This window comes from Leopardus geoffroyi, chromosome B1 (genome assembly GCF_018350155.1).
Source record: "Leopardus geoffroyi isolate Oge1 chromosome B1, O.geoffroyi_Oge1_pat1.0, whole genome shotgun sequence".
Lineage (NCBI taxonomy): Eukaryota > Metazoa > Chordata > Mammalia > Carnivora > Felidae > Leopardus > Leopardus geoffroyi.
The window spans coordinates 61,993,949-62,282,306 of NC_059327.1; the positions used below are offsets into that span (position 1 = coordinate 61,993,949).

Consider the following 288,358-nt stretch of genomic DNA (forward strand, 5'->3'; position numbering starts at 1 on the left):
ACTCCTAATAACATATGCTGAATATTCACATTCTATTCCACATCGCTAAATATAATTTTTTCATCTGTCTCCCTCTTTTTAAGCTCTCCCAGTTCATAAATTATTATCAGCAGCTGTATCTAATCTAAATTTTAAATTTCAATTACTGTATTATTTTATTTCTACAAATTCAACTTATTCTTTTTAATTTTTATTTAATTTTATTTTAGAGACAGAGCACTCAAGCAGGGGAGAGGGGCAAAATCAGGAATGGAGCCTGACCTGGGGCTTTATTCCACGACCCTGGGATCATGACCTGAGCTGAAATCAAGAATCAGATACTCAGCTGACTGAGCCACCCAGGTGCCCTGTGAATTTATTCTAAAAAAACAAAAAAAACAACAAAAAACCCTCAGTATTTTGATAGTGTCTAAACCTTTCCCATATATTTCCTCTTTTTAAAATCATTTTGCTCTACATATAATTCCAGTATCCAAAGTTGTGAAGTATAACTATGCCACCTGTTACTTTGCATTACTCTTACCTAAATATTTTATAATTTTTTGTTGTGCCATCACATCCCATTCTATGAAACATTATCTGTAGGGCTAATGTTTGGCGAGTATATGCCCCTGGAGTGCCTTGTATGTGAGTATGCTCTTGAGAGGCTTGGACCTGACCAATATTTAAAAAATATATACATGTTGACTTGAAGAGGGGCGCAAATAGTGAGGCAGTGAGACATTTCACTGTCCCACAAGTCACACTGTTATTGCAAAACATTTCTTTTCCACCAGTTAGGCCAGCATGGATTGGAGATTTTAGGTTTCAAGCATCTTAATGTGTATCATAATAAGAATTAGAATTCAGGGCACCTGGGTGGCTCAGTTGGTTGGGTTTCTGAATTCAGCTTAGGTCAAGATTTCAAAGTTTGTGAGTTCAAGCCCCACATCGGGCTCTGTGCTGACAGCTCAGAGCCTGGAGCCTGCTTTGGATTCTGTGTCTCCCTCTCTTCCCTTCCCCCACTTGCACACTGTCTCTCTCTCAAAAATAGATAAACATTAAAAAAAATTTTTTTAATTAGAATTTATCAAGCACTGTTGGTGCTGGCAATAGATAGTGCTTTTTATAAGTTACATTGTTTAGTTTTACTTGTTAAATGATTACATGAACAAATATCAGAATTTTGATACACTATGTCACCCCCATCACCCATCTTGAGAGTGAATAATTTATAAGTTGAACATACAAATGATTGATGCAAAAAAAAAGTTAATTTTAGAGGGCAATTGAAATTTTAAAAATAAATGCAAGTAATACGACAGTAGAAAACCAAGGATGAGGAGAGGGTGCGTGTTAATGCTTTTCTCAAAATACAAACCGTGTTATTTGGAATAATGTCCCACAAATGGCTGTAAGATACACATGCATGTATTATATTGCAGTTTTGACAGTCTGTGATCGCTTTTATTAGTGTTTATCTCTTTAACTAGAATTTAACCTTCACAGAAGCAAACGTGCTTTTTTTTTCTTTTTCAACCTTTCATTAAGCTCTTAGCAAGTACTGAGCATATTAGAAGGCATTAAATTAAGCAAGTATTTCTGGAATGAAGAAATAAATGAAATAAGTGAGTGAATAAACTAAAGTGCATGGTTGTAATAAGTCTTTTGGTTGGAAAATGACGAAACTTATTATGAACGACCTTTTGCTCCCAGGGAATTCAAACACAAATAATAGACATTCAGTGGTATAAAAAGGACCTTAACAAATATATTAGATCCTTGTGGGAAATCTTCTTGCAATTTACTTTGATTTTTAATTATAGCCTCCTAAAGAATGTTCACTAAATATTTTTTTAGGATAGCTTTGTATATCTAAGCTTTATTATGTATAAGCCTTTCACTTTATTTGCCCTTTGTATTTAAATAAATCTTCCTATTTAAATAATTTAATGGCATGCCTTGAAATAACCCCTTCCCCCTGACCTCAACCTTAACACCATTATTTTAGCATTTAGCTGCCATTTCTGTGAGTCACTGATTCTGATGTAAAAATATCACAAGGGAATATAGATGCACTTTCACATTTTGATAAAAAATTATCATATTTAACCCAATTTCTAAAAGTTACTCTTTTAAAAAAAAACTCCCAATGGAGCTTTTGACAGATATGAGATTTGTCAGTTCTTAGATTTGTTGTGTAGTTAAACATTATGACTAATATAATCACCCCTTTATATTATTTAATAGAAGAAACACTTGGAATTGGTTTTTTAAATATAATTTTTAAAATACACCGAAGCATTAAGCACATGTTTATACTATTATAAATTGCTTTGAATAACCTTAGTTGCTATTTTGTATTTCAGAAGCAAGTATGCTCAAAACTTCGATAGCTGGCCAAAAATAAAACGCTGTATAACTAGTTTTCCAGCTATATGAACAACGTAGGTAGAGCAAAGTAAGAGCAAAGGGATTGGTAAAGCCAGTAGCTTGTATTCAGATAGAAATGACCCATAATAAACATAAGTAATTTCATTACTCACTTAACACCTCCACACTGGCCGCAAAGGCAAGATAAGACCCGGCTACCAGGACCTTTTATCCACATGTCTTAAGCTACATATCGGCTTCTTAAAGTCTTCTGTGTTCATTTGCTTTAACCCGGATATGTTGCCACTTACAAGTTTTCTCAAGTTAAAGGTTGATTTTACTGTTTTAATTTTTTATATAAAATATTGGATGAGAAGGGGGTTATATATAATGAGATGTGCTCAGGGCCCTATAATCCTTTTGGAGTCGTTCTGCGTGGTCTCTGCACCAGGACCGGACTGGGGTCACACGGTGAGCCTGGGTGCAGGTTGAATACGCTGGGGGTGGCTGAAAGGAGAGCCATGAAATCAGTTGATGTCGAAAGAAAGCTTGAAGACTAATAACATCTCAAAATGTATTAGATCTGTGCATTGCGTCGTCAATTATTTCCTAAGCTAATGGCAATATGTCTTAATTTTATAACAGTAACACTAAAGACTAACAGCTAACTATTCATTGGCAACCATTTACTATGCATTGAAGCATAAAAAGCTTTAATTCATTCGCAGGCCAGCTTTTTTTTTTTTTCTTTTTGATATGCTCATTTTACCTAACTTTTCTTATTAAATAGAAGGTATTCCTTCAAGTTATAAATCTTTACGAGGTAATTATTGTTCCTGCTTTCTTCCTCCCGTGCCAGATTTCACAAGTGGTATTAAAGGTTTTCCAAAAAGCAAGTTTTATTCCCATTGTCACTAAACACAATTTCCAAACATTTTGATAACTGCCCTAAGTTAAGTTTAAATGTCACACATGGCTACAGTTTACTTTTAAAAAGTAACATTTACTTGAATGAGCTTGAGTAACATTCAAGTAACATTTACTTGAATTCAAAGTAACATTGAATAAGATGTTTACATTTACTTCTGAAGAATAATAATTAGTCATTAGATGCTTTTAGAAATTTTCTCTATGGGCGAACAAACTTTAGTATTTGAGGCTTACCCTGAAAATATATAGTAATAATAGAAACCAAATATGAGAGACTAAGAACTCTAAAAACAAAACTGGACAGCATTTGAATCTGATACTGTGATATATTAAAATTAGGCCTGGATAGCAAAAAGCCAGCCAATACAAGAAGGGGACATTTGGAGACTTTGGAAATATTGTTTGTTCTCGCATACTTTCAAAAAATGTTGTTTTGTGAAATTATGCTAAGTCACGACCTCATAAATAGACTAGATTAATATTCAAGTTGACTTGAAAAATAATTTAATAAAATCATAGGAAGTAGGAGCAGTTTTTTTCTGTGGATAGCCAGTGAGGATTGTATAGGAGTTAGAACTTTGGCAAATAGAGAGCACAACCAATATACTGATGTAGGGGTTGAAAATAATTTACAAAATTAATTTAATAAAACGCTTGAAACAGTAGCTAACAATAATTAACAAAATGACAACAAAGCTGTTTGTACTTGCAATTAACAACATATTTAAGCCCAAACTGAATTAATATAAAAATAATATGCAACGAATTGATATCTGACATAAGGTACGTTAAAAATTAATGTTCACATTGAAGACTTGAAGTTGTGACATCTCCAAATACCTTTTCACTTTCACTTCTCAGTTTTATTGAATGCAGCTCGTTGTGGCCTAATATGATGTCAATGGTAATACCCAAAATATTTCTTAATGTAGAACACTACATTTCCCCTATCACGCCAGATAAAATAGTTTAATATATTTACTTTAACAAAAGTCCATGGTTACTAACTCTGAGCTATAGAGCAGGTTTTGTTTCTTTAATTTCTAGCACTAATTGTGGTTCTTAAAGATATCTACAGCTGATATTTGAATTGTCATGCTGTTCCTGAAAAGAACAATATATTTATCCTGAAAGTTTTACTGTAATTCACCCCTAAAGTGTACTTTACGTGGAAAAGTTTCATCATAAAAACACTGTCCACTATTTATACATGTCCAGATCGATTCGACTACATTTCGTAGAACGAGCCCAGATTTTTATATCAGACAAGCTGGCTTTCAACATCTCACTTTACACTGTGACCCTGGGAATGTTACATACCTTCTATGAGCCTCCAGTCCTGAATTACAAAATGAGAACATCACCACAATCCTCAAACAGAAAAAAAAAAAAAAAAAGCTAGTGTCATGTGCCTAGCACCGGGCCAGGCATAGTGTAGACGTTAGGTGTTCATAATTTTTTCCTCCTTTTTGCTCACTCCTGATATATTTTGGCTAATTGAAGATTAGTGAAAAAATATGGAAGAAGTTACTGGAATAAATCAGCTCCACTAGAAAGCTCATTATATTGCAGGCAATAGTGACACATTCCCAAAGTAATGTTCAATAAGAACCGAAGAATGGTTTTAAAAATGTATTTACATAGCATAATTCAAATGCAATAAAATATTTTTCAGGGCAATGACAAAGAAAAGAAACAAGCTACACCTGTGTGTATAGTTTAATTTGTAAAAATGAAGAGAAATACCCAATTTTATTGAATGTCAAATGTTCATGGACAGGTAACAGAAACTAAGGTATTTCACGTAGTAATCTATGTCAACATCAAAACATATCAAAACAGAGTTTCTGTAAACGAAAAAGCCATTTTTATAATGGGGTTGATAATAATTAGAAGTTCCTATTAATTGTCCATGAAATCTCCTAAGAAAGGTGCTACTTCAGACAGGATTCTAAGTAGAACTTGGCACATAAATTCTAACTTTTCCATCCCCCACTACGTTTCACCTTCTTATAGCTCCGCTCACCCAGACAACCTCACATATACACACACAATATTAAAAACACGCATGGCTTTAAAGCAGAAAATTCATTTTCTACAACAAAAGCAAGACACCGTATTTATACCCGATGTTCTCAGTCACGGAAATGGGTTTTCCTCATGGAGTTGCTAATTCACATACATTATTAAGTTCAACCTTTTGAAATGTGTGTCTCTAGGAGGATCTGTTTGATCATGTGCAAGAATTCTAAGGCATTATAAGTAGTTGTTCCACAGGACAAGTGCTGCCCTTGCAATGATATACTCTTGATACGTTTGACAAGTCTTTAGTCTTCAAATGCCACCAGACAGACATAGGGAGACATTCATAGTCTACAGGTGGTTGGCTCAAAGGTCAAAAATTTTGTTTAAAAAAAAAAAAAAGTTTATGGAATAGCACCATAGAAAGTCTTTCGGAAACAAATCCTTTTTCAACTGAATCCCAAGAAGAAAGAGAGAGAGAGAGAGAGAGAGAGAGAGAGAAAGAAAGAAATCTTTCAATGACTACATGGCCTACTTACACTTCGTTTCTTTCTTTTTTTTTTTTTTTTTTTAAATACAACATTAACCGTGACAACGTCAGCAATAACAGCTATGACAGGTTGACAACAACAGAAAAGACGATAGCAGCTCTGGTGACTTGAGAATGGACCATCCAGGCAGTCACTAGAAGAATTCTGTTCACACCTGTTGGGAGTTCTCTCACGCAGTTCTAAGACATCACAGCGCTTCTTAAGTTTGGTGTGAAAAGGCAGCACTTTCACTGAAAGAACTGAGTTTACCAATCAGATGGGCATTTTCCAGCATTTAAATAAATGATGTCTAGAGATTAATTGCAATAATGGACACTACTGACATTTCCAACTTGTCAAAATGCCAGTAAAATGAAGTGGTCACAAGATCATTTGCGTCTCAAAGAGGTGAATCTGGCCTGCAAGGAAAGTGACTAAGCTGAAGTATTCCAGTTTCCAAACATCGGACACACCCACAATTAAAGTACAAAGCACCCTCAAAAGACTCCCATTTCCCAACATCCTATACGGATCTGCATCCAAGATACAAAGCCAAAGCAATTATCCTCAGACGCAGGAAGAGGGTTTTTCTGTATATGACCTGCAAGACCATTTTATTTCTCCCAAATGTTGAAGAATTGTCAAAAAGAACACTTTGCAAGGTCACAGACCCTGAACTGAACTGCTTGAGTTGCAAGGCATCTGCATCAAGCTGTCAACAAAAGCTTGTGGAGTCTTCCTTGAAGTAACATGACGCCCTTCCGCCAGCTTTATTTCGATTTATACCATCAAGCATGGAGCTCCAATCTCCTGGTAATGTTGATCAGAGTTAGGTGAAAACTTCTCTTGTAGTACAGAGATAATTCTGGTCTTACAGTTTTCTTCTGTTCACACTCGTTATATAAAACATTTGTGCTAATATCTTCATTTAAAAAAAAAATACGTCTTCTCTCCATTCTGCACATTCCTTGATGTTCTGATGGAGGTTTTGGTGTTATTTTTTGGTATGCATGGTGTCTGGATATCTAATACTTTTGTATCTTATATGAAATCCTTTCTTGTTGATTGTGTCATCAGTGTGAAAATGAATTAAAACCGCATCCCCAATGGAGTAGATTTCTTCTGGTGGCTAAAGACAAAAAGAAACACACAGGCAAATAAACAAACAGAAGGAGTCATTTTTTTCTTCATTGAGATTCATATTTGGGATTGGGGGGGGAGTGGGGTATATATGACTTAATCCTCTCAACAACCTGGAATAGTGAATACGTGTGGCTTCCTCATTCTACAGATGAGCAAACGTGAGTTTCAGAGAAGCAAATGACATGCTCAAGATCATAGTTATAGGTAGTGATGTCGCTGGGCTTGGAACAGAAGTGTGTTTCCAAGCTGGTGTGTCGTTTTTTTTCTCCCCCCAAAATTTTAAGCCCAGTTCCTTTGATTTAGAAATAAAGTGAGGTTCAAAGAGCATAAAGAGCTATCAAATTTATTTCAGAAGGTGCTCTGAGGCAGAGACAGTTCCAGAATCCAAATCATCCCTCCCTTCCTGTTTCAATAATCTAAACACCAAGAATCTTTTTTGTTTCACTGCAGCTGGTATTTGGACAGGAGTTTGAGAGTATTCATGTTCAGTATTATTTAAGCAATAGACACTGATAGACAAAAAAAGAGCGGGGGCGGGGGGGGGGGCCTAATGTCTTCTGAACAAAATAAGTCTTCAGAAGACCACTTGATATTTATCTTAAGCTTTCCTTTTTCTTATTTCTTGTGGCAACGCTCTGTGACCTGTACGCTGGCATTCTGTCCCATCCACAAGTGACACGCTGCAGTGGAACAGCAATCTGGTAGCACTGACTGAGTCCGCACAGCACTGGTGGACCCCACCACTCAGCAGGTGTATTCTTTGAGAGGGGAATGTCAACATGGGTTGTGTGCATATTACTTTGCCTTTATGCTGTAATTTAGGAAGTTGACCCAATTGTCAAAGGTGTGTGTTTAAATGTATTGCCTTTAGATTCCTCAAGGTTGAAATATTTATTACACAAGAAGAACATGAATAAAAAAGTTAGAATGTGGAGACTAACAGCAAATTAGAGCTACCAAATTCATCCCTCTTGCGTGAGAGTATTGAGAAAATTCAATAGAGATAGAGAAAGAGGTGAGGGAGAAGAGGCATAGTATAATTTGTCAAGCCAATAACAATACAGTGTAACCTTTTTTTTTTTTTGTAAAAATATTGTCAATTTGTACATGGCACACATAACAATCATGAATCATTGAGCTTTTTTTTTTTTTCAATCTGGCTATGGTTTCCTGCTGGTACTGTATTTACCCCTGATCCACAGAATCGACCAAGCCCCACCGCTGTCGAATCGAGACCATCAAAGAGCTCAACATAGTCATAGCCACAGTCAGCTTCTTCCTCCACCTCGAAAATCGGGAAGGATAACTCCAGGCGAAAGCCACGTTCTGACACTACCAGCCATTCACAGTCGACCTGTCCCGGGTAGTTGTTATCACCAAACTGAGCATGCGAGTATAGATCTCTGGGTTTCGGTTCCGCTTTCAGTCGACCGCCACACTCTGCCCGGAAAAGAAAAATGAAATCAATCCAGTGAGGTGTCACAAGTCCCCTTTCAAATTTGATGTAGTCTAACCCTTCTCTACTTTCTGAATTCATTTTCATCACCGGATGTGTGTCCCATAATTGTGGGGTCTGTGCAACAGGTACTGACACGGGCACTACACGCAGACTGCTGGGTTGGAATACCACCTCCAACACCTACTAGCTCAGTTAACTTTGTATGAGTGATGCCATTTCTCTGATCCATAGGGCAAAATGCAGGTGATAATATAACAACAGTAGCAATCTTAGCGGGCTTTGAGGATTTAATGAATACATGAAAATCACTTAAAACAGTGCCTAGCGTCTAGTAACTCTTAATAAATATTTTTGTTACACACGATACTGTTTTTAGTTCCAAATAACTAGTTCTAATAGAAAAAAGATCATTATCTTCATTCAAGCTTAATCTTAATCGATTAAGAACCCAGAATCCAAACGAATAAGAAAGAATTTAAAAATCAACAAAATATAAGACACTGGGTAGCTCAGTCGGTTAAGCGTCCGACTCTTGGTTTTGGCTCCAGTCATGGTTTTGCAGTCTGTGAGTTCAAGCCCCACATCGGGCTCCCTGCTGGCAGTGCGGAGCCTGCTTGGGATTCTCTCTCCCTCTCTCTCTGCCCTTCCCCACCCCCCACTCTCTCTGTCTCTCTCTCTCTCAAAAACAAATAAGCCTTAAAAATATCAACAAAATGTATAAAATTTCTATGTATGTGTGCATGATATAGAACTCTACATACAATATATAGAACAGTTTGACTTGGGTAGAAATATTTACCTAACTGGGTTGGGAAAAACATACACACATCCTTAATTGCAGTTACCTTTGTAGTTCCAGAAGCTACTAAGTATATTTGTGTTTGTAATAAATAAAAAAATTTAAATGCTCTTTTCACAGCTTCTTTTTCAGAGAGATATCAATAAACTTATGGATTACCAGTTATTGCTTTTGTCATTAGAGGTAAATACACCAAATAGATAAGTATGCATAAAAGTTTATAGCCAGTGTAATTTAGATATAACACTTTAAAAATTTTTTTCTCAGAAATTTTGTAATCTTCGCCCCCAAGCCTCCTAATAACTAGGGCCTATATAGGTTATTATCCCTAATAACTAGGCATTATATGTATTATTATGGCAGAGGGTCAGGGGCAAAGGAGATAAAGAAAGGGATATAAACATGTCAGAAGCAAGTAGAGTTTCTTTCTCTCTCTGTTTGTCAAACACTGAGAGATCCCTGGGAAGCCACGATTTCCGTGCTAAGACCGGGAAAATCTCAGGAAAACTGGAATAAGTTGGGAGGGGACAGAAAGGAAAGCCCAAGATGAAAAGATGTGGACAAGCAGGACACTGGCTATCAAACCACAACTGTGACATTGTCATGATCATGCGACCAAACCATCCTCAGCAGCGCCCTGTGAGGATGGATCGTGCAATTACAAACACTTAGCTGGAGTTTTCAGGTCTGTGTACAGTTTACCCACACTGTGGCTTGGTGACTTTCAATAACAAAATATTTCTGAATCTCCAGGATGGAACCACCGCTCAGATGTGTCTAAATATATGTAGGCACAAAGACATTTAGATTCCTGTGTGTGGCTAATATCCAACTGGAGTTCCAACCACGAGAATGACTGCCCCCTAGGCTGTGCTCCATGATGAATGTCAATGTCCCTCTATGTTCCCGGTGGCAGATGGGGCATCCTGCTATCATAATGGAAGACTTACATTTTTGAAGCCCGGGAAAATATTCTGTGAAAAATGTTTCCAAATGTAATATGTAAGTGTATAAACCAGTGTAATCTCATTTAGAGGTTTTTTAGAATTCTACCTGTTCTCAAAGTTTGATATAATTGCCGGATTTGTTTTGGTTTCGACTTTTTAAAAAACTTTTATCCCACAGCCAGGAAGAGCTGAAGGCACAGACTGTGTGTTGGGAAGAAGGCTTTAGTTTCAGTGTGCCTGCCTTGTACAAACAAAGTAGCAAGACAAAGAACAGGATCCAGAAGATACAATTCTCTGCCAGTCCCAACTTCCAACAAAAATCAAGGAGGAAATGAACTAGTGGAATAAAATGGAAAAGGAGGGGCTCCTGGGTGGCTCAGTCAGTTGAACCTCTGGCTTTGGCTCAGGTCATGACCTCACAGTTTGTGAGTTCAAACCCCGTGTGGGGCTCTGTGCAGACGGCTCGGAGCCTGGACCCTGCTTCAGATTCTGTGTCTCCTTCTCTCTATGCCCTTCCCCGCTCAGGCTCTGTATGTGTGTGTGTGTGTCTCTCTCTCTTAAAAACAAACATTTAAAAAAATTAAACAAAAATGGAAAGGGAGATTTCATGAAACCACTCAGGCTCTGTGTGTGTGTGTGTGTGTGTGTGTGTGTGTCTCAAAAATAAACATTTAAAAAAATTAAACAAAAATGGAAAGGGGATTTCATGAAACGTTTGTGAATCTGAACATGACAGTGAAGGGTTATAACTGGGTTTTATTGAAAATTTCTAGAAAATGGCAATATTCAAAATAAATAAATTCCATTTAAGGGTGACTAAAAATGTTTCAGAAAGTTCACCGGCTTTCGTTTATCTGTTTCAGAGCACAACTGCATTCCTATGGATCACTGCTCAAACTAATAAATCTGGAATTAATGATCCAACAGTGAAAAAGAGACAGAGACAGAGACAGAGACAGAATTTAGTCCACAGAATAAAATTTTTAAGAACAAACATTTGAATATTATATGCAGAAGAGGTGTGATTTTAATATGCCCTGAGAGAAATTCCATACGCAGAAAATAACAGGCAGAATGAGGGCAATTGCTTACAAGCGTCTTTGAGAATCCTTGTGGCAATTCTTCAAAATTTAGTTCATGTATCATTTAATATGGTCCCTATAAAGGATGTTTTTTAGGTAAATACACTCCCTGCAAATATTCTGTTCATTTACTAAATTGGAACAATATAAAAGTAGTGTAGCATGTCAGCAATATTGTTTTTAAATCAATTGTTTGAATGTACTCTATAAGCTGCCAGAACATCTTCTACAGAATTCTGGAAAATGAAAATAAAGCTGCATAAGATAGGTGACAAGAAGGGAAGAGAAGCCTGGGGGTGACTTTGCTTTTAATTTGGAAAGACATGATTGTTTGTTTCCTGATAAAGTATTAAATTCCCAAAGAGGTCCTGTAACTTGACCTACAAATGCCTTTAGTGGACATTCTAATTTAATTGAGTTAGATCAAAATAATTTCCTTGCTAAGAAGTTTAATAATGTATTATTTTATTTTTTTTTAATGTCATTGATAAATAGTATGATGTTGTATGCTACAGGAAAGAAGTCCTACCAGACGGGCCATGTTTTATTTTATTCATTTATTTTCTTAATATTTCAAGTTTTTATTTAAATTCTAGTTGGTTAACATATAGTGTAATATTAGTTTCAGGAGTGGAATTTAGTGATTCGTCACTTACATACAATACCCAGCACTCATCACAAGTGCCCTCCTTAATGCCAATCACCCATTTTGCCCAACCCCCCACCCACCTCCCTTCCATCAACCATCAGTTCCTTTTCTGTAGTTAAGACTCTCCTATGGTTTGCCTCCCTGTCTCTGTTTTTTTTTTTTAATGTTTATTAATTTTTGAGAGACAGAGACAGAGAGACAGAGCGTGAGTGGGGAAGGGGCAGAGAGAGAGGGAGACACAGAATCCAAAGCAGACTCCAGGCTCTGACCTGTCAGCACAGAGCCCGATGCAGGGCTCACACCTGTGAACTGCAAGATCATGACCTGAGCCTAAGTTGGATACTTAACCGACCGGGCCACCCAGGGTGCCCCAGATTGACCATGTTTTAAAATATTATTTTCTCTTCACATTTCCACCTTTTTCTATATGATAGCCATATCCTCTGAGAGAATACACAGGATATATATATATATATATATATATATATATATATATATATTTTTTTTTTTTTTTTTACCGGAGGATTTGTTTCCTTTCATAAGTTTATTTAAGGGTAGTGGAATACCATTTGTTACCTGATTAAAATATATTTAGGCTTAGAATTTGGACACTATCAGAGAATGAAAAGGACTCTTCCCAATAAAGTCCATTACTCGTGGATTTTTTTTACGTAGCATTACTTGTGAAAAAAAGTAGCCATAAAACCATATTAGAGCAATATTTCTCATCAGCTGGCTTCAACATTCATGGTATTAGAAACTTGTGGATAAAACTCAAATTTTATACAGAAATATATATAAGTGTACTCAAGCAAATTAAAAGGCGAATTTCAGGGCCCATCAAGAAGAGTTACAGATATTCTAGAAGCAGTTAAATAATGAATAAGAGTTTTATACATGTAGAAAAAAATGACTGATGTAGTACTGGACTTGGCTGTCTTGTCAGTAGAAATTGACTGAAAAATCCTAAGTACAGAAACATCTGAAAATCAGAAGTTTAACTTGTCAGACTGTAAGCTGTCAACAGGCAGGGATTCCTTCTATTTCCTTATCAACTCCCACAAATTGCTGAATTTTTTGCTATAAATTACCAATACCTTACAGTCTATCCAAAGCAGGTGTCAAATAAATATGTGATGAAAGACTATGTGATAAATTAACTTATTAAAGAGAAAGCTTTAGGAGACATAAATAGGAGGCAGCACCTCAGAGGATTTCAACATGTATGGCTACTAGAAAGTAACAGTATAAAACAAATCTACCCAGAAAAGATGCCTGGTTAAGGGAGGGCAAAAATTTATGCATTAAGAAAAAAAAAAACACAAACAGATAATATGAAAAATTTTGATAACAGCAAATGAGCCTGAGTTAAGAAGCCAAGATTCTAATACCAACTATTATTTTTTTGTTCTACTTCAAGCATTTAAGTTTTTGTTCAGAATCCTTAACTGTGAGATGACAGGGCCGGATTAAAAGATATCCAGGGTACGTTTTCACCTAATGAAAATATGACTCACGCTGCTCAATTGGGTATTTGAATGAATGTGAACAGAACAGGGCAATAAAATAGGCCTAGCCAGTTACATACTTTAAACAGAGGGTTTTTTAAAACTTACATAAGGAAAAATTCAATCTCTACCATTGCTTCAATAACAGACCAGTTTGGTATCCTTTTTCATCCTAATCTGAAACTTTTACGTTAAGAGAAAATATACTGTGGTGGAAAGTATGTGAGCTTTGGAGATAGGTAGTATAAAGATCAAATTCAGGCTTTGACATGATTTTAGAAATCTCTAAAAAATAATTAATCAATTTCTTTATCTGAAAAATGAGAATTTGGATGATTAATTAATTTTTAGAGATTTCTAAAATTTCTTTATCTGAAAAATGATAATAATACATCATATAGTCTTTATCTGAAAAATGAGGATAATAACACATCGTATAGTCTTTTGAGGATTCAGTATACGTAAAGTGTATATATTAAGTACATGTGTGTGCCTAAATGTCAAATGCATGCTATATAGACCATCAGATCTCAATATGTGATCTCATTGAGAAATTAGATCCTAACAATGGGTTCTTAAGGGTTATATAAACACTGCAAATAGGGTTCATGAGCAGAGGCCATGCAAAATTAACAAGTTGTGGAGTTTTACAGCTATAAGAAACCTTAAATAGTAGTTTACAGATAAAGAAACAGATCCAAAGAAATGATCCTTTCCAACGTTCCCAGCTAGGTAATGGCATCATTAGATCCAAACCCCAAATGTATCAACATACCAGAATGTGATATAAGTCTTAATCCTTCTACTTACCAAAGGTAAGAAGAGATAGTATGAGATACTATAAAAGTAAGTTTTTACTAACGTAAGAAAGAGGAATTCATAGACAGGAAAATTAAAAATATTATATAGTCAGATATTTCAAGAACTTTGACAGCATATTTTTATACTGCTTTCTTGGAACTTATGACACCCAGGATATTAAAGTATGCATATATATGCCATAAACTCTGTGCTATCAGAAAAGCATTGATAGGGGCGCCTGGGTGGCGCAGTCGGTTAAGCGTCCGACATCAGCCAGGTCACGATCTCGCGGTCCGTGAGTTCGAGCCCCGCGTCAGGCTCTGGGCTGATGGCTCAGAGCCTGGAACCTGTTTCCGATTCTGTGTCTCCCTCTCTCTCTGCCCCTCCCCCGTTCATGCTCTGTCTCTCTCTGTCCCAAAAATAAATAAACGTTGAAAAAAAAATTTAAAAAAAAAAAAAAAAAAAAAAAAAAAAAAAAAAGAAAAGCATTGATGAAGTAATGGGATTCCAATCATTCCACCCCTTCAATGCATAACAAGTTATCAGGAATATTTAAAGAGGACATGTCAAATGGGTGGAAAATCAATAGTACGAAATGTCTATAGTCCGTGAAAAATTTTTCTCAAACATAATATATATAATATATATAAATATAAATATATAAATAATTTTAAATATAAATATTTATGCTAATCCTGAGAAACAATTAATTTGAATTATCAATGAGTCCAACCATTCCTAGTATGAATTAGATCAATATTTTGACAATATTCACTTTTTTTTAAATGTTTTTTTTTATGTTTATTTTTGAGAGACAGAGACATACAGAGCACGAGTGGGGAAGAGGCAGAGAGAGAGGGAGACACAGAATCTGAAGCAGGCTCCAGGCTCTGAGCTGTCAGCACAGAGCCCGACTCGGGGCTCCAACTCACGGACTGCGAGATCATGACCTAAGCCGAAGTTGGACGCTCAACTAACTGAGCCACCCAGGCGCCCTGGACAATATTCACTTTCTCACATATAGACTTCAATATAAATCTAATGCTCATAACAAAATGTATTAAACTGGAAAGTAATATTGGATAATGGAATAATTAAAATTCTGATTTCTCACATAAAATTAAAAAAATTCAAACAAAAAATCAGGAGACCATGATGAAAATTACTACACTCAAAATGTTTCCTGGTAAAATATGTATACTATTTCTAGTGCGTTTTACACCAAGATGGATTTCTACCAGGCGGTGTCTAAGCGGTTTATGCATCATGAGTGCCACTAGGTGGCACTATAAGCTAAATGACTTTAGGAAACTACAATCAACTGATTTTTTTATTTTTAACTGAATGAGAAAAAAAGGACATTTCCTAGACATTTATGAAATATATTATTAGGCTGGCTCCAAGTTATAAAAAATGTTATTCTACATTTTGCCTAAAATTTTCCATACTTTTCTAAATTATATTTTATTTGTTGAAGATTTTCATTACAAAGTCAAATTAGGGATTAGGATTAGGAAAAAGATTGTGTTGCATACCAAATAAAGGGAAAAACAAATGGGGCTCTGTAAAACAGAGAGATAAATCTCAAAACTGAGATTTATAAAAATATATTAATTCAAAATCTAGGTAACCAGGTAGGATGTTAGAGAAAACATAATTCTTGAATACTAAGATATAGATTTTTAACTGTTAAACAGAACATATAAATCAAACTGCCAAAGTGAATATGGAACATATTATACAAATATTTAGAGATAATTCTACCTGGTCATACTGCATTGAACATGAATGAGATCAAATTATTGCATTTCCTTTTAATGTTCAACAACTACAAAGACATATAGGTAGGATGCAACATTGCTCTCAAATATTTTACAAAATGCTCCAGTGAGATTTCTTCTACTGTCCTCAGAGATTCGTTAATGTTCCTGTTATAGGATCCACTGCATTCATTCCCGGAAGAGAAACCTAGATCTTAGGAAAGAGAAACATGGCCCTGATTTGCTGACCTGTAGAATGTGTGGCTTGAAAGCCTTTTCTTTGAACAGATGCATCAGAAATAAACCGAACAAACATTTTATTTCCGGTGGCCACAAGGGGCTCTGGTATCTTGCTGCCACATAGTCGTCCAAGAATTGGTGATTTTTCTGTTTCTCCATCAAATACTTCCAAGTGATCATAAGCACACTCTTGATGCTGCTCAATCTCAAACTCACTAAAGGCCTGGTTAAAAACAAAAAAAGAAAGAAGAAGAAGAAAGGAAAAGAAAAATAAAAAATCACATATCACTCAAAATGGGTTCTTTCCTTTGGAGCAGAAATACAGATCAATAAAACATGCTCAGGACATATAAATAAAGAAATCCATGTGGAGCATTACTGAAAGAGTGTGAAATCAACAGGATGTAAAATCTCTGCAAAAACATAAGGAGGAAAACAATGCAATAACTCCGGGTGAAATTCTACTATTTAACTATTTCAACTAAATCTACTATGACAATCTATTCCAAAATATAGACAAATTGTAATCACAAAGTGACATTTTATTCTGAATATAATTCTAAGTTTACACTGAATGCATCAGAAAACAAAAATTGAATTTTAACATTTTTAAATTTTTCTAAAAAGTTGAATCCTCTGGTTTTGATGATCATAAACTATTGAACATCATATACTACCTTGGATGTACTTTGTGTACAAGTACCTTGGGACACTTAAGCAGAAAACCTCTTATAGTTATTGTTATATCTTCACAAAAATTAAGCACAGTAAATCTTAATAGGATAACTAAAAGGGCATTTTCACTATATACTTCTTTATTTAGATCCTACAAACCCATATTATTAGAGAGTCCTAATATGATTTTAGGCTACATTATTGTTAATTAACTTTTAAGATCGATGGTATACTTATTTTAATATTTAGAGTCTTGCCAAGTTTAGTATGCCTTTAAAAATTATTTTAATTTTCCTGCGTAGTAATTTTTATGTATGAGTCTGAGCAATTAATTATTTTTTTATACTTGTAGCAAGAATTACTATCAAACTCCACTCCCTGGGCCAGAAACCAGTGTTAGCGAAAGACTCGCCCTCATGTAGCACACTACCTACACTTGTGAGCTCATCAGCCAGCCAGCGGCCTCACTTCCATGCTTTAACAAAGTACAGAAGCAAATTCTTAAAATGAAAATTCATTAAATGTATAACACATATTAAACATCACAAAGGAACGTGTAATCGAGACAGACTGAAAATAGTAATGTCCAAACTATTAATAATTCCAGGAATTCTAGGTTATTTGCCATCGCCAATTAAGGCTTTTTCCTTTCCCTGAGAAAACCATCATGCCTTCAAGAAATAAACTATAGCTTCCACTAAAGTCTATGGAGCAAAGCTAAAACAAAATAATAAGGGAAACAACACCAAAGAAAGAGAACATGTACTCAAAAAATTCACTAATGTTGCTGTGGTCTCTGCAGCTTAACATATTTGCACAACACTTTTTACAGACACGTATTTAATGCAATATGGTGAAACTGTCACAATTCTAAGTTTAATTAAAACCATCAGTTTTGTAATTTTGAAAGAAAAAATCGACTAAGAATTAAGAATGGTTTTCCTTTGGTGCTGACCACAGTTATCTATCCCTTAACGCGTTGCCGTCTACTATCACTGACTTTGGAGGAGTAAGGGAAGAAACGAAAGAAGCAGTTTATATTAATTAGGGAGGAGGAGAAAGCAATGGAAGCTACTTAAAAGAAGAAACAAAAGAAAAGAAAGAGGTCTGATCTCTGCTGTTGTATATTCCGCCGCATCCTACTTAAAAGTATAAATTAAAATGTTATAACCAAAGAGCCTCAGAGAGTCATTATGTATTATAATTATAATGGGTAAAAAGGATTGTTCGCTGCATTCTACCAAGACCCTGGATAGTGTGAAAAAGATTAAATACAGCACAAAGAGTCCTACTGGAAACAAACCAACAAAAAACAGTGCAGAAAGATACAGTGAACAAGGAGACTTTAGCAGAGTGTATTTATCATGAAGTACAACATTCAAAGCAGGTGATCACTGAAGTTTTCCCCTTATTTAGCTCTGCAATCCAGTGGCAGAGAATGGAGTAGAGCGGCCGCAGTGTATGAGTGATATAGAAGACTCTGAATGGATGGTCGGCTGGACGTCCATTCGTTTACCTGTCTACCGATTCCATGTTTATGGCCAACCCCACGGACGGAAATGCTGTAAAAGGAGAAGGCCAACCCTTCAGGTTTTCTGCATCTCATGAGACGGTACTCAATCAGCTTCTAGGACTTTTGTGACATATACACAGTCTCAGTGTCAGTTTGTGACTGTTAAGAAACCAACAGGAGAAAATTGGCTTATCCTCACTTAGAATTTCTGCGGATTAAATATGAAACCAAGCTTCTGAATTATAAGACCAGGGTTATTTCAAGAAAAAAACAACCACAACACTGTTTCAGGAAAATGACAACATCTGAAAACCATTGCATGTTGAATAACTATCTCTTTTGAATGTGATTTAGAGTCATTCATCTAAAAAGACCAGAAAAACTTACTGTGAAGAAGTGAAAATTGTAAGAACGATGGGGGGTAGGGATGGGGGTGGGGGTGGGGTGATGGCATTCTCAAGCATATCCTGTAAGTAAAAGTTAAAATGGGATCAGAATTTACAGACCACACATGTTCAGTCCATTGAAAAGTAAGTGAATGAGATAACTAAGTGACTATTTCACTCCCTAATGAAATGCAGGATGTCTGGAGTGAATCATAACATCTGTTTTACAGAACACAGCAACACCACACAGAGTGGCAGTGTGCTTGTGGGCTGGGGGCATACTGACACCTGGTTTGGAGCCAACTGGCTCCCGCTTTTTATCAAATTACTAATGGAATCGGACTGACTCTGGAAGAGTCAAATTAGGCAAAATTTTGCAGCTGACATATTCCCAAGTGATGCAAACAATTCTCCTTCATTAAGGTCTTAGTGACTTTTCCTCCTGGAATTGGTAGCAGCTTGTTAGTTCATCTGCAAAGATTGGGTGGTCCTTTTCCAGAAGTCAGTCTAACCCAAATACTTCCACACAAGCAAAAGCGTGACCAATTCACATGCCGAGATCTCATAAATCTGGCCCTTAATATCATAGAGATATTCACATTAGAGACCTCCATATGTAGTGACATTGCCTCAATAAAAAACATTTCTAGGCCATAGAAAGGTATTACAGGGGTCCATGGGACACTGGGAAAACCTGAAAAAATATTTTTGTAGAATTCCTAAAGATACAGTGAGACACACAGTTTATTATTTTCTTTTATGATGCGTCTTGAGCCATGAATATCTATATCTAAATAATGCAGAATACAGAGATTTCTAGCCACCAGGAATCAATGTCACAGAATTGCTTCCCTCGCACCCCCGAAGACACTTAGAATCCCCAAGCATCCTTCAACTACACAACGGTAACAGGACAGCTAAGCAAAGCTGATGTATGGAGCGGTAAGAAAGTCTGATTTCTGCTGAAACACGGCCCTCTTTTTTGGTACTTTAAAATATTTTTCTTAGGTGTTTACACTAAAACTTTATAGGCATTTTGGTATTCGAACATTTAAACCTTACTCATTCCATGATTGTATTTCTATGATTTTAAGGTTACTAATCTAAGTTTAAAAAAACAAAACCAAACCAAACAAAAAAGAGCAAATAACCATGAGCTCTCATCAGAAATACTAATGGATTTCCCACAAGGCAAACCAAGAGCTTAAGGAGTCTCATTCAAAAGAAATAAAATTGAATTCTCATTTTGGGCTGTGGAAAGAATAACTATGTGTTTCTGGAACTCCCCAGCAAGCCTAATCTACCTAGCTGGCCCCCCGCCAGGCTTCCATATGCAGCCTCACATGAACATCTGTAGAGGTACTTTGATTGAAAATACAGGCGGTGGCTAAAGGGTAAAGTCATCCTGAGTTGCCATATATATTCATAAAGGACAAGAAAATAAAATGATAGCATTCAATGCAAAAATAAAATTTAGCCAGCGTGACCATTAAAAGTGAGCGAATGAAAGACGCTGATGCAATCTGAGCAGCTGTGAGATAAGATTTAGCACTCCCTGGGCCCAGCCATCCTTCGTCTTTTCCTGTCTTCGGTAAGAACTGTCAGTTGGTTTCCCACAAGATACTGGAAGGAGTAAAGGCCACTGGGAAAAATGGCAGCATGGAATACAGACCCTAGCCTTCTGATTCAAATGACCTTTCTTCCCCCAATGAGTCCTCTATAGCTGTGGTCGAATACACTTTCTGTGAATTTATAGTGGAGAATTATGTAACATTTGTAGGTGCTTTTGTTTTCTAAATATCCCATATCTAAAGCTATAAATTGCAACTATATAACTTCGCAAAACTCCAGGATAGGATAAATCAAATAAACACGACATGAGCACATATTGCTATATGCTCCTATGCCTGGAATTTTGTTTCTGTTTTGTTGGTTTGTTTTTGTTTTATTTTCTATTTAATGTGGAGCAATTCAAAACATTAAAAAAGTACCAAAAATGTAATGATGAGTCTCCAGAATCAAGACAGGAGGAAACCAGGAGTAAAATAGATCCTTGTCTTATTCATTCAGAACTTGATCTCTTTTCTAATAAGAAGACATTCCCCCCGCCCCAACTACCTTTTAACAAGGTTTCTTTCTATTGTAAAGTTATTATCACATAGTCAGCATCTCATAGTTAAACACACACACAAACACAGAGAAAGCAAATGTATTAGTTTCCTATTGCTGCTGTAGCAAATTACCATAACTTTAGTGGCTTAAATGACACATATTCACTCCCTGTCAGCTATGAAGGTTAGAAGTCTAAAATGGGTGAGCAGCACCAGACCTTCCAGAGGAAGGTGATGATCTGTTTCCTTGCGTTTTGCCCATCTTCTGGAGGCCGCTCTCATTCCTCGGCTCATGTCCCTTTCCTCCATCTTCAAAACCAACAGTATAGCATCTCCTCTCTGATCTCCTGCTCCTGTCTTGTAAGCACCCTTGTGATTACATCAAGCCCGCCCAGATAATCTAGGATAATCTCTCCATTTCAAGATCTTTAATTTAACCACAGCTCCTTTTGCCACATAAGGTAACACGTGCACAGGTTCTGGGGATTAGGACACGGGCATCTTTGGGGGATGAGGAACATTATTCTGTCTACCATAGAAATTAAGAGCTAAATATTTCCACCCTCTGTGATTTCAGGGAAAATAATCACAAACAATGATGGACTTCATGATTTCAAACGCTTTTACCCTGACCTTCTTAACAAACTAGGTAAATTCTGCCTGGCAAATCTAGTTTTCAGGCTGTTTTTGCAATTAAACAGTTACTGAAACACAACCATGTCCATTCATTCGTGTACTGTCTGTGGATGCTTTCACACCAAAGCAGCAGATTAAAATTGTTGCAACACAGACTACACAGTCTACGAAGTCCATATTATTTCCTATCGGCTCTTTAAAGAAAAAGTTTTCTGACAAATAATTATTAGCTGTATTTTTAATTGTTGGTACTGAATTTCCACTTCATAAGGCTACACAAAAACTTGATCATGGCTGAATTACCCAATAAAATGGTATATAATTTTTATTATTGATCATTGTCATAATTCTAATTGCTATTTGGATATCATATATCAGTGTTTATTGGCTTTTAACAGGGCATTATGCCAAATACTTAATATACAAGTTCATTTGATACACTTACAACATTCCTAAGTATTATCTCCAATTTCCTATATAGAAATGGAGACTAAAAGGATGAGTATCTTTCTCAAGTATCATCTCAAGATGGCTAGTAAGTAGAAACCTGACGTTTAGACACAAGTCACTTTAAATTCAAAATATATATGGTCCTAATCTCTCTTTATTTCTCTGTTGTATGTTCATTTTACTTCATCATTATAACTGTCTTATTAACACTTCCCATTGAAATTAGTATATATGCACACATATGTAGCAATTCTGGATCTTTTTTCTCTCTGATGCAGGATGCCAAAATAAATAAAACAAAATAAAGTAAAAGGTACAGAAAGAATCTTGGGCTTGAAGGTCCTTAGACCCCTGCCAGCTTTACAAACTTGCCAACCCCCCTAAACTGCATCCTTCTCCACAAGTGTCGTTTGTGAGCCCAACTTGAGATAATATGCATGATACCACTTTGAAACCATTAGGCATTATACTGACACTAGTTCTCAGTGCTCTTTAGTCCAAGCATGATTTTGTGAGGCGCAAGAAATACCCTGTGAAGCTACATTTTATTATCTGGAGAGCACTCTTAAGAAAAGGCAAATTTGAGAACATTTATGTTTTTATTTGTGGAATTACGTATGAGAGAGTGCCTATTTTACAACTTTTTAAAACACACTATCAGGCTCTCAGGATCCCAGCTCTCCAGCATACTACATTTACACGAAGACAGTATTTCAAGGTTTTCTAAAGATCAGAGCAGGTATCAAAAAAAGTATATAAAAGAATGTACAAAAATATCTTTAAGAACTGGTGTAATCATCCATAAACACAACTCTACTTAATTTTTATATTTCGTTTTATAATAGTCAATTCATGATTTAAGGACAAAAATTATGAGTATGTTCATTATGTACTATAGACATAATTTAGGCTATTATTGTATTAAAATTGTTGCTTTATATTATTGAACAGTATTTACTGTGTCATTTTTTTAAAAATCACCTTTAGGGGCACCTGGGTGGCTCAGTCGGTTGGGCGACCGACTTCAGCTCATGTCATGATCTCACAGCTGGTGAGTTCAAGCCCCGCACTGGGCTCTGTGCTGACAGACCCTGGAGCCTCCTTCGGATTCTGTGTCTCCCTCTCTCTCTGCCCTTTGCTTGCACTCTCTCTCTCTCTCTTTTTCTCTCTCAAAAATAAATAAATATTAAAAAATATTTTTAAAACATTTGCCTTTTTAAATTTTTTCTTGTTTTTTTTAACGTTTATTTTATTGTGTTTTGTTGTTTTGTTTTTTGAGAGACAGAGAGAGAGTGAGCAGGGAGGGGCAGAGAGAGATAGAAAGAGAAAGAGAGAGAGAGAGACACACACACAGAATCCGAAGCAGGCTCCAGAGTCTGAGCTGTCAGCACAGGCCCTATGGGGGGCTCAAACTCACAAACCGTGAGGTCATGACCCGAGCCAAAGTTGGATGCTTAACCAACTGAATCACCCAGGTGTCCCCCCCCACTCAAAAAAATCGCCTTTGAAGATTTTCTGCTTGTGTATCAGGTGGTATATACTACAACCGAATAGTATTCTGGCTATACATTCTGGACTCTACAGAGTAAATCTGTCAGGAGAGTACACATCATCAAGCACAGGAGAGTGCTTGTTTTAAGCCATGAGGCTTTGGGTTAATTTGTTACGAAACAATAGATAACTAAAACAGTACATAAAATAGTTGCATTAAAATGCCAAAAGCTTTACATTTCTGCATATCTGTAATAAACTGACCACTCCTTATATATAGCTCAGCCCTTATATTACTGTACACTAATATATATTAGATAGGGATTATCACAATATGAACCAAAAGAATATATTCATGATAAGTAAATATTATGCACAAGAATGCTCATATCTCTCAAAGGGCGTTGGATTTTATTATTCGTTTTACTCCATCATTCCAACACTGTCTAAATAGGCTCGATATTTATAGTCTTATATATAAACCAAATTAACTAAAATATGTTTATCTCAAACACAGAGAAAGGTTGGTTTTACCCACAAACGATTACTTGCATGTCAGCCAATATAACTCAGTATCAAGTTAAAGGAATATTTGTGCTAGAAAGAACAGCAGGTCTCTTAAAATTCACAAATATGGTAGCTTTCTTTATATCTCATGAAATTGTATTTAGGAATAATTTCCTTTGCTTCTCTATGAATATGTGAAATATTTAGAAATGTTTATTTTTCCATGCAGCCTAAGTAAAGAAGGGTAACAATATATGAGTTGTAAAGAAAGCTTCAAGATGCACCGAAGAGAGATCAAATGTTTTCCTTACTTTTTCTCTTTGCCTTAGCCCATAATAAAGAGACTAGCTTGTAGCTAAGTATCTATCAGCAGTTCTTGGCCTAAGGGCATTAAAAGATTTAATAATTTTTCAAGTTTCCTTGGAATCCATTTTCCAAATTCAGTTTGGGTTTCAGTTCTTCCATGAAAATTAAGAATTTCAGGGCGCCTGGGTGGCGCAGTCGGTTAAGCGTCCGACTTCAGCCAGGTCACGATCTCGCGGTCCGGGAGTTCGAGCCCCGCGTCGGGCTCTGGGCTGATGGCTCAGAGCCTGGAGCCTGTTTCCGCTTCTGTGTCTCCCTCTCTCTCTGCCCCTCCCCCGTTCATGCTCTCTCTCTGTCCCAAAAATAAATAAACGTTGAAAAAAAAAATTTTTAAAAATAAAAATAATAAAAAAAAAAAAAAAAGAAAAGAAAATTAAGAATTTCAAAGGAACCAGGCAAAATGCATTTATCTGGAACAATGTATCTTTTTGATAAAAATCTCCTATATAATAAATGTCTAACCATACAGGAAAGTGACTGAATGGTGTGATGTGGAATTATAAACAGTGTGGGCCAAACGTCCATTGGTTGCTACCTGCTACAGATGGTGATTTTGGTTTTAAAGTGGATTAGTTAGTAGTTATATAACAAGTAGGGAAACAATGACAGTAAACATAAGCAATAATGTTGAAATAGTAAGAATTAAAAACTACAGAACTGAAATATCACTTGAAGTTGGTAGCTAATGTTATGACACACTTTCTAGTGATTCTAGCTCTTAGAGTGTATTGAGAGTTAGGTTTTGTATGAACACCATTAATAGGATAAGGGAATTGGAATTAGTATTATGTTTCAACGCAGAAACTTTGGGGTGTCAGTAATGTGTGTTTAACAAGCTGTCCAGGTAATTCTGATGAATGCTAATATCTGAGAAAGCCTGGATTTACACCATAACTACACCACAAAGATCACAAAGTCAAATGCAATCAACATTTGCCTAGAGCTTCTGTTTTCTTTCCAGGAAATTCCTTCTTAGGATACGAGTAGGCATGACTATTGTTGACAAACATGCTTTATGTTCTGACCCTCAAGTGGAATATTTGCATGAAAATTAAAGCTTGCCATTTGTGAAGGAATATACTGTCCTAGAATTGGAAGGGGTGTTCAATAAGCTGAAAGGTATATAACTAAGAAAGAATAAAATACTGTCGTGTTTAAAATCGGGGTATATCAAGAGTTCTATTTCCCCTTGGATATAGATAGCTGGAACTAGTGTTGCTTCTACCCTAACAACAAGAAAAACCCATGTCAACTTTAAAGATCACTTTGCTGAATACATCAAAGAGCTGATATCATTAGTCAACCACGTAATAGGCAGTCCACTGAATCTCAGCCTCCTCCAAGGAGAGAGGAGACACAAACACCTGCTCACCAGTGGCAGACCCTGAAAGAAAGAGATGCTGGGTGCCATATAACTAGGTAAGAAGTCTTTGCAATAAACTGGTAGAGGTCAGGTGTGGACTAGGGGAAGAGTCCAGAGCCCCTGGGAGCCGTAGACATAGGGGAGTTTGCACCCACTTGCAGTCTCTTCTCCATGGACCTCAATCTCCTGCTCATGAGAGAAATTGTGGGCACAGCAGGAGAAGGCTAAGTGCTTTCCTCAGTGTTGCAGGCTTGGAGGAGGAAAGTGGTCACTGCCATGAGCAAAAACATGAAGCCCAGAGGCAGCCTTTCTCTGAAAAACAAACTGTAAACCTCTGGGAAAGGGAAAGAAAACCGTCACCACCAGGGCAAGGACAAAGACTCACCAAAGCCAGGGGAAAGGTAAAACAACAATGACAATGACAGAAAAGAAAAAAAAAACCCACAACACAACGAGCCACTTTTTCCCCTGGGGAACTGCCGGTCACAGGTTCTTAAGGCAGCAACAATAGAGACTTGCTACCACTATAGAAGGTCTTCTCTCATGGAAGACCAACCAGAGATAGAAGATGGAGTTTGGTCACCACAGAGAGAAGAGGCAGGACTGCTGAGGAAGGCCATTTCCAAGACCTCAACAATCGGGGCCTGTTTAAGGTGAAAGCTGTACTAAGACAACGGAGAACCCTTTGCCTTCCCCACCGGAGCAGCAAATACCAAGTAACAAGAAACTGGGGGAAGGAAAAGTATGGAGAGAGAAATAAGTCATGGTGGAGATGAACAGAGAAGCTAAAGTAGCAGTATTGCAAAATGCCTTTGAAATCCCAGCCTCCAATCTAAGAAAAAGGTATTCAAGGCCAATGTCGCATTGAAGGTGATGGTAGGAACTAGAAAACCCACACTCAGCTTTACTGACTAGATTCCTCAACACCAGCCCCTGCTGTACCCACACATGTGCTAACAGCCTCCAGAAGAGATGTGTCTACTTCCAGACATAAAGTCTCTACTGTTATCCACATAATGTCTGGTATTTAATAAAAATTATATGACATACAAAAAGGCAAGAAAAACAAACCAAAAAAAAAAAAAATCACACCACTAAGAGAGAAAATAACCAACAGAACAGACTGAGACATGACCCCTATGTTTAAACTATGAAATGGAATTTAAAGTAACTATGATTAATACGCAAAAGATTCTAGTAACACTACAGACAACACACAAACAGTTGGGAAATTTCAGCAAAGAGATGGTGTTATGGACTGAATTGTGTTCTCCCCAAATCCATACATTCAATCCCTAGTTCACAGTGTGGATGTATTTGGGGATAAGGCTTTTAGGGAGGTAATCAAAATTAAATGAGGTCATACAGGTGATGCCCTAGTCCCATAGGGCTAGTGTCCTTGTAAGAAGATAAGAAGGCACCACAGCTTACTGTGTCTGTGCATACACAGAATAAAGTCTACCATAAACTGAGTGGCTAAAACACACAAAAAATACTGTCTTATAGTTCTGGAGGCTAGAATTTCAAGCTCAAGGTGCTATCAGGTTTGGTCATGCCTCTTCTCCTGGCTTGTAGATGGCCACTTCATTGCTCTATCCTTACATGGCCTCTATTCTGTGTATGCACAGACACAGTAAGCCGTGGTGTCTCCTTAGGGAGAGGAAGTCCTTTAAGGATATCAGTATCCATCTAAAAAAAGGGCAACTACATGATGCAAAAATGACATTCCACAAGCCACAAGGCAAAATTAATTTTATAAAAAATACATATGCTTTGTTTATGAGGCATACAGAATGGGCACAGCCAGTGCTATGCTGGGTTTAGGCCGATAGTTATTTTATTTCTTTCTTGCTGAATTTCTGATGTGTTTTTGTTCATTTACTTTCCCCATTTGCAAATATCATTACCAATAACATGTTAGGAAATAGAGCCTACTGTTTTGCAGTAACGCTGATAATGCCTTTTAAAGCATCCAGGATAAGAACACCACATGAGAGCTACATGGCTGTCATTGCTGTCCCCTTGGTCTAGGAAATCAGGGATTTGTTTAGTGTAAGTAGGAAAGCATAAGAAAGAAAATATTTTCCAGCGGCCCACTAATGCAATTCAATTAAATAAACATTCAACTTATCTCCGTGTGCTAGCCACAAAAGACATGGGCAGTCCACTTAATAGAAAGAAGGATGAGCTCACTTACTAATTTGATCCGATGGCCAGGAGTGGTACTGATTTCCCACGTGCATTCCTTCCTGCTTGGGTACTTGTCTGGCCAGTTTGGACTGGTGATGAAGCCACTTGGACTGTGGATCTTCTGTTCGCACTCAGCTGTGCCAACAACGATAATATAAGTCAGTCTGGAAATCTAGCCCAGGGTTGGTTTAGCAAGAAAGTAGCCCATTTACCCACTATCCCGCTGAAAGATTTTCCTCAGTACTAACTAATCACCATGCCAATCTCTGTTATCACAGGCATCTGCCTTGGCAAACATGTTGCTGAGCATAATCAGGCAATGTTTGTTTTCTTGCTCACATGAAATTGTTTACAGTGAATCAGATAGATGCTTAAAAAAATGAACTATTTTAAATTGCTAGATCTGAAAGCTCAGATTTTAACAGAGCAACATATACTGACATCAAAGCTATCAACGCTTGGCATGTACAAAATATTTGAGTGCAATGCCACAAACGGGATTCAGTGGACTACACCATTTTCAATTCATTTTTTTCCCATTGGCAGAAACATCATTTACAGCTAATTGACATCATTAAGCCATTTTATGGATCATGTATTTACATTTTCCCTCACCCTTAGTTAAAGTAAACACTTGATATCTAAATCATAGTTTTAGCTGCTACACTAAATGAACCCTAATTTCATCAAAGTAAAATGAAGCATTAAGGAGAAAAATAAGTAAACAGCTGCTAGCCATGGAAATAACTTTTAAACTAATTTAAAAGACTATTTCATTCATTTAATATGAAATTTCTTTTATGTTTTTCACAATAAAATAACCTTACCTTAAAAGAGACTACTCCGCATTGTTTATATCAAACTTCAAAAAGGTTTAATATCAAAAAAAATATTTAATATCCTCAGGCTGTGTCTATTCTCTGTAATTTATGAAGCAGCACCCTACCCATTCTAACTTAGACTGGGAGTTTTTTGTTGTGTATTAAGTTTCCTATGAAATCCTTTCTTGAAAATATTTAAAAATATTTAATTTTTAAAAATATTTAAAAATAAGCAGAGAAATAAGGTATCTAAATTATATTTGCTACTTGTGAGCCACAGGGTATATTCATACTTTGCAAAAGCTGTCTCTCTCTTTTTTTTTTTCTGAATTATCTTCCAATGCTGCGAAATAACTGGACTATTCCCCAGCCTGTTTATTCAACAAAAAACTTTACTCAGTTACAAATATCAGTCTTCATGGGTTTATCTTCTCATATAGAAAGTGAAAAAAGGAAAAAAGAAATTCTTGTTTGCATATGATTCTGGGTAATATCATTAGCTCAATGAAAAAGCAGAAAAAATAACCCTGACATGTGACAATATTTGAAAGAAACTGAATGGAACAAGGGTCAGTTCAGGATATCCTGTACAATTCCAATGTTAATACAAAGACCTGCTATCTAACCGTGATTCTAGCCAGGGACATACCAATCTGTATGTGCTAATAACTAAAGTTATAAAATCTGCCATGGTAATTCTTTCAAAATGGGCACAAATCCAATTTAAGTAGAAAATTCAGGAGCAGACCCTCTAAGAATGAAATCAGAACTGAATAACTATTTCTTGTTTCCATCTAGCTCATACTGGTTAAGGAGATACAGATCATTGTTCTTATAAAATTAGAATATTTTAAGCGCTTAGGACCAAAAATGAATAGACTAATATTGTGCTATTAGAATGCTTTTTTTTTTTTTTTTTTTTTTTTTTTTTTTTTTTTTTTTTTTTTTGGCCAAAATCATGACTTAAAGCTTTAAATGGCACCATTTTCAAATGTCTTTCCTCTGGTAGGCATTTGAGTTTGATACTACTGGTATTTACAGTGCCATCGCTCATGTAGCATAGATGAGATATTTTGGGGAGGGAAATTAAACCAAATGCAAAACATTTAGCAGAAGTTAAGTTTAAATGTGGAGACTGTTACAGGGTCTGTTCTACAAGGACCTGGGGATAATGTGGTGCTTTTCTGGCTGCCAGATGGCATCACAGCCACTTCTATATCTGTTTATACAAAGTTATTCGAATGCCACCCATGTGTGAAGTGCAGAACTTTTGGGTATTATGAAGTTTCCATTAGTAGGCTTGGATATCTGAACACCGTACATGTTTTTTGTTTTTTTTTTTTTTTGACATTTGAACAGTCAACAATGATACTACTCATTGATATGATTAACTCTACTTGGAAGCAGTGCTTTACCCAAAGTGCATGAAATTCTGGATGTTGTCAAGAAAAGAACACTCCCTTCGTACCTTCCTTGCAGTCATGTTTATTTTCATGCAGCACAAATCCATTACGGCACTGACACATGTAGCTCCCCATTGTGTTGACACACTCATGTTGACAACCGCCATTATCCTTAGAGCATTCATCTTTGTCTGGTGAAAAGATAACCCCACACTTTAGTAAGTAGCTTTAAAAACAAAGGATATCAAAGGGGAGTCTTTTAGTTGCAGTTAACGCTGGCAAAGGGTAAACTAAGTCACAGCTTTCTTTGTTCCCAACACAAAAAAATAAATAAATGAGTGTCTTAGTTTTACCCACTCCTTGTTTAGCTTGGAGCCTTATACCATGAATTGAGTGTCTAAGACTATTGGCTGTAGGATGACAACCTGTAGCCTTACACTCTGATGCTGGAGTAGGAGTTTTGAGTAGGAGAGAGGAAATGAATGGATCTTTCTCCAGCTAATCTTAAACATTTATTGCCAACTTTTAAAAATAAATTTAAAATTGTGAGTGGTTTGAATAATTGCAAGAACTGGCATTTAAGTAGAGGGAAATTCTTTAATACGTTAGCCATGGTGTATAGACAGAGGCTAAACAAGGTTCCAAAACTTGTGTATAATCACTTGAAAAAAAAAAATCACTCAGCATACCTACTGCAGTTGATTTTTTTTTTGTTAACTTTGCCATTATGGTTAGCACTAATGAATCTGGACACTTCATAACAGTCCAAGACAAAACAAAATAAAACAAAACAAAACACAAGTATCATCAGATTATCCTAAAGAAGTAACTTAACTTATATATTTTAAGCAAATATACTTCAGTAGACCAGTTTATTAATAAGTAATACCCTGAAGAGGCTTTTAGTGTGCTAGAAGCAAAGGTTAGAATAGGAAACATGAGCTTTAAGAAATAGCCAACAAATTCACTACAGGGAAAAAAGCCAAACTAGATTAGCAGGCAGTCAATCCAGTGAGAGGCATCAGCCACCATACTATGTCACTCAGCTGTCATTCCATGGCTGGCTTGTCCATTAAAGTCAAAACTGGCCAGATTGCTCCTGACACACACAGATGATGACACATCACTCAGACTTTCATCACTCCCACAGCATAGAGAACAAAAGGACACATGACAGTTATATCAGAGGTTGGCTAAATTCATAATTTATACTGTCAACTGATTTTTCTAGTGAGAATTTGTGAGCTCATGGTGGCACCCAGATAGCTAAAGCTATTTTTGTATTTTTATCAAATCAATATTCACTCTATGGAAATGGGTTTAGGAAAAACTTTTTTTATCAAAGAATCTGATAGTAATTTTTAAGGATGCATCTATTTTTTTTCACTTTTGGAGACTGATTACATGACATAGCACACACATGGGATACATTCATGTATTGGTAATATCAGAATACTCAAAATGCATACAGACAGTCCCAAAGTTTTAAGGAATGTATAAGAATCAATGTATCTGTGATTTATGTGCTATCTTTAATACCTCCCCTACACTTTTATTACTTACTATGTAGCCTAAGAAAAAGAAAAAAGAGTAGAATAAAGACAATTGTTCTCTAACACTGCATCAACATGTATAAGAAATCAGAAGTTAATATAGAATTAGCCTCCTAAAATTAATTTTAGAAAAATTTAAAATCATTTCAAAGCCCCACTCTCTTAATTGTGTCAACAGGGAGAATTATGGTTTATGAGTTATGAATGACTTCTGCAAAACAGGGGGATGGCAAGCCATACTTCTTACCATGATGGTGTCAGCTAATTTTAATGTGACTTTCCAGAGACTCTTTAGTTAAGATGCTTCATATGTATACACACATACGAGTGGATGTAGAAACTCACTTCATCTTTGTTAAATGGAAATAACCAAGTTAAAATTTCTGGTGCCAGCATTACTTACTCTGAAACAGACACGTATTTCCCATGAAAATGTTTAAATAATGAATGTCTGGTGTACTTAAAACTTGATAGAGTGAACTTTAGTTGTACTATATGTCAACCAGACATTTTTTTTAAGTTTACTTATTTATTAAGGGAGGAAATGGGGGGCGGGGGCAGGCAAGCACAGGAGAGGGGGAAAGAGAGAGGAGGAGAGAATCTTAAGCAGGCTCCATGCCCAATGCAGAGCCCAATGTGGGGCTCAATCTCATGACTATGGGATCATGATCTGAGCCAAGATCAAGAGTTGGACACTTAACTGACTGAGCCTAGGTCAACCAGATTTCTGAGAGTTCTTTGGAAATCTAACAACTACAAGCAAATTAGTTTAGAGAAAATGAGTTCCCATTTACAACCGACTGGTGAACAGATTAACTGCTCAGTGACAAACCCTATGATAGCAGGGACTGCTGGAGTTATCTTTTTATCTGGAGCTGGTTTTAATTTAAAAATAAGTTTTTATTTATAATTTTTAAAAATAATTTTAGCGGAAAAATAAGAAGGAGGGGAAGAAGAGAAAGAGGAGAAAGAAGATTTTATATGGTCATTATTGTCTAAGTAACCATCATACTACTTTCCAGTTTCCTTGTTGATTGGTGTTTCCTGCCTTCACCTCCACATCTGACGTGCCAAATATAATCAATGTCACAGGAAAATAAGAGTAATAAAAATACAATGTTAGAATATCTATACTATATATACCATATAAATGTATATGTATAGTGTATATGTACATATATGTATATGTATATGTATAGTGTATATGTACATATACACTAATGTATATAAATATGTAAATGTAATAAATATATAAATGTATATGTATAGTGTATATGTACATATATGTATATGTATATGTATATGTATAGTGTATATGTACATATACACTAATGTATATGTTATATATACATTTATATATATATTTATATATATACTATACATGCATTTCCACAGTATATATAGTACAGATATTTATATATGTACTATATATATCTATATATACAGATATATAGATATATAGATATATATATACACACTAGAGTTGAGCTAATATTCAAAACTAGACTAATCAAAATCAAAACGGCAACTAAAAGCAGTAAAGTTGTCATGCCCAGCAAAATAGCATAGAAAACTGTGCCTCCATGTGTCAAATAATCAAATGAAAAGAGAAAGTTTCAGTTAATATTGGAATACTTAAAATTATGCACACAATTTACACTGGAGAGACAAAGAAAGCTACTTATTTAAATTAATTGTTGTTATCTAGGGAGTAGTGCATACAGTGTGCTTATTTTAAAAACAGTTGTTTCAATAGAAGTAAATAAACTCTTCTAATTAAAGTGAATGTAATATCTGATTATCTGTTCATAAGAAATAGCATCATAAAAGACAAATTGCACAAATATATTCTGGACTTCTTATATATGGAAGTCATCAAACTAGAGATACAAACTACTGGCACACATGATTATATTTCACTTTCCTTTTCTCCTCCTAGGACACACAAAGTACAAATATGTTGAAGAAGGAAAATCCAAAAGAGAGAAGGGAGGAGAATGGGGCTTTTAAATATTTCTCAGAATATCTGCATAATAAATTTAATAATTGAGAATTCTATCAACTTATTTGCAATTTTCCAGTAGTTTCATACTGTAGGCACAAAAATGTAAAAATAGTTTTTATTAGTGAGAGAAACAAATGTTTTGTTGAGTAGAAATAAAACATTTATTTTCTGCAGATGGAAATTAGCCTCCTTCTTTGGAATGGACGTATCTGCTTTCCATTCCTTCATGTTAGATAAAGGAAAGGTCCATTATTAGGAAAAAAGGAGGTGGCATTTTCCCATCAGAGGCCTTCAGAGTATCTCTGAGACTATCAGAAGCCATCAGTCTATGAATAATACATACTGGATGGAACTGAAGTGGTAACCTGTATCAAATTCTTGCAAGATTCAAAAATAAAAATTTTCTCTTTGCAGAAAGCTTCCTTGTCTGTAGGGGAAAAAAAAGTAAAGGGTCCATGCAAACAGAACAGAAACATATATGAGCAGACATACTCACACTAAATGACAAAAGATAAAACACAGGCCCACGCACACTCCCGCATAAACACATACACTCCCTTGCATATGCGCACATATACACGGCACATTCTAGTTTTAACATAGAACTAACAGTAAGTGATCATCTTCAGAACAGCACTAATAAACTAATATTACACGGTCTGTTAACTAACCAGAACTTAAAAAAAAATCTTGAGGAAACAATGGCACTAGTAAATCCTACTGAGAGCTATGACTAGGACAATTTGCTCTTTCCAAAACATGCAAAACTTTAAGTATCATTAATAATAAAAACTTGTCAAAATCATAGGAAAGTTTCAATTGGTTAATTATTTGAAATTAATCACATTAACATTTGAAGTTTTCTTAGAATAATATCGGGCTGAATTTCTAAAAATATCTACAAGCATTCCACTGGAGAGCTGGTGTACAGGAGGAACAAGGTATAGAACTAACTGTAGGAAACATTAAAAAAAAAATCCTTAAAAGAAAGGCGGGGGGCAGGGGAGGAGGTGGCGACTGGGTGGCTCAGTCAGTTAAGCATCCGACTTTGGTTCAGGTCATGATGTCACACAGTTCATGAGTTCGAGCCCCGCATCGGGCTCTGTGCTGACAGCTCAGAGCCTGGAGCCTGCTTCACATTCTGTGTCTCCCTCTCTTTCTGCCCCTCCCCCACTCTCTGTCTCTCTCTGTCTCAAAAATAAATAGACATTTTAAAAAATTCCTTAAAGAAGTAACTGTATGCAGTGAAAGCAGGAAAAAATGAAGAGCATGTCTGCTGAAATCACTTGAATTTAGAGGTAGAAAAGTCACACAGATTATTTTATGACTTCTACATCTGTCGCAGACAAACTGGAAGTCAGGAAAGCTGGATTTTATTCCATTTCGGTCACTGAGCAAGTCACTGGGTCCATCAGTACTTGATCTGTGAGAGATTGCTCTCAAATGAATTTTATTTTCCAAATTCTCTAATACTTAACTCTAATTTAATTCTCACCGATACATCATCACCTAAAGAAGAGAGAATGTTTAATTCTCATTGCCCAAATCATTTTTAACAGTCTTTTCAAATAATGAAGGCTAGAATTAAAATTTTAAAAACCCATCAAATTTGACAAATATTGCTGCTTTTGCAGGCATAAAATCTTACTAATATTTCCTTTAAGTTTAATCCATTTAAAAAAAATAACTTTCTTCTGAGAAGAATACAGTTAACTTTGCTTAACCACATAAAGTAAGTAAACTATATCATGTATATCTGTGCAGATTTATGTACTTGTGTTCAAGTATAAAATCGTGCAAAATTAAGTGTGGTTTTACTATCATATAAAGTAAGGTATTAGTGTTAACTGAAAAACAAACCTCATTCAGTTAAAAAAGATAACAGTAACATATTGTTTGACCAGATCATCTTTTAGGAAATGCTTATGCCATTTCTGATTTAGCTAAAAAACTGAAGAGGTACACAATTTTATATCATGACTTTGTCCTTATTTCCTTATTAGCTTTCCTAGTACTTCATTATGTTGTTTTTAGAATATATTCGAAATCAGTACAGTGTAGGACACTTTGATTTTGGTGGTGGACCTTGTAGACTTTCTGCTGTATAATATAGTAGTAACTCGTAAATGTTCAAGCTATAGCATTTTTCATGTCTAACGAAAGATTTTATTATGTTAATGTTAAGATTTTAAATCATAACTTATTGTGATGGTTTCTTATTTTCATCAACATGTAAGTGACAGAATTCTTTATTTTGCTAATAAGTTCTCTTAAAAGTCATTCTTCTGATTCCATTTCTTAGGTCTATAAAGTGCTTATTTAAAATGAGAAGCTATTGGCACCCCTGGGTGACTCATTTGGTTAAGTGTCGACCCTTCATTTTGGCTCGGATCCTGATCTCACAGTTTTGTGAGTGCTGACAACTCAGAGCTTGCTTAGGATTCTCTCTCTCCCTCTCTCTCTGCCTCTACCCTGCATGTGCTCCCTATCTCTCAAAATAAATAAACTTAAAAAAAAAAATGAAATGAGAAGCTGTGTACGAAAATAACTGGAATATCTATGTGATTATTTTATTAAATATTTCTCTTTTGGAAATGATGCTATAAATATGTGATTTCACTGTACACATTTAAAATCTAAACATATTTTCTTGTCTTTTTATTCTTGATGTATCACTTAGCTGCAAGAAAGCTAGATTTTGAATAATTTTTGTTTCCAAATAATATGGAATCACCTACTATCAAATGTTGTTTCTTCTATTTATTGAATTCCTTGGTAATTATTCCTAGTACAAGACTGTGGAAAAAATAGCTGAACATGTTATATTCTTCCCCATGTTTTCATAAACTTATAGTCACTTCTGAAATATTTAGAACACTGGTTACAAACAGAATCACTCAGGGCTTCATATCTCTCAACATATACAATACAGTAATAACACATTTATTCCATTGTCTATAATAAGATAATACTATTAAATAACTATAAAGTTAAAATTATAAAATTTAACTCAACTGAAAATACTTATATTAGGATTATTAACCTGTATTTATGAAGTAATTAATGAAAGAGATGACTTTAAAAATTTCTTCACTCTCAAAGGTCAAAGTCTATTAGGTAAATGTTTGCAAATTTAGAAACATTTGGGGTAACAGTTAGAAATATGCTATGTGTTTTTCTTCTAAAGTTATTTTTGTATTTGATTTGAAAATTGAAAGAAATTGGACAAAAACTATAATGCACCGTCTTCCCACCTTAGCACAAACATTCTTGGTATTTTTACACAGCAGCTTTCAGGTTTGTTCCCCTCCACATGCTTAGCTGTATGCATAGCATGCAAATGGTTTGTACCTAGATTTCCATTAATGTTTTGTCACATACAACTTTATACACCACAGAATCTTTAAACCATCTCTACCGTGTGGAAAAGTCCACAAAGTGTATTTGATATAATTTATTTACCATTTTCTTCCTGTCACAAAATTAGGTTGTTTCTAATTTCTATCACTATCATGGTATATTGAAATCCTTCTTCCAGATTTTGAAATATTTCTTTACAAATATGTCTCAAGAATGAGATTTCTGAGACAACTAGAAGAGTCGCTATAAATGACTCTTGATCCCTATGCTAAATTTCTTTCTAAAGAGTTTGTTACAATAAATCCAATAATATGTTTTATCAAATAATACTCCAAGAGTAAATTTTAACAAACAAACAAAAATCTTTCAATTTTGTTTGTGAAATATAATATCCTCATGGTTTACATGCCTACTTTCTAATAAATATAATGAATTATTGAACTTTGAACACATAATTATATATTATTACATTTAAAGCATTATTAGATCTCTGAAATAACATTTTCAATGTGGATAGAGCATGTCTATTAAAATAGGTGATCTTCTGTAAATTATGACTTTGTAAGATGATCATGTTTAGGACATTAGGTAAACTACGAATGTGTTACTGTCTCTTGATAGTACCACAGCAGCTCTTTATTATAATATAATGTTTTTACCTCCCCTTTCCCTGAGAAAACATCGTCCCCACCAACCTAAACTCCCAGGAAATTAAACGTAAAATAGATTTAATACTCATCTAGAACCACAGTATTTTAAATATGAATTTGACAAACGGCTGATATTTTTCAATGCATCACAAAGAAACAATGGAAATGTATAGTTAATGATAATTACCTTGGAGTTACAAATTATTAATCTAATAAAGAAGTGAAAAGTATATCTGTTGTTTTTCAGGTCAAAGACACGTTGAGTGTAACACATAATGAAGGCTATTTGCAAAGGGCATGATGCGCTCTTAGACAAACCAGGACACGCTGGGGTTTAAATGCTTGTGGCACTGAGCCGTTTACTTAACTCCTCAGCTGTTTCTTCTGTCAGGTGACTATAATAGTGAGAATATTACATCCTTATTTTGATTATTAAAGAGGTGATGCATGCCTGCATAAAAAATTCTCAAAATGGAAGCTATCCTATGAACACTCGGGGTTTAATTTCCCCCTTGAAATTCATTGTTCCATTTACTTCACTACCTACATTCCATCAAAAAATCTAGACTAGACTCTACCAAAATGAAGCACTGTTACCTAGTTGATTTATACTTTTTGAATATAGCACTGATAAATACCAAAAACAGACACAATTTCCTAAAATGATCTGCATCAGTGAATATGATTTACAGCAAATTAGTTGTTACGGGCTCAAGTACTCCCAAGGTACTCAGATAATTTTACAAAGCACAGCTACACAGACAGGAATAAAGACTATGTACTTGCATGTGCTGGAGAACATCATCTTCTTTATGTCCCCCTATATTTGTATCATAAGAATTAAAGTAGCATGCTGTATATTTCAACAGTATCGTTCTAAAGACACAAACAATCTGTCTTTACAATTTGAAAGTTTTTCCTGACCAATAATATCAGATAATGAGTTTTAAATATTCTGAGTAACTTCAAATTTAAGCATCCTTTGCCACCAGTATATGGAGAATGTATCTTTTAAAAAGGTAATTATTTAGTAAAATGTCGGACTACAGTGCAGTGAAAAGGATCCTGGATATTATTAATATTATGATAAAATTTATTCACTTTATAATTTCCATTTTTAAAATAAATACTTTGGTGGTTCTAAAATAAGAACCCTTATCTCTAACCACTGAGTCACGTAAAATTTGTAAAACATGATATGCAGAAAATAGTGAAGTCTAAGAAAGCCTTGCTTTCATCAAATTAGGATATTAAAATGCTACTTTGAATAACATAAATCTTAAATGAATGCCTGAGATGAATTTTTAAAAGGCAATTAAATCTGGGGGAAGAAAGGCAAGGTGAATAAGACAGCCAAGATCCCTTGTATTTTGAATGTACTTCTGTGTATGACGTGGACCTCAATGGAGTTTGTGAACCATTAACTTCAATTACACTGAAAACCCCAAACAAACCCCGGGCACTGTAAATCTCATTAATTTTAAACACATGGGGACTGGAATAAATGGACTTTGAATTAACTCAATCCAAATTACCTAATATTAAAATATAATTGGAATTCAGTTGCTTTAAACTGCTTGCCAGTTTGAAAGGCAGAATAGATTGCTATACTAGGGTTTATTATACTTTTATCTACTTTTGAAGTTTCAGCATATTATCTTTATAAGTAAAGTATGATTCCAAAATTGGAAAAATAAAAGGAATTTTCACTGATATTTCCATATATTTCCTTAAAGTTGAGGGATGTTCTAACAAATACAAGCTCTAGAAGAGGGAAATTTTACTATGAGTTGGTTAAACTAAATATTAAATTCCAAACAGAAGGGTCAACTGTTAAATATACCTGATAATCTCTTATTTTTAGTAAAATTATAATGTCAATATTTGTAGTTTCATACTATAATCTTTTCTATAGTGGTAAGGCAAAGTAAAATTTTAATATCAATTTAGCAATAAGAATGAAAATATAATAAAAGGAAGAAGAAAAAGGTTGTTAAATAATAAGACCAAAAAATGTGTTGGTAAAATGAGATCCAATATTCCAAAAACAAAGATAACCATTTTGAAAAAGCCTGCCACTTTTTCAAAGTCTTGTATCATTATCCCCATCCATTTATAAAGTCACCGTATGAAAACACTGTAATAACTTTGTGTTATTTGTATTAGCCTTCATAAAATTTGATTGTTAAGTGTTTAAGAGCTACATTTTATCAGGGCCCCAATTATTAACCTTCTATTTATAAGTAAAAAAAAATTGTTAAACCTACAATAAATGTTCGTGCATTCTATGTCCCTCCAAGTTACATTTACAGAAAACTATGAAGAATAGATAATAATTTAAGCCAATCCACCTTGAAAGTCCACGATATACACATGGAATATTGATACCTGAGAAGAAATGTGCTTTGAAGCCCTTCTTGGATACAGTGTTGTCAGATCTGAATTCAATTCTCATATTGTTGAACTGAGATGTGATCACTTCAGGCACTTCGGCACCACAAAATTTGCCATGCAATTTAGACTCCGAGGAAAGGCCACTCCAAATCTCCACATAATCATATTTGCAAACCTAGAAAAAACAAAATTATTATAGACACCAGATTTTAAGAGTCTCATGCTCTACTGACTGAGCTAGCCAGGCACTGTATAGTCACAGATTTTAAAGTGTCAGAGGATTGACATTCATTTTTGAAAAGTCTACTATTTCTTTCTCTCTTTAGTCCTCTGGTAGTCAAATTGGAATTAACAAGTAAACAAACAAAAAAAAAATCAGAGAAAGAGTCCAAATATGAGGTGGATGGCATGAAAAATAGACTAGTGAATTTTGCTCTGAATACCTATTTGTATATACAAATGTGTGTTTGTTTATATGTATTTACAACATATTTTTTTTTCCCAAAGAATAGAGTTTAGGAGAACTGAGATGAATATTTGTTGAGATAATGGTGTTGATGGTCACAAGAACATCCTTTGCGGCCTTAAAAAAAAAAAAAAAAAACAAATGTTTAAATATTTTCACTAGGAACTGTGAAAGAACTTGTCATGTGCTGTCTTAGTTAACGCTGACAACAATTACATCGAATTGACCATTTAGGGACACCTGGGTGGCTCAGTAGGTTAAACGTCCGACTCTTGGTTTTGGCTCAGGTCATGATCTCACATTGTGTGAGTTCGAGACCCACATTGGGCTGTGTGCTGTCAGTGCAGAGCCTGTTTGGGATTCTGTCTCCCTCTCTCTCTGCCCTTCACTTGTTTGCTCCCAACCTCTCTCTCAAAACAAATAAAGATAAACTTTAAAGAAGAAAAAATTTAAAAATCTAAAAAAAATTGGTACATTTAAAGTCTATAAAACAACCATTAACAACAGAAACCTTCCTTTCTACCGTAAACATAAGAAAACTAAGGTTCAGAAATTTTTAAATAAAATGTCCAAGATTATACTTATCATACATGGCAGTTCAGTGAAAACAGCACAGAGTTTGCCTTGGTCCAGTGCTGTCTCCCAGAAACACTGCGTCCTAATCAGAAGAGTACCCTTAGGAAATTTCAAAGAAGACACAGGCACTGTGGTATACAAGAAAAAGGATACCTCGTCTTTCAAATTCATCAAACAAATTGATACTTCTTAACTTCTTTGAGTTGCTAGGCACTATAAAGTTACTCTGTCGCTATACCATAGAATTGCAAACAAATAAAAACTCTATGTGGTCGAATGGAGAGGGGAATTTACACTAAAATAAAGTAGACTCATTCTGTTTTATATGTAACGCACTAACAACACCAAAGTGGAAGAAGCTACGTGAACGCCAGGCATTCTTAAGCAATTTTATGGCTACTCTAACAGATGTTTCCATAATACACTTCTCCAAAGTTCCAACAGCACACATTCTAAAGAATATATCTTGCATGAATGACCTTATTACATAAATGTGTAATTAGCAAGGTTTAACAATGCATATGATTGAACCCTGGGGCATGATCTGTACTTTGCAATATGTCAACTCAAATTGAAGTTTCTTGTGATATCAATTAGGTGATAAATAAGCAAAAGGTTGTTAGGAAAAAATTAAAAGTTTACAACTTCAACCTCTGTTTAGAGAGGGCTCTGGCACAGACTAGGAGAATGTTACCAAGGTTAAAGTTGTCTGACATCATCTTTCCTTTGGATATCAATATAATGAATACAACAATGGACTTTCAACTTTGTCCAATATTCTATAAGTCAAGTTTTTGCTCATGTCTTTAAGTAAGCAAGACATCAAACCACAAAAATACACAGAATTCTGTAACAGTCTTCCACATAGTAACATCATTATAAGTTTAAGAAACTTGGGATATCTTATCAAGTTTATAAAGGGTCCTTCCAGGAACAAAGAACACAGCACCCATGGGAAAAATGCTTTCAGAATACAGTGACCCATTTATTTAAAACCACGTATCCCCCCATCCTCTTGAATACAAACTTCTAGCCTTCCTAGTAACATCTATCAACTAATGAATCAAAAATGTTGTATCTGTCACAACTAATAGCTTCAGGGGAAACTGACAGAGTAGAAGTCATTCAACACTAAGTTCATACCACATCACAGAACTGGTAGGGAGATGATCATTTTCAAAAAGGGTCACTCATATGAAACCTTTTCTAAAATTGCTATAAAAATCTGTTCATTTCAATTTTTCTCAAAATTTCAGGGAATTATTAAAGGAAAATGATATGTCATGTGGACAGAGTATGTTAGAAACATAAACAGTTTTTGCCATCATTAAAATGTACACATGATGTAAGGAAGGTCTCAAAAGAGACCAGCTGAGCTCTCATTTCTATAATTCTCTGAAATACATAAGTTCATCACCTTTCAGATTTAATTTCCTTTAAGGAAACACAAAAGTCAGGAACTTCTTACCTCAAAACCATTAGTAGGACTAAAAAAATGCACACGAGTGCCTTGATGGACTACTACAGGCAGAATTAACAGAAAAAAAAAATAAAAGGAATTAAGAAAAAATAAAGAAAAGCAGGAGGGGGGAAAAAACAAAGATACACATACAAAGACAAAATAATGGTGTAAAAATCCCTAAATATTACCAACTATTATTTCCCAGGAGAATAGATACATTATATTTCTGTTATCTCACTTCTTTATAAGTGTTCAACATATGTATGTATGTATGTATGTGTGTGTGTGTGTGTGTGTGTGTATATATATGTCACAGACGAAATAATTTTTGAGTTAATTTTTTCATACTTAAAAGTTTTAAATCATGTTTGTTTTATTTTTTTTTTCAACGTTTATTTATTTTTGGGACAGAGAGAGACAGAGCATGAACGGGGGAGGGGCAGAGAGAGAGGGAGACACAGAATCGGAAACAGGCTCCAGGCTCTGAGCCATCAGCCCAGAGCCCGACGCGGGGCTCGAACTCACGGACCGCGAGATCGTGACCTGGCTGAAGTCGGACGCTTAACCGACTGTGCCACCCAGGCGCCCCAAATCATGTTTGTTTTAAAACAATCACAGAAGTCATTGGAAGAAAGGATATGGAAGTTAGAAAATTAAAAAAAAAAGAAAAGGAAGTGGGAAAACTCAACAAAACTGAAATTAAACCAATGTTGACCAATCATACAAAGGACACAGTCCTAAAAGTTCTCATTTCTAGACTTGACATTCCATTCGAATTTGGTGTGTGTGCACTAGCACCTAGGAATTCTCAAATAAATGATTTCACTTGTTTGAATGTGGCCACCTGGCAGAAAATGGGTCCTTTATTACAATAAGCTATATTTTGTAAAGGACAGATAGAGTCAACTAAATGCTTCTTTGATTGAGATTAAAAAATTAATCTTTATTTATAATCACGAACATGTTCATAATGAAAAACTACTTAATACTGAAAATATACTCATTGCCACAAGTAAAATATAGCAGGTTATTCTAAATGGCTTCTTCCCCCACTTTATTTATTTCAAAGAGTTGGGGGAGAGGGGCAAAGGGAAGGAGAGAAATCTTAAGCCAGCTCTGTGCTCAGCATGGAGCTCGACATAGGTCTCAGTCTCACGACCCTGGGATCATGACTTGAGCAGAAACCAAGAATTGGATGCTCAACCAACCCAGGAGATAGCTTAAATAGCTATTTTTGTTTTGACTCAAGCAGTGGATATTAGTTGATTGATGTTTTTTAGAAAAGTCTCTGTGACATGAAGCTGACCTTAATTTTTCCATATTTCTTGGATAAATCAAGCTATATAATAATACACTAAGTAAAAACTCCCTCTAGGTAATTTTCAGTCTCCCAGAAACAGTCTAAAATATCATCCAATGTTGGGGCACCTGGATGGCTCAGTCGGTTAAGTGCCCTACTTGGGCTCAGGTCATGATCTCGTGGTTCATGACTTTGAGCCCCACATTGGGACTCACTGTCCAGCTCAGAGCCTGGAGCCTGCTTTGGATTCTGTGTGTGTCTCTCTCTCTGCCCCTCCCCTGCTCACACTCTGTCTCTCTGTTCCTTAACATACATAAACATTAAATGTTTTTTTTTTTAATTTAAAAAAATAAAATAAAAATAAATATCATCCAATGCCAACAGAAATTACAAACAGTTGCAGAAATGAACAGTACAGCAAAGACTATAACATCTATATGACTATACTTCTGTAACCCTTCCCTCCTTCCCTCCTTCCTCCCTTCCTCCCTTCCATTTACCAGATTGTCTTCAGAGGTTCCCAAAACACAACAGAAAAAAAATTGTATTTATTATTCACTTACTTCATTGCCTTCCAATTCAAAAAACTCAAACTTCATAGAAATTCTGTATTGGGTTGGTGCAACCACTTGCCACACACAGTTTTTATTAGGAGGGTACTCCTTGGGCCAGCCTGGAGTGGTTATAGTGCCATTAAGTTTGGTAAGAAGTCCGCCACAAGCCGCTAGAAGGAAAGAAAAGGACAAAGTTTTCTCCTATAGAGTCATTCCCTTCTTAGCATCTTTCCATCGATAACCAAACATCTCAGCATCAAATTTCAACCATCTTCCAGATTTTTCAAAATCTAGAAAGCCTCAGTCTCAGCTCCTTAGTTTTTACTACAACTATTTTCATTATCTAATCCCATTTATAAGGCACTAATTTGTAGTTTTGGATCCAAACAAGCTACGACTGTGTAATAACATTTCAGATCACTTTAAAGTTAGGAAAACAACATAAAGAAAACTGGGTATCAGTTCTCTTATCTTTTAAGTGGGTGATATAATACCTACACAGTATGGTTGTAAGCATCAATATAGGCTGATGTAGTGAGACCAAAATCAGTTGTTTATCTCTTCAAACTCATTTTGCCCACGATGAGCAACTCTTGGGAGTTAGTGAGCTAGCAAGCTGGATACACTAGAGTAAATAGATCATATTTGTTATTTGAAAACCTCATTTAACAACTGTTTTTTCTTCCCCTTTTGGATGATCTATTTAAGAGGTACTATTTAATACCTTACCTCTCTTGCTTATTGTTAGTGAAATTAGCAAAACAGGGTATCCAAAAGTAAAAAGAACACATATTGTACAAGGTTTGTAACTAATTCCTAGGGAGTCAAGAGTTACCTAAAGCAACTGCTCTCTTTATTTTAATTGCCTTTGTATATATATGTGTATGTATGTATGCATATGTGTGTGTGTACATATGTATATTACTACATTTATTCATGTATTGTAAAAACTTCCTGTACTTTCACATCTACCACTTTTTGGTAAATTATTATAAAGTAAAATAATTATTCTTAGGCACCACACTGAACTAACAACCACATTGTCTGGTATACAATGTCTTCTGTTTTAAAGATACTCTATCGCCTACTGTGTCTATTTTATGTGAGTGCAGAGAGCAGATCAGTAGTTTAATAGACAGAATGGAGACTTTTGTCACAGAGAAAAGTTGAAACTTTTAAGAAGAAACAGAGAGACTGGCTTTTTAAAGTAGGTCAGGAAGCAAAGACGTCCGCCATGTTTGCCACTGTTATGTCCTCTATTGCAGACACCATAGAGAGCAAGGTGCTCATTTTTAGGGAACTTCCATTTGCACTTTTGTGGGCACCACCAAAAGTAATCACCAAAGTAATAAATACATCATGATAAGTAACGCTAAATTGCTACAAGCTTTATGAAGATGATTTGGGCAGACATGTTGAGAGAGGAATAAAGGAGGAAGTGACCATTGGAAGGAAGACCAGTGTGTTTATTTTGTAATCCAAGCATGGGGCCTGTAATAGGATGAAGCAGGGGAGATGGGAAAACAAGACAAAACTTTAAATTCTGAAGGAAGACATCACAGGACATGGCAACAAAACATTGTGCGTGCAAGAAATCTCCTCTTAGAATGTGTAGAGGAAATGGGGAAAACAGCAAGACCTCTTTGTTTATGAATCATTTATCGATAAAACACATTTAGCTGCAACTTTATATTTGTGCTAAATACTAAAGATACAAAAAAAAATTCAGATTCAGGATTCTGCACTTTAGTAAGGGAGATGTACCCATAAAATATGTTAAGAAAAGGTAAAAATAAATGCCAGACAGATGGATAAAAATCTAGGTGTCGATAGAGATAAAAGTAGAAATAGATGGATAGATAGATGGATGATATAGATAAATAGTGAGAGAGAGAGAGAGAGAGAGAGAGAGAGAAATACACATATAAACAAGGTGGCCTGGTAACCAAAGGAGGAAATGACTGATTCTATAACAAGAACCCAAGCTAGGAGTCATGTTAGCTATGACGAAACACTGAGTCTTAGGACTCTTGAGGAAACCTCTGGAGGAAAGAGGTTTCTGTGGAGGAAAGGAAAGAGGGAAGCAGAGGGGAAGAACATGACAGGATAGGAAAGAAAGAAGGAATGGAGCGGCGGTGGTGATTTGGAGGATTCAGGCAGGAAGCGCCACCTGCAAATGCAGCCCTACCTTCACAGCCCCTCTTGTCGGGTCCCAGCTCGTAGCCGGGCTCACACACACACTGGTAACTGCCCAGTGTGTTCAGGCATCGCTGTTCACAGCCCCCACGGTCAGGTTTGGCGCACTCGTCTTCCTCTGCAAAGATGGCGAGAGTTAGAGAACAACGAGACACAGTATTTGGTTTTACATATTAAGGTGTAAAATTTTCTGAAAATGTGACACTTAATAACTGAATAAAACAGGGACAATTGATTTCTTCAACAAAGGGGAAGGGGCAATTTGTAAGTCCTTGACAGCTGGTATACCAGAATTCATGTCACTGCAATCTAATTAGTGTATAAGAACCAAGGGAGGGACTGGAACCTTCTATCAGTGCCAACTGAAGATCACCTTATCTCAGACAAGTATGTGGGTTTGTTTCTGATTGTTAAGGGCTAAAAGAATTCTTACAATGTATAAAATTTCCAGAATAAAATAGAAAGGCTTACTGAAAATATATAGCTTCATCTGTTGATTTCATAGTATAGTTTGCTAGATATCCTAAGAAATGCTTTTATTTTTTTATTTTTTTTTTAATGTTTATTTATTTTTGGGACAGAGAGAGACAGAGCATGAATGGGGGAGGGGCAGAGAGAGAGGGAGACACAGAATTGGAAGCAGGCTCCAGGCTCTGAGCCATCAGCTCAGAGCCTGACGCGGGGCTCAAACTCACGCACCATGAGATCGTGACCTGAGCTGAAGTTGGACGCTCAACCGACTGAGCCACCCAGGCGCCCCAAGAAATGCTTTTAAAGAAATGCCATTAACTGCAAAAATGTAGTGCACAAAAAAGTTACAATACAATCTTAGATTAAAAAAAAAATGCCATGAAGAAACAGCTTATGGTAAATGTAAATTAAAAAGAAAGAAAATTCAGAAACCTACTGGGCCTCTTTAGGGGCGCCTGGGTGGCTCAGTTGGTTAAGCATCCAACTTTGGCTTAGGTCATGATCTTACGGTTTGAGTTCAAGCCCCGCGTCGGGCTCTGTGCTAACAGCCTGGAGCCTGCTTCAGATTCTGTGTCTCTATTTCTCTTTCTTTGCCCTTCCCCAGTTCATGCTACGTCTCTCTCTCTCTCTCTCTCTCTCTCTCTCTCTCTCTCTCTCTTTCAAAAATAAATAAACATTAAAAAAAAATAAAAGAAACTACTGGACCTCATTAAATGTAAAGCTTTCAGCGCTTTCTATATAGACATACTGATCCAGGAAATATTAAAATTCCGTATTTTGTAAATACATATGCTATTTTAATTATACATGGAAATATAAATATATATATGAAATAAATACATATAAAAATATACACTATTTAAAACAGCATAGATGATAAGATATTCCATAATCTCAACCTTCAGAAATAACCTAGTGTGAGTTAAGAAAATAGCAAACAGTATTCTCAGCAGAAACTCTGCGTTGGCCGAAGTCCAAGCATTTTTGGTAACCAAATATATAAACATCACAGGAGAGAATCTTGATAGAATGTTTCTTCTACTGTAAAATCCTACATATAGAGAAGAACTAAAGCATGTGAATGTACATTTTAAATTTTTTTTTCAACGTTTATTTATTTTTTTGGGGACAGAGAGAGACAGAGCATGAACGGGGGAGGGGCAGAGAGAGAGGGAGACACAGAATCAGAAGCAGGCTCCAGGCTCTGAGCCATCAGCCCAGAGCCCGACGCGGGGCTCGAACTCACGGACCGCAAGATCGTGACCTGGCTGAAGTCGGACACTTAACCGACTGCGCCACCCAGGCGCCCCTGAACGTACATTTTAATAAACACTTTTAATACATCTAGTGAAAGCACCAAGGTTTTCTGCCTTTCAAATCATATGGTGAATATAGAAGTAATGCTCAAGGAAAATCCATTATAATGTTCTTTAAATAATCAAATGTTAAAATGTTTGGTTATTAATCACACTGAATTTTGACATACACAACTAAATCCATCATTTATTATATAAAAATCAGTGTAGAGAAAGTTTTGTTTCTCTCCCCATAAAAGAGTTTTTACAATGACACACTTAAGGTTAAGTGCCTATGAATTTTCCAAATGCAAATTTGACACTACGTGCACTAAAATGACTTTCTTTTTACCTAAGTAATACACACCAAATATGAGACATGAAAATACACTAAAATTTGGTTATGTGAGTAAATATTAAAGCTGATCAATAATAATTCTTTGTCAAAAAGGCATTTTCGGTATCAGAATATCCTACGAAGAAGGCCATACATTATTTTCAACGTGGTGGAATGCTATTATCTATAGGATGGTTTAGAAATGCTGTCACTTGGAAATCAATTGATGAATGATGTATCAGTAAACTTTCTTCTGATCATGAATCCCATGTTTATTATATTGCAAATGTTTTCTCTCTGTCTGCATTCCCTTTCTGGATTTTGCCATCTTGACTGTTTCATAAAAAGCAGATGACAGAATATCCTAATGAGGCTCCCAGCCTGTTCTAGAAGGTTCCTAATTCCACTATTATACTGGTAACCTTCTACTACCAAAAGTAATCCGAATATCTTTCCCAACAGTGCATTCAGTATAACTTTCCTCTCTTAACTCGAAGTTAAAGATCACATTTATTCCTCACAAAGGAAATATCACACTTTAAATCACTTCAAATTACCTTTAAAAAAGTTGGCAGCAAACCCAGCCTTGTTCACAGTTCCGTCAGAAACGAATTTCATCCACAAGGTGTTGGAGGTAGATCTGATATCTTCAGGTTTATCATAACCACAGAAACGCCCTATCAAAGGGCTATTTTCACTGTTTCCGTCTCGAACTTCTAGGTAGTCATAGGCACAGTTGTCATGTCTTTCAATCTGCAATAACAAAAATATGCGAAGATATACCTATTTTGAACTTTTTAAATGTTTATTTATTTATCTTGAGAGAGAGAGTGTGCGTGTGTGTGTGTGCGTGAGTGGGGAAAGGGGCAGAGAGAGGGAGAAACAGAATCCCAAGCAGGCTCCTTGCTGTCGGCAAGAGCTGGAATCAAGAGCCAGATGCTTAACTGACTGAGCCACCTGGGCGACCCTGTGAAGATATATCTAATTAGCAGATAAAATAAGTTCTATACAAAGACTATTATATATGCTCAGTGCCATAGTGCTGACATAGTCACATAACAAATTACTTACAGAGCTTTTCTTGTGAGTGTGCATGACAATATCACAACAACACCACCCATGAACAAAGGGCATAGTTTTCTGGTACACGGGAAGAGGTAAAAAAAAAAAAAAATCTACGGAAGAGTGCATCAGAATCAACAAATGCTAACTGCTTCATAAAAGAAAATAAAAATACAAGTAGTACAAAGCAAAAGAAAATACAGACTGAAAGTTATTAAAAATCTGGGCCAAATACGGTATAAGCAATGTATAATTTGTCCTGAAACATAAAATCGCTGGTAGTTTATCAACAAAACTGTTATTTTATTCACAGAGAAGCTTGATTCAAATTCTGTTGATCAATATTGCACTGTTTAAGTTTATAAATCTCTTTTTAAAGAAAAATCTGATAATATAAAATTACATTCTTTCTTGTCCATGAAATTCTTTACCCATAATTAGCACAGCTATAGAAAGACTGCTATATAGTAGAACAATACACTAGTATATTACTAGTGTATGTAGAATCAGCACTGCCTAGCCCTTTTTCAAGGTAACATGGCTGTTCGGGTGAGCCTTTTTACCCCTACACACTCCTCTTAACCCCTATAATCTACAGGAACTCAATCTCTTTCTTCAAACAACTAAATGCAAATAAAAGCTCAGACCTTTGGCCTATAAAGCTTTATGAAGAATTGCATGTTCATGGACCTATGTTTTGGCCCCCAAACTTCTAAAAACAACAAACCAAAATTTACAAATTGGCTTTCAAATTAGAAGACAATTTCTAAATAAAATCCTTATTCTTTTCATAGAAAATGGGTATTAGCCCTGAATTCTTAGTAAGTCAACTACTGATTAGATATTTAAAGCTAGAAAGCACAGACATCCATAATTAATAAACCATGCAAAGTATCACATCTTGTCAACTATTTTTCGACATACAGTTCACTACTTATTGGAATTCTGTTACACGATGCAAGTCAGGAAATACATTCATTCCATGGAATCACAACCTGAATGGATGAAACTGCTGGTAAAGTCGGTTGAAGAATCTATTTCATCACTTGTTGATTTGTCAATACATTAAAAATGACAGACTTCAAATAAGAAAGCATACGAACAAATAGAAAAAAAAAGACTTTGAAACACAGATTAGGTCAGAACTAATCACCACATTTGCTGCTTTCCTTTTCCCAATCACAAATCAGGATTCATTCACTCCTGCAACAAACATTCAGTGGTTATTCTATTTTAGGCACTCTTGCTATGCAATCTTTTTTTTTTTTTTCTTTCCAAGATTTTATTTAACTTTAAGTTAGCTAACCTATACTGCGGTACTGGTTTCAGGAGAAGAACCCAGTGATTCATCACTTATATATGTAACACCCAGGTCTCATCCCAACAAGTGCCTTCCTTAATACCAATCACCCATTTAGGCCTCCCCCAAACACCTCCCTCCAGCAACTTTCAGTTGGTTCTCTACAGTTAAGAGTCTTTTATGGTTTGCCTCCCTCTCTGTTTTTACCTTATTTTATTTTTCCTTCCCTTCCCTAATGTTCATCTGTTTTGTTTCTTACATTTCACGTATGAGGGAAATCATATGGTATTTGTCTTTCTCTGACTTATTTTGCTTAGTATAGTATACTCTAGTTCCATCCACATCATTGCAAATGGCAAGACTGTATTCTTTTGTATGGCTGAGTAATATTCCAGTGTGTGTGTGTGTGTGTGTGTGTGTGTGTGTGTGTGTGTATACCACATCTTTAGCCATTCACAGTTGATGGACATTTGGGTTCTTTTCATAATTTACCTATTGTTAGTAGTGCTGCTATAAACATTGGGGCGGGTGTGCCTCTTCAAATCAGTATTTTTGTATCTTTTGGATAAATACCTAGTAATGTAATTGCTGAGTCGCAGGGTAGTTCTATTTTTAAGTTTCTGAGGAACCTCCACACTGTTCTCCAGAGTGGCTGCACCAGCTTGCATTTCTACCAACAGCGTAAGGGGGTTCCCCTCTAATGCATCTTCACCAACATCTGTTGTTTCCTGTGTTGTTAATTTTAGCCATTCTGACAGGTCTCAGGTGGTCTCATTGTGGTTCTGACTTGTATTTCTCTGATGATGAGTGATGCTGAACATTTTTCCATGTGTCTCTTAGCCATTTGCATGTCTTGCAAAGAATCGGTACCATTTATAATTGCACTAAAAATGAAAAAACACCTAGAAATAAACCTAACCAAAGAGGTAAAAGATCTGTATTCCGAAAACTATAGAACACTCATGAAAGAAATTGAAGAAGACACAAAGAAATGGAAAAATATTCCATGCTCATGGACTGGAAGAACAAATTATGTTAAAATGTCTATACTACCCCAAGTAATCTACACATTCAATGTAATCCCTATCAAAATAACACCAGCATTCTTCACAGAGCTAGAACAAAGAATTCTAAAATTTGTATGGAACGAGAAAAGACCCCGAACAGCCAAAGCAATCCTGAAAAAGAGAAACAAAGCTGGAGGCATCACAATTCCAGACTTCAAGCTGTATTACAAAGCTTGTATACAGTATAGTACTGTACAAAAACAGACACATAAATCAATGGAACCGAAGAGAGGAGCCAAAAATGAACCCATAACTATATGGTATGCATCCTTCAGCAAAATGACAAAGAGCCTTACACTCCTGGACCTTACACGTTACTGGTGGGTACAGAGCAAAGGGATAACAAACAGGATAAATAATTAAATCATAAAATATTAGCAACTAATAAATTCTATGGAAAAATATTCAGTGAAACAAGAAGTGTGAGAAGTAGCATATGCAGGGGAGGGCAGAGGGAGAGGAAGAGGGGGAGAATCTTAAGCAGGCTCCATACCCAGAGCGGAACCCAATGAGGGGGCTCGATCCTGACGCAGGAGGACTCAATCTCACATTGTGAGATCATGGCCTGCACCAAAATCAAGAGTCAGATGCTTAACCAAGTGAGCCACCCAGGTGCCCCTACTCCTTTCAAAATCAGAGTTCTCTATAAATATGAGAACATTTCCAGATGCCTAAGGCTTTTTCTTCAGTCAAAGGAACACATAAATAAATATCCCCAACTCTCCAGGTGTAGAGTCGGTATCGATAAAAGAATAAATAACAACACGGAACTAGTGACTAACTGTAGGGAAAAGAACCAAAGGTGTCAGAAAGCCAACCTCTCCTCACCTGCTTGAGCAGCACAGAAAGAACTGCTCCTGACTCACGAATCATTTTGGAAGAGAGGAAAAAGAATGAATTAGAAGAAGAAAAGAAGTGAGAACACACAACAAAGAAAGAAGCTGCTTTTCTTTTTTTTTTTTTAATTTTTTTTTTTCAACGTTTATTTATTTTTGGGACAGAGAGAGACAGAGCATGAACGGGGAAGGGGCAGAGAGAGAGGGAGACACAGAATCGGAAACAGGCTCCAGGCTCTGAGCCATCAGCCCAGAGCCTGACGCGGGGCTCGAACTCCCGGACCGGGAAATTGTGACCTGGCTGAAGTCGGACGCTTAACCGACTGCGCCACCCAGGCGCCCCAAGAAGCTGCTTTTCAAAAGTCAATTAAGAAAAATAAAATTGCTTCATATCATAAGCCATACTGAGTAAAAATAAGAAGGTTAATTAGAATTGGTTTTCAATCACTACTTTGAGTAGATAACTGCTTTTTAAAATTACTATATTAACAAGGAAGAAAACAAGATAGACACTACTGAAAAAGAAGCCAAAACATTTATACTTCTTCAGTGATTCAAAAGAAATAGGATAGTGGATATTTCCCTGCACATAAAACTTACTCTGTTCTTGCAACAGATATATAACAGATCCTTCTAAATTTTAATTTAAAGTACCTGCATATTCAGGTTACTTAGTAAACAAGTAGAGGTTTAAATGTTTTATACGATACACAAAGTGCAAATACTTCATGGGTGAAATGCATCAAAATGGCCGATTTTAGGATTAATTCTACTAGTATCTATTTATGAATTACATATTACTTATTAAATATCACGCACTTGGTGTTAAGGCTAACAAAACAGAAACATACACTGTATTCTTACAGAGTAAACGCCACAGCTGTTCAACTGCTTACAAAATAAAAGTTGCCTTATATATATGATATTTATGATATTATCCCTGTATAACAACACTTCTAAATATCTTATCAATGATCTCAATGCTTTTTGTTTACATATTTTTCCAGTTTAACTGCCTTAATCCTGATTGCAATGTGAGCATAATGACTCTGCTCTATTGGTGTTAATTATAATTATGCCTCTTCAACTGCATCTACACAACAGTAATGAGGGTGAGCACAAATGAAAGTTTGAGTTCTCTTATTTACGTCACTTGTGTAACATTTTCTCCAGCTATATCAATTACTTCATAAATACACAGAACAGATAGACAGAAATAAATATGATTGAAACTAAAGAGTTGATAAGTGCACTGGTGTTATATCAGTAAGCTCCACGAGGAGAAAGAACACCGAAGTCAAAGATTTATAAAAACAGAAAAAAAGAGGGGCGCCTGGATGGCTCAGTTGGTTAAGCGACTGACTTCGGCTCAGGTGATGATCTCACAGTTCGTGGGTTTGAGCCCCTTGTCGGGCAGTGCTGACAGCTCAGAGCCTGGGGCCTGCTTCGGATTCTGTGTCTCCCTCTCTCTCAGCCCCTTCCCTGCTCACACTCTGTCTCTCTCTCTTTCAAAAATAAATAAATGTTAAAAAAGAAAAGAAAAGGAAAAGTAGTTTCTTCTTGAATTACATCACAGACACAGTTCATATCTGGAACCTGAATGCAATGTCATGCACAATTACACATATAATAAATGTGGTTTGATAATGATGATGCTGATTTATTACAGACTTTAAGATAATCAGAGCATAAACCATATTCAAATGGGGCAAGGTTATCATAATGTAAACAGACCTAATATGTACACATAGGATACAACGAATGTGACAGTAAGCTCTGAACAGTTTTTGGAAAACTGTGTTTAAATGATATTGGAAGTAGATGCAAACACACACAAAAGGAAGAATGACTACCAAGACCAGCCAGAAGGGGTTAATGCTACGTTTCATTACTACGTGGGCGCTCATGCCTGTCCTGGCATGTTAGAGAGGAAACATGTAAAAGCCGAGTGACGTTTATTTAGCAAGAACCCAAATCAATTAAATGTAACTTACAGTAGTCAGCCTCTCATTCCAAAACTGCAAACTCACGCAGAGCTTTGTGCTCAGTGCATGTGAGTGAGCTTTGACGCTGAAGGAAAAGCCAACCTCAAAAGAAGGGATCGTGCCCAGGCTTAGGACCCATTTGCACACTTTTCCTTCATTTTATAATCAACTTTCCAAATAAATATTGCAAAAACATCTACCTAGTTATTTGTAAAAATCTCTGAAAACTCCAAAACTTCTCGATAATAGTTTCAATAAAAGCTCTCCCATGTCCCTGAAAAAGTGGAAATGGATTGAAAAATTCTCTGCTTGATTCAACAATCCCATTTCTGGGTATATACCTAAAAAAAACTGAAAGCAGGGTCTCAAAGAGATGTTTACACATTCATGGTTATGCCAGCATTATTCACAATAATCAAAGGTCGTAATAATCCAGATGTCCATCAATGGATGAAAGAATGCACAAAATGTCAAATATATATACAATGGAATGTTGTTTAGCCTTACAAAGGCATGAAATTGTTTCATGTGCTACAATACAGATGAACTTTGTGGATATTACACTGAGTGAAATAAGCCAGTCACAAAAAGGCAAGAAGTGAATGAGTCCACTTACATGAGGTACCTAGAGTAGTCAAATTCAGAGTGACAGAAAGTAGGAAAGTTGTTGCCAAAAGTCGGGGGGGAGGAGAGAAAGGGGGTTGTTTTCTGAGCACAAAGTTTCTGTTTTGCAAGGTGAAAAGAGTTTTGGAGACTGGTTGTACAACAATGTGAATGTACTTAACACTAATGAACTGCACACTTTAAAAATGGTTAAGGTAGGACCACCTGGGTGGCTCAGTCAGTTAAGTGTCCAACTCTTGGTTTCAGCTTAGGTCATTATCTCATGGTTCGTGAGTTCAAGCTCTGTGCTGACAGTGTGGAGCCTGCTTGGGGTTCTCTCTGTCTCTTTCTCTGATCCTCCCCTGCTAACACTCTCTCTCTCTCTCTCTCTCTCTCTCTCTCTCTCTCTCTCTCTCTCAAAATAAATAAATAAACTTCAAAAAATGGTTAAGATAGTAAATTTTATATTTATTTTACCATACTAAGGAAAACAAGTCTCTCCTGTGACTGTTAGACTGTAGTTTTAAAATATAATTAACGTAATCCACTACATAAGTGATTAAACTTTTAAAAATAATATAATTTAAAATCTTATACACAGGGAACGATGCTAAAGTCATTACTTTTTGCTTTGCAGGAAAAAATTTTTAAGAAAAATATGACTAAAAAACAATGTAGATTAGCATTTACCATTAAAAATAAACTAATTCAGGAGAAGTTCATTGTCTGTGTGGATTCCCCATAAGTATGCTACTAAATTTTATTTTCTTTTGTTAAAAACATAAAAATAAAAATGAATTAATTTTAATAATGGGAAAAAAATCCAGTAAAGTTTGAGACATAATGCTATCAACAAAATGAATTTTGAATAAAAAAAAAGAAAGGCTTAACAATAGATCGTTATTTTGCTACTATCATATTTCATATTTCACTATTTAATATTATTTTACTATTACTATTAAATATTTAATATTAATACTAGATCATCACAGGTCAAAAACAGAGAAAATCTATATACATCCAACCGTGTGAAAATGAAAATCATGGCTCTGCATTAGTTCTATTTTCATGTGACTTGGGTTTTTTAATGCTGCCACGTGGATTTTTTTCTTTCATTACACAAGTATTTTTAACTCTTTAATTTAATAAATATTTACTAAAAACCTACTATTGCCTGGAAATATACACTTGACAGTGGATAAACGGTGGAGAATAAAACAGACATGTCCCTGAATGACAAACACGTGTTGATTAAACAACACAAGTGCACAAATGAAGATAGTCATAAAGGGAAAGAATTAATACTATGAGAGAATATAGATGCCTCTCTCTGCTACCAGGATGTGGGCTCAAGAGTGCACAGGCTGTGGAACTGATTTCAGTCATAGTGCTACCAATTATGAATTGTGTGACTTCGAGCAGGTTATTGGAAATGAACACAAGCTAATCTTTCAGAGTAGAACTAAAGCCTCAACCATAAATCTGAAGAGCTACTTAATTCTCTTTGAAGTCATTAATCAAGATATATTCTTAGCCAAATAGTACAATGTGAACAGAAAAATGTTAACTAATTAAGATCTCTTTGTCTTGGCTTCCTAGGTCATTTAAAAGACTACTTAATTTAACCAATATAAATTATTTAGAAGAATTAAAGGATTACTTTTAGTTGGGCAAGCCACAAAGTATCAAGATAAGAACTTTTGTGTATAGTTTACAGCTTGCAGTAGTGATGGGTAAGACTATTAAACATTTGCGATTTTCATAAGGGAAGTATAACCAAATCAGCGTGTCTAGAAAGGTTGACAAGTACCTCAAACTTAATCCCACTTAAATTAATGATGTGGGATTTCAATGTAAACATAAGTAAGCTCTGGGTTTATTTCACTTCTTTTCTGCTTTATTGACGTTTCTTTGAAGTTGTTACTATAAACATTTCGAGTCTCCCAAACTTTTTCTCTTCTGTATTTCTGCACACTGGAAGTGCTCCAGTTAAATAGCAGTATAGAGATTTCTTTACAAATAACTCCAAAATGATGTCTGACGTGATAAACATTCATGTACAAACCCACTTCCGTATCGGCCTTACGAAGCAATGCACCAGTAACTACTAGAGAGGAAAAAGCTTCCCAAATATAATTACAGAAGTATCAGGACTCTATTGGCCTCCAGATAGTATCCTTTCTTGCTCAAAGATAACTGAAATTCATTAATAAAGACACTTGTTAATATTTTCTTTCTGTACCTACATTAAAATCTAAGTAGCATCAGGAGAGGTAAAATCATGACATAAATTCATAGAAAGGTATAAATAATAGATAACTAGTAAGTTCTTTACTGTAGACTTCAACAAAATGATGGGCAAATTTATCTTAAAAGGCCCTTTTACCTGAAAGGGGAGAGTGTACCATAGAGAATAAAACAGTTATAAAAACAGAAACAGTTTTTGAAAAAAGGCAAAGACTGATAAAAAACTTTTGTCAGATAAAACCACAAAACACTATGAAGTGGTGAGGGCTGTTTTTTTTTTTAAATTATACATCTTCAATATAAAATGTATAAGCTGAAGATTGAAAATATATTACATAAATAAAATAAATTGACATAAACAGATACAATTAACTAAATGAAACAAATCACCTAATAACCACCAGAACAAATTAAAAACATATAACCAGTTGATTCTCAGTTTTCATGGTAGTTATATAAAGTTGCTAAAAACACTGAATTAGTGAATACTGATTTATTGTTCCTGGAAAACTACAGAATTAGGTTCTTGTGAGCTTCTAGTCACAAAACTTTTGTCAACCAATCAATATACAGCCTTGTTTTATGCGTGTTTCTGTTGAAAGACACCTTAATATATTGCCAATTCATGAATACAACTCACAGGCAACTGCATTATAACGCATGCCTGGACAATGTTTATATAACACATACATTTCTCCATAAGGCACATCATAGCTGGGAATGTGCATGTCAGATGACTCAAATATTTTGCAACTCTGTGCATGTCCATGAGTGACCCAGAAAGAACCATGAGTATTAATTTGGGGGTTACAAATTAACTTTAGTTAGTAGGAAAATTTGAAAATATAGAATCTGTAAAAAAATGAATATTGACTATACCTGGATGTTGATGCTGGTTTAGTACTGACTTATATGATACTAGGTTAATGGCATAAGTTCACTTGCCATATCTAAAAGATTTAGATGGGGGTGCCTGGGTGGCGCAGTCGGTTAAGCGTCCGACTTCAGCTAGGTCACGATCTCGCGGTCCGTGAGTTCGAGCCCCGCGTCGGGCTCTGGGCTGATGGCTCAGAGCCTGGAGCCTGTTTCCGATTCTGTGTCTCCCTCTCTCTCTCTGACCCTCCCCCGTTCATGCTCTGCCTCTCTCTCTGTCCCAAAAATAAATAAACGTTGAAAAAAAAAAAATTAAAAGATTTAGATGATATATTAGAACATCTCTAAATTCCTTGTCACTTCTCAATTTCTTAGAACCTAGGATCTAGTCTAAATTGAGCTATATGGCATATCAGGTCCACATAATCCAAATTCTTCTTACCTACCCATCTAAACTTGTTTCCCTCTACATAGAAACATTAGTATCTTTGATAAAGGAAGGATATATTAATTTCCACCCACCAATAATCATGCATTCACACACTCTCTTACCTATATTCCACCCATTCTTTCATCTCTCCCGTTATCATGTATTAATCACACATCTGGTGGTGCTGGAGATATGGTAATTGACAAGACAGATTAAGATCCCTACCCTTTGGTGATCATACTTTAGTGAGAGAGACAGTAACCATGTAAACAAACAGACCCATAACACAAATTCCAGTAGTTATAAGTCCAATGAACTAAAATAAAACAGAAGACTGGTTTATAGACAATTGTAGGCAAAAAAAAAAAATATATATATATATATACATACTTATATATATATATAAGTATATATATATACTTATATCATATATATATATGATATATATAATATCAAAATTCAAATATGAGTCAAATAATTTCAAGAATTAAGTTTTCCAGCAATGCAAAATTATCAGGAGCATATAATACAATCTCATGATCACATAAGAGAAGACGATTTTTTCACGATAAAAGGAAATATGTCTGGGAAATTAAATGGCACATGCAAAGGGGTAGAGGTAAGTACCAAAGAAACGTATTACACAGCCTGCACGTGGAGGCGAGAGAGTCTCTGGGCTCATGGGTGATGCCTGGACTCCCCTGGTGTTTCTGCCACGGGGACAGAGACACCACTACACTCACTGCACTCAGTGGCAAGGATACTCTGGCAGAGGATGGGGTTCTCTTCAGCCTTCTGACTGCTTGGACAGAGAATCAGCCTTCTAATCAGTGAAGAAATAATCTCCAACTATGGCATCTAGATCTCCGACCCCTGTCTGCTACTCACACCACCTCATTATTCCTTCCCACTTCACCTTGGGGTCTCAATTTCCAGGCCGACTCTTTGATATAAAATACCATGGAGTTCTTGACAAATGTCCCCATCTGCTGGCTTCGAATCTGAAATAAGTTCCGCCAGCCCCACCAAAATGACTCATCAGCCAGCTGGGTAGTTTGGAGCCCAGACTTTGCTCCAGAATCCTGACTAACCTTTGGTTTATTGTTCCCTCATCTCAGAACGCAATGTTGGTGCTGATCTCCTCCCCGATATACATTTTTGATGAAATCAAAGGCGAAAAACACTTAAGTCTCTATTTCTGATAGGAACAGTTTTCTGCCTAATGGTAAAAAGGTGAAGAAGGGATTTTCTCCATAACAACAACAACAAAAAACGAGGGTCTACCTTTTAACCTCTTAGTTTACAAGAGAAGTAAAAGTTCTATTATTTAATGGACTCTTCAAGCAGTCTTGGGAAGGAAGCCTGTGCATTTGTCAAAAGAAACTGCGGTCAGCACTTCAAACATTCTAATTCAAATGGCACAGTTAACGTAAACTCACTTTAATCTTCTTGAAAATGTCTGCAACAAGAGGAAAGAAGGAAAGAAAAAAAAAAACACCTCTTTCACTCTTGATGTTACATTTTATAGGCAATCCTTTGCTTCTCTCCTGATTGAAAAGTGGATTCTCTGGTTCTCTGCTCATTTAATGAGGATCCCCTTAAATGGCACTGTCATTTATGGAGGATATGTTCCGTGAAGGTTGCCCAAAAGACTTTACCTCAAAGGCCTGAAAGGTCAATCCGACATAGTAGTCTTCTGACACTGTTATTTTCCACACACATTCCTTCATCGGTCTGTAGTCATCAGGATAATTAGGAGACTGAATCTGTCCCTCGTTTTTACGTATCTCACCTCCACAGATTGCTGAGGGCAAAAATAATCAAATAAATAAACCCAGAAGTGCCATTCCGTTTTCATTTTCTTCTGAGATAACATTTTAGTTCAGTGCCTGTGGCTGAGTACATAAAGACCAGGTTATAAAAGTCAAAGTTGGCTGGTTGTACTGTTGTAAATATTTAGATGGCAAAAACGTAGTCAGTTAACTATAAATATTAGATAACAGCAGGGGACTATAGGATTTTTTTGGTCACTATTTATTTACATCTTTGTAAAAGACAGCATTTTTTTTTTAACTTTTAAAAACCTTTGGAGATTTTGTAAATGTATTCTATGTGAAAGAATATTCTATCATATTCTGTATGATTCTCTGAACTGGTTTTAACAGTCTTTTGACCTTTAGGTAAAATAGTTGATCAAGAGAGACGCTCCACAGAACTCTTTGGGCCTCTGGCAGTAGGCTAGCATCATGTGCTCAACATCTGTGGCCTCATCCAAATAACCCTCTTCACTGCCATACAGTTAATCTCTAACACAAAATGCTTCCGTTTATTCAAAAGTTTAAGGGAAGCAGAAATCTTCTGTCTTCTAAATTACCTAAACTCGTGTGCTAGCAGAGGCAGGAGCAAGAAAGGTCTCTTCAGCCCACAACCTGGCAAGAAAAGGGCTGCTTTTAAAGCCCGGACACACAATGCCAGTTTATTGTTTTAGAGAAGTATAGGACAAAGCATCTAGTAAATTCTCCCTTGAATGCTGACTCTCCCACTTAGACAAAGCATGCCCTAGAAATGTGTACAATTGCTTTCTGTGCAGTTTCCTATGACACAGAATTTCAGCAGTATAGGGACCAACTAGACACAAATCTAGTACAAATGAAAAATCATAATTTCTTCATGACATTTTAATACTATCATGGAAACAAATGGAAATTTAAGAGCTCTTGTGCCATTTACCCCTCACATACCCCTGCATACATTTATATGCTACTCTATCACTGGTATCAGAAAACAGGTTCTTCTTGCAATTTAATGGACTGAGTAGTTTTCTTAAAATCAGTCTTGTGGATATTATAACCCAGATTTAGAAAACTTCATAATTGAAATATGGTTACAATATCATTCTAATGACATTGAGAGAAAGGACATCTCTGCTAAGAGATCTAAGGGGAAGTAATCTCTAAAACTTAATGTGACTTGCCTTCATAGACAGCTGCAAAGCCTTTTCCCACCCAATTACTGCTGCTACGAAACTCAATCCACATTCTGCTGTCTGTAGAGGTAAGAACTTCAGGCAACTTGTCCCCACAGAATCTACCTAAAAGAAATAAAAGAATAAAGAGAGACTCCTAAATATGACTCTATATTCTAGTTGCTTTCCACTCTAGCTACACATTATATATATATATATATATATATATAATTATATGTACATATGTATGTACATATGTATATACACATTATATATAGCCTGACTTGGTTCCTATACTCTATCCTGAGTAACTAGAGCTAGAAGTATGCTTAATATTTACTTAATAAAGGTATATAAATAAAATAATCTCTTCAAATCTATTTATAAAATACAGGAACTTACCATCCTCAGATTGACTGGCTGATGTCAGTATCATGGTCTACAGAATTAAGAAACAGCTAGTGCAAAAGACATATTTGTAAAAGGACAGACAATACATTAAGGTTGGGACTATTCTTTCATGGAGAACAGAAAAAGGTACAAATGATCTGAGATCAGAGCGGTCACTGTAGAGTATAGTAACTTGGTTAACGATGTGTCTCAGCCCGAAGTGGAGTTCTTTGTCTAGTTCGGCTCAATGACGACCCATCAGGGAGACCCACATACTGCTTCAAGGATCTTACACTACTGGACATATTCCATCTCATAAATAAAGTTATAATCTGTAGTGCAGTAGGCAGGTTGGCAAACAGGACCTGAAGACCTGGGTGTGAGCTGTGATTATTTTCTAATTGTGTATCCACAGGGGAGTATAATACCAAATGAATATAATAATACCTGTCATTCCTTCTTTCTTCCCTCAACCTTCTACAAGTATTTATTGGCTCGCTGTATGTCTGCTACTGTGCTTTAAATTTTCATATGAGGACAAAATGGTTAAATACAGCAATCCACACGAAATAATTTTACAAACAATACACTGTCACCCATTTTTGTGTGCCCCTGGCAGGGATGTCATTACATAAGTTTAGTATATGAAAAAATGGTAGTCAACTTAAATTCATACTAAGAAACAACAGATGAAGAAGTGTCTTCCTAAATGGCAAAGTAAATTAGGGACATGCAAAAGAGAGTAGTGTTTCTTAAACTGTAATGTGCATAAGAAATGCCAGCGAGTATGGAAAGATACAGTCTCTAATTCAGAAAGAATGGAGTAGAACCTGAATATCTACATTTCTAGCAAGTGATTCTGATGTTGCCAATCTGATGGCTATACTTTAAGGATCAGGTCTTGGGGGAAAGAGTGCGAAAAACTTTCCACAGAAAACCACGATCAGGCTGAACCAGTCTGGTGAGCCACTTATATACTGAAGCATATCCTGAAGCATACTATATCCTTATAGCATCCTAAAAAAGAAGTGTGCTTCAATACTTAGCTTTAGATTTGGTTCTTCACTATGAATTTAATGAAATGTGTTCTTATGAACACACGTACACACATAACAAACTGCTTCACCTAGACTAAGAAACTAAGTGTTCAAGACAATGTGTTCCTCAATCTGACTTATCAAACTAGTTCAACTCTTTATTTTTTCCTTATTTTTAAACACTTCTAGAATCTCTTGGACTTATTAAGGCTTTTAACACACTTTTGACTACAACAGCGTCCATTCAGCAGGTTTTAGATGTTAAGAAAAAAGATCTGTATGGCACATAAACACAACTGAACAGAGCTACTCCTAAAAATAAAGGCATAGTTGCCATTTCAAAAAATGTATATAAAGAGAGAGTAGATACACGCTCACAACAGCACTCACCTTTAAGTAAAACAGAGGGCAACAGTAAAGTGCCTCATGCAAGTTAATGGTGTGGTCTGTGGTTAAACTTTGGCAGTCGACTTTTGTAAGCACCAAATATGAGCTACAATTTATGATACAAAGTACAAATGGTTCTTCTCAGCCACAAAAAAACTCTCTGAGAAGCAAAACTGTGACGCCTAGAGGAAGGGCTAACATGCGTGGCATAAGAAATCAGCCACCAAACATGTAGCTAACAGCTCACATTCTACTGCCTTAGCAAACAAAACAAAACACTTATAAGCACACTCACATAATCGATCTGGTTTCTGCATTAAAACAATAATGCTCAAATTAAAAATATATAGGCAAAAGCTATTCTAAATCGTTATACTCAGATCCAAGTATTTCCTCATAATGTAAGCTACTTTAAAATCAATCTACTTATTTGTATTTTTGCTGAAGTTGAAAATAGTACAATAGAAATTAAAATGTGGACCCCATACATTGTTAACTCTAAGAAAACTCTTGAGTGAATCTACTCTGGGGGGCACCTGGGTGGCTCAGTTGATTAAGCATCTGATTTTGTCTCAGGTCACGAACTCACGGTTCGTGAGTTTAAGCCCCATGTTGGGCTCTGTGCTGACAGTTCAGAGACTGGACCCTGCCTGTCGTGAGTTTAAGCCCCATGTTGGGCTCTGTGCTGACAGTTCAGAGACTGGACCCTGCCTGAGGATTCTCTTTCTACCCCTCCCCAGCTCGCACTCTTTCTCTTTCAGAAATAAATAAAAATTAAAAAAATTAAAACAAAACAAAACAATCTACTTTGGGCAGGACAGACTATGTGTGGCCACATAGAGGGTAAATACTCTCTTACCAAGGAGGGGCGATTTCCTCCAGCAGCCATCTCTTACTTCAATGTAGTCATACCAGCACAAGCTGCTCTTGTATAGGTCCATCGTGGTAAAATTTAAAACGATCTGCAAATTGGAGCAAAACGACACAAAGACGAAAATGATTGTTACCGCACATGCTAATTTGATTGCTGGAGATTAGGAATCCAGGACTACAAAGAAAACAGATTCATAGCTAATTCTTTTTTTTTTTTTTCTTTTTTCTGTTAGTATACCCTTAATATAGTTTCTTGACAAATGCCTCAAAGAAAGAAAATATTTTCTCATTCTCCTTGATGTCTGACAATATAGAAGCACCATGTCAACAGTTAAACTAAACATTTTAGCAATCAAAGCCAAGTTTCTGTAGAAGTAGTTTAGACAATATTGAAACAAACAGAAATCTTTATTCAAATAGTTTGTTTTGAATGTTTTAAGATAAATATGACTTAAACCATGAGAAATTCTGATTTTGCCACGAACGTCTTCTTTTTAATAATTTATTTCAAAGACGACCAGACATCTATAATTATGTTAAAAATTACCACCATGTGCCATGTTCCAAGAACATAATATCATTGTGTATGTTGAAATGTATTAAATACAGCTCTAAAGTTTGAATTTGTCCATGTAAGTATAATCAAAGACAGATGTCATTATGCTTCTCTAGATCCAAGAATATATATTCAAAGGCCTTTTAAGTTAGAAGATCTTGCACATGATCCCTTATTTTGTACTTTGTTTTGAAGTGATGCTGCTTTTTGTGAAGATAATTCAGATAATTCAAGAACAACTCTAGGAGGGATAATTTTCTTACTGCTTTATAACAAGAGTTTATTTTTCAAATAATGAACTCTTCTTGATTACACTAAAAGTAGAGCCAAACTAACAGGAGAAATATACCTACCTGAAGTAAAATTCACTTGGAAAATAGTTTTTTTATTCATAAAAACTCATTCTAAATTCTATTCTGCTTAAACTATCTAAGATACTTGAGGTGTGCAGTAAACCTGTTTTTTACTCCAGAAGCTGAAATGGACTTTGGCCCAAAGTGACCAATTATGAGTATTTAAATAAATGCTTCTAATCTAAAACTATAGCTTGTGATAACACTGAAAGAATCCTTCAGTGATAATATAAAAATCTGAATGTAAGGGTACTCTCGAGCTCAAGAAATGAGTAAAATATATAAATAAGCAATCAATGCTAAGTCCATATTCCAGAAAAGTACCGCCATTTTTGTGTAAGAAAACATATACTTCTCCCCTTTCTTGAATATAATACTTAACATAAGTTAACATAAGTAACTTAACATAACACTGAACATAAGAAAGAAACTGTGGCAAATCAATCCTTTTTTAAAGATTTTTAAAATACCTTTTTATAGTTTATTTTAAGAGAGAGAGAGAAAGAGAGAGAGAGAGAATCCCAGACAGGCTTCAACTGTCAGCATGAAGCCTGATGTGGGGCTCAAACTCATGAACCAGGAGATCATGACCTGAGCCAAAGTCGGACACTTAACTGACGGAGCCACACAGGCGCCCCTATGTCAGATCAATCCTAAACTAACTTATTTCTTCCAAGAATTGAAGATATAGCATAACAATAAATATTTCTCATGGCATCTTATATTTCAGCAACACAATGATCAATGAAACTGATGAAACACCAACACTGATGATAATTGCCCATATACTCATTTTATAGAGATAGAAACTAAGAATCTAACTATAATGAAAGTCTGTACTTTATAATGGCATTAACATTTCACCATTAAATTCAACCTTTTTTGGTTTCCTTAAACGTGTACTTTCTAAATTCCAAAGAAATGAAAGTAGAGGCACACTGTTCTGTTTTTTATTTTTTTTTTTATTTTTTTTTTTTTTATTAAATTTTTTTTTTTTCAACGTTTATTTATTTTTGGGACAGAGAGAGACAGAGCATGAACGGGGGAGGGGCAGAGAGAGAGGGAGACACAGAATTGGAAACAGGCTCCAGGCTCTGAGCCATCAGCCCAGAGCCTGACGCGGGGCTCGAACTCACGGAGCGCGAGATCGTGACCTGGCTGAAGTCGGACGCTTAACCGACTGCGCCACCCAGGCGCCCCACTGTTCTGTTTTTTAATGTAACACAGTAAGTGTAGCATAACTTGGTTTTATTTAATTGTTCATTTATTTCTATCTTATTTATAGTTTCTCCTTTTCTCCTTTTTCTTTTCCTTCACCTAATTTTATCATTCGAAATATTCTCAAAAATGTTACAAAAATTTCCAAAATATCCAAGGACACAGGACTGATCATGTTTTTCTTTCTTTTTCGGTACTCCTCAACATTCGATTATCAAAATACATAGTTTCGAACCATTTTTTTTTCTGAGGTTCCCAATACGTTTCGACTCCATCTCTAAATACCAATGCAACATTAGGTTATTCTTACGACATAATTGAGAACTAATTTCTGGTTTTTCTCCTTAATTTTGTATTTACTTTAAGCCTGCTACAAATGCAAAACACTACCACTGCCTGATATTAGGTTTCATTCTACATTTGTGTTTTCTCTACAGCAACCACCAGGGATTCGAATCTGTAGGATCATATAAGAACTCAGTTATTATAGTAAAAATGGCAAAACTAGAATTTAGACACAAACAGTAGACCCTAAGGCTCATTTTATGGTTTCCTTCTTGGATCTAAAGGTGGATTTTATAATGGTGTGCAAATAGTATCACTTCCTCTTCTAGGAGGGAAAGAAATCAGCTAAATTGGAAGTATGTATATGGTCAAATTGTATTCAAAATTGAAACAATGTGGTTGGATTGCTAACAAGTAGTTAATATTTGAAGTTCGGAACACACACACACACACACACACACACACACACACACACAGTTGGAAGGGGATAACTCTAAACAGAAAAGTTTCCTATCTTGTTTTTAATCTTCTATTTTAAATGCCAAGCACTGTGGAGGAACAAAAATGGCTGATTTTAATATAAAACACAGAGTCCTTTAGAAGCAGAAAATGCAATAAAGATAGGTTTTCTAAAATCAAATCTTAGGGTTCTGACCTAGAAGTAAAATGCTGGCCTTTGACTAAGGTTGCTAGCAGAATCCATACTTGAACTGCAAATCAAAAGCACTTGGAAAATATCTGGTTGTCTTACATTATATTATTTTATGAAATATGTGGCACCTTTTTTAAAGAATGATGAAGGAAAAACTACCTAGCACAATTATATAAATGTTTATTTCTTACTGTAAGTATCAATTTAAATTTAATCATGGCTCCCTTGGAACATGAGATTGAAGGAGATACAAGGAATAATTTTAAGATTTCCTGTGATCTGTTATGAGTCTTAGTTGCTAAGTTAAATTGATACAATTGCTGTGGAGTTTGCTTATTAATACTTCGTACAGAGTACAGAGTCTTGAAGAAAGGCAGATCAACAGACAAGGGACTGGATGCCTGCATATCTCCAGAGAAAAAAATAATCAAAAAACTACTGTCAGCATAATGAAGACATTACTGACTACCTACACTAATTCCATGAGCACCACAGAAGGACTAATTAGAATAATGTTTATACCTTACAGTGCTGAGGATGAGGAAGACACAAATCTTATCAATTAGACTGATATTATTAAATGGCTTTTTAGAAAAAAATACTAGAATCAAAAGCAGTAAAATAAAATAGATTTCTGGGTTCCAGCCAGAAGAAGCTTGGAAAAACCTAATCATCTCTAGCGGGACTATAGGTTTCTTCTCAGGAATAAGACTAAGGGGTGAGATCAGTACACTATACGCCATGGGTCAAATCCAGCCTTCAGTCAGTTTTTGTAAAAGTTTGTTGGACCCATTCCTTTACATATCGTCTGTGATTGCTTTTGCAATATGATAGAATTTAACATTTGAAACAAACTGTATGAACTGCAAAGCCAAAGATATTTACTGTATATCCTTTCCAGAAAAATTTGCCAACTCATGGAATAATTGATCATTACGCTTTTGTTCAGCCCTGAATTGTATCATGCCAAAGGGAAAAAATTTACATCTTTTTTTCTGCAACTGAAAGCTATTTATGACTGAGCATCAGAGAGCATGGGTTCAGGTTCTAGCTTCTTGGTTTGCTAGTTTACTTAAACTTTCTTAGTTTGAATGTATTTTCTTACTATGAAAGCCCTGGAGGCCACAATATCAAGCTAGTTTCAGCAGGGCTCAATCAGAAGGATTTAATTGGATAATGTTAGCAAACCACTAAGGTAATCTGAAAGCATTGTTAAGATTCTCATGTATTAATATTTTCATGGTAAATATAAATCCTCACAATATAAATCCTGAAGACAGTTATCAAATAAATACAACCACTGACCCAATTTACTTAATCCAACTATGCTGGGAAACATAAAAATATCAGCTTAATTATAAGGTTTCACAGGAAAATCAACACATTAAAGTAAGAGATTCTTACTTTAAAATCTAAAACATAGACAGGAGAACCTGGGGCCTTGGCTCAAGTCCCTGCTTTACAACAAACTAGTTGTATGAGTCAGGTCGATCCCTAATTCCATCAGGGATTTATTATATGACAGGTGAAAAACAGGCATTGGATTATGACATAAAGGTAATTTCTCTACTTAAAAGTATATGGTAACACCTGGATTTTGACATTTTGATGTGTCATTACCAACTACTCAGAGGAACATCTTTCACACCTCCTCTTCCTTAATTCCTACTCCACTCCATACTTAATCAATTCCAATTTGCACAATTCCCCTAATGTTCTCCCTCCATTTTCACTGACCTTGTTCTCCATACCTCTTTGCATTAACTGAAATAATTTCAAAAGCCGTGTTGTTTTCAGGTTCACTGGTCTCTAATTCACCCTACCTGTATGGCCACTTTAATCCCTTCAAAGTTGGGTACCAGTGGCTTCACATTCAACTCAACATAAATTTCTAAGCCTGGACGTCACGACTCTAGGGTCATAACCCACCACTGCTGCCTCATCTTTCACTACCTCAAACACAGAATCTGCATCCCACCCATCCCTGACTTCTTGCCATTGTGCCCTGAAAAAGCACCCCCAATTCCAGCACTCCTTTATTCAGGGTGTACGTAATTCCTCCCAGGACACCACTCTCACTTTCCCTGTTTCTGGAATCCCTTTACACCTTTCAAAGTCAGTATCAAAAGTCTAGATCTCTCAAGAAGATCTGAGCTCTCCTATCTCAGCATTTCCACTTTGCTTGCTTCTTATTTGTGGTTTTGTATGATTAAAAAGAGACTTGATTTATTTAATTATTCTCATGTATTATTTTTCATTATCTTATTTTTGGTTTATGTACTCAACACCACTTTTCCAGAAAAACAAAACAAAACAAATCACTTATGTTTTCCTCAGAAAAATATGAAGTGTAAGTTTATTTTTTTTTACTTAAAAATGATTTCATTATTATTTATTTAAAAAATTTTTGCCCAACTTATTTGAAAAATAATCTTTATAAACAAATATACGGCAAGTCTTTTTTGCCCTCAAGCGCAGTTCTGGTCTTTTTAGTTTCTTCTATTGATTCAGAAGCTTATTTTGATATTACCACAGAGTATGAATTACCAAAGCTCCATAATGTTTTTCTATCATCTTACAGTGCAATTCACTTTTCTTCATTTTTTTCTAACTTGCCGTGGTTATTCCAACCCTTAATATTAAAAATTTTTTTAACGTTTATTTATTTTTGAGACAGAGAGAGACAGAGCATGAACGGGGGAGGGTCAGAGAGAGGGAGACACAGAATCTGAAACAGGCTCCAGGCTCTGAGCTGTCAGCACAGAGCCCGACACGGGGCTCGAACTCACGGACCGCGAGATCATGGCCTAAGCCGAAGTCGGACGCTTAACCGACTGAGCCACCCAGGCACCCCAACCCTTAATATTTTATAAATAACCTCTGAAATAATTGGGTATAGGTATAAAACAAAAATCTATTGGAAATTTACTGCAATTACATTAAAGCTATACATTAATTTGGCCTACTTAAAAATTTTTAAACATTTAAAAAAAAAAAGGGTGGTTCAGTCAGTTAAGTGTCCGACTCTTGATCTCAATTCAGGCCTTGAGTTTAAGCCCCACATTGGGCTCTGCGCTGGACATGAAACCTACTTAAAAATAAATATATAAGGGCACCTGGGTGGCTCAGCCATGATCTGGTGCTCAGGTCATGATCTGGCAGTTTGTGAGTTCAAGTCCCAGCTGTTCAAACTGTGCTGACAGCTCAGAGCCTAAAGCCTGCTTTAGATTGTGTGTGTGTGTGTCTCTCTCTCTGCCCATCCCCTGCTCACACTCTGTCTCTCTCAAAAATAAATAAATATTTTAAAAAACTAATAGATTAAATAAGTAAATATTAAAAAAAAACCCTATATATTTATTTGGGAAAAACTGACAATTGTAATATATCCTGACATATGATACATATCTCAACATCCTGCTACATGACAAGTTAGTTTTTTTCAGTCCCACATTAAAGCCTTCAGTTTTTAAACTCTGTTCCATTTTAACATATTTGTTTTATCTGATCAACTTAAGTGTGTTTTTTTAGTTGATTCTTCTGAATTTGTAAAAAGATAAAATATATTCTCTATAACTAAAGAAAAATTTAATGATTAGCTCTGCTAATTGCAAATTGTGTGGTGTCAAGGGGGTTACTCAATCCTTTCTTAAGTTCAACTTCGTCATATATAAAATAGAGATAATTACAATACTAAACCCGATAGGGCATGAGAAGTTTAACACGGTGCCTGGCATAGTAAATACTCAATAAATATTAGTTTCTTATATTTACTAAATTGAAAACGTTCCTGCTATGCTTAATTCATCACGTTGTCATTCAAAATACATATTGAACTCTAGTGTTGCCAGCATTTATGAAATGTTTAGCCAGCTTTTTCTTTCCATTTTGATACAATTATTTGACAAAATAATAGATTTTATAATACTGAACTATCCTCATAATACTGAGCCAAAACATTTGCAGTTTTGTAAATTATGCGGCTTGATTTCATTTGATTAAATTTATACAACATTCATGTTTTTATATTCATATGTAGGGCGCTTGACAATTTTTTCATATGTGTTGTGTATGCTTATCAGAATTTTACTAGTTTAGTAACATAAATGGAGAGATTACACATTGTTATACAATGCACTTAAAATGCATTTTATTACATGGGAGAAATCTTGAGATTTTAGAATTTGAAAAAACTGCCATGAGAAATCATCTGCAAACAGCGTAATTTTATAATAATTTCTGTAAACTTATTTTATATGGTTATAATTTATTCAATTTTTAGGTGTCATTAAATCACTTTTGGTATCTTCAATTTCCAGGATCCTACATTAAGAAATATTTCAAATGAAAATATTCCTGCCGGGGTGCCTGGGTGGTTCCATCAGTTAAGCATCTGACTCTTGGTTTCAGCTCAGGTTATGTTCTCACGGTTCATGGGATCAAACCCTGTGTCGGGTTCTGCAGTGCAGAGCTTGTTTGGGATTCTCTCTCTCTCCCTTTTTTTCTACCCGTCACTTGCTTGCATTCATGTGCACTCTCTCTCTCAAAATAAATAAACAAACATTAAAAAAAGAAAGTATTTCTGCAAGTTTTGATATGTCACAAAGTTAAACATATAGCCAATTATATACAGTGAAACTACATTATCATGAATTCAAGTAAAAAAAATATTTCACATTTCCAAACAGAAAAAAATACTTCCCAAAAATGCTAATAAAAAAATAATCTAAAGTATAAACCATAGGCAGGACAAAAATGAGCCTTAATGGAAGTCCGAAATGCAAGAAGAAATAATGAATAAAAGTATTTGATAAATCTTCAAATGCTATTGAGAATGAATACTCATGCACAAGAGAATGAAGTCACCTTTAATTTAAGCCATATGCAAAAAATAATTCAACAATGAATTAAAGACCTAAATGCAAAACCCAAAACTAGAAGAAAGCATAGAGGAAAAGCTTCATGATTCAATGATTTCTTGGATATGGCACAAAAGCACAAGCAAAAAAAGCAGGAAGAGTTAAGCGGTGCTATGTCAAACTAAAAGGCTTTTTTGCGAAACAAATAACACGTTAAAAAGGCAACTACAGAAAAGAAGAAAATATTTGCAAATCATATATCTCATAAAGGGTTAATAGTCAGAATATGTAAAGAAATCCTAAACTCCACAAGAAAAAATAAAAGAATCCAGCTAAAAAATGGGCAAAACACTTGAAGATAACATTTCCCCAAAGATGATATACAAATGGCCAAAAAGCTTATGAAAAGATGGTCAACATCACTAATTATCAGAGAAATGCAAATCAAAACCACAATGAGAGGCTCAGTAGGTAGAGCATCTAACTCCTGATTTCAGCTCAAGTCATGATTCCATGGGATCAAGCCCCACGTTGGGCTCCATGCTGAGCACGGAGCCTACTTAAGATTCTTTCTCTCCCACTGCCCAGTCCTCTGCTTGCAGGTGCACTCTCTCTCTCCTTTTCTCTCTCTTTAGGGTTACTGGAGGGGTTCTGGGAGGGGGGATGGACTAAATGGGTAAGGGGCATTAAGGAATCTATGCCTGAAATCATTGTTGCACTATATGCTAACTAATTTAGATGTAAATTTAAAAAAATAATAAAGTCAATTAAAAAAAAGAAAAAAAAAAAAAGAAAACCCCACAATGAGATATCACCTCTGACCAAAAAGGATGGTGACTTCCAAAACAAAAAACAAACAAACAAACAAACAAACAAAAACAGAAAACACTACATACTGGTAAAGATGTGGAGAAATTGGAACCTTTCTACATTGTTGGTGGGATTGTAGAATGATCCGACCACTGTGGGAAACAATATGGAAATTCTTCAAAAAATGAAAAACAGAACTACCAAATTATCCAACAATTCCACTTCTGGGAATATATCCACAAGAATGGAAAGGACTGTCGTGAAGAAATATCTACATACTCATGTTCATGGTAGCACCATTGACAATAGCCAAAAGATGGAACCAATTCAAATGTCTATCAATGGATGAACGGATAAACACATGCGGTCTATACATATACTGGAATATTATTCAGCCTTAAAAAGAAAGAAAATCCTGTCACAAGCTAAAACATAGTTAAACTCTGAGACCGTTATGCTAGATGAAATAAGCCAGTCACAAGAAGACAAATACTGTAAGCTTCCACTTATGTGAGGCATGTAAAGTAATCAACCTCACAGAAACAAACAGAATGGTGTTTGCCAGGAGTTGAGGGGTGGGGAAAATGGACTTGGTTAGAAGGTACAGAGTTTCAGTTTTGCAAAATGGAAATGCTCTGGAAAATCACCGTCACAACAATGTGAATGTACTTAACACTACTGAACTGTACACTTAAAAATAGTTAAGGCAGCAAGTTTTCCACGTGTTTTTACCAGAATAAAAAAATTGGTAAACATCTGTGTATAGTTTCACAAATGTTAAGTGCAAAAAAACAATATCTCATTTATGTCAGGATGAAACAAACTGGAAGAAAAATACAAAAATAACAGCATCTAAAAATGAAGATAATGAGAATTGTAATCTTTTTTTAGGATATTTTTACGGTTTGGGAGAAGGATAAAAATACTAATTAAATATGACTCCATTAAAAAGACTGCTAGAGCAGTGCCTGGGTGGCTCAGTCAGTTAAGCGTCTGACTTCGGCTCAGGTGATGATCTCACAGTTCGTGTGTTTGAGCCCGGTGTCGGGCTCAGCGCTTACAGCTCAGAGCCTGGAGCCTGCTTTGGATTCTCTGTCTCCCTCTCTGACTCTCATCCACTAATGCTCTGTCTCTGTGTCTCAAAAATGAATAAACATTAAAAATATTTATAAAAAAAAGACTGGTAGAAAAAGCGTACCAAATATGAAAATACACACTTAAAACTTTCAAACCAATAGAGAGAAAATAAATGAAACCATAAATTCAATACATAAAAAAGCAAAAAGTAAAATAAAAGAAACAGAGTGGAGCATACAGAATGCAAAAAAGAAATAATAATACATCAGTAATCACAATAAACGTAACTGCAAGAAACACTCTAGCTAAAGACAAAACTAGCCATCATGAATTAAATAAAAAATTAAACCAAACTATTTGCTTTCTAAAAGGGACACACGTAAGACACAAGATCATAGAATGACTGAATGTCTAAAGCAAGATGAATATATATCTGGCAAGAATATAAATCAAAAGAATGTGCAACCTTATTGATATCAGAAAAAATAAGAGTATTGACCTAAATCATAACTAGAGATAAAGAAATTTAGTATATAATAACAGTTTGATTATCAAAAAGATGTTATATTCTAAACATAACATGTATATAAAATTTAATAATATAAAACAAAATATATTTTAAATATTATTTATTTTAGAAAGCAAAGAGAAATTAGTAACTCCTTTGAATACTGACAAATATTAGCATACCTTTCTATTTGATAGATGAAGTAAAAAATAATCATTAGAGAATATAACACTTCACAATTAAAACGCTAATGCATATATAGAGAACTTTGCATCCAATTACTGCACAAAACACATTTTAAAGAAATAATTATTCTTCATGAATATTGGCCACTTCCAAGGTCATCCTGCCAGCCTCAAAATATTTCAGGGATTGACACCTTACATACTATAATCTCTCATCAGAAGTGACTAGAAGGGAAATTAATAAGAAAAAGTTGACTGGAAAAACAACATGTGTTTACAAGTAAGAAAATGTATGTTACCAAAAAATATGTTGGTTGAGAAGAAATAATAAGAGACAAAGAAGAAAATGAGAATTGAAAAATAGCAAAAACACAGTGTCAAGCTAGTGAAATTCAGACAAAGTAGCTTTTAGAAGGAAATCTATAGCCTTGAAGATTTGTATTGGAAAAGAAAAAAATTCTTGGAATTAGTGAGTTAAACTTCCAACTAAAGAAGTGAAAAGAATAGCGAATAAACCCAAAGTTTAAAGTAAAGAAAATAATAAAAACAAAGAATGAAAAATGAGTTGATATTGTTCATTGACCACTTAATTGAATTTATTTGCTCATCATCATACACATTAAGAAAAATAATTTTAAAAGAAGATAAATGTGTTGATTTCTTCCTATTTGCAATATTTTGGAAAACACAGTTTTATTGGTACTCATACTGATAAGAAGAGTGAATTAACTTTGAATACTGATGGTATGGGTGCTGCAATTGGTTAGGAAGAACAATTTTTTTCCTGATACTATTTTGCTCTTATGAGTTGATTACATTTGATTAATCTTGTTCCAAAACTTTTCGTATTCTAGAATTTTATTTTCAAAATAATGTATAGTTTTAAACTTACTCTCATTTATCAGATGTTATATTTTGCTTTTCAGTACCTTTTTAAGACTGACTTTCGTAATATATTCTCATAACGCTTACTCAAAAAATCTAAACAGAAATTGATCAACACCTGTAACTACATTATAACATAGAGTTTTAGTTCTTTTTTAAAAATTTTTTTTCTTAATGTTTTTATTTATTTTTGAGACAGAGAGAGACAGAGCATGAGCAGGGAAGGGACACAAAGAGAGGGAGACACAGAATCGGAAGGAGGCTCCAGGCTCTGAGCCATCAGCACAGAGCCCAATGCAGGGCTCGAACTCACAGACTGTGAGATCATGACCTGAGCCGAAGTTGGACACTCAACCGACTGAGCCACCCAGGCGCCCCGAGTTTTAGTTCTTAAACGGAAAACAACTGTATGAAGAATTATGTATGCATTCCTGTATTCCAAATGAGCTGTAACTTTTTATGTTTAAAACTCTTCACATCGCACGAATGTTTCATTCAATTTTCATTTTGAGTTTTTGCAACACCCTGGACAGCTCCATACCAATGATCCTCTTAACATTCAATTATCAGGAATATCAAACTTTCTTTAACCTTAACTGAATTTTCACCAAAACTCTAAGTCTATTTGAGTCATTCCAGATAAATCAGCCACAAGCAAATGATAGAAATTATTTAATAAGTAGCAAAAATAAATATAAATATCAATACAATCTTGGTCTGGGAAGACTTTTAAGATTAGCATTCAAGACAGAATCCAGAAGTTAATAGATTCATTCATTTCCTTTCTGAATAATTTTTAAATGTATAACCAAACTAAATATAATAAGGGAAACTTTCTTCCTTTTCAATCCTTATTATGCCATGACTTCCATCAAAAATGTTGAAAAAGAAGTGGTGTGATAGAAATAAATACTTTCAGAATTTTCCCAAGTATAATGATATTTGCAGTAATTTTTGTCAATTTTCTTTCTGAGATTAATAAAGTATCCTATGCCTAGTTTGCTCACGGTTTGTTGTTGTTGAATAAGTAATAGAGATTTCTTCTTGATTTAACTGAGAGACACATCTAATAGTGTTTGTGTATACACACATACACGCATATACATTTACCTTTGGTTTGGTACAGAGGATTTTACATCCATATTCAACTGTGAGTTTGGATTATAATTTCCTTTCTTATATTGTCCTTGTCAGGACTGCTATAAAGTTTTTGCTAGCCATATAAATAGCAGAATGGATCTTCCTTTTTATTCCCTGGAAGAGTTTATATAAGATTACACCTATTTGAATGTTGGCTAGAACTCACAATTAATGCCATCTGAGACTGAATGTTCATTGCTGAAAAAGATTTAATAATTTAATTAAATAGGAATTCATCTTCTTTAGTGGTCATAGGAGTATTCAAGTTGTTTTTTCTTCTTGAGTTAGAAGTCAATAGTATTTTGTAAGAATTTTCCCATTTCATCTCCGTATTTAAGTTATTGGCATAATGTTAGGCGTCTAGAGCATCTATGGTTATGATAACCTTTTTATTCTGATTATTAGACAATTGTGCTTTCTCTGTTATTCTTTTTCTTGTTTGATCTATTTTCAACCATGTTCCTATTTTGCTAAGTTTTCTCAATGTACCAACTTTTTCAGACTTTATATAATGCTATTTTCATCTCATTAATTTTATCTTTTTCTATTACTTCCTCCATTATGTACTTTTCTGTTTATTTTACTACTCTGTTTCTAGTCATTCAAAAGGGATGTCTAACTCATTCATTTAGGGCATTTTTTATTTGCTAATGTGAGCATTTAAGCTGTGAATTTCCTTCTAAGTACTGCTCTAGTTGAATCGTACAGACTTGCTATTCAGTATTTTTGTTGCATTATAGTTGAAAATAATTTCTCATCTTCCCTATAATTGCTTCATAGTTGAACTGGATATCTGATATTTCTTAACTTTGAAATGTGTGGGATTTTTCTAGTTATCTATCTAATACTTATTTTTAACTTAATTTCATTGTGCCTGAGAACATAATCTGTATTATTTCAACACTTTTAGAGCATTTACCATTTTTTAAACTAAATTTTTCAGAAAGTTCCCAGAGTTTAAACAATTGCCATTATAAAATTTTTGAGTTTTCAGTCTATTATTTGAAGAATCAAATAACAATAAAAAATAAAGCAAATTATATTTAAAAGAAGATGAATCTTCATATTTATATAAGACTAAATGAGAACTCTCGATGGTATGCACTACCTTCTCCCCTGGGGTCACTGAAACTCTCCAGATGCAGTGCGTATAAGAAGGATAGCCATTTGGAAATCCTGGAGAGGAAAGGTTGCCGTTGGATTCTTGAAGGGTTTCTCCACATGCTAAAAGGAACACAAAAAAAGATATATATACTTGATTTTTTAAAGAGGTAAGGTCATTCTTTAATTTTTATGAAAGACATGGACACCATAAACAAAGCCCTGAGTCTTTTGTTGTTAAACAAGAATGTATACTTGTACACTGTAAAGACTTTTTGTTTCTAAGTTTCTTCTTATGGCTCTATTACCAGGATTTCAGCGTACTTAATGGAATCATTAGGGCTAACCATAAAACAAGATTAAGAGATAAATAATATGGCATTCATAAATTTCCTCCTCATGGGGACCTTCCTCATTCATTCCTGAGGAATCCATAGGTCACCCATACTCAGATTCAGGCCAGTGGGTATCTGGCTGATGTAGCTATGGGATCACATGAAACATTATTAATATTTTCAGTATAAAGTGAAGCTCAGTTTGGGGCGCCTGGGTGGCGCAGTCGCTTAAGCGTCCGACTTCAGCCAGGTCACGATCTCGCGGTCCGTGAGTTAGAGCCCCGCGTCAGGCTCTGGGCTGATGGCTCAGAGCCTGGAGCCTGTTTCCGATTCTGTGTCTCCCTCTCTCTCTGCCCCTCCCCCGTTCATGCTCTGTCTCTCTCGGTCCCAAAAATAAATAAACGTTGAAAAAAAAATTTAAAAAAAAATAAAGTGAAGCTCAGTTTAGTAGCAAATATCACATCAAAGTTGACAACAGAGAAATCTTAAATAATCACTAGAATACAACCAATAAACGTGGTATCTAAATGTCATACACAATGAAAATTTTTCTCAAACTGAAAGAAATTGAAAGGTTAAAAACATCAAGGAAGATTAAAATTTTCCAACAAGATGTAGACATTTATTTACTCTTTCATTTCTGTTGATCATAAGTAAAAATTACTGGGAAAGCAATTATGTTTTCCTCTTACTAAGGCTGTCTAATTTCTTGGAAGTAATTATCAGTCAACTGAAAGAACAAATTATCAGCTGCTCAGCCTCAAGATCTGTGTGATTGACATCTCTAAGGCCATTTCAACAAAGATACAATTAGTTCATTGGTTCAGGTTAGTGGTCAGAATCATTTTATAATGGGTTTTCCTGTTGCTTTTGTAAGACATAACATGTGCTATATGAACCTAGGCTGCTTAATTTAAGAATAATTCCTCCACTGCAGCCTGTCATCTTTATAACCTTCACTCAATAACTTAAAAAAAAAAAGTCCATCCTCTCTGAAGGAGACTGAAATCAGACTGAGATATTACCATATTATAGAGTCATAGCTACCAGCAGGTGAACTCTCGTCTCAACAAATCCTCCATAAATAATAAATGGTTTTGCATATCTTCAGTTAAATGAAGAAAGAAAGATGGTGACTTTGCAAACAAAACAGAGCTGTAAAAAGTCTGATATATAAATACTTATTTGAAAACATAGATATTAAGTTTGCACAACAAAATACATTTTAAGTGGAAGTAAGCAGTGTTTATTCTGATGAATAGGCAGATAAAAGCAACTTTAGAATAAAATAACAATGCTCAAGGTCAAATACATAATTCAGCACTTTCCATGAATCATGTAAGGGCTCTTGATAAATGTAACATTACAAGAATCCTTAGAAAAATGAAAATTTATTAAGATTTTATTAATGCAAACAATGCACTTCTGAGTAGGATCAGTTCAGATGCTAAATAATCATTTGGGAGTTGAGTGTGTGTCAATGAAAAAAACTATAATTCATAGCAGTATAAAAATAAATTCTTTAATGATTGAAAACTACACTAAGCCACACAGAATGCTGGTACTGGATTTAGTAAGTGAAAATAAATCAATTAAGTATATTTCATTCATAGATGCACACAAATAACACTGTTCTGATAAACAGAAAAAACTGGAAAACTCTATAAAGTGAAAATAACCAGAATACACAATTTAATTCAAAATATTAAGTAAATTTGGGGCAACTGGGTGGCCCAGTTGATTGAGCATCCAGCTCTTGATTTTCAGCTCAGGTCATGATCTCATAGTTCATGAGATAGAGCCCCACATGGAGCTCTGTGCTGAGAGCACAGAGCCTACTTGGGATTCTGTCTCCCTCCCTCTGCACCTCGCCCACCCCACATACACACACATATGAACTCTTTCTATCTCTCAAAATAAGTAAACTTTAAAAATACATATTAAGTAAATCTATTATATAGTACTTGCTCATAATGCCTATAACTGTTTGTGCATTTACCTCAGTAAGTGTGGTTGTCCCAGGCTACCTGATCCCTACTACAAAAGATATTTCACTTTCCCCAGCCATACATTAATTAATGCTCAGGTGTAAAAAGCAAAGTCTATTATTAAAAAACTAAAGGAAAATCAGCAAGAAAAAAAAGTGGCACTACTAAGTTAAAATGCATTGTCGGTTCATTTACTCAACAAAGTCCATGGATGAGAAAACTAAGTTTTAGTTATGGCATTACCACTTATTAATTATGCCATACAATTAAGTCACAAAAGTTTCAGCTTCAGTTTTCTTTTGTTAAGTGGTCATCTTATTAACATATACTTAATAAAGTTGCTTTGTAGGGGTCAAATGTTATTATGCCCCGAATCCTCTTAACCCATAGAAACCTCTTCCAGGAAGATTGTGGTCTAAAGGGTTTGAATACGTGTTTGAACTTAACATGTCATATTTAGGAGGGAAAAAAAGACATAAATAAATATAAACAGGCAAATTATTATTATAACTGTCCTAATAAAAATTACTGTAAAACTAAATATAATTCAAAAATTAAACTTCTATCTCTCTAGGCAGATGACACTATCTTAAAGTATAAAACAGTAAACATTCCACATACACATAAAACTGTTAGAACTAATAAACAAATTCAGCAAAGTTGCAGGATACAAAAAATCAGTTGCATCTCTATATACCAACAACAAACAATTTCAAAAGGGAAATTAAGAAAATAATCCTATTTATAATAGCATCAAAAATAATAAAATATTTGGCAATAAACCAATGAGGCAAAAGATTTGTACACTGTAAATTACAAAACACTGCGGAAAAAAAAATTAAAGATAACACAAATCAATGGAATGATGACCTGTATTCATGACTGGAAGACATAGTATTGTTAAAATATCCATATTACCCAAAGCAATCCACAGAGTCAACACAATCTCTATCAAAATCTCAATGGCATTTCTTGCAGGAAGAGAAAAAACTAAATCCTGATATTTACAAAGAACCACAAACCCAAAATAGCCAAAACACTCTTGAGAAAATCTAAGCTAGAGTCTCCCACTTCCTGACTTTAAAACATATTACAAAGCTACAGTATTCCAAACAGTATATGATACTGGCATAGGATAGACATAAATAGAACAACAGAAGAGAACAGACAGCCCAAAAATAAACCCATATATATATATATATATATATATATATATATATATATATATGGTCAAATGATCTTCAACAAGGGTGACAAGACTACTCAATGGGGAACGGATAGTCTCTTTAACAAATGGCATTGAAGAAACCAGATATACACATTACAGAAGAATGAAATTGGACACTTTTCTTATACCATCCACAAAAATGAACATAAAATGAGTTAAACACTTAAATGTAAGACCCAAAACTATAAAACTTCTAGAAGAAAACAGGTGAAAAGCTTGAGAACAGTAATTCTGGCAATGATTTCTTGGATACGACACCAAAAGCACTGGAAATAAAAGCAAAATGGACAAGTGAGACTACATCAAACTAAAACAGCTTCTGTGCACCAAAGGAAATAATCAACAGAGTGAACGACAACTTTCTGAATGGGGGAAAATATCTGCAAATCATGTATCTCATGAGGGGTTAGTATTCAAAATATATGAGAAACTCCTACAAGTCAATAGGAAAAAACAAAATAACCCAATTTAAAAATGGGCACAGAAGCCATATAAATGATCCACATGCATACGAAAAAAAAAATGCTCAACATCACTAATCATCAGGGAAATGCAAATCAAAACTACAATGAAGTAACACTTCACATCTGTTAGGATGGCCATTATCAACAAACAAACAAAAGCAGAAAATAAGAAGTATTTGCATGGAAATGGGAGAAAATATAGCCTTTGTGCACTATTGGTAGACATAAAATAGTGGAGCCACCATGGAAAACAGTGTGGAATTTCCTCAAAAATTATATATATATATAATTCCCAAACGATCCAACAATCCCACTTCTGGGTATTTATTCAAAAGAATTGCAAACAGGATCCTGAAAAGACATGCGTGTTCCTGTATTCACTGCAGCATTATTCACATTGGCCAAGAGACAGAAATACTCTAAACATCCATCAGTAGATGAGTGAATAAAGAAACTACGGTATATACATAAAACAGAATATTATACAGCCTTAAAACAAAGAAATCTGTCATATGCCACAAAACAGATAAATCTGGAGGACATTATGCCAAGGTCAGTTACAGAGACATTACAGTTACGGAGAGATAAGTACTGCACGATTCCATTTACACGAGGGTTCTAAAGAGTCAAACTCGTAGAAGTGGAAAGTGGAATGCTGGTTGCTAGGGGCTGGGGAAGAGGGAAATGAAGAGTTGCTGCTCAGTGGGTATAGAGTTTCAATCATGCAAGATGAAAAAGTTCTGGAGATCTGCTGTACAACCATGTGCATAGAGTTAACAGTATTTACTGTGCAATTACAAATTCGGTAATAAGATAGATCTCATATTATGTGTTTGTTTTGCCAAAATAAAAAACAATTAGTAACAAAAAGGCAGTTAAACTTCTAAGTACTTTATCATAGGATTAATTTCACTTCCGAATCAGGTAATTCGCATATACCTTATTCTTCCAGAATAGAAAATTGTGTTTAAATTGTATAAATGCTATTTGGATTGTGTTTCTTGAACGATTATTACAAACTCTTTTCCTATTAATTACATGCTTAAATTTGCAGCTGTCTTCACTTCCATCTACAGATACTGTCCTTATCAAATGTCTGTGATATTATCAAATACCAAAGATTGAGAACTTAACTTTCTCCATATTCCATAGGATCACAATTATAATTTTATTAAGGTTACAGAAAACATAGGTAGATATACACAATAATTTCTGTTAGATAAATCTCTTCCCAAAGGAGCTTGACAAATTCTAGATTAGGGGAAGAAATAAAATTGTATCCAATCAACTTAGTACTACCTAATTAACTTATATTTACATCCATAAGCTTTTAAATATAATAAATAAAATGTGGGTTTAAAATGACTTTAAGACAAGGAAATGCTAAAAGGAATCTTAAATCACCTGAGAAATAATGTGAGATTAATTATTCCAGTTATGTTATTTCTTACAATGTTCTATTTTTTTTTAATTTTTTTTTCAACGTTTATTTATTTTTGGGACAGAGAGAGACAGAGCATGAATGGGGGAGGGGCAGAGAGAGGGGGAGACACAGAATCGGAAACAGGCTCCAGGCTCTGAGCCATCAGCCCAGAGCCCGACGCGGGGCTCGAACTCACGGACCGCGAGATCGTGACCTGGCTGAAGTCGGACGCTTAACCGACTGCGCCACCCAGGCGCCCCTCAATGTTCTATTTTTGAGAGAGAGAGACTCACACTTGCGAGCAGGGGAGGGGCAGAGAGAGAAAGGGGACAGAGGATCTGAAGCAGGCTCCATGCTGAGAGCAGTAAGCCCAATGTGGGGCTTGAGCTCACATGTGGGCTCAAACTCACCGTGGGGCTCAACCTCATGGGGGGTTCGAAGTCATGAATCACAGGATCACAAGATCACAACCTGAGTCGAAACCAAGAGCCTGGTGCTCAGCCCACTGAGCCACCCAGGTGCCCCTAATTACTGAAATATTTTAAAGCACATTTCAATAGTAACTACCTAGCCTAGTCTGAATCACCCTTTAAAATGAAGCATAAGCGCCCACTCCAAGGAGCCATCCTCCCCCAGTGTGCACTCCTCACAGAACTGCAGTAGCATCCTTTAAGGATGAGAGTTACTTCCTCACCAAGTGATATCGTCTGTGTGATACCCCAGAGGCTCAGCCATTTGTGTGTGTTGTCTATGCTTCCTCTTCTGTGGCCACAGCATCTGGCACGGTGCCTTTCACGGGTTAACGGTGACTCATTCATTCATACAGCAACTATTTATTGAGCACTTAATCTACATCAGATTCAGAACACCAAGAGGGAAACCCCAACTCCAAGCCCACGACAGCTTATATCTAGTGTGGGAAATGGCAAATGAACCGATGATTAGATGAGTAAGATACAAAGACCAGGATCAAATAAGGCATTTACCGCCGTAGAGTTCTGGGAGACCAGAGAGTCTTTAAGGAGGACGTGACATAGGAGCTGAATCCTCAACATGAGCTAGGATTTACCAGGATGCAGTTGCCAGCCTTCTGGCTGGAGGAAGAGGCCAGAGGCAAGCATACTATGGTGTCAGGAGCGTGACGAAAGAGAGGTGACAAACTAGGCTGTAGAGGAACTAACTAGAGAAAACACTCAGGGAAGAGTGGAAAAAATCTTGAAGTGACATAATGGAAAGGAAATTAGCCTTTATCCTACAAATAGGCAGAGCAACATTTGAATGTTAAACAGCCACTTTAGGAGCTCCCGGGTGGCTCAGTCATTTAAGCATCCGACTTAGGCTCAGGTCATGACCTCAGGTTCCTGAGTTCAAGCCCTGCATCGGGCTCTATGCTGACAGCTGGGAGCCTGGAGCCTGCTTTGGATTCTCAAAACTAAAATAAATAAACATTTTTTAAAAAGCCACTTTAACAGAAACATGGCCAGAGAAATAAAGAGATGTAAGAATGGAAGCAAGAGGTGAATTAGGAGGCATTTCAGCAATCCAGACAAAAGCGGAGGTTCCCTGGAGGAGGGGATGTGCAAGAATGCAAGATTTTAGGAAGGCAGCAGGACTGACTCACTGCAAGAAGTGAGGGAGGAACGAGGTGAGAATGCTCACCACAGTTCTGGCTTCGGCTGCCTGAGGACCTCTGCACGGTACCATCCACGGAACTAGGGAAAGTTTACAGGGAGATGAATAAATGAGTCCACGAATAAATGCGGGAAAAAATGGCTGAGTTAATTCTTTTGCATGTGGGGCAGTATTTTAGCCAAGAATTGTGTATATACAAGCCTGTATAGAAGGTATATACTACCTGGAATCTCGGAAAATTAGATGAGGAACCAAGAGATTAATGCTTTGGCAAACTGCCAAGAACCTTATGTCAATTTTAAAGGTAAATTTAATGAAACAAATGTTTAAAGCAGTGTGAAGTTTTTAATATTCAGACTCTATGCTTGCTGAACCTGGCCTTCCATCCCTAAAACCTCCACACAAATGCGCATCCATAGACAGGGATATCCTGCACACATACTGTGTGTGTACCAGCACTGAGAGCTTTTAAATCTGTGAACACGGACTGTACGTGTGCTGATGTGTGAATACGTATATGCTTCTATGTAACAAAAAAGATTCTAATCCTCAGAAGGCTCTTTCTTTTTACATAACCATTTATTTTATATTTTTCCTGATTTGATTAGGTTACTTGACATATTTAGTTGGGGAAGATTTACTGAGAGAATATTAGGGTTGAGAGTGGGTATAAGTACTAAGTAAAAAAAAAAAAGGGTAAAACGGTTATGGCACTAGATAAAAACTAAATTAAGACAAAATGCAAATGAAGACCAGTGACTGTTAAACAGTTTAGAAATAAAAAAGGAAAGGAAATCCTATGATTAGATCAAAGTAGAAAAATACACTGAGAAAATGAGAATCACAAGGAAAACAAAGAGAGAAACAATAGCACACATTACTGATTTATGAAGAGAAGAAATATCCACTCCAACTCATGTGCCCTAGAGAAGATCTCCTTCAGAAGCAAACTGCTGATTACTGGCATAAAGGGAAGATGAAGAGTATAATGATAATAATAATAATAATCCACCACTACATGGGTGTATCTGGTCCTGACAGGATGTAGGATGCAAGGGATTTTAATGACAGGTGTTGAAAGCAGCATTAGTGGGCATCCTTTTAGGGTTCCTTAATGCTAGAAAGACTTGGCAGCTGTCCAAAGGACACAGGGTTGGCCTTTGAGCAGCACTGTCCTGAAACCTAATGAATCCTGGAGTTTAGCAGCTCTCCCTTTGTTTCCCTTCCTTCCCCTTTCTGGGCCTACGTGGCCTAGCGATGGATGACCAGCTCTTATGTCGGAAGAGTGCCAGGGCTGTGAAGGATCATATTCTCTCTTTATATTAACAATGCATAAGGAGATTGTTCTTGTCTGCTTCTAAAAGAACAAGAAATGGCAATGAAAATAATTCTAAACCAAAGGAAACGTTATCTTTGTTCCATCACCTTAAAAACACAACTTTATTCCTGAAGGGAGCTTTTTCATAATTAGTAGGCCCCGACTGCATAAGTAATTCAGGTTTCACATACAAATCTAATTTATATCTCTGGCATATGTATATAGACAAACATAATAACGGATTACACGTTCTTTATCAGCTAGAAAGTCTCATAAAAAACAACAGTGCCTATTGTTTTAATGGAATTAGAAATACATATATTTTAATGCTGTTCATCTCGAATAGATAAAAACACATTTCCTATGTTATTAGTGGAACAGCAACAATATTTTCAGTCTGCGAATTATAACCTGCCCATTAGAAGTCTGCCCTCTTGGACCCAGGGCCCCTTGGACTTATCACAGACCATAAAAGCCACAACGTCACATATTTAAGTGTGACTCAGGTCGGCATTCCTTTCAAGATTAAACTTTCAAGGAATACCTTTATAAAATGCAGATCTAATAGAGCTTTCAGCATAAACTGATACAAAGTAAAGAGTTGGAATGGTGTAGCCAAATGCCTCTGATTGGATCTATTCACGAGCAATTTCTAACAAAAGAAAACAAGAGAAACTCCAAAGGAATACGCAGTTTTATACCTTCTTTCTGTATTAAAACCAAGACATAGCTAGGGGCACCTGGGTGGCTCAAGTGGGTTGTTTCCCACTCTTGGTCTCAGGTCATGATCTCAGGGTTCATGAGTTCCAGCCCTGCATCGGGCTCCATGCTGAGAGCATGGAGCTTACGTGGGATTCTCTCTCTTGCTCTCTGTCTCTGTCTCTGTCTCTCTCTCTCTCTCTCTCTCTCTGTCTGTCCCTTCCCCCGGTTGCCCTCTCTCTCTCTCTCTCAAAATAAATAAACTTTTTTAAAAAGTACAAATAAAAAAGACACAACCAGATTTCATTTTATAAACACTTTCTTCCCAGGTGATTCTCAAATAAGTCATCCTATTTAGTCTTCTATGTACAGTTATGACTCTTTAACATTATTCCACTGATATTCTTGGAGTTACTGGTAAACCTACTACATCAGTGTAACTTAAGTTTATTTGGCCTGTATTTATACCAATATCATTAGGACTCCCCATTGTAAAGTAATGAATAATGTTAAATACATAACCATATACAGGGCTCAAAGCTAAGGACTGCAGAGAAACACACACACACACACACACACACACACACACACACACACACTGGCCGAGAGAGAGAGAGAGAGAGGGAGAGAGAGAGAGAGAGAGAGAGAGAGAGAAACAGAGCAAGAGACAGAAAAAAGAGAGACAAGGAGGGATTTGTTTGGTGGGCATTAAAAAGTCCAAGATAGGAAAAAAGTCATTCTCAAAGATTTCATGAACTAAAAGTTAATATATTTTTATTTTTTAATACATATATTTCTTAGCTCTGTCTTCATCATGCCATTAATAAGCAACTTGCCTTTTATACTGCTTTAAAAACACAAGATATCTTTCTCACTGATGATGGTACCTTCATGAATGTGGTTTCACTGTATTAACAAACCAATTTACACATTATTACTGCATTTAAAGAAAAAAATAGCCTATTTATGTATGTACATAATGAAAATCTCAAGTGAAAACTATACTTATCTTCCTATTAATAACTGAAATATTTAAGACCTATAGGCTGAAAATTATAGTGTCACAAATTTTTACTACTTTTTTGATTCCTACTCACTGCCTTTCTTACAATTCAGTGTGCAAACGTATCTCCAGTTTGCTTTCTAAGTGTTATATATATGTATATATGTTTTTAGAGAGACAATCAAACTGGTTTTATATGTGAACTTTCTACTCATTTAAGTGCTATTAGTCACACAATTTTCCCACAAATTTTCTACACTCAAAGTTAAAAAATATGGTACATCCAGTATTGACAGAAATTACCCAAGGATCATTCATTTCTTTTGTCACAGTGGTACCATTCACTTATAAATCCATCTTTCCTGTGGAAATTTACATTAAAAAAATAAACACCACACATACATTCATATATACATGAACCAAAATTTGGGGGAAAGCTGTGCTAACCAAAGCTAAACATATTTCTTAGAATTAGGGTGTTTCAAAGGATTTTGACTATGGAGGAGGAGCATAAAATATGCAGTATTTCCAGTTTGGAAGAAAACCCTTTTTTCTCTCTTAGACGATTGAGTCTTGGAACATTCTTACTAACACCTTCCCTTAATCTCTTTTTCACAACTTTATCCAGTAGCAAAACATACAGTAACTCACTAGCAACATGGCTAGAACTCAGTTTACTCAAAAGAAGTTATAAAATTCAAACTAATAAAATTTGAATTTGTATACCATTAATGATAGTATTTGCAAGAAAAAAGATCATTTAGTACTCAATTCTGAAGTTGAAATAAAAAATATTCTTTTTATGTTGGCAAGAAAATTCAACATTTGACTATGAAATCATGCAACTATTTAATAACAACTATGAAACAATCATGCTTTTTTGCTCTTTTACTTGTTAAGTTAAAACAAATAAAACATACTATCCCTGTGCCTTACATTTGATTTCTAGCAATTTGTTTTTAATTATATCAATGGGTGTTCCAGAGTTCTCTCATTTCATTTTATGATTAACTGACTTTGAACTGAATACGTCACTTGCCAGCATGGAGAGACACAAGTAAACAGTTCAGTAAACTGTGGCTTATTCATCTGGAAGAGTGCAATCAGGCACAATTATGGTTCTGTTTTCGTATGGTGCCATACCTGGACATCTATACAGCTTTCTTGCCTGTGCAATATCTCCTTTGCTTAAACGGGTTCGCTGACCGATTGCAGGACGTATGCCATTATCATCACGAGATGGGAGAATAGTATCCAGAAACATCCCCCTGAAAAAAATCAGAAGCAAGCCACACATAAGTCACCAAATTAAGACAATTACATTCCTTACAAGTATAAGATTATTTTTTTTCAAAACCGTGTCAATTAAAAGGAAAAAGCATCAGTGTTGAAATTTAAATAGTGCGCCAGACTTTCAAAACACGTTCATCGAAGTAGGAAAAAAAAAAAGTTGTGTTAAACTGTATACCTAGCATAAAGTCAATGATGAAATTCACTTTAATTTAGAAATGATTTTTAAAATCTAGAATTCTACATAGCTTCCCACACCAAGTAAACCATGGTTTTTATTTTAGTCTTTTAAGCAGATCTAAGAACCCTTGGATTACTAAATTGTAAAACAAATTTTCCTCATAGAAATCTATTTTTAAGGACAATGTATAATACATATTTTTAAGGTTACTAAGATTGTAAAAGTCAAGCAAAATATGTTATTTTTTAGTTAAATTACTAATTAACCCATGTATTCTTAGAAGTCCAAGTATCAAACTATATATTAAAAGAACAAGAAAAAAGAAAGTGTCAAATTTTAGAAACAACAGTTTAAAGCAAAATAGTTTTTTGATAAATGCACACACAGAAAGAAAATAAAATTTTCAGGATGCCTGGGTGGCTCAGTCGGTTAAACATCAGACTTCGGCTCAGGTCATGATCTTGCAGTTTGTGGGTTCGAGACCCACGTCAGGCTCTGTGCTGACAGCTCAGAGACTGGAGCCTGCTTCGGATTCTGTACCACCCTCTCTCTCTTCCCTTTCCCTGCTTGCACTCTCTATCTCTCTCAAAAATAAACATTAAAAAACAAACTTAGGGGCGCCTGGGTGGCTCAGTCGGTTAAGCGTCCGACTTCAGCTCAGGTCATGATCTCGCGGTCCGTGAGTTCAAGCCCGCGTCGGGCTCTGTGCTGACGGCTCAGAGCCTGGAGCCTGTTTCAGATTCTGTGTCTCCCTCTCTCTCTGGCCCTCCCCCGTTCATGCTCTGTCTCTCTCTGTCTCGAAAATAAATAAACGTTAAAAAAAATTTAAAAAAACTTAGAAAATAAAATTTTCGTGGTAAAATTAAGAGGATAAAACTAGCAATGCATCCATGATGCTAACTTAGAGACACTGAGTTGTGAGACCAAGGTCGTGATAAAACTCAACATCTTCTTAATATTCAAAACTAAAAATTCTGAATATACTGCATTAAAGATAATCTTAATTTTGCAATGAATATCAACATTTATAGCTCTAAAGGAAGAACTGAGCTTAAAAGTTAGAGTGGGAAACTATTCCAGTGGTAAGAAGGATGGCGTATATGAGGGTTTTCAAAAAAAAGAAAAGCTTTCTATAAAAGTATTTGAAATTAGTTTTTTTTTTTATTATTCTAGGGAGAGAGAGAGAGAGACAGCAAGAGCAGGGGAGGGACAAAAAGGGGGGGGAGAGAGAGCGAGAGAGAGAGAGAGAGAGAGAGAGAGAGAGAATCCTAAGCAGGCTCCATGCTCAGTGCAGAGCTCAACATGGGGCTCAATTGCATGTGGGATCATGACCTAAGCCAGATTCAAGAGTTGGAAGCTCACCCAACTGAACCATCCAGGTGTCCCAAAAGTATCTGAAATTAAGAAATACAATTGTAAAAAATTTTTTTAAATAAGATGAAAGACATGAAACGCCTTTCCAAAGCTTTAATGAATACATTGTATATTAAATACAAGTTAAAGGAAATTTCACCTCTACTTATTCTTTCCTTTAGGGAATACTAACCAAGCACTGTGGTAAGTCTGGATTTATAGCCTTTAATAAACACTCAGGATTCTCACATTTTAGTGTGGGGTGAGAGACATTAAACAAAAGACTGACAACTGAGATAGTGACAGGTACTATGGAGAAAAAGAAGTGAAGACGGATATTGATTACCCAGTGATGGGGTAGCTTTTAAACAGTGAGATCAAAGGAAAATTCACTTGGAAGTTGACAAATTGGGCAAACATGAAGGGAGTGAAGGCGGGGGCATTGTGGGTAAATGGGAGTAGGGACTTCCAGAGAGAAAAAACAGGAAATTCAACGGCTCAGAGATGGGAGGATCCTTAAAGTGTCTGAGTGTCACACAGATGATGTGACTCGTAGCCTGAGGAAAACTGTTAATATTTGGAAGATGGTAAACAGGGGAGTGACATGATCTATGAGTATTTTATGACTAACCTCTCTGGCTCCGAGGTCAGGGTAGTGATCTTTTAGATAAAACCTGGATAACGCAAATAGAGAATGGAACTCTATAAATTTAAGTATCTAGAGAACGCCACATGCATACTGCCTGAGATAAAAGTAGGGAGGGAAACTAATGATTTATGGGAGGTGACTAGCAAAAGTGAGGGCTTGCACATACTTAATTAGATGCAACTACAGCTAGGCCAGTGCAATTGAAGGGGAAGTAGAGCTATAAAATAGGGTAGCAGTGAGAAAAGCCATTCTTCAACTACACTTCATGAATCAACATATACATTAAATAGGGTAAGTCCAAATTAGTGAAGGGCTGCCATTTCTGTAGTACTTCAGCACCAACAAAGTATTCACTATTTCCTATTTCTAAAAACAGATTTGTAATCTTTAAAGGTTGATTTTTTCCAGTTTTCAAAACAGTTCAACTTGAAAAGGTCAAGGACATCTTGGCATGAATATATTCAAACTCAGACAACAGAGTGATGAATTTTGACTTCTTCTCTCTACTGAGGTAACCTCTCATTCAGAAGGGGGTAAGTCACCATTTCTTTTGTTCTTTCTTTGTGGTCAGGAAGTTAACAATTCTCTCCCTCCACATCCAGGCCATTAAGTAATGCAGGCTCTTCCTGACTATCCTCAGTGAGGCACTATCAATAGGCCAGAGACAGATTACAAAAGGCTTCACATACTAATCTTCACTGGCTCCATCTACATGAGAAGAGTGAATGAGCTATGCTTTTTAAAGAAACTTTGTAAAATTTTGTAATTTTTTTATTAATGAAAAATGAGCAATCCCAGTTAACAAGCCTCTATATTCCAAATTACCCATGCATATAAAGATCCCATTTATCTAGTCCTATTCTCCCTAAAAGTAAGTACCCAAATCTGCTGATGGGCTACATTCATGAAAACAACTAAAACTTTTACAGACTCCCTGGATCCAGAATAGAAAAAATATATAAAATTTCAAATATTTGCATTAATAGAATGAAGAACAAAAAACCACATGTTCATCTAACTGATGTAGAAAACTCATTTGACAAAATTCACACCTTTCAAGATAAAAACTTTCAATGAACTAGGAATAGAAGGAAACCATCTCAACATAAAGACCATGAATGAAAAACCTACAGCTAACATCATACTCAGCAGTGAAAAACTGAGTTTTTCATCTAAGATCAAGAACAAAGCAGAAATGTCCACTCTCACCACTTCTATTCAACATAGTATTGGAAGTTGTAGCCAGAGCAATTAGGCAAGAAAAAGAAGTAAAATAAGAAAAAAAGAATTGAAATCTTCTCTCTTTGCAGATCATATAATCCTATGTGTAGAAAACCTTAAGGAGTCCACAAAAAAAGTTAGAACTAATAAATTCAGCAAAGTTGCAGCATTCAAACTGAACACACAAAAATCAGTTGCAATTCCATACAATAACAATGAACAATCTGAAAAGGAAATGAAGAAAAACAATTCCAAGGGCATCTGGGTGGCTCAGGTGGTTAAGCGTCTGACTTCAGGTTATGATCTCACAGTTTGTGAGTTCGAGCCCCATGTCTGTCAACACAGAGCCTGGAGCCTACTTCAGATTCTGGGTCTCCCTCTCTCTGCTCCTCCCCTGCTTTTGCTCTGTCTCGGTCTCTCTCTCTCAAAAAATGAATAAACATTAAAAACTTAAAAAGAAAAAAGAAAAAAAATCCATTTAAAATACCATCAAAAAGAATAAAGTACTTAGGAATAAGCCCAACCAAAAAGGTGAAAGACTTCTAAATTAAAACTACAAAACATTGTTGAAAGAAATTAAAGAAGACAAAAATAAATGGAAAGACATTCCATTCTTATGGATGGCATGGACATTCTACGCTTAATTTGTTAAAATGTCCACATGACACAAAATGATCTATAGATCCAGCACAATCTCTATCGAAACCCAATATAATTTCTTGCAGAGACAGAAAAACAGACCCAAAATTCATATGGAATTTCATAAAACCTCAAATAGTTAAAAAATTTTGAAAACAACAAAGTTGGAAGACTCACACATTATGATTTCAAAACACATTATTAAGCTAAAGTAATCAAAGCAGTGTGTTACTGGTATAAAGACAGACCTATAGACCAATGGAACAGAATAAGAATCTCAGAAACAAACCCTAGTAAACACAGCAAATAATCTTTAACAAGGGTGCCAAAAACAATCAGAAATGTATATATATATTTTTTCAATAAATGATACTGGGAAAACTGAATATCCACATAAAACAATAAAGTTAGGCAATTATTTAAGCTATATAAAAAGTTAACTAAAAATAGATTAAAGACCTAAACACAAATCCCAAAACTATAAAAATCCTAGAAGAAAATAGTGGAAAACCTTCATGACATAGAATCTGGCAATAATTTCTTGGATATGACACTAAAGCACAGTTAACAAAAGCAAAAACAGGTAAGTGGGACTACACAAATAAAAAAAAAAAAAACTACTATGCAGCAAAGATGAAAAAAGGAAAATATTTGCAAATTATACATCCAATAAGGAGCCAGAATGTATACAGAACTCCTACAATTCAACAACAAAAAATGAATCATCTGACTTTAAGATGGCCAAAAGAATTGAATAGACATTTCTCCAAAGACAATACACAACTAGAAAGCACACGAAAGGATACTCAACATCATTAATCATCAAAGAAATGAAAATCAAAACTGCAATGAAACATCAAGTCATACCCATTAGGATGGCTACTATTTAAAAAGAGAAAAAAAAAAAAAAAAGAGACAATAACACATGTTGGTAAGGATATGGATTAATTGGAACACTTTGTGTACTGCTGTGGGATTGTGAAATGGTGCAGCTACTATAGAAAACATGATGAAGTTTCTTCGAAAAATTAAAAATAGAACTACCATATGATCCAGCAATCCTATGTCTGGGTATATATGCAAAATAATTGAAAACAGGATTTGGCAAAGATATTTGCATACCCATATTGATAGCAGTACTATTCACAATAGCCAACAAGTGGAAGCAACTCAAATGTCTATCAGTGGATAAATAGATAAATAAAACATGGTATATACATACAATGGAAAATTACTCAGCCTTGAAAAGGAAGGAAATCCTTTCACATGCTACAACTTGGATAAACCATGAAGACATCATGCTAAATGAAATAAGCCAATCACAAAAGGACAAATACTGTATGATTCTACTTAATGAGGTATCTAAAGTATCCAAGTTCATGGAAACACAAAGTGGAATGGTAGTCACCAGGGGCTGGCAGGAGGGGAAATGGGGCATTATTGTTTAATGGGCACTGGGTTTCAGTTTTGCAAGATGAAAAAGTTCCAAACATCTGTTTCACAACCATGTGAATATACTTAACATCACTAAGTGTACACTTAAAAAATAGTTTAATTATTTAGTTTAACTAAATAGTTAACTAAACTATTAGTTAACTAGTTAACTAACTAACTAAACTATTAGTTAACTAGTTAACTATTGTTAACTAGTTAACTAAACTAACTAAACTAAACTATTTAGTTTAACTAAATAGTTTAACTATTTAGTAAACTATTTAGTTTAACTAAATAGTTTAACTATTTAGTAAACTATTTAGTTTAACATCACTTTAGTGTACACTTAAAAAATAGTTATGATTGCAAATTTTATGTTCAGTGTCTTTTTTTTTTTTTTTAATTTTTTTTTTCAATGTTTATTTATTTTTGGGACAGAGAGAGACAGAGCATGAACGGGGTAGGGGCAGAGAGAGAGGGAGACACAGAATCGGAAACAGGCTCCAGGCTCTGAGCCATCAGCCCAGAGCCCGACGCGGGGCTCGAACTCCCGGACGGCGAGATCGTGACCTGGCTGAAGTCGGACGCTTAACCGACTGCGCCACCCAGGCGCCCCATGTTCAGTGTCTTTTAACACACACGCGTGCACACACACACACACACACACACACACACAGAGCTTCAAATACTTTGGAGGTGATGGCTAAGAACTGTGACAACTAATTTTTCTCCTGAAATTCGGTTTTTAAATATATGTACAAGTTAGTAAACATTCTCTTTAAAGATCAAAACAATAAAATAATGTGAATTGCATCAACTCTTCTCACAGGTAGATATAGTTACTTTCACTCTAAGTTCACTGGGAAGACTGAATAGGATAATTTTGGAAGAATAAGACAAATAATGGGTCAAGACTGGTTGGCATGCAGCACCATGGTGTGGGGGGTGGGAGTGATGGACTTCAGGCAGCAAGAGCAGGATGGCTTATGGAAAAGAAGAAAAAGAAGCAATTTAAACATGTAAAAGAAATGCAGAATGAGAGGAAATATATATTTTAGACTTTGGTATAGATTCATCATCTATAAAAGACAGAAAGAATGAATTATTTTCTCCTCTTTCCACTACTTCCTATGTTCCAAAGAATCAAAAGTCAGTTTAGCTCTAAATAATATAATACACCAACATACGAGAGGTGCCTTGGCTGAACTGGGACCTGAATCCCATTTGTTACATGTTTCTATGGAAAATTCAATTCCAAACACTGATCTAAAAATAAAGTTTTATAACTCTTTGAGATTAATTTCAGGCCAAATTTATGGGTGTATTTCTACCAAAACTTAAATTCAATTCCAAAAACAACATATATATTATATCTGTATAATATATATATATATATACACACACACAGTATATAAATATATAAACTACAGGTATAAACTATATATATGTATATATACACACTTCAGTAGAAAATAATTATTAAATACAGTGAATAATTATTAAAATACAGTTCACACTCAATTTTTTAAATAATATAATTTTGTCTTTTTAAAGGAGCATAATTTAAAAATGTATCTAAGTATTAAAAGCTCATTGACACATCATTCTTTACTTTTTATTAAGAATTATTTTAGGGGGCACCTGGCCGGTTCAGTTGGTGGAGCATGGGACTCTTGATTTCGGGGTTGTAGGTTCAACCTACAACGTGGGCATTGGGTGTAGAGATTACTTAAAAAAAATAAAAATCTTTAAAAAATGAAATGTTAAAAAAAAGGATTTATTTTTCAAAAGACAGGGGTATTAATTTGAATTTTTTATCTCCTTTCTGACCCTGCACTTAGAAACAGATGTTTGAGGGGCATCTGGGTGGCTCAGATGGTTAAGCATTATACTCTTGACTTTGGCTTAGGTCATAATCTCATGGTTTGTGGTTTTGAGTCCTGCGTCTTCTTTCTCTTTCTTTCTCTGCCCCTCCCCCCCAAAATAAATAAACTTAAAAAAAATTTAAAAAAGAAATAGATGTTAGATGAGTTGTGAAGTGGACATAAGTGGACAAAAAAGAATGAGTTAGACATATGAGTGTAAAATGAGCATAAATGTGGAAAGGGGATGATTTCAATGATTTGACAGATCTAAATTCCTTACCTGGGAACTATTTGCTCGATGACATCATCTTTAGAATAAAGTTATTGAAACCGAAATTTATTGCGTTCTTTAAAAATAGCATTAAATCTTTAATGAAATGAATTTAAGGTTAGTAAGTGGTGAAATTCTAAATTACATGAGGCAAAATATCTTCATAATATGTTCTTTGAGAATTAAATTAGTTAAGCACCTTTCAAGCATAACTAGTAGTTGAGCAATAGAAAATACACAGTAGAGAACACAACTTAAATAGAGAATAAACATTCCAATTCAACAACCAAGTACCCTATGTGATTTGTGAATGCCTAAGTTTCCTTAAATGATGCTATGCCAATTTAAAACTGATTGGTTTAATAATCATTTTCATTGGACTTTTAAAATTGCCTTAGGAATATGAAATAGTTTTAATTAATTCATACCATTTTAATTTTTAATCTGAATGTATGTATTTGATAGGAAATGTGAAAACATGTTTTTAAAATCTCAAATGCTGGTGTTGGCTATAAACCTTAATCGAGTATTTTTGTACTTGAGGGCAACAGTCTTTGAAAGAGCTTCAAGTTCTAATGTTAAGCATAGCTTTGTCAGGAGCCACACGGAGGAAAGGAATTAAAAGTCAAAAGGTATAACCTGAGACTCCAACCTTGAGAAGGTGTTCCTGGCATAGTGCATGATACTGTCAAAATCGTATCTTTCTCCAAGTGAGTTTACTTCTCCAGGCTCCATCTTCAGAAAATTGTATTCTTGACCTAAGAAACATTTCAGAAGCCTTTTAGCAGACAGAGACAAGAACAGAAGAGCCCCTCCTAAGCCTGCATCTGCTTTTTACTAAATGCAAGTTGCAGCTAAATGCGAACACCCAGGTACATGCAAAAGTATGCATGCTGTTTTCACTTAACATCACGTTGAAACATTAATACTGAACTTTATTAATAAGTTAATTTGGGGGGAAAAAGGTAGATTATCAAAAACATACTTTGGATTGTTTTGCATGTATATGCTTTATGTTCTTATAAATACTTTTTTCTTTTTTAATCTCACTGCTTTTTTCAACACTGCAGGAATGATTATAAAAAGTTACATCGTTACCAAATGGGACTCCACCTTTCTCTTAGGACTACATTTTCCAAGATCAACCAAAATTATCTTTTGCTTTAGAGTCTTTCTCTGAAACACTGAGAAAAATATAAAAAGAGTATTTGCATGTACACATAATACTGCAGGCTTTAGCTATGTGACTTTGTCATTAAAGGCAAAAACAATAGCAGCAGATTTCACTCAAAATTGAAACAAGATTCTCTCTCTCTGATGAATCCATTCCAACCTCTACTTGGAGGGTGTTTTGATCGGGAAGAATATGCTTGAGAACTTAATAATTTATTTTTGCTTTACTTTTCACAACTGTTATTTTAACTTCTGGACATTTTCCTTTTAATAGGTTTCTCAACTGGTTGTTTATATCTGTATTGTTACACGGTTTCTTGAAATTTGAAAATAACAGACTTAGATTTGTACATCCATGGCAGTTGTTCCAGAAACAGAGAATTTCCTCAGATAGAGATGAGACCTCAGTGACTCTGTTTTCATAATTTCAGTAGCCAAAGACAGCTGCTTTAGTGGCTCACGTAACTTAAAAAGCTTTGAAAGATCAAAATGTAAAGGTGAGCTCCTAGAATTCCAAATTCAAGGTTCCAACTTAAAATGGAACAACACTCATCTAACTAGGTTTTTATTCCACTCATCTAACTAGGTTTGTATTCTAGATTACAACACTCATCTAACTAGGTTTTTATTCCAACTGCCATATTACTATGAAAAATATAAATATCACATTAATAACATTTTCCAAACGACAATAAAGAAATAGAGTGATACCAAAGTATAGTATGTCTTCTGCATGTGATAAGGAAAAGTGGTGTGCTCAGCACTAATGATTAAAGAATCATCCTGAAGTGACAGAACCCAAGTCCCAGACTAAAGTGTTTTGGTCTCTCTTTCAATTAATTCACACATTAGCTAGTTTTTAATGAACTAACCAGCCTCTACAGTGAAATATGTGTTCCACAGATCTCTGATGTGCCTATTTGTACTATAACTATTTTCAGGAAATACTCTGTATTCTTGCCAACCTCTCACAGAAGCAACTATTAAAACTCTCTTCTTCATAAGGAATAAGTATGTTTTAACATATCCAGTTCTGAGGTGAGGTTTTCATAAAGCTATGGAGTTGATTTTATAGATACTAATCTATGCCCAGTGGAGAGTGGAGATTTCAAAATTCAAGCACACTATGGGAAGATATTCTCTAGTTAAAGCAAAATGCTTCATAAAAATTTCTGAAAGTGGAACATTAAGCAACTTTAGTCATAGATTCTGAGGCATATAATTGAGTACTTAACATGCAGGTGACTCAGTGTTTTGTGCTAAATAAAAACAATATAACCATACATGGTCCAAATAAAGAAAACTGAACTTATTTCATGAATAAAGGGAAGAAGACCAGAGATACAGAGAACCAGGGGAACTCACCCTAAACAATTAAGAAAAAAAAAAAAGATGATGAACCTTCTTCTTGAAGGCATATTCTAAAAGGGATTAAAGTGGGGCACCTAGACGGCTCAGCTGGTTAAGCATCTGACCCTTGGTTTCAGTTCGGGTCATGATGTCATAGTGATTTCAGTTCAGATCATGATCTCGCGGTTCATGAGTTCAAGCCCTGCATTGGGCTTTGCACTGACAATGCAGAGCCTGCTTGGGATTCTCTCTTCCTCTCTCTCTCTCCCCACTGCTCCTTCTCTGCCCCTCCTCTGCCTGTTCTGTCTCTCTTTCTCAAAATAAATAGAGAAACTTAAAAAAAATAAAAATAAAATAAATAAAATGAAGTAATGCAATCCTTGTAACAATCTGGTTCCTATTGTAGTTACTAATTTTGCATATAAATGTGAGGCTAAAGTCTGCACTTATTAGACATTGCCCTTGAATAACAGTTGATCTTAAGTTTCTGAGCCAGAGCAAGTCATAAATTTGTTGAAGATTAATCTCCAGCATGAACTCTTTCATACTAGAATTGCCCTGCTACACTAGTTCCAAATACTCAGAAAATCTCACACAATAAATTCTTTCTTTTCCATTTGCCTGAATGTTGAGTCACCCAGAGTATGAATAGCCATAATTTCCTAAGCAGTGTTAAGTATTATACATTTATATACTACTTACATATTTCTTGCTTGTTTTAAATACATCCTTATGTTAAAACAGAGTCCTATTATTAAGAGTAAGAATCATTCTTGAAAGTTACTTCCTTTATAAGATGTTTTCTCCATGTAATAAAAGAAACCTAATAGCTATGGTTAACAGCAAACTTCTCATTAATTGATAGTTGAAATCATTTCCCGAAATATTGTCTCCTTTTTATTTCTTTCTTAATGGTATAAAGTAAGATGAACTTTCATAGCTGGCTCAGGCATTTGAGCCTCCTATATTGGGAGTAAACGTTTGCTTTACTTCTCCTTGATAATCAACACTACAAATGATTTCATCATTTTTTAAACTGATGTACAATTGACATACAATATTATATTAGTTTCACGTGTACAACATAGTGATTAGATGCTTGTATACACTGCAAACTGGTCACCACAATAAATCTAATCACCATCAATCACCATGCGGAGTTAATAAAGTGCTGACTGAATTCCCTGTGCGGTACATTACATCTCCATGACTTACTTATTTTATAACTGGAAGTTTATACTTCTTGATTCTGTTTACCTACTTCATATCCCCAAATCCCCTCTCCTTTGGCAACCACCACGCTATTCTCTGTATCTATGAATCTCAGTTTTGTTCTGGTTTATGCGTTTGTTAGTTTTGTTTTTTAGATTCCGATTAGAATTGAAATCATGCGGATTTGTCTTTCTCTGTCTGACTTATTTCACTTAGCATAATACCCTCAAGGTCCATCAATGTTGTCACAAATGGCAAGATTTCATTTTTCATGACTGAGTAATATACCAGTGTGTGTGTGTGTGTGTGTGTGTGTGTGTGTGTGTGTGTGTGTGTGAGAGAGAGAGAGAGAGAGAGAGAGAGACAGAGAGAGAGAGAGAGGTCTTCTTCATTCATTTATTGACAGATGGATACTTAAGTTGTTTTCCTATTTTGACTACTGTGGATAATGCTTCAATGAAGACAGGGATGCATATATCTTCTTGAATTGGTGATTTTGTTTTCTTTGCATAGATACCAAGAAGTGGAATTGTTGGATCATATGGTAGTTCTATTTTTAATTTATTGAAGAACCTCCATCCTGTTTTCTATGGTATCTTCACCAGTGCATGAAGACTCCCTTATCTCCACATCCTTCCAAGACTTGTTATCTCTTGTCTTTTTTATAAAAGCTGTTTTAACAGGTATGAGATGATATCTGATTGTAGTTTTATTTTGCATTTCCCTGATGATTAATGATGTTGAACATCTTTTCATGTGCCTGTTGCCTATCTGTATGTCTTCTTTGGAAAAATGTCTATTCAGAGCCTCTGTCCATTTTTTAACCAGATTATATTTTGTTGTTAAGTTGTATGAGTTCTTTATATATTTTGGGTGCTAATAACCCCTTATCAGATATATGATTTGCAAATGTCTTTTCCCATTCAGCAAGTTGCCTTCCATTTTATTGATGGATTCTTTCACTATGCAGAAGTGTTTTAGTTTGATGTAGACACATTTATTTTTCCTTTTATTACCTTTGCATTTGGAATCAGATCAAAAAAAAAAACCATTGCTAAGCCTAAAGTCAAAGAGTTTACTGCCAATGTTTTCTTCTAGGAATTTTATGGTTCCAGGTCTTACATTGGACTTTAATCCATTTTGAGTTAATTTTTGTGAATGGTGGAAGATAGTGGTCCACTTTCATTCTTCTGCATGTAGCCGTCCCGTTTTCCCAGCACCAATTATTAAAGAAACTATCCTCTCCTCATTGCATTGTTCTTGCTCCTTTTGCTATAGATTAATTGATCACAGATGTTTTAGTTTATTTCTAGGCACACTATTCTGTTCCACTGATCTATGAGGCTGTTTTTAAGCCGGTACCATACGGTTTTGATTACTGTAATTGCATAGTATAGTTTGAAATCAGGGAGCATGATACTTCTGGTTTTGTTTTTTCTTTCTCAAGATTGCTTTGTCTATTCAGAGTCTATTGCGACTCCATACAAATTTTAGCATTATTTGTTCTAGGTCTCTAAAAATTGCCATTAGAATTTTCATAGGGATTGCACTGAATCTGTAATATTGCTTTGGGTAGCATGGATATTTAACGATATTAATTCTTCAATCCATGAACATGGAATATGTTTTTACTTATCTGTGTTTTCCTCAATTTCTTTCATCAGTGTCTTACTAGTCTTCAGTATACAAGTCTTTCACTCCCCTGGTTAAACATATTCCAAGGTATTTTACACCATCTGATGCAATCATAAATGATTGTTTTCTTGATTTCTCTTTCTGATAATTTATTAGTGTATAGAAATACAATAGTTTTATATATTAATTTTGTATTCCACAAAATTTACTGAATTCATTTATTGGCACCAGAAGTTCTTTTGGTGGAGCCTTTAGTTTCCTACAAATAGCATCATGTCATCTATAAATAGTGGCCATTTTACTTCCTTTCCAAATTGTATGCCTTTTACTTCTTTTTCTGATCGAACTGCTGTAGCTAGAACTTCCAATAGTATTTTGAATAAAAGTGCCAAAAGTGTCTTGCTCCTGACCTTACAGGAAACACTTTCAGTTTTTCACCACTGAGTAAGATATTAGCTGTGATTTTGTGATATATGGTCTTTATTATGTCAAAGTACATTCCCTCTATACCCACTTTGTTGAGAGTTTTTATTATAAATAGATGTTGAATTTTCTCAAGTGCTTCTTCTGTATCTTTTTAATTGATCATATGATTTCTATGTTTTGTGGGGTTTTTTGTTTCCAATTATTATTTTTTAATATAATTTATTGTCAAATTGATTAACATACAGTGTGCTTTTGGTTTTGGAGGTAGATTCCCGTGATTCATCGCTTACATACAACACCCAGTGCTCATCTCAACAAGTGCCCTCCTCAACGCCAATCACCCATTTTCTCCTGATGTTTATATTTTGTTAATGTGGTATATCGCATTGATTAATTTGCACGTTTGAGCCATCCTTGCATCCCTAGAATAAATTGCACTTGATCATAGTGTATGATCCTTTTAATGGATTATTTTGGTTTATTAATATTTGCTAATACTTTACTGGGGATTTTTGCATCTATATTCATCAGGGATATTGGCCTGTAATTTTCCTTTTTTGTGCTGCCCCTGTCTGGTTTTAGTATTAGAGTAATGCTGACTTTGTAAAATGAGTTCAGAAGCATTTCATCCTCTTCAAGTTTTTGGAATAGTTTGAGAAGGATAGGTATTATGTCTTCTTTGAATATTAAGTAGAATTTACCAATGAAGCATTCTGGTCCTGGACTTTTGTATGTTGGGAGTTTTTAGTTACTAATTCAATCTCTTTATAAGTAATTAGTATGTTCAGGTTTTCTATTTCCTTATGATTCAGTCTTGAAAGATTGTATGTTTCTGGGAACATAACTAATTCTTCTAGGTCACCCTATTTGCTTACCTATAATTGTTCATATTAGTCTAATGATCCTTTGTATTGCTATGGTATCAGTTGTTACTTCTATTTCATTTCTAATTTTATTTATTTGAGCCTTCTCTTTTTCCTGGTGAGTCTAACTGAAGGTTTATCAATTTTACCTTTTCAAAGACCTAACTTTTAATTTCATTGATCTTTTCTATTATCTATTAAGTTCTATTCCATTTATTATTTCCTTTCTTCTACTAACTTTGGCTTCATTTGTTCTTTTTCTAGTTCCTTTGGGTGTAAAGTTAGATTGTTTATTTGAGCTTTTTTTTTTTTTTTTTTTTTTTTTGGTTTCTTGAGATAGGCCTGTATTGCTATGAACTTAACCTCTTATAATCACTTTTACTGCATTCCATAGATTTTGGTATATCATATTTCTATTTTCCTTTGTATTTAGGTATTTTTTAATTTCTCTTTTAAATTCTTCAGTGACTCAGTGGAGAAAATATCTTTTTTCCATTCCTTCACTTTCAGTCTGGTGTCCTTAGTTCTTAAGTGAGTCTCTTATAAGCAACATATAGGTGAGTAGTTTTTAAAATATTCAGCCACTTTATATCTTTTGATGGGAGTATTTACTCCATTTACATTTAAAGTAATTATTGATAGCTATGTACTTATTGCCATCTTGTTGACTGTTTTCTGGATGATTTTGTAATTCCTCTCTGTTCCTTTCTTCTTGTCTTTCTTTTTATCCTTGTGGTTTGATACCTTTCCTTTGTGTTATATTTAATTCCTTTCTCATTTTCTTTTGGGTATTCACTATAAGTGTTTGCTTGTGGTTACTGTGAGATTCACATATAACATCCTATGTATATAACAGTCTATTTTAAGTTGATAGCAACTTAAATTTGAATACATTCCAAAACTACATTCTTACTCCCCCCCGCCCATGTTTTACTTTTGATATCACATTTTCAATCTTTTTATTTTATGTACCTTTGAACTGATTATTATAGTTAATCTATCTTTTTCTTTTGACCTATTTCATACTAGCTTTATCAGTTATTAACCTGTTACCTTTACTATACATTTTTTTTCCCAGTGACATTTTTACTTTTTATGTTTTATTGTCATTAGTTACCATCAGTACTTTTCTATTTAAAGAAGTCCTTTTAGGGGTACTTGGATGGCTCAGTCAGTTAAGTGTCTGACTTCAGCTCAGGTCATGTTCTCACGGTTTGTGAGTTCAAGCACCATGTCAGGCTCTGTGCTAACAGCTCAGAGCCTGGAGCCTGCTTTGGATTCTGTGTCTCTCTGTCTCTCTGCCCTCCTCCATTCATGCTCTGTTTCTCTCCCTCTCTCTCAAAAATAAATAAACACTAAAACAATTTAAAAAAGAAGTCCTTTTACAGTTTCTTGTAAGTCTAGTTTAATGGTTATGGATTCCTTTAAAGTTTTGCTTGTCTGGAAAACTCTCTCTCCTTCAATTCTGAATGATAACTTTGCTTAGTAGAATATTCTTGGTTGGAACGTTTCCCGCCGCCCCCCCCCACACACACACACTCCTTTCAGTATTTTGAATAGGTCATGCCACTCTCTTCTGTTCTGCTAAAGTTTCTTCTAAAAATTCTGCTGATGGCTTTATGGGATTTCCCTTGTATGTAACAAGCTTTTTCCCCTTGCTACTCTTAAGATTATCTCTTTGTATTTAACTTTTGATGTTTTAATTAGAAGGTGTCTTGGTGTGGACCTCTTTGGGTTCATCTTATTTAAAACTCTATGGGCTTCCTGGAGCTGGATGTCTGTTTCCATCCCCAGATTAGGGAAGTTTTCAGCCATGATTTCTTCAGATAACCTTTCTGTTCCTTTCACTCTCTTCTCTTTCTGGGACTCCTATATGCAGATACTATTCTAATTAATGTTGTCCCATAAGTCCCTCAAGATATTCCACCTTTTTAAATTCTTTTTTCGTTTTGATACTCTAAGTGAGTTCCATTGCTTTGCCTTTCAATTCTCTGATCCATTCTTCTGCTTTATCCACTCTATTGTTGAACCCCTTTAGTGTATTTTTCATCCATTATTGTATTCTTCAACCCTGTAACTTCTATTTGGTACTTTCTCATATTTTCTTTGTTTAAGTTCTCATTGTATTCATCCATTCTTCTCCCTGGTGAAGTGAGTAACGTTCTGGCCATTACTTTGAACTTTTTATCAGGTAGACTATGTATCTCTGTTTCACTAAGATCATTATCTGAGGTTTTGTCTTGTCTTTCATTTGAAATATATTCCCCTGTCTCATTTTGCCTCTTCTGTATTTGTTCCCGTGTATGAGGCAGAACAGCTACATCTCCCAGTCTCGAAGAACGGGCTTTGTGTAGAAGATGACCCATGAGGCCCAGGAGCAAAATCCCCTTGGCTACCAGAGCCAGACACTCCAAGGTATCCCCTGTGTGGGGTACATGAACCCACCAGCAGTGGCAGAGCCACAGCCATGGCTGTGAGGTGCTTGCCCGGCTGTGGTATGGCTATGGCACAGGAGGGGTAGGGCATTTGCCTAGCTGTGGTAGATTTGTGGTTTGGGAGGGAAAGCCTCTTGTCTGGCTGACTGTGACATGGTTCTAGTGTGGGGGAGGGTGCTCTCCCAGCTGACTGTGGCATAGCTGAGGCACGGTGAGGGGGTCTGCGCCTACCTGCGCAAGCAGGTTAGGCAGAGATTGCTAAAATGGCACCCACCAGTGTCGGCATTAGCAAGGAGAAAGAGGTTGAAAAAAATGGCACCTACCACTCCTTCTGTCCCTGGAGAGTCCCAACAACATTCCTTCCTGTCTAGTGGTCACTTTACGATTAGTCATTGGGTCTGCTTCACATAAGGACTAGGTGCTTTTCAAGCTGCTGTTTTTGCGCTGGGTCATAGGGTGTGTGAGTCTGCACGTGAGCCCCTTAAAGGCAGGTTCTCCGTTCCTTCCAGTTCTATTCTTCTCCTGGATATAATCCCTCATGGTTTTATGTTTAGGGGGCTCATCTTTCCCGTGCAGGACCCAAAGGTTGAGATGTCTGATGTAGGGCCCAAACCCCTTGCTCCACAGGGGGAAGTGCTGTACTTTTGAGATCTCTTCTGATTAGGGGTCATCATGCCTAGAACTGGATTTTTTGGCAGCAGGTATGTCTCCACCTCTCCTACCCTATCTCCATGTGGGTCTTTAATCCTTTGTTGGAGAGGCCCTGTTCATCTAGTTATCAAGATATTTTCAGAGAAATTATTCCACGCATAGCTGTAGTTTGTTGTGTCCATGGCAGGAAGTGAGTTCAGGATATTCTTAGACTGCCATCTGGAACCACCCTCTCCTCTTCTCCTACTTTATCAGTCTTGAAATGACCTCTTCCCTAGGACATCATATTCAATGATTTTTATTCTACCGTTTAGACCAAACCTTATTGGTCTTTGGGGGGATTTTTTGCCATTTCCTACTTTCTATCCTCAGGTGTATTTTCCTCTCCCTTCAATATTTCCCTAGACAGTCAAATCTACCATCAAATTTCCTTCTCTAGATACAGCCTGAAGTTTAGACTCACTTTTCCTTTGTGTACTAACCACTTCCATTTGGATAATCCAATGGCTTTTCAAAATCAAGGATTTGCTAAATAAAATCATTATCTGTCTTTCTCACTCTAAAAATTATGTTGCTTTGTCCATATTTCTTCCTTCATTTGATGATGTCACCATTCATCCTGTTGCCTAAAAATAAATCCTTGAAGATTTTCCTTCCTATGTTAGTGTTCCTCTTAAAATATATTTGAAAGGTCATTGCCTCTTATTCTTCTTGAACTGCATTTCCTTGACTGAAGACTTAGTCATCTCTTATCAGTTACTTATTTAATCTTCTTATAGGTTTCCTTAACTTAAGTTCATCCTCCCCACCTCAACTTTCCCATCCTCAGTTAAGGATCTCAAAGCCGAAAGAATTCTTTTTTTTTAATCTTTTTTTTAAAAAATCAGAACTTGTTGTGCTTTCAATCATCAATTATTCTCAGTAGCTAAAAGATAAAATCCGGGGCACCTGGGTTGCTCAGTTGGTTAGTCGCCAGGCTTCAGCTCAGGTCAAGAGTTCAAGCCCTGCATCAGTCCCTGTGCTGACAGCTCAGAGCCTGGAGCCTGCTTCAGATTCTGTGTGTGTCTCTCTCTCTGCCCCTCCCCCCACTCACACTGTGTCTCTCCCTCTCTCTCTCTCAAAAATGAATAAATATTAAAAAAAAAAAAAAGATAAAATCTAAGTTCCCTAGCTTCATATAGAATATCCCCTATGATGTAACCTCATTAGGTAATTACCAACTCATCTCCCATTTGCAACATACCATGTAGCCATAATGGGAAAATAAAAATGATTTGATTTTCTATAATTATAGCTATGATCATGATTTTTTTACAGCTTAAAATTCTATAACTCTTCGGTGCACTTTCAACACTTCTACTTTACTTCTAAATTTCAGTTCCTTTGTGACATCTCCCTTGACTTACCAAGGCATTTTGTTACACGTTGCTTGGACTTTATGGTATTCTCATCATATGACTATAATTACTCTTCTCACCCACGTACAATCATGTATATATACGCACATACCCCACATTAAGCCTTATATTTTTCATCACAGCATTTTCAACATCTAACAATGCCTCAATAAATAATTAGAACCAAACATGTGATGAGCAAATACATAGATCAATACCATTAATTACAAGAAATTCTAAGGAATTCAATGTTTGTAACTTAAAACTTGCCACAAATAAAGAAATAAGGACAAATATTTACTTTTCTAATGCTTGAAATACATATGACCTTATAAGATGATTCCAAAAAACAGAATTCATCTTTTGGTAATTGAAATGTACTGATCTTTAAGAATTTACGAAAGTTAAATAAAAAGCTTTAAAATAAGGTTATTATCACACATCAACTATCAGAGAAAATTAAATTTTAATTATATCTGATATTTCAACTACTGAAAAAATTCTTAAGAATTTATCTTCAGGGTAGTTGAAGGAGAATTCTCAAAGAAACTATTTAGACTATCCCAGAAATGACTCATTTCCCTGAAATTTTCTCCAAAAATTGTCCCTGGTATAATACAGATTTCTATGGTAGCAGCACATTTCATGTCAAACCTGGGATCTTTTCTAAATCCCTACCACATAAAGTATAGAGCTAAGTATTAAAAATGCTGTAAAAAATTTAACTATCAATTTGTGGTTCAATAGCCTACACCCATTCTTGGAAAGCACAGAAGTTTAGAAATAAAACAGCTAAACCTTAAGAAAAAAAGATCAAGCATAAAAAGTACCTAAGATCATCCAGTCTGAAGGAAAACAAATTAAAAATATAATACCATCATGGGTATTTTTTTAATCAGCAAAATGCTGATTCTACCATATCGAAAAAAATCAGTTCACATTTTTTTAAGAAAAACTTAAATAAATACTGTAAACACAACTAAAAGATATTCTGTCAACCTTAAACCCAACGTATTCTAAAGCCTCTCACCTGGCTGGATGTTTTCTCTTATGATAGTGACATGGTTATCTCGATCTGGTCGTGTGTGTTCATGCCAAAAGCCTATCACATGGCCCAATTCATGAACAACAATTCCAAATTTATCACAGTTCTTGCCAATAGAGATTGCCTGAGGCCCATTTCCACGCCGACCCACATAAGAGCAACATCTGCAATAAAGGAGAAAAGGGAGATGGTGGTGGAAATGATAAATGAGTTACAGTATGATGAAACTCTGGCAAGAATTATGATGGCCTACAAAGTCCAATACATTCAGAGGCAGAACAGCCTTTCATCAATAAATACAGCCCATTTCTAATATCCTGGTAAACTTACATACAACACACATCCCCACATAATCAATGGAAGTGCTTTTTCACTAACTCATATGTTACAAGATATGCCTTCAATCATCATTGGGAGAATTCAAAAGACATCAGAAAATCAAATACTTATGATGGTGATTAATGTGCTAAACCCACAATAAATTATCAGCCCACATTTAATACTAATATAGTTGTTTTTTTTTTTTCTCAAAATCCATCTACTGTGGTAAGTAACTATTTTGTCACTATGGTTACCTGGCAATAATCCATTATTTCAGTTTTGAATATAAAAACAAAGTTTATTTTTCCTCTTAAAAAAAACAGAATTAAATTTCTTTATGAAAGAAAGACAGTTAATCAAAAACGGAGTTACTTTTCCTACTCATGGGAGAATTTATCTCAAGAAGAAAACTTCCAAAAGAAGGAGCCAATGAAGGAAAATTAGTTTCAAAAGGTAAATTATCTAAAGTTAACTGGTGAAGAAAAATCAACAGCCGGCATAATTATGACATTTGCTAATATAAATATAATTATACCTAAAACTTTGATAGTTAAGGTTTACATTAAAATGCGTATCTATAGAATCACACCCTGAGACATCAATTGAGGGTAAGTAATTGGTCGTGTATAGTTGGTGATCATGATACACAAGACGCCAAACAATTTTGTATTTCATTTCTTTTTATTTCCTCTTTATTTTTTTTAAAATATGAAATTTATTGTCAAATTGGTTTCCATACAACACCCAGTGCTCATCCCAACAGGTGCCCTCCTCAATACCCATCACCCACTCGCCCCTCCCTCCCACCCCCCATCAACCCTCACTTTGTTCTCAGTTTTTAAGAGTCTCTTATGTTTTGGCTCTCTCCCTCTCTAACCTCTTTTTTTTTCCTTCCCCTGCCCCATGGTCTTCTGTTAAGTTTCTCAGGATCCACACAAGAGTGAAAACATATGGTATCTGTCTTTCTCTGTATGACTTATTTCACTTAGCATAACACTCTCCAGTTCCATCCACGTTGCTACAAAAGGCCATATTTCATTCTTACTCATTGCCACGTAGTATTCCATTGTGTATATAAACCACAATTTCTTTATCCATTCATCAGTTGATGGACATTTAGGCTCTTTCCATAATTTGGCTATTATTGAAAGTGCTGCTATAAACATTGGGGTACAAGTGCCCCTATGCATCAGTGCTCCTGTATTCCTTGGGTCAATTCCTAGCAGTGCTATTGCTGTGTCATAGGGTAGATCTATTTTTAATTTTCTGAGGGACCCCCACACTGTTTTCCAGAGCAACTGCAGCAGTTTGCATTCCCACCAACAGTGCAAGAGGGTTCCCGTTTCTCCACATCCTTGCCAGCATCTAGAGTCTCCTGATTTGTTCATTTTAGCCACTCTGACTGGCGTGAGGTTACAGTATCTGAGGGTGGTTTTGATTTGTATTTCCCTGATGAAGAGCGATGTTGAGCATCTTTTCATGTGCCTGTTGGCCATCCAGATGTCTTCTTTAGAGAAGTGTCTATTCATGTTTCCTGCCCATTTCTTCACTGGGTTGTTTTTCGGGTGTGGAGTTTGGTGAGCTCTTTCTAGATTTTGGATACTAGCCCTTTGTCCGATATGTCATTTGCAAATACCTTTTCCCATTCCATTGGTTGCCTTTTAGTTTTGTTGATTGTTTCCTTTGCAGTGCAGAAACATTTTGTCTTCATGAGGTCCCAAAAGTACATTTTTGCTTTTAATTCCCTTGCTTTTGGGGTTTGTAAAGCAAGAAATTGCTGTAGCTGAGGTCAGAGAGGTTTTTTCCTGCTGCCTCCTCTAGGGTTTTGATGGTTTCCTGTCTCACATTCAGGTCCTTTATCCATTTTGAGTTTGTTTTTGTGAATGGTGTAAGAAAGTGGTCTACTTTCATCCTTCTACATGTTGCTGTCCAGCTCTCCCAGCACCATTTGTTAAAGAGACTCTTTTTTCCATTAGATATTCTTCCCTGTTTTGTCAAAGATTAGATGGCCATACTTTTGTGAGTCCACTTCTGGAGTCTCTACTCTATTCCATTGTCTGTTTTTGTGCCAATACCATGCTGTCTTGATGACTGCAGCTTTGTAGTAGAGGCTAAAGTCTGAGATTGTGATGCCTCCTGCTTTGGTCTTCTTCTTCAAAATTACTTTGGCTATCCGGGGCCTTTTGTGGTTTCATACAAATTTTAGGATTGCTTAGTCTTGCTTCGAGAAGCATGCTGGTGCGATTTTGATTCAGATTGCATTGAATGTGTAGATAGCTTTGGGGAGTATTGACATTTTAACAATATTTATTCTTCCAATCCATGAGCACAGAAAGTTTTTCCATTTCTTTATAATGTCTTCAATTTCATTCATAAGCTTTCTATAGTTTTCAGCATACAGATCTTTTACATCTTTCATTAGGTGTATTCCTAGGTTTTTTATGCTTCATGGTGCAATTGTGAATGGGATCAGTTTCTTTGTCTTTCTGTTGCTTCATTATTAGTGTATAAGAATGCAACTGATTTCTGTACATTGATTTTGTATCCTGCAACTTTGCTGAATTCATGTATGAGTTCTAGCAGACTTCTGGTGGAGTCTGTCGGACTTTCCATGTATAATATCATGTCATCTGCAAAAAGTGAAAGCTTAACTTCATCTTTGCCAATTTTGATGCCTTTGATTTCCTTTTGTTGACTGATTGCTGATGCTAGAACTTCCAACACTATGTTAAACAACAGCAGTGAGAGTGGACATCCCTGTTGTGTTCCTGATCTCAGGGGGAAAGCTATCAGTTTTTCCCCATTGAGGAGATATTAGCTGTGGGCTTTTCATAAATGGCTTTTATGATATTTAAGTATGTTCCTTCTATCCCGACTTTCTCGAGGTTTTTTACTAAGAAAGGATGCTGAATTTTGTCAAATGTTTTTTCTGCATCGATTGACCAGGATCATACAGTTCTTTTCTTTTCTTTTATTAATGTGATGTATCACATTGATTGATTTGCGAATGTTGGACCAGCCCTGCAGCCCAGGAATGAATCCCACTTGATCATGGTGAATAATTCTTTTGATATGCTATTGAATTCTATTTGCTAGTATCTTATTGAGAATTTTTGCATCCATATTCATCAGGGATATTGGTCTGTAGTTCTCTTTTTTTGCTGGGTCTCTCTCTGGTTTAGGAATCAAAGTAATGCTGTCTTCATAAAATGAGTCTGGGAGTTTTCCATCCCTTTCTATTTTTTGGAACAGCTTGAGAAGGATAGGTATTATCTCTGTTTTAATGTCTGGTAGAATTCTCCTGGGAAGCCATCTGGTCCTGGACTCTTATTTGTTGGGAGATTTTGGTAACTGATTCAATTTCTTTGCTGGTTATCTGTCTGTTCAAGTTTTCTATTTCTTCCTATTTGAGTTTTGGAAGTGTGTGGGTGTGTAGGAATTTGTCCATTTCTTCCAGGTTGTCCAGTTTGTTGGCATATAATTTTTCATAGTATTCCCTGATAATTGCTTGTATTTCTGAGGGATTGGTTGTAATAATTCCATTTTCATTCATGATTTTATCTTTTTGGGTCATCTCCCTTTTCTTTTTGAGAACCCTGGCTAGAGGTTTATCAATTTTGTTTATTTTTTCAAAAACCCAACTCTTCGTTTCATTGATCTGCCCTACAGTTTTTTTTTTTTAGATTCTATATTGTTTATTTCTGCTCTGATCTTATTATTTCTCTTCTTCTGCTGGGTTTGGGGCATATTTGCTGTTCTGCTTCTATTTCCTTTAGGTGTGCTGTTAGATTTTGTATTTGGGATTTTTCTTGTTTCTTGAGATAAGCCTGGATTGCAATGTATTTTCCTCTCAGGACTGCCTTCGCTGCATCCCAAAGTGTTTGGATTGTTGTGTTTTCATTTTCATTTGTTTCCATATATTTTTAAATTTCTTCTCTAATTGCCTGGTTGACCCACTCATTCTTTAGTAGGGTGTTCTTTAGCCTCCATGCTTTTGGAAGTTTTCCAGACTTTTTCCTGTGGTTGATTTCAAGCTTCATAGCATTGTGGTCTGAAAGTATGCATGGTATGATCTCAATTCTTGTATACTTATGAAGGGCTGTTTTGTGACCCAGTATGTGATCTATCTTGGAGGATGTTCCATGTGCACTCGAGAAGAAACTATATTTTGTTCCTTTGGCATGCAGAGTTCTAAATATATATGTCAAGGCCATCTGATCCAATGTATCATTCCAGGCCCTTGTTTCTTTATTGATCCTGTGTCTAGATGATCTATCCATTGTTGTAAGTGGGGTATTAAAATCCCTTGCATTACCACATTCTTATCCATAAGGTTGCTTATGTTTGTGATTAATTGTTTTATATATTTGGGGACTCCCATATTCGGCACATAGACATTTATAATTGTTAGGTCTTCCTGATGGATAGACCCTGTAATTATTGTATAATGCCCTTCTGCATCTCTTGTTACAGCCTTTAATTCAAAGTCTAGTGTGTCTGATATAAGTATGGCTACTCCAGCTTTCTTTTGACTTCCAGTAGCATGACTGATAGTTCTCCATCCCCTTACTTTCGATCTGAACATGTCCTCAGGCCCAAAATGAGTCTCTTGTAGACAACAAATAGATGGGTCTTATTTTTTTTTTATCCATTCTGATACCCTATGTCGTTTGGTTGGAGCATTTAGTCCATTTACATTCAGTGTTATTATAGAAAGATATGGGTTTAGAGTCATTGTGATGTCTGTAGGTTTCATGCCTGTAGTGATGTCCCTGGCACTTTGTGGTCCTTGCAACATTTCACTCACAGAGTCCCCTTTAGGATCTCTTGTAGGGCTGGTTTAGTGGTGATGAATTCCTTCAGTTTTTGTTTGTTTGGGAAAACCTTTATCTCTCCTTCTATTCTGAATGACAGACTTGCTGGATAACGGATTCTCGGCTGCATATTTTTTCTGTTCATCACATTGAAGATTTCCTGCCATTCCTTTCTGGCCTGCAAGTTTCAGTAGATAGATCTGCCACTAGACTTATTGGTCTCCCTTTATACGTTAGAGCATGTTTATCCCTAGCTGCTTTCAGAATTTTCTCTTTATCCATGTATTTTGCCAGTTTCACTATGATATGTCGTGCAGAAGATCGATTCAAGTTACGTCTGAAGGGAGTTCTCTGTGCCTCTTGGATTTCAATGCCTTTTTCCTTCCCAAGATCAGGGAAGTTCTCAGCTATGATTTGTTCAAGTACACCTTCAGCCCCTTTCTCTCTCTCTTCCTCTTCAGGAATTCCTATGATATGGATATTGTTCTGTTTGAACGCATCACTTAGTTCTCTAATTCTCCCCTCACACTCCTGGATTTTTTTTATCTCTCTTTTTCTCAGCTTCCTCTTTTTCCATAATTTTGTCTTCTAATTCACCTATTCTCTCCTCTGCCTCTTCAATCTGAGCTGTGGTCACCTCCATTTTATTTTGCACCTCATTTATAGCATTTTTTAGCTCCTCATGACTGTTTCTTAGTCTCCTGATCTCTGTAGCAATAGATTCTCTGCTGTCCTCTGAACTTTTTCAACCCCCACGATTACTTTTATGACTATTATTCTAAATTCTTGCTCTTGATCAAAAATGATTTAAGCAAACAATTTTTTAAATTTATCAAATTAAAATAGAAAATTTCCAAAAATTAATTGCCCAAATGATTCAAAGGAATTTCACAAGTTTTCACTTTCCACAGTAAGCATATTCAACAGTCCTTTTGATTGTTCACAAATACAAATTTTTTCATTGCAATTATTTCTGTAGGCTTTAAAGCCTTAACCATCTTATCCTATGCCACAGATTTATTATTTATGAGTCTATTATAACAGTTAACAAAGCTTGATAAGTCAATAACAAAAAAAAAAAGGTAACCGGTAGGAAAAAAAAAAAAAACAGGAAATCTTGGTTTTGCTCCCGTATTTAATAGCATTTTTCAACCTAAACACAGATATTTATTAAATACCCAAACAGTAAAGTATTAGATGTAGAAAAACACAAAATTTGCAAATTTTGGAGAGATTTAAACTGAATCATTCACTACCATAGAGCAGAAGTAGTTAAACAAATATCTGATGACTATATAGCAACTAAATTACACATGCTAAGTCACTCTTGCTGGTTGTATTCAAATAAGAAAATACCTCACAAATCAAAATCTGGGAGATAGTCAAGCCATGTGGTCAACTTATTTAATCTAAAACGCCTTCTTTTACCATAATTTCACCCATAGCAATTTCCAATATACAAGGTGTGATTCCATAACAGAAATTGAAAATACATTTCCCTCTGACTTACAATGCTCCTATGAAAGAAGAAAAATATGGTGATTTGATTCACAGTGTTTTAGGTCGAGAATAATTCTGGATGCTCAGATGAATAAATAACTAAATATATGCACATAGAACTAGGTGTGGAATGACAGTGTAATATGTGTAGTTTATAAAAAAGTGGTTTAAGGATGTCTAGGTATTAGCCTCTAATGTAGCTCAGGTGATGCCATTTTTCTTGTATATGGCTTTTGCTTTTTTTATTTCTAATTCGTGTGCTGCTTTTAAAATTTGACCACCAAAAGCTCTATTTATTGTCTCAAGAAAAAGTTTCACCATCTATAGAGAAGCGACACCTCTCTCTGAACCACAGACAGTAATCAAGTAATCTCAAACCTGCTACTCCTTACCTTTGCCTCAGACTGGGGAACCAAAACACCATTGGAAGTTGCCTATAAGATAATCTATCATGACATCCAAGAAGATGTCCTCTCCACATCAGTCTTTACTCAACATTGAAATAATTTAAAAATGTAAAGTCATATTATGTCTCTTCTCAATATTCTCCAATGGTTCTATGACAAATTGCGTTAATCTTCAAAAACATTCATTACCCCTCACTGGAAGATAATTATACTTCCTTATACCATTGATGTTGAGTTTGGTTATGTGACTTGCTCTGGATAATGTCATGTGAGCACAAACTGTGTAAATTCTGAGAGAATCTTTAATTTTTTTTTTTATGTTTATTTTTAAGAGTGAGAGAGACAAGAGTGTCAGCAAGGGAGGGGCAGAGAGAGAGTAGACACAGAATCCGAAGCAGGCTCCAAGTTCTGAGCTGTCAGCACAGAGCCTGGCGCAGGCTTGAACTCACGGAACCTGAGATTATGACCAGAGCCAAAGTCAGATGCTTAACCATCTGAGCCACCCAGGTGCCCCCGGAGAGAATCTTTAATAGTCAACATGGTTGTCAATACTGTCTCTGTTTGATCTGCCACAATTGCAGTGTTCTAAAAAAGAGGTTTCGCCATCATACTGAACATTAAAGTGATAACTCTGGAGTGAGACACAGCCAACCAGTGATGGACATGCAATATAAATAAGTAATCAATATCTATATCCAATATCCTTATAAATAAGGAATCAACACGTTACTCTAAGCTACTGAGGTTTAAGGGTCATGTATTACAATGATATAAGTTGTTTCAGCTGATTAATAAAGCTCAGAGGAAAATCTAAAGTACAGTACTTACAAATAACTGTAACGATCCTACATGGTCTTCACACATAAATGTCTTACCATATGGATCCCATCTCTTCTTACTGTCCCTGTAACTCACTCTACCTGAGCCATGTGGTCTCCTTGCTGTGCCTTGAGCATACAGACAATCTCTTGCCTTAAAGCCTTTTTACTTGTTATTTCCTCTGTCAGGAACTCTATTCTCCCAGACAGCATACGACTTGTTTCACCTGCTTTTTCAAGTTTTTGTGCAAATGCCTTTCCATACCATTTACATGGCTTTTCTTTCTGTCCCTAGAATTTACGGTCTATTAATACATTTTATATTTCATTTATTTTCATGTTTTTTTCTGACGCCTTATCCTAAAACATAAGCTATTTGTGGGCAGACAACTTACACGTTTTACACACTGATATCTCTAGCGCCTAAAATATAGTCAGGCTATAGATAGTACAGCTCCATAGATACCGAGAACACACTGGTAATTGCAAGAGCTTGGGGTGGGAAGTAGTGGGTGGGTCAAATGAGTGAAAGGGGTTAAAAGGTACAAACTTCCAGTTACAAGATAAATAAGTCCTGCAAGTGTAATGTATAGCATGGTCACTGAAGTTAGTAATACTCTATCACATACTACAAAGTTGCTAAGAGAGCAAATCTAAAAGTTCTCATCGGGAAAATAAAAATGTTGCAACTATGTGAGGTGATGTCTGTTACTTAAATTTATTGTGGGAATCATTTCAAAAAATTTTTAATGTTTATTTATTTTTTAGAGAGAGAGAGAGAGAGTGCAAGCAGGGGCGGGGCAGAGAGAAAGGGAGACACAGAATCTGAAGCAGGCTCCAAGGCTCTGAGCTGTCAGCACAGAGCCTGATGTGAGGCTTGAACTCACGAACCGTGAGATCATGACCTGAGCTGAAGTTGGATGCTTAACCAACTGAGCCACCCAGGCGACCCGTGTGGGAATCATTTCACAACATATGCATATATCAACACTTCATGGTAGACACATTAAACTAATACATTGTCCTATGTTATTTACATTATAATAAAACTGGGAAAAGATCATTTTCAAAATAAATAAATTAATAAATACTGCTACAAGAACAGGTCTTGTTAAGTGCAGAAGGGAGCTAAGACTCTGGTGGTTATCACGGAGTACCCAAAGCAGGGGTGAAGATGTTTATGGCCAGGGGTTAAACTTAATCTTCCCCCAATACCTCCGTCAACCTGGCTCTCCACTTTTTCCATTCATGTGATTCTATACATTATGTAGTAATCCAATGAGTTATTGTTTTCTGCTTACGTTAACCAGTCCCTATTGTTTGCAAGCAGGAATCCTGGCTGGCACACCTCTTCTGTCAAACTGTAACTCCCTTGCAGAGAAAAACACCTCATGTTCAATTTTATAGTCCGCCATTTGGGACAATAAGTGGCACAAAATGAAAATGCTGTAGGTAAGGATATAAGTGACTACTGCCATAATCTGAATAACCAAACTGACCAAAGCTAAAGACAATTTAAAACATAAAATCTAAAAAAAAATAATAATAATAATAAGTAAATAAGTTAACCCTAAGCTTATTTGTTTGGTTAGTTGTTTTTAAGGAATCATTAACATTTAGCAGATAGGAAAACAGTAAGATTGTTCAAGAAACTATCTAGTAGAATAAGAGAGGTAATATAAAATAGAGGATATTCATGGGTTAAATACCTAAATGTGAGACCTGAAACCATAAAATTCCTAGAGGAGAACACAGGCAGTAATCTCTTTGACGTTGGCTGTAGAAACTTCCTTCTAAATAGGCTTACTGAGGCAAGGGAAACAAAAGCAAAAGTAAACTACTGGGACTACATCAAAATAAAAAGCTTCTGTGCAGCAAAGGAAACAGTCAACAAAACTGAAAGGCAACCTACTGTATGGGAGAAGATATTTGCAAATGACATATCTGATAAAGGGACAGTATCCAAAATACATAAAGAACGTATCAAACTCAACACCACAAAAAACAAATGATCCAATTAAAAATGGACAAGTGTGCACTGACTGATGAATATATAAAGACGATGTGGTATATATATACAATGGAATACTCTTCAGCCATAAAACACAATGAAATCTTGCCATTTGCAATGACCTGAATGGAGCTAGGGAGTATTATGCTAAGTGAAATAAGTCAATCAGAGAAAGACAAATACCGTATGATTTCACTTCATATGTGGAATTTAAGAAACAAATGAGCGAAAGGATAAAAAGAGAAAGACAGAGACAAAGTTAAGAAACAGGCTCTTGGGGCACCTAGGTGGCTCAGTCTGTTGAGCATCTGACTTTGGCTCAGGTCATGATCTCATGGTTTGTGGCTTCGAGCCCCACGTGGGGCTCTGTGCTGACATCTCAGAGCCTGGAGCCTACTTCAGATTCTGTGTCTCCCTCTCTGCCCCTCCCCTGCTCATGCTCTGTCTCTGTCTCTCAAAAATAAATATTTTTTTAAAAAAATTTTAAACAAACAGACTCTTAACTATAGTGAACAAACTAATAGTTACCAGAGAGGAGGAGAGTAGGGGATGGGCTAACGAGGTAATGGGGATTAAGGAGTGTACTTGTTGACATGAGCACCACACGATGTACAGAATTGTTGAATTGCTATATTGTACACCTGAAACTAATATAAGACTGTAAAAAATTTAAAAGTTGTGCTTAAAAAACAGAGGATATTCAGCAATATAAGGTTGTATACTAGACAAAAGTAATATATAAATTTCTGCCTTACAAAGAAATAAATCAAACCAGTTGTTATAAAATGATCATTTGCTAATAATTAATAATCTTGTGAAATAAACCAATGCCACTGATGACAATAAATATTCACTTAAAAAGTATTTATTGTTAAGTTTAACCGTTTTGCCAACATAGGAAGAGAGAGTTAAAGCATACGTCCCATTGAAGACAGATTAAAGATATCATACACTAAAAAGTTCTGAACTTTACCTTTTGTTTTTTTAAAAACTTTATTATTTTCCCACTTACTAAAGACGTGATTTGGAATTAGGCACCCAATAAATAGTGAAAAAAAGCTGATTCTAGCAAAATAAGAGGGGAAATAGAATGTGCTAAATAGTACAAGTCGTTCCACATTTAATAATTCTTCTATTAATATGAGGACGTTATTTTAGCTTCTATTTTTATTGTTTTGTTTTATATTTTTAATATTTATTTATTTATGTGTTTATTTTGAATGAGAAAGCACTGAGAGAGTGCAAGCGGGAGAGGGGCAGAGAGAGAGAGAGAGAGAGAGAGAGAGGGAGAGAGAATCCAAAGCAGGCTCCATGCTTTGCACAGACGCCCCACACAGAACTCCATCTCACCCCAATGACCTGAGCCCATATCAAGAGGCAGGCGCCTAACCAACTGAGCCACCCCGGAGCCCCCTGTTGTTTTGTTAAAAACTACAATAGCAAGGTGCCTGGGTAGCTCAGTCAGCTAAGCCTCTGACTCTTGATTTCAGCTCAAGTCATCATCTCATCGTTCATGAGATTGAGCCCTGCACTGGGCTCTGCGCTGACAGAGTGAAGCCTGCTTGGGATTTTCTTTCTTTCTCTCTCTCTCTCCCCCTCTGCCTCTCCCCTGCTTATACTCTTTGTCTCAAAAGAAATAAATAAACATTAAAAAGAAAAAAACTACAATAGCTACAAGTTGCCTTAGTGGGTAAGTAAAATGAAAAAAGTGACATGAAGTGGTAAGATGTGTTTGCCTACCATTTTAAAGCCAGAAATAGAATGGTCAATGTTGCCATCAGTATCAGTGGCACTACTTTACAGCCTCTCCGTATTCAATGGAGATTTACACTAGATATTATTAAATTTGATGCCCTATGTGCAACAGCTTTTATGATATAAAAGACACAGTACTAAAGTCCAATAGGAGTGTTATGTGTTTGACTTGACATATATCTGACTGTAGTGGCCCTCAGTATGTTGTGTAATTACCAACAACCAAACTCTTTAATAATTTTGATTAATATCTATGAGATTTAAATACAGCATCATCACAGAAAAATCTCCTTAATGATGAAATAACTGTTTCATGAAATTATGGCCAATAGTGGTAGTTCCAAATGAAATTTAGAAGTCACAAAATGGTCAGAATGGTTAACAAGCCAATGATCGATTCCTATAAAATGTATCATTCTTCCCATCACTGAAAATGCAATATAGGGAAACTGAGTATCAAAACAAATGATCAAATGCAATATTACTACCATAACAGTCAAAATTATATGTATATGTAAATACTCAAAAGTTTAATTCCAAGAGTGTAAATATAGATTTAAAGATCTGAGAGCAATTCACACCTTCAGTATGCATTTCTCTAAAGTCATTACAGTAATCATTAAAGTGCATGCTCTACAATACATCTTTAAATCCTTACATAATTTTCTTTTAGGATTACATTGAATGTGCTTTAGCTGATGCATAAATTGTCAGGATTTTCTTGATCACCTATCTGTAAAGCAGCATGCTGGGTGTCCCAAGGGACACAGATAAGCTACCAACCTTCACACTGATGAAGGCAGACCTATGAACCAATGGTGGGAATGTAACTATTATAGCTGTGGGTAGAGCAATGACCCACTGAGGGCAGCTCAGAAATGGGTGACAAAGAAGTATGTGAATGATTTCCACTGATAAAAATGGAAACAAAGGCAGTCCAAGCAATCAGAAAAGCACAAGCAAAAAACATGAAGAAATGACAGTGAATGGCAAAAAATAGTTTAGCAGAATAAAACAAGTAAAATGAAAAATTTAAAAAAAAAAGCCAAATTAATGAAAGAACAGGAGTATAACTATGAATTTGTTAGAAACAGAAATTTATCAATAAAATAATGTATGCCAGTGCTTTGTTTGTATTTGTTTTACAAAATTGAAAGGTGGTAAAGAAAGAAGAAAGATGTATTGATCTAAATACATTATGTATTTAGAAATATGTAAGCTGAGCTATATCCATTCCTATTAGATAACCAGAAGGAAGGAAGGACAGTCTAGATTTGGATCTTTTAAATATTAAATAGATATAAAGAACTAGGAGGCATTCCAAATGTAACCAAAACCTGTCAAGCTAAAATTAGAGTAATTTGGAAGAAAACATTACCTGAATAAGTCAAAACTAAAAAATTATAGCATTCTCCAAAACTATACAGAAAAAAATAATATATTATTTTGACCCCTAGATAGAGCCAAAACTAAAACTGATTACTTAAAAAATAATTTTTAATGTTGATTTATTTTTGAGAGAGAGACAGAGAGCACAAGCTAGAGAGGAGCAGAGAGAGAGGAAGACACAGAATCCAAAGCAGGCTCCAGGCTCTGAGCTGTCAGCACAGAGCCCGACGCAGGGCTCAAACCCACAAACCGTGAGATCATGACCTGAGCCAAAGTCAGACACTTAACTGCCTGAGCCACCCAGGCACCCCTAACATTTATTACTTCTTAAGTGAGGTTAAATGTTGTAGGAATACATGATAGAAAAATCCTCCCCCAGTACCTAGTGGGGGATCACATAATCCTCCCCCAGTGCCTAGTGAAATATACATTCCCTCCTCCCAAATTATATGTGATCGGGCAAGAACTATTTCCTCCAAAGGAATTAAGCATTTTTACCTCCTCATTGTAAACTACACTAGAGGGTATTCAGATAGTTATAGCTGACTAAAGAACATCCCTCTGTATAGAAGGATTCTAGCTAGTAAGTGTAGATGGGATCAAAGGAAAGAACCACATTAGAGCATCACTCTTTTGCAATGATGAGAACTTTTACAATGGAGGGACTTGGCTGTCAGTGCTGGATTCCACTGCTCCAGCAGCATCGCTGACGTGGTAGACCCAGAGCGCGTGCCTCCTGACGGGATGCAATGTAAAGCAGACGGCAAAACCTAGCAAGTGTTCTCAGCAAGCACCCATTCCATTTAATCAAATGTTCGAATGTGGAAGCAGAGGGGAGAGAAGCTCGAAACCTCTCACAGTAAACCGTCTTTAAAGGACACAGCACTGCTTGGGGAGCTGCTATTAATGTCACTTGGCTACATTCTAGGATTTGTGCAGAGACGTGGTGGCAGAAGAAGCTGCAGATGGAAGCTGTGGTAAGTTCATGGCATTCTTTAAATGTTATATCAAGGGATTTGGATCTTATTCGCAGGCTAACATTTCTGGGATACTGATGCGTGTTCTTCACTTTTGAAAGAGGGGCATGGGTGCTCTCGTGTTTCAAGAAGTTTAAAAAACACTGGGTTCTATATTCTCTTCAATTGGTTGAATATTCATAGCGCTCCTTAGCACATTGCTGCAGAAATACCTACTGAAATGTAACACAGCATTTCACAACTTACGGAACAGTTGTTTTGGAGAGTATTCGTTACCCGCCTGTAAGGAGAAAATCTAGAAAGCGCCACTGTCCGAGGAAGCACTGAAACACCTCAAAAAGTGTGGTATCTTGCTCAGTCCGGCATTTTTTGAAGATAATTCTAGTGGCAGGAAGTTGGTGAAGGAACACGGGAGAGCGTTCGGAATAGATCAGGTGTGGCACGACAAAGAGATAAATATGCACTGAGGTACTGACATAGGCTAGAGGTGGAAATCAACAGACACGGTGAATATCAATGTAATCTTACTGCATAGGTTTTAGACAGAGCACAAGAGAATCACCAGACAATATTACCAGTTTCCAATTCAGATGAGTGGGATGTTGGCCATACCACTGTTATAGTTGCAACGCAAAGAAAAGTAGTTGACCTGGTGGAGAAATACACTTGGGGTAGGTGTATGATCAAAGTGTGTGATCAGAGAATATATTTATTTAAAATATAATATTTTCTGGGGCGCCTGGGTGGCGCAGTCGGTTAAGCGTCCGACTTCAGCCAGGTCACGATCTCACGGTCTGTGAGTTCGAGCCCCGCGTCAGGCTCTGGGCTGATGGCTCAGAGCCTGGAGCCTGTTTCCGATTCTGTGTCTCCCTCTCTCTCTGCCCCTCCCCCGTTCATGCTCTGTCTCTCTCTGTCCCAAAAATAAATAAACTTTGAAAAAAAAAATTTAAAATATAATATTTTCTTAGGGCACCTGGGTGGCTCAGTCTGTTGAGCGTCCGACTTCGGCTGGGGTCATGATCTTGCACTCTGTGAGTTCAAGCTCCCTGTTCGGCTCTGTGCTGACAGCTCAGGGCCTGGAGCCTGCTTGGGATTCTGTGTGTCCCTCTCTCTCTGCCCCTCCCCCACTCACACACCGTCTCTCTCCCCAAAATAATAAATATTAAAAAAATTTAATCTATTTTCTTATGTAAAATTCACACTTTCTCATGGGCAAAATGCTAATCAAATATTGAGACATGAATCCTACTTATGGATTCCCCCCCCCCCCCCCCCCCCCGTCTACACTTGCTTAAGTCATTCCCTGGTTCCACTTACCCACAAGGTCTATACGTGAATACAATGTAACTCTCTTCATCACTTCTTTCGATAAAAGTCACACACGTGTGCTTTTCCCAATGCCTCATGGCTTGCTTGAACATGGCTCGCTGGCTGCCTGGAAAAATGGCAGGATGTTAATAAAAGAGTGTGTGTCTTGAGCAGTAGGGCTACATGCTGGCCCCTTCGTCCTGAGTCTGCCTGGGCAGTTCAGATGCCGTCACACTCACCAACCAACAGAGATGAGCCTGGAGCACCACAAGCGAGCGCTCTTAAGAATGGACACTCCCCTTACAATCAGAGATTTGAACTCAATGCCTTCATACATGTGTACAAGACTCTATAAACTGGACATACACTCTACCTGACAGTGGAAGAGAAATCAGCTTCCAGACATGAGCACATTTGAAGCTCAGTGTAAAAACCAGAACAGTACTTTCAACCTTTAGAGCTCAACACTAAAGACATTTTTCAATTCCAAAAACATTCTAAACTAACAACCAAGGTGACTGGAGTATTTCTCATGCTTGATTTAATACTATGTTTTATATATTAATTATATATATATAAAACTCTGCAAAAATACACACTTAATCTGTATGATAATATTTCTTCATAAAAATAAACACTCTGGGAATATCTTACCAGTGAAGTTGCCTCCTATAACATAAGGAATAACACCTCCGGGCCATATTCTTTCTGTTCTCGATGTAGCAGCTCTGGGAACTCGATTTTTCTCATTTTGCCCTGAGAATTTTAGAGGTACTTTTCCCTTCACTGTGTTGTTTTGCTCCAAGCCTGCAGTGACATTTAAAACATTCTGTGAAACAGAAGTCCTTGGTCAGGGAATCATTTCCTCTTAAAAGACTGAAGTTAAAATGTCTTATTTACATATTTGTGTAAATATGCCTAAAGTCAATGCATTAAAGAACTTCATTTACCTTACATACTTGAAAAACATTAAAATATTTAAGCATTTCACGTCAAAATCCTATTTCTTAATGATGCTCTCTTAGCAACTTTAATGAATTCTCATACAACAGTCTACAACAGATAGAAGTCAGGCAGACTTGTAGGCCACAAAAAAAACCTGTTTCCTGTATTCTAATACTAGAGCACTGCCAATTCACCACCAGACGATAAAATAAATGTTGTTTAAAAAGTCACAAGATATTCAAAACTCCTCTTAACTCTTGCTAAATCCTTCATTCTTTTAAATCAGGATTGATATTCTATCGTATGGCCTAAAATTATGAAGATTGCATTACAGAGAGGGTAAATGAAATAATGTTGAGCTAGATATGGTCTCGGCCTCCTGGAATGCCAGTAGATCTCTGTTCAAGTTTCCTCTGGATTCACATCCAGGTGACCTAGCATTATTTAGAGATCAGTACACAACGTGAACAAGCCAACATAAAATGCAACCTACTCCTAAAGAAGCTTTTGAGTCTATAGTCATTAATTTTCTTGGTGGCCTTTCAAAATATTTAAAAAAAATTTTTTTATGTTTGTTTATTTTTGAGAGAGAGGGAGAGACAGAGCATGAGTGGGGAAGGGAAATAAAGAGAGGGAGACACAGAATCTGAAGCAGGCTCCAGGCTCTGAGCTGTCAGCAGAGAGCCCGACATGGGGCTCAAACTCACAAACTGTGAGATCATGACTTGAGCTGAAGTCGGACGCTTAACCGACTGAGCCACCCGGGTGCCCCCAAATATTTTTGTTACTGTTTTTGTTTTTCCTAAATCTTCATTATTATTCATTCTTATTCATCTACTACCATTGACACAAATAACCCACTGGTTTATACTTCAGACACAACAGTGAAAGTATGCCCCTATTCCCGTGTCCCTAACAGGTCTAGTTTGCTTGGGAAAATTATCGCTTGGAAGTGTGTACTATCAATTATTTAATTAACAATTCATCAATTTAAAAAAACATTAGGATGTAAACTTTGAACAGAAAACTCTTCTAAAAACTCTAAAATATACGAACAGTGTTTAACAAATTCAATACTAGAAGTATTAACTAATTATGAGACCAGAAGGCTGTTTTCCTATGTATGTTTTTGGAAGGATCAAACATTCTCAACTATTTTCTTAATCTAACAAATCAGTTTCTCAATTTACTTTAAGTGAACTTTATTTCAAAACAAACATTTTTTGTTAGATTAAACATTTTTTGATTTGATTAAAACTGATATAGTTCCATGCTTGATAAAAACACCTTAGTGTGATAACCATTGCACCAAAAATAAATATCAACTGTAAAATAACCCCCAAATACATCTTATAATAAGGAGAAGCTGAAAATAAGTTAAAAAAAATTTCAACTTTACGTTCTATTCATTAAATTTAAGTTCCAACTTAAGTTCTAAGAAACTTACATTAAACATCAGCTAACAAAAATGATACAGGACTTTTTCTCAGCCTATACCCTTTACATGCTTTGCATATTAACGGCAAACTGAACTGCTATTAGTATAATATTTACTGTACATCAAGTCAAGCGTCTGCAACTTTAAACATTGATATACCAGAGCCAATTCTTCTTATCCTGTCTATAAGCTGGTAGAGAGGCCCTCGTTTCTTTGACATACTATGGTCTCCAAATCCACCTTAAGAATAAAAGAAAACAGTTAAGTTAAACTCCTTGTATTTTAAAACTCTTGCAAATAAACCATAGCAACAGGCTACATTGGTTTCTCTTTGGACATCTTTTTTTTCATGGGGTCTTAGAGTGTTAGAGTCATGAATACTCATAAATCTTAGGAGAGTGTAAACATTCTACAAACACAATTTTGGTAGCTGAAATCAAGGGGGTGAGGGTGATCCAGAGAGCAATCTAAATGACTTTATTTGGACATCATGGCAATTGAGTCATCTATTGATAATTCAGAACATTTTTCTTCACTGTGACCTTGACATCACATAGTGTTATATAGGATGACAGCAAGCTGTTCTGCCCTGTTGACTGCATTCCAGCTATGTCTCCAATGTAAACTGAATATTTTCAGAAGTCAAATCAGCCATTGGAAATAAAAACATTAGAAAAGCAAATGTATAGTGCAAGTCTTGCTCCAAGGCTGTGATCAATTTTGAAAACATTTTTAAAAGCATGCTATACTTTATAATATGTTCACATAAAACTAGAAAATTCGTTTGGATAGTTTATAAAAAACAGTAACACATAATTAGAAAAACGTCACAGGAATCCAAAAGGATGTTCAGCAGCAAAATGCATTCCGTTATGCTATGTAATTGGCAACACGTATAAAAATAGATGTAAAGAATTTTATAGCTCAGAAGGTAGGAGAAGAGGTCAGGATAAGGAAATATGTCCTTTCGCAGTTTTACCAACTAGAAAAAGGCTAGAAAAGGTAGGTTTCCTGTCATCAAGTCAGAAACCAGAGCATTTAAGGAAAACCCAAGTCCTATGATTCTCATTCCAGGGCTTTACTAAAATGCTCTCCTAATTTTATCTCCTATTTTCCTTTTCCGTTTAATTTTCAATGCACAAATAATAAAAAGTCAGCACTGAGCAAACAATATAACCACTAATGATATCTGAACAAGTGCAGATGAATTCATATCACCAGAGTATGGTTCATGAGTCTCTTTAGGCTAAGACGACGAAAGGGCCAGAAACCCATAAAGACAACCAACTGTTCTTGGACCTTGAACTATTTCTTTCCAATACCTTTTCCCCCTTTGAAATTAATACCAAAACTTATTTACCTAGATTAAAGCTAATAAAAACAAAAATAATAACAAAAACCATTACATTATATAAGCCTCTTGGAGGAAAAAATCAATTAAGTCCTTATAAGGCAAATAAGTTAGAGTGCTTGTTCACTGACTAATAACCTGCTTGATTATTTGCATTACACAGTCACATTTTTGCTGTGCTACTTGAGAAAAATTTTTGAAATTTTTTCATTGAACATTCTAGAAAGATGAGGTAACATTTGAATGTATTCATTCCTAAGTAGTTATAAGAAACATTTTTGAAGAATGGAATTTATATGTTTGAAATGATGATTTTGTAACAATTATAACTTCATATTAGACAGGCCTGAAACACATATAAATAGGTTTAGAAGAAGGTTAATTATGAGGGAAAAAAAGTGTCTTTAGTTATAAAATTATAAGGATAAGAGTAATTATAAAACTTTACAAAAACAATGCCTCAAGACTACTAACAGCAATGATGTTCCTCATATTTAGCAATTTTTAAAAATTTTTGTAGAAATCAAAATTGCAAAAAATTCTGTGTAGGCAGTTCATTAAAATAGAAAAAAAAGAAATTGATAAAATAAGTGGTTATTTCTCACATATTCTAAAAACAAACTAAGTATATATTATGGGAAAGACAATACAGTTTGAAAGAAGAAAATAAGAAATACAGTTAATTTGATCTCCTCACTTGTAAAAATATTAGTATAGCCACCCCTCATAGGGTTATTATGCAGATTCAAAAGGTTAATATCTGAAAAGCACTTAAATCAGGCCTGAGACATGGTAAACATTACAAAATGTTTGTTAAGTTAATAAAATTAAAACTATTAACAAAATATAAATTTGCAAATAGGCTCATTTATGTTTAAGAAATGGAAGTTGATCAGCAGGACATGAAAAGTGACTGAAAGAGTACTTTTAGCATTTCAAAAGTATCTTTTCTGCAAAATGAACACAAATTCAATCAAATAATCAACCATACCTGTGGTATGTCCAAGTCCAAAGGGATTCTGTGTAAGGTCAATTGTCCTATCAATTTGAAAGATACTTAAGTCTTCATCATCTAAGGCAATATCACCCCAAAACACAGCTAAAAAAGAAAAGTTCAATTAAAATGAAATACTTCAGAGCAAAGTCAATGCAAACAAAGCTAATCAGAAAATTTTGAGAAAATTATGGAAATGTGGTTCAGATAGATATTTCAGAAAGTACTTATAACTGAATAGAATATTGACCCTGTAATAGTATAATATGAGCCACTTATAAAAGGATATGACCCACATTTCCTTACTTTAATGTTTGAGGGAGGGGAGGGAGTAAGTCATTTCTCTGAACGAAATGGTCACTAATTTATGGGGGATCTTAGGAAAGAGTTCAGCACTCATGGCTCATTTGCAAATAAATGAAAGTGTGTTTGAATTTGCAGTGGATGCCTGTGACCAAAAGCAGGTCTTCACAGCCAGGTAGCAGGAGAGGTAGTAGTAACTAAATATTTTACTGTCACAGCACCTTACTCATCACACTTGTATACAATTATGATACACTTTCTCTAAATATGGCATTGCCTCTGAGTTTCTGTGAAATGTATAAATAAATACTGAAGTCAGTTCATTGGCTTAGTCAATGTTAGTTGAAGTGACTAAGTCACTTCACTGACTTAGTCAATGACTAGGTGCTACACCTTTGATCTTTCATATTAAATAAAACATTGTCCAAATTTTCAGGAGCTTCAAAATCATTGACCCAAATCCTGAAAACACGCTATCTTTTATATCCAGTCTTTTATACTGCTTAATAAAATAAAGCTCTACAAACCATTGTGGGAAAAAATGAGATAATTTCTTTAAAATCAGTATATGAATTTCTCTTTTAAAGTCAGAAATATACATCAACAAAAAATGCCCTCTTTGTATATTCGAGTCCAAAGCTAAACTAATCAATCTCTTAGTGCTGCCAGATGTCAAAATATAATAACTTTAAGAAACACAGCAAATTTAGAGAATAATCATGAGATTAAAACATTGACAAATGCCCTGGAAGTTGTGGGATATTGTTTCCTGATACAGGCTTACAAATTTTCTTTTCTAAAATTTACTTCAAATGTTTCTTTTGCAAAACCAAATGGGAAAGGGGGGAAATACATTAGAACTTTAGGAAGTGAAAAAAATCCTCCATACTTTTCCAATCACTGTCTTTTAGTAGATTTAAAACTTAATACTTACGAATTTTCACTATAAAAAACTAGTTAATAAAGTTAGTTAATTTATACAATTTACATTTCAATGCCGAAAGCAATACAATATTTAGGCTTTGGTCAAAAGTTTATTATGTAGAATTATTCACCCAGTTTAGTTCCCTCATGCAAAATGACATAAGAAGGGGTTAGATTTATGTGTAAATCTAGAGAGGGAGAAGATAGAAATTAGTTTAAGGAAGGTTATCACCTCAACATGCGGAAAAATATTCACTAAAATTTGAATCCTCTCATCAACCCCTCTCTTGTGCCCTACTGTCAATGGAAAAGCATGAAGTAGGGAAATGCTTACTATCTTTCACTATTGTAGAGACAAAGTAATGAAAGGTCTGTAGAACAGTTTATAGCACTGGCTAAGAGGCTGGTCTTGATGCCTGAAATTGAATCCAGATTCTAATCGGCTTCATACGCATGTGGAAGAAACCGCTGATGCTCCACTCCCCTAAACCCAGACATCTCAAGAAATAGATGACCTGCCTAAATAAAAAAAAAAAAAAAAAAAAAAAAATTGCAATTACATAAAAGACTGGCTAGTTTTGATAAAAAATAAATTTTGCACCTTTCCCCCCCAAGATTTTACACTTTAAGGTAAATTAAAGTTTGCTAGTTATTTACATCTTCCATCGTGTGTATTTACGATGCAAGTAGTTGAGGGCACGGACTGGCAGTGACTCTCAGCCTGGCTCTTCCTTTCTTAGAGCAACGAGAGACACTAAAATAGTGTTACTCTAACATTAATTCGAATAGGAATCACAGCGGATCTGGTTAAAATGAAAGCTCTGATTTAGGAGGTCTGGAGAGGCCCAGATCCTACATTTTTAACAAGTTGCCATTACTGCAAATAATTGTCATTGCCATCATCTTGACTAGCATCATTTTTTTTTCTCAAGAATAAACTCCTCTCTGAATCAGCTTGTTAACTTGAACACTGAGGCACTCAACCAAACAAAACGTAGTTTGTCAGTACCCCATTTATATAATAAAAGTAGTATGAGTAAAATAAAACTCAAATGTGTTTTAGATTTTTATTTTCTTGTAACGACTTTTCACATGCAATAGGATTCATGTCTTGATGGATGGATTATATCAAAAACAGATCCGCAGTCCAAAGATATAACACTTCACAGGAGCAAAAACATCACTTCTGGGGAGAAGAAAAGGCACAAGGCCAGATGATTCTTAAGAGGAAACAAAACCGTTCTGGAATACATAAACCCATTTTTTTTTTTATTTAGTGTTATTTTTCCTGAACTCAAAGCTTCAGAACGGTGTGGCAGGTCTGAATACACCATGAACCGCTTCAGGAGAAAACCAAATATTTCTTTGAGAACAAGCAGTAGTGAACGACAAAGCCAATTCATTTCTGTGCAGACTTGATATACACTGCAGGCCATATATATCTTTAAATGCTGATACTATCAACATTAACAAAAAAAGAAAAAGTAGCCATCTTCAAATTACAACCCATCACACAGTTTAAAACACACAATTTCTTTCTTTGTATTGCACACATCTGAGGGTTTCCTTAATCCATCTTCTACTTAAATCTGAGTGTCTTATTTCTCCATGCTAGAATACTTTACTTATGCATTGGTGTAGCAAACTGGACCACAACCCCTTATATTACATGGATTTAGAATTTGCAGTATAATCTAGTATGTATTTGTTATTCAGGCTCCAAGATATTTCTAATTCTCAAATCCACTTTGGGGTTTTTTACTTTTCTTTCTTTATGGTATTTTCTATTTGTTTTGCATCACAAAAATGAGAAATAGTTTGAAAAATATGAATTACTACTCATTAGCCCCATTTAGTACAGTGATTTGAGGTTGGAGCTATCAGAACTGAAAGGAATACAGGAAACTGGTTATAGATCACAATACTAGGGAAATGCTCAAGTGCAATTGGAATATTTACTATCTGTTTGGAATTCTGCTCAGATTCCTATGGTCAAAAATGGGTTTGGAGCTAACCAATAGGCCAACATAAAATGTCAAGAACAATTTTTAAACTACATGGAAAACCACAGGTATTGTTTTTCTTCTGAAGGCTATTTGCATTCATTGTACTACATTTTTATTTTTTTAAATCGAAGACCAAGGAAGGCAAGTAGCTTTTATTGTAGTAGGTAGAGTAAACATATCTTATAAAAGAATGTATGGTCAGAATAGGCAATCCAAGGTCGGGACTCCCTACACCACGACTTTCAGTGACACTTCTTCCACCCACTTCAGGATTCCCCAAAGATCTTTAGCCCTTCCCTTCTGAAGCTGGGATCCAGCAGTCAACTTTAAGGAGGCTTCGAGCCTGCGATTTCCTAAAAGCTGTATACAAAACATACATAGGAGTTTATGCACTCAGTCACATGTTTTGCAGGGGAGAGGTCCACCACAGGCTGTCAGAAAGGATCACACAAAGTAAAGAGCCACTACTTTTGCCAAAAGCAAAGCCTTCCCGTCCATTCAGGAGAAAATGCTTGCAAACTAAACACCCTCACAAAAATGGATGCATTTACTTGAATTAATGCTAAAGAATCTGACAGCTGGTTACTACTTGACAGTGTACTGTAATGGAGTCTCCTTGGGCATTACCTACAGAAAGTCCTTCCAGAAGGACTTCTGTGTCCTGCCTGTGCTTCCATCAGGAGTAGGCCAGCATGCAAGATTTCATACCATGTTTTCAACAGTCTGATTCGTCAGTCTAATTTTGAAAATACTGACCACAGGAAGCATGCGTCACTCATCTTTAAACCCTCACTTGCCAGAGTGTCTGACATAAAGTAAGTCCTCAATGTTTTGAGACACACAAAAATTGCGAATGAGAAAATACCGTGCATCGGGCTATAAATCGTGCATGACAAAAATAAGGCTAGCCAGGCTATGTACTTCACAGGTTTGCCTTAAGACCCAAAATACTGATATTCACCATTCCAAGGAAGCAGTATTTTAAATCCTTTCAATCTACAGTGGATTACTGCTATATACTCAAAAAAAAAAAAAAAACTAAAGGGCAACTGTCTTTCTTTTTTATTCCAGTACTATATATTATTAAGTGCAGTTATGGGAAATGTGTCTGCTTTTCTCTACACATCACACTGATATGGTCAGGAAATACGGACCGAACTAGGAGATCTGTTATCATGAGATTTATGGGATTTGAAGAGATAGCTCAAAGATTCAACAATAGCCAAGAGCACTTGCTCATTACACTGTTTTCATATACAGTTTAAACTTTCTGCTTTTATTGATACTGGATTTAGGGAGGAAGAATGATGCCATGTGAAGGCCTGACAAGGCTGCTTTGGCTGCTCTAGCCTACAATAAAGGCTGAGTAAAAATTTCCTCGGACAAGGACAACAATGAAGTCTCAAAAGTCAACTATTTTTACTTGATTGACAACCACTAAGAAAATTCCCAAGGAAAAGTAAGATTTGGCAAAATTCTAATTACACATTTTGGAGACAAGGTTCCAATACTTAAAAGGGAAAATAATTTTCAGCTGGCATCTCATATGCACAGAATAAAATTTTCCCCCAGAATGACACACATAAAAGTCAATTTAAGTTCCAAGTTTGGGAAACAATTATCTGAAATTTTTTAAATCTTAATACAACATAGAAATAAATATGTATATATTTATATAGACTTTCATAATTACTCTTCAAAAAATATAAGAATGAGAATTTTTTAAACTTTTTTAATGTTTATTTACTTTTCAGAAGGAGACAGAGACAGAGTGTGAGTGGAGGAGGGGCAGAGAGAAGGAGACACAGAATCCAAAGCAGGCTCCAGGCTCTGAGCCTGACACAGGGCTTGAACCCATGAACTGCCAGGTCATGACCTGAGCCAAAGTCGGACACTTAACTGACTGAGCCACACAGGCACTCCAAGAATTTTTTTATGCAGTATATCTCCTTCTTAAATTTCTAATAATAAAAAAGTATTTGCAGTCCAATTATTGTAGTGAGTGTTATTAAGAAAACAGCCCATGCCATCATAAAGAATGAAATCTTGCCATTTGCGATGACCTTTGGAACTAGACTGTATTATGCTGAGCAAAATAAGTCAGAGTAAGACAAATGCAATTATGACTTCACTCCTATGTGGAATTTAAGAATCAGAACAAATGAACATGGTGGGGTTAGAGAGAGGCAAACTGTAAAATAGACTCTCAACTGTAGAGAACAAACTGAGGGTTGTTGGAGGGCTGGTGGGTGGGGGGCGGGGGGGGCTAGATGGGTGATGGGTACTAAGGAGGGCATTTGTGATGAGCACTGGGTGTAAGTGATGAATCACTGAATTCTACTTCTGAAACCAATGCTACACTATATGTTAACTAACTTGAATTTAAATAAAATCTTGGAAGGAAAAAAACAGCCCATGAAATGTTTTATTTAAAATAATTTCTAGGTTTTTTTTTTTCAAGATCTGCATTTTCACTTCTACCATATATTATCACATAACATGAGCAAAGCCTTCTCATCTGCATTAAAAAGTGTTCATAGGGTGCTAGGTGGCTCAGTCGGTTAAGCATCCGACTCCTGATATCAGTTCAGGTCATGATCTTGCTCGTGAGATAGAGCCCCATGTCTAGCTTCATTCAGCATGGAGCCTGCTTGGGATTCTCTCTCTCCCCCTCTCTCTGCTCCTCCTCTGCTCACTCGTTCTCTCTCTGACAATAAATAAACATTAAAAGAAAAGTGTTCACATAGTGAGATACAAATGATGAGTTAAATAAAATGATACACTGGGGTGCCTGGGTGGCTCAGTTGATTAAGCATCCGACTTCCGCTCAGGTCATGATCTTGCGGTTGGTGGGTTGAACCCCGCGTCAGGCTCTGTGCTGACAGCTCTGAGCCTGGAGCCTGCTTCAGATTCTGTGTGTCTACCTCTCTCTCTGTCCCTCCCCCACTTGTGCTCTGTCTCTCTGTCTCTCAAAAATAAATGAATATTAAAAAAATTTTTAATAAAGTGGATTATATATCCTTCCCTCATAAACTGGATTGAAAGGTGCCTCTGGGTAACATGACTCTTATCTGGCCATTTTCAAACAAGATGTCTTCATCCACCAAAGACAGAATTTTTGAAGGGAGGGGATACAATGTGACATAAAAATCTAGATACAGTTTGGATTACTGATTATATATTAAAAAAAAAAAAACCTGTCCAAACATCCTCCAAATTGAAAGGTCCCTTCAAAGAACCCATAACTGTCACTAGAGTGAAACACAGTCTTCTTTGTTATTTCCTAAATCAGGAAATAAAACGTAATCACAATACAAAATCAAATGTTCAATCTGAAATGCAAAACAAACATATACATATGCACATACATACACACATACATATATACCACGCTAAAGCAAAGAATATTTCTCCAGAATATGGAGACATTTGATAATAAAGTCATTTTCCATGATACTAATGACTTTCAAGATGAATCTAGATTGACCAATAGATTATGAATACAGATCACAAGCAACAAGTTGTCTTCTTTAAATCTTATATTTTTCTACTCTAATGCAATTGTACTTTATGGATATGAGTAAATGCTAAATTTTCAAATAAACATCTTTCTTTTTAAGTCAGAAAACAAAATTGTTCTCATAACAAAAGATCCATTGAAATACCATATCAATCTGCATTTATAGCCCACAATGCCCATGGATAGGATTTCTCAGAACATTTTTAAAATATCACCCATACCACAAATATTCATTCTGAACTCTGTCTCAAAAGAGAAAACACTGACAAAAACGTACTTTGATCAAACAATGTAAAAATAAATATTGAATTTTTTTGCATATGACCTAATAATTTGTTACAAGCTTTAAATTTAGAAAACAAATTACTGTAGTCCATCAGTTTTTAAAAACTGTCATTCTTACACTGCTGAAAAATGAATATACAAGCAACCGCTACCAAGATTTGGTTTATTTATGTTTCCCACATCGTACATCTTGTAATGACAGAGCAAACACTTGTTTTTTCTTCCCTCAGGCCTTTAATTGTTTACACTTGTGGCCACTTGTGTGGGCGTCAACCCTGATACTTCTTTCTTAATTAAGTTTGTTTATTTTCTAAATATTGACACTAGCTCTTGGAATAAATCTTAATGTCTTCCTGGAAGTAAGACTGTTCATGCAAATTTGTTGTTTTCTATATTTTAGCTACATTTTACCCACTGGCTGGTCATCTATTCACATAAACAGAATCTTTCCCCCCCCCCTTTTTTCCATTTTTTATTTAGTCTACTGTTAGGAAAGACTGAGAGAAAATGCTACATTCCAACCTTTGTATAAGATTTCCTCTTGAGCACAAGTCCAAGGCGGGGTTTTTCTTTGGTTAATATCCCCCACTGCCAACCCATAAAACAACATGTACTCAGTGAAATAAACTTTACAGAATTTAAAAACTCACTGATATCCTAAAAAACTGGATTCCATGCACTGATTTCTATTTCTTCCTCCCATAGTCTCAGGGATTTTAAATAATTGGGAAGATAAAGGGAACTTTACTCACACCAAAACAAGCAAAAATTGAAAAAAAAAAACAAAAACAGTGAAATATCCTGTCAATATTATTTTCAACCTTTTAAACTGCTACTTTAAAAGATCTATAGTGGCACCTGAGTGGCTCGGTCGATTAAGCATCCGACTTCGGCTCAGGTCATGATCTCATGGGTCCTTAGTTCAATCCCCCATCAGGTTCCATGCTGACAGCTCAGAGCCTGGAGATGCTTCAGATTCTTCATTTCCCTATCTCTCTGCCCCTCCCCCACTCATGCTCTGTCTCTCAAAAATAAACACTAAAAATTTTTTTTTTAATAAATAAAAGATCTATAAAGTGTCAGTAGCTTATACTAACATTAAATGTGTAGTGTTTCCACACTTGTCCAAAGGACAAAAATACAGATTCAAAGGGGCACGTGCACCCTGATATTTATAGCAGCATTATCAACAATAACCAAACTGTGGAAAGAGCCCAAATGTCTATCGACTGATGAATGAATAAAGAAGATATAGTACACACACACACACACACACACACACACAGGAATATTAGCCATCAAAAAGAATGAAATCTTCACCATTTGTAACAAAGAGGATGGAACTAGAGTATATCATGCTAGCGAAATAAGTCAAAGAAAGACAAACACCATATGATTTCACTCATATGCAGAATACAAGAAACAAAGTAGATAAACATATGGGAAGTGGGAAAAAAAGAGCGAGAGGGAAACAAACCATAAGAGACTCCTAACGATAGAGAACAAACTGAGAACAAACTGATGGAGGCAGGTGGGTTGGGGATTGGCAGGTAGGTGATGGGGATTAAAGAGGGCACTTGTTATGTTGAGGACTCGGCATTATATGTAAGTGATGAATCACTGAATTCCAACTCCTGAAACCGATATTGCACTGTATGCTAACTAACTAGAGTTTAAATAAAATTTTTTAAAAATTGAAAAATAAAAGATAAAGCAACTTCCAAAAAAATAAAAATAAATGTGTCGTGCTTGTTATTAGTAAAATGCCCTCATCGACATTCCATTGAAGGCTCAGAAAACCCTCAGATATTATTGATTCATATCACTAAACCTGCTGATAGAATTTAATTTTAAAAACTTACCAGGCCTTATTGTTCATCATAGAATGTATGCCTTTTATTTTATGTAGCAGTTTATTAGCATTGGTTTTAGGTTATTTGTTACAGTTACAAGATTCTGAGTTGAGAAGCTGTCTAAAAACTTCAGTTTGAGGTCATGCTGGTGACTCATCTTAACCACATGAAGAAGGTCTCACATGGGGAATGAAGAAATAAGTGTTTCCCTTCTTTTCAGATTTGCAGAAACAAGAATGTTACCTGCATTGGCATATGGAGATGACATACTTTATTGAGAAAATGGAAGTGATCTACAAAGGAAGAATCCACTAAATGAAACTGAGTTAATCATAATGTGCATATGGGAAAGGATAAACCACCCAACTCTGCTTACCTAGTTGCAATATTAATGTTATTGAGTAATCTGCCCATAGTGTTTCAAGCCTTGTTTAGGGTAATAAAGGAAAAGAAAACAGATGTTGAAATATAAATAGGGGCACCTGGGTGGCATAGTCAGTTAAGAGTCTGACTCTTGATTTCGGCACGGGTCACGAGCTGGAGCTCTGCTCTGACAGCGTGGAGTCTGCTTGGGACTCTCTCTCTCTCTCTCTCTCTCTCTCTCTCTCTCTCTGTCTCTCTCAAAAATAAATGAATAAATATTTAAAAAAAATTGGCCATTAAATCCACAATCTCTCTGTAGTGTTACAGATGAGTTCATTTTAAAAGAGAATAAATTACAAGTTCTTAAAAAAAGCTTCCAAATGCATAACCTGAATAAAAATTTTACATATATATATATGTATATATATATATATATACACATATATATATATATATATATATACATATATATACATATATATATATAATTGAGCAAAATAATCCAGTGGCATAAAAAACAATCCATATATTAATTCACTTTAAAAGTTGTTAGAGGCTTATAGGGGCGCCTGGGTGGCTAAGGTCAGTTAAGCATCTGACTCTTGATTTCAGCTCAGATCATGATTTCATAGTTTGAGTTTGAGCCCCACATCAGGCTCTGTGTTGAGCGTGCAGAACCTGCTTGGGATTCTCTGTCTCCCTGTCTCTCTGCACCTCACTGCTCTCTCTGTGTGGCTCTCAAAAATAAATAAACATTTAAAAAAAAATTAAAAAATGACATAGAAGTTGTTAGAGGCTTGGGGCACCTGGGTGACTCAGTCGATTAAGCATATGACTTTGGCTCAGGTCATGATCTCCTTGCTAGTGAGTATGAGTCCCATGTCAGGCTCTCTGCTGACAGGTCAGAGCCTGGAGCCTGCCTTGGATTCTGTGTCTCCCTCTCTCTCTACCCCTCCTCCTCCCCTGTTCATGCTCTGTCTCTCTCTTTCAAAGATAAACATTTAAAAAAAAGAAAGAAAGAAAGAAAGAAAGAAAGAAAGAAAGAAAGAAAGAAAGAAAGAAAGAAAGAAAGAAAGAAAGAAAAGAAAAGAAAAGTTGTTAGAGACTTATAAAACAATGTGTAAAAAAAATTTTTTTTAATTTTAAAAAGGTCTTAAAGAAGCCCTCCAGAAGGGACTAATGTTTAATGTTTAAAATCCATTTTTTTCTTGAATTTCATTAGTGGCCTCTTATGAAGTAGCAAATGAATAACTATTCGAGCCACAGTCTCTGAGAAAAAAGTAATTTAAGTGTGTACTGTAGCCAATTGTAATGATGGACTGTCATTCAGGGATAGCGTAGTTAGAGCTATAGGTATATAACATAAAACTCGTATTGTGAGCAGTTGCTAGGGCGATGTGACTAATTCTGGCAGTTTTATCTACTTTTAATATTCTTCGCAATGATTCAAAGTGACCCTCAGGAACCTGAGCCTACTAATGTTTTGAATGGTAAAATAGAAAAAAAAAAAAGAAGGCTAAATAGTCAATTTGTCTTTAAATAGTTGTTAAAGGAACCTACCTAATATACTAAATTGTTTTCCAGCTTTCTTCAATTACAATTGACGTATCACATTGTATAGTTTAATGTGTACAAAGTAGTGATTTTATATATGTTAATATATCCATTGTCTTATTCACTTATAAATTTTATGTGTAGGGCAACAACTTTTAAAATCTACTCTTTTAGCAACTTTCACTATACAATACAGTATTATTAACTTAGTCACCATGCTGTGATGTACTAAATTATTAATCCCTAAGGAAAGAGATTTTGCCTTATTTATTTTTGAGTTCCTAGTACCTAGCATAATATCAAGCACAAAATAGAAGTTCAATAAATAATAATAATCAAGGTGTCTGCTCGTTTTTAACGTAATAAAAATAATATATACATATATTTCCGAACTCTGACCTAGAAAAAAAAATAAAGCCTAGGGGGGAAAAAATGAATGACCAACATACTGGTAATAAACACCATGAGCACCCAGGAAAACTTCCCAGTAAAGCAATCAGGGCTCTTTGGGAAAAATTACTGATTCTAAGTTTTAGTTAGGAAATGAATAAGATGGGCCTGGAATATATACCATAAACCAGAAAGCAATGAAGCTACCAGAGATAAAAGTGTTATGTTAAAGGATTCAGAAATCAGTAAACAAGCCTCCACCGGCCAAAACTGGGACAATTGAAGAATCGATAAGGATAATCAACAATCGTATTGTACACCATTTAGTCCATTAGCACATAACACTAAAACAACAATTGAGCACTTTTGAAGGACACTAGGAAATCAATTCATTTTCTTTATGTAAACGTACATATAAAGAGAAACAAATCTTAAGAAACACACTGCATGATAACTAGTGAGACTAAGTATTGTGTATACATTTTTAGAAAAGTTTTCTCTTTTGAGAATGGGCTGTTCCCACTTTGGGGATAGTTTTCCTTTGAAAGGTTTGCCCTTTGCTTATTGATTGTAGGTTCTTCTTATACACTCTTGATACCAATTTTCTTTCATGACAGTAGTTTCTGGTTTATAGTCGATGCTGATTATAGTTAATTCAATGTACTCAATTCATATAAATGCATTTAATTTCAACACAATAAATTTGATACACGTTTCCTTTATGTTTTGTGCTTTTGAGTCATATTTAAGCAGCACATCTTAAATACTTTATCCAGTTAGAGAAGACCCTTATGCACCTATTTTGGATTTTAGCATTTTGATTTACAAAAGAAATTGACCCATACTATTTTTGCTCTTATTTTCATTGTCTAGCTTTAGAATCAAAATTATACTAACCTTATAATATGAGCTGGCAGACATTATTTTTTCGTAGTCATCATTTGTGTAAGAATGGGATTATTTGTTCCTTAAATAGTTGGCAGAAATTATTTGTAAATGTGTTTGGGCATGGTATTATAGTTAAAGGCATGGTAACCTAGATGTTCCCTGTCTGCACTGCCCCTATAACTATGGAGAGGGATACCACTAATAAAGTCTTTTCTGTGGCATATTTTTAGAGGATGCTTTGATGGGTTGCCTAGATCCCACCTCTTGTTTGAAGAATTGATTCCCAGATGCTGGAAAGGTTTTGACTGAAAGACATCAATGTTAGCTCTCTTGGCTGAAGAGCAACAAAATCCATAGCCAAACCCACTTCATATATGTAACCAGCATCATATGACTGACAGAGGACAATGCTTAAAGGTATAGTCACATCACCCCAACTTCGGACTCTCATCCTAACATAAGCTCTCATCCTCTACAGACTGATGGCAGAGAAAATTTTAAAAAAAGGTCCAAAGCCAAATACTAAGAGTTATAGAACTTTAAAGTAGGGTTATCCTCCCAATCTCAGCAGGTAAGCTATACCAAAGTTAGGTTCTACTTACAAAATAATGGTACACTGACACATGGGATGAAGAATAGGAGTTGAGGCACCTAAAAATCTTGAACCTCAAGATTTATCTGAAACTTCCAGGTCTGAAGAAGGGCCTACTCCACCTTATTAAGGACCAGTGTCCTTCCTTTTTTTTTTTTAAAGATTATGCAGTGACCCTATCCTGAAAAACAGCATGCACCACTCAAGATCTGCCTTTGCCTCCCTTTCTGGCTACTAAACCACTAACTAGGGTTAAACAACAATATAACCTGACCAGGATGAGCTGGGCCCAAAATAAGCAAGGGCTATATCCAAAAGGACCTATAGAACCTAGCCAACTTGTACTTGTAGGAGCCCAGAGATTACTCAAGGACTCAAATCTAATAGTGGGACATAAAATTATGTAAGACAGAGTTTATTCATCTGGAAGCACTGTCCTGTGATATAGGTTTCAATACCCTTGAAAGGACACCAAAGATGATGCAAACATGCTATTAGGAAAAAGCACTGAACTACCTTAAGTAAGAGAGAAATGCCAGAAGGGTCATGTCAGAGGGATTAGAAGTCTCAGAGAAGTAAGTATGCTTGAATGGACGTACTATGCTCAGTCAGAAAACCCACCAGATGACTATACAATATCAAAGGGCCTTAAAGATTCACCACTTTACCAAGGCTATAAGGAACACACTATTGAAAGAAAAAACAGAATCACTAAGAAGTGGTAATCTTCTGAAAGCCAAGACTGATGGCAGAAGATAATAAGTATTACAGAACTGGGCTCACTGACAACAGGTGTAACAGAATCCAAAAAGAAACAAAACAAAACAAAATAAAACCGAGGTCATAGGATTCTGCTCCTTTACCATAAGCCAGATAGAGATAATTATCATAAGGCATGGCGAGGGTGTAGTCTCATGCAAGAGCCCTGACCCTCAGAGTATTATGATACAATTAATAGAACATGGTATCCAAGGGTAAAATAGATGGGCAGCCAACAAAGGGTATTATTCAATCAAAAATATGAAAGCTGGATGTTCAGGAGATTAAGAGTAGTTCCATCCCATCTCCCCCAAAGTATCCTGAGCTTCAAGATATAAGCCAGTTTTCAGAACTGGAATCCATATACTGAAGGAGGAATCAGGGCTCCAACAGAAATAACTCTTTAATGCCATAAAAAATATTTGATAATGATTCTCCAGTCCTTTCACAGAGGCCTACAGCTATATCCTTGGATGAACCATACACAGACATTTTGAGAACTGTTGGAAACAGAACATGAAAGGAAGACATAGCCCTTAAAATTGAATAGTAAGAAAACATGTAAAATTAGCAAATTCTTAACAACTGAGTGTGGACCAGCATCACAAAAAAAAGCCAAGGAGAGAAACAGAAATGGCCCTGTTACCATCACTCTCAGCTGCCCGTATCTCCACAGCTCAGGACTCTGAGCATTTAGACATCCTGGTTCACAAGAAAAGAGCTTTTCTACCAAATGACAAGACAAGATTCCCACCGAACTTTTAAACTATGATGGCTGCCAGGGCGCTTTCAGCTCTTTGTGCCAAGGGACCAGCAGGTAAGATAAGGTGTCACCATCCTGGCAGGGTAACTGATCCTAATCATCAGGAACTAGGACTGCTGCATACCTGGAAATGGAGAAATATGTTTGACAGCGAGTAATCCTCTTGGGCACCTCATAACACTTTCTTGACCAATTGTGATTATAAATGCAGGAGCCATGGCCTGAGAAGGGTACCGTAAGCAGTGGCTTAGCATCCTTAGGGATGTGGGTGTGGGTGACACCACTAGATAACCCACCTAGACTAGGCGAGGACAATCTAGTATCTAATATTGCCAACCCACAGGGTGATACTTTGGAGAAGAAAAAAAGAACTCATGAATTCCAATTTCTGTTGCACATGATAGATACTGGATCACAAGCGAACCAATTCAATTTTATATATATTATTTATTCTTCAAAAAAGAGTAATTATAGTCACTTAAATAATGTGTTAATTTGGGGGCACCTAGGTGGCTCAGTCGGTTAAGCATCCAACTCTGGATTTTGGCTCAGGTCATGATCTCATTCTTCGTGGGTTTGAGCCCCGCATCGGACTCCATGCTGACAGCACAGAACCTGCTTGGGATGCTCTCTCTCCCTCTCTCTCTGCCCCTCCCCTACTCATGTTGTCTCTCCACTGTAGTGGGTTCCCATTGGATCATTTCCAAAACCATCATTAATGTGTATGTTCATGTTCCTTTATTTGTACATTTTAAAAATGTCACAGAAAGAAAGGTTCTTTAAGGAAGCAGCAATGTTTACAGTATTTTTAGAATATTTCACTTCTAGTATAGAGCATCTCTAAGCACAAAAGTAGTGAATAAATATAAAAATTACCTGATTAATTATAAAAATAGGTAAAAGCAGAGACTAAAATTTTTTAATTTATTTTTTTATTCAAAAAGCGGTCTTCCTTGGCCTTAAAATGCCATCAAAAGTTTAACGTTTACGTCTTATGAAGTAATGAGACACTCAGAATCTGCTCTAGCTTGTGTATTTAAGTTAATGAATTCCCTTAGATTTTTAAAGAATTAAAATCTGTGTGGGAACTATAGATTCCTGTGAAATTATGCATACAACATTACACACAGTAAAACTCTAGCTAAGAATAATAACTTCTCACACACTTTACATGATAAGAATGTGCTCTAGCAATGATAAAATATACAAAAAAAAAAGATTCTTCAAAGGATCAGTTAATGTTTTCAACATTTTAATATGAAAATTACAGTAAAGCGATTCTGTACAGTACAGTACTTCTAAGTACAGTGATTAATAATTCTGAACTCGCGTTCTACAGTTTATTTTCATGACATCAAGAATGCCACACATCCATGAAAAAAAGAAAAAAGCAGACGCTGAGTAATTTCTGTTAGATCATCTGTAAAATAATAACCAAAAAAACCCAAAACAATTTATGACACTCTCTGTTATCATAACTTGTATCCATTTGAGGATATTTTCCATATATTTTTTCTCAGAACTTGGCTTAGAGCTAGAATTGTTGAATTTGGAGCCTCTTTGAATATATGCGACATATATGCAGCATTTTTTAATGTGTGTATACATAAATACTTATGATGTTATGCATGCCAACTCTACCATGTAAAAGTTATAGACAGTCTTGATGCTTAACGGGTTAGGGTCCTGAACTCTTTCCCTACTGAAACACAATAATAAAGGTAAAACTACATACGTAATGAGAAGATAAACTAGTTAAGCATTTCCATATAATTAAACATGACTGACGATATTTGGCCAACCATCAAGGCATAAATTAAAATTGTAAACTGAACTCAAACTCTCTGGACCAGAATACAAGTTAATATTGGCAAGGCAATATTTCCAAGTTCAAAGAAGAAGGTCGCATAGTTATCAGAAATCTCTCATAAAATACTTGAAATGAATCAGTAATTAACATACTGCTTAAAATACTCAGAGGTATAAACTTAAGGGAGAAAGCAATCTTCCAAATATGTTTTGCGTTTTGCTAAACACAAAACATCTTAATGTGAAACTTAATTTTGCCAAGCTCAAAACACTTCCAGGTTTTCCAAGGCTTAAGACATACACATTTATATCCTTTCTTTTCACCACCCAGGCAGCAATGAAAGTAGCTTTCCAAAACCACAATCAATATGTCTTTGACCCAAGTTCCCTATGTAGCTCATCATAACTATTGCTACAGTCACACAGACAAAGAAGCTAGCTTTTAATTTAAGAGATGAACTACTATAACAATTCCAATCCCATGGTTTGAAAAAAAATGACACTGTGGTAGAAAATATTGCAGTTTGAATCTCTTTTTCGTAAAAAAATATTGGCAAAACAAAACTTATCATCTCCCCCTTTTTTAAGCTATCAGTGTGATCAAATTGGCTTAGCTTTTCTCTGGGAGAGCTAATACCTCCATGTTTTAATAAACATGTATTTAATACAGCTATTTAGCAAATAATGGTCCTCTAACACATAGCCCAAAAAAGTAAGAACTGAGCCTGAAACTGATAACCTCATTTCTAAAGAGCAGTGAAAAGGCAGTGTTTTTAGCCATTCACTTGCTCAGTCTATGTTCTGACGCAGAGAACTAATGAATTAGCAGCCGGGGATAAGGATTCAGCATTGGCACTGCATGCAGAAGAAGTGTACTTAGAAGTGCTTTGGCCTAGAAGCAACAGTTTGCTTACTGTTAGAAGCACATGAGTCCTGAAGGTATGTTATATTATGGCTACTAATACAATATTTCTTCCAAAACAATCTCAGTAATTTAGATATGTACTTCGTGTTTAGAAGTTCCAGGTTGTGAAAGAAAAGGCAACATGTACAAATTAATTAAAATTCTTGTTCTGCAAACGGGATTCTGAGACCGAAGACAAATAAAGCATCATAGATGGCTTCTCTCTGATGCTCACAACTTGGACAAGGAATGCAAAACGTGCTATGCATGCACTTAATTCTCATAATAATCCTATGATGTTGGTCCAGTCCTTTCATGGATATGAACAATGAAGTTCAGTGAGGTAAACAAACTTGTCTCAATTTAATTTTGGTTGGGGCTGCAATTCAAACCCGGCATTTTATTGTTATGTTATATGAACTGATGAGTAAACCTTAAATAGAAAGTAGAATATTGCATTATTAACTCATGAATAAACCTTAAATAAAAACTAGATTAATTATAATCGAATAGGGGATAAACCCAACATAAATTCTATCCATTGCCTTTAAAATTGTTTTCCTTTCCAGCAATATCTTAGTATGTGAGCTTTGTCATTGCCCTCTCCCTCTGCTCTATCCCATATTTAGGGTGGATCATCCCATTCTGTTGACTTTGCCCTCATCCCATTCTATTGAGCTTTTCCATCTTTTCTAATGTTTCTGTCGGTATGCCAGGCCAGCCTCTCATCACCAAATAAACGAACTCATCAGTAGCTTTCATATTGGCCTCTGGCATACCACTCCATCAGATTAATCTTTCTAGAACACTTCTAACATTACCTTTCTGCACAAAATGGTGCCTTCAACAAATGGCCTCATCTTCAACAAATGGCCTCATCTTCAACAAGTGTGAGCCTTGGACTGTACACATTAGAATTAGCAAGGAGTTGGGAAAAGTGTTGATATGTGGCCTTGAACTCCAATGCAATGGAATCTATCATCTCAAGATAGGGCCCATAAATCTGTACTTTAGCTCGAAGTATGATAGTTATTTATAAGCCCTAAGGTTGGGTGCCCCCCACGTCTAAGTCTGGTTTCATCCTTTGTCCATCTTGTTGGCCTTCTCATTGTCCTGTGGCCACAGGCTTTGTTCCACTCTTTGCCTTCATTCAAGCTGTTTGCAGTGGCTCCCTTTCCGTCCCATCCTTGTACTTTCTAAGTTCAAATCCACATCCTTTCTTTGATGCCACTCTAAATACTGTAATGCTTCTTAGTATCCTGGGCAACTGAACATTCCGCATCAAATTCTTAGATGACAACAAAATAAAACAACACACGTGTGCCTCACTTCATGAAAAGACTACTGACATTCTTTCTCAGTGACTCACAGTAGGCACTATGAACACAGATGATTGCAAACTGCAGGAATACACATCTATGTTGACATGAAGGTCACTGTGTCCTCCTCTGGTTATATGGGGCCACTTCCCCAGCGATCTGTATCCTTCCTTCCAAAAGCTTTGCTCCGTCGTCTTCTAGTTTTTAGACTCAAAGCTAGTAAGTAAGCTTATTTAAAAGCTCTGGCAGTAAGGTTCTGATAGAAATTCCAAGAAATAAAATAAAGTGCCCATTTAACAAACGGTTTTATGACACAGATTTGTGCTGCATGTTGGAGCTCTTCGTTTACTTTGATTCAAAGCTCGACCTTTTAGGGTTCAAATAAGCTCTAAATCTATCTTCAGAGTAAATGGGTGTTCGTAAAATCTTTTGTAAAGCGGTTTTAATCTGTAGGGTTTCTTAAAGGTAAATGTAATCTCATCAAAAATTATCCAAACACGTCTACAAAAAAACGTAGTATTAAGTCTTTTTGAAAAGTCTATGATACATCTATATTTAGGTTTTGGTTACTCTTATTTAACACAGAAACAAAGTCATGGACAAAGTAAAAATGGAGTTTTAGAAATCTAAACATTCTGAACATAAGCAATCAGGTAAGATCAATCAACACAGTTCTCAGATATTAAAAATGAAATATAAATGCCCCAAATTATGCAAGGATGACTGAAACGGATGGATTTATTTATGTTTGGCAGAACTTTCAGAGAATCTTTTTATACCCATACCGCAACCCTCTGAGATAGAAATTACAACATATGAAGACATTAAAGAGAGATTCAGTGGATCATCAGGGTCAGAGCTAATTGGCATTAAGGTCAGAACTGGGCCCTAAATCTGTGTGACAACTTAAAAAGTCTGAGTCTTGGGTGCACCATTTCCAAACATGTGTACACACACACACACACACACACACTCAAACACACAAAGAATTTGACACCCGAAACCTGCAAATCCAAGGTAGTTCTCACAACATATTATTCATAATTATTCTCATAACTAACTTATTGTGTATAACAAGCACTTAGTATGATACAAGGATTGACACACAACGATTTAACAAAGTAGTCTAATTTTTTCCCATATTTTAAAATATTAATGAAGAAATTATGTCTTAAAGAAATTCAGCCAGTAAATCACTAGGTTCAAACCCAATCTGATTCCAGAGCCCAAATATTTAACTACAACTACTCTTCTAGTATCGTTCTTTTATCGCACTTCATTTTAATGTAGATGCCACAGTGAATAATAATAATGTATAATGATGTATATGCTATAATATGTCTCCCTCCACCCTGCCCACATTGTAAAATCTTAATGGGATTCTGCCATATTTAGTTTAAAATCTTGAGATTCTGGCACATCAGCTTATAGAAGTTTTTCATTAGGTGTTAGTGACCACACAACACCAGCAAAGACATCACTTAACACATGTTATTTCAGTAATTGGCAATGTTTTTAATAATGTACTGCTGCCCTGGTATCTCTTTCTTCCATTTCTCCCAACCACACACTTCTTTCATTGCATCTGTGTTCATGCTGAATGCACAGCTGCTGTGAATCTGCAAACCTCACAGCCATTACCATGGAGACTCATCCCCTCCTATCACGTATAGGAGACAGACTCTTACCTATTGAGATTTCACCCTTACTCCTCATAGTTTATGATAAATTATAGAAAACTGAGATCCTTCCAGCCTCCCAATGATATTATGCATTTTCCCTTCACCTGGATTATTTTTTCTTGTTTATGCATTATTTTTCAGTCCTCACTATAAACTCTTAAAATTACAGAACCAAAGTGCAACCTTCCTTGAGCTGTAAGGAAAATATAATTTCCCCAATTCACCCTCCCAAAAAAATAAAATACAATATATGATGAACATAACATAGTTACAACCATCATGAGAAGAAACTCATCCAAATATGTGCTCATTTAATTCAAATATGTGCTCGTTCAAATCTTTGTATTTGAATCTTAAAAACCCAGGGGTGCCTGGGTGGCTCAGTCGGTTAAGCAGTTAAGTGTCTGACTCGTGATTTTGGTTCAGGTCATGATCTCACAGTTCATGGGATCAAGACCCCGTCAGGCTCCATGCTGACAGCACAGAGTATGCTAATTCTCTCTCTCCCTCTCTCTGTCCCCCCACTAGTGTTCTCGCTCTCTCTCTCTCTCTCCCAAAATAAATAAAACTAAAAAAATCTAGAGTGGGGTGCCTGGGTGGCTCAGTTAGCTAGGCTCAAGTCATGGTCTCACAGTTTGTGAGATTGAGCCCCATGTTGGGATCTGTGCTGACAGCACGGAGCCTGCTTGGAATTCTGTCTCTCTGCCCCTCCTGCCCCTCTTCTGCTCATTCATTCTCTCTCTCTCTCTCTCAAAATAAATACATTTTTAAAAATCTAGAGTATCAGACCATTTGCTTTCTTTTCTATAACACCCTAGTATTGTGTTTGGCTGGTTTTTCCTCCACCGTCCACCATACTATTATTAAGCCTATAGTCATAATTTGTTCCATTTATCTTCTTATGAGTCCACGAATATTTTCCAGATCTTTTTTTTAAGTTTTTTAATGTTTATTTATGCTTGAGAGAAAGAAAGAGAGATAAAACATGAGTGAAGGAGGAGCAGAGAGAGAGAGGAAGACACAGAATCTGAAGCAGGATTCTGGCTCTGAGTGGTCAGCACAGAGCCCAATGTGGGGCTTGAACCCAAGAACTGTGAGAGCGTGACCTGAGCCGAAGTCAGATGTTTAACTGACTGAGCCACCCAGGTGCCCCATATTTTCCAGATCTGTAAAAAATACCTTCCTTTTGGGGAACCCATTTGCTTCCTCTGTGTATTTATCCCTTTTACTTTTCTCAAATGTATGGGTATTCTGAGTATTTCAAACAAATAGTTACAGTCATTCTTACAATAAGATATTCTTAGAATCCTCCTCTCCCAGTACCCTTTGGTGTTCCTATTGTTATTGGGGAATGTTGTGTGGTCCTCTGCAGCATTCTTACACAAATGTAATTAGTGAATATCGGAAAGAAGCCAGTAATTATTTGGAGGAGTTACGGTAATAAAAATCTAAAATAAGATATAATAAAAATAAATTTTGAGTTTAAAAATAAAAGCCATATGACAGTACCCAAATTAAGAATTCTAGCCAATGGAGTAAAGTTTGCAATACCTAAATTAGGTGAGCACCTATGTTTGATAAATAAAAATCAAGGAAAGCAGAGATACAAGGAAATATTACAACTTTACTACAAGAGAATCTGCCACAGCATCCCTTCTTAGGTCTAGAACCTTCTGAGAAGGTTCCCCATTGGAATTTATTTCAATTACAGAAGGCTAGCATTCACATTCCAATTCGGAAACAACTTTTCCCTGATAAAGTTAAAAAAAGATTGAAGGGAAATGATGACCTACTATTAAATAAAGAGAAGTGTTTAAGTAGCATTGTGTCCTTGACTAAACCGAGTGAAATTCACTCTTCATTTGTACAAAACATATGACGAAGAGCAAATGGACGACCCATCTGAAAGGTGTTTTTTATGACGAATAAATACCATTGTGGTTACCATCTCGGCAAATGGAAAGCAACGATAACAAGAGCAGCGGGGTGCTGCAGCATGAGGTGATATATAAATAGATGCTCCATGGAGAGAACACAGCCGGGGAGAGGCAGGTAGAAGTTTGCTCCTGGTGCTGCAGCGTTGGCACAGTTAACCAGACTCCAGATGGAGAAGGGAAGCTTGGGGGAGCCAAAGTATGCAAGAAGCACAAGCTGTCCATCTGGCAGTAAGCACCTCATGGTTCCTAAAAACTGCAGGTTGCGTGAGAACCTGCGTAATGACAATAAATATCAAAGGACAAGTACTATACTCACTCACTTGGACCTGTCGCCCACACTGGATCATCCGATCCTCTATTACCCAAATCCCGGGTTTAGTGTCAAAATGTTGAAGTCACACATCCTTTCACCAATGACGCTCATAATCGCAATATCAAACCCAATACTTATATTACTATGCCTTGACAAGACAACTGCTTTTCATATCTTATTTTGTCCTTCATTATTACTGCACATGAGACAGGTTAAGGCTGTTGGAGAAATTTTGGGGAAAAAAATGAATCTACCAGCATTATAATTAAGTGAACTTGTAAATGAAGCAAATATGTCAGCAATGAAATCTGCATCATACCTCAAGTTTCCTTTTTCTTTTTAAGCTCATTCTTACTCCTTAGTAGGACACACTTTGCCTATTATAATTTGGAAGATAAAACAAAGACAATTTTTCTTTACATTACCGGATCTATCGACTTTTTGAAAGTATTTATGTTTTTCTCCCACTCTTTAGAATCACAAAAACAGTAACCATGTATGTCTCTAGAAGGCACTCAACATCCTGGGGCAATAATCCTTCACTTCTTCATTTACTTGTATCTCAAACCCTTCAATCCATCCGTTCTCATCAATTTTCATAAGAAATCTGTAAGACGCAAGAACAATTATTAAGTGAAGGGTCCCAGGTCACAAAATGATGAAGAGTATCTAAAATTCAGGCTTTTAATTCCTTGTCCATGATCTCCCTACTTCACTTCCTCATTATTCGAATCACTATTCAAGATCAGGGGCACCTGGGTGGCTAAGTGGGTTAAGTGTTCAACTCTTGATTTCGGCTCAGGTCATGATCTCAGGGTCATGAGATGGAGCCTTGTGTCAGGCTCAGTGCAGTCTCTGTGTTGAGCCTGGTTAGGATTTTCTCTCTCTCCTTCTCTCTCTGCCCCTCCCCTGCTCGTACTCACTCACACTTGCTCGCACCCTCTCTCTCTCTCAATATAAATAAATAAACAAAAACACATTCAAGATCATTCACAATTCAGAACTCACTCCCAGACAAGTTTTCTTCAAAACCAGAATATAGTTCCAAATGCTTTCTTGAGATTGTGCAAAAATTTGTAGAAGTTTTACCTGATCTATAAGATTTCATAATTTCAATAGGCTAGCAATATATACAAAGTAATTATGAAATATTATAGAAATTTAGTATAACCTTGAATATTTTTCATATTTAAAAGAGAATCATTTCACATTTTCCTTGACATGGCCAAATTGTAGAGTACATTAATTTGATGAGCAGGAAACTCTTTGTTTTCAAATATATGAGACGTATTTTACTACAGGTACTATTTGTAACTGCAAACATCAACCTTTTTATTTCTACCTGTTCAGGGCTACCTGGCCATCAGAGCAGTTGTTCAGATTTGTAACAAAAGTGTGAAAATAAGCACAACGCTATACAAAGTATGATACGAAGTGGATTAGCAGTATTCTAGCACCGTGCTCTTTATTCTTTTTTAGTTTTGTAAATGTTTTTATTTATTTTTGAGGGGGGGGGGCGAGGAGCAGAGAGAGATGGAGGCACAGAATCTGAAGCAGGCTCCAGGCTCCTGGCTGTCAGCACAGAGCCCGACGTGGGACTCAAACTCATGAACCTTGAGATCATGACCTGAGCTGAAGTCAGATGCTTAACTGACTGAGCCACCCGGGCGTCCCTAGCACTGTGTTCTCTAATATTAACAACACTACTCTAAAAAGGATGTAAATGCATGACTAACTGAAATTAGGTTGACTTCGTAGAAATGGACCAATGAGTATAAAAGAGTTAAAACTCTTTCTAGAGTATAGCAAGGTGCTTGTATTGGTCACCTAAAGAAACTTCACTCCCCTGTAGAACACAGTGGCTGAGCAGGGAGCATATGGAAGCACCCAGCGCTAAAAGGAGGAACTATCTCTGCCACCGGTACCACCAAGTCATACACAAGTGACGCTCAATTTAGTCAGACACAATTACACAGACACAATTTAATCAAAATTCTTCTCAGCATACCCACTGGATCACTAAGGGAATGCACATCATTAGCCCTCCCTTTTTGACAAGACATGTCTTCTTGAGACTCTTTCTGCCCTTCAAAGACCACCTAGACCTTCTTGAATATAGCTACTAAAGCCTGGTATTAATTGTTCATGGGCCAATGAGACCAGGACAGACCTCTTGTTAGTGGCCCCATTTCTGCCAGCGGGTTGAATCTGGGATTCCCTTTGGTGCCATAAACCTGTGTTTGGGCACTGCCCCATAGCCTGACCAGTCTTGATTTGCCCATTATTTTGCTGACTCCAACACTTTGCCCTAAATTCCAGCCCTCCTGCACCTGAAGGTTTCTCTCCTTGAAGGATTTTAACCAGAATTTGATTTCATTAATACACACAGGCTATTCAGGTTACCATTTCTTCTTAGATCAGTTTTGGTACTCTGTCTTTCAAGGAATCAGTAAGCTGTCACACTTAGGTGCCTAGAGGATTTTTTGTAATTTTCCATTTTACTAATTCTGGGATCAGTAATTACACCCTCACTTTCATTCCTGATATTTGTAACTTATGTGTTGTCTTTTTCACTTGGCCAATCTAGATAGAAGTTTGTTAATTTTATTGAATTATTTTCAAAGAATCAGCTTTTGGTTTCATTGATTTTTCTCTAATGATTGTCTCTTTTCAACTTATGAGATTTCTGCCCCGATGACTGCCTTCCTTTTGCTTGCTTTATCTTTTGTTTTCTCTTCTTTTTCTAGATTCTGAAGGCAGAAGCTCAAGTTACTGATTTGATAACTTTTTTCTTAAAAAAATTTTTTTTAATGTTTATTTATTATTTTGAGAGAGAGAGAGAGAGCGCGCGCACAAGCAGGGTAGGGGCAGAGAGACAGGGAGACACAGAATCTGAAGCAGGCTCCAGGCTCTGAACTGTCATCACAGAGCCTGATGTGGGGCTCCAACCCACAAACTGTGAGATCATGACCTGAGACAAAGTTAGATGCTCAAATGACCGAGACACCCAGGGGGCCGATTCAATGTTTATTTTTGACAAGAGTGTGTGAGTTGGGGAAGGACAAAAAGAGGGAAACTGAAGCAGGCTCTGCACTGCCAACCACAAAGCCTGACGTGGGGCTCAAACCCACCAACCATGAGATCATGACCTGAGCTGAAGTCAGATGCTCAACAAACTGAGCCACCCACGCACCCCAGAGAACTTTTTTCTTTTCTAATGTAAGCATTTGACACTATAAATTCCTCCCTAAAAACTGTTTTAGCAACAACACAAATATTTTGATATGTCACAGATTAAAATTCTTTCAGCTCAAAATATTTCCTAATTTCCTTTGATATTTCTTCGACACATGGATTATTTTGAGATATTATTAATATATTATTATTTCCAAATATTTGATTTTCCATCTGTTCTTCTGTCATCAATTTCTACTTTATTCCATTATAGTAAAAAAATATAAAACATAGCTTAAATAATTTTTTAACTTAATAATAAGGTTTGTTTTATGACCCACAATGTGGTCTATCTTGGTTAATGTTTCATGTACACCTCTATTGAAAGAATGTGTATTCTGCTATGAGAAGAATTTTCTGTAAGTGTTGGTCAGGCCAAGTTGCTTATGTTGCTCAAATTTTTTGTATATATTTGCTTATTTCCTGTCTATTTGTTGTATCAATTGTTGTATCAATTAGTGAGAAAGTAATGTTGAAGTGTCCAAATATAATTGTACCCTTCATTATTTCTTTCATTTCTTTTGATTTTTAATTCACATATTTTGAAACATTATTATAAAAGCCCTGCACAAATTATGTCTTGGTGAGTTGACCCTTTCATCATTACATAATATTCCTTTTTGTCCCTGGTCATTTTCCTTCTTCTGAAGTCTTCTTTGTCTGACATTAAAATAGTCAGTCTAACTTTTATTTTTACTCAGATTTGTAGAGTATATCTTTTTCCATCTTTTTATTTTTAACCTATTAACATTATATTTCAAGTGAGTTTCCTTGTAGACCACATATAGCTGGCTCTTTCTTTTACAGCTAACCTAATAATCTTAGTCTTTTAATGCTGTGAACCATTTACATTTAATGTAATTATTGATTTGATTGGGTTTATAACTGCCATTTTAGTATTACTTTTCTACTTGTTCCTTATGTTTTGTTGTGTTAGTTTTCTATCACTACTGTAGCAAATTAGCAAAAATGGAATGTGTTAAAGTAACACTCACTTATTATATCAGAGTTTCCACAGGCCACAAGTCCTAGGCACAATGTGGCTCAAATGGTTCCTCTGCTTGGAGCTTTACCAAGCTGAAACTGAGGTGTCGGGTAGGGCTATACTCCTTCATGAAGGCTCTAGGGAAGAATCAGCTTCCAACCTCCTTCAGTTTGCCAAAAAAATTCAGTTCCTTGCAATTGTAGAGATGAGGTCCCGTTTTTTGGTTTTTTTTTTTTTTTTTGGCTGGCTGTTAGCTGGGAACCTCTCTCAGGTCCTTAATGTTACCTGTATTTCTCATCACCTTACCCTCCAATAACAGGGGTTCAGTTCTTCTCCCACTTCATATCTGACTTCTTTTGCTGAATCTCTTATGTTCTTACCTACCTCTTCTTCTTCTGTATAAGGGCTCTTGTGATTACAGTAAGCCCATCTAGATAAACCAGGATAATTTCCCCATCTTAAGATCAGCTGGTTACACCTTAATTACATCTGCAATGTCCCTTCAGAGCAGTACCTGGAGTAGCTTAATTGAATCGCCAGAAGAGAATTTGGGGGGGAACACTGTTAGAATCACATCTACCGCAGTCTGCCCTCAGGCCCCCAAAGTTTCAGGTCTCTCCCAAATGCAAAACACATTCACATCTCTCCCAATGTCCCAAGAGTTTCATCCCATTACAGCATCAACTCAAAGCATAAGAATCTCATCTAAATCTCATCTGCTCAAAAGTCCAAAATCTCTCAGCTAAATCAAGTGTGGGTGAGTAATCCATTAAAGAGAACTCCTCAGAACAATTTTTCTCTAACCATGGACCCATGAAATTAAAGACACATGTTATCTGCCCCAGTACAGGACTCTGAGACAGGCATAGGTTGTCAGTAACAAACATGCTGGTTTCAACAGGGCAAAAATGAAAGGTAAAGCAAAGTCCCAGGCCCAAAGCAGTTTCAATATCTAGGCAGGAAAAATACATTAGGTTACAAGGCTTGGGAAGACCCCTCGTTGGCACTTGGTTCTGCCCTCTAGGGTCTTAGTTTCACTCTTTGGGCTCATGATTCTGCTCTCCGACTCACCTTCTGTTTTCTCTAAAATGTAGCACCTGCTGCAGCTGGGTAATTCTATCCGTGGTAGTTCTATCTACCTGCCAGCAGAATTCTCGAGATCAAACAGCCTTATGTCATCTCAGACTCTCTTGTCCCTTTCTGTCCCAGCTGGCAGCGTTTCTACCAGTATACAATTCTCAAGAACCTTGTGGGCTTCATGTGAATTTCACACCAGTAGACAAGATGCCTCTCTACAAATCTTTCCTAGGTAATCTTTTCTCTAATTCTGGGTTCTGTTGAGATGGGCAGAGGGACAACACACTTCAGATGACAAGAAGTCCCTTGGTTTGAATGAGGAGATCTGTAAGTCACCCTTAATCTCTTCAAAGAGCCTTTTAGTACCTGAAGACTTGATATTTTTATCTTTCTGAAATTTCTGAAAGAGTTGTAGAGTCACACCCTTAGCCTTTTCTCCAGAGCACTCTTTACTGACAATAAATCTTTTAATTTCAGAGTCTTCTCCCATCTGGGTAGACGAAGAACCTCCAAAAGCATTAAATCCTTCTTCCTTTTTGTTTAATAGTTTTTCCTCCAATTTATCTTTCTCTTCTCACATTTTATGATAAGCAGCAAGAAGAAGCCAGGTGTTATGGAGTGAATGTTCGTATCCTCCCCACAAAATTCGTATGTTGAAATGCTAACCCTCAGTGTGGCTGTATTCAGAGTAGACAAGTAATTAAGGTTAAATGAGGTCATACAGGTAGGGTCTTGATCCAATAGGACTAGTGTCCTCACAGGGAGAGACAGGAGGAATTTCGCCCCTTCTTTGCGAGAGCACGAGAAGTCACAAGAGCCCACAGCAAGATGTCAGCTGCCTACAAGCCAAGAGAAGAGCCCTCGGAATGAAACCTACCTTGCTGACACCTTGATCTTAGACTTCCCAGCTTCCAGACCTGTGAGAAATAAATTTCTATTGCCTAAGCCATCCAATCTGTGACATTTTCTTATGGCAGCCTGAGCAGACTAATACACCAGGTAATAATACCCTTAACATTTTCTTTGGATGTATCAAGTAAATATCCAAGTTCATCACTTACAAGTTGAGCCTTCAGGACAGTTTTGCCAAGTGCTCTGCCACTATATAGAATTCATCCCTATTCCTCCAGTTCCCAATAACATGCTCCTCATTCCCATTCTAATTCCTCACCAGAAGCATCCTTAATGTCCATATCCTCTACTGGCCTATTCAAGGCAATCTAAGCTTTTTTATTTTTTTCCTATCATGTTCCTCAAAATGTTTATAGCCTCTGCCTATATATAGTCTGATTCCAAAGCCATTTCTACATTTTTAAGCATTTGTTACAGAAGCTCCCTACTTCCAGGTAGCAAAGTCTATATTAAATTTTATTGCTGCCACGACAAATTATGGCCAATTTTGTGTCTTAACACAACACCATTTATCTCAGTTGCTGTAGGTCAGAAGCCGAGGCACAGTGTGGTTTGGCTGGTTCCTCTGCTTCGTGTATCACTAGGCTGACACTGCCCTCTTTACTGGAGGCTCTGGGGTAGAGTCAGCTTCCAAGCTCATTCAGGTAGTTGGCAGAATCCATTCCCTTGGAGCCGTAGGGCAAAGTCCCTGAGGTTTGCTATTCCTCGGGATCTCCTTTCAGCTTCTTAAGGTCACAAGCATTCCTCTTCACCTTGTACCTCCAGCAACAGCAGGTTGAGTTGTTCTCACTCATTCTCACACTTCAGATCTCTGACTTCTGCTACATCTTTCTGACTCTTCTGTCTTCTGCTTTCAAGAGCTGATGTAGTTACCTGAAGAGTAGGTAGCCTCCTTATTTTAAGGTCAACTGTTTAGTGACCTGAATTCCATCTGCAAAGTCCCCTCACAGTAGGGGAAATCTATTTCGATTTCATATCATCTTTTCAGTGGTTGTTCTAACGTGTAGAGTCTACAGTTGACACTTTATATCACTTTATAGCTAACATCCACTTATCTCTCTCAAAAATAAACATTAAAAATAAATTTTTTTAAGTTATCTTTACATGCTCCCTTTACCCCTCCTCTCCTGTGTGACCAATTCCTGCCCAACTTTTACCACCACAACAACACTGAAACTTCTCTTGCCAACACTGGTGATATTTCAGGCGGTTTACTCCAACCTCTCGGAAGCATCAGGCAATGCAGACCACTCATTCTTCTCTCAGAACTTCACAATCCTAGCTTTCCTCTTGTGCTACTTGCTGTTTGTCCTGACTCTATATGCTGAATCTGCAAAAATCTGCTTCTTAAATGTTGGGATTTCTGAAGATACTTCCCTGGACTTGCTTCCCTCTCAGTAGTGCCTCCCAATTAATTATATCCAGTTCTGTGTATCTGAATAGTAGTAACATACCAAAGATTGCCAAATTCCTTTCCTTAGTTGAAACCTCTTTCCTGAGTTTGAAACTTATATATCCACTAGTTGCCATCTTTACTTGGATCTCAGATATCTTCACCACAGCATGTCCACAACCTTTTTTTTAAGTTTGTTTGTTTATCTATCTATTTATCTATTATTTATCTATTGTTTATTTTGAGAGCACACAGAAGCAGTTGAAGAGCACAGAGAAGGAGAGAAAGAATCCCAAGCAGGCCCCTGCGTCATCACTGCAGAGCCTGATGCGGGGCTCGATCTCACAAACTGTGAGATCATGACCTGAGTCGAAATCAAGAGTCAGACACTTAACTGACCGAGCCAGCCAGGTGCCCCACGTCCAAAATCTTTTAATCCTCAAATCCAAACTTGTAACACCAATGCCAGAATTACCCATCTACAAAAACGGCACCAACAGTATCTTCTCTCAATTTCTATCTTCTTTTTTTTCCCACTCTACAACTATCACTGTGTCCAAATGCCCATCTCCTCCCCTAGATGTTATACAAGTCTCTGAATGGGATTTCCCAGTTTACTTTCCCACATCCAATGCTTGTCTCCAAGAGCAGTGAATCAGAATTCCTTTAATTATAGACCTTTTCATCCTTGCATAAAACCTTACAAGGATTTCCCCTTATACAATGAAATAAATCTAATTTTGCTTAAAATGGTCTTCCAGTCCCTGCTAAACTCTATAACCTCATTTCATGCCATTATCTTGCTATTATGCTCCAGCCACACTGGAGCACACAGGAACACATAAAGCTCCTTCCTACCTCAGGAACTTTGCTTTGATCTCTTTATGCTTCTCTTCAAGGTCTACTATTTACGGTAGAGAAGACAATAAGAAAAAACACAAACATAACACATAACATAGGTATAATCAGGTAAATAAATAATATTATGACAGACAACATGGGGGAACAAGTAATTTTGGCTTGATGGAGAAGGCCTCTCTGAGAAGGTAATTTTTAAATTGAGACCTATATAATGAAAATGAGTCAACTAAGTAAATAAGCCATGAGCACTGAAAGCAAAAAGAAAAGTGTATGCAAAACCATGAGTCCAGAAAGAGGGTCTGTGCTAGAAGAACTGAAATACGACCATGGAGACGTAAGTGCTTAGAGTCAGAAGATAAGGTCCTCTGACAAAGTTGGAGAGCAAATAAAGGCCAAGTCAGGCAGGGTCTTAAGACAGCAGATGAGAAATCTGGATTTTATAAACACATTGGACATCTCTGTACAAAAATAAGCTTCATGTAGTGCATTTTAAAACATCTTCCCCTAAGATACAGCCTCAAATCAACTGTTGGGATCACTAACAATAAGCGCATCTCCAAACACTGAATGTCCTCCAAAGGGGCATTTTATCCCTTTATAATGAAGTTGTATCAGAAGACTGCGTATTCTCAAATAGCTGAGTCCATAAGGCCTGAAACCAGAATTTGAAACTACTAAAAATACATACACACAGGCGTAGAGAGGTCAATCCCCATAGGAAGGGGGAAGAGCTAAACACAATAATATTATGATGGGCAAAAGCCAATACATATTGTGCATATGCAGCAACAATAAAAAAAAAATAATGATAAATATTCAACTCCAATAAAATACACAGCAAAAAGTCAGAAATGAAAAATAACTTCAATCTACTTTAGCAGCTTTATTTATATGGTGCATGCATTTTCTTTTTCATGATTTTGCCTTACTATGGCTTTAAATGATGAGGTCAGTAATGAGTATTTTGCTTCACATTTTCCAAAGAGTACATGTGGCTTAGGAGGACTATAGGAAACAATTTCCAAATAACCACAACTAGAACTCAGATTCATGGTTTACTTAATACTTCCTGGCATGAGTATTTTAAAGGTTCACTTTTAAGGAGATAAGCAGTTTTCTTTTAAAGGAAGCTTACTTTATTATATAAATTTAATCTACTATTTAGAAAAATCGTGTTAAGAATATCCGACAGAAACAAAAAAAGTAAAATGCTACCAAGAGAGAAGAGATGATCTTTTTTATGATCTTTTAAAATGTGGAACTCCAAAGCTCTCTCAGAAGATTTCTAAAGGCATAAATAAAATTGACATTATAGAATATACAACTAATAAAGTAAGGTTCTTTTTTATTCAAGGAGATTTGTAAGAAAATTAACATTTGCTTCTCCATAAGAAAGCTTAAAATTTATAGTTGGGAAAATAAGTTTTTAAATTGTTAAAGAATTTGATTGGAAAGAGGAAAAACCCATTTCAGCAATTATTCTATTTGCATGAGCCAGCAATCCTTTCTCATATGCTGAGTATAGTAAATGAATAATGGAATTAATCCTGCAGTGCAATTAATTTTGATTTAAAGCACCCAGATAAATATTGCAAGTTTAAAGAGAAATAAAAGGAACTTGAATTTCCCATTCACCTTTGATAATTAAAGGAATTTTTCTGCTGTTTTCAACCATTAAATGAAATACTTTACCGAACAAAATGTTTTCTGACACGAAAATAAATTGTGTTCAAGAAGATACAGGACCAGTAATATACTACATTGTTGGGTGTTCTGAGAAAGCCCATGCATGTGAATAATCTCGGACACTACTAATAATCCCCAAAACAGCTCTCATTTGTTGTGTAAGCTTCTCATGGCATGCATGCACATTTAGCATATTATATCTCAATTCTCACAGTTATTCTTTGAGGATGAAAAGAGTATTGAACCCATTAGTACAACTGGAGAGGCAAAAGCTAAAAAAAGGAACTTGTTCAAACTATACAACTTGTAATTCAAAAATTATATACTTCTCTCAATCACTATACTGAGAGGTACTTATCTAGATTCTGGTAATAGAAACACAGGTCGTTAAGTTCTGCTTCGGCCTGTCAAGGAGGTAGACCAAAAAAGCAATGAGTATAATGCAAAATTAAAAGATAAAACACAACAAATGCCATAGAAGCCCAGCATCATTTTTTTTTTTTTTAACTCAGCCACAGGTGCACAGAGAAGGAAGCCTTTCCGCTTGAAGACATGCCAGGATTTGAACTTAGTCTTGGAAGGAGGATGAAGAGTTAGGCAGGAGAAGAGATGGGGAGGGAAGAACCTCACAGGAAAGTGCATTACAAAGCCACGCGATGGGAAATGGCCAGATAGCTTCCGGCAACTGCAAGTGCCAACATTGTTGACAGCATGAGGCTTGTGGAGAGAAATGGCCAAAGGCGAAACTGGAAAAGATCTCAGCAGATAGCCCTGATGAAGAAATTATGATGTATGGTTATTTCGGGAAAGCTACTTAGTCTTGCTCTGCTCCCATTTCCTCATCTGCAAAATGGGTTAATAATACCTACAGGTTTTGTGAGGAGTAAATGAATTAATGACCAAAACTGGAAAGAATGGCACACAGTACCTATTCAAATCTTTGCTATCCTTAGCCAACAGAGGAAAAAGCAGCTGGGCCCAGATTATACAGCTAGTAAGTGTCCTGGCCAGGACCTAAACTCAGGCTGGAGGAACTCCTAAGGCCATTATTCTAACACAACCTGAAGTCCAGTGGCTTAAAAAAATGCATATGCTACAATATGACTCAAATAAAAAATGTTGTTTTTCCTCATTTTTTATTTAAGAGCTCCCAAATTTTAAAAAATCCAAAAATTTTAAAAAGTCAAGGTAACAGGAAAGGAGAATGAAATAACAGGAAAAAGAACCTGAGTACAATAATTACGTTTTATGATCTAGTAAAATAAAATCTAAAAAATAAAAAACAGAAAAAATAAAAGGAAGGAGGAAAGGAAGGAAGGCAGGCAAGCTAATAAACATTAGGTATTGGCTATAACATTTACTCTCTGCATGTGGGAGTACTTTGTCCAGGCAATTATTTCCTATTTTTAACTTAATTTTAGGTTCCTTTTCAAATGGATATACTTCAAACTTAAATACATTTTCAGGTTGGCATTGGGCTATAAAAATTCCAATGATTTGTTAAGGTGTCATTCTAAGTTAGATCAATTGCTAAGTTTCACCAACAATGAATTATTAAAATATGTCTAAGCCTCATCATTCATTAAATATTTTGTTCTCTGTTTCCCTCCTCACAGATTCTATAATGGCTTGTACTCACTCCTGGTATATGCTCTCTTTATGCTCAATTTCTTGTCTTCATTTTACCTCCACTTTTCTCCTGAAATTTAATTCTTGCCTCATCATTGGAACAAGCTCACTTTATTCTATAGGACCTCATAGGAATTACACTTTCTCAAGGTCTCTCTTTTATAACTAGCAAATAAGGAGCAGAATCTTTTTTTGCATCATTATAATAACAAAGTGATATTTAGCAAATGCTTTAGGTTCAGAAGGACAGTAGAACAAAAGTCACCAAAAAGAAAAAAAAAAAAATCACGTCTTTCAAGTTTAAGTACCAAGAAGGCATCTGTTTTAAGCTTTTATATAACTTTGAGCCAACTACAAAGCTCTGAAGATACAGAAAATATGTCTTATTCTCAGATCTAAATGATGTAGAGTGATCATGAATCTCTGGTATAACAAAATCATGTTAAATTCTGAATTATTCTGTATATAGAATAGGAAGATAAGCGATTCTAAGAGACAGGACTGAGCAAATGTATAACATTTATAGCAGGATATAGAATACCAAGAAGAAACAACCCAATAAATGGTGAATGCTTACAAAATGCAAGGGAGTCTGTCCCCATCCAATACTGTATCTGCAAGACCCACATAGATAATAGAGTTTGCCTATGTGCATTCTGCTCTATAAGAAAATAGATGACACAAGATGTGTAAAAGGTTACATATCCACATCACGTCTGTCTTAACAAAAATATAGACAGGAATGTCTAGAAGGGCAAAAATTTCATGCTATTTTCCTTAAAAGTTTCTAGTTTACACATGTACATATTAATGTTAAATCTTCTTTTCTTGAACAAATTAAAAAATAAATTTATCCTCCCCATACAACCAGTTTATTCATCATAAAATTACCAATCTCTTGGTTATTTTTATTCTGTGTATGTGTGTATGTGTGTGTGCACATGTGCAGAAAGAGAGAGAGACAGAATTATTTTGTACAGTTCTTAGGAATTTCAACTTCCTGATATCGGTTTGATGGAAATTACACCCAACAGATTACTTTACTTATACAAATGTGTGATATATATCTCTTACTAGAATAATAAGAATAAAGGAAAAAATAACTCAAATTGTATTCAAGCAGCAGCAATGGAAAGAAAACATGGAATGCAATCACATATAGTTTTGAAGAAAGAATCAATTCACTCTCCAATTAAATATGCAGGCTGTAATTAAAGGCAATTCTAAAATATCAAGCCTGATTGCATAGGAAAATTGTAGTGTCCTGGTTTAGCAATGTGAAGAGGAGAAGCTGATTTGGTAAGGAAGAGATCTTTAATTTTATTATTTGACTTTTATTAAAATGGGTAGAATACATAAATAAAAATGCCCAGTAAGAAGATGGAAATCTAGAACTACTGTTTGGTTACAGCTCAATATGATAGTCTAAGTGATCACTGATGGAAAGACAGAAAATTGATAATTTTACAACCCAGAATTCTATCCATGTCTAAGACATAATATGGATGAAAGTGGCATCATAAGAATAAACAAAAGAATAAGGTAGACATACAAGAATAAGAGTAAAGAAAACCAGGAAAGCCAAAGGGAAAGAAATTCTAGCAATAGTAGTACGTTGTGTCAAATGCCACAAAAGACTACAGTTTATATATATAAGTCCACAGGGGTATTTAGGGTGCAGACTTCTCATTTCAAGATGGATGTGTGAAGACATTTCCATACACTTAAACTCCCAAAACTCCCCCTAAGCAATAAACACAACAAGAAAGAAAAGTCTAGACACCATCTAGGCTGAAACTTACAAATATCTGTAACCCAAACAGTAAGCAGATAAAAGGAGAGTAAGTGACTTAGTAGAGTGGAAGAAAGATAAGCTTCACAGAATTAATGAAGAGGGAATAAGCCAATTTGCCTTGTGGAACCCTCAAAATGTTCAACGATGGAAAGTTCCAAGTATAGTGGAAGGCTGAGATGAACCTGGGCTGAAAACAGTCGGGTCATCTTAAAATCTGTTTAAAAAATGGTTGAGTTCCCAGACTCTACCCCATTGAGATCTGTCAAGCTACCCAGAAGAATAAAAGTTTTATAGATTCTGAAGACACTGAGCCAATTAGATGTCAGATTTGGGGACACTAAACACAGAATAAACCCAGGATGAGAAGTGACATTCAAAACACAATGGTTAAGTGATATTTTGCATGGTCATCAATGAGATCCATAGTCCCCTTTTCTTGCCCCAAATTTATAAGATTGGAGGCTCATAATACTAGGAAGGACACTAGTGACTCTTTCTTTGAAGGTAGCATGCCAACACTAAGAAACACATTTACAGATAATTTTGCAGTTACCAGTGAATGACCAGCTAGTCCTATAATCACTCTATAGTGAAACCCCAAATCCTGCAAGACCCACCCAGCACACAGAACTTCCAATTCGCATTTTAGTACTTGACACTTATTATAATTGGATAGTTAAGAATCATCAGACATCTAAGAAACATAATCAACTTGGGGGTGGGGGTGCAGGGGGAAGAGCAAAGCAAAGAAAAAAGGGAACTCTGAGGAAATACAGAAAAACTTCTAGGAAACCATAATTAATATCCATAGACAGATAAAATGACATTCTAGCCATGAAACAAGATGTTAGAAAAAAATTTAAATATAGCTTAAATAAAATATTTAGTAGAAAGGTAGGTAAAAAAAAAAAAAAACTATCTGCAAGTTGCAAAAACCTGCAAGATACAAGAACAGAAGAACAGTGATTTTAAGGGGAAACTCTAGGAACAGAAAACAGAGTCAAGGTTGCCAGGAGACAAGGGTGGGGAAACGGACTGATTACAAAGGAGCACAGGGAATGGGGGCTGGGGTTGTGGTGCCAGCTTAAGGACTGCATACATTTGTCAACATATCAAACTGTAAACTTAAAAGGCAACCTCTAGTTCATGAAAATTATGTTTAAAAAACAAAAGACATAGAGATGGAGTCTTAATCCTTTGGGGCTGCTATAATACCGCAGACCGGGTAACTTATAAACAACAGACATTCGTTTCTCACAGTTCTAGAAGCTGGGAAGTCCAAAAGCAAGGCGCCGACCATTTCAATGTCTGCTGAGAGCCAGTTTCCTGGTTCTTAGCAGGCCAAATTCAGGCTGCGTTCTCACACGGAGGTAGGGGCAGGGGAGCTCTCTGTGGTCTATTTTATAAGGGCACAAATCCTATTCATGAGGGCTCCACCCTCATCACTAAACTACCTCCCAGAGGTCCCACTGCTAAATATCATCACATTGGGAATTAGGGTTTCAATATATGAAGTTTGAGAGAACACAAACAGTCTATAGCACATGGAAAATGGGTAAACGAAAGAAAAAGTAATTAGAAAATTGATCCAGGAGGCTAAACATTCAACTAAGGGGCACCTGGGTGGCTCAGTTGGTTAAGTGTCTGACTTCAGCTCAGGTCATGATCTCACAGCTCATGAGTTCAAGTGTTGGGCTCTGTGCTGACAGTTCAGAGCCCGGAGCCTGCTTCAGATTCTGTGTCTCCCTCTCTCTGCCCCTCCCCCGCTTGTACTCTGTCTCTCTGTCTCTCTCAAAAATAAATAAACGCTAAAAACATTTAAAAAGTCATTATAAAATGAGAAAATTAAAAGAAGAGGAGAAAATTAAAGAAACGTAGACAAAATCTTCTTCAAGCTGAAGAACCAGATTCTCCTCATAAAAATGTTTCACCTAGAGCCTGTCCAATGAATGAATGAATGAAGACTTACACTAAGGCAAATGTTGGAGAAATTTCACAACAGTGGGTATGAAAGCAGAAAAAGGAGAAGCAGGCAACTTAACGGGAAATAGAAGGGCTGCTGATTTTTACATAATATTAGATGCTAAAAAACAGTGAGGCCATACTTTCAAAATAATTAAGGGAAACTGTGTCCACTCTATTATTTTATACCCAGCCCCTGAAAGAAACAAGACAGCTGATAAAGATTATGATTTTTAAAAATCCTAAAATAAGCATATTTGAAATTATATGTTAAGAAAGCACATAGTGTACCTGAAAGTATCCACCCATAACTATCAACACCAATGTATAATCTAGTAACATTCTGGACTTGAAAGAAAAAAGCAATCCTGTGGGCATCTAGACAAAAGGAGTATAGGGCATATTAAGGAAAGAAAATAATTTTCTTTGAGAGTAGTGCCTTATTTCAGAAATAAGTGGAGAGTATAATTAAGATTCTCAAAAAAAATAAAATAAAATAAAATATGAGGCAAAGGTTTTTACCCAACAAAACTTTCAGTGTAAAGAATACAAACTGCTAGCAACATGAAAGAACTCAGAGAATGTGGCTACTCTTAGCCTTCTTACAGAACTACTAGAGAACGAACTTTAGACAACCAAAATGAGTAGAGGCACATCAACAAAAGAGCCTATGTACAGCATTTAATAAATAGGCACTTAGAGAACAAAAGGAAATGAAGGTTAGAAGGAAGAAATGATCGTATGTTGCTGTTAGAAACTGACAAAAAATGAAGGCTAATAGATGTATCATATGCAAGGACTTTTGTTTATTATTTTTAGTAATCAGAACTGGTAATAATAGTCCTAGTATTGTTGTTCAGAAAACACTGTGTATAGTACGTGGGATAGAATAATTATGGAATTTTCTAACTCCTCTGTGTCCTTGAGAACCAAAGTGACATAAAAAGATTAAGTAAAAACCCAGGGATCCAAAATTTGAATTGGCAGTGTCTGAATGAACTCATAGGTAATTTATCTTTAAAAGTATATAATATTTCCTAGTTTTTCCAGTGAATAGGCTAAGAAACAATGATAAAAAATAGATGAAGAAATCTTGGAACATAAGAAGGGAGTAGGAACAACAGAAGGACCAGAAAATTAGGTGTCTACAGGAAACTATGCTCCTCACAAGTATTATAAATCATATTTGATGATTAATACAAAAATTACAACATGATCTGATACTCAAGACAATGATTTCATCCCAGTTTTACTGAGATACAATTGACATATAACGTTGTGTAACTTTAAGGTGTACAACATATTGACTTGATACACGTGAATATGGCGAACCAACTACCACTGCAGCCTTAGCTAACACCTTATAACATCACATAACTACCATATCTGTTTTGTGGTGAGAACACTTAAGATCTATCATCTCGGCAGCTTACAAGTATATATTACATATTATTAACTATAATCACTATGCTACACATTAGATCCCCAGATTTATCCATCTCAAAACTAGAAGTCTGTACTATTTGAGTAACATCTCCCCATTTCCCTCACCACACAGTCCCTGGTAACCACCATTCTAGTCTCTGCCTCTAGGAGTTTGGCTTTTTTAGATTCCACACATAAGTGATATCATAGGGTACTTAAGACGATAATACTTAAATATGGCAATGGTAAAGGGACCTAAATGGAAGGTAGGTTTTCATGCTTTAATTAACACAGTACAATGTTCATACCAGTAGATGGTGATAAGTCACATATGTATATTATAAAACCCGGAGTAACCACTAAGAAAACTACTCAAAAAAAGAAAAAAAAACCCACAATTAAAAGCAGTATATGGGGCGCCTGGCTCAGTCGGTTAAGCGTCCAACTTCGGCTCAGGTCATGATCTCATGGTCCGTGAGTTCAAGCCCTGCGTTTGGCTCTGTGCTGACAGCTCAGAGCCTGGAGCCTGCTTCAGATTCTGTGTCTCCCTCTCTCTCTGACCCTCCCCCTTTCATGCTCTGTCTCTCTCTGTCTCAAAAATAAATAAACATTAAAAAAATTTTTTTTAAGTTTTAAAAGCAGCATAAAGGAAGACAGATTCTCAGTTTTATTTAATTGCTGTGAAATAAAATATATCAAATGTGTTCAAATTAGTTAATTATGATTTTTTAAAATAGTAATTGGTCCCTTTTAGAGGATGACAGCAATTGAAATTATTGTCTTCAAAACCATGTAAGTAAAGGGAAAGATTCAAACATTTATCGTGCCTTTCCTATATGAACTGTACCTCTGACTACTAGCCAAAAAATAAATGAGAAAAAATATTTTATGAAATTATTTATATAAACGAAAAAGAATGACCATTTTTGTAACTCTCAAGGAATTAATGGAATTATTACAGGCCTTAAGTGTCAACAGCTACTAATACAAAAAGTTAAAACTAGACATGATGTGCCTGCCTCCTGATAAAAGGAACATATACCACCAGAGAGATGTAACTTGAGTCTGATTATACGTCTGGATCCGGTTGCTAAGTGCAAGAAATCTAGAACGCGGAAGAACAGGCTGAATGCACCACAAGTTTCCAAATCAGCAAAACGTAGATCAGGGTAAACTATAACACTTAAAGGGTACAAGTTCTTCCTGAAGGAGATTACAAGGGAAAGAACAAGATTGAAGGGGAACCTGTAGATTAAGAGACTTCAAAGATCTATCACATTTTTTAATGGGCCAGACTAAACTACAGTGTCTAGGAATGCACTCATAGCTGATAAAGCCATAGGGAAAAGTGGTTATTACAAAAATCAGGGTAGTGGTTACATGGGCAGAATAGGAGAGGCCTCTGACCGGGGTGGAGCTCGCGGACGGCTTCTGGAGCCAGGGGCATGGTTCTACTTCTTGACCTGGGTAGTGGTTACACCTTCTAATTCACTAAGCTATATGTTCATTTTTTCTGGTTTCCCACATCTGAGTTTTATTTTTAAAATAGTAAGGCCTAAAACAGGTTGAACTTAGATCACGTGCACGAAGTCAGTACTGCATTAAATTGATATATTGCTACAGCAAAAGAGACTGATGTCAGACAAGTAACGTGGACTCTTCCCGCATCACTCCCTCGGCATGTTCCTGAGGGAACTAAGCGACAAACATTATTTGTCACAAGGTCTTTTGTCACAGAGCTACTTCTAACATGATCTATTTACTGAAGCTTAATAACTTGAAAAGGCAGGGGTGTTGACTTCAGACAGATGTAAATTTTAATCCTGATCCCACTTCTTTTCAGTTTTATGACTGATCCTTTCTGATTTGCAGTTTCCTCATAGCAAAATGGGAATAACCACTGTCACTATTGTTTTTAACACTGGAAAATTTTTACACCAAGTGCCAGAAACAGTTCGGGCCCTCAAGAAATATCATCTACTATTAATCAAAAATTAAATTATTATTTTTTTTTAATTTTTTTTCAACGTTTATTTATTTTTGGGACAGAGAGAGACAGAGCATGAACGGGGGAGGGGCAGAGAGAGAGGGAGACACAGAATCGGAAACAGGCTCCAGGCTCTGAGCCATCAGCCCAGAGCCCGACGCGGGGCTCGAACTCACGGACCGCGAGATCGTGACCTGGCTGAAGTCGGACGCTCAACCGACTGCGCCACCCAGGCGCCCCTCAAAAATTAAATTATTAAGTTACTAAAATTCTTTTTAAAATTCTTATTTTTATCTTCAACAAAACATCAGATCCCAGAATACGGACTTTCCGGAACAAAGGAAAAACAGAATTTCAGTTCATTCCATTTCCCACTAGTAGCTTCCATGTATTTTGAAGCAATAAGAAATACTACGGCTATCGTTTATTAGGGGATCCTGTGGCCATTGTGATAAACACATTAAAATGTATTAGATCTGCCACAAAGTAGACGGAGCTAGAGTATATTATGCTAAGTAAAACAAGTCAGAGAAAGACAAATACCATATGATTTCACTCATATGTGGAATTTAAGAAACAAAACAGATGAGCATATGGGAACAGGGGAAATAGGAGAAAGGGAGGCAAACCATAAGACACTCTTAAATACAGTGAACAAACCAAGGGTTGCTGGAAGGGAGGTGTGCAGGAGATGGGCTAGGGTGATGGATACTAAGGAGGGCACTTGTTGTGATGAGCACTGTGTGTTATATGTAAGTGATGAATCACTAAATCCTATTCTTGAAACCAATATTGTACTATACGTTATCTAACTAGAATTTAAATAAAAACTTGAAACTGGGGCACCTGGGTGGCTCAGTCGGTTAAGCGTCTGACTTTGGCTCAGGTCGTGATCTCATGGTTCATGGGTTTGAGCCCCGTGTCGGGCTCTGCGCTGACAGCTCAGAGCCTGGAGCCTGCTTCGGATTCTGTCTCCGTCTCTGTCTCCATCTCTCTCTCTCTCTGTCCCTCCCCTACTCGTGCTCTGTGTCTCTTTCTCTCTCAAAATTAAATAAATTTTTTTTTTAATTTTAATAAAAAAAACTTGAAGCAAACAAAAAAAAAGAAGATCTGGTATACAATGGAATATTATTCAGCCACAAAAAAAGAACCAAACCTTGCCCTTTTGCAATGACATGGATAGAGCTAGATAGTCTAATGCTCAGTGAAATAAGTGAGTCAGAGAAAGACAAATACCATTTGATTTCACTCATATGTAAATTTAAGAAACAAAACAAAACAAAAAAACAAAAAAAGAAGAGAGAGAGAGAGGCAAAGCAAGAAACAGAGTCTTAACTATAGAGAACAAACCAGAGCAGGGGGGCAGAGATGGGTGAAACAGGGGATGGGGATTAAGGTGGGCACTTGTTGTGATGAGCACCGGGTGATGTATGGAAGTGTTGAATCACTATATTGTAGACCTGAAACTAATATTACACTGTATATTAGCCAACTGGAATTTGAATAAAAAACTTGAAAAATAATTTAACAATTAGATTCTAGAGGGCACTAAGAAGGGGATGTGGCCATCAAGAGATTGGCTAGAGGTGATCCCAGAGTCTGCTGGAATGAAATCAACCATTACTATAATGAAAACATGTGGTACAGAGCAAGGAGAAAAATCTCTTGCCTTTTCTTTTCAAGTGAACTTCTTCCTCACTGCCTTTAGCTCCCCGGGTCATTCTCTTAAAGCTGGGCGTCAGGTCTTTGTGCCTGATTTCTAAGCACGGCTTCTGTACCTTTTAAAAGACATCTGAATCATTACCTGACATGGAGGCTTATCCTCTGACTTGTAGTTGCCAGGACTAGAACAGTCAGTGTAAGTCACATATCAGAGGTTACAGAAACGATTCTGAAAACACCATGGTATTTTTAAAATTATTTCCTCTATGATAAAGAGTGTCTCCCAGCAGGCATTCTGCACTTAAAGAGTGAGGATGAATGCCACCCTGAGAAGGCAGTGGATATGACTTAGGGGAATTTCCAGCAACACAGAAAGGAGAAATAAAAGGAGCTCATAGAAATTTGAAGGATAAAGAAAAGCAGTAGGGGACTCAGTCATCAAGAGTGTTGAAATAGCAAAGGGTACAGGGGAGGGTGGGGGGGGTGGCTCAGCATGCTAAAAGAAAAGCTGAATGCTGAGCGGGCTAGAAAATCCAGGAGGAAAGTGACAGTCAAGTGGATCTATTCCAATTGGGGCCACCGAGCCAGAATAAAACGCCAGTTAGTACCCCCAAGCTCCTCTCAAACCCTCATGAGTCAAGGAAGGTATTCAGGGGTATTTCTCCCATGCCCTTAGCAGAATACAAAGATAGTTGATCACGGAGTATAAAGATCATCAAAGTGATCCTGAAATTAAAAGCTAAAAGACAGACTGCCAGAACGGATGGACTGTCAACCTTGGGCTTTTAAACAATGGTTGCGTCAGCAGGGACATGCTTTCATCATCCCTGATTTCCACAGTGAACTCCAGCCAAGAAAACAGCAGTGGGCACAAGCCCAGAATTGTCTCCCCCAAGCAGACCAGTGTGAGCACTGGATGATGCTCAGATCTGATGGGGATGTCACAAAACAGCCTCCCTTCCCTGCCCCCAGACACCCAGATAACATCTCAGCGAGTCTATGAGGAGAAACTGATCAGATAAGGGAAGTCAGCTTACTGAACAATTATGGAAAATGAAACTGAGGTAATTACTTGGTGCTCTAAGTACTCACCACCACAATCCACACCACCAGCAGCATGCAAAGGAAGCTTTAAAAATAAGACACAGAGGGGCGCCTGGGTGGCGCAGTCGGTTAAGCGTCCGACTTCAGCCAGGTCACGATCTCGCACTCCGTGAGTTCGAGCCCCGCGTCAGGCTCTGGGCTGATGGCTCAGAGCCTGGAGCCTGTTTCCGATTCTGTGTCTCCCTCTCTCTCTGCCCCTCCCCCGTTCATGCTCTGTCTCTCTCTGTCCCAAAAATAAATAAACGTTGAAAAAAAAAATTTTAAAAAAAATAAAAAAAAAAAATAAGACACAGAAGAGAAAAATGCTAGGGTTTTGTTTTTGGTTTGGTTTTCAGGTTTTGGTTTGAGGGTTTGGGGGACACGTATAGTACCATATAAATTTGTGAAGTCTTATACAAGAATTTGAGAAGTTTCATATACTTAAAGCCACTTTAACATTCTAATCGGAAGCAGTAAACGTTCCGAGGGAAAATAAGCATCTTACTGTACAGTTAAGGGCAGTATTCTCTCTGCCCAACACTGACACCGGAGCTTTCCATACATCAAGCAGCTCAGTGTCACAGTTTATTCCACAGTGCAGCAGATTTAAATTTTTAAATCAACACACACAACATGGAAGGCTTCTGTCACAGTCAAGGGAACACAAAAACTTTGCTGATTTTAATGTATTTAAATGTATCATTAATGCGTTAATAATTATATACTTATAATTAATATATAGTTATATACATAATGATTTAATGATTATTAAATTCTTTTAAAATATTTTCTGACAAGTAATTCCAACTCTCTTTAATAACACTAGACTACAAACAAATTCTAAAGTACAAGAAGGCATCTGAATTGTGATTCGGATTAAACTAAACGCAGTACTCACTTCCCATTCGCAGTCTCCATTTTGAGCCTCACACCTGAGCTCTGCCTTCTGACTTAGGCAAGGTTATTGCAGATGCTGAGTACCCTCAATTTGAAAGGTTTGTAAGCGACACGTATTTAGGAACCTACCCTTTTGTCTCAATGTAAGCAGCTACACAGAACTTTATAAAGATGATGAGAGTCAGGGAGGAGGAGTACTTTCTGTTAGAAATACTCACTTTCTACACACAAAATTGAGAATGTCCCAGTAGAAAGAAATAATCTGGAAGAGACGGTAATACAAGGAACAGGGTGCGTAACGTTTTCAGACTCACAAGCTTATGGTGATCTGTGGAAGCGGTGAAATAGCAGTGCTATAGATTCAAGAAAAGGAAGAAGGGCGGGGCGATTAGTCACATGAGTGTGGACTAAGAGGGAAATTCCTGGTCGCGGGTGTCTCTGGCAGCATTCCTGGCCTGTCCTCCTCACCTCTTTTCACTGTAATCTTAGTCCTTCCCCAAGACAAGTTCCAAGTAGGCGGAGATGGTAGGTGGTATGTAAGCAGGTATCTCACTACCTACTCCAGGATGTCCAATCCTTCTCTGACTTTCTCTCCATGGGTTCATCCGCTTACAGTCAAACTCTATTGGTCACTCTTCTGACATCCTTACTGATGAACTTAGGATAGCACCTGTTTTCCTACCAAAAGCCATAGAGTGAGGGGACTGTATCCTGTGCTTCTCAAGTATCTACCACCTGCAAGAAACGTGGCTTTGCCTCAGGCCACTTCCTCTTTGTAAGTGCAGTATCTCAGAATGAACTGAGAACAACCCCATGAAGAATACAAGGCTAGTAGCCACTGCAGTCTCCAATATGGGCACACTTGAATGCATTAACTTTGAAGGAAGAAAAAAATAAACCCAGTAGAAATCTAACTGTGTAAAAAATTAAATTAAGCTTAGAAGAAGCTTAAAAATTAAATTAAGCTCAGAACTGCAAACTACCAAATTACAATTCAAGATAACTTTCCTAAGTTAATTAAAACAGTTCTCTGTCATTCTTAATACTTTAGTCATGGGATACAGTGACCTGGCTTTATAATCTCAAGAAACATAAGTATTCATTTGTATCAATAAATCCATGAAATAAATTATAAATGGTATTTTATTAGTTGTCTTTCTTACAAGTTTAAGTCTTTAAATGTATTCACAAGTAAAAAATGTCATCTATAAACTAAGGATAATAATTATCCTACTTCAAAGAGTTGCTGAAGAAAGGAATCATAAAGAGCACTTAGAACAGTGTCTAACACAGAATTAGTACTTTATAAACATTTGCTGTTGTGACTGTTATCTATTCACTTCCCAAATATAACTGGTGACATACTATTCAAGATCACTTTACAGTCACTACACTACTATATGTCTGTTTTTTCTGGAGTGCTTATGAGCTAAACAACATATTTCCTTATACATTTTATTTCAACATTTGCATTTTTAAAGAATTTCTCAAGTATGAGCAAACAAGATGCAAAGAAAGTATTTGGGGTTCCACTTCTTTGAAAGAAAATAATTTCTTTTGCCTAGGAGAATAATGACCCTGAGTGAATTTATCAAAATCACAGAAATTAGTTTGCATTTACAAAAAGCACTTCTTTAAAGCAAGGGTCAACAGACTTTAAGATAGTAAATATTTTATTTTAGTCTTTGTGGACCATACATTCTCTGTTACAACTATTTAAGTCTGCCATTGTAATGCAAAAGCAGCCACAGGCTGCATGTAAATGAATATGACTATTTCAATAAAACTGTCTACTCCAGGTCTCAAGCATGCAATAAATAACTATTCATATAGAAAGCAAAATCTAATAGATGACGAAAGAATATGTACCTGTTGCATGATGATCAGTGTTTAAGAACTCAGACTATTTTCAATTCTCTTATATCACATTTATGATTGCTTATCCATTAATTCTTCATTATAGTCCCTCTGATATTACCATTACTGCTCTGTACCTATCGAAGGGGACACGTTGGCCTTAAACACATTTATTTGTACCTTCTCCACCTCTTACCAACCTGATGAAGACAGCCAAACTACAGTGATTTCTGGGAGAATACACCCAGGCCTTGATTTCTGAACATTCCCCTTTAGCTCAATCGAGATTAAAAAGTATTGGCTTAATTTAGTGGCCAAATTAGCAAAGCTGTACTGATTCAACTCCAGCCAAGTCAGCTCTTTTCTAGGATATTTATTAGGTTGAGTGATGCTTAAACAAATTCATAATGAAGAGTTAATCATGAATTTTACATTCTGGTGGGGGAAAAAAAAGATGTTGCCAAATATCAGACTACTTAGAATTTAATCATACAAACAGGGCACTAATGGACATCAAGGTTGGAAAAATATTTACTTGTGTTATAAAACCTTTTACTTCTTTGGGGCGCCTGGGTGGCGCAGTCGGTTAAGCGTCCGACTTCAGCCAGGTCACGATCTCGCGGTCCGTGAGTTCCAGCCCCGCGTCGGGCTCTGGGCTGATGGCTCAGAGCCTGGAGCCTGTTTCCGATTCTGTGTCTCCCTCTCTCTCTGACCCTCCCCCGTTCATGCTCTATCTCTCTCTGTCCCAAAAATAAATAAACGTTGAAAAAAAAAATTAAAAACCTTTTACTTCTTCAATACAGACATTACTTCCTAAATCCTAAGGAATGAACAGCAGGTATTACAGGATTTATTTCTATAAGGAGAAGTTCAGAAATCAAGAAATAAAGTGTCACAGAGAGTCGACTGCTTGGCTGGAAATAGAAGACCAATTTCCTGAACTCTCATCACTGTGATATCTACTACACAGCTTCTTTTTATATCTGGATATTTCCAAAGGAAAGCAACTGAAGGAGTTATTCCATTTCAATTCACTTCTCCTGAGAAAAAGTCAGACTTGCTGAGGGAAAACTCATGTATAATTTGTCTACTTCTTTACAGACAGTAGGAAGACGAGTTTCTTTCAATACTCTTGTTTCCTTTCGTGACCTAATCTGAAGGAGGATACCGACTTTCACAGCTGCAAAAGAAAACTGAGTGTGATGGTGACTTAAGCCAAGCTGAGAACCACTAGTTCGGCAATGCCGAGCAGCATTTTGGTCACCGAAAGCCAAAAACTACTGTCACTTTGTGCCAAAAGCCTTGGCGCGATCTCTGCCATCACGCTCTCTACTTTAGAAGAACTGAATGGGATGACACTGCCCTTGGTTCCCCTGCATTTGTGAACTAAATCAGCAGTTCTAATTACTCAAGCCCATTGCCCCAAGGGGGTTCTTAAAATTCAAACTTATTTCACGGGTATTTGATGGGGTGAAAAAATCAGTCACTTTTTTTTTTTTTAATTGGATTTGTTGTTCCTGACTTTTCTGCACCACAAGCCACAACATTAGCAATGAAGCAGCAGAGGAGGCACAAGTTAAAACAAGTAGGAGAGCCAGGAGCCTGAGGGAATCCTCAGACTGGAACTGAGGCTGGCAGTGCTTGGGGTGTACACATTGGAAACGAGTGAATGGTAAGGAGTTAGGACCAGGGCGAAGGGGTAATGTTTACTTTTCTCAGCTTTAAGGTTCTTTTGGAAATTTCTGATATTTTAAGGCAATAGAAGAAGAGTATTTTTATGCAGTGATCATGTTCCAGCCATACGGAAACCTTGCAGAGTTAGAGAATATTCCAAGGCTTGGCATAATTCTACGTCTTTGTTTATGCCATTCCTTTGGCCTGCAATGCCCTTCCTGCCTTCTGGCAAATCCCTCATCTAACCCTCCAACAGTCTGTCAAATTCTACTTTCCTTCTGATGAGGTTCTACCCAGCTCTGTTTACCTCAGGTAGTAGCTGTCCTCCCCTGTCCTGCAGAACTTTGATCACACTTCCATTACAATGCTCATCACAGTGCATGGTCACATCTGTTTACATCGGTCTCCTCAGTTACGTTGTGGGCGTTTAGAAATCAGAACCACATATTCTGGTCTTCTGTGTCATTTCACTCATAGAATCTAGCATGTTATTTGACACAGAGGAGGTACTCATGTCAGGCTGAATAAATTGTCTAGCCGAACTATTTTAACTTTGTTGGACTAGAAGAAACCTTAGATCCCATTCAGCTCTGATTTTGAGAGACAAAGAAATGGAAGAGTTTAAGAAACATGTCCAGGGCTAGAGCTACAGGACAGCTCTCCCGAGTCCCTTTTCATTCTGCACAATACCACACCTTGGGAAATGACTGAACAGATTACCTTAGCACAAAACAGAGAGTCAGTCACTCCTCTCCTCACCAAGTTACACATGCCTCTTTAAGAATGAGGAATGGAAAAGGGAAGAAGGAAAAGGAAAAAAGAAAAGAGACAAGGAGGAAGCCAAATTGTAAACACCCCTAGATCAAGGTTGTTTGGCCTCAGCACTACTGACATTTGGACTGGATAATCCTTTGTTGTAAGAGGCTTTCCTGTGCATTGCAGGATTTTAGCAGCATCTCTGACCCCCTCTACTCACTTAGATGCTGGTAGCAGCCCACCTCCCCAACTGTGACAACCAAAAATGTTTCCAGACTTTGCCAAATGTCCCCTGGGGGCACAATCGCTCCAGGTTGAGACTGACGGCCCCAGGCGAACAATCTCAGAGGAGGTAATCTACACTACTTCAAACAAAGTACCAATAAATTAGCATGTTTCATATACTGGCTTCAAACCAATATTCTCATATTAAGCATAGAAGCCAGAACCTGAAATACTTAATCCTCTTACATTTCTATTAATCCATTTTATTAAAAACAATGATGTTGTCACTTGGCCTATACAACTGTTAATACAACAACTAGAAAGAAAGAAAGAAAAAGAAAGAGAGAGAGAGAGAGAGGAAGAAGGAAAGAAAGAAAGAAAGAAAGAAAGAAAGAAAGAAAGAAAGAAAGGAGGAAGAAAGAGAAAGAGAGACTTGCTAAACCTTACAGTTCTAAAAGAGATTAAACATACTTAATGTGTTGTAGATATAACCTTAATAATTTTTATTTCAGTTTTACTTTAAACTTGTTTAAAAGTCCTTCCTCAGTATCACACATAAGAATCACAAATTCATTATTCCTACAAAACACAATCTAAGGAAATAAAAATTAGTGAAAGAGGAAGCAAATATCTTTGACTTGATTTGAGTATATATCTTCCAAAACCCATGCTTTCCTTCATGGTATGCAAAAGTCGTTAATTAAGATTTTAATGTACCTGTGTTTTTTTTTTTCTGTTTTGATTCTTAAAAGTAATTCCAGTATTTATAGTTCTGTTCTAATTTCTAACTGAGGAGTGTAACAAATTCACATTTCAAAACTGAAATATTAAACATGAATAGTCAATGGCCAGAGTTATTACTTTTTATTTTTTATAAAATCGGGGTTTATCAAAAAAAAAAAAAAAGAATAACCTAAACCTAGTCTACTCCATTCATCTAGTCCAATAAAACCTTATCATGACTTACTAAGTAGAGTCCAAAACTGTACTTGTTCAATTATATAAACCACAACGTCCCATTTCTGCAAAGTTAATGAAACAACAGTCAGCCAACACAACTGGCTGGCTGGGAATTCTTGGGGTCTGGCCTCCAGCTCTTGGCTTTGACAGGGCACCACTGGATGGTGGCTGTCCACTCAGCTTAAACAGCAATGAAGACAGCATATGGCACTAATGCCAGCTGCCATGTCCAGAACGACAGCAGGGATCCCTGAAACTCAGGTGGTTTCATCACTACACTGTGCAAACTGGATCCAAATGACACTCCAGGTTCACCCTTCTGCTTCTGCTTCCTGAACAGAGTAGCCTCCTATTTCCCACCCCATGTTACTATCCCCTGTGATCTTCCTGATTCCATAAAATAGGAACTTTAACCAGGGGAAAGGGCAAATTGCCAATCACATTATAGCCAAATTTCATTTCCTGTGGGGTTTTATCTACCCACTCATGCTTTTAAATGCAATTAAGAGGAATATCACAGCTTTAAGTATGAGGTTTTTAACCAGGAACTTTTTCCATCCTGCTATCTCCTCAATAAGGCCTTAAAACCTGATAAAAAAGCAGATATAGATAATAAGGAGACAGATAATCAAACTAGACACACACACACACACACACACACACACACACACACACACACACAATTTTATTTCCACTGCAATCCACAGGCTCCCAGGTTATTTGAGAATCTGGAATGCTAACAAGACTGGCAAATCATAATTACTGCCACCAACCCTTCGACTTGTGACAATATTCAAAATTTAATCTCTTATTTAAATTTAAATTTCATTTAAAAATTGCATTATATTCCTACCCCAATGCCTCATTAAATAGTATAGAAACAATTCTTATATTTCAGATTCCCTCTTCTAATAATTAAGATCATATGACTATACTTAAAATAGTTTACTTATAAAACTTTGAAAACTGATAGCTAAAATGTTGATAATCTGCTAATTCCAAAAGTCAGTCATTTCTTATTATTGACTAAATGAAAGAAAGTGCCTGCTGTATTTTGGGATTTTGATGATGTTTTTGGGAAAATTTCCCATTTTTCTCATAGCCTTGTGGCTTGGAGGCAGGGCTACTGCATATGATTCTACTATTTATACATGTGCAACAGATCCTGAGTGACAAAGGGGACGCAAATCCAGCCCAGCCTCAGTGCCAAGCCACATCTGAAAGGAAAAGTGCATTACTAGGATTCTTCTGCTCAGAGGTGGCACGTTCTTGTAATTTATCCAAAGACAAGTACACGCTAGCTAATCCCTACCTGACAGGTACACTACAGAGCCTCAAGAATCACTCAAATGTGGAAGAACAGGCCAAAAAAAAAAAAAAAAAAAAAACTCAATGACCAGAGGACAACCCTTTCAAATTCTGTGCTAACTGCTAGATCATAACCCTCAAAGGTCAGACTCTGTCTAAAGATCATGTTCCAAAATCCCAATTTTTACACAGATTAAGTTCTAAAAATCCTAAATCAATGCTAATAGCCCAAATTATTGAAGTAATTCCCTGTTGTTTAACTTTTATGTCTTTATCAACATCAGTCTCTTTATGCAACAGAGAAAATATAAAAATTCAATGTGGCACATGAATCCCCTTTAAAATAATATTACTTATGATGGGTACGTTTGAGGAAAATACTTCTGAGGTGTCCCACGGTCAAATTAGGGCTTGTGCATCGGTAGAAATCATTCTAAAATCTTGGGGCAGAGAACAGAAAACAAGGAAGGAGAACAAGAAAAGACATGGGAAGATAGGCAGGGAAGGAAAAGGATGATTATAACAAAGAAATGAAGGGAACAGAGGAAAAGCAACCCCGATTTTCTGCCTTAGGGTAATTACAGAGTGGCAAACAATATTCATGCAAATATCCAGCTTTCTAAACCACTCATTCAACTACAGGTTTCAAAAACAAACAACCAGTAACAAAGAATCACACAAGTATTTGATTCTAATAAGTTTAAAGAGTTTCAAAACAGATACTCCCCTTGATTTAAGATGTTTAAATTATGAACGCCAAGATAAATAAGTTTCTTACCTCCTGTTACCCATTCATTTTTGGCTTTTTTCTCCCTTCTCAGTGCTCTCAGCCCAGGTCAACTGGTACACACAGTTTCTCAGAGCCCCAGTCAGCTGTTCTGGGATCAGCTCTGACAAGCACAGCTACCCTGGTAAAATGAGTTCTCTTTGTCTTTCTCATCCGAGAGCTTTCCTCCCATCTCAAATCAAAAAAAAAATCAACTTTGACTGTTATCTGTTTATGGGATTCAGATTTTTATGTGCATCTTCTCAAACTCTGCTTACTTTTCCTTTTTAATGCATTACTTTTCTGTTTCTGTTCTTCCCCAAGTTTTCATTCTAAACATGTGGTGTGGTTTTAAAAACTTTTTTCTTTGAATTATGAATGGTAGGGACAGATCCATCCAAGGAGTTTCAAACCACAGAAGAATCTCAGCCAAAGTGTGACTATACACACCTGTCAACACCACCTGTGGTTTTATTACTCACTGGGGACCAAAGGCTGCTCTCCTTTTTCTGGTCCAGCAGCTTAGAGCTTCACCCTGTCTTACTACGAAACATCAAGGGAAAGATGTCAAAAAACTTTATACAAAACCTGCCAGGATGTCTAAGCAATATAATATCGATGAAGGAGAGGGCCTGCAGGGTATAAAACCTAAGGTCAGGAGACAAGCAGGAAGTCCCATCATCCTTGGAAGGTATGGGAGGGGGAAAAACAGAATGGAGAAAGACAGAGAGGAGAGGAGAAAGCTAGAAAGAGGGGAGAGGAGGGAGAGGGAGGAGGGCTGGTAAAGACTGTCTGATCCGGGACATGCCAGGGTAGCTTAAGCTGCTTTCCTAAATATTTTGATGTTGTTATTCCATGCATTCCAGCCTACTGTATATTTGAATTACTTTGTTTCTTGCTCTTTTTTAAAAATAAAAGTTACACAAAAAAGAAAATCTTATTTAAGGCTGCTGGATAAAATACCCAGATCTGAAGTGTTTTGTTCTAAGTGTTGCGCCCAAAAGATTAACAAATCTTCTACAGCCTGTAATAGTTAACCAAGTAATCTTACATATGTAATCTCATTTCATCCTCACAATCTAGAAGGGTAGGCACTCAGTGAACTTAAATGACACTCTAGTAAACTGGGGAATGGGCACCTAAAATATATCTGGGGCTTTTTGCTTTATATATCGTGTTCTTTCCAGTATCCACTATTTTAATATGTTATATAGGATGGATTCAATTAAAGAAGTAGCAATATATAAAACATTAATTTTGTATAAGTTCAAATTTGTTTGTCAGAGTTAGATGCAAGCCATTATACAGAAAAATAGAAACTAATTTGAATCTTTACTTACTGTAGAACCTTCTTTTCCCTTCTATATAATGAAGTATTATAACTTTATGTAAGAGCTCTAGAATTCAACTGTACAAGAGAAATGATATCCTCATCATCTTCAAATACCGTTACTTTATAACTTATACGCAGAAAAGCTATTTGAAAAGATATTTAGATCCTCAGGACTTGATGAGAACAAAACTCGAAGTATATATTTTCTCCTCTTTGTTCATAATGAAAATTCCATCTTAATACATGCATCATAATGTAACTTCATTATTTTGCCCGGAAAGGAAAAATTCAATCCCTGTAATTTGTCACAAATGAACATTATTTCTACTATTTTTTGTTATCCATTTGTACATATACCAAGTATTTTATGATACAATTTACTAAGCTATTACCTTTGGGAATTCCTACATGGTTGGGAATTCATGAAGTAACAACTTCGAAAGGAAATAAATCTGTACTGAGCACAATGTTCAACAATGCTCAAACTCTAACAGAATTAAAACAATCTCCAAAAATATAAATTTGTAGCTTTGCCCACTTAGGCATTTATGAATCTACTTATGCTCACCTTTAAAGTCCAAGAAAATTTTAAATTAGATTCTCTAAGTTTTCTCTAAACTTTAATTGATGTACATTTTCCAGTAACTCCAATTTCCTCAAAGTAATATTTTGGAGGAATTGAAAATATCAATGGGAAATCCTAATGAAACAAAAAAAAATTGTATCTTCGAACTATGCTTTTCACCAGAGACGCATAAGAATTTACTACTTTAGAAATACTTCTAAAGTTTTATTTTAAGTCAGTGGCAATATTTGGGTGTATTTTGATGACATAAAACACACACTGAAAATAATCATTTCTATGGCTGACTTCATACAGACCTAAAATCACTGAAGGGATTTAGCCCCCCAAATTAGGAAGTCACTTACATTGACTCTGACCTCCCATCATGAGAAGTCCAGGTGCTTCTTCTTGAACTTCAAGGGCTCGGGCAGCCCAGGCATTGCCCCAACACTGCTTAGAGCAGTGGTCAGTCTGGAAGTAAAGAAGCACAGTAGTATCCCAGAGTGAGTGTTTTAAACAAGGCCTTCAAGAGGCACTAACACTGCATCCATGATTGGCCACATGCCATTTGAGACTATAACATTATCCCACCACAGCAAGAAATGGTGATGTAAACCTAGAATGAACTGCATTTCTCCAAAGAATATATCATAAAAGGGTTATAAACACATTTCCATATTGCCATCCATTGGAAATGAGCTTTCATGGAATGATATTACACCTCCATATTTAAAAAAATTCTGAAACATACAGAAAGTCAATGAATTATATTGTTGTTTTTAGGTAAGAACAAAATCATATGAATATCATAAAATAGGTAAAATAATTTAAATGAGCTTTAATTACAGAATGTATTTGTTTTGTTTACTCTCCCATCTTTAAAATAATTTAATAGATATCCCATAGCTAAACTAATTTAATACACATACATCCCATCATTTCTGAATAAAGTACAATATATTACTTAACATATTTTTATGTTAATGTTAATTAACATAATTAATACATTAAACTCAAAGTGCCCAACTGGAAGTGGCACTGCACTTAATCCTGGCCTGGGAGAACTCTAGGGAAGAGCTTGACCAGACTAGCTCAGGGATACAGGAGCTATTCCAACATCTTCACTCACTCCCCAGTGCTTTAGGAAACACAAATGTATGCTATCCCTAAGGCTCATCTACCAAAACAAGGCCTGAGTTACAAGGAGAGGTCTACTCCAAGGGTTTTGGGGACCACACAAACTCATTAAAAATAACACAATCTGGAGTAGCCAAAAGAAAGCTGTGGAGGAGACTGGAAAAAGCACTGGTTTAAGAGGAAACCAAGATTCTGTTTCAGTTCTGAAGATAAATGGTTCTGTGACTTCACCAAGGTCTAGAGCAATTCTCTCTTTCCTTTCTAAATATTGGCAAAAACAAAACACTCACACACACACACACACAGACACACACACACACACACAACCAGATGGATGATTCTGACCCTGATCACCAGGGAGCTTTTGAAGAGTAGGCCTATGTTCAGTCCCCATTCACAGAGATTCTAATTTGATGTAATTAGAGTATAATGAAACGTAAGTATTTTTTTAGACTTCCAGAAATAAAACTTAAAAATGGCAAATCTAGAATTCCAGACGATCTCAAAGTTTCCTCCCACCCACCAAATTTTATAATTCTGTACCATAGCTCATTTTGCCACTCATGGAAACTATAAAATATACATTTAAAAAAAAAATGGGTTTCAAATGGTAGACAAAGAAAGCATTACACAACTATTGAACCATATAAATATAAGCCTGATTTTTTTCTCTTTAAAATGATTTACTATTATATACATGTTTATACATGTATTAATATATACATGTATTGTTATGTATATATATTATGTATTAATATATATGCATACACACACACACACACACACACACACACACACACACACACATGTACTGGGTTGGGGTGGATAAAATACACCTATCCAACAACTTTTAAGCCAACATTTTCATTAGTCTCAACTTGCACCTACAAGTAAGTTTTTATTCACTTACTATGAAAAAGTAGCATCTTTATATTGCAATCTTTTTAAGTCACACTGATAACTAAAATTTTAATTTCTCACTCTTTTAGAAGTCTACATTTCTTATTTTTTACTTGTACAAGTCTACAGTTCTAACATCTTGGAAACCTAAGAGGAAAGTGAAAAGTGGTAATCAATACTAAAACCTGAGAAAGAAAAAAAAATCTTTTAAAGGACAACACAGTTATGAAATAAACCTAATTTTAACTAAAATGTGCTTTATAGATGACTCGTGGTTTTGTGCAAACAACTGGGAGAATTAGAGTGTGTATGCTTTATTGACAGGACAAGGGAAGAAGCAAATCCTATAAATATTCAGAAGCACAATCCCTTGTGAAAGCAAATATCAGCTATAAATAAAGAGTAAAATAAATGAAACAAAATGTAAATATAAAATGCAAACATATAAGTCATTCACTAGCAAATTCTAAGGTTACCACTAATAAAAGTTGTGACGGCTGATGTCATGGAATACTACAATCTGTAGGGTACTATTAGTACCTCCATTTTATACCCAAGAAAGAAAGATCAGATAATCTGAGTAACTTCTCCAGGTATTCACATTTAGAAATGTCATAACTAGGATTTAAACCTAAGGCAAGCTTGACTCCAGAGACTCTTACCCTCTAAATGTTCTAGCAGAGCACAAGAATAAAGGAGAAGTCATTTTTAGGTGGTCCTTCATCATGACTTATACCAGTCAAACACCAGAGGCAAAACCAACTTCCTGCCCAGAAAAGGCTTTAGAAGAATCTATATAAAGTTCATGGACCTTTTCTTAAAATGTTAACTTCATTTCCACACTTTCAAAAGAATACATGCATTTATTTATATAAAACGAAAAACAGAATGGAAAGTTGGCCCAGAAATACCATACAATATATAAGCTCACAATCAGTTCTAGTGTATTAAACACTACAAGAAGCCCAAAAATTGTCTCAATGCTACCAGCATGAAAAACAGATTGAAGAAAAAGGAGAAAAAGGAGGAGGAGGAGGGGGAAGAGGAAGAGGAGGGGAAGAAACGGGAGGGAGTGGGGGGGGGGAGAGGGGGAGGAGAAGAAATCCTTCTAAAAGTAGGAGTTTCAATAACCCTGTAAAGGCCTTTTTGTCATCTTTGATAATACTCATGACTTTTCGGATATTTACGTAAAGAAATCTTGAGGCAAATGCTCAAATCTGGATGTAAAACAAGCAGCACAACCAGTTCTTTGAAGATCTTTTGGTTCTAGTTCCTGCTCTGTCAATGACATAACCTTATTCTCCCTGAATCTCACTTTCTACCCTTACAAAAATGAGAGGGTCAAAGTACACTGGTGAGGTTTTTTCCTAAATAATTTATTAAGGAAAATTTCTAACATACAGCAAACATCCAGCAAAGTTGAAAGAATCATAGGCTGAGCACCCATAAATCCTTCCCCCCCTACATTTTACCATTAATATGTGACTATCCTTGCTTCATCACGTATCCGAGCAACAATCTACCTTATTTCAGTGCACTTCCAAGTAAATCACAGGCATCGACACATCTCCCCCTAAATGCTTCAGCATGCTATAATTGAGTTCGGTAACTGTTTAGTTTTTTACATAAAACACAAATATAATAAAGCAGAAATCTTAAGTGCATACTCACTTAGTTTTAATAAATGCATGGACCCAAACTCCTTTCAAGATATAAAATACTATGTTGTTGAGTTTCTGAGTTTGTTTTCTAAGTCACAGAAGCCAAGATGTGGCAAAAATAGAGAAGCTCTATTACAAGTAAGAGTGAAGATCTTCATCCTCAGTGGTCCCTCTGCACTGCCTCAGAGTTCTTAGAGCTCAGGGCCCCTCAAAGGGGAGGAAATCATCCCAGCAGATGCTCTGTGAGACCCCCTTCCAGCTCAACACAGCCATAGCCTCTTAGCACAGATGAAAACAGTTAAACCACTCTGACATTCTCTGCCTTTCACCATACATGAAACAAGGCCAATTTCTCAACACTTGGAAGTTTCACTGGTAAATTATAATTGGTTTAATTGTTTGTTTATTGTGCTTAAGGCGATCCCGTATTTGTGTCTCAGATATTCATCTTTTTAAAGTGATTTTGAATGGCAATTAATATTTTCCCACATTAGGGCCAAGCTCTAGTCGTAAACTGAAATGCACCTTCGAACATTCTGGCCAGTTCCCAAATACAGTACTAATTTGGGTCGGTATTTACAGTGACAAGTGGAGTTTTCTCCACATCAGGATTATAATTCCTGCTGAGATCAGTCTCCGTCTCTCTCTCTCTCTCTCTCTCTCTCTCTCTTTCTCTCTCTCTGTGTGTGTGTGTGTGTGTGTGTGTCTGTGTCTGTGTCTGTGTCTGTGTCTGTGTCTGTGTCTCTTACATTTTGACTTTGACATAATGTATATCTTTTGAGTAAACAAATGCCCTACAGGGGACACATGAGATGTTAGTTCAGCTCCGCCTTTCTTGTGTAACTTCAGGCCACTCTGCCAGACTTCCTGGGCCTCAGTTTTCCAGCTGGTAATATTGAAGGAGGGGTGACTAAATAATCCTCAGCATTAAGAATGTCAATAATATGAGCAGTTAACACAAAATTCACTTCAAAAGAGCCATCTTCCTGAGAACAATTAAGTACCTGGCAAAGAAAGATACAAACCTGTAGTTCATCAGATCACTCAATTATCTTAAACATTCAGTCCCAGCCACAAGATTTATCTGTAGAAAGAGACCTGCTCTGTTCTCAGTAGTTATGGAATCCTGTCTGAAGAGTTGCTCCTTATTCTCTTCTTCCCCCCCCCCCCTTTTTTTTTTCCCTTAGACCATCTTCATTAAAAGGAAATTCCAGTTTGGGCTACTATTATTTAATATGTTTCCCAGAACCTCATAAAAGAACAATATTGCCTGCCATATAGTACATTTGTATGAAAGAGGGCCTGATCTATGATGATCGGTTCCCCCTCCCCTTTGTACGCTCAGATATTTATATTTTAGCTGAACTATTAATCATCAAATTGCCTCTGGTAAAGAGGATATAAAAAGATACACTCCAAGGCATACTCAAGTAAAGGGGAATTAGTAGAATGGGCAAAAAAAAATCTGGTAAGAATACTTTAAACCATGAGCATATTCATTGCTCAGGACTATTGGAGGACAATTCTCCAAGGGTCTCTTGTGAGCACATCTTGTAAGCAGAAGTATTGATGTCCTGGGTTCTAGGCCATCTTTTGAAGGATTTTTGTAGAGAGAAGAACCTATGCAGACAGAGCAGAGGGCAGATTTGTTTGCTGAGTAGTATAACATCTCTCACCAGGGCAAAGTCTGGGCAGGTTTGTTTGCAGTCCATTATAAAAGAGTTCCCTAATCTCAGGATCCCCGGTTGAGAGGGGAATCCTCTGAATTGGTACCGCCCACCTGGCTGACTCCATGGCATTCCTGAGGAACCTGGGGCACAAGAACTCTCGCAAACATGGAGTTCATACTGTTTGCTGTGCTAGACGTATTAAGCGTCTTTGTCTCTGAATCAAAAGTTTCGGCCAATGTCTATGAAATGATACCAGGCTATCCCGTTAGCCTGCAAGGATCCTGCGGCAGGGACTGCAAACATCTCAGACCATCCCCAGTTCTTCACAAGGGCACTGGCATTGCCCAAGTTTTAGCCTGGTATATCCCTCTGTCTCAGCTGAGGGATCACTCAGTCTCTCTCTCTCTCTCTCTCTCTCTCTCTCTCTCTCTCTCTCTCTGTTCTCAGGGAACTCTGAACTGGCTTGAACATCAGACCTCCACATAGCTTTCCTGAAGTCAGAGTACTTGATGAGTTTGAATGGCGCTACAAGTTGCATTTTACAGAATCAAAAAATTACAAATGTTTATTTACAAAAGGTAACCTGGGAAAAATAACATAAGTCGATTCAAGACTTCTCCAAACCTGCATACATATAACATTTTTAATAAAGCCTGTTCTCTGGGATAGCAATGGAAAAAAACACCCTGACATTTTGCAAATGGTAAAAAGTAAAAACTAAATACAAAATACTATTCAAATGAAGGAAATGAATATATTTTTAAAAAATCCGGAGAAGAGTTTAAACATCATTCCTTATTGGTGCTATTAGCCACTAAGGAAGGTGAGGGATGAGAGAGGACTATGGAGACTTACTGCATTGACTTCTTGTAGTCTTGGAACTTCCCCAGTGTATGCTGTAAATAACTATAAACTAAAATGCAAGTGTTTTACACAGTACCTCAGTTTAAATGGCTACTATGAGACAGCTGTTATTTTGCACAACTGCAAATTAAGGGTAAGGTGCAGGAGGAGAGTCTCAATAACATGGGATTCTGTTTTGGAACACAGTATTAACATCTTTTCAACTACACTTTCATACCTAAGCAGGATCAGCTTTGCCCTGAATTTCTCAGGTGAATAAATTATACATTTGCTTTAAGCAGTTCTCTGTAATTATGCCATAGTTCAAAAAGTAATCTGCATGTGCTGCCTTAGAAAAATAACACGAGGTGCTGACTCTGAAAAGGCTCTTCTCACACAATAAAAATAGACAATAGTCAGGAATGTAAAGACGTAAACTGTGTTCTGTTTGTCTTGAGCACTGAATAACCCTCTTAGCATTGAGTGGACGTTCATTAAATAGTCACTAACTAAATTAACATAAAAAACTTCATTTGCATCGAGTATTTTAATCATCAACTCATGGTGTACTGAAGGTAACTAAAAAATCAATGATACGGACTAGTTATTCAAATAAGAAAAGTGCTCACTGAGAAAATGGCTGAAATCTCTTTATTTCAAAAACTGGGATAAACACGCAATTACTTCACAGTTTATGTGGTATGGTGATGATTTTTAAAAAAAAAATATTTCCTTGTAAACCCCAATGCATAAAGTAATTTATATTTGATTAAAGAAGGAAAAAGATCAAGGAACTCAACCCCCAAATTTTTCTTTTCATTACATGTAAAATGAGCACCTCTGTTGGGAATACAATTCTAAGTGTAATTTACTATGTGCTTACACAACTCTAAGGACAAAAAAGGCACATTTTTCTGGAGATTAGAGTATCTGCTCATAACAGTTTGCAGTAATAAAGTTTCTAATCAGAGTGCCATGACAGAGTGAGAACGCATCGTCTAACTTCCCACAGCAGGTAGAGAATACAGACCAATGAGCCAGAAGAACATCTCATGCTTGCTCCAGGTAAAGGTATCACAATGGGCAGAAATTCCTAGACTGGCAATGCATGAAGCCAGACACATTTTTCAATATACGTTTCCAGGTTCCAACTGAAGGAACAGATTTTACGCTTCTGATCTGTACCTCAGGACCTGTCATTCCAAAAATTTTTTCAAGTCATTCTGATACTTTGATGGGCTTGAGAGCTGTTCACATGGCTGACAGAAAGAGGGTAGGAAAGCAGAACAATCGACAGCCCAAATCAAGTTCTGGAATGAGAATCAGAAGGCAGCAAAGGAGTAAGTCAAACTGGAAGGGCTCCGTGTCTGACAATTAAGAGAGAAATGGACGTCAGAGACTCAAGCTGGCGATCTTCCTGTTAGGACCAGGAAGACAGTCAAGGAAAATTGGACGCATGGGCCCCTAGACTGTTAAAGAAGGCAATAATGCTGCCAACAGAAAATCTATCATTTTTAAGAACATCTTTGACTCTAACTTTTCCACAGAAAAAAAAAAGAAATATTGCCACATTAAGCAGACCCATAAGTTCTAAGATTCGTGTTTCAGAAACATTAAAATCTGGGCAATGCAATTTAAGACTAAAGAATATGAGGGTAGTTTTATAACATGAGAGGCACAGGAAGGAGATGTGAGCACTTCATTTAGTTAATATTGAGAAGTTACCTTGAAAAGCAATAAGGGAGGGTGCCTGGGTGGTTCAGTCGATTGAGAGTCTGACTTCGGCTCAGGTCATGATCTCACAATTTGTGAGTTCAAGCCCCATGTCAGGCTCTGTTCTGAGAACTCAGAGCCTGGAGCCTGCTTCAGATTCTGTGTCTCCCTCTCTCTCTGCCCATCCCTCACTAGTTCTCTGTTTCTCTTTCTCTCTCAAAAATAAATAAAAACATTTAAAGAAATAAAAGAAAAGGAATAAGAGAGTGAGTTCAGAAACAAGGCATCTGACAAAATCAAGCAAACTCTGGTTTTCCCACTTTGTAAACTGAAATAAATCGCTGCTTCCCCACATCAAGGAAGGTGTACCCCCCAAAGGACTGAGAGAGATGTATTTAATGATTGAGATTTCAGGCTCAGAACTCAGGCTTGGGTTTCATCACTTAGCTGTGTGAACTTAAGCATGTTAGTTAATCTTGATAAGCCCCAACGTCCTCATATGTAAAACTGAATGATGGATGGGTGATAACAACAGTAACTATTTCAAGTGGTTGTTATAGTTATGTGAAATAATGTATTATTTTACGAAATTACTTATCCAATCCACATTACAAGTTCAGCATTATAATGTACCATACATTTCAGTTACCCAATTTTCTTGAATACATTAGTCCAAAGATTCCCTTTCATATAGTAGTGAGGAAAGGGCCCCACATCTTGAAATGTGTGGCTTTCCATAGGATCACAGGTACTACAGTTGGAATTAGTTTTAGGGACTCTACTCAAACTCCCTCATTTCACAGGAGAAATGCAGACATGGAGATCAAATGGATATGAACTATGTCTTCCCGCTGATGTCTAGAAATTGCTTAAATGAACTTTTTCTTAGAGTTCTTCATTTTTTTTCATGAAACTGAAGAAAGTAACACATGTTCATTATAAACAAATCAAACAGAACTGAAGAGATAAGTAAGTCTCCCTTAATTGCCCCTCCCAATCCAACCTGCTCCCCAGAAGTAACTCCTTGGTACGTGTGTCCTCTGAGACTTTTTTAATGCGTTTACAAATACCTTCCCACATGATAGATGTGTTTTCAGCAATACACCAAGCCCTGAGACACTGGTTTCAAGGCTTTCAGAAAGTTAAGCAGCCAGGACTGGTACACAAATTTCCTGATTCTCAGTCCAGGGTGCTCTTCACCACCCCGTGATTCCTTATGTCCCCGTAGACTGTGTCACTGTTTATGTTCTAAACATTCTTCTGTGATTTTCCTTAACATCAATTATTTTTCTCTACTTTATTCTGACCTCTAATTGGTTCCTACTTATAAAATACATTTGTAGAAATTTAGCAAGATATTTCACAGCAGGGTATTGAAAATTAACTTGATATTTGTAACAAAAAAATATACGCTACTATAAACTGTAAAACCACAAGCAACTCAGTCACCTTCTCTGGTCTCCGTTTCCTCATGTTAAAAATGAGGATGATGACTCCTTATTACTTACTTCTCACTCTGTTATTGTGACAGCCATAAACATTGCTTCATCTAATGAATAAAAATGTTTAATCACTACAGTGTTTATGATGGACTTTTCTTGAACTATTCCATGCCTAACATACCATTATGCCCATAGCATGGTCTAGGAGAAAAAAAAAAAAAAACACACACACAACTCTCCAAGTTGCTTTCAAGTTCTGTTTCAACATGCCCTTACAGCTTTCCCATTCTTGGCGGCCTCGTTCCAGCTTATTCTAAAGCAACTGAATCAGTATCAAGTACCTTAACGGTTCCTCATCTTCAAGATTTCGGAATGCCGGAGTACCCAGAACCAAGTTCTTACACCTCTTCTCTTCTTTATCTGCAATCATTCCCCCTAGTGATTCACCCAATCTCACCTCTGTAAGTACCACCCGATGACTTCGAACATCGGATCTCCAGCCCAGACTCTACTCTGAACTCTAAATTCATGCATCCAGCTGCCATTTGACATGACTACTTGGATGCCTAATTAGCATCTCACCTCCACACATTTAAGACTCAATTCTGACCTGCTCATCTCTGTGTTCCCCGTAATCTTATTCTTCCAGTTGCTCGCGTTTTAAACTTTAGATCCATTTTCGACTCTTTCTCTCAAGATCCCACATTATGTTCATCAGTATATCCAGTTGGCTCTGTCTTCAAAATGTATCCAGAATACAAACACTTCCCTCAGCTTCTTAACTCACACCTGGTCTATGCCACAATCATATCTTGCCTGGATTACTGCAATGGTCCACTCATCTTCTCTTGCTTGCTCCTACCTCAAATCTATTCTCAGGCATTTAAGGAGCTTCCGAGTCTAAACCCTGACTCCTAGCCTAATTTCCAACCTCCTTTACCTGAGTTCCAGGCAGAATGAGTCTAGCTTAGTGCTTTCCACTCCCCTCTTTAAAGGGTGGTATAATGCAAAACAGAGGGTTCAGAGTTGGAAGACCTGGATATGAAGAGCAACACCACCAGTTACCAGTTGTTCACACCCGAGACATTAACCTATTGTCTCAAACTATTTTTAAAATGAGAATAACAATGCTACTTGTTCTATTAGGTTGTTGTAAAATCAGATTAGAGACATGAAAGTGTTTGAAAAAAATCAAGCTCTATAGAAATATTTAGTCTCCATTATAATCCAATCCTTTCTATCTACTTAAAACCCAGTCCATATCGCTTTGTCAAGTGTTTCCAAGATGAACTAGTAAAAGAATATCTCTCCTATAGCACTGTTGGTTGCAAACATCTACTATATTTCAATTCAACTTATATCAGGTAATTCAATACTGCAATGCTGTTTAACTTATCATAAGTTTATAAAGTGTCCTATGTGAAACTGGCTTTACTCTGCATTTTTTAAATTACAATCATTGGTATATTTATTCTGTTGCTCCTGACCAGATTACAATTTCTTTTTAGGACAAGATACTCTATATGAGGGACGCCCAGATGGCTCAGTCGGTTAAGCATCTGACTTCAGCTCAGGTCATGATCTCACGGCTCGTGGGTTCAAGCCCCATGTCAGGCTCTGTGTTGACAGCTCAGAGCCTAGAGCCTGCTTTGGATTCTGTGTCTCCCGTTTCTGTTCCTCCCCGTCTGGTGCTCTCAACCTCTCTCTCTTTCTTTCAAAAATAAACATTAAAAATATATATTTTTTAAAAAAGATACTCTCTACGAGATATTCTTTAATTTCTCACATATTCCACAGGTGCCTATTAAAAGAAAATGTACACAGTTTTTATAGCTGATGTACCTATTTGGATATAATGAATAGGTATTACTTTAACATCTTGCTTCCTGTATTGAAAGAAGTATCTACTATGGCCCTAAAAGAGAAAGGGCATCATGGCCTGAGTCTAAAAATGAATACATAATGGTCTTTTAATAAAAGCATAACCATGACATATTCTTAAATATTAGTTCATGCTGAACTCTGGTCACAAGCATAGTTTCCATAGGAAGAAACAGTTACCAAGTTGTATGTTTATCGTTTTTAAACTTTTTTGAGACCACTGTGTCAAAAATCCAAACTCAAATAATTTCAAGAAAAATAAGCAAGCTGTCAGGATCTCTTCAGCTTGTTTTGTTTTACATGTTTTAGTTGCAAACAATTAGCAAAATAAATGCTTTCTGATTTCTCTACTACAATGATGCAGAAAATATAAAACAGGTTTAAGGAGAAGTCAAAGTTAGGAAGCTAAAATTCTGGAAGTGAGTTTGATTCCTCAGTGGAACAGTTCCAGGGATATGACATCGAATCAAATGGAAAAGACAAAGACAAAATAGAGAAATAGAGAAGTTGGGAAAAGGAGCCTTAGTCTACTATCCTGTAAAATGACTATACTGAGATACAGGCCTAATTCAAAGAGGTAATTCACTAAGGGTGAACAAAAGCAAATTTTAAGAAATTGGCTAGTAGTGTAATTATTCTTTTGTGGATAAGCCCGAGGAAACTGCAATAATTAATCTAAAACTAATTAAATATATCTTATCTTCTTCCTTGTAATTTAAATAATTCTCTGCTTTTCACCTAAATTGGTTGACTGTCCACCATAAATTAACCACGTATTCTATGTGCTAGATTTTTTTCCTTAATTCTGTATTTCCTTTATGTTTTCAATTGGAGCAGCAAAATGAGACAATTGTTAAAAGTCCAGACTTTGGGGGCACCTGGGTGGCTCAGTCAGTTAAGCACCTGACTTCAACTCAGGTCAAGATCTCATGGTTCATGAGTTCGAGTCCCACATCAGCTCTGTGCTGATAGCTCAGAGCCTGGAGCCTGCTTCAGATTCTGTGTATCCCTTTCTCTCTGTCCCTCCCCTGCTCACACTGACTCTCTCTCTCTCTAAAATAAACATTAAAAAAAAAATTTTTTTAAAGACAGAGCAGAAGGAAGTGTTAAACAACAAAAGAGATTTACACAATGAAAGAAACATCTTTAGCTATCATTTCCCAGGCTCTCCATCCCTTTGAGTAGATTGAGATTGTCATCCCGTGCCCTTTGCTCTCTACTTGAATGATTTATTTTAACATTTTTGTAGGGTAAGTTGGGTAGTTACAAACTCATTCAGCTTTTGCGTGTCTGAAAAAAGTATTCCACTTTCATTTCCGAAAGATATCTTCACTGGGTAAAGGATTCTAAGTTGACCGTGTTTCTCTTTCAGTACTTTGAACATGTGGCTGCACCATCCATTAGTTAGCTTTGCTTACAGTGAGAAACCTACTATCATTCTTATCTTTGCTCCTCCACATGCAATTCCTTTGTGTGTTCCTCTGTAATGTGCTCTTTTCTCTTGCTTCTTTAATATTTTCTCTTTATCGCTGGATTTTAAAAATATGATTGCAATGTGACATAGTGCAGTTCTCTCCATGTTTCTTATACTTGGGGTTTATGGAGATGATTGAATCTACGGATTGATTGTTTTCATCAGATTCAGAGATTTTCAGTCATTATTTATTCAAATAGTTTTCTAGGCTGTGTTCCACCACCACCACGCTGTGCTCCCATCTATCTCTTCTCCTTCAAGAATTCCAATTACTTATGTATTAAGTCCTTCGACCTTGTCCCACAGCTCACTGATGCTCTCTGCTCATGCCTTTAAGGTCTTTTTTCTCTTTGTGTTCCGTTTTGCATAGCTTCTTGTATTGTGTTCAAATTTACCAAGCTTCTCTTCTGCAATGTATAATCTGTTGGTAATACCATCTAGTGTATTTTTTATCTCAAACATTGGGTCTTTCATCTCAACAAATTTGATTTGGGTCTTTTTTATACCCTTTATATCTCCACATAACATGTTAAATCTTTCTTCTAGCTTCTTAAACATACAAAATACCACTGTAATAATTATTTTAATGTCTTTGCCTACTAGTCCTATCATCTGTATCATTTCTGAGATTTTTCTCCTTATGGTAAATCATATTTGTGTGGTTCTTTGCAAGCCCTGTTGAGTTTTGAGTTACATTAAAGACAGTACAATGTCACATAAAGTTTGGGGAAATTGAATAAACAAAATGATTCATAACCTGCCATTCTAATACTGCTAATTTTTACATTTTCTCATCTATACTTTGTCCATATCCATGTATATTTTACACACTTTACATCACAGAACTATCCTTAATATTACCCACAAACATTCAGATATAAAAAGGTGTGGGGGGGAGAATATACATATATCTAACACTAAAAAAAACTTCTGAAGTGCTTTCTAGTTTTTATATACATGCATGTCTCATTTTTGCAGCTGTAAAATCAAAGTATATAGTCAAATTCATATTTTTATGCTGTCATTTTATAAAACAATCTTTAATATCCCCATATAGTCTTTGTCATTATTTTTCTCTTAAATATTTTAAGGATTAAAAAATTATGAGACAATTTATGTTTATTTTACAAGTAAAATAATTCAATTATATGAAAGAAAAATTACTGGCAGACTTCAGAGATATTGCAGCTTCAGTTCCAGACCACCTCAATAAAGCAAGTATCACAATAAAATGAGTCAAATGAATGTTTTGGTTTCCCAGTGCATATAAAAGTTAGGTTAACACTATAATATAGTCTATTAAAAGTACAATAGCATTGCATTAAAAAATACAACAATGTGCATACCTTAATTAAAAAATATTTTATTGCTCGGGACACCTGGGTAGCTCAGTTGGTTAAGCGTACAACTTCAGCTCAGGTTATATCTCATGGTTTGTGAGTTAGAACACTGCATCGGGCTCTGTGCTGACAACTCAGAGCCTGGAGCCTGCTTCGGATTCTGTGTGTCTACCTCTCTCTCTGCCCCTCCCCTGTTTGGACTCTGTCTCTCAACAGTAAATAAGCATTAAAAAAAAATTTTAAATATATTGCTAAGAAATGCTAACCATCATCTAAGCTTTCAGTGAGTCATAATCACTGATCACAGATCATGGTAACAAATATAATAATGATAAAAAATTTGTAATATTGTGAGAATTACCAAAATGTGACATGAAGTAAGCATATGCTATTGGAAAAATGGCACTAACAGACAAACTTGTTCAATGAAGGGTTGCCACAAACTTTTGATTTGTAAAAGAAAATACTCTATTTGCAAAGTTCAGTGAAGTAAAGTACAATAAAGTCAGGTATGCCTATATATGGTCTCCACACCCAATTTCAATTATATTTCCTTAACTAACAAATACTAATACTCTGGTGTGTATCCTTCCTTATCTTTTTCTATTTCTTTATCTTTCATATGTAAACCATATATAGACAAATATATAATTTTTGTTTGTGGGTTTTTTGGAAACTCACTTTTTTTTCATTTATTATACCATGAATACCTCTCAAGGTCAAAAGACACAGGCTTAACTAATTCTTTCAATATCTTCATTTTATTGCCTATTCAACAATACAACATATTTTAATCATTTTCCTAATAGACATTCCCACTGTTTCCAGTGTTTTCTTTTTGTTTTAGGGGGTTGCTTTTTATTATTGTTTTTTGTTTTGTTTTGTTGCCTCTTAAAGCAATGCAGCAATATTGATTGCATGCCAGATGCAATACTGATTGAATTTTAAGTTGTTGGTTGCTGGATATTTTTATATTCCTATGAACATCCTTGAGTTTTGCTCTGGGAAGCAGTTAAGTTATCTGGATCCTTTCTGGTCTTTTTTTTTTTTTTCAAGTTTTGTTAGAAAGAACCAGCATGGTGTTTAGTCTAGTGCTAAGTTTTTCCTAATAGACTAGAAAAACATCTCCCAGATTTTACTTTCTATCCAGTAAATTATGGACTTTTTCCATTCTGCTAGGTGAGAACAGAACACTATTACCAGCTCCGTGTGAGCACCAAGGAATTTTCTATCTTTTTGGGGTAGCTCTTTCCTGAACCTTGGGGAGTCTTCTTAAATGCATGCACTAATCAGTAGTCAGCTAACTATTCGGGTTGGACACTGCTGAATAAAACAAAACAAAGGGATTCTCTGCAGATCTCCAGAACTTTTTCTCTGTGCATCAATCTCCTCTCTGGTGTTTTGCTTCACAAACTCTAGCTGCTTCGAATTCTGGACTCTCAGCTCCATATCCTCAACACAGGGAAACTTCTGGTCTCTGTCTGGATTCTCCAACCCTGCCCTATACAGAATAAGCTGAGGCAGTGATAGGGCTCATCTCATTTGTTTCCCATCTCCCAAAGACCACTGCCCTTGGTTGCTTGATGCTCAATGTCTTGGAACTACTATTCCTTATATTTTGTCCAGTTTTTTAGTTTCTTCAGGCACAGTGATAGTCTGGTCCCTATTACCCCGTCTGGTCAGAAGCAGAAGGTCCACAGTCTGAATTTATTAAGATTTTATTCAGTCGCATTTCAGAAATACGGTCACTCAATTTGGATCAAATTTTCTTTAAGTAGTGATCACCTATATAGAAAACCTTACTAAAAAAGAGCAGTTTAAAAATTATTATCATTCTATAGAAGTTTATAAGTTTATAAGACTATCAAGTACTCTCACTCAAAAGCTCAGGGCAAGCTTACATGCTCACTAATGATTCAAAATGACAAGTATAGTTTGGAGTACTGACAAGGAATGAAGTTGAGGGAAATAGCTACCATCTTGAAGAACTCTTCTAATGTAAGGTCAGAAGAATTTCTTTAGAAAAGAAAAATTTCTATAACCACAACCCAGATGGAGGTTAAGGAAAACTGAGCATAATGCAGAGGCACCAATAAAAAGAATTCAAAAGTTTAGGGGCGCCTGGGTGGCGCAGTCGGTTAAGCGTCCGACTTCAGCCAGGTCACGATCTCGCGGTCCGTGAGTTCGAGCCCCGCATCAGGCTCTGGGCTGATGGCTCAGAGCCTGGAGCCTGTTTCCGATTCTGTGTCTCCCTCTCTCTCTGCCCCTCCCCCGTTCATGCTCTGTCTCTCTCTGTCCTAAAAATAAATAAACGTTGAAAAAAAAAGAATTCAAAAGTTTAAGGGCAAGAGAGTCATCCGAGTACCCAAAGAGCTGCCCAAAGGCACCAGTGGTGAAGTCGGACTGGGTTCTCCTCAGAGCTGCGTTCTCCACCCTCTTATTGTCTGTTCCTAGCACATTTATAAAACTGGCCTAATCTTCCACGTTAATGATTTTCACACTAATGACTTAATACTTACTTACCCAGCAAAGAGTATCTCTGTTTTAAAAGAAAGAGGCACAGAGAGAGCAATGCTTAATTCAAAGAAATCACTAATAGCATGTTTTCAACAAATCCTACTGAATCAGTGAATGACACACGCACTAACTCACCTCCATTCATACATACAAATCCCCACCACCCACTCTACTTATTTGCATAATCTGTTTCAACACAGGTTAAGCATGATAATTGGGATTGGTCAGGACTTCAAAACAGCATTGTCGTGCCCCAAGGTGAGAAGTTTTGGCTATAATTTCTAAGAGTACACTCAGAGCTATATTTTTACAAATTAAAGAATAATATTTTCTTTGAGGACCTATAACTAAAAAGTAATACAGGAAATTTTGAATGAGTTAATTGTTAATTGAGGTTAAAGTCATATTAGTAAAAGTTTTCATAACCATGTGAGGAGAGGTTAAAGAAATTCTGCTTATTTTAAAGGAGAAAGGAAAACCTTACCGATTTAAAAAAATAATAGATCGAATAATGGTGGGTTGCTTTTCTATGTTTTCAAAATCAATAAAATAGAATGCATTACATATCAAAATATGCTGAAACACATTCCCAATCTTACATCACAGTAAATTAAAGAAAAGCAAAATCCGAGCTTTTCTTAACACGGTTACAGAGTAATCATATTTGCCTTAAGGCAGCAAGTCAGTGCAGATGACCGAGTACTGCTTCCTTCAAGCAGTGTCTTTCTTTCCCTTGCAAATCACAATGGCTTGCTCTGAATTCATTTGGATTTTCTTCCGCCCTAAATTTGAATTGAATTCTTTCATGTGAAGGGCATAAAAATGTTGACATTTACAATGAAATCTTCACACAAAATTCAGGAAATTTCTGGAGGTCTTCTTACGCATACCTAGGACTGAATGAAAGTCAGCTAAATGTCAGCTAATGAAAAGTCAGCTAAAAACAAATGGTGGCTTGATCATGAAGAACCAAATTAGACATATGGTACATATACCAATGCACATGTATATTGATATACATATCAATATAACTTTATGGTTATATTTAGCATAAAATAATAAATTTGTTTTATTTTATTTTTTTGAAGGTCAAGCTTTTACTAGAGTTGCATATAAAAACAACCTAAAAGAAAACTATTTTATTTTTTTTTGTAAATTAGTTTTAAATAAAGCCATTGAATCACCATAATTTTTAAATTCTAAAAAAAAAATGCCTTGATGACGCTTAACATTATAAAGTCCTTTTTAATATTTAAAATCCTTTGTAAAGACTGCTGTTTCTCCCAACATGGCAGATGAGGTACTGGAGCCTCCTGGAGAACTAAAATTGGTACATAAAATATTTTAAAAATCTCCCTGATGTATGACAGGATGAGTAAACATTTTCATGGCTGAGTGAAGGAGGGAACCCAGAGAAGTATGTGGAAGACTAAAGCCAGCTCTCAAAGGAGGGCATTTGCCTAGATTAGTTGACCTGACTATTGAATTTTGTTGTCAACCAGGGCTCAAGAGAAAGAAGGCACATGCAAGCCCCACCAAAGCTGAAAGAATAATAGGATAACCCTCCAAAACTCTGAGATCATCTGGGTTGTCTCAGTATAAGGAAGAATGAAAATTAAATTCCTACCACCCCGGGTAACTGCACAAAACCTGATTATCTGGAAGCCTGAAATTAAACAGAAGAGAGAAAAGCAAACATCCTCAAATGTCATATGCAAAAATCACCCCGAAAGTAGGTTTGCATTCTGAATTTACACTACGATGGTAGCACAATAAACTCAAGCGGAGAATTTAGTTTAAACTTGTACTGAAATGTTAGCAATGCCATACACTGGACAGAAATGAAGAAAAATCCTTTCAATTCACTAAAAGAACAAATAACTCCAATCTTCCACAATATATGCCAGAGTATTTACAAGGCTAACACAACCTTGACACCAAAATCCAAGAACAGTAAAAGAAGTCAGGTCAATTTAACTAATGAACACAGAAACAAAAGTTCTAAAGTATGTATCAATAAACTGAATGGAGGGAAGGAAAAAGAATGATGTATTATGTTAAAAATTGGGTTCAACCCAGAAATGCAAAGTGGGTTAATATTAGTACATCAGTTATTCTAATCCACCACACTAAATGGCAAAAGAAAAAAAAAAAAAAAACATAATTGTATCATCTCAGTATAAGCAGAATTTCTTAATCTGATAAAAAGTATCTTATGTTTCAAAGACTATAAATAGCATAATTGATAAATAACTTAAAGCATTCTACTTAAAATTGAGAACAGAGTAATCTAGTCCTCAGTCATCACTTCCTATAACACTGGAATACCATCAGCACACGAGGCAAGAAAGTTTTAAGTTAAATTTAAAGCACAGGGATTGTAAAGAAACAAAGCTATATCTTTACTGCAGATCATTTGATTGCCTGTGTGAAGAATATACAGATAAATTATTAAAATTAATGAGAGACTGGCAAGGATTTGGGGTAAAAAGTAAACATATCAAAAATCAAATGCATTTCTATGTAATAGCAGCACATGGCCTAAAAGAAATTTTGTATCATCAAAAAATAGAAAATATATATAAGTAAATTTGTCAAAACATGCAGAAAACATTGTTATTGTTAAAAACACTAAAAATTTCTTAAACAGTATTAAAGAAAGCCTAAACAAATGCAGATACATACCATACTCATGGATTGAAAGACTCAATATCGTAAAAATAATTCTTTCTAAATTAATCCAGAGACTCAAGGCAATTCAAATCTAAATCTAAACAGTAGGACATGACAGTTGATTTCAAAGTTAATATAGAATACAAAAGTCTAAATACAACAAATATATTCCCGAAGAATAACAACAAGAAGGTACCTATGATAACAAACAGCAGATATGGGCAACTCAAAGGGATTTCAAAACCAAATTTATTTGCTTACAAAAGACAAACTTGGTTTTTGTTTTTGTTTTTCTTTTTCTTTTTCTTTTTTTTGTGCTTCTTACCTTGCTCTGTATCATTGTTTCTCCTCCAGTCACTCAAGTATACAGCCATGGAGACATCATCTTTGAGTCCTCCTTTTCTTCTACCCTCTGATCTTCACTCCAAGTCTGTCCAATTGGTGACTGGTCTCTTAAATCCAATCCCTCTTTTCTATAACTACGGCCACAGTACAAATGCAAATACTCATCAACACTTGGCCACGACTTTTACTATAGCTCTAACAAGCCTCCACGCTCCCATTTGCTCCTTACTTCCTACAGCTACCACATGAGACCACTGTTTACATCCTCACTTATCTTTAAAAAAATAAGACTGTTATCAAGCCAGTAATCTGATCTAAGTTTTCAATAAATCCCTATCCCACTGCAAAGGGGATCAAATTCACACCCCCTCTGGGCATTAAAAATCTTTTTATATTGCACCTTCCCAAATCATCTCTTGCCAAAGCACAAACCTTTATATACCCTCTGCATTACCCACATTAGACTATTTACCACTTTCTCTTTCATAAAATTCCATGAGTCTCCATACATAGCTTCAGTTTTTATCTTAGTGATTTGACTCTATAAAGTTTTGCACCACCTTTTGTCCAGGAAGAAACTTATAAGCCAAGATCCAACTCAAATGCCACCATCCTTAAGAAGTCTTCCCAATCCCAAACATGATTAATGCATTCCTTCCTCTGTGTTACTGCAATATTTTGTTACACTTTCATATTCATAACTGAAATATCTGTTGCTTTTTTTCTGGTAGATTTGAAATTGTTATAGGAAGGGACACATCTTGTATTCTCCAATCTTCCTGAAACACACCAAGTGTAAAATATTGGTTGTATTAATTTACATCTGTACAATGCACCACACTTACGCATTTAATCCCTACCTACTTATTATAGACTAGGTATCACTATCCCATATTACAAATGAGAGAATTTAAATTCAGCAGCATTAACCAAAATAATATAATTAAACACAGAAGACCCCAGACATGCACCTAGGTCTCCTGACACAATATCCAGTGTTCTTTAAGTTAAACCATACTACCTAGATTCAGGCTATTAATTTCTATTGGAGTTCATTCTTTACTATCATAAAAGCTCAAGAATGAAAACTTCTTTTGGCAATGATTTGTTTGAGAATTTGAGACTCTTCATTTAAAAAAATTTACATAAATTAACTTATGATGAAAAAACTAGTTATTCACTAGACAATTCAGATAAATTGAGACTTTGAGAAATTTAATTTTATACAGATAATTAACAGTATACACTTGTGCCAAGTAAAAGAATGTTTTCAAGAATAGATATGTGATTAATTGATATAAGAATGCATCTTTTAATATACTGTATATTTCAAAAAATGCCTTAAGTGAGAAAAACTTTGCTGTAGATTCCTTAGAGCTCTTGTTCTCTCCACTATGAATACTGACCTCCATCTTGAAAGAAGTGAATTTTCCCCATCCACTGGCCATTTTCTGCTCATCTGCAGCGCAATCATCTCTTCTATGAAACAAATAGAGCAACACTCGATTCTAGTGGTGATGTGAGACTAACAAGTTCTGAAACGCACATAGGTGCTGCTCACATACCTGGTCGCTGTTTGGGCAGATGTTTTGCTGATGGACTGAGGTTGGAAAAGAGGCATGGGAAATTATTCATAAATGCTTTCAAAGATGATTCTGGCAAAATTCAAGTCAGGGAACTGCACAGCCCTATTGCAGCTGCAATCTGTTGGTTGCCATGATTTGGCTGGAGCCATGAGAAACCTGAGGCCTTCATAAAAGTGCCTACTGGAGAGGTGTAACATCTTCCCTTTCCTCTCTATGAACAGTATAGGCCGTTGGTCCCACAACTTCCTGGTATCGCTTCAAAGGAGATCTTACTTCTCATGTCAGAGACACCAGGGTGCAGAGAGCTTTGTAACTCAGACAGCCTTAGGGATTCCTAACCTCAGGGACTAGGTCCCAGAAAATCAAGGGACAACCCCTAGGTTACATACGAATACAACAGCAAAGTCCATAGTGGAAATTATATTTCTTACTACCAATTCAGTTTGTTTTCCAATTGCCATACCACTACCCACACAGAATTATTTAAAGAAAACAAAACTTATATTTCCTTTTCAAGACCACAGGAGAACACTGCAAGTAAAAACACTAGACTCTTTTTTTTTCATTTATCATCTATTTTTGCTTTGCCTGGACCCGTAAGCAAAGAGTCAACCATGTACACTAAGATGTATTTAAGGATAAGGATACTGCGTAAAGGACAGAAATGTACTCTAGCAGATAATGTAGGAAAAGATGACAAAAAGAAGTTGAAATTTCTAAATCAAGCTATCTGAGGAAAACAAACGGAAATCATATTATCAATACAGACTTCTTCCAAATAACTGCACAATTATTAGTTACATCCCATCCCAGTCCACTGCCAAATAACAAAGCTTGCAAAGTACTTGCTTGGAAGTTTTCATAGCTCTACTCTTCACTCTTCATATATCATGAGTAAAGAAAATTCGAGGAAAAAATTATAAGAATATATTTCTTGATTGTCACCATTTATAATAGCACCCATTTTCAAATATTAAATTGAAATAATTTTAGCATATAGTTATGCGATTCGTATATAAGCAACTATTAACACATTAGCTGTATATTATCTACTCTTAGGTATTCTCTACCTAAAAGTGGTAAAGTTAAGGCTGCACCAGGTCAGGGATTGTATCATATTTCATCTTCTGGAATTCCAAGGATAAATCCATGTTTCATCCACAGTAAGTGTTCAATAAAGGTTTGATGAATTTACGAATATTTGTAGTTTAGAGCCATGTGCTTACACTTAGCTCTGTGTAAACACAGGATTATGAGTATGTAAGCTCTTCGACTTAATCCAGATGGCAAATATAATGTGTACCAGAAATTGCCGAAAGACTATATAGCCAAGATTCTATTCCATATTATGAATGGGAATTGAAAACTGTCACTATATTTTGGGTCTATTAAGCATTTGAGCAAATAGCCAAACCTTTCCTGTTACCTTTCCAAACCTCCCTTATTTTTCTACTGGGGATTTAACCTCTCAACTGTAAAATATGGAGGACTTGAGATATGAATGCATTTTTGTATATGACAAGAAAAAAGAACTTTATCTACAAATGTTTTTATAAAGAACACCTTTCCACCAATAAGTAGTTGCAATTAAAAAAAAATCCTCTACCTCCTATATATTTATGGCACTATGAGTAAAAATTATACAGTGTTTACTCTGTTGCAGACAGAGTGATTTTTACTTCACATTCATTTAGTTTTTATAATAACACCGTGAGGGTCATAACGTCGTCTCCATTTTATAGATGAGAAAACTGAAGCATAAAAGGTATTGCCAAAAGCCACACACAGTTACCAAATGTGTGGGCTGGTATTAGAAGTCATGTCCTTCTTATTCCAGAGCCCAAATTTTTAATAGCAGCACTATTCTGTCTCCTTAAAATCTTAAAAAATAATAATAATAATTTTTGAAGCCAATCCCAATTTTCAAAAATATACCTATCTGAGAAAGAGAGAGAGAGAGAGGTAGAAGGAGGAGGAAGAGGAGGAGTAGGAGGAGACGAGGAGGGGGAGGAGGAAAGGAAGAATGAAGCATCATGGCAACACATGGAATCCAGAGTTCTGGATTCAAATTCTGATTCTATCACAGGGCAACATATGATAAGTTACCTTAAAACCCTAAGCTATAGGTACTATGCAATACAGAAATAAGATAGGTTATAGGATACTTTTTATGATGCATACAGTTTTCTACATGAAGCCCCATTCTACCATGACATACACTAGAAATCTGGTCTTATTGTAAACTTTTTAATCTTGGACACAATGGAAGTGTATCCTATAATCAATATCTTTTTTCTGTCTTTACTCTTGGACACTAGTTCACCCAGCAAATCTCACAAATCTCTTTCCCCACAGAAACATAAGGCAACCTGATTTAGGTCATTATTTCCATTACCCATTCCAGATGGAAAATCCTAATTTTTCCTCCCCTGGTCACTGCCTGCAGGCCACACTTCCCAGGTCCACATATATACTATATCTTCCCCTGGGACTAAAAAATATATATAAAAGAAAAACTTTCCCTTGGTTCTTAGGTTTAGAAAAGAAGGAAACAGAAAAGGGAAGCCTGTTTCACCAGATTTTGTTCTTACCCATTTGTCAGAGAAAAAATACAGGCAGGAACTCTTCCTTCTAGAACACATGATAATTTGCTAAAAGTAGCATGTTTTCTTCAAAGAAATTGTAACTTAGTAAATATTACATAAAGTATATATTTTGAACATGCCAGACTTCCTAGTCTTAGGAAACCACACTGGAGTTCCAAGAAGTTTAGTTAACCCTATGATCCCCCAAAGCTTTGGAGCTTTTGACCTTAGGGCTTTCAGACAAGTTAGGATTGAAAAGATAAAGTTATTTAAGAGCCTTCTCACAGCATATTTGTTTTCTCAAAGGCATTCACGCATCATTTACATACATACTGTACACAATAAACCACTTTCCTGAATCACCTGCATTTGAAAGGAAGTTCTTCACACTCTTTATGGGCTCATAATCATGCATTCAATGAATACTCAGACAGCAAATCCAAAGTGTGAAACAATTTAACGCGTTACCACACAAAATGTCAGAGCCTGTGCCAAGAACCAGACACTAATGACGACGAATTCTGCTCAAATCCAATTCAGCCTCTGCCTTCACTGACATGAGAAGCCTGCTGTCACAATTAAATACTTGGGACAATGGGCAGCAGTGTCTCCCTGACACTATTTAGCGCTCAAATATTTCTCTAACACTATTAAAATTAATCGTATGCATTTTGTATCCGTCCCGCACATAATGGGACATTTAGTTTACAACTCTCCACACTTAGAGAACACTCTTTTGAAAGGGACTAGGGTCTCCCCTGTATTCCATGCAATTGAAAGTATTGGCCTTACTCTGACAATATACGGGTTATAAAAGGCAAGAATGCTAAAGACAAAATGTATTCTCACTACAGAAAACCACTTGCCAAAAGGGATAGAGGCCCAGGGCACAAATACCATCACTTCAACTGCCAGTCTTAATACATTTGTACTGGCTGAGGAGCCACTACAGGGGATTAAAAAAAAAAAAAAAAAAAAAAAGGCATCTGAAATACAGAACCCAGGTTCAGGTTCAAATTCTCACCACTCAGTAAGTATCATGACAGGCCCACCACTGAATCTTTCTGAGTCTGTTTCTTCATTTGTCCAAAAGACGTAACAATAATATTAATTGATGGCGATATGGTGAAGATAGAAGACTATGTAAAACGTTTAATGTGAAAAGATGAACTATGTTATTTTGACATGACTAACAAAGGCAATTCCTAGACAGTGAGGTCCAAAAACTCATTCTCTAAGAAAGGTCTCCATGTGCCTGTTTTCTGGTTATACACGATGTTCTTCCCGGAGATATTTTAAAGGTTTAATTAACTTCCAGAATTTGAGTACAAAACACAAACTATCCAAAACCTTCACCTCTAGGTATTTGCGGTCAGAGAGCTCAGCCCTGAGGAATAGAGCACCATCCTTTCAGTATGACTGGCCCACTGAAATGGTGCCAAGTGGGTTCCCAATGCTGCACAAGAGCAGAGATGATCTTAATAAGCACTTCAAATCTACTCATGGGCAAAGAAGAGAGCTCAAAAATGCTGAGATCAGCTACTAGGCCCAGGGCCATTCAAGGAGTCCCTGTGGTACACAATCCACGTGCTAACAGTTTAACACAGATGAGAAATGTAAAGAATGAAGAAACTATTCTACCCTCCCACACATCCACCTACGCTCCCCCAACACACAAATTAAATGTCATCAATAGGAAGTTCAACAACACAGGGAAGATATCAACTGTCGATAGTAAATACGTGCTTTGTGACTGCATCCCCATACAACTCCCTTGATTTGTAAAATGGTGTAGTGTGTCAAAAACTGTTGAAATATATATATTTTTTAATGCTTTGAGGTATTTACATAGGTAAATGCTTTGAGTATTTACATAACATTGGATTTTGCTTGAGAAAAATAATATATTTGGAAGCACTTCTGACCTTCTAATGTAGGGTTTCAACATTTTAGAACTATTATCGTTCAAGAAAGTTTTGTGTTTTTTTTCTAATATGGTCTAGAGCAAATAGTTTAGCTCAAACTATAAATGTAAATTGCAAGAGAAGAGCTGAGTAAGACAAATGTCTCCTTGGTTCACTTTTTGGATTTCAATTAACACCTAATTTACAATACTTCTTAATACAAATATATAGTTGAGCTCTTTAAAACAGCTTGACAGGATTAGCCCACGTTTTGTAAAGAGCTGATAAAACAAGCATTCCATTAGCCAACCCACAGTGTCTCAAAATCTAATAGTCAATATCCCATTTTCAGGGCTGACAATGGCAAGAACTAAATAAATAAGCAAGGGATTCCCTCCCTCCTGCTCTCTGGGAAAGAACATATTCTATGCAATTCATTCCATAACTTTAAGGCTATAAATTGTTTTTAATGTTCCTCCCTAAGCACCATTATTCAATAGATAACTAAAGGAAATAAACCACTAAAGCCATACTGCTAAATCATTCTACTATATCCAGGGTTGGGGAGAGGACTCTTAACTCCCTCATTTAGGAAGGATAAGTCCAGGATTAATTTCAGATCTTGGAATATGAAAACTGTAAGAGGCCTCAAAATTCCCTCAGTTGAGGATATCCTACAGGCCCAGAAACCTTGCCAGGCACCTGAGCCTCAGCCTGGCCCAGGCCTAGCTATGGGCTCCAGATGCTGCAGGGGGCTTTCCTACAGTTCAGGGGAGCAGTACGGCCCCCTCCCCCCATCTCCCCAGACACCAGATGGTCCCAGCAGGATGTGCAAGGCCTCATTTTAAATGGATTATTCACCTCTATCTTTTCCAAGCATTCTTAGAAAAGCTTAGGGCAGTCCTAATTTTAAATATTTAAGTAGATGGGTCTAAGGTACTATTAAAAACAATAGATAATATTCTAAAAAGAAAAACAGTAATGATGGTAAATCACTAGCACTCAATACTATCTACTTGAGTTCTAGAAAAATTGAAAGGCTAACCTCTGTCCAGTACACTCACTGTTGAAGAGGCCAAAGGGATCATTAATGTGACTAATATTCTTAAGGTTTACAAAGAACATGACGGTAACTACAGGCAAGTGAGAATAAATGTTAAGTAAGGGAGAGTTGCTAAGATGCACAAAAATAGGATTCTTACATACATAATGGGGGAAGACAATATGGTTTCTGTAGAAGAAACTATACATGGCATACATCAGGCCTTCATAGAAAAGTGAGCCATCATGATGGCAAGAGGAAAAGTGGGGAATTATGTGCTAACTTTCTCAAAAAGCCTTTGCTAGGTGGGCTCTTAGGCACGTCTAACTGTTCCACCATAGACTCAGGAGGCCTCAACAGAGAAGGGAGGACTCAAACAGCACCTGCTGAATTAGAAATCATAAAGACTCCATTAATTATTACCTGAACTGCCTCAGAGAGGGGATTCCAGTTAGATTTTGAACTTGTAAATGATACCACCTTCTTCAGGGATCAAAAACTGGGAAGACACCAGGAGACGATGTGTAAACCAACAAACAAAAAGGAGTTTCAAAGCCAGCTTCCTCTATGGGGATATATTTAAGAAAAAAAATAGTCCACCTAATTCATACCTAGTGACAGTAACTGCCATTTATGGGCCAAAAATGGATGTGAACCCTCATGACAAGGGCTAAAGAATTACTATTGTAAATGATGAACAGAATTCAAGTGTATAGAATATAATGTCTATCCATCCCTTTTGCAAAAACTGTACTCTGGCCACTTCTGAGTTGGCACCAGAAGCAGGAGAAGGAAAAAAAAAAAAAAAAAAAGAACAAAGCAAGATCTGAGGAATGAAAACTGAAAGAGAAGAGGCTGGTTAAGGGAAGCCACTCTACGAAATGCATTTTTAACATGAGGGTTTGGCAACCTAGAGAGGTGCTGACCAAGAAATATATGCCTCAATATTTAATACTATGATAGAATAAAGTAGACACCGGGTTGGACATCAAATTCTAAAACCTCATACCTAAGAGGCTGGCAATTAAGCTAGAAAGTACAGCACTGAGGACCAAAAGAAAGAAGATCTTTACCAAGAAATTATGAATTTATGAAAATTATCCCATGAAGAATTGATGAAGAATTAGTATACCAGGACCCTGGGACATTAATTGCAAAGAAAAGCGGAAAGGAGAATCCTTTAGGGTGCCAAAAGCCTATTTCTATGTAAACAGGCTTGTATATGCCACTCTAAAGGCAAATTTAACCTTGCAAGTCACTGACCTTTAATCTTGTTTGGATTTTTTCCAAGCAAAGGAGTCATTTACTGAGGAGATTCAAAGTAGAAAGTCTTTTTTTTCAGGGTGTTCACACTTGTCCAAGAGGATAAGGACAAATCTTCTAGACAAACATTTTACGTCATCGATCTCCTCCGCCTCTACCCATCACTCACAATAGAAATTCTTCAATCTCCCTTCTTACCTCTTGTATTTCGATTGCCTGAGCTTTCCAGATACCCCCTAAGTACAAACAGAGAAAGAAAGGAGGAAGGCAGGGAATACAGAGTTTATCAGGTTTTTGTTTTTCCAGGGAACCTCTAGACAAATCTGAGAGTTTAACTTGCACGCTGAATTTGCCCAGGCTCTTCATAGATATTAATACTCAGATTAACACCTACTGGAACAGTTCCACACTGAAACAAGGGAATGTTCTGGAATGGAATGGAACAGTACAACACCGAAACAGTCTCTGTTCTGGAATGACTTCCTGCAGCATCAGCTTCCTGGTGTCCCTCAGGAACCTTCTGAACTACAGAGAGTAGGATTGCAAACTCAGAGGACTACATACTACGCTGAAGAAAGACAGTCAGATACTCCTTTGAATTATCTGCTTCTTTGTGATTATCTACAAAGAGAGAAAGATTAATTACCTACATTCTGTCCTAACAGATTTGGCTATATAAATATACATGAAGCTGTGCTGTACTAACTTAACCTACTTTTGCTTATACCCAAATGTCTAAGTGAAAGTTCAATTAAATTAACCCGAGGCTTCCTTTCTGTCCCATGAACTTGAAATTAGAGTTCTCATGGATATACAAATTATACCATTTCACAAATGTATTAAGAATGGCACAATTTTAATGTTATATTTATATTTCTTCTTGAGTCACATTACTGATTAAAATAGAAGTTTGTAGATGAGGAATGAAGATCAACATTTATACTCTACAGATATCGAGATGGAATTAAGAACTTTAGCTAGATACCAACAGTGGTAATCTATCTCCCTGTGATAAACATTAAAAATCAGCTATGACCTCTGACCTCAAAGACTTTATAAGATGAAACTATGTTCTTAGTCATTTCATACTTACCAGATATGAAAGTAACTGCACTTTTATTAGTCTAGACTCTAGGTAAACCCAGACAAATTTCTATTGTTTGCATTTCAAGGAAGACCTCCAAAAGGCCAGCTAAGAATGCAGTGTTATTGTCTGTCTATCTGTCTATATGCATGCAGGTTTTGCAGCCAGGAGACTTCAAATCAAGTTCTGGATAATCTTAAGAAGCATTTGACCTCATGGAGCATCTGTTTTCCTATCTGTGTAATGGGAAGATTCACAAATTCCACCCAATTGGGCTGTTGTGTTGAACTGAAAATTATGGTTTCATTAGTCATTATGACATCAAGCCACTGTATAGTCTGAGGAATATTAGGACCCTTGTTAGAGAAGGACACTTTATTTCATGGCCCACGTCCTCCACTCTGCTCTTGGAAAGGGCAGACAAAGGTATCCCAGAATCTGGAGAGCACCCTCCGTGCTTTTCTGTGTCCTTCTTTCACATATCTGTCCTCATCTTTCTTATTTTAGTGACCTTTTTTTGACTTGTTTGGGATTTCAATGTACTATTTAATTTTTTTCCTGTTATTACAACTTTTACTTGTCTTATATAGTGCCAAAAGAGAGGCCAAGGGAAAAACAAAAAGGATTTTGCCACTCTTTAGCCAAGATGGTAAATTAAAGCCTTCACGTCACTGAATTTTAAAAGGTAGGGTTGATCATTTAAAAAGTGATGGCAGGGGCCCCTGGGGGGCTCAGTTGGTTAAGCATCCTACTTGGGCTCAGGTCATGATCTCATGGTTCATGGGTTCGAGCCCTGCATGGGGGTTCTGTGTTGACAGCTCAGAACCTGGAGCCTGCTTGGGATTCTGTGTCTCCTTCTCTCTCTGCCCCTCCCCCACTTTCTCTCCCCCCCCCCTTTCCCTTCCTGCCTCCCTCTCAAAGACAAATAAACATTAAAAAAAATTTTTTAAGTGATCTCAGATTTTGGACATACTTCTCAGCCTACCACTGGTGCCATTCTTATCTCTCTTTCATGATACATACACAACATACACATACACACAGGTATGCCTCTTGTACTCAAAGATAGGGAAGAAATAAGATTAGAGTAATAATCCATTCAAAGTTGTTTTCATTGTTTTATCTTCAACAGCTATGCTCAACAATAAACCAATATTAAAGGAAAAAACAAAACTAAACGCTCTTAGAATTTTTTTCCTTGCTCTAGATGTTTATTTACTGAGGATAATAAATATTTATCCTTGAGTCATATTTCAATACACATGGTGCAACCATTTAAATTTCAAAATTGAAAACAGTCTTAAGTAGAAAACAAAAAACAAAACAAAACAAAAAAACCAGTATGTTCGCCAAATCTTATTCTGTACAATTTCTAACATAAGTCTAAAAACAACATAATTTCTGAAAATAGTACTAATTTTTGACACTTCTTGTATTCATATTTGAAGTCAATGATTTTCAAAGACATAAACTTTTACTTGAATCTGTATGGAAAACAATATTTATTGTCCTGAAATCAAGCCCATAATACATATGCCCCGGTTTTTTCATATTAATAGCTGGTTGAATTTTTCACACAAGAGAGCATCAGAATAGATGTTTCCCTAGACAACCTTTAGAAACACTTCATTTCTACCTTATGTAAAACAAGAAAGTACACAATTTTCACCCAGCTGTAAACATGATTCAAAACTAATTTCCCAATAAAAAGTGTGCTTTGGGGAGTTGTTACAGTACTGAATTCTGGTTGTCCAGTCGCTAGTCACCCATCCTGGCAGAATGATGTCTCCTTCTCCAAACCACCAGGGAAGGCCCAAGAAACTTCTGGCGGGACAGACTTAGTGTTAAAGGTGTCAGGAGAAAACTTACAAACCAAATGGAATCAAATGAGAATTCCAAGCTCCAGACTGACAAGTTTCTACGAAGCTACTCCAAGTTTTGAACAACTATCTTCAGTAAGAGGGCACCAAGGAAGATCTGATAACGCGCACACAGCACACATTCGCTCCTTGTCAGAGCAATGTGTCATCAACGGTACAAAGCAACAAGGGAATTTCCAGCATTTTCTTTCACTGTGTGCATTTCTCCTTCCTTCAGGACCAAGAAAGGCTGAATAAGGTTTACCTAGCTATGAAAAGGGAAGAAGTCGCAGTCACATACCGACCAAGCCCGCACAGAATCCGGAGAGGCAGACACACTTTTGGCACTTTGCCCACTCCCTTCCTCTCTGCTTCGCCAAAGCCCACACCTCTAGAGATGGGACAGAACGTGCTTTACAAACAACCCTACCGAGTCGGCCCCAACACCCCTCGTAACCTTCCTTCCGAAGTTGGTCGTGAGTCCACCACACTGCATTCTGGTCACCCCAACCTCCGCTGCGCAGGGCCAGGGACCTGGCGCCTCCGGAGCCCCCGGGACGCTGCGCTCACGTGGTCACCGGCCGCGGCACGTGCGGATCCGACCTGAGGCGGCAGGAGCTAAGCTCCGCCCCGAGCGGGAGGAGGACACGCAGAGGCGCTGGACGCTTTGGGGGGAGAGGGGAAGATCCCGGGGCGCTTGGGGACCCGCGAGGGGAAGCTGAGCTTCAGGCAGTGCAGGTCAAACTGCGGTTCCCAGGGGGCGTACACAGGAAGGAAGGCGCAAGTTTGAATGGGGTAACAACTTGGACATTTTTTTTTTTAAGGTTTATTTTAAATGGGCAAATGCATTCGAATTCCATCTAGCATGAGAGCTTCCAAGGTCGTCCCACAATCCCCTTTTCGCCCGGATCCCACACTTGAAATCCCTGGCAAAAGAGGGAAGCAAAGGTGTCCCGAGGTAGCAATCCCACCCCCACCCATATTTGGGGGAACTCGAACCAACTGGGTCTCGGGCGAGCACCGGGGAACCGCACCCTGGAACAAAGAGGAGGTGAAGTCCCCTCCAGATACATATAGCCCGCTGAGTGTTGGTATTTAAAACCCACGGCCAGCCAGCTGTGTGTAAGTCTTGTTTCGTTTTGCTGGGGGAGGGGAAGGGAATCCGAACTCTGGACGTTTTTCCCAAACTGGGAGATGGGAGCTTGGCGTTCGATCCCACTAGCACAGAACTCCAGTCAACTCGGGCCACGGCGACTGCCACTTGGGAGGTGGGGAGGGGAAGGAAAGGAGGGCAAGAGAAGGAGGGACGGCGGAGGGGCTGGCGAGAGAGGGAAGGAAACAGGTGAGCTCCCACCGCCACCCCTCGGAAATCCAGCGCGACGGACCCCGCGCGCCACCGTCCCGACCTGGAGAGGCACTTACCGGCTTTACAAGGGTCCTTGTAATCTATCGTGTCCGTTTTATCCTCTTCGTTCCCATCAAAAGTGTAATCATAGTCGAGGCCAGCGCAGACCCAAAGCTCCCCGTACAAAACAATCCCCGAGGCCACCAGCAACACGAGCATCCTCGGGGGAAGCGTTTCCAACCCCATCCTCCTCCCCTGGAGGAAAAGGAAGGGACGGGACCGGGAGGTGAGGCGTCCGCGGTCCGCGCTGATGTGCGGTGCGAGGGGAACCGGTGCTCCTCTCCCCACCGGGAGGCTCCTCGGCGACACTGGGGCGTTCAGGTGTCCGAAGACATACGGATGCCGTCGGAACAGGAAAGAGGGCGAGAACTGCCTGTTACCCCCAGTCGCAGGGAGAAGTTGGCTAGGGGCCCGCGGGTGGGCGGAGGGCAGGTAAGGAGCTCGGCTCCCGGAGATGGGGAGGGGCAGCTGCGGGCAAACTCGGCTCTCGCGGAGCGGGCGCTCGCAGCCTGCCAGGTCGTCCTTCTGGCGGCCGAACTTCCCGCGGCCGCGGCTGGGCGAGCGGCGCCCCGCGGGCTCAGCTGCCACCGGAGCTCGGGCTCCAGCGCCGCGCCCCCGCCGCTGCCAGGACCCGGCGGTCGAGCGCGAGCCGCCGCCGCCGCCGCCTGCGCCCGCCGCCGCCGCCGCCGCTCCGGGAAGATGAATCCGGTCTGCACATCAGCACATCTGAACTGAAAGGGGAGACCGAGGAAGGGGGTGGGGGGCAGGCATTTCTACGCCGCGAGACCTTAAAAGCCTGCAGAAGCCAGCAAAGCAACTGACTGAAAAGAGCAAAAGTGTGAGGATGTGGGGATGCACCGTTTGCCTCCCCCCCCCCACCTTCCCCAGGCTGTCTTTTTACCCTCTTCCTAACTTGAAAAAAAAAAAAAAAAAAATCTTCGCAGCATCTAACCCAATCACTTGCATCCTGCTTACTTATTCATACAATCAGGGTCAGGATCCGGGCCACAGCCTCCTCTCTGACTTCTTTTGATAGCCTTATACAAACAAACAGACACGAGCGCGCTGACAATTCCATTTATATTTTACTAAAGATAAAAATGAATATATTATGTATCTGCGTCCGCGAACAGCAATTAATAGATGATGTACGTGTCAGCCGAGAGTGCCAGACCGGGGGTGGCGCGAGGGATCGTGATAACTTAGCTGCAAACCTCTACTTCCCCTCCCCCCAAATAAACAGCGAGTGTGTGTTTCTTTCCTTTGCTGCGGCTTAACCTTAGTGCAGCCCGGGAATGGAGGAAAAGTGTCTGAGCCTTCGCGACTTGGGTAAGGAAATAGACTGCTTTAAAAGTCCTCCAACCAACAAAGTTTTGCTAAGAACTAAGATCCCCAGAACTGCAATTAAAAAAAAAAAAAAATCCAAAATCAAGTTACAGATTGCAGCAGCAGGAAACGCTAAGACCTTGCTGATGGGCTGGCGCTCTGGCTCACGTGGGCGCAGGAAGGGAAGTTGGAAGGAATACTCGGGAAGCAAATTTTCTGTGACAGTTCTGGCGCCCATGCCCAGAGTTGCTCGGTATCCTTCGGCTTCAGTTGTTTTACTTCTGAGGAGAGTGTGTAAAACCTGGCAGCAGGATCAGCGAGGTAAACCACATGTCAGCCTAGCAGACGCAAGACAAACACAGGTTGTGGGAAATAGGGGAGGAAAAAAAAATCAGAGGAAATCTCTGCAAAACCCCTGTTGTGAGCAATTCAGTGGTTTCCCCACATCTGCAAGCAGTTTCCAAAATAGGTGAGAGGACTTCTCCTCCCCCAGACTGGTGATTGGGAGTCTTGCCTTTTCCGACTCAATCTTGAACTGTCACTTTGGCAGTGGCTTGTAAAAAATCTTCTGTTCCCTTTGCATTTTTATTTAACATTTAAATGCCCCCCTTTTCCATCAATATACAGTGTTATCTAGAGGAAAGTATGAAAGTAACCATCCTCCCTCCCACACACATACTTTTGACAGGTAGACCCAGTTAGGTTAGTGGATTTGACCAGGTTTTATGTTTGTTAAAGAAATATTGGAGGCTAAACTCAAAGAAGTATCATCTATTTCCAACTTAAACTAAGACTAAAAGGATGAGAGGACTAGGTAGAACTGATTTGATATTCCTGGCAAAACTGGGGCTTTCTCAGAGGCCGATGCAGTAACAAAGCCTTCTTCTGTACATCTCAAACTTTTAACCCCAGGTCACAGAACAGAGAGCAGATCTGAAAAGAACATGTTCAATAAGTAGGTAGAGGTATTTGGTTTTGAAATCTCTTGCTGAGTCATTCTCAAATTCTTTTACCCATCCAAAAAAAAAAAAAAAGGTTTGCATAATTAATAATGGTGTTGCTGTAGTGCAGGGCTAAACAAGAATGTATTCTGCCCATCTGAATGCCTAGAAAATGCAACTTTCCTTTAGAGGATCCTTGCTCTTGAAAAGCTGCTAGCATTGTCCCTACCTGCTATCCCCAAACTTTTAAAATGTCCCTTGCTGATGTAAATGACTGCAAACATCTCCTAGACTTTTTAACATAGGTAAATTTGGAAGAGTTTGTACCTGGAGTCTACTTAAACATCACTTACTTTGCAGGAATAAGTATATTCATTCATTTTCCCTGAAAAAAAAAAAGGTAATATATAGGGACATCTGCCTCATCATATAATGATGTCTATTATGATTTCCATACAAAATTTATCATTGCTCAGTTTCACAATTTTATAAATTTATATTCTAGATTTAGGATGATTGACATAGTAGAACCTCAAATCAAAATATAGAAATGTTTCTTTAAGGCTGAAATACCTGTAGAGAATAGTTATTTACACCACAATATCCTAGGCCTCAACCCTGATTTATTTATAAATATTATTTTAAAATATTTACTGAATCTAACTCTATAGTAATAAAATACTTACCTTTAAATTTTGTTTCTATAGTTGCTGTGATCACAAACTAAAAGTAGACTTTTTTCCCATGTGCATTAAAAAAACATGAATTTGCAAGAATTTGAAGAAAACAAAAAGCAAGAATATGCATGTTAGGAAGGAGTTGAATGTTCAGTCAGAATGTAGCCACAAACATGTGCAGGATGTGAATCCAGTCTCCCTTAGGAAGATAAAAAGAGGAGATTGATTCCTTTAGTGAGACATGTGCTGAAGTAACCTTGGCTTCTAGCTGGCACCTGGCCCTGACCACCATCACCACCTGCAGCAGAACTCCATCAGCCCCCAGCACTCTAGGGAATAAAGTCACCCAAGAGAGCTAAAGCAAGAGATACACTCTATGCCAACTGGTATATCCTGTTGGCTGTCACAGTAATTTAAATAAACTTGCCCTGTGGATAATCTGAACTAGAAATGTCTATTTTCTTGTCTAGTCATTTTGTAAAAAGCTAATTGTGATTGTTGTTGTTAGGAAACCAAGTAATACATGAATATATCCTGCTCATGTCCCTGGTTAAAAAAAAAAAAAGAAAAAGAAAAACCTTGTTTTGTGAGCATAATTCATTCTGGAAACATGCTTGTAATCCAAAGCACTCGTATATCAATGCAAATTTCAAGAACCATTGACTAAGTTGTGATCATGTGATGTTCGGCATCAGACACTACTTGTATTGCAAGACATCACTCGTTTATCATATGAAAAGTTATTAGAAATGTTGGCTTATCTTGCAGAACACTCACACAAGTTCCTCAGGATCCAAGGTTTTACTGTAATTTAGATGTGAATGGAATCAAATGCGTTTTCCTCTCTCCCTTAGTCTCACTCCCCTTGTCTGAAGTAAACACTTTAACCTGTTAACCAAATAGTATATATATTGACTGGCTTCTGTGAAATTGTCTTCTCTGAAGGTTAAAAACAGAAAATATTGGCAATTTCATATGGTTCAACCTACTGTTTCAAGGCTTTTAAAAAAAATCCTGCTTTGAATTAATGCTGCTGTTCTTTGGAATTACATTTTAGGCATCTCAGATAAATATATTTCAATGAGGAGATGATTCTCTGGGCCTAAATGACCTCTGACTTTCACATTTGTTAAATTTCACATTCTATGGGTATTTTTTTATGTCACATTGTTTCATATGTCACTATTACAGGATGCTCCCAACTCTTGATAATTAGCATGAAACTACATTCAATCAAAATCTGTCTGTATTGCTGTTTCCTAAGTAACAAATATAGTGTCAGAGACAGGATGAAAAAATGAACAGAAGGCAGTATTAGCTTCACAGCAAAAGTGTCACAGAAGGTGTTTGTTTGTTTGTTTGTTAAGAAAAAGACATACACCTCCCCCAGGAAAAGAAAGAAAAAGAAGGAAGAAAGGAAGGAAAGAAAGAAAGAAAGAAAGAAAGAAAGAAAGAAAGAAAGAAAGAAAGAAGGAAGGAAGGAAGGGAAGAAAGAAAAGAGAAAGAAAGAAAGAAAGAAAGAAAGAAAGAAAGAAAGAAAGAAAGAAAGAAAGAAAGAGAAAAGGAAGAAAGAAAAGAAAAGGAAGGAAGGAAGGAAGGAAGGAAGGAAGGAAGGAAGGAAGAACCTTTCTCCTTCAAAGGCTTCTGGTCTGACTACTGACTAAGAGTCTGTGGTTATTGGGACTCCTGGGTGGCTCAGTTGGTTAAGCATCTGACTTTCACTCAGGTCATGATCTTAAGATTTCCTGAATTCTAGCCCCACATCAGGTTCTCTGCTGTCAGCGTGCAGCCTGCTTTAGTTCCTCTTTCTCTCTCTCTCTGCCCCTCCTCTACTCTCTCCATCTCTTTCTTTCTCTCAAAAATAAATATTAAAAAAAAAAAAAAAGGAAAAAAACAGTCTGGTTATTCCTTGATACTTACTGGTGTTCTGTACTATCCTCTTCTCTAACATATCCTCAACTGTGGGGAACAGAGATCCGCTTTGTTTTTATGGCTTTTTAACTCATGTAACACTCGCTTTCCCCCCATTCTTATGCGATCCTTTACAGCACACATATGCTGTATCTCACCTTCTTTCTCTTAGGCTCTCTCTCTGCCCTAAGCAAGTCTACATAGCATCTCCTAATTCTACGTCAGTGTCCCAAGGTGTGGTACTTAAACTACCAATACTGCCTGAGATCATTTTAGGTAACACAGTGATAACCTTCTAAAAAAAAAAAAAAAAAAACATGAAAAGTTACATACATCTGTATATCCCATATACACATATGTTATAAAAAATTAATTAACAAATTCACAATTGCATATATTTCTCCTGCTACTTAGATTAAAAAGCAAGTTGGTTGCTTTATGAAATTAAGTCGAAAATAAAGGTAGCACATAAAGGTTAACTGATACTTGATAAACACCGATCTAACTCACTTGCTATGTACCCATAGAGCCCCACACTGTCTGTGGACCACAACCTTTTTGCGGCTTCCACACGCCAAACCTCAGTCTATTCCTTCTCTTACTTATCACTCACGGTCACGTCTAGTAACACAGTGCAAAAAGGCCATGTTTGTACACAGAAGCTGCGTGTATTTACCATTAGCACTTTAGGTTGGGTCGCTTCTTTAAGCATCATTTACTATTTAAGTCTCAAGAAGAGCCACTGACTTGTGTGTTCAGAAACCACGTATTATTGCCTAATGACATCCAGAAATGATTGTATTCTTCGTTCAGGCATCAGCTTGCCAAAGGAAAATGGAAGGAATGGAATGGAATAAGAAGAAAATCATCTCATCTCTCACCCGATGGGACTCATAACCGTAGTCCACTAACAGGTATTCAACTATGTGACCTCCAGGCCTACACTGAATCTTCACTGTTTTCCCCTGAACAACTAGCAAGGGAGGTACAAAAATATGGAGCTTGGAAATGATCCCCCAATCAAAATTCCAGTGCTCTGTTTATTAGCTTAGTAGTGGTAACTTTGAATCCACTTTTTTTTTAACCTTGTCTGTCCTCACTTCCTCCATCCATAAAACAGGGATAATCTTAGGGGTAATAATAATATTTAATAGAGTTGTTATAAGGATTAAGTTAGTTAATATATGTGATACGCTTTACAATTCCTATATATAGGGCACTTTTGGTATCTGTTTGCTATTATTATCATCCTAAGTGAGTTCTGAAGAGTCAAACTATATCCAGCCCCTCTAAACATATTATTTGAAGAGAGCCTTCTCCTTCACTAAATGGCACTAAGTGGTATAACTCTAAGATAGAGTGATTTATTCAAGGTGATGCTGGAAAGAGACAACGGACAGATTGGTTAAGGGCATGGGTTTCACTAGCAGAAAACAGTTTTAAGTCTGACCTTGTCAATTAGTAGCGGTTTTGCCTCAGGCAAATTACTTCCCTAGCTTCTCTCTCTTGGTTTTTGAAACAAGAATAAAATATCCGATAGTGTTGGAATAAGAATTAAGTAAGATTATGCATGCAGTGTACTTTTGGGTGGGTGTAAGCATATTTTAAAAGGTGGTTATTATTATTAATCGGCATTTTCCTAATGATTTGTGTGAAAATCCTGTACACTGTGAGCTTTTCCGCCGTCAGGCAAGAAATTCACTCACTCACACACACACACACATACACATACACACACCTAGGTACAAATTAAATAAAGCTAGGACAATTTTATTTGTAAATCCCTCTAATACAGCCTGTGTCAATTTGAAATAAAGATTAGGTGACATTGGTGGTGTTGTTTATAAATTCCCCAATAATATACATCTGTGACCAGTGTCTAGAATGTAGGTTTCCCAACTTTTGCTATGCAATCTCCTTATCAAATAAAATTTGTACTTCATTTCATTCAACTTTCCTCAAGAAGATTTAAAAATAGTCACTGACACCTTCAATAAAGCATACTATATACTTCCAGTGCAATGAGGATAACTTAATTTTAAAAATAAAATAACTAAGTAGTACCAGCTTCTTGTGAGATAGAAATGCCCAAACTACATAAGGGCCATTATCCAAGTCAATCACTTCCTAACATTCTTCTGATCCTATGCTATTATAAAGGGTTAAGATGAATAGATACATAAATAGGGGCGCCTGGGTAGTTCACTCGGTTGAGCGTCGGACTCTTGATTTGGCTCAGGTCATGATCTCACGGTTCCGTGAATTTGAGGCCCTGCGTAGGGCTCTGCCTACTGCCAGGGGAGCCTGCTTGGGATTCTCCCCCTCTCCTTCTCTTTCTGTCCCTCCCCTGGTCACGCTTTTCTCTATTTCTCTCAAAATAAATAAATAAACTTTTCTAAAAATGTAAAAATAAATAGATGAATAAATAAAAATAAGCGATAAGAGAATAAGTATGTCTTTCATAAACACACTACTGTCACCTCATAACTTCTGATCCTCCGCTGGCTCCCTCAGCTGTCTGTTCTTTGGGGGCCTGCAATTCTGCTAGTCCTTCTTGCTGACCAGTGATGGGCAGGGAGAAATGCATGTGGCCAAGAACCTCTGGCCCCAGCTAAAGCCCAGTCTTTCTTCAAGCCTCTGGTGAAGCCTCATTTTGCATTGTATCCGTCCTGACTCCCCAGGTTATATTCTAGACCGAAGTGTCCCTACTCTGCCTTCCATTCAAGTTCTGAGAAGTAGACGCCATGTTTTTTCCATGCACATCTTTTCCATGACAAAGGCCCCATATTTTCTGTGCATGAATCCCACCAGATACATATCTCTAACTAACAAAAATAGAATTCAGCTTATTTCAAAAAGCTAAGTAGTATTCTAATATTCCATCACGGGAAATATTTTACACTAGAATAAGCCTGAAAATTAATTTTAAACTCTACCTACTTAACATAAATGCAGTGTTTGGAACCAGAAAATGTCTCTGAATCCTTGCCCTTGGACAAGATGTCTTTGGACGCTTACTCTTTCTCAGCTCAATTTTTCTCACCTTCAAAATAAAATGCTCACTTCATACGGTTATCTTGCAATGCAAACACGTCGAGTACATGAATCATTTAGCATGGAGCCGGGCATTTGACAGCAGCTCAGAGGCTAGGAAGTCCTGGTCTCTTCTCCCGCCCACAAATTACAAATATCCATGAGAGCATCAACAATCAGATCAGAGACTCAGAAATGAAACTTGTAATAAGCACTTACAGAACAGTAGGGGAAAGCAAGATTTCCCATCACAGGTAAAAAGAGAATCTGAAGGGAGACTGGAGAAGGAGAATGCCTTTCCTCATAACAGGACTCATTTACCTCAGGATTTCATCTCCCCATTCCCTAGGTACTTGGGACTAAATGTCCAAATAGCAGTGATCCCCATAACTAACTTTATTAATTTACCTTCTGAAAATAAATTTCTGACAGCCTGGACTTATCAAAGCAAGCCTCTTTCAGTAATTAGCAAATAAAAACACGATATGCCAAACTGACTTAGCTGGGAAAAGCTGACATTCTCTACCAGCCTCTAGAATAAGTTGTTGGGTAATTGGTTGGTATATATTTACAACATGTATGACTTCAGGTTTTATGATGCATTGTAAAATCACCAGGTTATTTTATAACTTATTTAACTCTATTCATCATATGCAGCTGCACTTACACACTGGTTTTTCTGTACTTCTAAACTCACCATTATGCTCTGGGCTGGTTTCGGGGCCAGGCCAAATTCACTTGGTAAGCTGCACTGAGCTTTCAGGTGGCAATAATTAATGACCTTGGCCTTCATCTTCAGGCATTATAACTCACTTTGGGTCACTTTTGCAACTCCTAAAGCAGTAATTTTGCACCATAAAACCAAATTCCGATCAATATGAAGCATCTGAGGTGTGTTTATTTATATATGTATTGCTTTTCATCTGCACAGCACTTTAACAACATTAACTAATGGTCCCTAAAATAGGTGAACATGGTGTGCTCAAGGCTAGCAACACCAGCTCCAAAATCCTGAGACGCTGAGGTGGCTCCAACTCGGAGGGGACAATTTCCTTTTATGTGATTTCTCTTCCTCGCTTCCTGGGGAAAGTTTTCATTCAGATTTACTCTATGTCTGACACCCAAAAGAAAAAAAAAAATCTGTCAACAGAACTGAGCACAACTGAGCCAGGGATACCAATTGTCTGAACAGTGGATTCCGATTGTCTCACAGGTCAGTAGAGCACTAGAATATCCACATTGCTTTTGCCAGGGTACACAGGAGAGCTGGGTTATCAAAAGCTAATTACCCAGACAAGGTTTTGAAAGCACCCCTCATCCTCAATTATCTAGCTATTTCAGAGGACAATGGGTGTGGTGCTTTAATTTTTTGCTAGAGGGAAAGTGCTGACATTTCCGGATAATTTCCTCCGTTTTCTACTTTAGTTAGCATGTATTTGATAGAAGGTTATACCCAGTGCTTTCCAAATTATTACCACTCCTCTAAAAACACCACCATCTGTGAGTTGAGGTCACAGTTCATTTGTAAGGCTGTGCTTAGTATCACACTCCTCGCTATTGAGTATTCTGGTTGTCACAGAGATGGACTGGGTTGCTGTCCCTTTTTCTCTCTGTTCTACAGAAAGATTTCAAAAAGTCTGCTCGTTCATAATGGCTCCAACATTAACATAAAAAGTAACTAAATCATATTACTAGAGCAATGTCTAAGCACAGGCTGCCTTTTAAAATAAAATGTTTTAGTAATTTCAAAAAAGAATAACAGAAGATTTAAACATTTCTAGATAACCTGTAGAAATGGATTTGGTTCTCCTTTGTTTTCTTGCCCTATAATAACAATTGCTACAAGAAATGGAAATTGTCATGTGTTTGGCTTTAAAATCAGTGCAAAGTTTATGACTTACTCTTTTGAAATCATCAGACCACATGCAAAGAACATAAAGCCGTTTGCTCTTAATTACTAGTAAAACAGGAAAGCAATTAGTAGAGCAATTAATTCAATATGTTGTAGGACCTTTTATTAGCCATTTTTATTATAATAACCCAGCATATAAATGCCTCAGTTCTCAGGACCTGTTCCCGAAGAATAAATAAAACTATCGTAAACAGGTATCTCTTCATAAAACAGAGTAAGTGCCGATAAGTGATTTTAACTATACAAAAAATATAATATCGGGATTGACCAATTACTAACTTGTGTTCTTCTTACCTCTCAAAATTAACTTGCTCCTAACTGAATCAATATATACTGCTTTGATCCCAGTATCTGAGTTATTTTTAATAATTTCCCCAAATAAGAAACATCAAAGGGAACAATGGGATGATAAATTTTAATTTAACTCAATAGAACTTATTTTATTGCAGAATCAGTTTGTTTCTTCTCTCACATGTCGAATACTATAGGCTGAAGTGATGACAACTTTTTTGATCTGTAAGATTCCCTGTGGCTTTTGAATTGCCCTCAAAGAGGAGATCTGTTTTTCCCCAATTGTCACATTTTTCCATAAGACTAATCCTTTAACTATGCTAGCTCATTTCAGGGTAAGTTTTCAGAAGGGTTGCTCCATTTAAAAGTTCTCCTGAGGATTTATAATTGGTACTTTTGCACCACAATTGCAAGAGATTTTTGTATATTTTAAGCATTATTTTGTTTTGATAATACTCTAGTTACTATGAAGGGCAAAATAAATAAATAAATAAATAAATAAATAAATAAATAAATAAGTAAGTAAGAAGTATGAGATCCATATCAGAGTTTGAATATTGAAAGGGCTGTTACAATCAAACTTGAAAACGGAAATTACCAGAGGAATATTTGCATGTGAAACTTACCAGATAGAGCGTGTTAAGAAAAGGACAGGATAGCGTTACCTCCTTTTCTAGCAATATGATTACTAAAATATTTAAAGAAATAATGAGTTTGTAAGAGTTGAATTTATAATACTCATCGGGATACCAATTAAATATGTCTGCCACTTCACAAGACAGAAAATAGACTACTAACCGTAGCCATCAGATAACCTTAACTGTATTGAAGCATTTACTCTGTAGAATGTTATAGCAATCCTTCAGATCCTATTCTTCTGCTAGGTCTTTAAAGGCCACGCGGCACTGAAGCTCTTAGTTTCAAAGGCAGAAGCGGTGCAGGAGGTGAGCACTAATTAGCCTTAACAGGTTTTAGAGTCCGGTGTTCTAATTGGCTCACTGTCTGAGGCCTTGCCCGGACCATACAAAGAGGATGCTTTGTGCAGACTACCTCTGGCAACTGTGTCCTTGTTTGCTGGTCAGTTTTTTGACATCCTGCGACCTCTAGTGAGAACCAGAAGTTGTCAGCCAACATAAATTTCCTTGCTGGGTCTGAGTCCCTACAGGAACTGCAGAGATAGAAAAGAACGTCGGGAAGGCTCATAGAATACCTTTTCTTTTCTTTTCTTTTTTTTTTTTTTTTTTCAGATCACAGCATTAATTCAGGTTTGAGGGAGTGAAAATGTTTAAAAATATGTACCTTTAGACGTTTTTGCTCAGGTTTTCTAGGAATTAAATTGCAGTCATTAAATATCTTCTAATACTACACTGTAAAAAATTAAAATGCGTGCAGATGAAAGGGAAAATGGTGAAACATCCAATAACAACATAAGCTGGGTATCAAAGGAAAAAATAAAATAATTTAAAGTGGGCAGTCATTTGATATTTGTTTTCCAGCAAATTTTTGCAAGTTGTATATATAAGAGAGTATATAATTATACTGTATTTTAAGTAATCCTATAAAGCATAGTATTAGTCTCTGAAATGAAGATATTAATTAAGTGCATTTCAGTGCAAAATGTAAATGCATAAATAAGTGAATGAGGCATGAGTAAGAATATCATGGCCTTAATTCTCAAAGCACAAAGTGTACCACTTGGCATGCTGCGCATGATAGAAACTTTAGTTGTGATAGCTAATAACTTTGATAATGATGCATAGTTGTTTGAGGTCAAATGTATTTATTAACAGTATAATATAGGTACATAAGGGCAAATGACACATTATTGCCACCCTGACTGAATGTACAATCTAATAGGATGAACAACAGGTATAACTTGATAGAATGTGATAAGTACCTTATATGATGAACAATGAAAAATCACAGATGTTCTATGAAAAATGATCACTCTCGCTTTAGGAAATAAGGGAAGAATTTTTATACGGTTGTTGGACTTTAATAAGGAATATAAGGAAGAAGGAAAGAGGAACAAACAAGCACCTTTCAGCTTCCTTCGATGCCATATAAATTTCATTCATCTTCTTTGGCCTTATTTTAGCCTTTACTTAATCTCTTAGGCAAAGATGGAAAATATTATTTCTTTGATCTTACCTTGGGTAATACTCTTATATTTCTTCCCAAATTTCACATATATTCTATAACATTCTATATTTTAATCTTTCTGATGTTAATAACAGCATATTAATGCATTTGTTTATATCAGGACATTTGGTATAACTAATACAATTCAAATAAGCTTTACACTTAAACACTTATATATGGTTTTTCAGTGTTTCAGGGCTATAGTTGCTATAGGAATTGTAAAATGTATCCACACTTAGAAAACTGGAGCACTCCATACCTCTTTACTGCCATAACATGTAAAGATGTTCCAAGAAGCATGAGTTCAATCTATAATTCTTCCTGAAAAAAGGTAAGGTGTTTTTGTTGTTGTTGTTGTTGTTGTTGTTGTTAATTCATTCATTATTTCTGAGGGAGACACAGAATGCGAGCAGCGGAGGAGCGGAGGGAGAGAGAGATACAGAATCCTAATCAGGCTTCAGGCTGTGAGCTCTCAGCAGAGTCTGACACAGGACTCGAACTCACAAACCATGAGATCATGAGATCATGAGATCATGAGCCCAAGTCAGACGCTTAACTGACTGAGCCACCCAGGTGCCCCCAATAAGGTAAGTCTTTTGATCAAATAAATATTTTCTTGGAGATACGTTTCATGAATAACATATTTTATATTTTATTTATTTTATAAAATATCTATGTCCCCCAGACTAAATAAATGTATGTAACTTAACTGAATCTCCAACTTTTTTAAGAATGATTTTATTGAGATATAATTGAGATAAAATAAAGCATATATATTTTAAATGTACAATTTGGTAAGTTTTCACATATGCACACACCCATAAGACATCACTACAATCAGGATAGTAAGTATATGGGTCACCTCCCAAAGTTCCCTCATGTCCCTTTGTATTCTTTCATGTCTCATTTTCCTGTGCTCCTCCACCCTGCACTCCCCTTCTGAACAAACTGATCTGCTTTCTGTCACTGTAGGCTTGTCTGCATTTTCTAGAGTTTTCTAGAAATGGAACAATATAGCATAAACTCTTTTTAGGTTGACTTTTTTCACTTAGCGTAATTAGGGAGTCATCTTTGTTGTTGATAATCTCAAACTTTTTTTGACCATCTCTTAAAACTTTTGTTCCAGGGCTGTTTTTTTGAGAACTATGCCTATAAATATTTAGCACAGCAATATTTTATGTTCACATACACATATAATATGTATAATGTTAAACTGTGGTTACAGAACTCTACATATGTATATATGTACATAGTTATTACAGTAAATGTAATTTTTCTGAGATTTGACTGTGAGAGTGATTCTCATTATGTCCTAAGATCCCATCAGATCAGGGGTGCCCAGGTAGCTCAGTGGGTTAAGCATCTGACTTTAGCTCAGGTCATGAGTTTGAGCCCCACATGGCTCTGTGCTGACAGCTCAGAGCCTGGAGCCTGCTTCAAATTCTGTCTCCCTCTCTCTCTCTCTCTGCCTCTCTCCCACTTGCACGCTCTGTCTCTCCTTCCCTCTATTTTCTCAGAAATAAATAAACATTAAAAAAATAATATTCCAGGGGCGCCTGGGTGGCGCAGTCGGTTAGGCGTCCGACTTCAGCCAGGTCACGATCTCGCGGTCCGTGAGTTCGAGCCCCGCGTCAGGCTCTGGGCTGATGGCTCAGAGCCTGGAGCCTGTTTCCGATTCTGTGTCTCCCTCTCTCTCTGCCCCTCCCCCGTTCATGCTCTGTCTCTCTCTGTCCCAAAAATAAATAAACGTTGGAAAAAAAAAATTTTAGAAAAAAAAAAAAATAATATTCCATCGGATCAAATCTACCCATATAATGACAAAATATTTTCCTATATAGTCAATTAATAGGGCATACAATTAATTGATTAGATTTGGCCGTATAACATTTTCTCTGATTATCTTTCCTTTCTCTCTTTCTTCCTTCTAGGTAGGAAATTTAGTCTAAATATTCCTAGAACTATTTTTATAGATCTAGCTTCCTAAAATTCTTATAGATTGTTTTTTAATTGAAGAATAATTGGTACACAATGTTATATCAGTTTCAGGTGTATAACAGTGATGTGACAAACATGTGTCTTATAAATTGGTTTTTACACTAAAGAATATTCTAAGAAAAAATAGGGATTTATGTGACTTTTTTTCTTCCATCGTATTGGACAATACTGGGATGGTTTAAAATTTTTTATTAGTAATTTTGAAAATGTAATTTCAATTAATCAACAGATATAATTCAACCAGATATATGGAATGAGGTGACATATAGTCAAAAGTTTATATTGATTTTTAAAACATCAGCTACTTGAATCTTTGAATGATACTTTGTGAGCATGGATCATCAGAATGATAGCAATTGAAACAATCACAGATGATGTCCATTTCTAGCATAACTGAACATTTTATTACCTTGAAGTTTCACCTGAGTGAGAGGTAGCCAATAAAAATCTTAGCTGTAGTCATTTTCTTTGCGTTTAGTCTGAATTTTCTCTTTAAGTTTCTCACTGAGGATCTGAACTGAATGCCTGTATCTTTCGTTGTTACAAGTTCTTTGTAAGGTATGTGTGTGTTAGCACTTTAGAAAGGACTTGACATTGCAACCAGCCATTGGGAGCAACATTGCTTAACTTTGTCTCCATATATAAAAGGATATGGATAAAGGCATTTCTTCTACCTAATGAGTGGAGGGGAACTGGCCAACCATATCCAGATTGCTGTCCTGGTCTTCACTTGGCCATCATTTTATACCCACCATAAACAGACTTGATAACTCAGAAGCTCTCTAATTACTCAGAGAGAAATTAGTAGCAAGTTTAATGATATTCAAAGATTATATGGTAGAATTTGTTGTAAGTATTGGTGTTGTTTTATTGCTCTCAAAAGAACCTGACACACAAAGTAAACCAACAAAAGAAATAAATTCAATTTTATTTTATTTCCAATTCACCCATCATTCTGTTATATACTCTAGGGAATCAAACACAAAAGACATCATTTCTTACCTGAAGAAAAGTACGCTTTAACTATGTGCAAATAGTGACCCAGGAGCTGATTATTTGGCTGCCATGGAAATTCAAAGTGGGCACATCATCATAAAATGATGACTAAAGAAATAACAGTGAACACAAGAAGTCTTGTGAACATCGTACAATATTTTCTATTTCTGTTTTATTCATCCTTTCACAAACATGATGCTGGGTAGAATAGGCTCTGACTTCTTTAGTAATTAAAAAACTGTGAGTAAACATTCATTTATAATTCATCAGTTACATGCTAGATACCTGTCTCTCTTCTTGAGTAATTTTATCATTTCTTTTGTTGGTTACCTGAATTGAAAGGTGCACGCAACTTAACAATGCCAGTAAGTTAGAGAAAGATTTTTCTTTTCTTTTCTTTTCTTTTCTTTTCTTTTCTTTTCTTTTCTTTTTTCTTTTCTTTTCTTTTCTTTTCTTTTCTTTTCTTTTCTTTTCTTTTCTTTTCTTTTCTCTTAAAGTTAGTTTATTTATTTTGAGAGAGAGAGAGAGAGCATGCATGCATACACACAGGGAAGAGGTTGAGAGAGAGGGAGAGAGAGAGAGTCCTAAGCAGGCTCTGTGCTCTCAGCACAGAGCCTGATGTGGGGCTCAATCCCAAGAACCAAATCATGAGATCATGATCTGAACTGAAAACAAGAGTTGAAGGTTTAACCAACTGAATCCCCCAGGCGCCCCTGATTTTGCTTCTTTTAAACTGTTGCAAGAGTGACTTTTCCATCAGTGGAAGTTCCTTTGTAAAAAGATAATATTCTGTCTTCTGAGATGCTTGGTTCTTTCATGGATTTTGAAGTTTTTACTGTATCTTCAATCAAATTTGATCATTTCATTTTTTTTTTAAGTTGTAGTCTCCATTTCATTTGTTTAGTCAAGATTTTCAAGACTACAATGCCAAACATTGATGCAAATACTGTCTTGTATTATATTTAGTTTTGTTATTGAATAACTCATGCTCTTTTCATTTCCAATTGTATGCATTTCCAATTTAGCTTTTACTTATTAGGCTAGTCAAAAAGATTTTCTTTTTTTAGCTAATTTATCTTTTTCTTTATTAGTTATTTTTGCATTTTATGTGCATTTTATTGAAGTTTTTTTTAATTATTTTAAAATCCTCAGTGCATTTTTATCCTTTTAAACATGAAAATATCTATGATGATGTCATATAATAAACACTTGGATTTCAGTTGTAGGGGAAAAAAACATTCTATTTTAAACAGAAAGAAATTTGGTGGAATTGTGTGCTTAGAGAGATGTTAGAAGGCCTGAAAAAGCAGGCTTGATTCTAATCCAGCAGGAATGACCCCAGAAAAAGACAACGGAACTAGCCTGCCAAGGGAGATACCACATTTGATACAGTCAGAAAGGAAGGAATCAGAAAGCCTTTGCTAGAGATGTTGACTTCAAGAACACATCCCTCAGCTTTGATACAGAAATTAAAAAGTTATTGTCACTATCTATTTCTGAAGCAACAGTGAAACTCTACTGTCGAAAACCCAACTTGTCTACCTCAGTGCCTACTAAAAGCAGGAAAGGGCTCCTCTCATTGTCATCTTCTAGAATACTGCTACCCACCATGGTAGCCAATAGCCAAATATGGCTCCTGAGCATTCGACATAGTCCAAATGGAAATGTGTTCTAAGCTTAATACACATATCAGATGTCAAAGATTAAAGGGGAAAACTGGAATGTAAAATATCACAATACTTAATTATTGATTACATGTTATAATGATAATATTTTGAATATATTGGATAAAACAAAATGCATTATTAAAAATAGTTTCATTGTTTTCTTTTTTACCTTCCATAATGGAGTTGCTAGAAGATTAAAAATTTTGTAGGTGGCTCACATTAAATTTCTGTTGGACAGTGGTATTCTAGAACTCATGAGAGTGTACCTTTTAGAAGAGCCAATTTCACATCCAAAACCTTAGTTGTAAGGAAGTGAAGTAAAAGTAGGGTTTAGCTCTGTAGTGCCTGTCATTCAGAGAGCCCTCCTAATTGAAAGCTGAAAGAATACTGAGCAAGTGAGGTCACTGTATGTTCCATATGATGTATTTTTTAGTAAGAAGCTCAGACACTATCTCCTAAGGTTTATTCTTCACTTTGTAATGACTTTTGATAGCATGTGGTTTTATCCTAATTTTATTATATTTCACTCATGAATTATTTAGATTTATTTTTTAATTTCAAAGCAACTGAGTTTTTGTTTTCTCTTTTTATCAACTTAATACTAATTTTCCTTTCCTTTTATTTATTGTTATCAAAGAAGGTGATGTTGCATATTTTTTTGCTGTTTGAAATGTATTAAGATTTTGTGTGGCCAAAATATAGCCAGCATTGCTAAAGCCCACATAGGCATGGGAAAGGAACAGGTTTTCTCTGCTTTAAAATAGGAAGCTAAGTTTGTATGTGTTAATGTCTTCATATAAATGAAGACTATCACTACCTTTGCTTTTTTGTTTGTTTGTTTGTTTTTGTTGTTGTTGAATTGTATTTTGTTTTGGGTCAGACAGATCTGCCAAAATAAGGATGTTTAAAGTTTGCAACTTGCTACAAATAACTTAAAATTAGGAGATGAAGTAAGACTTTTAACAAATTAGCAAAATATAGACTGGTGTGGGATAAGTGTAATCTACAACATAAACATAGGGTTGTCTGGCTGGCTCAGTTACTAGAGCATGTGACTCTTGATCTCAAGGTTGTGAGTTTGAGCCCCACTCTGGCTGTAGAGATTACTTTAAAATAAAAAGGGTAAATATGAGAACCACAAAAAGTTCAGTGTGATGAAACATTTTGTCTGTGGGGATTGGAAGAAGACACCATACAGGATAACACATTTTATGTGATTTTTTAAATGTGAAGAGTTACAGAAGAGGGAAAGAGGTTATAGCCCATGGGAACAAATAATCAAGGTGGGTCTTGTGACAAAAAAAATGGTTGCTAAAGCTAATGATACAGATTGCCTGGAATGTGAGTTACATATTGGGAAGAAGAGTTACATACTGATGAGCCATTCACGATTTTGAGAGAGAAATATAATAGAGTTGATGGTTTTGGAAGATTAATCTGGTGTCATTTCCAGGAATTATTCAAAAGCAAAAAGGTGTGGAGGAATATATTGCCACAATTCATGTCACAGTCATGACAGCGAAACTGTCAGTTCATTGAATGGAGTATTAAGTACTCCATTAAAAAAATGAATTGCTATGAAGAAGTCATTCATAGAATTCGATAAACTCGATTAACTTTTGTTTTCCAGTGGAAAGGATAGCAAGGGAAAAAGAATAGTCAACAACTACACAGAGTCCTAACCAGAATGACCAGAGATGCTAAAAACAGAAATGAAAAGGTCAGTAAAATATGTTCACCTCCCTATTTATATCTCCTCTGTGCTCAAGTCTCATATATTGAATTGCCAATCTCTATTTGGATATTCCTTACACATCTCAAAGTTAGCATGTTCAAACTAAGTTCTTAAATCCAAACAGGTCTTCTCCACCCTGACTGAACCCCATATTGTAGCCATATTGCTTATCTCAATAAATTTTCTGCATGCATATTAAAATTTCTTTGAAAATATTTTGTTATTAGCTACATAATAGTCTACCTTATAGAAGCAACAAAGTCACTTTCACCATATCTCAATTGTTGGACTTTTGGACTTATTCCCAATTTGTAGTGCTTCAATGAGTATTCTCACATATACTTAGATCTTAAACCACTTTCATTATTTACTAAGACTATATTTTTTCAGGATAATTCAATAGAAGAAAAGCATGTAGTGAAAATACTGTCAAAAATCATGATCTATATTTAAGCCCATTTTATATATTACCTTTATAGAAGGTTTCACGGTGTTAATGTCCTATCAGCAGCATATGAGAATGTGTATTCTCACCATATTCCTACCCAATAAAGAATATAATCTACTTTAAATCTTTGACAATTTTAAAGTGCAAAGAAGTATTATCACATTAACTAGAATTTATTTGATTAAATACTAGTGGTGTTGAACAATTTTTCTTATATTTATTAAACACTTCTATTAGTTTTTCATGGAATAACCTTTTATAATCCTTGCCTAGTTTTCAATTAGACTTTTTTTTTTTAATTTTCTTCACATGTGTTTTTTGTAATCACTGTAATTATTTTCCCCAAGTTTGTTGTTTTTTTTTCAGTTAATGTGACATAATGTGACATATTAGTGGCACAAAAATTTCCACTTATGATGGTCTTAATTCAATCACTCTTTATTTTACTTTATGATCTCTCTATTCATATCTACAGTTTAGATAATAAATTCAATTTACCATCTGTACTTTTTATTTATATTTCTGCTAGCTTAATAAACTGGGAAATAAATTTCCTAACACTATTTTACTGACTAATTCTTCCTTTTGCAATAATTTGTGATACCAGAATCTATTTATAAACTATGGACTTTGTCCTTTCCAAGTGTCCATCTAAATAATGCTGGATCTACATTGTTCTAATTATTTGGATTTATATTATATGCACACAATATGGCATATAATATATATTATGCAATATACATTTTACTAGGCATATAGTTATTTGGTGACACTATTCTCTTATTAGTCTTCTTGTTCAAAAAGCTCTTAGCTAATTCAACCCATAAGCCTCTGTGAGAGTTAATTTTACTGACTGGGCCACAGGGTGCCCAGATATTTGATTAAACATTATTTGGCATGAGTCTGAGAGGCTACTTCTGAATCAAATTAACATTTGAATTGGTAGACTAAGTAAAGTAGATGGCCCTCCCCCATGCCAGTGAGCCCAGGTTTGGTTTTTCTAGAAAACTCTGGCTTCTACAACTTCTAATGAGTTTAAACAAATAAAAGTCCAATGAAGACTTGTTAGGGTTTTTTTTTTGAAATCATATAAAATCTACAAATTAAGAGATAATTGACATCTCTATACTAACCTATATTTTTATTCAGAAACATCTTTCTTTTTCATTTAAGTCAAGTTTATTGTCTCTAAAATTTTGTACTTGTTCTTGATAAAGCTACTGAGCTTTCATTAGTAAAGTCATTCTTAGGTATTTTTAATTGCAAATAAATGGGATGTTTTCTATGAGAATAGCTCATGGGATATTGAGCTCAGTTGGTACCAGTAGACTCTGATTGTTCATCATTGTGGGATCCTGATTTCTTCCCATGACAACTAGGCACTCAAATATTTGTTTAATAAAGGATATGGTTTTTGCCTTCCTTTAGCTAATGCTCCTTAAAGAGGGTAGTGAGTTTTACTTATATAAAAAATATTCTTTGGTCCAAGTTCACGTCATGGTTTAATTTTGGGAGAATAGTTCTTCTAAATCATGGGAGTTGAAGAGCCAATAAAGAAACTACTGGACAAAGGCAGTCTGTTTCTCTCTGGCCTCCAGTAATACATTTGGGAACTCGTTATCTTAGCTCTCTCAGAAAGAGAAGATAGCTCTCCTACCTCACTAGAAATACTACACAAATATAGGAGGAAAAAGAATAAGCTTGTTAGTTTGTTTGTTATTGTCAGCATGTTTCACATATGTCATCAGTTAGCACCAGCAGATGAATCCACAGCAGTGAGCCTGGTAAGATCGGTTCCACCCTTGACTATCAAAATAATCAAATCATTTTGATTTGCCACTCACATTAATACTGTTGCAACAGTGAAGTTTATTGAAAGGACAGTAAAAGATCCTTTTTATTAGAAATTAAATATCCTTTCTAAATGCAGCACATCAAATTTAAGCTGTCTTTTTTTTTTGTACATCAAGATAGGTGGAATTTAAAGTATTAATACCAATCAATAAGGTATATACCAATTAAAGTTGGATATTTGCCTACATTCTCTATAGGTGTCAGCATTGCTTTGTAATAGTTCTATGTACAGGACTGTTCCTCATGTCATAGGATGTAACTTTTATGTTTAATTTTGGAAGAGCCCATTTAAGACTTTAAGACATCTCTTGGACTATTTATTTTTTTAACGTAACAAGTTGTGACCAAATGATTAAATTCCTGTTAGTTAAAAAAACAAAAAACAAAAAACACCTATATTTATGTTTCTGCTTTAGGCATGAATAAGCACTTCCAAGGTTTTGCATGGCATTCTCTGGGTTGAAAAATAAGATGCTTTGAAATATATGCTATAACATTCTTAGAACCTAATTCTATTTGGCATATTTTAGAAATGGTATTCCATTATTTGTAGTTGAGAAAACAGTTAACAGCATTCTATGGTTTGATTCAAATCACAGATACCCTACCATTGCATCACCGTGTGCATTCCATTGTTCTTAAGATTCCCAGAGAAAAAGGCCTAGATTAAGCCTACGTGCAAGATGTATGCCATAGTAAAAACATGTAACCAGTTTTACAATTGGTATTGTAAAAATAGCTACAACTAAAAAAGAAAAAAATACATAAAATTGCATAGCAGAAGATAGTTTGAAGTAATTATGTTCTGGTGTTTTTTTTTTTTTTTTCTGGATTGAGTTATTAGAGAGCACTTATTTAAAAAGGAGAGATGGTTATAAATTTTATGTTCATACCAAGAGGGTATCTATTCTTGGGGTGATTTCTCATTCCCTATGGTTTTAGTAGATATTTTTTTATTAATACTTACTATGTTCAAGGCTCTGAAGATTCAGTGATTACTGAGACCCTAAAGTTGTGGAATCTGACTTAATAAATGCTCTATGAATCTGACTTTGCACCCACAGACAGACCTGCTATGACAGCCTCCACCAGTAGGTACTGATTTAGCGCTGACACAGCTCTCATTCTCCACAGCACTGTGGATAATAGGAGCATGTTCAACTTATTATGGACATGAGCACACTTACAAGAGACGCAGATCACTTGAATTATGTTCAAGTTTGTCATTACAAAATCACAATGACAAGTGTTTATGGTAATAAATGACTATATACTAGAAATTGTAAATGACTATCATAATTGTAAATGTTACAGAGAAAAATCAGAGTCAGAAAATGTATAGCCAGGTGTAACTATTCAGTGTGGAAGTCACTCCAAGCAAGATAAAGAGACTTAAAATTCTTTTTGTTCGATCAGTTGCTTTAAATGGTACTCTAGTAACTAGTAAAGTTATCAGCTTCCTTCTTTTATATGTGATGGTGTGATAATATGTTAGTAAATACTATCCATTTTTTCTTCAGTAAATGATGCCAAAATAATTTTATAATCTATTTTGCAGCTTCTTTTTAGGTAGACATTCTTTGAAACATCTGAAATAGGGTAGTTCAGGTGTGAAAAAAATCAAGCGCAGTTTCTCTTTAAATACCACACAACATATGGAATCTCACTTGTAGCTGGCAGCGATTTGGGAGGAAAAAAACAAATCAGAAATTTCCTCCGTATCTCTCCAGAAATTGAATCCTTATGAACCAACCTTGATTATTTTCTCATGTAAAAGTGAAATAAAAATGCAGCTGAAGCACACTACTTAGAGAATATGCCACTCTGCGCAACTGATTGTCAACATGAAGATACGTAGACGGAAACTGTTAGAAAGACACACTCCTTACAGGTCAAATTCTTTTTTTTTTTTTAGGTGCGGCCAGACGGATGAGTCCCTTTTAATTGCTCTGAGGAATTAACTTTGGAAATAACCTTCCCCCTCCCTGCCCCTCCTCCCCGCCCACGCTCCTCCTCCAAGGCGTGTCCCATCCAGTTTGGGCAGGAAGCTGCTTTCCCTGGAACAGTTCAAGCTGGGATGGTGTGGAGAGCCACTCCCTGAGGGCGGGAGCACCACAGCACCCGCGGCCAGGGCCTGAGGACGGAGCCTCCGAGGATGAGGACGAGGAAGCTGATGCGCTTGGCCGGGCAGCCCCTGCATCCCATGGTTCTGCAGCGGAGGAGGGGAGGGGACTGTTCAAACCAAAAATTCTCCTACCAAGATTCATTTAAATACAGTTAACTTTTGACACATTTCAATGAAAGCCATTCTATGATAAATTCTTGGTAAGACATAAATTCTTACAATGACAAGAGGATAATTTTCTGAAGATTAATGGCCAAATGACAGCAAAATGGTTTCCGTGGTTTGAGTCACTAGGACAGAAGTATCTAGTGTCAGAGCTGGAAAGGAACCATTGTACAATTTAATTCAGTACTTTCATTTTTACACGTTAAGAAAACTGAAGTCTAGAGAGGCTTAACCATGAACCTGCAGTTGCTCAGGACCAATTCCACCAAGGCAGGTCTCCTCCATGTGATGTCAGTATTCTTTCCATTCATCGGTGAACCGTACAGATGGATTTTGGATTTGGAATATCCTAAATAGATCGTGCCACTACATACAACTGGTTCAGCTTTTTAAGTTCACTTATTCAATTAAAACTTAAAATAAATGTGTGTATTTACTAGTTGTCCCACATCAAATAAAGTTAACTTTGGGAAAATTTTACATTTTAGTGAAATATAACATTTTTACATAACAGCAGCCTTAAAAATTAAGTTGGGCAATTGGGGGAAATTGCTAAATTTAGCCCAATTTTTTGTGTTTACATATATTGTAATACTATTTCAAATAAAGATTTACTTTTTCTTAAAGAATTTCTCAGTATTTTTAGTTGTAATTACTTCAGTCTTTGGGCTAGGTGTTAATTATAAACATCCTTCCACAAAATAGAAACATAATGGAATTTCTGAGAGAGGATCATATATTTTATAGGAATTTCCACACTGTTCTGCTGGTACTTAAAACAAAAACCACATCCTAGGAATATTTCACTGATATTCACCTATATTTAGACCAAAGTTTTATATCATATTTGCAATGCATACACAAGACTTCACTCTGATATTTATTAAGCCATGCTATCATTGTCTATTGAACACAATTTTTAAAGTGTCATTGATTAAAACTTGGATAACACCCAGTCATTCTTTCCTCCTGGCAACAAATCTCAGTTGAACTGTTTTTATTTTTAGGTTGTCTCAAATAATTAGAAGCTACTAATGAGGTTCCATAGGGTATACACTAATGTATGTCCTGTGATAATAAAATCTATTCTCCACCACAAGTATGTTCATACAGTGACCATGCATCCTGGTTTCCCCCAGTCAGTCCCAGTTTGGTCCTATTGCTCCAGAATCGCACTGTCCCTGCCACTCTCAAAAATATCTATTTACATGGTAATTAATATGGTTACTATAGCGATATTGCAAACAAAAAATAGTATTTACAGTCCTCCTAGTATACAAAAAAAAAAGATAAAGTATGAGTGAAACTCTGTTTAGAGTTTACTCTGTGAGTCTGATGTTGCTGCTGTAATTTAAGACTGAATCCCTGGTCGCCTCTGCCTTGCTGCTCCATTGTTCATAGTCTCCATGAGGTTATTTTGAGGGTCAACATGTTATTTGTTTCACAAAGGCTTCAATTTAGCTTTAGGAATGGTTACATGGGATGGCAAGGTCAATGTTGCTAATAATCTTTATCTTTTCTCTCTAAAAAGTTCTGACTCTTCCAAAAATCTATATGCTGTGGTTTCTGACCTTCCTTCATTACCACAGAACACAAAGCTGTTCTGCTTTCTCCTTTCTTCCTTATCATAAAAGAACATCTGAGGGAGTTCTGAGTTGAAAGAGCTTTCAAACATCGGCCAGAGTCTTCAGATGGTTGTCAGAACAGTAAAAATAGCTCGTTTACGTCAGCCTCTATGTCAGGAATATTTAAAAATTAGTAATATATTAATTTTTATATATCATATTACTTGAGCTTATAATCTTGAATTATTTAACTTGTGGTTTGGAGATTATCAAAGTTGATAGTAAAGAATAATTCATAGAGCCATATGCAATTACACACTGCTCTACTGGCAATATAAGATAGAAAATGATACCTCTATTGTTGCTCGATATTATATGACTGCTGATAGTATTTATAGTACTAATTTGTTAACTGAGCTCTGGCAAAGGAGCATTTTGTTCTTCCTATATGACCATGGTGCACATCTCAGCAGTCACAGAAATCCTGGCACAGAAGTTCATTTATGAAAAATGCACTTTCCCGTGGGTGGTCCAATTCTACGTCTAGAATTCCCCTGGATTGCTACAGATTAATAGTATTTCTCAGTGCACGTGTATGTGATGTGTGGAGTGTGTGTGAGCACAATATGTGGTGTGTGTGTCATCTGTGGCTGTGTGTGGCTGTGTGCAGGTGGGAAAGAGAGAGAAAGACAAACCAGCTTTAAACACATTCATATCTGGAACGGCTCATGCCAACTTCACCACCATGGCGGCTCACAGGGCAAGAAATGATTCAAGAGAAAAAAAAATTTTTCTTTGAACTAAAAAAGATTATGACAAAGAAAATGAATCCAGTTTGAATGCCAAAGTAAAATTTAATAATATTCTTGGTATAATGTATCTTTAGATAAGACAAAAATATATGTGTAATTTTTCATATTAAGAAAATGTAAGATTAAAACATTTCATTTGAGTGGTGCCCTGTTAATCCAACATAAAAGGCTCAATTAGAGACCTACGTGGTTTTCAGAGTTCAATTGGAAACATAAAAAAATTAAATTCCTTAGAGTCAATACTATACTATAACCAAAATATCAACTCTTTTGTCAAGTCATAGCAAACTTAATCATGTCAAACATTAGAGGCCATACGAGTAAATGAAAATTAGAGATGAAATGAGGAGATAAGCTTGTGGAACTCACAGCTCAAAGAAATAATGAGATTCAGAGCCTCACTAAATTCAAAGAGGATAAATAAGAAGGTTAAAAATGAACAAACAAAAATATGCCACTGAGTGGCCTATGACATTACCTTCATTTTTTGGTTCAGAAAACAAGGCATCAGACAAGTGACCTGTCATCTCAAGATTGTCGGCCAGTATTGGTCTGTACCACTTTCAGTGTTAACTCTCAAAGTTTTTTAAACTTTAAACTGAATTATGAAAATGAGCGCTAATATTAAAGAGCAGACCTTGATCTCGCTAAGTGTCCGGATCAGGTAAGGCACACACACAAAAAACTACAACAAGATGATTATAGCACCATCTAAGAGATTCTTGAGTGGAAGTTATACAGTTAAATTATCTTGATAATTTCATTAACATCGTAATTATTATTATTTTCAAATATTTACCATGTATATACACAGCTGGCCTTCCCTTGTAGTTCCATATGGTCTTCTTGGGAGCCAGGAAGTCCTGACACACTTGGGTACGACCACCATTGGCCTTCATCTTCAATTCCTGAGGCTCACACAGGTGCAGTTTCCTCCAGGATTTACCCTTCTGATCTGGCAGCTACACCTCCCCCATCAGTGGACACCAGGCTCCCATCAAGCCACAGAGAGGAGGCCTGGCTTCAGTTTTTCCCTTCCGGGGGGTTTTCAGAGACTCCAGTAGCTGCTGATTATGCAGAGCTCTTGAGGACAAATCATTGGTTAGCTTAGGAGAGACAGATGCTATGAACTGAGAGCTAAGAAGGTGACTCTGTTTTCAGAGTTCTCTTCCAAGCAAGGCACTTTAAGCCTAAATTTTCTAGACAATTAGAAAACCATTCATTGTATATATTCCATATGTCTATTGGCATCATATAAGTTTGCTACAAATATAATGACTAATACCATGCTGGTAAGAAAAGATTGGATATCTCCTTTTGACATTTTGAAGACGTAAGAATTTTTCTCATCATATAAACCATGATGATATCAATATGCATACCAACATTTATAATATTAATTTATTGCACATTATATTAATATGTATATCAATAGAGTGTCTTTTTATGTATTTATATACTTAAAAAATAGTGTCTCAAAATTTATTGCCACTTAATAGTCTGATATAAGAAAAACAATTTTGTTTTAACTTTATAAACATAGAAAAATCTACTCTTTTCTTACGTAAGAAAAAGGCACAAGAATTTTCAGCAAAGTTACTGTTTTCTCTCTGTTTTTACGATTGATTAAGTCCATTTTGAAAAGCTGGGGCCTCTTCAAATTATTGTATTCAACCTCCACATACGTGGCTAAGTTCTTACTAAGAAAAAGCTTTCTATCTAATTAATATAAATATCTAATAGGAAATTCCAATTCATCTTCACAGTTTATGAAATTTTTAGATTATGGTATAAATACATTATTTTTTCTGGGAATGAAAACTAACTATCTTCTGGAAGAATTGATACTAATGATTGCCCCAAAATTGGCAAATTTGAAGCCAGAAGCTTCAAACCTTGTTAAAGACAATATCTAATTCATTGTAAGTAGCGGTGTGTGTGTGTGTGTGTGTGTGTGTGTGTGTGTATGCAGAGAGAGAGAGAGAGAGAGAGAGAGAGAGAGACAAAGACACAGAAAGTTTTGGCATAATAGAAAAGGTTTTCAAAACTTACTTTTTAAATTGTATATGAAAAAATAGAGATTTATAAATTGATAAAAAATATGTTTGGGATTTTTGAAAAAGTACGAGGGATTTCAATTCTGAATTAATTGAAATTTTTCTGGCCAAAGGTTTCCTCAAGGGACATCACTAATTAAGATTTTTCTGAGTAGATATTATTTTGTTTATTTTTTGTAATTGCTTATAAACCTTTAAGGGTCATCTTTAGGAACCATAGCCTGAAGAAAAAGAATTTGTAATAATGCCACATATTAAGTAGGCATGCTATAAATACCAACTGATGATCATGAATTGGCACCATATGATTCGAGGCTCTGGCGTCTCACACGAAATTTGGTTAAACTGTTGAAAGAAGAATGTCAAATATACTTCTTTCTTAATTCATTCTGTTATCTAGCCTATATAATCTTCAGGCCTTCTTAATGAATACTAGTAACTACATTTTCTTTCCTTATAGGGAAGCGGACTTTTTTCATGATCTATAGAACACAGAGCAGATTCACATGGCTAATCATCTCTACAGATTTGAAAGTGCATGTGCTCCTGTGTGCTCATATTTGTGTGTGTGTGTGTGTGTGTGTGTGTGTGTGTGTGTGTTGACATAGAGAAGACAGCAGTTACTCTTCAGGCAATTTTCACTAATTTCCTATACTCCTCTTGAGTTTTCAAGAGGGTATTTTTGTTCTGAGATCAATGGTTACATTTTGGTCCAGGAAGATCTCTTAACAAAACAGGTTCCAAATAAATAATAGATCCTTTTAAAAAAAAAAAAAAAGCTTTGCAAAGCATATTGAATTCATTTGTTTTTTTCCCTCGAGTAGTCAAAACCCACAAATGACTGAAGCCAGCAGATAAAATCCTAAAGGATATTTGGCCCCGGAAATAAAATCCTCATGTATATTTGGCCCTGGATAACTTGAAAACACTGAGTTTATCCTGTGGACACCGCCAGGGATAACAAACTGTTCATGAAGCAGACCCAGGTCAGGCATGAGAAGCGAATGAGAGCTGTCACAGACTTTGCCACTTGAAAAATCTTTTGTACCAGTTATGTCCACTCTTCCCACCTCCAATCACAAAAGTGTCTTTTGTTTGTTTGTTTGTTTGTTTTGTTTTTTATTGGACTTTATCTAATACAGTTTAGGACTGATCACTATTGCAACAGGAAAACTTTGAGGGTTTTGTTTTTCGTTTTTTACTTTTTGTTTTTGTGTTTGTGTTTGTTTTTGTTTTACAAATGTGTTAGGAAGCCCAACACACTCTATGATTTCCTCACTCTATTGGAAAGAAAAGCAATTAATTTAAAAATACTCTTTAATCTTAGTATCTGTGGCAATATGTCAAGCTTTAAGTCAAATGTTAAGTGCTATTTCTTTTAGCCTATGATCTTTAATTGTTACTGTTTTATTAAAGGTTATCAGTAGGACTTAGATTAGTGGTATAAATGATTTGACAAGTACCTCTATGCGTCATTACTTAAGAAAAACATACGTAGCTTAAAATCTCTTTTATTAGAATAAAAAATGTCACACAGTAGTAGCAGTAATTCACAAGAGTATATTTTATTGATCAATAAGTTTTTTTTTTTAAAGTGCAAACCATTTCTTTTCAGGTTGAAAGTCTTGACCTTTTATTTATTTATTTTTGATAAAACCCAGAGCTTCATTTCAGTTTTATTTTTTATTGCTTTTTGTAAATGAGTATCCCCGAGTTAATAGTTTGTATATCAATAGACTACTTAGATTATATACATATATAGGATCTGTGATTTCTCCAAGAGAGTGAAATGAAGTTATTATTGGAGATAGAATTTGGAATTCCTAGTAGTTCCTTAATTTGAATACAATTTTAATACACCTCTTCTCTTGATTGTACTTACGTTTTAGAAATCTGGCTGACAGGTAAGAAAACAAGAATGAAAGAAATATGTTAGTAGAAAATTCTGTTCCTTGGGACTTCTAAATAAATAATTTTGGGGTCACCTGGGTGGCGCAGTTGGTTAAGCATCCGACTTAGCCTCAAGTCATGATCTCGCAGCTAGTGAGTTCCAGCCCCGCGAAGGTCTCTGTGCTGACAGCTCAGATCGTGGAGCTTGCTTTGGATTCTGTGTCTCCCTCTCTTTCTGCCCATCTCTCACTCATGCTCTCTCTCTCTCTCTCTTTCAAATAATAAGGACTTTAACAAATAATAATTTTTGTTACACTTCTAGAATGCTTACAGACTGAAATCTAAGATAAACTTACAGTCAGGTCCTTCTCTTTTCATCCTACTGCATGTTCCTAAAATAGAATAAGTTATTTTTATCATTTTATAATCAAGTGATATGATATTTTGCTACTCCAAAACCTCAAATTAGACACTCCAGAAACAGAAGTATTTTTGTATACAGGCCCAGAATAAATAAGGAAGAATCAGTCTCAGACCTTTGCCTTCAAGAGAAAGCAATTTCCAAAGCATTTAGTTCCATCTGGTTGTGTTTGAGTGTTCCCTAGGGAAGAGAAATCAATAAAATGGTGTATGTCAGAAGTCTCCATATATTTTTTAATACTTTTACCTGTTGGTGTATTGTCTCAATTTCAAAGTTTGATACACAAGGCTATAAGGAACTCTTGCAAGCCACAATCTTCCGTGCCATTCTCTCTGCAAACATGTCACCTAACTTCAGTGTCTTTGGCAGCTTTTAGAGCTGCAAGTTTGCTTGTTTGCCCATGTTGCTAAAGAAAAATCTTTCCATAAGGTTACATAAAATGTTTTCCCCCAAGGACCTGTAGTATCCTTGGGTTTTATTTCAAAATAATAAGTCTACAAAACCTCTGCATTTATTTATAATATTCCCAATATTTGTTTGTTAAGAGAAAATATTTCACTTTGTAAAATAAAATTTAAATATTTTTATTCTTAGAGAGAACATAGTTTTTTTCAAACATAAAAAAATAAGAGAATCCCAGGCTATGACATCTGTCAGAGACATATTGAGCTGTGCTCCCATCTACTGTAAAGCCTAGATAGAATTTCCCTTAGCTGCTATAAATATTTCAGAGCTTCTGGGAGCTAAAATATCTCCAAATCAGATGAGGCCGCTGATCAATTTTAACCAAGTTACAACAGATCATACTTAATTACAGCCTTGTTTCATGGTGGAGAAAATGTTAATAATTTAAACAATAGTAATAACTATCATTTAGACACTATACTAGTCTCATTTGTTTATTTATATTTTTAAAGTTTATTTATTTATTGAGAGAGACAGAGAGTGTGAGCAGGGGAAGGGCAGAGAGAGAGGGAGATAGAATCCCAAGCAAGCTCCCCACTGTCAGCCCAGAGCCCGACAAGGGGCTTCAACTCATGAACTGTGAGATCATGACCTAAGCTGAAACCAAGAGCCGAACATTTAACCAACTGAGCCACCCATGTGTCCTACTAGATCTCATTTAATCTGTACAACAACACCATTAGCTGGGTACTAAAATTTTCCCATTTTCTAGATAAGAAAATGGAGATTAACAGAGGTTGATCACCAGTGTCACACACCTGTAAGTGGTTTAGCCATGATATGATCTTGTCCATTCCAGAGACTATACTCCTTGCCAACACCCTATGCTGTCCATGTTCCCCATTGTACATGGTTTGAAATTAATTTACAGTCCAAAATTGTTTCTTTTTAAATCTCTGGGAAAGTGAGAGAAGATACACTGAGAGTGGTCAGTATCTCCCATGATAGGGCATGGAAGCTCAGGACAAAGTAAGCAAGTTTTTATGCCTAATATAATTTAAAGTGGAAGTTTTGGAAAGGACGAGAGAAGAAATTTCCATTTGCAATGAAGCTGTTCCAGAAGGAGCCCCTTAAACCTCTATTGCTGAAGTGGTGAGTGAGTGCGTGAGTGCGTGTGTGTTTAGGCTACTCTGTGAGCAACCAACCTCAGAAATTTGGCTCTGATCCATCCTGCACTGCCAATAGAGACCTGTCCGGAAAATGAACTCCATTAATTAGAGAGCAGAGTCAAACATGGTTTTATTCAGAGGGCCAGACACAAGTCAGAAAACATGCATGATATCTTTCACATTAAATAAAAAGGATGCACAGAGGCTAAAATCTGACATTTAGACAATTGTTTAAATTTTATTGAGAAATGTTCCAAACTGTCTAAGCCTGAAGGAAAGTGTAACTCAAGCAATATTTGTATAATACAAATAAATGAGTATCTAGTACAATTAAATCCTTCTATTTTAATTAACTATAATACAGTGTAAATCCAAAAAGGGGGGGGGGTGATAAGGGTAATAATGAGAGGCCAGAAGGTACATAGGAAGAGAATCCAATCGAGTATACACAAAAGGAGGGGACCCTCTCAATAAGTGAGAACTTGAGGTTGAAGTTAAGGAATAAATGCTTCTTTGGCATTCAAGGGCAGGGAAAGGTGGGATAAAGACCTAGAAATGCTAATATTAACACTAAGCCAGAAACAAATTATAAGTATATTCATCAAAGTTTTTAACTTTCTAAAGAAGAACATTTTTATTATTTTTTTTTATTTTATTGTATTGGGGGGCAGGGGAGAAGCAAGCACCAAAAAAAAAAAAAAAAAAGGCACCTATGTTTTGCTTTTGCTCCTTCCATAGCACTGTCCATTTTTTTGCACAATCCAGAGCAATGCAGCTGTAGGTAAGGAAGCTCTGAGGATACAGAATATCCTGGAGGATAGCATGCACACTATTAATGTCACAAACCACATTGCCCAGAAGAGTTTGCCCATAATAGAGGGATGCTGCTTCTGTGAGAAAAAAAAATGGGATAGTCTGTGAATTGTTTTATTCTAACTGAGAAGGCTATCGATCCTGGTTCACAGCAAAGCAGATGGGATATGGGATATGGAGAAGGGTGTATTTGTATATCTAAGTAGTTCTGAAAATACTGGATAAATCGAACGATAATTCAGTTATGGGTTCTACATATCTTTTCAATAATAACTTCCATTATTATATAGTAATATTTTGGGGCATCAGGGTGGCTCAGTTGGTTAAGCTTCCGACTTCGGCTCAGGTCATGATCTCACACGGTTTGTGAGTTCAAACCCCACGTTGGGCTCTGTTGACAACTCAGAGCCTGAAGCCTGTTCAGATTCTGTGTCTCATTCTCTCTCTGCCCTCCCCCATTTGTGCTCTGTCTCTCTCTGTCTCTCAAAAATAAATAAATGTAAAAAAAATTTTAATATAGTAATATTTTTTGTGATTCTTGTTTCCCTACTTGGTTAGTTAAAACGAAGTTTAATCAATCTTTCTTAAAATAATAGAAAAAAATCATTTCACCCATCACAAGTCAAATTTGAAAAAAATAACATAGATAAAAGTGTTAATTTAATAACATTTTCAGTATGAATATTGTTACCACAATTTATTTTTAATTATAAACTTGTACTTAAACAAAAAGAGAGGGGCGCCTGGGTGGCTCAGTTGGTTAAGCATCCGACTTCAGCTCAGGTCACGATCTCACGGTCTGTGAGTTCGAGCCCCGCGTCAGGCTCTGGGCTGATGGCTCAGAGCCTGGAGCCTGCTTCTGATTCTGTGTCTCCCTCTCTCTCTGACCCTCCCCCGTTCATGCTCTGTTTCTCTCTGTCTCAAAAATAAATAAACGTTAAAAAAAAAAGAGAGAGATTTGAGTGTTACAAGGAAACTTGATCTAATGGACAGCCATATTCTGAGTTTAGTTATTCTTAAAACCAGAAGCTCTACATTATCAACAAAACATCTAGCATAATATGGTCTACTATAGTGAGAAATTTAATACCCTCTTTCTGTCTTAGAGATAATTGAATTTAGAATAAAAACACCTCAAGACAGCTAAAACGTCACCTTCCATGAGGATGTTTTTTTTTTTTTTTTTTTTTAACAGTGATGGGAGAGTATTCAGAGATCTAGGGTGTCCTTGTGAGACATTAACCTACTGATGATCCATTTAATTCATTTAAGTTGAATTAATAGAAATAAAATAAAGCTTAGGGAAATATTAGCAGAGTTAGCTTCTCTTTTTCTGTTTTTGTTCTTTTGAGAAATAGAGATAGGAGAGGAGTCAAAATTTTGTGAAATATTTGTATTGATTGATTGATTGATTGATTGATTGATTGAAATGTCTATTTGATAGGGAAACTACATAAATAGGACTTGAATCTATTTTTAGTGCTTCATGATCAAGATGTTACAAAGAATGAGCAATAAGCCAATATAGGTCTATATATTTAGATTTTTTTTTTTTTTTTATTTAGAAAGGGAGGTAAGATAGGGCATTGGATTATCATATACTTTGTCTTTTTACTTGTATTTCTTTTTGCTCCCCCTTCTAGTTGCTTACGCTGATTAGATACATTAATGCAAGGACAAGATGTCTCATTCATAAACAAGACTACATCTTGTAGTCTTGTCTGACGATTTCAAAATTGTCCATAGAAAAAATCTAAGGATTTATTAAGCACCAAGTTAATTGCTTATCAAGCAGTGATTTTTCTAGCACTAGGTAAAAAGTTAAATTATCTTAAATATTATATTACTCTAGCCCAAATTTACTAGATAACTCAGTTTCCTGTCTTTTGAATGATTTTTTTTTTCTCCCTGGGGATAAAAAGCAAATGTCAGTTCTTAGATGATACAGATAAGAGGAAAGGGAATTTACACTTGAGCACATCCTATGTATACCAGGCATTGTGTTAGATGCTTTCTACATCTATTTTGATTTAATCCTCAAAAAAAGAAACTTATAAGTTTATAATCTCCATTTTATGGATAAATAAATTAAGGTTTATAGAGTAAGTTATTTCTCTATAAGAAAGTACAGGTTTACACTGTTTTAAATTTAAAAAGCTTCTATCAGAAGCTTCTATAAAAAGCTTCTATCAGATCCATTCTGATGGATCTCAAAAGTTCTTTCTCATAGTGTACAAACCCTTAAAAATAATTGTTTGCTATTCATAGACCCCCATGAAGTGAGATGCTATAGATCTGACTCAACAAAATGAGCATTTAAGTATGTGAACAAGAGTTTCTGTGTTCTAATCCTAGATGTGAGCTACATTTGTGACTTACAGTGATTGTCTTTTTGGCTAAATGAGAATTTAAATAACATTGATTTGATGACAATATTAGATGACAATGTTATAATATTGTATTAATAAACAGAGCTGAGATGTCCCTGAAATACTACTTTTTATGTCATTGTTTATTTCTAGCACTGATTCTGTCACATAAATTAAAAATTAGATGCCTCTAAGGTTCTGTTTTGCTTATACTATTTTTTTCTCCTTTTTTTAATGCAGTGTAATTACACGTACTTTTAATACTATATTATTATGCCGGTTCCTTCTAGCCTCAAGGGGCCTATCATGTCTTACTTAAGTGACCCATTAAATGTTTCCTAATGCAGAAATACTCTAACAAATGAAACATATTTCTCACTGCGTAATTGTAACAAATTATTTAATTTCTCTCTCCCTTTCTTCCTCACCCTCCTCTTCCTCCTTCCTTCTTTTTCTTTTCCTCCTCTTCGCTGTCTTCCCCTCCTTTTCTCTCTGTCTCCCCCTCATCTATTTCTATCTATCTCCCCTCCTTCTTGCCTAACTTTCTCCCTCCCTCCCGTAAGGTAAGTTTTTACAACCCTGCCTTTTTCCAATTAATACCTACAACAGGGCCAGGCATTGTCTTCCGGTCTAAGCACACAAACTACTGACTCAGTCAATGCTTCCTTCTTTCTCATCCTAGTCAACTTCCTCTCTTCTTGAATCCTGAGCTAAAAGCCTTTTTGTGAAGGCTTCCCCAATTTCCTCCAAACAGAAAAAAATCCCTTTGTGTTTCTGCAGAAGGAGTATAATGGCAGTATTTAGTTACAATGAAATAATATCAGTATAAGTAAAGTTGGACGCAGCATGAGGACAACTAGCAGAAGATTACATTTTTGTAGCAGAAAATTTACAAATAGGATATGTTAAATGTGGATAAGCAAACGTTGACTAAATCAAATCCATAGCTACTCAGACTTTACATCACCTACCTGATGAGCAGTATTTAAGCCTGTAGTACATGTGAAGGATGTTACTCAGAAAATCCAGAGGTCCTCATCCACAACTCGATTCTGTCCCTAACTGTCTAGTAACTAACACTGGGCAATGGATTTATTCTCTTTGATTCTGAATTTCTGTACATTTGTATTCTGAACATCATAAAATTGATAAATTGTCTATAAGCCAGACAACTCCTGATGTCCTTCCCACTTATGAATTCTACAATTTGAGAAGGTTTAAATGCCCTCAGGGAACTAAATCTTAGTGGTTTCTCAACTCCCATGTTAGAAACAACCATATATCCAAATACAATGTTTAAGTATACCTGATTTTGTAAAGTTCTTTTCTCTTCGACTTATCAGCTGTTTGGCTGATGTGGCAGGTAATGTTTTATTTTGCTTGGGTTTTATTCCTCATGCCTCATACTGTGCCTTGAAAACAATACAATAGTTTCAATGAAGTGAGATGAGAATAAATATTGTCCTCACAGCAATGGTAGCCAAAGTTCAGCAAGTAGAGAGTAGGATAATGGCCCATTTCCTCTTTTGTATAAGCATGGGTGGTAGCCAAAGGTACTCTGTTGAATTTTGCTTCCTGTATACACTATGTATCATTGTGCGTGCTACTCAGGCCAAATTTTGGAAAGTACGCCCAGTGGAATTTCACACCAGGTTTGAAGGAAGGGAAAGACAACAGAGTGAATGTACTTCCTCCCTCCCCCCCCCCCATTCCCACCCTTTAACAAACAACAGAGAAGACTTATATATAACAAACATTTCCAGTGGAAGAAAAGTCTGGTTTACCAAGAAGATGAATCAAATATCAAGTTATTCTTTTGGCTATGCGTTCCAGCAAGAAGTCTAAGCAGTTACAATCATCGCTAATCCACATGACAGAAGGAGCATGCTTTCCTGCCCTCTACTGACAGAAACACTCATGAGGATGAATTTCCCAGCTCCTGGATATCATGGCATCTAAGAGCTCACCTGTATACAGGGCCCAGATTTACAGCTGACTCCCAGATAATACTTAGGGATTTATGAGGTGAAAAAGAACTCGCAATTTAAATGGAAAGGTGATTGGGGAGGACCTTAGCCTGACTACAGAATCATGTCAGGAAAAGCCAGTGCAGGAAAAAGATAGAGGGGAGCCAGTAAAGGAAAAGGGGCTCCAGACAGCTGCAGAGGTTAAGGGTCATTGTTTAAAAGAGAGCTTTGGCATGAGTCGAGCCAACGAATAGGTAAACTGGAGAATAACCAAAAATGTGGGGTGGATTAATTATGCTGTGTGCCTCAATTTCCCCATCTTTAAAATGGTACTCACATGAGACAGTTGCTTCTAAGACTGACTGAAGTAATGCAAAGCATTTAGCATTATACCTATTAAGTATTCCAGAAATATAAATCATTGCTATTAATGTGATAATGATAAAGGGTAATTATTTTGTGAACAATTTAAGAAAAAATTCTAGTTATTTGGGACTAAAGGAGGGCAGAGTGTATAAATTAAGGGGTATAATCATCTTAAACTACAGAAGACAGTATGAGGATGATTCCCAGGTTGATAATGGAATATAAAAGAACTTCACAAATATAGTGAAGTATAATTTGTTTAATTTTGATATAGAGAATTGAAAAATGGGAATTAGAAGCAAATATAACAACCTAATATTTTTAACAGGACTTAAAAATAAGCTTAAAAAGAAACCTAAGCAGGTGTCAGAGTAAATTAAGAAAAATAAATATGGAAGTAAATGCCAAACAAAGAGAACAGGGAAATCCTGGAAACTTCCATTAGCCTGCGTAACTTCCTTCCCAATTATAGTCATGGAAGATATATTAGTAGAACAATTTGTAAACAGCTTGATATATTCCAAATCTGACCAATCATTGATAGCATTTTTTTAAGCAGTGTCATCACTGTCCTCACCAAGGATATTACTATCTCTATGTGAGAAATTTCCAATGACTGTGGAAATAGAATTCTCTGGCAGAATCAACTGGCTGCCATCCATGATAGTATATCCTCTCCAGAGTGAGTAAAGGAATTGTCTCATTTAAATGAACTGAAAGTGACTTTCACTATAAGATGAATTCTAGTGTGCAGTAAATAGTAAGTTCTTAAATCAGCTTTTGTCTTTCATGAAAGTTTTAGACATCCATTGAAAAAATGAGCAAGAGATATATACACACAAAAAACATTGAGTAGAAAAATTTTAGAGTGGTGTGTGTGTGTGTGTGTGTGAGATCACACACATATGTATATACATATCTCAATACTAGAGATTTTTGCTGCTTTGGAAAAGAAAAATGGAAAGTTGGAGAGGAGGTTAGGAATAAATTGTGGAAAGTAAAACATTGGGAATATGCGCTTTCCTGAATCTATAGAGAGAAATAATCATGAGAAATGAACTGATAAGGGAGCTCAGTTACCCTGATCTGCTCAGAAGGCAGCTTACAGATGAGGCTGAATAAGAAAATGAGTACAGTCCACATCTTTATGAGATCACCATGTGCTGAAAGATCCTGGGTGCCATCAAGAATGTTATTTTAACATAATCTTTCAACACAAGATAATGTTATTTTAAATACTACCTGCTTTCTAGATAGATTTAGTTACTGAATTTATAGACATCGATGGCTGATTAGATTACAGGTTCTCTGATAACTGGGATTTCTCAAATTGTTGTTTTCCCATGTGGAAATTGTCTTTTATTCTTGATATAAAATCGTGTCGTTTGTGTCCTTTTAAATTCCACTCATGTGTAATAAGTAACAAAGTTTCTCACAGGCTGTCCATGCAATTGATTCTTATAGGGAAAAGGAATCACGATATTAAGAAAGAAATCCTTTGCATTTAGGGAATGATAGGAAAATGTCACTTGTGTATATGTAAATTTTACTTGAGATAAACAACATTAACATATGAAATACTGCCTTACCAATCCTGAAAGTGTGTGCAAGGCATAGTAAAATCTTTCACTTATTAATATATGCTGGTTACCATTTTCTGTATTTATACAAAAAAAAGGAGGAGATCCAACTAGAAATCTCAGCCAAACTGTACGGGCCTTGGCTATAGTTCCGGAGACATTAAACCAGTTCAGTGGATCAGACAGATTCAGGAAAGATATTTGCACCTATAAGGTTTCCCCTTCTCCTTTTCCCTTTATACACTTTGCTCATTCCCACACATGAATGTGCAAAAGAAAAGCTAGTTTATAGACTCTTAAAATACTTGGAAAAAATACTTTACCACTCACAATCACTTTAATACTCTACAGGATCACGAGTCTTTTGCTCTGCTGTTACAGACACAAAGTATTTCTGACAGGTATTTGTTACTTTTCCCCCCACATTTAGAATAGTTTTCCGGGCACCTGGGTGCCTCAGTCGGCTAAGCATCTGATTTCGGCTCAGGTCATGATCTCCCCGCCAGATAGTTGGAACCAGGCATAGAGCTCTGTCCTGACAGCTAAGAGCCTGGAACCTGCTTTGGATTCTGTGTCTCCGTCTCTCTCTGCCCCTCTGCTGCTCACACTCCTTTCTCTCTTTCTTTCTCTCTCTCCAAAATAAATAAATGTTAAAAAAAAAAAAAAAAAGAATGATCTTTAGAATAGTTTTCTACCATGGATAGACTTGAAATGAATGGTCACAAATTAATAAACTGGTAGATTGGAGACTGGAAAATATAAGTAACTAAAATTTAATTATTTGAAATGGAACTTAATGGAAAGATAAAGAGACTTGAAAAAAAAAAATGGAAGCAAATTGTACAGACCAGCAGTGATGGGATAAAACCAGAGTGAAGTTTTATCCTTAAAAAACAGGATAGGGGCGCCTGGGTGGCGCAGTCGGTTAAGCGTCCGACTTCAGCTAGGTCACGATCTCGCGGTCCGTGAGTTCGAGCCCCGCGTCAGGCTCTGGGCTGATGGCTCGGAGCCTGGAGCCTGTTTCCGATTCTGTGTCTCCCTCTCTCTCTGCCCCTCCCCCGTTCATGCTCTGTCTCTCTCTGTCCCAAAAATAAATAAACGTTGAAAAAAAAAAAAAAAAAAAAAAAAAAAAACAGGATAAAACTTGGGGGTCGGTATTGAAACATGAAAGGATTATTATGTGCTGCCAGAGGGATCAGAATTGCCTGATTTTATTTAAATCTAGTCAAAAATTTACAAATTCACAAATAGTCAAATTCACAAATAATACTGAATGAAGAGGTACTGAAAACCCCAAAGATTTACAGCTTGATTTTCTCTCCAACTAACCTTGCAGACGATTAAAAGGACTATTTTAATAATTCATATCTGACTAATCTGATTTACAAAAGTGAGGAATATTCCATTCCCATAGATATTCTCAATGCTGTACATTTCTCTTTTCCTATATCTCTAACAGATCTTTATCCCAAATCAGGCAGAAATAGCTAAACCCAAAGACTCAGGTAAGCTCCTTAGAAAAGCAGACACAAATGTAAGTCAATGGAAGTTGCAAAAATTTATCTAAATCTAAACTAAATACAGATAGAAATTTTGATTCATTCAAATTAAACATGAGTGTAGCCTATACACTAAATTATGTGTAAACATCTACATAGTAAAGGAACTTTTACTGATTGTTTATTAGCTTAAGCTTAAATTTACATAAGACATTAATGAACTATTCAACATCAAGTGTTATACAAAACATTCAGTTAAGGCAGATTCCACTGAAGACCTCTCAGGCAACTTACGTATTCAGACAGGCACAACTGAATACTTATTCCCATTTTTAACTGTATCATCCCCAAATGCAAAAAGAAACTACATGCCATCAGAGACTTGAAATCCTCATTTCTCAAGGAAGTTTTCATTAGAAACTCAGTTTTTCCCAAACCTAAGAAATCCATTATGACATACAGCAACAAGGTAAAGCCAAGATGAGTTCAGTTAGAATGGTTCTCAATAAATTTTAAATATCCTACATGTTTGTGTCTGATTGGCCCAAATCTAGTGATGCTGATTCTACTAAATCAATATATTTAGCAGAGAATTTGAATCTCAAACATTTTTGAAAAGAAAATATTTATTTTGAAACAAAGAGACTTCATTATTTTCCCAATGCTCACAATAAATACAGTGGCTTTGATTATTATTGTTTTCACTTTCTGAAGGCAAGCTTTACCATATAAAAAATGAAAAGTAGGGTTAAAGTTCGATAGTCTAAACACCTTTACATTTTTCACTTGTTAATCATCACCTAAGTCATTTCCAGGCTTAAGGAATAATAACTTTTCTTCAACTCATCTTTGGGCTTGTGGGTATTTTCATTAAGTCATCAGATAAATTAATCACCCACCAAAACTCACAAGCTTTAGTATAAAAGGCTTTCACCAAGACGTATTGGAGAAAGGCAGTTTGTAAATTGTGGGTAGTTCTAGTCATTGGTGACTGAGAAAGAGCTGGCTCTGTGTCTTTCCCCAGTCAGCTCACCCTCTTAGGGTCCCATTCATTTATGCTGTTCCTGGTTTCTAGAAACTTTCAGTCTCCAGAAACTTCTCTGATCATTTGACTTTCTTCAGAATTAACCAAACTTGTCCCCCATTTCTCTAGGGACACTCTTTACACATTTTCAGGAGATGACTAGTTAATTCAATAAGAAAATCTGTACTTAATAGATACATTTGCGTGTGAACAATAGCTCGATAGGCAATGTTTTAACCCTGCAGCCAGGATTCTTGTAGTTGCAAACTGATCTGTCAGTTCTGTCTTTTAAGGGTCTGTCTTTTAAGGGTCAGTTCTCTTGGAAATGAGTTCCAGCAGCCTATCCTAGAGCAAAATACCATCGAAATATAATGGTGGTAAGTTTCATTCTTCTCACCTGCACTAATAGAATCACTGCTAGATACTCAGACGGATATTACAATGATAGACATTTATATAGGGAGTTATTTCACTTAAGAAAAAAATTCCTCGTTCAAAAATCAAATGATTATTGTTTTTTGTAACATGTGACAGATTCTCTCTCTCTCTCTCTCTCTCTCTCTCTGCCAGCCTTGGCACCCTGGCTCTTTTCATGCTGCTTTACATAATTGGTCGCTGAGTAGATGAAGCTGCCACCTGTTCACAAATATAACAAATCACTCTCCTTTGAGAGTATGACTTAACTGAATCATGATGGGATAATGAGCCTAGACAGCAGTTTCACATCTGTGTAAACATGTATTCACTTCATAAACTCAGTCTGATAATTTCTCAGAATAGAATAAAGGTTCTATTTAAGTGATAGCAGTGTAATTATTATGTTGGTATTATTTTGATTTTAAGCAATTCTTCCACTTTACCCTTTCTACTTTTCTTTTTTTTTTTTTTAATTTTTTTTTTAACGTTTATTTATTTTTGAGACAGAGAGAGACAGAGCATGAACAGGGGAGGGGCAGAGAGAGAGGGAGACACAGAATCGGAAACAGGCTCCAGGCTCTGAGCCGTCAGCCCAGAGCCTGACGCGGGGCTCGAACTCACGGACCGCGAGATCATGACCTGGCTGAAGTCGGACGCTTAACCAACTGCGCCACCCAGGCGCCCCTCTGCTTTTCAATTCTACCCTCTTTACCCCACTTTCATTGAGAATGTGCTAGATCCAGATTCTCCAACCGAAAGCACATATAAGATACCTGAAAAGACAGCCTTCAATCAAACAATCAGGATATCACATTTCTGGGCCTTAGCTCTGCATCTTTCTTTGCCCAAAGAATACGGAATATTTTTATTCATTTTTCATATACTGGAGTTTTCTAAAGGTTTTTAAACAACAGGGATAATCAGCATTAGTACATAGCTGGAAATATACTGTGCCTTTTTATTTTAAAATGCTTTGAAGGATTTAAAAGGATTAACTGTCATTATATTATACAACATTTAACTGGTGAAAGAAAATCTCATAGCTGCAGGGCTATTTCTAGCCATGTTCAAGGGTTCATGGGAGACAGTCTACTGTAAACGAGTGTCTGAAGAAAATTTACAAAGTTTCCTCAGATTGCAGACTCAATAACACACATAATTTCTACTTAAAATAAGTAATATAAGAACTAATTCAACCAGACCCCATTATACCAAGAACATCACCATATTTTCTACTGGAAACATTCCAAGTGTTACTTGTAAAATACATATTAGTAAAGGGGAATTTTAATATAATGAGGAAGTTGTTATGTAGAAAGATTACCTCCATCTGACAAAAAGTATATACAATATACAAATTCCCATATCTTCTAATATCATCCTAATTTTTGATTCTTATAAGGAGAAAGAACAATATTTTCATCCAAAATCTAAAAAAATATGGAGTATAGGGGTGCCTGGGTGGCTCAGTAGGTTGAGTTCCTGACTTTGGCTTAGATCATGATCTCACGGTTCATGAGTTCGAGCCCCGCATCGGCTCTCTGCTGTCAGCTCAGCGCCTACCTTGGATCCTGTCCCCCTCTCTCCCTGCTCTTCCCCTGCTCACTTGAGCATGTATGTGCTCTCTGTCTTTCTCTCTCTCGCTCTCAAAAATAAATAAACATTAAAAAAATAAATAAATAAAAACTAAATAAAAAGATGGAGGTTATATCTGATAGCTTCTTTGACTACCATACTTAATTATCAAGTGACAATTCATTTTCTACCCCCCATATTCAATTGTTTATGACAGTCATATTTTTGTGACATATTATAAAGAAAACATGTGTGTGTGTTTTATTTATAAATATATACATAGAATGCATAATAAGTTAGTTCGTGTCTTTTTTAATAAGGATATCCTTACAAAGTGTGTTTTGCTTAGGAGTCTTCATAATTTTAAAATTGGAAGAAGCCTCTGAGATTGCATAACCTAAGCCTTTCATTTTGCAGATAAAGAAATTGAAATCCCATGAAACCGGTCAGTCCAGAGAGCAGTGGTCTGTGAGAGCAGGAACCAAGACTGTTTTGTCAATTCTTATGCCTACAGTGCTTTACAAAGTGTCAGGCAGGTGTTCGATAAATATTTGTTAGACGAACGTGTGAATGAAAACCAAGACAAGAGAACCAGAACCGCTCTACATACCTTTAGCATTCGGTTTTCACAAGCAACACCTATTTGATCTGTAGCAAATGCGGTTCAATAATTATCAAGTACTTTCTATCAGGGAGTACGCAACATCACATGGAGAAAGCATTTGCCAAGATGAATGACGTAACTCTTGCCTTATGCAACTGGTTATTATGGTTTAACATCATTGAAAATAAAGTAATTGCTAAAAAATAGTTGCAGGGGCGCCTGCTGGCTTCGTCCGTGAAGCGTCCGACTCTTGATTTCAGCTCAGGTCATGATCTCATGGTTGTGCGCTCAGGTCCCAGGTCCAGCTCTGCACTTCGCATGGAGTCTGCTTCAGATTCTCACTCTCCCTCTCTCCGGAGGTGTGCTTCCCCAACTCACGTGCTCTCTGTCTCTCTAAAAATAAATAAGCATTAAAAAAACATGCTTTAAATAAGAAAATTAAAAAAAAAACAGTTACGAAATACTGAGAAGGGAGAAGTTATTTCTCACTGGTGGTAGCTGGAAGATCATGAATGAAGTGGTATTTGCCTACACCTTGAAAAATCAATTAACAGAACTGTTAGAAAGGTCCCAAGAATGTTCTAGGAAGAACAAATTTGAACAAAAACACAAAGGCAGGAAAAGGCATGACTTGTTACGGTAATGATGCGTGGTTGGCAGGAGTGTAGTGCATGCAGTTAGAAACAAGCCTGGAAGAGACGGGGGAAGCCGGATTGTGGAGGGCTTTGAACGTCCACGCTTGTAAGCAATGAGGAAGGAAGGCTTTGACCAAAGAGTAACATACTATGGAACTATCAAGGTTGTTTTGGCTACAGTGTCCAGAAGAAAGGAAAGATCAAAATTTTCCTTTAGAGTCCTTATGTAGGGCGCTGAATTATGTGTTGGATTGTACAGACAAGAAATCCTTCCTTTAAGAGACCCACTGGGATTCCTTGCACATAATGCTATTATTCATTATGAAATGACTACTAGTAGCACGGAGGTGAGAGAGAAAGACATACATGGGTGGAGTGAGCAGTGAAAGGAGAGGAAGTGGAAGAGAAGCTTTTGCATTTTGAGGACATTTATTTTGAGAAAAAAAAAAAAAAGATGTTGTATTTTCTGTAAAAGCTTCCAGGATTGAAGATCATTTGAGACACAAATGCTGAGACCAGGAAATATAAACAGGAGACTCGGAGACATAGGAAATTGAAATGGACATAATGCAGAAACCCCAGAGAGAGACATATGAGCCCTCTCCTCTTGAGTATTATAACAACCACTGCAAGTTACCTGCACCTATATTACAATCCAGTCTAAGCACCAGATGCCAACATTTGTCAGGTTATTTCCAAATATAGGAACACACATTTAAGAGTAAGTTTGTTTCGTTCTGTGTTAATAACTGAAGCAACCTCAACCTAATTGCGAACTCTTCACTTACTACATTGCCATCCATTAGGAAGAACTGTAGGGTTTCACTTGATGGCTCTTTTAAATACCTTAAAATTGCATCCCCCAACTGGAATTTAAACAACATTGGAATCCAAAAGCATTAATGGTTAGACAAACTAAACAGTGCAGGTATAATCGTTGACGCCTTTTCTTCTATGTATATAGTACGTCCCAAAGAGTGTTAGCTGAGATTGAAACATATAAGCTAAGCTAAAATGGATCTCGACTTTCTATTACATATTAGTTTGTTTAAAATTAGTGTATGGGTGGGATGTTATCCTTTTTATAAACAAATGTATGTAAGAATCATTATTGCTTCGGCATAAAGAAAGCAACATTTACAAAGTACCTTTCCCTGTGCCCTGGCATTGTGCAGGCATCTCCCATTGAGATTTAAACTCAGGACCTTCAGAGAACAGACGGTGGGGACCTTATCTTCTTGCTGACCGCAGCATGGGGCAGTGTAACTTGGTCTGATAGTGAAGCTATTTGATATATAATGCCTCTGTTAGGTCTTCCATTTGCCTCTTTTTTTTTTTTTTCAGATAAACGCTTTATTTTCATCAGCAATAAATATTTCATTTCTATTTGGCCCGCCCCCACAAACTGACCTGGAGCAAATAAAACCAACAGAAGCAATCCCCTTTGTTAGATTTAGGTTTGGATGGTAGTACATAATCAGTAATCCAGATTTCTCTCTTCTGGTGATTTTCATCAGGCAGAGTGATCTCGAGTTGCACGTGCAAGTTGTGCTAAGAACAATGGAAACTGAATAAATTCTTGGGCAAAGGAAGATGCAAAAGGATCAGACAGATTCTATGATCCAAATAATTCCTCATTTTCAACAGATAAATAATGACCCCAACAAGACACTGTAATGGATTTTTTTCTTCTCATTTTTTATCTCATTTTTCTTCTCATTTTTTATAAAGATGTCTCACTGATCTAGATCGGAGAACAGGTTTTTAAATCGTACTAGTATTCTCTTCATTTCTTTCTCAGACACATATATCTACATTCATAGACACAGGTACTTTTTTTAAACTTTGTGACAGAAACTACTTACAAAAGGCAGAAGATTTGAGAACACAATGGGAACAAAGAACTATAATAATAATAGTATTACTTAATTATCAATAGTATTACTTTATTACGTTATTAATACTTGGCCCCATTTTTCACCTATTCATATCATGCTTGAAAGGAAGCCTAAGGTATAAAAAGATGAGAAAGAAAAAAAATCGAAGGAAGTATTTGAAGCATACCACTTGATTTATACTCTTTAAAGGACGTAGCATGTGGACTAAAATTAATCATACCAGAAGTCACATGATTTTCACTTGCGGTCTAATGAATAACATGTTGTGAATGATCTGTCGTAGACAGGTAAGAAACAAACATAAAATTGAGTATTTAACCAATAACCCTCATTAAACCTACTCAAAGTCTTGATGGATCAGAAAACACTTCCAAATATGTCAGAGCATGCTCGAGAATGTGGCACGCGGTTAGAATTCTATGCAGGAGGAATACTATTCACAGTCAAGTTCAAGGGAACAGCTCACCTGACATACAAAGAGAAAATGAAGAATGAGGAGCAGTAGACAAATGGTATGGATAATAGACTATCACTTGAGAGTTTTTACTCTTACAACATTTGAAGAGAATACTCCATTTCTATTAGTCTTTTCTAAAAGAAGCAATTTGGCCATACCTTGCTACTTCGAGAAAGGAAAATATGTTTTTTGATTTGCCTTTATTGTACACTATTGTGGTCAAGTGTCCTTTGTGACATATGTTTCTTTTTCATTTATGAGGTATTAGAAACAATTTACAGACTCACATCCGGACAAAATGAGTACTATAGAATAGCTACCCTTCGGTTTTCTTCTTTTCCAGTTCCACTCTTGGCGTTAAGATAATCAAGTCTGCATATTAGGCATTCTTTTTAAAAAGAATTATTTGACTGCAAAAATAAAATCAGAAACCTTTCTAAATTAATAAAGACCTCTGTATAGACACCATCATATGGTAGGGATGCTGTATTTCACAGTAAGTCACTGTTATCAGACATATTAATTCTTAAGCCCTTTTAACTGTTAAATTTGCATCATGCTTACTTTTATGAATTTAAAATGAACTCATAACTGAATTAATATTTTAATACCTTAACAATAACTATAGAAGCTTTGGAAAGCTTCTATTTCTATTTTATCCACAGAAGAATTGAATTCTCCTATTCCTAAACTCTGGCTTCATAAAACCTTTGACTTTCCCTTACAATTCACATACGACATCAGAATGTTGCAAGTAAAAATTGTAGTTTCAAAAATAGTATGTTAAAACTACACTAGAGCTTTAACTTAAGAAAAAGCAATAAATATTGATGACATAGGAATAGGAAGCAACTGTAAAGTAGATAATTTTATTTAAGAAGTAACATGGGTCAAAATGATTTATACAGATAATATATAACAGATAACACGGAGCATAACTTTTGTATAAAACAAATGCTTACTGTTGTCACAGCTGGGAAAGTGACCTTTTCAACTTTTTAAGGCTCCACCTTTGTGAATTATTGGCAATTTCCTCACTATTGGGAAGGCATCCCCTTCCTCAGCACCATGTTCTTTCTACCTCTTTCTATATCTGTGTACACAGTAACTAAATAAAAACAAGACAATTGGCAAGTTGAATGTTTTTGCTGTGCAAACCACAGTTTTTCTGGGAACTCCTTTTTAACCAAAATCTAGAATCTTTGAGTGACAGTTGTAATATTAGAGCACCTTCTGGGAAGTGCCCTGGAAATGTTCTTGTTACGTTGTGCTTGTTCGAGAAGCATCTTGGATGATCATGAGAAAGGAATCGAGAACAAAGGACATTAAAATGAAACTATTCTGTTTGTAGAATAAATAGTAATCATTACTTTGTTCTTACCGCTTTTCAAAATTAACTCTTAAAACTTATTTGGCCTAACACTCCCAGTTCACCAGGAAGGGCACTAGAACAGCAAGGATGATTTGAAGCTCGTCAGGCCACTGATGAGGGGTTGATGCCCGGGGAAGAATGTCCAAAGTCACCCTAACGCTATTTGAATTCCTCAGGCAGCTGCACTGGTTTAAAGAGTCACAAGGATGGGGCGCCTGGGTGGCGCAGTCGGTTAAGCGTCCGACTTCAGCCAGGTCACGATCTCGCGGTCCGTGAGTTCGAGCCCCGCGTCAGGCTCTGGGCTGATGGCTCAGAGCCTGGAGCCTGTTTCCGATTCTGTGTCTCCCTCTCTCTCTGCCCCTCCCCCGTTCATGCTCTGTCCCTCTCTGTCCCAAAAATAAATAAACGTTGAAAAAAAAATTAATAAATAAATAAATAAATAAATAAATAAAGAGTCACAAGGTCAATAAAACCAAGGGGGAGAAAATAGTCTTAAGAGACCCTGTTAACATTTCTTACGAGTTTGGAGTTATTTCATATGTCAGAAGCACTTTTTTTCTTTCAAAAGAGCTTTTTTATCTATTCTTTTGCTTGCTTCTTGTAACAAGTCTCTGTTACAAATGGAGAAATCAAGGCAAACTAACTTCAACTTTCCCATGTGAGACTATGCCCAAAAATACCCAGTGGGGGTCAAATCGCTGCTTCTTATCCTACTGTTTGCCATTAGACTGTCCTACATCCTTCGTTCGGGCTCACAACTGGTTTCAGAGTATTTTTGTTTCTGATGGGAAGGGAACTTCAGAAATATAGTGAGGCTCCCATAGGACTAGATTTATCGAAAGCTTTTCTAACTCCTAATGCATTGCCAACTACCCACCAGGTTAAATTCTCTGAGTCAGTGTTTTCAAGAATAATGTCTGTTATTTGGCAACTGCTAGGTTCCTTACAACTGCGCCATGGTGTTCATCAAAACTGCATTTGAGGAAGTCACTTCTTTGAAGTGATCAATCTTATTGTTGTGAGAAAAACTTAGTGGGGACTTCCAATTCTAGCCATATGGAGAATTGGAGTTCCTGAAAACCTTGTCAGCAAAAGACTTAAAATTGATAGTTAAAATCTTTAGAAATTGTTAACAATAAATATGGCTCATTTATTTATTAAACATTATGCATCCTGTATAAATAAAACTAAAAATAGGAAGGAAGTGGGCAGGGAATATCAATCAGTACAAATAACTCTGTTCATTTCCTGTTGCAGCATAGATCTGTGCAACTACAAAAATTATAAGACATCGTAAGGAAACAGAAACAAAATGTGTTAGCTTTTAAAAACAGCGTATATGAGGGGTGCCTGGCTGTCTCAGTCAGTAGAGCATCTCACTCTTGATCTCAGGGGCGTGAGTCAATCCCACGTTGGGTATAGAGACTACTTAAAAAAAATTTTTTTAATAAAATTTAAAAACAACATGTGTTTTTCTGGTTGGATTAGAGCTGCTAAAATGAACTCAGATTGAGACTTGGACAAGAGATAATCCTTGTAACTACAGGTCAAAGAGAATATGGAGTGAGTCAGGGAGGAGGGGTGGTAGGGAGGAACTTTATGATTAAATAATTAGTATAGAGGCTTAAAACTTCCGTGGGACTTATTTTCTCCTCCCTATTAGTATCTCCAATTCTACCACCACCACCCCCATCCTTTTTCTACGTTGGTCGATCCAACAATACAGGACTGACAGGGGAGAAAGGACCACAGGCTTAGTAGGCTCTGGGAGATGTGTTCCAGGCACAAGATAACAGGGCACTGATGGACAAACTATGTGAGTCCTGTGGGTGGAGAAAACAATGCTACCAAAAGCAGATCAATGCCACGCATAAGGAATAATCCTCCACTGTGAAATAGGACAGATTACAGAACACTGTTACTTGATATTTCACAGAAATATTCATAGTAACAACCAAACAAATTTTCCTTTGATGCTTCATCATTTCTCTCCTCTGGGTAGTTAAATTCTTCTTTGAAACAGATATTTGCCTCTAGCATTTGCCTTTTATTTTCTTGCTTTTTTCTTTCTTCTTTCTTTCTTTCTTTCTTTCGTGCTGCTTGTGGTAAATATTTTTAAAACAGTTTGAATTTATTGTCATGCCTACAAAAGGGAAGGGAGTGTAAGAGGACTAAAATGAGGTAATAGAGGGAATCTGGGAGGTAAGCTAGCACCAAAGAAGGTTTCTAACCTGAGGGCATTCACCAAAACTTGGAGTTCTTCAGTCAGCTTTCATCATGTTGAGAGGCTAAGAAAACAAAATCTACAGATTTCCCAGGACAGGAAAGCTAACAGAAACACCTAACTAAAGTGGAGAATGCAAAGAGTTATGCCCTTAGTGTAAAGAAAATCCAAAATAAAACTAAGGACAGGGGCACCTGACTGGCTTAGTTGGAAGAACATGCAACTCTAGATCTCAGGGTTGTGAGTTTGATCCCCACATTGGGTGTAGAGATTACTTAAATAAATAGATAGATATAAAAACTTAAAAAAAAATGAAACTAAGGACTGAAATATATCTCAAGAAACATGTCTATCTTGTTGGGGTAAAAGGAAAAAAATATACTGATAACTAAGAATAATAAATTAGGACTCACCTGGGTTTGTGGCCAGAATTTACTAGCAGGTTTTCAAAGTCTCAAATTGAAAACATATTGTATTTTATTTTATGTATTTATTTTTTAATTATTTTATTTTATTTTATTTTATTTTATTTTATTATTTTATTTTATCTAATTTTTGAGACATAAGGAGACAGAGCACCAGTGGGGCAGAGCATGAGAAAAAGAAAATCCCAAGAAGGATCCATGCCCAGTGGGGAGGCTGACTCAGGGTTCAGTCTCCACCCTGAGATCATGACCTGAGCCAAAATCACGAGTTGGATGCTTAACCCACTGAGCCACACAGGCACCCTAGAAAACTTATTTTAAATTGGTCTTGAACCAAAAGTGTTTTCAGATACCTAGTATAAATAAATACAATCTTCTTAGGAAAAACTCAATTTCAGCCAAAGTAGTAATTCCCACAGATAAATTCTCTAAACACATGAGTGTACAGTAAAATATTACAAAATATCTAATGAAGCAACAGAAACAAAAGACTGAAGGGACAGATTTCAGAAATTCCTTATACTGGAATAATCAGGTACAAATATAAAATAATAGTATCTACTATGTTTAAATAAATAAAAAGAAGACACTGAAAATATATACAAGCATAAAACTAAAAACTAGAACAAGAACCCAGAAACTGGAAAAAAGCAGTTTTGGAAAAGAACTAATCAGAACTTTTAAAAACAGGGGCGCCTGGGTGGCTCAGTTGGTTAAGCGTCTGACTTCAGCTCAAGTTGTGATCTTGCGGTCTGTGAGTTCAAGCCCCTGATCAGGCTTTGTGCTGACAGCTCAGAGCCTAGAGCCTGCTTCTGATTCTGTGTCTCCCTCTCTCTCTGTCCCTCCCCGCTCATACTTTGTCTTTCTCTCAAAAATAAATAAACATTAATTTTTTTTTAAAAAAAAGACAACTGAAAGAAGTTTAAAATTTCTTTAAAAAAAAGAACTTTTAGAAACAAAAGTATAACTAAAAAAATTTAAATTGGCTGTTGTATTAAAAGCAGATAACACTGTTGCAAAAGGAGAATTAGTAAACTCAAAGATAAATCTGAAGAAATTGTTTAGAATGTGACATAAACAAAATGCAGATTAAAAAGACATGAAAGATAAAATAAAGACAGAAGGGAAACAATGGGAGAAAGGTGATAATGAAAAGATAATAACACAGATGTCTCCCAAATTGATGTCTCCCAAATTGTCAAGACAGCAATGCTCAGATTCAGAAAGCCGGGCACAGTTAAAACCATACCTACACTCATCATGGCAAACTTCAAAGCACCAAAGACAAGGAAAGGGTCTTAAGAGCTACCAGAGGCAAAGGCAAATTACGTACAGAGAAATAATATGTAGAGTGATATCTGTCTCCTCAACAACTATCAAAATCAGAAGACCATGTAATCTTCAAAGAACTGAGAGAAATCAGTTGTCAATCAAGCAGTTCAATTGCCTTTCAATACAGAGAGCAAAATAATACCACCTGAAGAAAAACAAACGGAGACAATTGGACACCAAGAGATTCTTACTAAAGGAAACTTTAAGGATGACTCTAGGAAAACAAATATGATTCCAGGTAAATGGCCTGAACTGCATAAGGGACTGGTGATCAATGGTAACTATTTTAAGTTAAAAATATCTGTGTAAAACATAACATTAATGGCTGATTTAATGAATTAAAAAATTGAATTAAAATATGGACAAGAGTAGAATGTAAAATAAAGGGAGTAATGAGAGTCCAGGAATAGGGTAAAATTATTAATACTTAACTTTTTAAAATATGCACGTTAAGTTTTATAATACAACCCTGAAAGGAATAAAAATAAACTATTAAACTTTCATGCACTAGAAGGATAAAAAGTAATAAAGAGAAAAAGAATCCAAAAGAAGGCAAATAAGGAGAAAATAAAATAAAAATAAAAATTAGGGCAGATACAAAGCTCAAAAAGTAAAAATGGTAAAAAAAAAAAAAAATCAATTATGTCAGTAATCACAATAGTTGTATTTGCATTAGTTCTACTGAAAGGTAAATTTTTCAAACTGAATTTTATTTTACTTTTTGTAATTTTTTTAATGTTTTATTGATTTTTGACAGAAAGAGAAAGACAGAGAGAGAGAGTGCCTGCACATAAGTGGGGGAGGGGCAGACAGAGAGGGAGACAGAGGACAACAGGGAGCCCAGAGCTGACAACAGCAAAGCCCCACAGGGTGCTTGGGCTCAGGAAGGGTAAGATCATGACTTGAGCCCAAGTCAAAGTGGGATGCTCAACAAACTGAACCACCCAGATGCCCCCAAACTGGATTTTAAAAGCAAAAGAGAAGGAAAATCAAAGACAGCTATAAGAAAAAAAATGTTCTAATGGTAACAACACAGGATGATGAATGTGTTAATTAATTTAATTGTGGTGACAATTGGACAATGTATATGTATATTGAATCATCACATTACACATCTTAATATATATACTTTTATTTTTCAATTATACCTCAATAAAGTTGGTGAAAAAGGTAGAAAAGACAGCTGTAAGAATAATGCCTAAAGAATGTATATTTCCACATTATATCTATTTTATGTTTCACTTTCAAACATTCTTTAAAACATGAGGAAAGACTGCAAAAGAAAATTCTAAAAAAAGAACACTCAAAGCAACTTTAACACAATATCAGTTAGATTTTAAGGCATGAAACAATACAAGGACACACATACTTGTATGAAAAATATTTAATTTATAAGGAATATTGCTATTCTAAACTTTTTATGTGTAACTTATATAATAACGTAACACCAAATATTTAGAGCAAAAGTTCACAGAAATGAAATTTGAGAAAACAACCATCATTGTGGGATATTTCAAACACTTCTTTCAGTAATTGAAAGAACAAAATATCATTTGTGGAAAATATTTCAGATTTTAATAGTGCCGTAGTATTGCTTGCATGTACTATTAAAGAGTATAATAAAAAAACTTTATTTAAAGATACGTATACATTATACTTAACAATTAAATAGAACATATGCTTTTCAGCACACAAATAATTAACATGTCCTGGGCCATCAACAAACCCTAACAAATATCGAAAGATTTGTATATTTCATATTACATTATTTGCCAGAATCCAATTAAAAATCAATTACATGTAAAAAATTAGTTGTAACAAAAAGAATAAATGTTAGTCAATGATCAGATTAAATGGTCAAATTTCCATAATTGTTTGAGATATCAATTCTCTGAGTTGGGAAAAATAATATTTAAAAAAAGAGAGAAAAAATAACTAAACACCTCATGGGCAAAGAAGAAATGATGAAAAGGAGAATATGTATAGACTACATTAAAAATGAACAAAAAATACCAAATATCGAGAGATAGATTCTAATTTAATTGTTGGAGGGACATTTATAGCCTCAAACATTTCCATTAGAGAAGAAGAAAAGTTGAAAACTGTTAAATGAATTACCTGATTGATGAAAAAAAAAGATAGTAGAATAAGCCCCAAAATATATAAAAGTGGGGAAATAATAAACATAAAGTCAGTAATATAGACCAGTAATATATAATAGGGAGGATCAAGAAAACCCAGAATTGGTTCTATGAGAAACCTCTAGCGAGACTGATGAAGGAAAAGAAAATAAAAAAACAAAATAAGCATCAACAGAAATAAAAAGGTATCTAACCACAGATGCTAAGAGATTAAAGAGATAACAAAAGGCTTATTATGAAGAATTTTATACCAATAAATTTAAAATGTAAACAAACTGGGAAAAAAATTCTAAATATTGTAAAATTCTAATGATTTTTTATTAACTCAAAAAGAATAGAAAACCCCAATAAAAAACCCTGTAACCACTGAAGTAATTCCACACACAAAAGAAACATAGACTCAGAGGGTTTTCTTGGTATACACTACCATAATTGTCTTAAGAATTGTAGAAAATATTAAAAACATAGAAAGAGTGGCAACTATTTCCAAATCCATTTTTTTTTTTAAAGTCTGGTCCAAGTCTGATACAAAAACAAAAACAAATAAGGGATTTACGATAAAGGTAAAAATGTTCTCACTCATAAAACCATTTTCACTCATAAAACATAGATGCAAAAACCTAAACAGAATATCTGCAGAACAAAATTAGGTAAATAAATTGGAATGAAGGTTGTTTTAATATTAGAAAATTGATTAATGATCAATTGGTAAATTACCCACATTAACATATTAGAAGAATATGACAATGTAATCATTTCAACAGTTCAGGGCACCTGGATGGCTCAGTCGGTTAAGCTTCCAACTTCGGCTCAGACCATGATCTTGTGGTTCATGAGTTGGAGAGCCGGGTTCTGCTCTGTGCTGACAGCTCTAGAGCCTGGAGCCTGCTTTGATTCTGTCTCTCTCTCTCTCTCTCTCTCTCTCTCTCTGCTCCTCCCCTGCTCATACTCTGTCTCACAAAAATAAACATTAAAAAAAATTAAAAACAAACATTTCAACAGTTCAGAAAACATGTTCATTAAATTCAAATCCATTCATGGTTTTTTACCATGCATGTTTAGAGAACTCTGAACAGAAGGCAACTTTCTAAGACTTAGCAAGTGTATCAGTGAAAAATCTATACCAATCATCATACTTAATGTAAATCATTAAAATAATTCCCTTGAAGATCAGAAATAATATCCACCATCACTACATCAGCCAAATAAAATCATTAAGGAAAGAAAAAGAAACAAAGACTTTAAAAAATAGAAAAGGAAAAACCAAAATTATTATTTGTAACTGACATGATTGTTTACTAGGAACATCAAAGAAATCCACAGAAAAATAATTAGAATTATTAACAAAGTTTGGTGAATGTGGATGGGACAAATTTAATAGGAAAAATCAATTGTATTTGAATTAACCAGCAAACATTCAAAAAATACAATTTACCAAAAGATACAAAAATTTACTCTTAAACATATAATATCTAAGTATAATTTCAATAAAAGATATGCAAATAATTGTGAAACTTCTTGAAAACCTTTAACAGACATTAGTAAGTGGAAATATTTACCATGAATATGAACATTATTCATATTATTGAAGATTATTAGATGTTGCAAATTCCACAACCTTCTTCAAATTGATCTATAGATTCAATGTAATTATAATTATACTTCTAAAAATTATTTTTGAACATTAATCTTAAATTTTTATGGAAGAATAAAAACTCAATAATCAAGAAACTCCTAAATACGAAGAACAAGCTGAGGAGATTCACCCTACCAGATATCAAAACATAATATGCATATAATAAACCTAATTAGACTAAGTTAATTAATATTATGTGGTATTGGCATAGGTTAACTCATATAAATTTAGTATAAGAAAAACTGTCATACAGATCACTGGGGAAAGAGACAACTTTTTAATAATTGGTCAGAACAATTGATCATACTAATGGAAAAAAAATGGATCACTGCTTTTCAGCATACACAAAATCAATCTTAAGCGGATTCAAGACCTAAATTAAAAAGATAAATCTATGAAAATTTTCAAAGTGGTACAGGAAAATATTGTAAGATTGGAATAAGAAAGGATATTTTAAACACAAAAAGCACAAAGCTGTTGGTGAAAAATACACCAAAATTAAAGAAAAGGCAGCCCATAAGTCAGGAGAACATAGTTTTAACACTTAACTGGAGATGCATTGATATCTAGATTGGAAAATAAACTTCCAATTAGTTTTTAAAGACAATACCATAAAAAAATTGATGAAGTCCACATTAGGGTAATAAGAAAGCAGAGCATCTAATCAAAATGAAAACAAAACAGCCCACGATATTCTAAGTGCATGCTCTTAAGGTAAGAGGGTCATGTGCCTCATCAACATTAGCCAGTGTTGCTGGTAGCCAATACCAATGTCCTTTGGGTATGTCTGCTGCTCACAAAACTGTAAAAGATATACAGGAAAACTGTACATGACTCCTGGAATAATCAAAGTGATCAAAATGATGGAAAGTAGAGCTTATGAAAAATTTAAAAAAATTTTATTTTAGAGAGAGTGAGAGAGAGAAAGAGAGAGAGAGAGAGGCAGGAATGGGTGAGGGATGGGGGAGAGAGGCAGGGGGGGAGAGAGAGAGAGAGAGAGAGAGAGAAAGCCCAAGCAGGCTCCACACTCATCATGGAGCCCCACATGGGGCTCAATCCCACGACCCTGATGCCCCAGCCGAAATCAAGAGTCAGACGTTCAACCAACTGAGCTACCCAGGCACCCCTGAAGAAACACTTTTAAAAACCAAAATATTTTAACTTAACAAATAAGGCAGGTCAGAGTCACTGAGAATGGCAGGGCTGAAATAGAATCCAGCTTGCCTGACTCTCTCTATGTTCCTGATCCTTTACTTTGGGAATCTTGTCTTACTAAGTCCTCTATTCTCCTTCCCTTGTTCAGTCCTGTGGGAAAACTAGGGTTTATCATGTTTTAGAAATACTTTCCCATCACTAGACTTGAAGCATGAAAACCAAAGAGGTTGGGATTTTTGTGTTTCTCTGCCTTGCCCAGGCATTTTGTAGTTAAAAGAAAATGAAAAAGAAAATTAAGGTGTAAAGGAATAAAATAGTAAGAATTTTGTGTTTAAACTCTTCAAAAAAGAAGTGGAAAATACATTTTTGTGTTACCAACTCAAGTCCTAGATGAGATCACTTCAGTAAGGAAAACGACTGGGTTTTCATGATTTTGCAATGTTGTCTGTGTAATAGGACTATTTAAAATGTTTGCTAAGTATCTAATGGAAAAACAAAATAAAAGATGCCTTTTGAACCGCATCATAATTTTGGCAGTTTTCACTTTATTACTATTTTCTGTTGTCCTAACAAGATTTATTAAAGGGGATAAAAGAGGATTAACTGGGATTGTGTACTCACTGAGAATGGAGCAGTTTCTGGTGACTGATTCAGTGATCAGTAACCCTGAAATCAAGTTGCCACAGCCAGTGTTCTCGACATGGTTGGATAGTGGATTATTTTAAAGTTTGGAATTAAGGATTAGGCATTTGTCATTTTGCCTCATATTATTCTAGAAATATTTCTGGTGGCATCTAAATTTACTACGCGAAGTCTGTATCTTTAATATCAGCTCAGTAGAGACCTGGAGGAAGGGCGGTTAAAGGTAGGGTTCAGATGATTTGGGTTGGAAACCTAGCTCTGTTTCTTCCCGGCTGTGCAGTCTTGGGCACGTTACTAACCCAATACCACCAAGACTCAGCTTTTCATTGTGAAGTGAGGACATAACAAAATGATATATATAAAGTATTCACCACATAGAAATATTCTATAATTAAACAATGACCAACTGGCATTCTGCATCAGCCAGGTTCTAGGTCCTGGGAAGAGCTGAGAGGCACAGAGAATTTAAGTTAAAGGAAAGGTATGGACTTCATTTTCTTAAGTTAATTTATTTATTATTGTCAACTTCTATTCTATTAAGATATTAATAATAAATAAAAACACTGATCATTTATGGTTTTAAAGACCTTAACAGGGATCAACAAATGACAGTCAGTGAACTAGTCATCTACCTTTGTAAATAAAGTTTTATTGGAACAAACATACAACCATTTATTTATGTATTGTTTTGGCCACTTTTGAGCTACACAACAGAATTGAGTAGTTGTGGCAGAAACAGTATATCCTGTAAGCCTAAAATATTTATTATCTTCCATTTAGGAGGTTTGCCATCCCATTTCTTCCCAACTCCCAGAATAGCATTTGCCTCCTTTGCTTCTGAGATCCAACTCAAGCTTCCAGATCAAGTTCAAGCTTCTTCTTAGGAAGGCTTTCCAAAACTAAAATCTTGTTTCTTCTTGACATTCAGACACTCCGGGAAAGGATGAGGTCTTCTAGTCTTTTGGGTAAATCAGATATCACTTCCTTCCCTAATGTCCTCTCCACCAAAATGACTAGACAAAAGGAGGGCATTTTAACGGAATCCCACAGGTAGAAGGAATGAGTTTAGAGGCTATAACATGCCTGCGATGACGAACAATTGTGGGAGCCAGTGTGATGACACACGGGTGTATATGTAGAGCAAGTAGAGAAAAGGTTAAATGAAAGTCTGCACATTCGCTAACAACTGTGCCTTCATGTTTAACTCATGATAAATCGTTTTAATTCTTTTGTGGTCTCCATGTTGTTTGTTTGCTTATGGAAGAACTGTATGCAAAGATTGGAAGCATCTTTAAATTTCTTGCGTACTTCTCATAAGGTCAATGACACTGACGTAGATATACTCCTAGGAATCCAAGTGACATAGAATGCAACGTGAAGGCCCCTGGAATCTTGCAACAAGCCACTCTTGGTATTGTGCACATGGAAGGGAATACTTGAATTAAATAAAGCGCATAAGGCTGTAAAGTGATAAATGCCTTCTAGACCCCATTCTTGACCCGGTCAGCCCTATTACATTTGAATATATTGCCAAGTGGCTAAAACACGGTGCCTTCCAGTACTGAATTGTCTGTCTTTAAAGTAAGTCTTTTAGGGTCATGGACTTTAGTGTCAAACAGATACACACTGGAATCAGTTACTTTACATAATATCTTTCATACCCATGAGCAAACAATCCATTCTCTCTGAACTTCAGTTCCCTCACCTACCAAATGTTAGCTATTGAACGCTTTCCCACTCCTCCACCACTGTAGAAAGCTGATTTAAGACAATAAAGAATCAGTCTTGTTTTTCACTACCATTATACTCGTAAAGTATGTTATTTAACAGTGACAATGTATATGATAGGATAACATTTTCCATGCAATTTCTGTATAGGATGTATGTTCAACCGATTGTAACTTCTAGAAACACTCATCTAAAATAATACTAAGTACTTGCCCAATCTACACAAAGGAAATTCTGGTTTTAGAATGTGGAAAAGTCCAAGCATCTTTGAATTATAACAAATGTTTTCCATAAGAATGCTACATTATTTGCTTCAAATAATAGTTTATCTGTGAAATGTCAAGTCGAATATTTCAGTTGTGTGGGATGGTAAGACTTTGCCAAATCAGAAAAGAATAGGCCTGTGATGTAAATAAGCTAAAAATAAGACTGTCTTTCAGTGTTCTGCTATCAACAGTGAGCAAATAATGGTGGCAATGATACGCATGTATACATCTATTTTAAATCCAGACTGTTAAGGAATATGACTGAATCGCACAGTGCCAGCCTTATATGCATAATAATGAATACATTGCACATTTATTTTTTTAGCATATACTCTTACAAGTCTATACTATGATAATACATACACTTTCATCTCTATAGTAGGATCACCCATTGTTTACGTATTGGCCAGCTTTTCGATGTAGGAAGTCGCTGCAGGAAAAAAAATTAATGTAAAAGTTTTCATATTAATTGTTTCGTTCTATAGCAGCCCACAAAACTAGTACCTAAGCCCAATATTTTCCTAAAGAGTACTATTGTCCTAAAAAGGTCGTATTCTCTACAAAAGATATTTTATAGGGGTACCTGGGTGGCTCAGTTGGTTAAGCACCTGACTTCAGCTCAGGTCATGATCTCACGGTTGGTGGGTTCGAGCCCCACATCTGGCTCCGTGCTGACAGCTCAGAGCCTGGAGCCTGCTTCGGATTCTGTGTCTCCTCTCTTTCTGCCCCTCCCTAGCTCATGCTCTATCTCTGTCTCTCAAAAATAAATAAAACATTAAAAAAAAGATATTTTATAAATGCTCCATCAGATACTTAATTACAAAGAAAAAATACAAAGTAAAGAAAAAGTACTGTTCAATGTACTTATCAGAATAATCTATACTCCTTATTTTGCATTTATTTTTATTATCAAATTAGAAGGAGGCAATCAAATAGCAAATTGTGAAAAATAAAAAAAAACACAGAGTTCAACAAGAATTGAAATTTTTTATAACTAAGTGTATTAAATACATAGTATCTTTCAATGCTTTTGTGTCCATAACCTGTCATATTTTTTCTTATATCTATTAAACTTCAAACAATTCTACTCATTGCTTGTACAACAAAGGACTTCCTACAAATTTTTAAATTTTTGAAAAAACCACAATCACTACTCAATATTTTACTTAGAATCATTCTAAATTCTAAATATTTGGAGATCTTTCTGAAGTGAGAGAAGAGTAATCTGAGGTTAAAGAAGCCTTTCTGCTCTGGAAGTGGAGATTAAATAAGAAATAGGTTACCCGAATAAATAAACACAAGCATGAAAAAGGCACCAGGGGGCGCCTGGGTGGCTCAGTCGGCTGAGCGTCCGACTTCGGTTCAGGTCATGATCTCGCGGTTCGTGAGTTCGAGTCCCGCGTAGGGCTCTGTGCTGGCAGCTCGGAGCCTGGAGCCAGTTTCGGATTCTGTGGCTCCCTCTTTCTCTGCCCCTTCCCTGCTCATGCTCTGTCTCTCCCTCTCTCTCATGTAAATGAATATTAAAAAAAAATTTTTTTTAAAGAAAAGGCACCAGGCTTAGAACTGATTCTTTCAGAGTAAACTCTGAGTAATATTCATGAGAGAATAAATTTTCTTTGGGTTTATTATTTTCCTCATCAACAATTGGATTTCACATATCATATTGTTGGTATAGTGTGTTTGCATGCGTGTGTGTGTGTGTGTGTGTGTTTGTGTTTAAAACACCAGGCAAGAAACAAAACAAATAAAAATCAAACATAGAAGTCAAAAGTCTTAATACCTACTGAACTATCTCATATTATTGCACCAAATTCTCATTTTATATTGTTCAATTTGTAAAATAAGAATGACCAAATTTGACACTGTTTGCCTTCTTTGGACAGAACCAAAAATTAAACTGTTCATATAGTGCCTTAAAATACAAAGTAAATTACCCCTTTTCTTCCAAGTAAAAGGCAGAAAAAAATTCTGGGTAAATTCCTTAATTTATAAATCTTCTGCCGATTTAATTTTTTTAACTTTCTATTAATTTAAATATTTTTAACTTTAATTACTTTACTCTTTTTTTAAGTTTATTTATTTATTTGGAGAGAGAGAGAGAGAGCAGGAGGGGCAGAGGGAGAATCCCAAGCAGGCTCCTCACTGTCAGTACAGAGTCTGATGCAGGGTTCGAACTCACAGAACCAGGAGATCATGACCTGAGCAAAAACCAGGAGTCAGATGTTTAACTGACTGAGCCACCTGGACGCCACTACAACTTTCTTTTAATTTAAAGTGATAGTTGGAACTAAAGGACTTTTTCCCCAAGATCACTCCAGACCCTTCAAATGCCCCAAAGGACAGTACTTCTAAGTAAAAAAAATGCAAAAAGCCATCTCTGCCAATGATTTTCCAAAGGGTGTGTCTTCTCAGTAGGATATGATAAATACCAAACCCCTATAGCAAGCAAATCACACACAAAAAATTATACATTAAGGAAGACAAATAAATTATTCTGTATTGAGTTCAGAAAGTTGAGTTATTAACAGTGGCCAAGAAAACCAAACCATCTAATGCCAGTCAGAGAAACTGAGGAGATCTGAACAAGATTAAACACAGCTATGGAACCACTTTGCTATTTAAAAAAAGACAAAAATTAGAAAGTATGACAGAAAAGTGTGTGTGGATGTATGCTTTTCTGGCCTCATTATATACTAAGATCTCAGTGTATCAAAGCATCTTAGTGAAACCTCAAATGTGCTAGTTAAAACTCAGTGAGAAATCTGTTAGATCATCCAGCCCATATCTAACCTAACGGTGCTGGGAAACACTCACCATCCTGACCGTGGTACAGCACTCTGCCCTCAGAGCTCAGACAACTGTTCAGGAAAAATATTCACTGCAAAGTCAAATATAAATACACAGATTTGGATTTGATCTTTATTTGCAAATAAAACTTACATTTAGGGGCGCCTGGGTGGCACAGTTGGTTGGGCGTCTGACTCTTGATCTCAGCTCAGGTCATGATCTCGTGGTTCATGAGTTTGAGCCCCACATTGGGCTCTGTGTTGATGATGTGGAGCCTGCTTGGAATTCTGTCTCTTCTTCTCTCTGATCCTCCCCTGCTTGTGCTCTCTCTCTCTCTCTCTCTAAGATAAATAAACTTTTAAAAATTTAAATAAATAAATAAATGCATAGAACGTACATCTATTCTGTTGAAATGAACATCAGATGGTTTGTAGCCTAGGCCTCATACTTTTTTGGAGACTGTATTGCTATAATGCAAATAATAACTAATAAGAAGTAACCAAGTGTTACTAAATATTATATTTTGCTATAGAGCAACCTGGTTAGCACCACTCAAACCCTTTCATTTAGATGTTCTTTCACGTGTTTTTAGTGCATTTCCATTATAATCATTATCATGGTTGTAATTTTTGTTGTTGCTGTTATTATTATTATTATTTTGGGGGGCTTGAAGAAAATATTATAAATATATGTAACTTTGAGAAGCTGCTGTTTTTTATGCTGTCAAAAATGTCTTCCTGTTGCTGAATTTGGTAAGTGGACATTAAACATTGTGAAAGACAGAAAATAGCCATTAGGGGCATGAAAAATTGTTTCTTCATGGGGTGAAAGATAGACTTGGTGTTTGGGGCATTCTCTCCCCTCGTTTTAAGAGGGATTAGACATGAAGGTGTTAGGTTGGCTCCTTCCAACCATCTCAATAAGAAAGAAATCTAAATGTAGAGGATTCTGACTGAAACATTAAGTCACCTATTCTTTAGAGACACAATTAGATCTTCGTAGAGATTATTATGAAAGCAGCATTTTCTCATAGGAAAGTGGGGCGGTTTCTGCAACATTGCAGAGAAGATAAACACAGCTGAGAAGAGAAACAGCCAATGGTGAATGGCCCTCTTTGGGGCATTGTTCTTAGTGGATTCTATGTACAGTGATAAGGAATCTTGAGCGTTAAGACTTTTAGCCTTTTATGGGGCACCTGCGAGGCTCAGTCAGTTAAGCATCTGACTCTTGATATTAGCTCAGGTCATGATCTCACAGCTCGGCTCGTAAGATAGAGACCGCATTGGGCTCCACACTGAGTGAGGAGCCTGCTTGGGATTCTCTCTCTCTCCCTCTCTCTCTCTGCCCCTCCCCAACTAGCACATGCACATGTGAGTGCTCTCCCTTTCTCAAAATACAAAAATAAACATTAAAAGAGAGAAGAAAAGACTTCTAGCGTTTTCTTTGCATTTTAATTCCCCCTTTATTTTCACCCAAGCTTTCAACATTTTGGCAAACTCTATGCTTGTTGTTAGGTGGGTTTTAGAAAAATTAAGGAGAGAGTACTTGTGCCTACTTGAAATGAAATCAATCAAGGAGACTCACTAAAAAATGTAAAAGTCAACAAACCAAAAGGTCCAAGACAGCAGCCAGGAGGCAGAGATAATAAGAGAGAAATAACCCTATTGAATTTGTTGAACATGTAGGCAAGAAAAAGTACTGTACATTCTGTTTCGTAACCTATTTTTTCACTTAACTTGTTTTGTAAAGAGTTTACCTGTCATTAAATCTTTTCTGTTGTTTGAAAAATGTTGTCTTAGCCAAGTTGACCCATAATTCAAAATAGTTTATTGAGGAAAAAAGTCATAGAAACTTATGTTAAGGAATAATTTTGTTAAGGTTTATTTTTTTGAGAGAGAGAGACAGAGTGTGAGCAAGGGAGGGGCAGAGAGAGAGAGAGAGATAACAGAATCCAAAGCAGGCTCCAGGTTCTGAGCTGACAGCACAAAAGCTAATGTGGGGCTTGAACTCACAGACTACAAGACCATACCCGAGCCAAAGTCAAACGCTTTACCACTGAGCCACTCAGGCACCGCAAGAATAATTTTTAAATAACGTTGAAATTGTAACTCATATATATGTGAAATGAAAACATCGATGACTTTATTTTACCGAGTAAGTAATGATGGAAGCAGTAAAGTGACATACAGGCATATCTCGTAGATATTGTAGGTTTGGTTCCAGATCACCAAAATAAAGTGAATAGTGCAATTCAGTGAGACAAATGAATTTTTTCGTTTTCCAGTGCATATAAAAGTTATGTTTACACTGTAGTCTTTTAGGTGTATAATAGCATTATGTCTAAAAAACCAATGAACTTACCTTAAAAGTACTTTGTTGCTAAAAATTGCTAACCATCTGTGCCTGCAGGGAATTGCAACCTTTTTTTGGTGGAAGGTCTTGCATTGTGTTGATGGTTGCTGATTGATTAGGGTGGTGGTTGCTGAATGGCTGGGTGACAGTGAAGTTTGCCACATTGATTGACTTTTCCCTTCATGAATTATTTGTCTGTAGTAGTAGAACTTGTTTCAAAATTGGAGTCAATCTTCTCAAGCCCCATCATTGTTTTTTCAACCAAGTTTGTGTAATATTCTAAATCATTTGTTGTCATTTCAGCAATCTTCACAGCATCTTCACCAGCAGTAGATTTTATCTCAAGAAACTACTTTTTTTGCTCCTCCACGAGAGGCAACTCCTCCTCCATTCAAGTTTGATCATGACGTCCAGCAATCCAGTCCCGTCTTCAGGCTACGCTTTTATTTCCAGTTCTCTGGATTTTTCCACCACATCTGCAGTTACTTCCTCCACTGATGTCCTTAATCCCTCAAAGTCATCTCTGAAAGTTGGAATCAATTTCTTCCAAATTCCTGTGAATGTTCATATTCTGACCTCTTTCCATGAATCACAAATGTTCTATAATGGCATCTAGAATGGTGAGTCCTTTCCAGAAGGTTTTCAATGGACTTTGCCAAGATCCATCAGAGAAATCACTATAGGAGCGTAGCATTACATGTCTTAGCCTGAGATCAAGAGCTATGTGTTCTATTGATTGAGCCAGCAAGTAGAGCTTTATTGTTTTTAGATTTTGAGTCATAGTTGGGAAAGTTTGCCCCACTCTGAGATTATAGAGAAATATAACAATGCCTTCTAGAACTTGTGTGTTTTTATTTTTTCATTTGCATCTAGGATCTACTTGGTATTTATCCTGATGTATGCTTCCAGGGGTTTTGCCATTTTCTGCATGGCTACCCATTCAGTTTATCACTCACATATTATATTTCATAGATCATCTTATGTTTGCTGCCTTTAACAGTTTCCTGAAATAGCAATTCCTCTCTTTACTGCCTATCTTGTACGTTTTAATTTGCTTTTACCTTTTATTCTTCTTATGACTGTTTGTCATCTATTTGCTTTCATTTCCTTTTCATCTGATTGCCTTTCCCCTTCTTTTCCAACTCAGGCTTTCTCAATTGTTCAACATCCTCCCATTTCTCGATACTGTATGTATTTTCAGAGAATGCCCGACAGTTGACTGAAAACATTTTTTGATATGTAAAAATCACGTTCAGAGATATGTTCTTACTTTGAGCTTTAGAATATAATCCCTTTTCCTTTATTTTGCTATTTCTCAGACTCTTTATAGGTTCTAAGGTGGTTTATTTTTTTTCCCGTATTTATCAAGGTTAAATTTATCCAGTCTAATAGCTCATCAGCTGTTAGAGAGTGTGAATTATGATCAGATTGCATGAGAGAAAATTTCACTGGAAAAATGATCAATATGGATAGTTCTCAATATAAACATTCATTATTTGATAGAGTGCTGTATTTTGAGGCTTCTTCTTATCCCACAATATGCTTCCCTTGACAGTTCAAAGTTGTATGTAAAGTACTGAGACTCCCAGTTCATGCTTCCAGGTTCTTTCTGTCTCTTATGCTACCAAAAATATGCTCGTCCTGAAACTAGATGTTTCAAGATGCAAGGATAGACTCCTCTGTCCTCTCCCTTCATTTGATGTTCAGATGCCTTATTGGGGTTGCTAACACTGTACGGATGTGTGAAGTTACTGGCAGTGGTAAAGGTGGGACCAGAGTGAGTGGGGTTTTGGTATACTTGTTTTTAGCTGTCTCAAAATTTAGCCCTTTTGTAATAGTGAAATGCATAATAGCTAAAATGCATCTATTTTATTCAGTATTTTATTATGAGAGATGTGTGATATTTTCACACGTTGTTAAGACAGTGTCTGTACCATGACTTAAAATCTAGGCATGCTGTGACGTACAATCTTACAAATATTTTGTTGATTCAGCTCTATTTATTGTATTAGATTATCAATCCAGTTTTTAATGTTGTCTTAAATTCTTAATTCACTTTTTTCTGTTTTACTTAGCATTTATGGTACTGATATTTCCAGCCGGATACAATTTAAAATCAAAATCTCCTTTTGGTGGGAATATTATGTGTAACAATGTTTACGTTTTCCACCTAAAAGTGATCAAGACTATAGCCAAGGCATGATTCTTTTTCCCCAAAATAGGTGTGACAATCAGGTGAAATGAGAGGTTTTATAATATTCTATTACATACTGTTGACTTTAGCCAACATATGAAAAAAATCCTACTTGGCACCCGTGGTAATACATTTGTGTCAGTTTCTAACACAAGAATATTGGTAACTATTGAGAGGTGGAATAAACTATATCTGTGTTAAGTCTCTGCATAGACTCATTTAAACAGTCATGACTGAATTCTAGGTGTAATGTTGAAAAGAAGCATCCATAGACTTATTTCAACTTCCTCGTTATATGTACCTCTCAATGCACATTTGATGAAAAAGAAAAGGAAGTTCTATTTCCTTCTATTTCTATGCTGAAATAGCATGAGAGGAGAAGAATGTAGGGGGAGATTATCTAGCATAGTATGAATCACAGCTATGAGACTGATTCAGAAGGCAGCATCTCAGCTGCGTGAGATCACCAGACATATGGCGCCCAATGTGGCAGCTGACAGATGATTAGCTGAGTCATTTCAAGGTAACAAAGCTATATGGCATCTGATGTGATTCGGGTGTTCCCAAATATTTTTCTTTTTCTTGTCATGTAACCATAGAGAGTACCATTCTTAAGCTGCACTTGATTTATCCCATAGCATTTCCTCAATTCCTCTACTGCAAACTTTGCCTGTGAACCAAGCATCAGAGTGATTTGTCTAGAGCACTAAATACAAGCTATCTATTACTTTCTTTTAAAGTGTTTGGATCACGTCAGTCCTTCGGATGGTACAGAGTCCAGTAAGCTAAGACACACAGCAAAGAATTTGAACTTTGAATTCTAATGTTGGCAGGTATTTGCTGGACCTTAAGTTCTTTTGCCATTTAAGATTGCATTAGTAAAATTAACAGTGTACAAAGTGCGTATAAAGTATCTGAGTTAAAGTGGTTGTTGGGTAGGAAATTTTTTGCTCTACTCTTCAAGGTTTTTCTGACTTTTCTAAGAATTAAACTAAAACATGAGACAGATTAACAGGAGAAAGTCAAAGTTAATTATATACCTATGGGGAATCCACATAAACCTGAGACATTCCAAAGCCAGGCTGGCAAAACGAGGTATATGTGTCATTCTAGACTAAGGAGAACGGGTAAGGGGTCTGGGACTTCACAGGGAAGGAGAGCGATTTATAGAAAGAATGGAAAGAGTAAATGTTTGGTAAACACAAATGTTTGCTGGGTCGTCCAGAAACATTGGGACGTGGAGAGGAATTTTAGCAGACTTTGTAAGTTCTTCCTTGTCTACCACCCCCAGTTCATATTATACTGTAGTTATCTGTGGTGATAGCTCCTTTCTGGAGCAGATCCTCTATCTAAGTTTTAGGCCCTTGGTTGGGGGTTAGGTCAAGCGATCTTCTTGATCCTTCTGTTCCTAAAAATAATCAACCTAAAATAATCCATATGCCAAAGAGACAAATTTTGGGTGTAGAAAGTTTGCTCCCCTACATGGCCAGTTAATTGGAAGATCAAAGGCATCAAATACACAAGTTTATGAGGATACAGAACATGATCATGGAATCTGGAGACCAGAGTTTGTTTATTGCCTCAATGCTATTCACATTCATTTCTGAGATAGAAGATATTCAATACACGAGAGAGTGAAATTAAAGTGGTAAAACATCAAATTAGTGCTATATTAATTAAAATATCAATTTTTTTAATATTGCCATCAACTCGATGGTGAAATGTAAATATTCACAAAACTCACAACAACAGAATTTTAGAAAGTATTTAAAGCAATGATGCCCAAAGTATGCCTCCCAGCATTTTAATGATATAAAGTTTCAAGGTCAAATAAAATTTACACACACTGTGTCAAACAATGTTACGTGATTTCTGACTGCTGGAATTCTCAAAGTTTTTCAAATGCAAATTTCTTCACATATTCCTAAATTTGTTCGAGGAGAGAATACCATATCTGAATTTCTTGAACTTATTTGATCAGAAAACTCTTTACTGGGGATCACGAGGAGCTAGGCTCCCACCAGGTTGTTTTAGAAGTGCCAATGTAAATTGAATTCTTATTCTATGTGATAGAATTAAAAGCCAGAGAAGTTAAGTGGCTGACTAATGGCAAAGACATGACTGGATATTGTAGATCTTGTTTTTGTGTAGTGACTTTTTTTTCCTCTCCTTCTTTTCTGACTAATATTTTATATAATATAATAGCTAACATATTTTATGATACAGTTTTGTCACTACATTTTCCTGTCTCACAAATGATTGTTGGTCATAAAGCCGGAGGTTCAGTAAGACTTTTATACTATTTAAGGTGAAATCCACCGCCCCCCACCACATACACGCAAAGCACAAAATATTACTTTTATAACTTGGTTTCACTTACCTAACTTTTGTTAGCCCTTAAAGCAGGAAAAAAAAAAGTTTGTTTAATGTAAACACTTAGAGCACAGTCCATTGTATCATATTCTACTTCAAAATACTTCTGAAGTTGCTTCTGAAAAGTCCAAAATGCCCACTGACATGGAAATGGATTGCACACGGCAGTGCACATCACCATCTGTGCAGGCACACTTGCCCTTTCTCCGGAGTTGAGTGGAAAGGTCAGTTTCAGCTTAGCTCTGTGTGTGCTTGGGCAGCAACTCACTGCCCCAAAACTGAAAGAGCGTGGTGAAATGTTTATTTTAAAAAGAAAAGCTACATGATCAGTGTCTGTGGTCAACATGTGCTAGGTTAATTTCCTGTATGGGTGACTTCTTCACACGGATAGGTTCAAGGTGGCTGGGAGAAAGGGGGGACTCCCTCTTCAGGCTATGGAGGGACCCTTAACAAGACACAGTTCATTGCTTCTGTTCTAGCAAAGGTTGGCAAGGGAATTGCCAGCAGTTTACGGTACAAACCCAAGAGACATTACACCTGCTATGTCATCTTAGATGCTAAGTTCATCTAAACCAGAATTAACTGAAGTAACGGAGAATAGCCAGTCTATTTGACTTCAGCATATAGTCTGGAATAACTTAACAGGATCTCAGTCTTAAAAAGAGATGTCAGATGGAGCAGCACTGCGTACTATGCTCTGTATACAGAAAGCCAATCTGTATGCTGTCAGCATCAGAAATTGATCATGTCTTCGAACCGTTTATTTTCTGGCAGCAAAGCCACAGCCGTGCTCACATGTGTACATAAAATTCATATGGCATGTGCAAGCCTGCCAGTAAAATAGCACTTCAAACCAGAACTGAAGTTCTAACGGTTCTCAGAAAGACATGAGGATTTCACAGTCTGGTGATAGATATAGAATATGGGATTTCGGCATCTGTTCACTTAACAGAATACACTCTTTATTTGTTTATCTTTTAGTTTAAGAAAAGGCACACAATGCGTATGTCTCTGGGCACATTTTCAACCAAATTTAATGTGTGGTAATGAATTGAGAGAAGATCTGATGAACTGAAGTGAGAGCTTGATTGAGATAAATTGGGTCTTTCAATGCACCCTAAGCACATAACTCAGAGTAAAAGCGAAATGAGGAAAATTTTTCTAAGAATATCTAACCTCCATGTCCTCCAACTTATAAAACAGATCAGGCAGCACAGGCTTCTGTGAAATATTCATTCCTCTGGGAGTTCATTGACAGTCACTAAGACAGTTAGCCTTGAGTACAAAGATATAAAGAATACCAAAAATTGCTTATTTCCTATTACTGGACACAGACAAAGCAAAATTAGATGCGTATGTCCTGGAATTTATTTATGTATAACCTTACCGGGTTCTCTTATAAAATTATATTATTGACTTTAAATGTGAAATAAATAATACGTGTAAATAATATACTAAGTGTAAAGTAATTGAAGGACAGATAAACCTATGGCAACAGTTATACAACAAGAACTTATTGTGAATATAAAAAGACCAAAGAGAGCTGTATATGAAAGGATGAGGAAGATCTGAGACAGCTCAGTGGTGGGGAAAATACCCTACATTAGTGGTTTCAAGAATTTGCCTGGCGAGACTTCAAGAGTCTTATATGACCTCCATTATCCTATCCCTTTTGTGGAGTAAATCTTGTATATATATAAATCTGTTGGAGAATCTAGAACACATCTAGAGAATATGTATTTTTGAATACAGCCAAAGAAAGCAAGAAATCCAGTGCAATGGTAGTATCTCATCTTGGAAGTCTTTTCAAAAAAAAGACTAGATTTTCCAGATATATTTTGATTATTTACATAACAAGATAGCCTCTTCCTTCTGTATTTTTCTCTAGAGAATCAAGTTAATATATCATGGTATCACTGTGATGATCAGAAGAGATAGTGTAAGTATATATATATATATATATATATATATATACACACATATATATACAAAAATATATAAACATATATATACATGCATATACATATATGTACATACAAAATATAAATGTAATACATATATTTATATATCCATGTTATACTATATAGACAAAATGTGCACATATACATATAGTATATAAAATACACATATTAGAAATACATATACTATATACTATTATATAGTATATTATTTATATATATATTTGGGTATATATGTATGTAAATATATATTTATATTAGTATATATAATACAGATATACATTATATGTAATATATAACAGATTTATACAAATACAATTTTATATAATATATATTATATTTTATATAATATATAATATATATTGATATATATATATAAATCTTGCTGATAGCTTTAGTATATGTGCTGCCAAAGTGAGCACCCTCGCTGATAGCTTTAAAGCAAACATTTCAAAGGCCTGGGAGGATGCTGTTTCATGGTGCTTCAAATATTTTTCTTGTTCCTAGGGTTTTCATTTATTACCCTTAATTATGCATAAATTGGTATTATAGAGGCCAGAAAAGAAGATTTGAGATAAGACTGTTTACTCTTCAAGTGTCTAAATTCTTTTTTATGTATATTTTTAATTATAATTGTATCTATATTTTTAATTCTATTTACAATATACATAAAATATAATACAAATATAATATATATTTATTCACAAGTATACACATACAAATGTTAAAATATATAATAAAATATAGTATATATAATTTGAATATGTGTATTTTATATACTATATGTACATGTGCATATTTTGTGTATATGTTATACAGTATAGCATGGATATATGTAATATATACATAACATGATATATTACATGTTTCTAT

At 36.2% G+C, this 288,358-nt stretch overlaps 1 protein-coding gene and 1 non-coding gene across 5 annotated transcripts; both read right to left on the reverse strand.

Annotated features, from left to right (window-relative positions):
- Positions 1 to 3,769: 3,769 nt before the first annotated feature.
- On the reverse strand, positions 3,770 to 217,154 carry TLL1 (tolloid like 1). Of its 4 annotated transcripts, XM_045463738.1 has the most exons (22): positions 216,177 to 216,279; positions 184,201 to 184,306; positions 129,637 to 129,744; positions 127,454 to 127,534; positions 125,566 to 125,718; positions 124,921 to 125,038; positions 109,597 to 109,775; positions 98,077 to 98,182; positions 89,665 to 89,789; positions 78,439 to 78,554; positions 64,792 to 64,894; positions 62,128 to 62,244; positions 60,812 to 60,957; positions 49,308 to 49,503; positions 46,640 to 46,765; positions 44,461 to 44,621; positions 40,088 to 40,268; positions 30,197 to 30,322; positions 27,915 to 28,042; positions 16,232 to 16,445; positions 8,167 to 8,417; positions 3,770 to 6,963 (listed from the first exon to the last, which is right to left on the reverse strand). In XM_045463738.1, exons 2-22 carry the CDS (start codon positions 184,220 to 184,222, stop codon positions 6,829 to 6,831), a joined length of 2,892 nt encoding a protein of 963 aa, XP_045319694.1. In that variant the 5' UTR covers positions 184,223 to 184,306; positions 216,177 to 216,279; the 3' UTR covers positions 3,770 to 6,828. The 4 variants fall into 4 exon arrangements, with proteins under 4 accessions (XP_045319694.1, XP_045319689.1, XP_045319701.1 ...); XM_045463733.1 differs by lacking the exon at positions 184,201 to 184,306 and having other exon boundaries at positions 216,177 to 217,154; XM_045463745.1 differs by lacking the exons at positions 184,201 to 184,306; positions 216,177 to 216,279 and adding an exon at positions 131,201 to 131,378.
- Positions 17,242 to 17,389, reverse strand: LOC123596624. Its single transcript, XR_006711780.1, has one exon. It is a non-coding gene; the product is annotated as a small nucleolar RNA SNORA62/SNORA6 family (small nucleolar RNA).
- Positions 217,155 to 288,358: the final 71,204 nt, after the last annotated feature.

Coding starts and splice junctions, on each gene's coding strand:
- TLL1 (XM_045463733.1), bottom strand. CDS start 216,345: ATGGGGTTGGAAACGCTTCCCCCGAGGATGCTCGTGTTGCTGGTGGCC. Junction 78,555..89,664: donor AAAGCTGTATAGATGTCCAG/GTATGGCACCAT, acceptor TGTTCCTTTTAG/CATGTGGAGAAACCCTTCAA. Junction 30,323..40,087: donor CAAAGCACATTTCTTCTCAG/GTATCAATATTC, acceptor TCTTTTCACCAG/ACAAAGATGAATGCTCTAAG.